The following is a 271,461-nucleotide window of genomic DNA, read 5'->3' as shown; positions in this document are numbered from 1 at the left end:
AGTAAGGCAGGAGAAGGAAATAAATGGTATTTCCAGGACTAATTTCATATGACAAATGGTCCAACTTAAAGCAAACCAGGAAGCAAGGACCAGAGCAGGAGCTGTCTTCCTGTCGCCTGTGCAGAGTGCCTAACAGAGAGTGGTCCTAGTTCAAGACAAAGGTTTATACCACCAGTAATAAACTGTCATAAAACCTATCTGTAGACATAACCAAACTATACCTGTTCGAAGCCTGTCTCTGTAAATAGCAGTGCAAAAGGTGTCCAGGGATCCACAAAAAGTGTCAGGCACCAAATGAGTCTCTTAACTGTCACTGGAGATGTTTAATCAAATTTTTGCTAATCCACACACTTGATTATATTTCAAATGAGCTCAGGGAGTACCTGAAGTTGAAGAAACTTTTATTTCTATTATTAGCATTCCCTGCAGGTCTAAATGTCTTTCTAGGGAAATTCAAACCAATGGACTGAAGCAGTTAGGCTTGCCATGGATAAATTTATTACTTTGGGATCCGCAGAAGAGACCATGATTTGTTTGCTCAGGGGTTAGAGTGCCAATCCAGGTGGTGAGGACATGCACTGGTGGTTAGCTCGGGCATCACAGAGCATCCAGACGTGAACCGGTATAGAAATGTCAGCAAGTCCCTGCTGTTACTGCGCTGCTCGGGACTACATCACTCAGCTGCCCGATTGGTGAATGCTGAAGCATCCGCAAGGTGCTTCTCCGGGACACAGAGGCAACGAAAAACAAACAGGACCGTAGTGACATCAATAGGTGTAAGTCTTCCTTTTGGGACCCTACAGCTTCCCTAGAGACTTTGTTTTTGAGTAAGCAGGGAATTCTTCAAGAATCAAAAGGTTGGACAACTCTGCTCTCAGGGAACCCTTATGTCCAATTCAATGCCATGGGCACTTCAGGACGCCAACATCTAGAAGCAGGTATTGCAATACTGACATCCTTTTTGCTTCTGATGTGTCACCTGAACTGTAACATGTTGTGCTGAAAGATGTCAATCCACAGGATTTCTTGAGCTTATCTGACAATTTTTTGCTAAAAACTTTTTGTCTTTTCCCCGCTGTACTTCTCTTCCATCCTCTCCCCATGCTTCAGGCTCTGGCACTTGCTGTTCGCTTCTGTGAACAGGTTCGAATCAGCAGCTTAGCAGGAACCTAACCTGGCAAATGTAGGTTGATTTTCTACCAGTTACACGTAGATAGACAGTGAAGAGACAGCGATGTCTAATCAAATATTTAAGAGGCAGCCCACGCAAAGTTGTATCAGGCTATGAATATTTTGTTCATGGCCTTCCATTCACGGAAGGTACAAATTCCTCTTAATTACCTCCCAGCGTAAGAAGTATGTTCTTCTGGAAGAAACTGTGCTCCTTCTGTGTCTTCTCAAACAGAGCCTGTCTATGGCCATCCATGGTTATTCCTAATGTGTTTCACAGACAGTCTCACCATACTGTCCATCTCTGAGGAGCAGACACAGGGGTGGGCTTTGGGGAAATGGCAGCAACAAATAACTGATCAAAAGAAAGTTGCCTCTGCTTTTGACTGTTTACTATTAACCTCTCGGCAGCATTGCCCGTCTTGACAGAAGCCCTGGCCTTCCTGAGGAATGAGGACCACAGTGGCTGGTAGCCACACTGGCCTGAACAGGTACCTGACCTACCACGACACAAATTGCCTGTGGACATCTGACTACCTTTATTTCTCCAAAAACCATAAGCTGTTTCTATCCCTGCTGACCGCCTCTTTCCCTCGGTTGTCTCTTCCTACTTGCTGAAGGCTTGTAAACTTGCTCTAATAACAAGAAATTCATGTCTGTGTCAAGTGCTAAGGCTGGCAGAATGCCATGTGAATATTAAGTTGGTGTGTGCTCTTTGAGATGTGCTTTCAGGAAGACTCATGGCCTAAGTGACCCTGGATACAATGGCATAATACACGTGTTTTTCAATACCACAGCAGGATAAACCTGGATGGTTTTAAGTGTCTACACTGGCAAAGGCTCTGTTTTTCAGTGGTATTTTGTGTTCAATTTTTAACTGCTGTGTAAATGCTCTGACTCTAGTTTTTTATACAAATCCTCTGCTTTAGAAATACAACTAGTAAATCAGTGCTGGGCAGTATGGAGTGGGCAATTCTGAAAGCCAACTTGTTATTTATGAAATAAAAGTTGGAAATAGAAAATGAGCATATGGAAGAAGTTGCTGTCACAGATCTCCCTCTGGCTGGGGGAATTAGAGCACGGTTTACTTCCGTTTGTGAGGAAGACGGGATGCTGCTATGGCTTGTCACAAAAATTGTTCGAAGCTGAGAAAAATGGAAAAAACCCAGGGCTTTTAATAATTATTCTTAAATTGAAATGCAGTTGTCTCGGTCAGAGGAAGAGAGCTGGATGCGGTACGTGGTCACTGACTGCAACATTGATTCTTTTCTTCCCCTCTACACAACCCCCTGTGCACTCTTAACAAGAGAGGCTCCAGTGGACTAAAGCATGGTTATTTCCCAACCATAAATATGCAAATCCCCATCCCTTAAAGGAGGGTGATTTACTGGCTAACCAAAGCTCCAGGATTACTGCTTTTGTTCCACGTTTGTATGGGGACTGACTCAATGGGGTCCCGGGCCATGATTGGCACTACTGCAACACAAATAAATGAAGAGCTCCGCTTCTGTTCTAACATAGGCGACCACATGCCTTCAGCAAACAAGCGGTCTTGGCTTCTCCTTTTGCCTCCTACTGCCTTAAAGCCAACAGAGCATGGGAGGGAGAGTAAGGCTTGATTTTTTCAGCCTGCTTCAGTAGGGTGGGTGGGAAAGACATCCTGCACCCTCTGCCGTTGCTGACTTGCCCTATTCTTGTGGCTGTACTCGTCTGAGTTACCTTGAGATTGATGCAATATAAGAGAAAGATGCTTTCGGACCATGGAAAAAACAAAACATTGGTTTAGTCACACAAGGGCAATAAAACAGACAAAATGGAAACCCATGTACATTTTTAAAAAGAAAAAAAAGCCACCACAAAACCCAGAGGACATTCAGCGTTCCCAGGAAAATCCAGTAAGAATTCTTCTTGGGCAAGGAACGTTTTTCTTTCTTGGGCTGTGGTTAGTATCTTTTTGGCGAGGTATTTTGGCCACAAGTATATTTTATTATCATCATAATTACTAATTACATCAATTTAGAATCTATATTTCTTGGCCAGGTTTAAGGCTCTGGAAACACAGTCTCCGGACAATGTTGAGTATGAAGTACAAGATCGCTGAGCCAAACAGGCGACATGTCTGTGACTGTGTGAAATATCATAGTAGAAGCAGTACAATATGCATAATTTTTAGTCAGAACAAATAGCGTTGATGTAAAATACATCTGCCTGACAATTTCACTGTCTTTTATTTTACTTATGGAGGAGATGAATTAGGAGAGATGTCATTATTTTAACACATAAGAGCTCCCTTATATGTTTCAATTCACAAAATCTGTTTTCAATGTGGTTTGTGTGTCAGATATTTTTTGTGAAATTCAAGACTCTTAAGCCTTAAATTCCTATTTGTTTCTTGTATGTAATCATCCACTGTTGAGTCAACATTCCTTCTTCTCTTGACAAAATTACCATTTTTTTGAAGTAGCACAGTATCCAAACATCTTAACTCCTCAGTTTCTCAACAATTCAGAGCAGAAGCGCATGGAAAACAGGAACTGTTTCTCATTTGCATTTGAAATGGTACACGTTTCTTGATGGAGTGGTAGTCATGAAAGGTTTTGAAGCAAAACCAGCAGAAAAGTAAAGAACTCATCTTCTCCAGTTCACGGTCCAGCACATTAACTTACACCAACCCTGCCACGGTGGCAGTAGCATCAGGCAGAGGTAGAAACAATGGTTTGCCCTGAGCTAGAGCCCACAACGTAATGACACAGAAAATAAAGTTGTTAAATTGCACTCACATGTATGCTTTTTCCATTTTTTTTTTTTTCACATTACCTTTTAAAGCTGATACTTACTGCCACTGGACTCTTTTGGATGACTTCTGCTGGGGGAGAACTTAATGGAAGAAGAACAAACTCTCCTTCACTAAGTCTTGTGTAGAGTCTCGCGTGCAATCTGCCCATGCAGAGGATACGTGCACAGCGTTGTTTTCCTTGTCAAAATGAGGCAATTTCTTCACTTCCAGTTGCCACACAGCACTCCAGCTGCCAGGCTTGCTCCCCCTCCTGGCTTGCTGCCATGGCCCCTTTGCTTACATTTCTCTTACTGTCCTCTTGACTTTTTGACCACTTCTCTCTGCTTGTTCTCCGGTTGCTCCTTTGCACTGTAGAGGAAAAACTACCAGACAACATCCATCCCCATTAAGATCCAGAAACACTAGTACAGATTTTAAGCAGTGTTTCGGTTGGTTTCCCCTAGATTTGAAGCAATCTCACTCTAAAAAGGATCCTCTTATGTCTCTCCACTGCCGCTGTAGCATTATCTATGGATATCTGTTATCAGAGGAGGGTGACCAAGATGGTGAAAGGTCTTGAGGGCAAGCCTTAGAAGGAGCGGCTGAGGTCACTTGGCTTGTTCAGCTTGGAGAACATTACACTGAAGGGTGACCTCATCGCAGTCTACAACTTCCTCAAGGGGGGGCAGCGGAGGTGGAGGTGCTGATCTCCTCTCTCTGGTGACCACTGACAGGACGCAAAGAAATGGAATGAAGCTGCGCCAGGGGAAGTTCCAATTGGACTTGAGGAAAAGGTTCTTCACGGAGAGCATGGTCGGTCACTGGAACAGGCTCCCCAGAGGAGTGGTCACGGCACCAAGCCTGTCAGAGCTCAAGGAGTGTCTGGACGGTGCAGTTAAGCATATGGTTTAGTTTTAGGCAGTCCTGTGAGGAGCAGGGAATTGGGCTCAATGATCTTTATGGGTCCCTTCCAACTTGAGATATTCTATGATTCTATGATCTACTTTATGGTCAGTGCATGCTTTGTGCGGTTGGATTTTGAGGATTTTCTGATGGACGTGAACTTTTGCTGTGAATTTTAGTGAACTCAAGATTGAAGGTTCCCCCAAACCTGGCTGTAATATATGTTACAGCCCAGTATCTCTTGTGTTTGGTTTTATAATGCACTCCATTTAGTTTGCTTTGCTCCTAGACATTCTGTTCTCAGGATATCGACAATGTTTTGTACTCGCAAAACAAACACAGGCATCATTGGAAAAACATGGTGACCAATGAGGAAAAGAAGAAAAAAACTTTTCATGCAGCTTGATATTAGAAGTGTTTCTGCAAATGTTGCCAGGAATTATGTTTTCAGCAGTTGCCTCTTATGACCCAAACAGCTACAATTTAGCTTAGGTTACACCAATGTGAAGAAGAAACGGAGGTGGTGCTAGGTACCTCCAGCAGTTGTGTACCAAGAACATGCAGAGACTACTTTCCTGAGCACAGAAGAATCAAACCAGCAAAGACCATCTCCATTTTTTCAGGTCTAAGCCTCTGGTTGGGACCTATATGTCTCCTGTAGAGTTGAAGTACATTTGTGCTGGTCTTTCAGTTAAGTTTCCTCTGAAAGAGAAGTCAGCTTCTGTGCAAGAAAAATGCTTAGAAACTGAAACCACCAGAAGGCAGCTGGAGACAATAGCAGATCTGCATTGAAATTACTAGTGTCTGAAGTCAGACTGATAATACGAATGTACCTTTCATTAAATGACACAATTATTTGGTGCCTCAAAAAGGCACCAAACAGAATCTAATCGAGTTATTTTGAAACTTCCTTATCCCTTATTTACTCACTACCATCCCTCTCCCTACCTGAACGCCTCTCCCTTTCCCATGCAATGCTCAGCCAACATCCCTCGACCTAGAACTTCCAAATTCTTGAGTGGTTTTGCATATCTCTCTGCTGTGGACAGAAGCTCACACTAGTGTCCCTTCCAATTAAATCAATATAGGTTACAATTATACCTATGTTTCAATAACTTTTAATCCAGCTGCAACAATAGTGATTACATCTAAACTGCCATAAACATGTTTCAGAGTAAATAACTTATTTAAATATATCAATTTAAAACTCCAAGAGCTTCTGCCTCATGTTACTTGGAGACAGAGGAAGAGAAAGCTGCATGGGTTGTATTGTGTTTGCGTTTAGGAGGTGGATTTGACAAGCAGAAAATTTAGAAGTGTAAAGCATCAGAGAAAGTGAGTTTAGGTTTTGGCAGAATTGAGCAGGAAGATGCGTGCTTTGCTCTCAAGGCCACAGTCATGGGTGGCAGTGAGCTGGTCCATGAGTTGCGTTCACTGTGCTTCAATCAGAGGGAGAGAAAAAACCAGAAGTGATTGCACTAGTTTGTCGTGAGTCCAGGTTCAGGTTTAAGGTGTACGGAAAAGGTTGGGAGAAGAGGAAGGAAAGCCCTGTGAAAGACCTCTGGCAAAAGATTTATTTTTGGCAGTTTTTCAAGATTAGTTATATTGCTGTAAGTCACTCACTCTTCCCACTGCTGTCATGGGCTGAGCTACAGGTCACAGGCTCGCACTTAGCCCGGGCTGGCAGCAAATGCAGGTTGTTACGCCTCTGATGGTAGTTAGGTAGCCTATGTAAAATGCATGGCTCCTGTCAGCCAACTTTTAATTAGGCAGCTGTCCTCGTTACCGAACAAGTTTAGCAGTTCGCTCACATAGGCAATTCCACTTGCAGTGTGAAGGATAAAGTAGACTGGAGTGTTAACCACTGCCTCACCCTTCAAAGGAGCACCCCGAGGGCAGGGTTGCGATGCACTGAAAAGGGAGACAAGTTATACACATGATGTTGGGTCTATTCCTGCTTGGTGGCTCAAGGAGTTGGGTTTCCCTGCGTGTCAGTCTGGCTGGCACCTGTGCTTTTTCATCCTCTGGCAGTTTTCATTTTTCTCCTTCACAGCTCCCTAAATTTTGGGTTCCTTTTCCTTCAGGTAGAAGTTTGGTGATGATGGGCTTCTGTTTGTCATTCCCAGGTTTTAAATGAAGTATCTACTTTAACCACTTGGTACTGTTACTGTTGTAAAGAATTATTATTATTATCGCAGACTGAAAAATATTAGAAGACTCATGGAAATCATGGAAATACGTTCAAAACTCCAGGCAGTTTCCATGGGCAGGGATCTGTCACTCTGGCTTTTGCCTAGCACCAGTACCAATGAGAAGATGGACTTAATTTCACAAAACATCTGCTTTTAACTGTGGGAACATGGTGCTTTCTCAACAGGATTGATATTTTGGGGTACTCTTGATCTTTGAAGCGCTGAAAAATCGATTAGATCAGAACTTGTCAGCCATTTCTGACTTGCAAATTCCCCCCTTCTGCAGCTCCAGTGTCTGCATGTGTGCATATGTGGCTGCATATGTACTGTGAATCTTAACCTACTTCCAGTGAATTTGCCTTTCTTTTTTTTCCCTGTCTTACATGAATGCCTCGGAAGTTGTTCATGGATCTGTAGGCATCTCTGGGTCATGGTTTGAAAACCACGAGATTAGTCAACCTGCAGCACCAATGCCTGTGTAAACCAGTCCTAGGATTCTCTTTGGTGTAGCAACACAAGGTTTTGTGTCCCGAATTACTCCGTGTCTTACTTAGCAAACTAGCACCTAGTGAGCCTTGCAACTTGGCTGTATCAGAGAACCTGCTAATGTTTTAAAAGTCTTGCCCTGAAGCATATTTACAGGCAGGATTTGTTGATTTAAATAGCTATGTGGCTCACAAGTTTGTGAGGTTAAAAATGCAGTAGGAAACCACTGCAAACATTGCATCACCAGCTGAGGAGGATCTGGAGACACTGTGTCGAATAGTCAAGAAGAAATACACTTTAAATACACCCTGGACGGCTGCCTAGAAGATGGGAGGGATTCAGTAGCTGAGGTTTACATTACATGTTGCGTTGGATGTTTCTACCGATAAACACGAGCAGCTGGATGCATCAGTCTACAGTGTTTCAGGGCACTGTGCTTAAAAGTGACTTCGTTTTGCCAGATGTGGGCTGCTCCTGTTGGCGTCAGTGGCAAAAAATGCATCTAGTTCAGCAGGAGCACGTTGGGGCCCTTCAGGAATATTTATGGAGGTGCATGGCTATATGGTTTATAACATAGAACCGATGGGCGTGAACGTCAATCTTCACTTCCTCGTGTATGAGCTAACGGTTTATGCGGAAGATTAAAATTCACCAGTCTCAGTTGCATTCAGTGGAATCGCAGGCTGTTTAGGAGAAAGCATGAGTATTTACTGGAAGAAATATTAAGAGGCTTGTCTATGGAGCAATAAACATGACCAAGGATTTTTAAGCCCAGGTTTTCTTAAGGAAAGAAGATTCTCAAACACATGGCTGTAAAGAAGGGAAGTTTACGGGATCATTTCTTCAGCGTGCCTAGAAATTATTCTGAAAATGGTAAATTTGAGTGTGAAATAATAACTTAAAGAGAAGGCCAGGGATAAACTCTTGTATCACTACAGGGAAGCAGTTGTTCTCTTCCCCCACCTGCCCTCTCCTTTTATCAGCTCTGGAGCTCACCTGCCTGAGCCGTTCAACTCAGTCCAACAGAAAATTATTCACTTTCTCGCTGGATTAGTAACTGCTGTTCTAATGTGTTGAACTGGCTCAGCAGGAGTTGAGGCAAACCCGCTACAGAAAACCTGCAGAAGGTCTAGGCCAGGAGTACAAGGAGGAAGGGGTAGGACAGGTCATTCCCCGTCTTGTGGCAGCATGGCCCCTGAACAGCTCAAGCCTTCTTGTACAGCTTCACCCCTCTACATACGTCCTCTCACAGCTGTGAGATTGCTTGACCATCTTTAGGAGAAAGAACAGGAAGGGCACAGGAGGACTTTTAGCCTTTGGTTATTTTGCTGGTATTCCTCACAAAAAAGGATATATTCGAGCCTCATCTAAAACCTTTTTTTGCCTGTAAGTCACGTGTTGCTATACAAACAAGCGTGGGACCAAACAATCAGTGCTTGATGGGGATGTGTGTGGACAGTAAGGTTGATCATATGTGTAGGTGCTTGGGCAAAAGAGGATTGATGTCAGCTGCGGGGCCACGTCCTTGTCGTTTTGGGCTGTGCGTTCTGCCTAGTCACGTACTCGATGGTTCTCCTTTCTGCCTTGTGTCTGTTGTCGTTCATCCTGCTTGTGCTCTTGACGTCATGCCCTTGTATCTCCTTGTTCCCTGCTTTTTAACCTCGCTTTCCATCTGTGTCACTACTGTCTTCAAAAAGGATTGTTTGTAGCCACTTTTATTAGCAGAAAGAAAAACAGAGGAAGACCACAAGAAAGGAGGAAGCCACAGAATAAATAACAATTGAACTTCAGCATGAGAACTTCTTTTGATCCACTGTGTAAATAAATAAATGCCTCTATATCAGCCGGTAAGGAGAGGTGAACAAATCTGTTAGATATAGATGCTTTATTGTCTAGAATATTGTTTTTCTCATTTTATGTCTCACAGGAGCAATGACAACATGTCTGAAAATGTTGAGAAGTTTCGGAGATATTTTTTTTCTTCCCTTTCCCTGTCCTCAGCTGTTCTATTTTAATTCTAGATATTCTCATCAACACACAAATATAATCATAGCTCCTGACACATACACATGGAATAACACCTGATGCCTGTTTTCGGTATTCCTGGCTATAACTAAATGTGACAGAGTCTTCCCCAATGGCTATTTAACAGAACTGGTATTTTAGCTACTCAGACAGCTTTTTTTTTTTTTTTTTTTTTTTTTTTTTTTTAAAAACGAGTGAGAGACAGCGCAAGAGCAATATTGGGTAGCTATGGCATGTGTAAACATCAGGGTATCCTGACTTCAGGACAAGTGCCAATACCTTTCTCCTAAGAATAAGGAAAGCTCTCCACTGGAGAATGCCCTGGCCGATGCAGGTGGGGCTGCGGCTCCCTGTGCCTGAGCAGCTCCCCGTGTTGTCACCCCTGCCACCTGCTCCTCTAACGAACCGTCCCAGTGCCCCCTGGCCGTGTTCACAGCTGGCCAACGGGCCGAGCCGAGCCATCCCCATGGACAGATGCCCGCATAGCGCGGGGTGGCGATGGCAATGGCAGTGCCTACGACCACCAGCAGCCGTGGGGCTGGGTAAGGACGATCCCGTCGTGTGTTTTCGTGAGATTCCCCCCTTGCAGGTGGCTCTGATGCTCGTTGTACCCTCCACCAGCAGCCGGGCACAAACGCAGCGCGGACACCCCCTCCTGAACCACGAATTGTTGGGATTAGCCAAGCGAAATCGGGCAGAAGACGACACGATCGCGTTGTCGGGGGTGACGGTCAGAGGACGAGGGGCGATACTTCCCACACGGGGCAATGGCGAACTGTTAGACGGACTCCAGTTGCCCGGGAAGCCCGGCCTCCGGCCAAGCACCCACGCCGGCGGGCAGGCCGCGGCGCTGCCCGCCCCCGCCGCGGCGCACCTGCACCGCCCGCCTGGCCCCCCGCGGCGGGCAGGGCAGAGCCGGGCCGGGCCGGGCCACGGTGCCACCTCCCCCTCCCGCCCCCTCCGCCTCAGCCCCCAGCCCGGGCGGGCTATAAGAGGCGGCGGCGGCGGAGCCTGGCCGCCCATGCTGGCGGTGGGAGGCAGGGGCGGCAGCGGGGCACCTCCGCCCGCCGCCATGAAGTCGCCTCAGGCGCAGCGGCCGGCGGGTCAAGGTGGGAGCGACGGGCTGAGGGGGCGCGGCGGGACCCTCTCCCCTTCCCTTCGCTGGAGTTTGGGGCGGGGGACCCGGGGGGTGCGGGAGGTGGGTGGGTGGGCGGGCGGGCGGCGGGTCCCCCCTCACAGCGCGGGAGTCCGGGGGCAGGCAGCGGCCGGCGGGCCCTCACGGTGCTGCTGCTGCCGCCGCCCGGCAGCGCTGGGGGAGGACGGCGGCGGGGGCCTGGCGGAGGCGCTGGGGGAGTTCGACGCGGTGCTGGCGGAGTTCTCCTGCCCCGCCGGCCGGCGCCGCTTCCACTACGGCGAGCACCTGGAGCGCATGAAGCGGCGGAGCAGCGCCAGCGTCAGCGACGGCAGCGGCCTCAGCGACTCGGAGAGTGAGTGTCCGTCCGTCCGTCTGGTCGGTCCGTCTGTCCGCGCCGTGCCCCGTCCCTAGGCTGGGGGGGAGGGGAATCAACAGCGGGTGTTAAAACCAGCGCGTCCGCCTCCTCGAGAGAGGCAGGGACCCGTAAGCGAGAAACCTGCTTTTTTTTTTTTTTTTTTTTTTTTTTTAATAAAAAAACCCAACACGTTTTCATTTACTTTTTGGGTTAGAAGTCGCAAGGATGCGAAGTCTGGCCCCGCTGGTTTTATTCTCCTGGTGTTGAACAGCAGGAGGGGGAGGCAGGGCGAGCGTTGCTGGAGGGAAGCACATCAAGGCTGGCTTCAGAGCAGGAAAGGCTGAAAAACTCGCTGCGGGAGAAGGTCAAGGTGCCAGCCGGCGTCCCGGCGTCTTAAGAAAAGATGCCTCTTGGGTGAACAGGGACTGTCTGGTGTATCTCAGTAGCCAAAATGTCAGCTGAGAGAGCGTGAACTCAAGTGTGCTTTCCAGAACTCATCCAGGTTTTCTGGTTTAGTGTTATCACTGCTTACGAGGTGATAATTTTCAGCTAACTTGCACCCAAGTACACCAGATGTGTATGAACGGTGCACGCAGAACATAGCACAAAAAGGGTGGGAAGCAGATACTGACTTGTGACCTGCTTTGAGCAAGAAAACATAGAATTGGAATTGTGTTTTTTTTTCTAGTTGGAAAAAGGATTTATCCCTCTTATTTAATTAGGGAGAGAAAACATCTTTTCTCTTCCAGACCGTGAGGCTATAGAAACTGCTGTTCTCCTTGGGAGCAGTAGACTCAAGGGCTACTTTGTCAGAAGTCAGTTCTGCTAAAACCAAACTATACTGAGTTTTTTAGTTCCTAACTATACGGGGATCATTATGAAACTTAGCTGTTTTAAGGTATTTATGCTAGAATTGCTCCTTTAATTTCTGTTGTGCTGCTTTATCAGTTCAGGGACTTGCTGCACAGTTCTGTTGACTTAGTGCTGAAACATTAATATGACCTCCTAGTACTTCAGCTGTGAGAACGTAGCTCCTCTATATTATCAGAGCCCTTTATTTCATTATCAGGGGTAGGTTTCACTTCATTTCCTTGACAGGTAATGTTTTACCTGCCCTCAACTTAGGATGTCTTGCCTAGCAGTGCCTTTGGGTTTTTTCTGTAGTCAGTGGAAATGAGTGGGTCAAGATGTTGTTCTGCTGTTTCATAACGCAGTGGGTGAATCATTCCTTGTAGGTATTTCTCTCCCTCTGATTTGGGAACGCGTGCCTGATTTAGGCTGGACACTAGCCTTTTGTATGGCTGAGGGTGAGTAAGGTGAGGTCTGCATTTCCTGAGTCAAGCTGATGAAGTGAGTGAGCTGTGTTGTAAACCGAAGTCTATTATTAACTACAGCAATACAGCCCTAGTGTTACTATTCTTGTGCAGTCTTCAGTATTGTAATATATTAACCTCTTGCATGTTCTTAACACAAATGGGACACTTAAAATGATAGTGTGAAATAGTCTACTGTTGAGAAAACAATAAAAAACCCCTCCCACCAGTATCAAGACCTTACTCTTGTGTTGATAAAGCCATCTGTAGTTGCTTAGCATATCTGCTGTGGTTCAGAAAACTTAAAATCTTCATCGTTGCTTAAAATCGGTCTCTTAGGATTGACAGGAAGGACCTTTGGAGGAAGATGATGTCTCTGGCAGGACGGGAGGCCTGGTGAGAAACAGCATGCTTGTGTAAATGGGCAGACCAGATCTTCAGGAAGATCTGGAAAATAAAAGTTTGTGCCGCAAATCTGCTCTGATTTAGGCTGAGGCTGTTAATGGCACAGTAGCAGGATAGACAGGGTTTGATGGCTGTATACAAAGGCTTCAAGGATCTTGTATGAGGAACTTGTCAAGCTTCCAATTCTCATCCTGTGCTGAGTTTCCTCCCTTGGTGATGCATCATGTGAAAGGTGGGTCTGGAGAAATCAAAATCACTGTCTTCTGGACACTGGCATATACTGGGCCAGGAGAGTGCACGAAGTGACCTGTTGGCATCCAACAGTGTCAAGAGTATGAGGATCTGTTTAAGGGAAGGGAAATGGAAAAACAGCCAGTTCTCCTCATTTCTCAGAAAAGGCCCAGTAAAACACTTCCTAAAGGCATCATTCAGTGCAGACAACTTCTTGTTTTGAAGTTATGGTAGGACTGGAGAGGAATTACTGATTTATGAAGAGCTCCTTTTATAAAACAGGCTCCTGTGTCTGATGTAATCCAGCTACCCTCCCTACATCTATTTTAAGAGTAGATGCAGGGAGTTTCCTACTTTACCCAGGCTCTTTCTGTTCAAACTCAAGGTTGCGGGTTTTTTTTTTCCCCATAGATTCACCTTTCCTTTGGTCTCCCTCATTCAGCAAGTGTAGTGCTGAATTCATGACCTTACTATTCCCATGGTAATGCTTAGATTAAACACCACGGCAGGATCAGGGAGAAAATGGGCTGAAAGAGCAAGTTCTGACAACACAAATCTGTAGCAATGCAAAAGAAATTCCAACAATATTATCTGCAAATAGTTTGAACGATCCTTTTGTTCCTGAAGACTCTTTAGGTCTTTGCGAAATCTTATTATTCAGCACCAAGACTATGCCAAGTACACTGTCAGGTATGTAGGGAACGATTCAGACTACCATATTGTAGTGCTATCTCTTCTTGCTCGTTGGTCAGTCTAATCCTCTGAACTGTGGTGTCGATGAAGGTTAGGTGTTTGTATCTTTTGGCTCCTCCTGCAGCAATACCTTTTGAGTTTCGTGTGGTACTGTAAGGGGACATAACATCTTAAACTGTTGCAACTGTTCATTTCAGGGCCCCTGAATCAGTCATAAGTTCAACTTTACAAGAAGCTAATAACAGATACCAAGTGGTGGTACTTGAACAATATTGTTTGGTACAACGTTGTAAGGCAAGCCTTTCCTCTCCTGGGATTTCTGCCATGAGAATGAGCTTGTTTAATGTAACAGAAATATTTACAAAAGTTCTCTATCAATATAGTTAATCCTGCAGATATTTCTTCTAACCTTAAAATCTCCTCTTGAGGGAGCTAGCTCCAAAACTACTAATTGAAATTCTTATGTTACATATTTCAGGCACTTAAGAAAAAATAATAAAAAAAAAAATTTGAAGACACTACAGTGGAAAATGGGCGTGATAGTACTTTGCTCTCCCAGATCTTGTCCTGTTATTTGACTAAATGATCTTCAGATGAGGTCTGTCTTGGCTGTGGTTAAGCATTGTGCATAACAGTGTGGACCCTGGACCTTACAGTAATAGAAAGGCTCGCATGTGCAGATGTTCGTGATGATCTTAATACTTGGCCCACAAGTGTTGCATTAACCACAACAGTTGATAGGGTCAGTGCTGGAAATCATGATGCAACTGGTGAGTTACTCCAACTGGCATTCTTGAGTTGCTGGACTGTGAGTACCAATTATGTTTCAACTTGATATATTCAACCGGATCAGAGTATAGCAGCTTGGTACTTTAGGTTGTTAATCATGCTGAAACAGAATAAGTTGAGGGATACCTTATAGCTTTTTGCTGTTTACAGCCTATGTTGGTTGTGGTGAAGTAGGATTTGTGCTAGAGAGTGCTGTGCTGGCAGAAGCCCCTAGTGTGGATGCAGCTATATTGACAAACTCCTACAGATATCATTTGTTCTGTGTGTGCTGGAATGAGCTTGCAAAGAAAAGTGCAGGCTTGCCCGTGTAAGTTGTATGTCAACTCGGTGCGTTCTGCTAGTACAGTATATGGCGGTGTCAGGACAGTCTTCCAAGTTCAAGGTTAGGATAATGAATAGAAATTTGGACTTTATGAGAGGTTGTGAAGGGAAGTGCTCTAACATTTCTTGTGCCAAAGCTGTAACGCCTCCAAAAAGCTGAATGGTAAACTGTTGTGCTCTCAGAAGTGTCTCGCACTTCTAGCTCTGGATGCATTTTCTTGAGGCAGGTTCAGCTTTCAGCCTCTCTGTTAAAAAGCATTGCGAGATACATGTATCTGTTCAAGTCTTGCACTCATACAGCCTGCAGTGTGTCTTCACAGATATTTTTAGGAGCGTGTAAATGCTTTCTGACAAATACTTCCTGGCTTTTAAACCCAACAAAAGACCTTGAATGCACCTAGAAGTCTTAATTTTATAACTTCAAGATCGAGCAGGTGCGGGTTTCCTAAGGGGTTGCACAATACCCATTGACACCCAATGCCTGGTGTAGCGCTGACATTTGTGGTTACAAGTCACGGATGTCTCCATATGGTTGTGCTAATGCCTCCACTATCTACACATGAAGCGTAAGCCACTGCTCATACTGCAGCACTCGTCCTGAAAAGCCTGCCTACATTTGGAATCTGCTGTAGAGAAGGTAGAAAAAAAGGCAACAAAAACGATTGAAGAAATAAAATAGTTTCCAAATGATAAAATAGACGGGGACTGTCAGCCCAAAGGAGGGGTGACTTGGGTGGGGACAAGCTAGTCCTCCAGAAAATCCTAAGTGACATTAGGAAAGTAACTACAACCTCACCCAGTATGAGGAAATCAAGTTAAACCAGCATGTTTCAAAGAAATAAGCAGAGCTATTTCTTCTTGTGGTGTCTTGTTAAACTGTAAAATATATTGCCTTAAGGTATTGTGGATGTTAAAAGTTTACATACTCAAAATATAGCGAGGTAAAATCATGAGGGATGGGGCCATCGGGGGCTGCTGTAAGCCACGATGCTACTGCTGTCTTAGAAAAAGATACTGATTTGTGCATTGTTAGAACTTGGTAGAGTTCGTCTTGAAACTATCAGTGTGTATGACTGCACCACTCTTAAACTCTTCTATAGGCATCTGCTATGAGTCAGTAAGAGAGAGAGAGAGTGGGGGGTAGGTGAGCCTTTGGTCTTGGCAGGAAATCCCAGTCTTGTATGATGAAGAGGAGAACATTTTAAGGAGGTAGATTGTTTCTGCAGACTTCTAACAGCATGTCTGTAACAAGAAGGCAATACAGTATTTATAATGAAAAAGTGAAGCAAGACTCTAATGGAGAAATAACCTTTTATTAAATCATCTGAGAAATAATGTTTTATTAAATTACTGATATGTTCAAAAGGAAGAATACTCAGAAGTTTCGGGTGCATAGGTTTCTCTCTAGGTATTTCAATTTAATGAGAAATGTGCTTTTTTGGTAAGATTTCCTGTTCTTACCTCTCCAGCATACATGTTTCTCTTACACTTTATTGAAGGGGAAGGTTGGAGTCTGAAACACTGCCTCACAGTAAGCGTGGTGGTGGTGTGGAAAGGTGAGCTTTGTATGGGAAGAGCAGGTGTACTTGTACATCTGAATTTCAGGCTTCCTAGGTAACTTGCTTGTAACTGTGCTGTTTGAAGTCTCTTAAATCATGAAGCCTAGACATGTAGATAGTGAAAAGGTGTGATTTTAAAATTTTTTAAATTTTTTTTTTCTGTCCGTATTGGAACAGCTGTTTGTTAGCTAGGCAAAACCCACAAAAAATAAACAATGCAGCCAAGTATAAGTGTGATAATGATAAAAATAAGCACTCTTCTTGAGGGCTGCAATATATGTATTGTGAAACAACCTCTTTGCATCGTGAGTATTTCTCACTTCTACAGTTGGCATTAGAAATTCCTGGTTTTAACTCTTTTATTTTAGCAAGTAGGCTGTGTTCTAACTAGGAGTGAGTTGTGCCATCTGTTCATTAAGTGCTGAACTATTGTTTTATAATTCATGACTTGTAGAGATTTAAGTGGAGTTTTAAAGCTCCTCTCTGAAACCTTTAGGGATGTGGTTTATTTTTTGCTCTAGAACTTTCCCCACTGAAAACTGCAGTAAAAATTTTACCCAGTCCAGTGCTCTTTAACATTGTATCCTGAACTATGGTACTAGAAAGAGCATGATATTAAAGAAGTCAGAGAGCTGAACTTTTCCATTGTCTGTTTTAAAATGAGAAGTTTGAGGTTTTCCTCCTTCAGTTAATTACTGCTCAGAATTTCAATTGCTCATTTCATGGGGACATGCTATATTTACAGGGTATTGCCTTGGTTTTTCGTTGTGGTTTAACCATATACTGGAACAGCAAAGGTCAATACTAACTACAGATTACTTTGTCAAAGTAAAATACACCCATATTTATTCCAACCCCCTAATTTTGCAGCTGTTGGCTTAGTTTAACTCGTGTAAGTCAACTCAGTAGCTTAAATTTCAGATTTTTAAGTTGTTCTTTTTTTTTTTAAGGAGACAGTATTATAGAGTGTTTTTTAAAACAGCTGATGTTATATATATGCGGAGGCAGTAGAATCAAAATTCAAGTGAAAAGTAAGTAAGGAAAACACTTGCATCACAGTGGGAGAGAAGGGGCTAGATGAGGAAGGACAATAGTGATGAAGGATCCTTGGCATCAGCCTCTGGTTATTGGGTTGCAGAGGATGTTGTATTTGTGTGGCAGTGGAAATCTTCCAAGGGCCATTATTGGAGGTGAATGAGCAAATCTTGGCTGTGGCAGCTGGTAGAGAGCAAGGACTGAAGTGCCCTTTTCCCAGAGTTTTCTGCCCTACAGCTGCACCTTGCCAAAGCGGGTATTTTTGTGCGATGGATAGCCCAAGTATTGTTTGTAACAGTACGTTGTTTTCAGAAGTTATAATGACCTTGATGGCGGCGTCAGAGCATTCCTCCTTCCGTCACCAGAATTCTGCTGCTTGGTGGCATGTGTAGGCCACAGCCAGTAGCTAAAGTAAGTTTTTGCTTTTTGAGAAAGATAAATGTTGATGTTTTCCTGAAACTATTAATATTACAACCCATCAGAAGATAACACTGTTTTGTGAAAACACTTAACCTTTTGAAGCTGAAAGAAAAACATTCAGATATTTAAAGCAACAGTTCTGTCTTATTTTCTTTTTGTCCAGTTGTAAATATTTCCCGGCATAAGGTTTGTGGAAGCCAGTATGAAATAACGTTTTCTGGCTTCAATGCATTGCGAGGTTAGCAGTCAGTACTTTCAACTGCTCATAGAAGGAATATGGACAGAAAACCACAAAAAGAATCAAAGGTGACTGGTAGCTCAGATGTGTACATGGATAAAAATAAAAAGAATTGTGTGAATTGTTTGCGGCCAATTTAAATGGCTTATTAAAGCTTTCGTAATTTGAGTTGTCCTCACAAGCATTCACAAGAAGAACATTTTATTCCAGCTATATTTAAGAGCAACTGAAACTTTGGATTTGGTGTACGAGAAGGATTGGTTTGTAATATAAATTCGCAGCATCGCTGCATTTGGTATCTGGATACTAGATGCCGCAGTTTTGTAGCCATTGTTCTCTGAATTATTTTTCATTAATTCAATGAGCTCTAAAACCTTTAAAGTACAAAATTATTTGGAAGTTTCTTGTTCTGCTCTTTTCAAATACATTGCCTGGAAAGTGTTTTATCTTTGGTGGTCTGTTCTGTCAGTGTTTCAGTGAGTTGTACTTGTGGCTACAGGACTGTTTGAAGAAGGTGTTACAAGTTACTTGGCTTTTTTGTGATGGTAGGGGTTTTGTCCTGAACAGCTAGAATTTTCTGTTCCAAGTTCTTTGGTCACTAGGGTTTGCATCTTGACTGAAAAGAAATGTTTCAGTAGAAAGTTGGTCCATAAGCTGATTTCAGGAGGAAATTTGTCACTTAATAATAATTTAGCTGTTATTTCCAGTCCCTTGGTGTAGAGGGTTCATGTTGTATAGTACAACACAGGTGACATAGGTCACTGCAGGGCAGTGTCAGACTTCCCCTCCCCCAGCTGTTTTTTAAATTTTTTGGAGCGTCTTTTAAAACAGCTTATTTTCCATTTTTCTTGTATCTCAATCCTGCATTGTGTTCATCAAATCTTTCTTGTATCTGAAGTTTCAAGTAGCTTGGTTTTGATCTGCTCAGGTTTAGAGAGAACAGGCACTGAAGATAAAGAAATGACAACAAAAAGCTAGGATGAAGACGTATACCCCTCTTTCTAAACAAGAAATAGCAGCTGGTGGCTGGTTTGGGCAAGCAGCAATCCCGGGTAACAGCTGTCAGTCACATTGCTCACCTTTGCACAGCGCTGTGGGTAGCATGTGCATTTGCTGGAACAGGATCTGAGCCGATTGCAGAGCGGACTGTGAAAGACACAGTACTCTGGTGGGCCAACATGCAAGTGAAAGAGGAAAATATTCCAGGTTGAAGCTTCTCGCACAAGCCTCTGCAATGTGTTTTGCAACAGAGGTAGGCTTGGAAGCCAGCACAGAAGAAACAAATAGACAATCAGCCTATGGCTGAGGAAACATCTGACAGGCTTAGTAGGTATAGTCATCTGGTTTGATTTGTCAGTGTACCTGTATCCTCCTGTGGAAGGTGGTTTTATGCTGGTAAGGACAGCAGGCTAGAGGAGATGGGAGGTGGGCGCGTGCTTTTCTTCCCAAAGATGGGGGAACTTAGGGCAGAATAGTAGTCTGCTGGAGGATGGTCTCCATGTTTGATATCTGCAAACATCATGGCAGCATTCAGTGGGGCTGTAGATGTGCAGATCTTGGCAAGGCAAGCTGTGGTCCTGCCACCTTTTACGAATTCATCAAGACACCCTTAATTTAACTAAGGCAGTCATCTCCTGGCACAGCAAATGGGACAGATGTCCAAGGAGGAGTGACAGTTCTGACTTGGATGGGCTTAAGTAACCACCTCCTATGCTGTGGCTCTGAGGATGAATGCTGCGTCTGCTGCAGGGCGGCAAAATTGGTGGCCTCCATGACAAGCAGTGGTAGTCACCACCCCATATAATGAGACATACATTTATTTCCTAGGAAATGTGCCACGTAAATGGAGACCATTGACATGTTCATATTACAATGGTTTCTTTTTGTAGAACTACAGTTTTCAGGTCATTGGCTCAAAACTGCAGGAACTAGCAGTTTTAGTGTCTCTAACACAATGACAATTCCTCCTTCCAATGGAGCCATGACAAATACTTTGTGTGCACTTTGCATCATGGAACTCTCTTTTTTTTTTTTTTTTTAATGAAAAGAGGCAAGATAAAGATCACTTTTTGTTACTTTTGAAACTTAAGGCCTTGTCTAAAATCCAAGAACATTGGAATGGTATTGGAACCTTTCCCACTGCTTTCCAGGGCATATAAAGCTTTCTTTGAGAGATTGCCTAAAATAAGATTGAAGAACATCTTATGTACAGGTGTACTGCTTCATGAACTCCAGAGAGTTACAAAATAGAAGAAAACTAAAAGATGCCATACTATTTATCTAGAACACAAGACCTAAAGCAGCAGGGTCATATATGTGGAGAAAACGGTGACTTTACTTTAGGGATGAGGACAACACTGTATATATTCTCCATTCTGGGGGACTGTCCTTGTCCTGAAGCTCTTTATTCAGATTTTTTTAACAGCTTTTGAAAAATTGAGGTAATGGGAATTTCCCAGAATGTTGTGAATTAGGCAGGTCATACCAGGCCTAATTTAGTGGATGTGGGATAATTGCCATTCCTGTAATATTTTCCAAATTATTCTGACTGCAGGGACAGCTGACACTGTACTTACTGGGGGTGAGGATTGGTCCTAGGACGGATTGCTTTTTATCAGTAGGTGTGGGAACTACAGCCTTCACATAAGAGATGATTTATTTATCCCTCTGGTTTTGAAGTCTGTAAATTTGAGTTCTACTGACTTTGAAGCCCATATAGGAAAGGCCCCATTTCTTTTGTTAATTCTGTTGCAAAATTGCAGAAGGTGGTCATTTTACTTTCTAATGTAACTTTTTTACAGGTGCAGATTCACTCTACAGAAATAGTTTCAGCCTCAGTGATGAAAAGCTTAACTCTCCAACTGCATCTACTCCAAGCTTGCCATCTCCATCAGTAACTCCATGTAAAGGTATGCTTAATTTTAACTGTTGGCATTTCTTACTAACCCTCAACTATATGGGCTTCTTTCTGTGAGCCAGGATTCATGTGCATGTGTTGACTTCTTTTTTTAAGATAACAGAACTAAGGATTACTCTTGAGCACACTATAGATTTGCTTATTATTGTCTTGATTATAAACAGCAATAGCAAACTGCATCAACACTTCTTTGCAGGTGACCTGTCAACTCTTTTGCTTTTGAAACATCAAGCTAAAGAAAATTACAGGTTTTTGGCTGGTGAGGAATCCTAGTACTACTTACAGAATACTTTGCTTAAGAATTAACTCATGTTACTTCTTACTGAAGCAATTAAGTAGCTTAAGTGTCCCATCTATATACAGAAATACTTAGCCTGAATGCAGGGGTGCAGGAGGTGACTCCTCCGAAGCCAGATACTGCCATTGAAGTTAACTCAGTTACTCGGATCCATATAGACTTTGCACTGCTGATACAACCCATGTATTAGTAATTCCTTCCTCCTTTGTAGCAATGCTGTTTCAAAGTGGCTTCTGTCTTGCAGCTGATCTAACTCCCCAGGAGCTTGTTTCATTCAAGTTACTTTAGATTAACTCTAGAGCAGACATATCAATAAATGAACAGTCATACATATGTACTACACAGTGCTTTCGTTATAACTAGTCTTCTCAGATGCATGCTCAAGAGCTGTTCATGCTTTCATGTCTCTTCCACAGTGACCAGTCACAAAAAACCAAGTTAAATGCTTTCTTTCTAATTAGCATGATATTAGGGAGGAATAATGATGAATAGTTAATAAGAGTAGTGAAAAAGAGTTCAGTTAAACTGGCAGGAAATACTTGGCAAGGATTACACTGAAGGTCAAGGTTCTTTTCCTGATGAGGAGACAGAAATAGAGTTGGAACCATCTTGGAAGAGACCACAGAAATGAGATAACAAAGCCACTTGCAGTAAAACTAGGTTGAGTGGAATCAGTGGTGTTCTCAGGAGTGGAAACTTAGGTGGATGTTTGGATCCAAATTTATAGCGTATGGACCAAGGTCAGAGGATCTGACATCACAGCAAACCAATGACACTGACACGATTAAATAGGCTTAGATTTGAGTAGGACTGGGAGCTGACTGGGTGGGGTTTGCATCCGTGGCCCTATGCAATATGAATAGACACAGTAAGGAAGGTGCCCACAGTAGCAAGGACACGGATTAGTTGATATATAGCTTTTTTTTTTTCCCCTCTTCAACCTCTGCTTTTTAAGGAAACTGAACAGAGGATTGCTTTGCTTTGCTTCTGTCAAATAGAAAACTATAAAAGCTAGAATTTTAATTCAGTCTCCCCTGTTTTCCAAGAATGCATCTGGACGTTGCAGCAACGCTGTTGAACTTTCCTGAAAACAATCCGCAGCATGCTTGATACCACTGAAAATTGTATGGGGGATCGTATAGTTCCAGTGTTTCTTTTGGCCAGAGAAATATCTCGTGTCTAAGCAGTATTGACTTATTTTGCAGCAAAGCTTGGAGACACAAAAGAACTGGAAGACTTCATTGCTGATCTTGACAGGACACTAGCAAGTAAGTAGGCTTTTATTAGTAGGCTGCATCTCACTTGGTACTGTCAAAGAGTGATGAAGGCCAATGTATGGGAGGAGAGGGAAGGGAAGAGTAGCAATTATTTTATATAACATGGTGTCATTGTAGTTTGCTGGTCCTATGGATCATTATGCAGATAAAAAGGTAAAATAGACTAAATTCTGGTCTCTGAATGTTCGAGGCATGTAGTTTAGCTTGTGTGACAAAGATTGTGCTCTAATGAACCCCTTGTCCCCACCTCTGAGGCAGCTGCAATTCACCCCTCCATGACGGTGTATAGATCAAGTAAGCATCAGTTTCTTAAATATTCAAAACTCAGCTAAAAAGTGGAGGTTTGTTTCTTCATTACAACGCTGAGTAACTGGAGCGGTAACCGTAGGTGAGGGAAACTTTTTTTTTCTTTTCCTGTGAAAGAATTAAGGAACAGATATCTGTATCACAGAATCACAGAATGGTAGGGGTTGGAAGGGACCTCTGGAGATCATCTAGTTCAACTCCCCTGATGAAGCAGGCTCTGCTAGAGCACATTCACCTAGAGCAGGTCACACAGTACTGTGTCGAGGCAGGTTTTGAAGATCTCCAGGGAAGGAGACTCCACAACCAGTATCTATTGACTTAGATTAAATGTCAAAATCCTGTTTGTGTTTGTCTTTAGCAGGAATGGAATTTAGATTGCTTTTTCTGTCACCGTCTAGAAATTGTATTTTCCAGTTACGGTACTAGATTCTTCATGATGATTTTTAAAGAAAAAAAAAAACAAAACAAACAGAAAACCGCCCCCCTATTCCCAACCGTGTACTCTGCCTATTCTTTCTGCTTCTTCCTGTGCTGCTACAGACATGATGCTGTGTTGGGTTTTTGTCTGGAACCAGACTATGGAGCCCAAACCAACAAATTGCAGGACTAGACCTAAATAGCAGCATGAACAACCCACCCCTCCCCACCCCTGAACTATGAACTGAGAGTTTCTTGTATTCGTTAGGTATTTTCCTTTTCCTGTGATTCTTGAAGCCTTGGCCATCTGCCTTGGGCTTAACTCAAGACAGCTGCCCTTATGAGCTTCCTGCTTCCCTGTTGTTGTACTTGTGTCTTAATCCTGGTTTCACTTCTCTTACTTAAAATACATTTCTAGTTTCCTGACTTCTGTCATGGATGTGTGCTTGAGCTAACTCTATCTTTACCACTGAAACCTAATTGACTGCTCTTCTGAAAACTCCTGAGTTTTTGAAGGTTTGGGTAGAACACTGAAGTCCCAAACCAGCAAATGTTTACATTGCTGTATCTTGCACAGCTGTGTGGCAGCTAACTCTTAAGGGGCTACCTATAGTATATAGGTTTCATTGTCCTCTTGGAGGCCCATCAAAGGTGGGGGCAGGGTTCGCCACCTGCTGTAGTGGTTTTTTGGGTTTGTTTTTTTTTTATCCCAACTGAGCAAATCTCTAGTGATTTCAGCAGAGTCTCATTTCTACAGTATCACTTGTCTTTAGTGATGTGCTGTCTTTATCACACATGGAAATTCTGAGGAAAACGTCCAAGTTCCATCTGATATTTATTATCACATTTTTAAGGAATTGTAGTTACATGCTTGAGGTTACACAGAACTTTTTATAGATGCCTTTTCAAGCCTAACACACTCATTGGAACAGTAATCACCTTAGATTTTTACACACTAACCTTTTGGATCTCACGTTAATTAAAAAAAGGAATAATTTTGGCTTGTCAGGCAGTCTAGCAAGCTGGGCATAGGTAGGGTGTCTGGTATGTCAACAGCATGCAATCTTACTTAATATAGAACTTAATGATCTCTCTTGTTTTGCATTTCCAGGTATGTGAAACGCATCTTTGGTGTTGTGCTTGCCTGTGAGTGTCCTCTGAAGGATAAGTGACATCAGTCACTAAGAACTGCTGCCCGTGTCTGATAAATTTGCTACCCAAGATACTCACCTTCTGAATATAACCTTTGTAAACTCCTACAAGTATTTAACTGGCAACATCAGTTTTGTTACTTTGCAGCAGGTGGAATAAGATAACTTAAGTGTTACAGCTGTATTTTGCTTTAAAATATAGCTCGAATTTTAATTTAAAGTTGCTTTTATGAAAATATATTTGTAATTTTATATAGTTGAGAACTTTTAATGCTTTTTTCCATTATAATATATTTTTGTATGCAAATAAACCCTGAACTGGAATCCAGATGTCAGAAAGCTTCATCTGAACATGCGAACTCTGAAACATAAGTACAAATTAAGCTCTTGTTGGAAACATTGAGTTTTAAAATATCTGATAAGGGTGTATTTCCTGTTAGGCAAAATGTGTTATGCTGCCTTCATGTGGAACCTGATACTTTTCTTTTCAAATTGCTTAAATGAGAGAGTTTTGTACTATGTAAAATCAGTACAATCAGGAAAATAATAAAATTGGTCAAACTGTTACTTCAGATTTGCTTTAATAAGAACGAAATAACACTGGCTTAGGACAGATTTGAAACCCCCCCCTATTGCAAACCCTAGGTAAAAGCTAGCGTTAAGACTGCATACCATTCTATGTGAAGTACTGATTGGGAGGTCAGACCTGTAGGCCCATGGGTTTAAAGGTATGGAGATCCTGTAGCACCAAGAAAACACTTAAGCGTCTGGATGTTTCTGATACCAGACCCTTGGGTCCAGAACACTCTAAAAAGACTTCCTGGCCATTAGTGTTATGCTGAGAGAGGGGAAGCTGAACCTGTGTTTTTACAAGGAACCTGATTCTTTCCGTACGCATTAGGCACTGGAGATGTCATTATGTGCGCTCTCCTCCAGCTGCTGCAGGCATTACGCTCGGCTCTGCTGCCTGAGCTGCTCAGGCGATTGCTCTCTGATCTGTTCAGACCAAGTGAACTGGGCTTCTTTGAACTCCAGGTCTTGTTTTGGCCGAAGCAGGCTAGTGAGCAGTTGCATGGGTGATTCGGATGTTGCGCCCTGTTGGTCTGGTATATTTGAGTGTCTCTGTCCGGAGAAAGATGTGCCTGTGGCACAGCTACTAGGCAGTTGCTTAGGGACCTCCAAGGGTGGATTTAGACCTGTCTTCTGCAGCTAGGGGCAAGCCTACTGTGTGTTTGCTAACAGGAACACTGTGATGATGATGCAAATCAATCTCCCTGCTTTAGATTTCCAAAAAATTGACCAAAACATTTGGGTCTTATTAAACACTACATGATTTTTTCCAGTTTTATTCATTGGTAAGAAAATGAAATTCTGACCTGGTACATCTTAATCAGTCTGAAACAACCTTGAGGTGGTTGTGTGTTTTTTGCCTTCCTTCAGGCAGAGGGGCAATGTGAGATGGTGGAGTATTTTTCTGAAGAGGGAAAACTCCCTTCAATGTTTCCTACTGCAGATTCAGTTGGTAAATTGCCCCTTAGAATAGGAATGGAGTGACTTGATGTAGGAGGATGAAGTTCCATGTTGCTGTAGGTTAATGATAAAATCTGTCAAGGAGGGTGAGATGGTTCAAGTCGGACACAGCAGATGTGCCTCTGCGTGCTCTGGGATCTTCTTGGAGGCTCCTGCACAGCGGGGAAACTCATTCTGAGCGGCAAGGTAGGCTTGCTCTGGCTTTGCCAGGGCGCTGTGGAAGTTCGCTGCTACTACACTGTCAACACACGGGAGCAAATCCTCCTTTTTGGCTGCCTCTGTGAAATGGACTGGGCAGCCTGCCCTTTCTCCCTGCTCCCAGATCCGACGGGATGTGGTGTTCTGCAAAGCCCGTGAGGGGGATTCCCTTGCCTGGTGTAGGACTTGCTGTTGCGTGGAGAGGGAGAGGCGCTGTGCCTTTCAGCAGGAGCCGTGGGAAGGGGAACCAGGACAGCAGAGGCAAGCTCACACTTTTCTTGTAGGAAAACCCATTAGCATAAGGCCTGTTTTTAAAGCTCCTTGAATAGCAGCAGCAGATTTGGCTGGTTTTCTACATTTTAATGCTCTTTGGGGCGAATGATGGAGTGGTGGTAAATGGTGGATGTTACCATTCTGAAGACAGAATACCTGACTAATTGTCTGTTAAATAAGCTGTGAGTTTCAGAGGAGGCCACCTCAAGCCATCACAAGGGAGGGGAGATGGACAGCTGTTGGCTCCTGCTTTCCTCAGGTTGGATTGTTTGAGGCGTGGGGCAAAAATTCCCACTTTTCCTCTGCATGTTCAGTCGTTGCTCGATCCTGTTGAACGCTTGGGGCCTATAATCAGTATTTAAAGTTGGATGTCTCTCTTTATAGAGTGAAATCACCAAATTAATACAGTACTTTACAATAGCAATACCTTGTCCTTACAGACACCCACTTTTGAAGATTTTTCTGGTATAAGCAAAGGTTTAAAGCAAAGTGTATTCCTTATTTTGTAACAACACTTGGGGATGGAGTTGGGGATTAGGTCACCATCTGGGTTTTTAATCTTATTTAGGCATGAACAGGTGGAGACTTCTGCTGGCTTATACAGCACTTCTGGAGATCACCAGCTGCAAAATCTGGGAGTGCCTTCTGAATTCCCTCCAGTTTGTTATTTTGAAGATCTTGCTGTGTCAGAAGGAAGGCACTAATGTAGATGTCACTGGAGTATGCTTATGACTTAAGTTCATCATCTAATTACATATGGCACTGAAAAATGCATTGCTGAGAAAAGTTCCTGCGATACGCTATCCCCAGGGAGCCTTGCTGGAGACTGCACTGTCCTGGTGGACCAGCCTGACTTTTTAATCCTTGTTTTGACCTCACTCTCATGCTGTGATGCTGAATTTGGATTCAGAAGAGAGTCTCAGCCCTGTCGTGCCAACGCCACGCATCCAGAAATGGAAATGAGTAGCTTAGATTAAGCAGATGTATTGCTGCAGCTTAACCTGTGCAAGGTGAGGCGCAACCATTATTTGCACATATGCCCTTTACCTACTGCAAATTCAAGGTGAAATGGATTAGTTTAAACCCCCATCACTGAGGCTTGAGCTAATGTGTCTTATCTTGCGTTTGCTAGTGGCTGTGTGAGTCCTTGATGCCATCACCCAGGCTCAGCTGATACGCGGTAACTCATTAAGCTGGGTAACGTGCTCATTTTTCTGAGCCCTTAATGAGAGAGAGAGAAGAGCCAAAGGATGAATTTTTTATTTTTTTTTCCTGGCTGCATGTGTGTCTGTAGCCACTACTGATGCACTGACAGCCAGGTGAGTTTTTGGGAGGGAGGAAAACAGTTGTGTTGGCAATGATGGAGCTTGGTTATAGGGAAGGGCTCAGCCCCGTGCTGGCTCCTGCAGCCTGTTGTCCTGGTGCCTTCCCCCCTCCTTCATTACTGGTATTTGCTTTGCAGTACATGCTGGGTTTGGAACTGATTTTCAGCAGGGCTGCCTAATGTGAAGGGTCAGAGAGGGGAGGAGAAACCACATTCAGAGCTTCACAGGTTCTTTTAAGCCTTTGTCTCAGCAGTGGATGCTTACAAAGAGAAAACCCACACAGAGCGCTTCTGCCTCTGGGAAATATTTATGTTTGCAAACACAGATTTTTTTTTTTTAGTTCGTATCATTAATTGTTGCTTTTAGATCATTGTCCAGCTGTTTTACGCCCTGTGTGAAGTGAAAAGAATTCACCAGTGGGAAAAGTCCACCCAGCATGGGTTTCTGCAGAGGAACTCAGATGGAGTTCATCTCAGATCGTGTTCAGCTCAGATGAACCCGGTTGACCATCCGAGAGGTATTTGCACCACACTGGAGCCCATCTTACGTGAGATTTCGTTTATCTGAGGGTGCCTAGATGTGCTAGACATGACATCTGCTAGACTGTTGGAGAGAAACTTCCAATGTTGTGATGTTTGGAGGCAAAGCGAGTATCATAAAGCCAGTATGACAGCAGCAGCTCTTGAACTAAATCCAGCTCTGCATACTGACAGCATGAGCTCCATATTCTCAATGGAGACAACTCCTGTTTTCCATGTTACTTTCTACATTACAGACTTCATTGCAGCCTGGCTAACAGCTCTAGCTGTCTAAATAACTTCACAATAGTGTAAGATGATCCTGGCTGCTGTATCTCATTGGCTTAGAGTTGTAAACCAGATCTTTTCAAGGTCCTTTTCTTTCTTACAGACTTGAAGGTATCAGTTAAATGTTGTAGATTGGCTTGTGGAATTAAAACAGGCATGTCAATACAAAGGGACGCTAATGCTTTGGTTGCTTTTGCTCTTTCACGTCTGTATTTTGGAAACTGAACTATTGATCAGTTCAGCTTTTGAAAATACAGACTAGAGGCCTGCGCCTCCGTTCTCCCAAGGCATCAGAGCTCATTGGCTTCTCTGGGAGGCTTGGGGATGCTTAAATGGGCTTCAAGCTGGAAGTGAGTGTTGCCTTCTCCATAGTGCACGGCCATAATACTGACCTCCATCCTTCAGATCAGTATTCCAGATTAGTAGTTATAACTCAGAACATTGCCCTTGTCTCAAAAACCAAGTTATAGTATTTTGGTACGTATGCAGTCTTCACACTAAAAAAATTAATAATACCTTGCTAGTGTATCCAATCAGGTCAGTACCAACGCTACCTGACTTAGGCACTTAAATAAACCACTGAAGTTAAGATGTTGTCCTGGGCTCCTTCAAGAGCCATTACACAAAGGAGAGGGAGACTGATTTATCCTCTAATGATATTCCTTTGCTACAGCAAATACTATAAAAGACTACAGATAAGCAGACTTTTCACTTGGGCTGCTTAATCAAGTGCCTAAACAAAAGTGTGAGTGTGTCAAAATAAACTCGCCTACAACTGGCCTTGAGTGTAACAGTTTGTGGGACTGACAGAGCAGAGGCAACACTACCCAACTGACCAGGGTTACCTGGTTTTGGGGCTTTGTATCACATTGTGCAAGTACAGCAGCTTGCTTCAGCCCTGTGACTTGGGGCGTCTGTCACCCTCGCTGTGCCGGGCAGGGTACTGGCTGCTGGGCCGTGCGGGTAAGTGCTGGGACCACAGCCTGGGCGCTGAGCCCGCATGAGGTGCTGCGGGATAAACCCACGGGAACCGTGTGGTATGAAGCAGAGTTGTAGGAGAAGCGTACTCCTCGCTGTCACCGCACTGCCTGCCAATCCTCGCTGTGTCAGGCAGGGTGGGAAGCTCAGTCAGCTCATTTGGCAGGACCAAGGAAATAATGGGAAGTCTCAGGCTGGTGCTTGGGTGTCATGGTGCTGATCTCCAGGTGTTTGCCCTTTGGCTTTGTGCACCCTCGGAGTATGTTTTCTCTTGCTTGCGCTGCTCCCCACAGGTGCTCTGCATCAGCAGCCCAGCTTATACTCAGAGTCAGGCCAGCCGTGCTGGTGTAGCAGGGTATCTGGAGACTTAATTTTTTTTTTTTTTTTTAAAATAATGTTCTAGGAAATGCTAGTGGCTATCTCAGCTGCAGATAATTTCTAGGTTCGTTATCCATAGTGAGTGGCTTAACGGCTGAGGACAGAATGGATGCCACTGAAGTCCATGGCAAAACTTGCAGGTGGGCTGGGATTTAACTCTGTGTCAGTATGAGGCTGGGCTGATGGCTCCATCAGTGCTCCAGAAAGTCTTACAAATGGTAAGGGAGGTCAGCTTTCTCCTGCTGACAAAATAAGAGTTTCTGGACACTATTTAAAAGATCTCAGGAGATCTTTAGCTTAATATCCTGGTTAAACTCGAGTGGATGATTGTGTTGTCCCCTGCTTTTTCTCCACCTCTGAGAAGCAGAGTGATTCATGATGGTGGATGGGGCTTGTCGCCCTTCCCCCATCGGTCTTGGCAGCAGGGTTGTGCTGAGAGCTTATACCCACAAATATCTCTCACTTCCGAGCTGTGACTTCAGTGGGCTCTTGTGCAATGTTAAGCTCTGATCTTGGCAATCTGTCTTCATAGATTGGTTCTTAAGGCTGTGTATAGTTTAATAGCTTTATGCTCTTGGAAAAACGATTTATGAGCACTAGCTTTATGTTTGTTTATGTATAGAGTTTATGACATGAAACAAAATGCATGTTTTTCTTAGAGGCCAAACAGAACAGCTCAGCTCTCAGTCTCCAAATAGCATCCTAGAGAATTTATTTTGTTGACAGCTGGTATAATGTGCTGCTAATACAACAGTAGTTATTACGCATTAGCAGCTACACATCATCTGTCTCAAAGCCCTTCGGCATGCTCTAATAAATACCACTTTAAAGCACAAGGCAGATTTCTCCAGCATGCAGCAACCCTAACTTAGACAGTGAAAGTTTGGCACTCACCCAATGGCTTGGCCAAAGGAAGCTGGTGGTGTCAGTGGTCTGAAGCCCGCATTAACACTGAGTTTAGGATTGAGGCCTCTTGCTAGCAGCACTTCTGCAGCTTTAAATAATCTTGTAGGAAATTCCTTGCCCTAGCAAGTGTCTCTAACATTCCTGAGCCCTTGTTGAACAAAATTAAAGGAAGTGATTTCATGGTTTCTTCTGAGCTTGCTACTGGGCAGCTCCAGCCCCACTGATTACAGAATGAGGTTCATGCTTTCCAGAAACTTGTCCAAAAAGCATTAGTATCCTTGCTTGGTGTTTTCAGTAATGCATTTCACCAAGGACCATGTGGTTCTTCACACCTTCACCAAGATACCTGTTAGGATGCTTCCCATGAGCATTTTTCTTCCCTCTGCTTTTTTCTGTACATAGCAAAATCCCTCCTTCCAGTGCCTCCTTCTCAAATCTGGCCGGAAGATGAGCATCACAACCTGCCTGGCAGACAGTTTGAGGAAAGGCAGGAGGAAAGGAGAGAGACACAGCCAGAAGTTGCAGACTTCTCTTCCTCCTTCACCCTCTTCTGTGGCTCAAATTTCACATGGTCTTCTGTAGGAAAAGTGCTGCGAGAGACATGAGCCACTTTCCTGTAGCCTTGGAGGTAGAAAGCTGGCAAAGCCAAAGCTGAGCTAATGAGACCCTGCTCTTCTCCCCAGGATTTTCAGTCTCCTGTACCCTAGATGTCCCAACCCCCTGAGTTGTAGAGCCATAGGAAAAGTGTAGGAGTAAATATTGTACGTACATAACAAGCCTTTAGACTCTTGTTTCCTGGACTCTGGCCTTCCCCAGAATTGTTGGTGCCTCACTGCGCAATGAAGGACAGCAGCTCCCTTGTCACATCCCTCCAAACGGGGCTGAGGGTTGGCCCTGCTCCTGCCCCCCGCCAGCACGTCTGGCTGAGCTGCAGCCTTGCATGCACCTTGGCTGCACTCAAGCAGCAGTAAGCCCTGAAAAGCAATAAAATAAGAAAGGGGCTTTATGTGTAAGGGTTTTTTGAGATCCTATTTCATACTTTCTCTCCTGGCTCATGTAGTTTTCTGTTTTCCCTGTCTGTTTTGCAGGGTGTTTTAACTGCAGGATTTTTAATTAATGTTCTTTCATGCCGATGAGAAAAGGTTTAATTTTACACTTGGCTCTTGTGTTTAGAGGGAGGAAATCTTGGCATGTCCAGTTGTGCATGCTTCGTTTAAAGCACTTGATAAAAATGTAAGGTTTTGCCATCACAGAACTTGTGCTACGACAAGACACATCCAGCAGCCGCTCCAACTTGTTAATATTTTTAAGTCTGTGTGTAAATTAAACTGTATTTGCTGATGATTTAGCTGTGATCACTGTTGAGAATCTCATCAACTTCACCAAACCCAGCTTTTAGGTTTCTTGGTAGCAGAATTTGGTAGCTGGCCTGAAAAATATTATTTTGGTGAGGCATAACCCTGGCTTCATAATGTGAGTGAAGTTATGTAGACTCCTCTATGACTCCGTGGCTGTGTGACTCATCTCTGACTCTATGATTCCTCTGTGAAGTGACCATGGTCAGTTATCCAAAGGCTGGTCCATGGCGTGGTTGCCCAGGACTGCTCAGCAGCTGAGCTGACAGGTCATCTCTGGATTCCAGTGTCTCTCCTGGAAGTTCATCTTCTTTCTAAAGCAGCATGTCCATATGGGAAGCATGCACAGCTTCTTGGTAGCTTTTCTAATTTCCCAAATACCTGCATGAGAATTAATAAGAGCAAAACTGATTGCAGAGTCCTTATGATGAGTTCTGTTCAGCGAGGGGCACGGTGTCACGGTCCCATCCTCTCAGCCACCTTCTTGTGCTGCTCACTGAGGTTAACCTCACATGTTAAACGTGTCTGTTGCACCTTAGAGAAGTAACATTTTTCCCTCGCATTAGTCTAGTGTTTCTGGCTTTTCACAGAACTGCTTAGAGCCATTGGTCACACTTTCGTTGTTTTCACAGGTCAAAGTACCATCTCCATTTTTTTTTTAATACTCACCAAGTCCTCTCATGTGCCGGCTGAACATTCTCCCATGTGTTTATTTTGAATGTACACTGATGGGTATAAACTGATCCATACGTACCCTGAGTTCTATCTGTTTACATTTTATTGCTTTCAGTGCTGTTATTGTTTTCAGTTCCACTTTGGCCCACTGCCTGTCAGTTTAAACACCGGTCACAGGTGCTTTCAAACTCACCTCTTGCTTTAGCTTTTCTGTATCTCCTGGTCCTCCCAGTAGCTGCGGTCTGAGGGTCCTGCTGGTGCTGGCAAACTCTCCCAAAGGAGATGCTCTTGCATCCTTCCTCGCCATGCGGCGCTTGGCATGGGTAGCAGATGTGCTGTGCTGCCTTGGGGGCTCCGAGGTCTTCTAGCCATTCTGCCACAGAGGTTTTTCACTGTTGTCATGTCCTCAATGCAAGAGTCCCTACAGTCCCATACAGGCAGATGCCTGAGTTGCTTCTTTGACTTGAGGGGTCTTTCTAGCTCTTGATAAATGTTAATTGTGGGTCTTTGAGAAATGCTGGCCTGTGTTGTTCTTTTTCAATTGTGCTCCAAAGCTGACCTGCCAGCTGGCTGCTGAGGAGGTATTCCTTTAGCTCCAGCAAAGATCAGCTTCAGCTTCAGCTGGTCACCAGCATTGCTAGAAGAGGATGAGACCAGAAAATTCTGTTTAAATATCCCAACGCCCTCAGATACTTCACTTCCACAGGAGTGCTGTTGGCCTCATCTTACTAGAATAGGTAACTTCTTTAAAAAAGAGACATTTCTGGGAGAACTCATTGTTGGCAGCAATAATGCTACTTTCTCTCTGTTTTCTGGTGTGATGTGTCAAATCATCTCTGTTCAGCATCTGCGTTTAGCAGCACATTTCAGTTCTGCTTCGCCCTTGGGTGAAATGCCTTGCTAGAGCACCATTAAAATCACATTTCCCCACAGACCTCAGAGCGGATATCTTTGTGAAATGCTCGTGTTAAAATGCTGCCATCCTTCCAGCCTTAAGATGAACATCAAAGTGTTGCCCATGATTCGGAGCGGGAATAGGACTGTGATGATCCTGAGCAGAGTGTGAGTGTGTGGGGGTGTAGGCACTGATTATTTGAACTCCCATGGTACACAAATTCAGAAAAAAATATCCAAAAGAACAGTGTGGCAGGGAAAACCCCTACTTTTCTCCCCAGATCATTAAATTCTCCTATTGTGAGACACAGGCACCTTAACCGTGCACCTAAAGGCAGGTTTTACTCTTATTGGGCTCTTTGTTTTCCTTACCCCTTAGGAAAAAAATTATCTAGGACTATCAGCAGCTCAGTCTGCAACTTTGGGTGGATTTTCTCCCGCACAGATTTCTACAATTAAAAGCATTGACACCAAGTTATTAGAATTTGCTGTCTGTTGTTTTTTCTCATTTCTTTGTGATTAAAAGGCTCAGCTTCAGAGGATGGGTCCTGGGTGTATGGGCTTCTTTGTTTATCCTATCAGGGATGGGGATGGAGGGGAAGGGAACATGCACCAAAATAGTGGCCAGTCTCAACTGGAAAATATTTAATTATTTAAAATGCCAGATCTGTTTTAGTATTTCTTTAATATGATGCATCCATGATGGCTCACATTTAACTTCCGGAGTCTATGGGCTTGTGTTTAAGACTAAAACAAGCTTTTCTCCTAGTGATGGTCGGGCCATCTGCCACTTTTCCCTAGTCCTTACGGCTGGGTGGCTAAATAAGAAGGAGTCATTCAGCTAACCTCAGCATCTGCCAATTGTGCTTTCTCAGTGACCTTTCCAAAAACTGACTTCTTTTTGACTAAAAATTAATTTTACATTACCAAGCCGAAGAGACAGACTTCCCTATGCATTTTGAATACCATCATTGTTTCGAAATGTCTCTTGGCTGCCATGTAACGAAAGTCTGACATTAAAAAAAGGTGTTTTAAATTGGTGCCGAGTATTGGCTGATACTCAAAATACAATAGGACAGTTGAGCTTCTGTGCTATCTTGTGAAATGCCATCATTAGCACCTCATTAAATGGAGGGGAGGGAGAATAAAAACAAACATTTCTGGAAACCTTCCTTGAGCTATTTTTTTTACACAGGAATTTTCATTTTCAGAGTGCCTCTGTTTCAAACCGTTTCACTGTAATGACGCATCCAGCTTTTGACAAGAAAGATTTTCAGACAACTCTTATTTCTCAGGGTTCTTCTCTCTTTCCACCCAGGTGTGAGCAGTTGGTGTGGTGATGACAACATCCAAAATAGGAAACAGACCCTATATTGATGCAGTTCCTCAAGGAAAGCCTTTCTTTTTGGGGTCTGGCATGCACATATATGTGTACCTATATACGTATAAAAGCTTGGCCTGAAATGTGACAGTGATGACACTTAAAATGAGAGCTCAGTAGTGAAGGTGAAGCTGCAGAAGCAGGGAAAGGGCAGTTGGGATTTCGAGGGCGCCGTGCTGTGATGGTTTGCCTTCTTAGCTTCAGCCATACAACAGGGTTCAGTGAAGAGCTTTCAGAGCCGGTGGGTCTTTGCATGCAGTACCATGATAACAGACTGGAAACTGGGCTCCCAAAAGCATAATTCCTGCTTTGTATCTGTTGGTAAATACGCATTTGCAATATACATCTGTTAAAATCACTGATAACATTTCTGATGGTTTCCTCTACAGTTTACAGGTGATTTCCCAAAGCCAACCCAGCTCCATTGTATCTTTTGCGTCTTGTAATAAATACTTTCAAGATACTAATTTTTCCTGGCTTTTGTGAGAGCCAAATGGCAAGATGACAGACCTGCCAGCCTTGCAAATGTAGACTTTTTATGAAGAAGGAACAGTACTATATGGTAGCAATGTGTGGCTGCAAACTGACCATACTAAAGGGAGGAGGCAGGAGAACTGACCTCTTTTAGCTTTACTCAGACAAGGGCTCAGCCTCTCATTTTGCCTATTCTTTGGCTTTTCTCCAATCACTGTGCTGTCGAACTTTTATTTTTCCCATAAGCAGGCTGATATCATAGGGATTTGCATGGGAACTGATGCCCTCAGCTCATCTCAGTGCCAGAATTACAACAGTCTCTTGTTCCTAATGGAAAAAAGATGTAAAATCTCCAGACGGCCCCAGTTCATGTGGTGAGTGATTTGCTAGCCTATACGCAGAGCCCAGTTTGATGCCTTCATCGAATTTCATTAAACTGAAGGAGAAATTTTTTAAAAAAAGTATCTATTTAGGTAGTATGTTCATGTATACATGTTCATTGGGTCAGTGATCCTCTGCTGCTTCTGTTTGCCTCTTGCCGCATGGGCAATTCCATCCTCTATTGGGCTGTGTGAAGAAAAGTCCCCAGGATGCTTGGTTATCCCTAAAGGGAGCAAATATGCCTTTATTTTGAGACCCTACAGTGTCAAGCTCCCTGAAGATTCAGGCAAGCATCACTAATGGCATCTAAGTTTTGCTGAAGTTATGTATAGTGTCCTCCTCTTTTTGGGGGTTAACTTCTTGGTTTAGAAGAAGTTTGACCCCAAACTCTACCAGCTGAAGGAAACCATTCCTCCTCCATCTAGCAGTAGGTAAAGGCATATTCAGGAAATGGTAGGACTGTTAGAATGAAAGTCCACTAAAAGCCTCATGCCCTCTGGCTTGGGTACCCTCGTTTGATACCATCAAAAGAGGGCTGGCAGAAATGGGTCCTGAATCACGTTTAGATATGCTGGATAGATGGATTATAGTGTTAATAATACTGTCACTCATCCAGAGGAAAGAAGCCAATGGATAAGCCTTGTGTGTCTTGTGCCTTGTAGCGTATTTAGTTCCCGGTCAAAGGTTTGGGAAAAATAAACTGCTTTTAACTGAAGCTTGCCCAAACAACAGCCAAATATTGACACGAGGCTGTCGCTGCATGGCAAGATTGAATCTACCTGGCTTTTGGCTCACTTCTTTGGAAACCAAGCTGCAGTCCAAGCTGTGAACAAGTTGTAGTGTGATGTTCTGCCTGATGCAATTTGAAGCAGCCGATGCAGGAATGTGCACCGGAGAGCCAGCTCAATAAAAATCAAGACCTACTTTAGTGGTGGATTATGTGTAAGCCACAGTCATTTCGGCTTCTAAAGACTTGGCTTCAGACCATTTTTTCCTATTTAGCTCACTTCTTACTTTAACCAGAGCTGAGAAAGCTGCTGACTCTGTACTGTGAAACCTCAGTGACCTGGATGAGAAGCTGTTGTGACTTAGTGCCAGCGTTGTGCTTGAGGTTACTGTCTGTTTTGTAGAGATGTTCAAAAGACCCCGAGCTCCTATGCCTGACCCCGTGTGAGAGTGTCACTTGGCAGTCCCCATCTGCAAGCCAAATCAACCCAAGTCCCTAGCAATTCTAAGGAAATGATGGTGGTTTGAAATAATAGGCTTCACAGGGGTCCTTTTCTGGGCAAGTAAGCTTGAGTGGATGGGTTCTCCTCCTACACGCACACAGGTATCCTCTCTTTATAAACCATGCAGAAACAGCTCCTCCCATTTATGTATTTTTGGTAACCTTGTAACCTTGAGGACTATGAGATGCTTCAGTGAAAAGAAATAGAGAGTTTTGTGGTGTCCATGGGAGGAATCCTGCCTTTTCTTTGGAGGTGCTAAAGTTGCCCAATGTCTGGGGCTTTTTGGCTGTTGGGTCTGCAGGGGTTGTGGGAAGGGGCAGTGGGTGGGCATCTGCAGCTCTCCCCTTACCTTCATCCTGACATGAAAGGGATCTCTAAGGAGTGTTTGCCTCTGCTGGGGCCACCCCTTGCAGGCGCTGAGATCCATCCCGGATCCATCAGCAGGCACAGCAAAAGGTTCTATTTTCACATGTGTCAAAATCAGGGGTGGAAAAGTACTATTTATTTACTTAGTATGTGTAAGTGCTTTTCTGGCTTTCTTGGGTGACAGCCTCTTTCTACTCGCTCCCCCCCATCCATCTTCTCCTCTTCTGCCTCCCGTGCTCTGCCCTTGCACCCCGAACACCCTCTGCTCGCCCCCCCCTCCCCCGAATTACTCTGGCTATCAGGAATTGGGGCTGGCAGACTCTCCTGCGGCCGGAGGGACAGGCCTCGGCAGCAGCGCGAGAGCCGGGGTGGTGCAGTTTGGGTGTCCTCCAGCTCCCTGACTCACTGCAGGGGGGGTGTGGGAGGCGACCACATCCCTCCCGGGGAGCTGAGCCGCTCTAGTTTGAACTCCAGGCCCCTTTCTACCTCTTTCCTATCCACTTTTGGGTTTTAGGATTCAGCGAAGAGGAAGGGCTCTCCGAAAGGGACCAGGTCTGCAGATGGATGCCATCACACCCTGGCATGGTGCTTGCCACCCATCCTGCTTTGGAAAGGCTGTGTGAACATTTTTCTCTGCCTGGTCAGCTTTTTAGTGTTGCTTTGGCATGACTCAGGAGTGACTGACTTTGCTTGGAATAAAGACGCCTTGCCAGCAAGCGTTCCTCTTCAAGAAGGAGGTGACTCACCAGAGATGTGCCTCCTCCCTTTTCGGGTGCAGCCCCCAGCTGTAATTCCCTTCAGAGCCCTTTTTGGGTTTCTTTCACCTCAAAACACGTGCTGACTTTGAGAAGCGGATTTCAACGTCTCAGGCCAAGTTCTGCTCCTGTGCACTGCGTGTGGGCCAAGTTGCTCCTCGGTCCCCTGCAGGCCACATCCAAATTCTTCGTTTTGAACTGAGTTCATGTGTTAGACAAGGGTTAAAAGGCACTGTCGTAAGCTTTTACTCTGATTTTCTGTGCTTAACATGCACCCTAGTATTTCCCCCAGTATTTATGCTCCAAGCACATAGTCTGTGGCTGGTCAGGGATGTGGATCTGCAGCCAAGATCTGAGGTGAGGGTCTGTCTCTGTGACTGAAATATTGGCAGCAGCCGATCATAAAAGTTCTCCAGCACATAGAAAGGCTTCCAAGGCTTTTAAATTACTGACTGCATTGCTGCTCCCACTGACTAAAACTTCTGGTTTTGCAAGATGTGTACGCCAAAACGGGCTAGGGGGAGAAGATGCTTGACACAAGGAGCCACAGCTGCCTACAAGCAAAGCAATGAGCTGGCTTCAGGCCCTGAGACACAGGACCTTGCTGGAGGGAAGTGCTGGCCCACGGTCAGCACCTAAACCCAACCCTATTCCCGAACACCTCTGCTCCTCAGCAAAGTGTCTTTCTCACTGCTGCCCTCCAAGGATCCCTTCGAGGTGACAACTATTGCACAATGGCAAGAGTCTCCTTGGTGCTGAAAGATGCTCCATGACCACGGGGCTTACAAAAGTATTGCAATGCAGAAGTTTTTATTAAAAAATGGAAATCAGTGCTTAAAAGATGCTGTTTCACTACCATAAAATGTCACTAACTGTGACAGAAAAATCAGTACTCACAGCAATTTATTTTCCTTGCGAAAATGTGGACACTTAGCTGTAAATTACAGCCAGGAAACTGGTATCTTCTCACCCTGGACATGTGCACCATGGCTTCGCTAGGCGTCTTTCCAGTCCACTTTTACTGACATTAGTGGTGATGTCCATGGAGATAAACCTCTGTGACAGAAATGTGAGATTTAATTTCAGGTAGACTATGGGAAAAGCAGCTGTAAATAACAATATTTTGTCTTAGAGGTTCACGAACATAGGCCACTCCTCACCTCTTCCTGCTTGCTGGAGACCTGCAGATGCACCAGAGCAGTGTCAGATGTGTGTGGGGCCACAGTGGGAGTATTTTTCTCTCTCTTTTTATTTTTTATTTTTTAAAAAATAACCCCATCTGAAACTATAATAAGGTAAGAGCTAATCCTGCTGTGAACTGTTTAAATGACAAATGTTTAAACATCTGAAGTTGGTTTTAAATGAAGCAAGACCACAAGAGAAGCAGCAGTCACTGGCTGTGACTTTACAGTCCAACACCCAAGTGAGCTTGGGCACAGCAGAACATTTTTCACAAGGGAAAAGAAATGTCCCCTTCCTTTTGGGCAGTGCTAAGACTTTGTGTGAAGATTCATCCTCAGTTGAGAAAGAAATCGAGGCATGGGAGAAGTTGAAAAGCTCAATTTCTTTTCTTTGTCCATGGAGGGAGGGAGGGATATGGGTGGCTGAGCTCTGTCGCTGCTGAAGCACTAAGAGCCAAGCAAAGATCGGTTCAGCTCATTGCTCCATCGTTTGCATATGTGGCTTAGATTTGAATACACAAATTTTGTTGTTATCAGTCAGGCAGAAAAAAAATCTGTGGCATAGTTACTGCAGTTACTTGTATTCTTGTACTTAGCTAATGCTTAAAATCCCCATGTTCTGACATGGATGTTGGGAAATGCCCGGGGTCATGGGAAGGGGGATCCCTAGTGGTCCTTGGCCCTGGGTCAAGGGTGGTTATCAATCCCTGCTCGCTGGCCAAGCAGCAGCACCGTGGAGCTGCTCCTTGTCCCTGTCTGAGAGGCTGGAGTCTGGCAGGGGGTGATGTGGCTTGTTATACTCTGTTTTCAGTAAGCTCTCGGTCCAGAGCTGCCCCTGATCTGAGTCAGGCTGCAGAGAGCCCCAGACCAGAACTTATGGCTCTTGTGTTGATGCAATGGGGCAGCGCTGGTGGGACAAGACTAAATTATATATCCTGCTCTGGAAGGATTTCTGGCAACACGGAAAATCCTTCAGAAGGAGGAAAATATCATTAATTACAGTGCTAAGAGTACATGAAGGGGACTCCAGCTAATGGAGAAGCTAGTCATCTCCGTTGTACCACATACAGGTGATCTACACCAGAGCTTATTTTCCTACCACTGTGTGACTAAGTCGTTACACCTTGTCTAATTGTGTCTTTCTGGATAGCTAGTCTGATACATTAATTTATGGCATACCATGGTGCCTTTGCTGAGCTTTTTGTGCTGAGTATGTCCCCTCATTTTTAGCTTCTGATGCCCATTCTGCAAGAAGCCCTGCTCCTGCCTGAATAACTTGCTAACCCTGGACATCAGATGCATCTTCTTTTGCCCCAAGATCCCAAATTATCTCTGGCAAAAGCTGATACTGTCTTAAGTCCACTGAGTCTGATATAAATGATGCTCTGGCCTTGGAAACACGAGGCTGCAGGCAGATTTGGCCTCAAGCTTCTCCTCCTCATTTATGAACAGAGGGCCAGAAATGCTCCGGCACCTTCTCCAGCCTGCCCCCTCTGCCCCCCCACATCAGCTGCCTTGGCCTTTGAGACATCACGAAAGGGGAAAAAAAGCTCTACAGACCTTCCCAGCAGCCCTGCTGTGAAATGCCCCAGCTGGAACCAGTTTGTACTGATTTTGCAAGACTTTTGAAAGACTTAGAAACTGGTGGTCCAAGGCTTGCCCTTCAGTGATAATGAGACTCACGCAAGTAGGAGTCTTTGAGGACATGCCCAGCTAAGCAGGAGCAAACACCTCGTGGTGGACAATATGAAATCTGGAGAGGATTTTGAACGGATATTAAAATATTTAATAATGACGAAGCGGCCAAGGGAACAGCTCCCATTCCTACCACTGAAGTGCTGTTTGTTAAGGAAGGTCAAATAACAAACTGCTGATAAAACACATACTTAGCCAAAAATCATGTTATCTTTCAGGACGGTGTCTCTGATTCACTCAGGTCAGTCAGTCACCTATGTTTTTGTCTGTCTGTCTTAGATGTGAACATTTTAGGAAGCTAAAGCTATGACAAGTATGCAAAACACATTAATGAGACTCCAAACTGTCTCAAACCTGATTTTAGAGAAGACATCAGAAATTATTATTCTTTTCTTTGCCTTTACGGCATTTTCATCCTTTGCTTGACTTATGTCATACTTTTAAAACTTTCCCTGCAACCAGAAGGGCTGGAAAGAAGGGGGAAATTTCACATTGTGTGGTCTCCAAACAGACTTTCACAGAATCTCTGAACAAAAACTGAGAGCTTGAAAATCAGTAAGCTGGAGCTCAGAAGAGGAAAAAAAAGTGTTTCTTCAGTTACAATCGGGGTTAAGCATGGTGGCTATGGCTTTGCCACTGTCTTTGTTGGCAGGCAGATATTCACAATCTAGACAGGTTTCTTTCTGAAGTGCTGGTAAATCGGGTAGGAATTTCTCAATTTGCTCTATTCCAGCCTGAGATCTAAGGAACTGGTCAGCAAGTCATTCTGGACTTCAGATAAGCTCTTGATTTCACCTTAGGCCTCTCAAGCAGGTGTTGTGACAACTACGTAGGTCCATGTTGAGCATTGACAGTCATACAGGTATTCCCAGATACTTTTATAGTCCTTTCACAGAATTATGAGCCAATTCTCACTTTCCTTCCCATCAAGTATTCCCCAATGATGAGACACTAGTTTTGGCCTCATATGCTTCAGACTAGATATTAGGAAGAAATTCTTTACTGTGGGGGTGGTGAGGCACTGGCACAGGTTGCCCAGAGAAGCTGTGGCTGCCCCTTCCCTGGAAGTGTTCAGGGCCAGATTGGATGGGGCTTTGTGGAAGGTGTCCCTGCCCATGGCAGGGGGGGTTGGAACTGGATGATCTTTAAGGTACCTTCCAACCCAAACCATTCTGTGGTTCTATGATTCTATGCCGCAAATCACATGCAGCCCCTTCTTGCATTCACCATAAATCCAAGCCAATTTCCCTTGCAAGAGCTTCCCAGGAGGTCAGGAGCTACACTGTCATCTCACACAAGACCCCAGATATATCCAGCAATTAAGGGCAATCCACACCTTTGTTTTGTAATGATTTTGTCCAACACAAAGGGACACAAACATGCCATTGTACTGCTGTGTATGTGTGGACTAGTGGTTTCAGAGGTGGTGTCATACAAGCTCATATATCATACAGGCACAATCAAATACTCTCTCTGTGCACAGCAAAACAATTATGGTCAGAAGTAGGGGTGAGCAGAGTTGTGGTGAGCTGAGACAAGAGTACAATGCTCTGCTGATCTCGTCTTGAAAAACCTTAACCCCAGCTGTCAATGAGGCTTCGCAGCTCTTTCCAAGTCTGGAAATGTAAAATGCCCTTCTGTGAGTCCTGCCCTGCGCATTTCTTCCTAGTGTGACCATTGCCCTCGAGGAAGTCCTTTGCCAGAGGTGAGGTAGTTTTCCACCTGCAAAGTTAGAGCCTGCAAAAGCTCTTTGGTGGGAAGAGAGATCTGTGTTGGGGAAGGGGGAGGAACAATCCGCTGGTGGAAGACTTGGTGGTAAAATTATTGGGTTTTTTTCTGCTTTTTACAGGCAGGAGCAGCTGACAAATCCATCCTGTCTGTGCTTTTTGCATGGTATTACAAAATTAGAAAGTTGGTTTTCAATGAACTTGAGATCGATGAAGAATAGAAACTGAAGAGCCATAAATAGCACTGGGCTTTTTGAAGCCACAAAGAGGAGGCTGTTCTGCCGGGAGATGCTAGGCCTGGGAACACGGGTTTTCTTTGTTCGTATGCCATTATGCAGCAGCTGGCATACTTTGAGCACGACTCCCAGACTTGCTTGTGCTGTTTACTCAGGATGAAGAGGAAATAGCAACGGGCTGTGAGCAGGAGCCAAGGCCCAAGTCCTTCAACCCACCTGGCTCAACGGGGCAATGGTCTTCTAAGGAGACACTTGATAGGGTAAACAGGTCTGCAAGCAGAATTAAGAAGGGGCAAATTATTTGAGCCCCCTCAAGGGTATTATATTTCTGTGTTGTCTTGGGAGGGAGAAGGGAATACCAGTTCTTTTTCTTATGAGGTACACCTTGGTCTCCAATGTCCTTGACACCACTGCCAGTGGGTTTTGCATTGGGGACGGTGGCAGATGACACAATGGGGCATCCACCTGTGGGTTGCCCACTCCCTCCTGAAAACAGTATTTTAGTGCCCTGTTTGAGCTGTTTGGATCAAAATGCAGCTGAGGAAGCAACAGGAGCTGATGGGGTTAGTGCTGAGCCCGGCTCAAACCCCTCTGTGGTTATACCCCAACACCAGGAAGGGCAACTTAGGTTGGACACAACTTGCCAAAGGTGTCACCCAATAAAAGCTGCTTGAACTGAGACCAAACACACACAAGACAACTGTAGAAGCCCATTATGTTTTATCTGGTGCAAATGCACGTCTTTGGGGAATCAAGACCCTGTCCTACATTTCTTTCTGCTTTCTGGATGAATGATGTCTCCGCTTGAAACTCTGAGGTGCTTTCTACCCCTAGCTGTCCATGGTTGTGCCCCGGCTTCATGCAACTCCTGCTTGGCTTTCGGTGTTGGAGATGAGGATAGTCATTAAAACCTGCTGACCTTCAAAGGAGCCCCAGACTAAACGCTGACAATGTTTTTAATAAAGGGTAAGGTGCTTGCTCTGAAGGCTTTTGTCTCATGTCCCACATGCCAGATAACAGCACAAGAGATGCTTGTAAATGGGAACTTTATTAAACTTTATTAAAGGACTCGCAGGAACAAGGGTTGCACCTTTCAGCCTTGTAATGCGAGAACTCCTGCAACACAAGTTTTTAAACTAGGCTACGGAAAGCAGGTTGAAACACTGTCTGTGTTTTTATTATATGGGTATGCATGGAAATGTTTTCTTAATTAATGAACACATGGTGAAGTCGTTAATTGGTTTTAGGTGCCTGCGAGCCTCTGTGCATTGCACTGTTTAATTGCTTGCTCAGTTTTTAGTCTATGAACAGTGCAGGAATAAATGTCCCATGGAGCCAAGCTTGAGGACGGACAACCACAACGCAAGAGGGTTAGGCGCAGTTTCTCCAAGGAACAGTAGCCAAGATCTGGGTGGAAATACCTGCCAAAATCATCAGCTGAAGTAAGTAACCCAAGAAGGAGCTGGGCAGGTTTCCAGAGCTGCAGGGTATGAGGTAAAGCCATTAACAGGATTTTTGGTTTTAAGATAATGAGAGATTGGTTAGCGATTGGGATTTCCTGGACTCATGGAGCTTAGGAAATGCTAGAAACATGGACATGGTTGGCTCGCCTGGGGGAGGTGGGAGCAGGAACTGCTCTGTGCCCACCACCAGCCGCCCCTGCCCCAGTGCCCACCCGATTCCCTGCAGAAGGTGGTGCCTGGCAAGGGGGTCTGCACCATGCCGGTGCTCCCCCAGCCAAGGGAAGGGTGAGCTCCCCTGTTTGGCCTGGTCCACCTGCCCGCTTGGCAGCCATGGGGCAACTGCTGGTGGTCTGCATCCAGAGGAGGATTGGGTTACCTCCAAGGCAGGGGGTCTTTCGGGTATTTTTGTTATATTCCCCATTTTTCCAGTTATTTGGACAAAGGAGCTGGTTCTTTTCAAGGACAGAGCTCACAAAACCCAGCTGGTGACCGTGAGAGCACAACAGGGTGTCTGCTTGCAAACTGTGACTTCTGGGGGTTTAATGCTAAACTCTGTCCTTGCATTTGGAGAAGCTGAAGAGAAATTTTTTAATTTTTTAAGCGTTTTCTGACACGGTTATGCTAAAAAGATGGAGGAATTCCTAAAAATACATCAGCCACTGACTGTGGGGTCTAAGTCTGGGCAGACCCAGAGACAGGTTAGTGTGTGCTGCCATGCTGCTGAAGAGCCAGCAGGACCTTGGATGATGGATTAGTCATCTTATTGAGCTTCTTATTTGTCTGTGCCCTTATGTTCCTCCTGCTTTTCTGCACACTGGGGGCTGGAGCTGACCCTCTCAGATCCAGAGGGCTGCCGTCCTGCTGCCCTTTTGTGCCTGGTGACCCCTGAGTGATGTGAGCCAACATGTTTGCCATGCCCACTGGGAGAGGGAAGATAACTCCTCAAAATCCTCTGTCTGCTTTCTCCTTGTTCTTTTTTTTTAATATGCATGATGTACACATAGCATAAATTAACAGAGCCTGTCAGCCTAAATGAAGAGAGTCATCTTCAGATGGGCATGCAAGATGGAGCTTGACCTTTCCTAAAGCACTTTGCTACAATTAGGTTGTGCCAAAACTGGCATGTAGGTAGCAACACATCTGGCTGCGCAAGGATTAATGCGATCGTAGGATGTCTCTTTGCTTTAAGTTTTCTCCATAAGCAAACGATCACTGCAAATCTCTTGGTGTGCTTTATGGTAATCACCAAATAATAACTAAATAACTAGCTTTCCAGAAAAATAAGGTTAAACCGCACTACCAGCTGTGTCTTTACAAACACCGCAGCATCTAACCTGAAAGTAATGTTCAAACCCCAACTACGTATAATGGAAATAGTTAATTTTATGCCTATGGATAAATTTGCTCTGTCTCTGCCTCCCTGAAGAGTTTCCTTCATCTTGGTGCCTTTCAGTGTTAACCAAGGCTCTGTAACCGATGCAAAGGTATTGCGAGTTTCAGTTACTAGAAAGGAATATTAAACACTCAAATATTTGTATGCGCTGGCCCTTGTTAAATTGAAACTGTTTTAATCACAGGTTTGTTGCAAGAGTCTTAATTACTGTCTTGACCTAATGTAATCCTGTACCACAACACTTTAATGCCCTCTGAGAAAGCTCCTGCTTGTTTCATTTTTCCCCGCCCTTTCCTGTACGAGGCATGCCTGCCTTACGGCGGCTTGCGAGTGTACTGGTATATCCTCCAGGGTGTGGACAAGGCTGGCTCATTAGCATCCACAAGAAAATATCCCAAATAACAAGGTTAAAGCCAATGAATTTTCCCCACCTGCAGTGATCCTGCTCAAGCAGGAGATAAGAAACCAGAAGGAATGGTATATGATGTGAGCTATATCCTAAAGAAGTGGAGGTCAATGTTGGTGGCTACATCACCAGTTAGGGACGCAGGAGGTTCAGCACGTTACCTGGGCGGAAAGCTGGCGGCAACGAGTATTGCTGCCTGAAGGGAAGTGGAGATTCAGGCCTGGAGGCTGGTCCCTTACAGTGTGGGTCCATCCAGAACTCTGGAGGTTAAGAAAAATTTAAGGGCCAAGCAAATGACACTTACCTAGTTTTGGACAGAAAGTGAAACTTGAGCAATTCAATGGGGGCTGATTTTTTTAAATTTTTTTTTCAACCTATAAAATGTTGGATTCCTGTTTTGAGGAAAAGCAACTAAACGTTGACATTCACTGCCTTTTTTTTTGACGTTCACTGCATTCACAGCTTTAACATTCACTGAGTTTCCCACATTCACATACATGCTTCTCCTAGCAGAAAGCATCCAGAGAAACACTATGCCTTTTGTTAAGAGCAGCCGGTTGAGTCCAATAATGCTGCTTTCAGACTCCTCCACGATAATGGAAAAAGCTTTGTGACCTTTTGGTTTGCTGTCTGCCATCATCCCAAGTTAGGCTGGGCTTCGCAGGCTGTGAGGTGACAGACAGGCTGCCCCAGGCCCTCTGAAGAGGTGCGTTTGGTTTCTGGAGTATGTGCTGAGTGGGTTTCAGCCGAAAGCACAGGGAAAGGCTGCCCTGCAAAGCCCCGGCCTCGAAGGGTGGGGGCGGCCGGGGGAGAACTGCTGGGTGGGATGAGGAGACGCCAAGTCTAGAGTCTGACACCTACTCAGAGCCTCTCTTCACAGCACTCGAGAGGATTAAATAGAGATGGAAAAGAGCTCTTTTAGGGTCTCTTCTGTCTCAGTCTGTGCCTGGGCACACTCCTGCTTGGCCATGTGCTTTTGTTCCCTTCGGCTAGGCTTTGGATTGATTCCCACCTCTTTCTCGCCAGCCCTCTCGCATCTATCTCTGCTCTCCTTTATTTTAGCAAAGTGAGTTCTCCTCTCCCGCTTTCCCTCTTCCCTCTTCATCGTTTTCGGTGGTGGTGGTGGAGGGAGGGATCTTCTGACTTTTTGTTTTTTCAGAGAATAGCTGCTTCCTTTTTTTTTTTTTTTTTTTTTTTTCACCCTCCAAATCACATTACTGAGGGTGCACACCAGTGCTGGAGAAGTAGGAAGTTTCTAAAAAAGCCACACGTTGACTACGATTTCTGTAACGGATTTTATCACAGGTGTGCTGTGCAGAGTATGCAAATGACCTCTCAAAAGGCTCACGTGATGGTTTGTTATAAGGGTCATGCTGAAGCGTTAATGTAATGACTTGCTACAGATGCTTCGTGTACATCACAGGCTTGCTTTAGCAAATCGCTTGTAAAATCTTTTAGCCAGACCATCTGGATGATGCTGAGAAAGGAACTGGGGGGTCCCATTTAGGGGACTTGCACATACTGGTGACTGAGATTTAACCTGTGTATAAAGTAACTGTCTGTCTGCCTGTCCGTCCTGAGCCACCTTAGATGGTGAACTGAAGAGAAAGGATGATTGCAAAAGAAAAAAAAAAAGAAAGCAAGCTATTAGGCTTTGACAAGTTAAAGCACTGGAATCTTTCAACTGCTTTGTAAACCATTGAGCTGCATTTACAGAGATGTTTTGCTTATATTTTGTGATTCCAAGTATTGGATTAATGATGTAAGATACTAGTTTTAAATGTTATCTTGGCCTTTGGCAGTATTTAGTTCTTCTCTAACTGAGTAATTTATCTGTTCATTTGCACATGGGTAAAAAAACTCAGCCGATGAATTAAAGTGCAGAGGAGAAAGGACGCTCTATGTTTTCCTTGCATTACAAAACTTATTAATGGGTTTAGAGTTACAATATCACACGCTAAAAACCTAAATAAAGGAATTTGTACTTCTCGGCATCCAATGCACAAGCAGCCTTAACGTCGGTCCATGCTTGGGTATGCATGCTGCAGTTCAGGGCTTGGCTCCTTAGTGTTGCGGCATGAGGTTTGTGCTGTGTTAATTCAGATCTTGGGTATTTAAGATCTTCTGCTTCCAACCTGTCCTGCCTGCAAAAGACCAGACCCTACAAAGGCTCCTTGATCTGCTGGGACTATTTGCAGCAGAGAGAGGAGTGATCTGTGGGAGTGATGAGTGTTTTGTTCTTTTTTTTTTTTTTTTCTGAGCTGGCACTAAAGGTGAGGAAAGCTTCAAGGTCTTAAATGCACCATAAGAAAAAGAGAAACCTGCTATTTCATGGGCTTGGAGACTTTCTGGAGTGAAATGGTAGAATGAGGTGACTTAACAATGGCAAAATAAGGGAGACTAAGGTGACTGCTTAAAAAAAATTCTCTTTGCTGCACTTGCAATGACCAGCCCCATGTCACTAGCTCATCAGCCCATGCCTGTTCAGTGCTCAGCTACGACCTTTGCAGTGAATTTGTGAAATCATTGCAAATTGGCATTCCTCCTTGTCATAAGGTACATTAGCAGGAGCAGGAAACAATCTCTGTCCTCTTCAAATGAGAAGGTAACACCAGAGAAGTCAGTGATGCGACGGGGAGCAGCTGCGGTGCTGCAGTCCCGTGTGCACCAGGTCAGCATGGCCCCGAGCAAGCACGACCCACGAGGTGGGGACCTCTTTCAGTGTTTGCTCTTCCTAATATGATTGCTGCCCTCAGATGTCAGCTCACAGCTAGTTTGGCATGCTTCCCCACTACAGGCACGCTTCCTGCATGCTCAGCTGTTGTACCATTAAGTCTGTGCTTAAACATAAATATGGTCCTTAAGCTAGGGTCATATAGCATATGTATTGACGAATGTAAGGTCTTATTTTCCCTCTTGCATCTAGCTTGCTCTTTTGGAACTGTGCCACATCGAAAGCAAGTCATGTCAGAAAATTGAGGGAGTGAGGAGGACTATGGCAGCTGTATCTCTAGTATGATTTTACTCATTTGGGGCACATTATGTGACTTCTTGCTAAATGGATGCAGTGAGGTACTCAGTCCTTTCTCCTTACTGTGACAGCAGAGAAAAAGAACACGGAGTTTCAGTGGGCCCTGTTCACCCTCCATATGGTCGGTGAAACACCAAGGGGGTTGAGGACAGCAGGGAGTGGGAGGCACCTGCAGAGCAGTTGCAAATAATTTGGATGGAAAACAATAGCCATTTTGGTGGAACAAATTTCCACTGGACTTTCTGCTGCTGAATTCAGAGCTCACAGGCTTCTCATTAAAATGGACTTTGGGGTTTCCCATGAGCCAGAAGCAGTGAATTAGGCTGGCAGAGTCCCTGGCAGACACAACCCCCAGCTTGGGGGGGAATAAGGGGCAGGAGAGGAGCAGCTGGTGGGGTCACCGGCTCAGATGGAGGAGCGTGAGGTTCACGAGCCAGAGGAGATGCTTGGATGTCCTTGCCTCTGCTCAATCTGTCCTTGCACTACCTTCTCTGCACCGTCTGAGCAGGAGCAGGGGATGAGGTGAGGCTAATGTTGCTCCTTTGCTGCCACCAAATAGTTTTGGGATGGGGACAGTGTGTGCAGTGCTATGGTAACAGGGAGGCATGTTACTTGCTTCAACATTTCTCTGTAAATCGTGGCAGGGGAGCATCCCTGTCCCTACGCAAATATATTTATTTAAAAAAGAAAAAAACCCAAACTTAGTTATAATTGTCGATTTGGAAACTATAGTAGGTGACCTTATGGATGTCAAACCAATCCAAGCTGAAATGTAGATGTTGGTACAGATGGCATGGAGCATGATTTAGTCATGACGACAGCAAAAATATCTGGGACACCATTCCTCATACCACTCTCCCGTGTAACACATTTTCCTAACCAAGTAATGCTATTTTTGGACTTTTCCCAAACCACCGTCTGCATGTAATATTGTCATCTTACTCAAGAGAGCCTGGCCAGAGAAGTTAATATAAAATACTCATTTAATATTTTGAACTGAAAAGGCTGTTGCTAAGAATGGGTTTTATATCAAGTCTTGGTATAAAAAGGATTTTTTTTTTCATATTTGTGAGATGTGTTTAGTTTGTAGGTGCCCAGTGAATATTTCCACCCTCAATAAGAGGTTCCAGGGACTTTAAAATTTTGGCTTGTGCTAGAAGGAACTAATTTGTATGCATTTAAAAGGAAAAAAGGTCACAAAATTAGTATTCAGGGAACACACATGGTTTAGTCCAGTTCCTATGCCACTGTTTGTCTGATGGTGTTAACAAGCCTCAATTCATAGTGAACACGTGCCTGGGGTAGGGAAAAGAAGTTTATTTTCTGCCTGTTACTGGTGAGGATGCTTTAGCACAGAGTCGAAGGGCTGAAGCCAATGGGACCACAATGGCTGTGACGTGGTGCTGACTTTAGAAGCAGCGACCTGTCTCTGAGCCTACCCGCCCTGTGTGAGGATGGGTTTGTGTTGCGCAGTCCCCGCTGCAGGTCTTGGCCATCTCATTGGCAGTATCTCATTCCTGCTCTGTGAGCTGAACACGCCTCCTCTGCTGAGCCTTTCCTGGCTTTGGGATGTGGTTTTCACTGTGGGTAAGTTTATTGCTGAGCCCTGCTCCTTCATCTGCATGTTTCCACCTTTCTCCTGATGATGCTTGCATTGGTGCTTAAGTCAAGCCAGTTCAGGAATCACAGACTCACAGAATGTGAGGGGTTGGAAGGGACCTTGAAAGATCATTCAGTCCAACCCCCCTGCCAGAGCAGGACCACCTAGAGTAGATCACACAGGAATGCATCTAGGCGGCTTTTGAATGTCTCCAGAGCAGGAGACTCCACAACCTCTCTGGGCAGCCTGTTCCAGTGCTCTGTCACCCTCACAGTGAAAAAGTTTTTCCTTGTGTTAATGTGGAACCTCCTATGCTCCAGCTTGCACCCGTTGCCCCTGTTGCCCCTTGTGCTATCATTGGCCATCACCAAGAAGAGCCTGGCTCCATCCTCCTGACACTCGCCCTTTACGTATTTATAAACATTGATGAGGTCACCCCTCAGTCTCCTCATCTCCAAGCTAAGGAGACCCAGCTCCCTCAGCTCTTCATCATAAGGGAGATGTTCCACCCCCTTAATCATCTTTGTGGCTCTGCGCTGGACTCTTTCAAGCAGTTCCCTGTCCTTCTTGAACTGAGGGGCCCAGTACTGGGCTCGCTATTCCAGAGGCGGTCTCACCAGGGCAGAGTAGAGGGGGAGGAGAACCTCTCTCGACCTACTGACCACACCCCTTCTAATGCACCCCAGGCCACGAGGGCACATTGCTGGCTCAAGGTCATCCTGCTGCCCACCAGGACCCCCAGGTCCCTTTCCCCTACGCTACTCTCTAACAGCTCAGTCCCCAACCTAGACTGGTACAGGAAGCTGACCAGGTTGAAAATGAGGAATTTGTCCCTTTTTCCCCTTTGTGCTCTCTTATGTTGTTTTGGAACTGGGGGAGCTCTGGTGCCAGATAACACCCAGCTGGTAGGGATCTCCAGCCCCTGGCAAGCAGAGTCAGGGTCTAGTTTCCAGCCCCACCTGGTTTTGTACAGCTCAGCCTGTCCAAAGCAAAACTGCACGTGATGGCTGGGGAACCCAGGGCCAAAATCTGAGATTTTTTTTTTTTTTTTTTTACATTTCCATCTATCAGTATACTTACTGTGATTAGTTTTTTTCTTGAATAGGATCACAATACAGGTGTAGCGTGGAGGATACAGAATTTTTCTGCATGCTATCATGCCAGACCTTCAGACTACTGATGCTATGAGTAATGTTAAGGATATCTGTTTGTTTTTTTCAAGTAGATTTTCATACGCTTATTTATCCTGTCAAAAGTTGGAGAACAGATAGTCATGAAAAGGAGTTAATTAAAATTTTATAATGCTGTCCTAATCTTTGAAAAAACCCCACCACCACCTTCACCCTGAAGAATATGGGATCTCTTCCTCAAATCTTCCCACATAGACTTATTTCCCAGAAAATGTAGTTAACTTGAAAACACTCAGTGATGATGCTGTTCACAGTCACAACATTCTCTAAAGCAAAAGCACTCTGAGTTAGGCAATTTATTACCTGTTTATTTTGATGACACTGTGAACTCTATGGTGTTTTAATCTGTTAGAAGACTGAACAATACAAATAACCTTTTACCACTTGTAATATCAGAGAATAACTTAGTTTTCCCCTTTCTCAGGATTGCTGGGGCAGAATAGATACTGTACATCACACTGCAGCAACGTGCATACTGAGAAATAAACCACTGACAGAGCTGTATTCATACAGCAATTTTGCAAAAGGACTTTCTTAAGTAGCCTGCTTACAAATCAGAGCATGACTGGTGATAAAGACAGACCTCTTCTGGGTTTAAGGATTAAAAGGTCTGGTGTAAGGAAGGCCTGTCTCCGAGAAGATGAAATCCTTCAGCTGAACAGTTTGCTTTGCAAGTTTATTTTTTCCTAAGGAAATTTTGTGCTACCAGCTCTTGTAAACAATCACACATTCTTGAGTTAGAGATCACCAACATCCCCAGCAAACAGCATGGTCACATCACACAGCTACACCAAGAACTGTCTCGGAAAAAATACCCCTAATAGCACAGTTCCATAAAACATGGGAAGAATTTTAATTCAACCCATACGGGAGGGTCTTGAGTTCACTGGGCTATTCCAAAATGCTCAAATACTTTGGGCATCAGTATTTACAATTCACTAACTGTAACACCCAGAGTACCAACCCAGGGTTAAAAAAGACTGCTGGAGTCAAAGATTCTGAGTCCCTCCTAACTCTCCTTGCACTTCATGCTGACCCATCACTTTTACACGTAGCTAGGGAGGCTGCTTCTGCCTTTAAATGTCGAACATACTTGCTCTGACTGAAATCACACCTGCCAGGGCTTTCTGTGTTCTTTTCTGCACCACAGTTAAATAATAATCCCAAATGACTGTGTACTGATACTAACTGGCTAGTGAGTATGAACACATATTGCATATATAAACTGAACTAGACCAAAATCTGCATTATAAGAGGTAGTTAAAATCACCACTGCTGATGTGACTAATGCTATTAAAGCATTAGCGATAGGTCAGGACCCGCTCCAACCCGCAGCTCTATTCATTCGCTGAAACAGTGCCTTTTCATAAAAACAGAGTGCAAAAGTGCCTTAATAAACTGTGGGAAGAGACGAAAAATACCTTAACATGCTTTCAGAGGGAACGAGTCACACACACAACGCTGGTGCCTGCATTGCAACAAGAGAAGCCACCAGCGCTGCTGCTTGTTAAACAAACCCACCTTAGCATTTTTACTAATTAAAAATAAATGCATATTAAGAAGCTCTGCAAGTCCCAGCGACATGAAAGAAGAGTGTTTGTTGAATTTCTGAGCACTGAAATAACACTGTCAGTCTTTGTGAGACAGGGAAAAGCACAGCTGCTGCTTTGATTTCCCTGGAGCAGTGATGGGCATTAAAGCAGGTGAGAGATGCACGGCCTGGAGAAAATTTTGCCCTGAATTTTTACAATTTAGAGAGACACTGTCAGGTCAAATATGCTTTGCAATGAAGCGTTGTTAAAAGCAAAACCCAAACCCCCTCCCTCTGAGGGAAAAAAAAAAAAAAGCTTCATTAATTTCCTCTCCCTTTCTCTCAAAATCTACCAGGAACAGCTTCCACCCTCTTCCAGCTGCCCTCCCGGCTGGGCCTGGCCCTGGACATGGCCATATCCTGTGGGCCCATGAAACGTGAACTGAAACACAATAGACGACTCCTGAAACAAGGAATAAACCCAAACATGACAAAAAAGTAACTTTAAATAGTATGACATGAAATACAATTTACAGGGATAATCAAACAAAAGGTTTAAAATCAGATTTACCTTAGAGTTTCCCTTAAATAATGCTATTTTTTTACAATAAACAGTATTACACTGTATGTAAATCTAAGGTGAGAAAGTTTATCTACTCAAGTATTCTAGAAAGTGTACAGTACATTTGCTAATTAACTGTAATAAAATGCTTCTTTTTTGAAGGACTGCTAGCAATAAAAGCAGAGGTGCTGAAGCGATTTCGAAGTAAAAACACATTTACTAACAGAGTTACTAAGATGCCAATTCTTTATTGCATTTTGTATCTGATGATATGTTTACAGAACCAAGACATTAATATTTTGAAGCGTACTTCCTCTTGGTAGCTGTGGCTGTGTGTATGTGCGTGTACATGCATTTGTCCCAGCCAGGACAACCTTCTCCTTCCAACTCCCTTCTCTCCAAACAGGAATTGCATCTCCAACCTCTTTGTTTTCACATACATAGTTATCATAACAATACTAACAAGCCCCTGAAAAACGTCTTCCGTCCTCTCTTGCCATAAAGAGTTTCAAAGCTGGCCAGGCTTCGAAACACACCCTAAATATGGGACATTTTTGATGCTCTGGTAAAGATCTTTGCTGCAGGACTGATGGAGAATGACCACTAGAAACTGGACCCTTTAAGACACTGCTGGTTCTATTTAACAAGATCAAATGAATTCGCCTCCTCCCCTCCAAATATACTGCTCACAGTGTGGTTTGAGCAACTGTGGGATTAAAAGAAATGTTAGAAGCGAAGTATTGCAATTCCTCCTTCAGATTTTTATAATTATTTAATGTATAATACTATATAATGTATAAATAATACATTTTTCTATTCAGTTACCCTCTAATTAATATCAGCAGAATATCAGTGATGATGCACCCCCGCCACCCCAGCTTAGTTAAATCATACATTCAATTCATCAAGTATTCCAATGTTTAAAATAAAAATAGATTTTTTTTCTTTTCCTTAATAAAAAAGAACTTATTTTCTTATGCCTAGACCTCTTCTCCAGTTTCATCTTCAAAAGAACCAAGCAAAACAGATCATGAAGGAGCTCTAGCAAAGCATTAGTAGCTTTTTTGTCTCTTGACCGAAAAGGCACCTCCACATACTGAGGCCATCCTAGGGATTCTGGGCAACAGGGCAGCAGGACAGCATCACTGGTCACGCAAAGGAGACGTGGCAGTAGCTCCCTCCTTGGAAACGCTAGCTGTTGGGTTCTTAAGGCCATTTTGACCCTTTCCCCTTACTTTTCACAGGCAGAACTGAAAGATTCTATTTTTGTTTTGTTTTCCTTCTTAACAGCCACTTTCTCTAGATCTGACAACTCTGAGCAGCGTGCCTGATCAGATAACGTATGTTTACACGTGACGGTCAGTGTTTCCAAACCGCTCCATTGTTCCCAGCAACCAGCGGTGAAGCCCTGATGCCCGTCAGAACGAGAAAGCAACAGCAGAGGAAGGAAGGGTTTCCTGCCTGACAAGAGCAGTCCTGTTTAAATCAGAGACGGAGTTAACTACCCATTCAAACATATGCACACAAAACACTGAAACAGATTGCCTGGCTCTGCCTTGCATAATGTTACCAAATCCCAGTGAACCGCGTTTAATAAAACAGGGTGAGATGATACCGTAGTGCTGGCAGCACGGCAGGCAGGGGAATGATCACAAACTGCCCTTTATTTATTTGCCCCTCCGTAAAAGCATTCTCTCTGCTGCCATCCTGCGATTTACCTCCGTCCTGCTGCAATTCTTTGAATGCGCTGTTGGTTGAGAGATTTTGGGTGAAATTTTACAATCTGGCTGTTGTGCATATTTGGGTTGGTTTGCTGATCAGAGAACAGTAGGTATTTTATTAATAACTGTGTTTATCCTCAGCTTTAGGATTCATATCTCCAGCGGGAGTTGGTTTCTTCTTTAAATTCAGGCACCGTGACATCAGTGATGCTTAGGCACTTGACAACATGGTAGATGTGAAGATCTGCTGCAAAATCTGGGGGATCTCTTTGGTATCCATGGCAATAAAAGACCGACCTGCTGGTAGCGTCCTCTGCAGCCTGAGGAGCAGAATGAGGGACAAGAGACAATCATAATTTCAAATTATCTTCCCTACCACAAGCCAGGGTTCCTTAAGAAGGGATGTTTTTCCTTCTGAGTATCATCCCAATCCATGCTGTTCATCTTGCTGTCACCATGCAATTAAAGGCTTGGGAAAGCAGCAGTGGGAGGAAACACTGAGAGCAGCTAAGTCACAGAGGTCCTTTCAGCAAGATAATCAAGACTGTTTCTAGAGATTTCTATTCACATCCTCTTTCTGACATGCAATAACTTCATTTTTGATCAAAGTACCAGTGACTTCACAAGGTATTATTACAACTGGTTTTCTGAGGGCAGCTAGAGATTTACACTGGAAATGAAGATATTTACTTACTCTAAATAGATTACCATGAACCCACAGCTCTTTCAGTTCAACACCTCCAGTGATTCTAAATGTGTTCTTTGTATTTCCTCTCTGAGATTGCAGCAGATTAGATGGAAAGACATTTTTCTGCCAGTGTTATCCTGACACATTTTTATTCACAGATTAACTCCCCCTTAAACAAGCTAAACAAGATGCATGTTACAAACCCCATCTCCCACATGCCCAGTCAGCAGGCTTGGAATTTAGTTTTTCACTGCTTTTTAAAGGAGTTTGTGCTCCACACCATTCTCCAACGGCTAAGTCTAAAGTGAGTTTTTAGAAAAGCTGCAACAGAGAATTCCCTTCTCCTTCCCCCACAGCAGCTACAGGAAGGCTTTGTCTAATTCTGCACTTCCATGTACATAGAAACACATTTCAGTGACAGCATTGTGTGCATTTTCCATACCCAGTGAACTAGGCAATTATAAGGTCTCCCCTTACACAGCAGGATATGGTCAGTGATTTTTTTTTTTTTATTCCTAGCAGAAGTAAAAGGACTTTCTGTAATTATAATCTTTCAGAATAGATTCTCTTTTCATGCATAATGCAGCTCTGATGTACAGACCTGCAGACACGTCTAATGGTGGCTGTGCAGCTGTATCTTTCAACCCTTTTCTGACTAAAGCCAAACCGAGGGCCAATTCCCTTTGGGCTCTCTCTCATTCTGCTCTAGTTGAAGACTCGAACAGAAGCAGAACAGGCACTGTTGGTACTTGTGGCTACACCAGCTTTTTGCTGCATGTACTGGTCCTCAGTGGATGTGGAACCGAGGGACACTGGGGACAGAATTTCCTTCTTTTTCCCTGTGTCCAAACAATTTAAAGTGAAATTACGTAGTAGCACTAAAAACAGGCATACTGGCTCAGACTCTCCGAACAATTTATGTCTCTAACATAAGGGGAGTATCTGAGTCAAACTTTTGGCTGTTTTGAAGACCATGAAGCTCCAGCTTCTCTTGCTTTAATCTCTTTTCTTAGGCCCACACATATTCTTAGGCCCACATGCATACTGGGCAATGGCAAAGCCACCATGTCTCTGTCATGATTCTGTCGTGATAATACATATGGGGATAGTGCGCATCCTCCAGTGGGAGGATGGCTTCAGGTCCTCCCTTTGGATGCGCAGAATGCTCTGAACTAGCTGGCTATAAGGGATGTCTGCAAGGACCCATGAACCAGTCTCTTCCCTAACACAAGTCAGAAGCACCTGCTTCTCACTAGTAGATTAAAAAAAAAGAGAGAATGACAGATGAAAAATTGGACATGAATTGGCAATGTGCGCTCACAGCCTAGAAGGCCAACTGTATCCTGGGCTGCATCGAAAGAAGCATGAAGAGCAGGCTGAAGGAGGTGATTCTCCCCCTCTACTCTGCTCTGGTGAGACCCCACCTGAGTTTTCAGCTCTGAGGTCCCCAGCGTAAGAAGGACATGGAGCTGTGGGAGACAGTCCAAAGGAGGCCACAAAGATGGTCAGAGGGATGTAACACCTCTCCTATGAAGAAAGGCTGAGAGACTTGGGGTTGTTCAGCCTGGAGAAGAGAAAGGCCCAGGCAGACCTTATTGAGGCCTTTCAATATACAAAGGGAGCTCATGAGAAGGACAGAGACCTGTAGTGACAGGACAAGGGGCAATGGTTTTAAACCAAAAGAGAGTAGGTTGAGATCAGACATAAGAAGAAATTTTTTACGATGAGGATGGCAAGGCACTGGAACAGGTTGCCCAGAGAAGCTGTGAATGCCCCATCCCTGGAAGTGTTCAATGCCAGGTCAGACGGGTCTTTGAGCAACTTGATCTAGTGAAAGATGTCCCTAACCACGGCAGGGGGTTTGGACTAGGTGGTCCTTAAAAGTCCCTTCCAACTCAAACCACTATATGATTTTATGCTACTATGATCAAAACCTCACTGCAGAACACCAGCATGGGCAACTATTCCTAACTTCACTGCAATAAAAGCATAGTTTAGACTTATGATTAACGGAAATGAAGTTATGTTATGCATGAAAAAATACACTTACCTATCTGCCTGGTCTCCTAAGGATCCTATAAATATGGCAAAAGCATTGACTTGAGGATTGGTGGTCAAGACCTGGGCAAACCTTGATGGCTGAATACCATATCGCTCGAGATTTGCATCACTCAAGACGATAACAAAATACTCGTCAGCCTCTTCCTTGGCGATTTCACGAATGGCATGCTCTGTCCCTTCCAAGGTATGGTCTCCACTCATGCAGAACTGAGCATGGGCATGCATGATCTGTGTGCACGGCATAACCAAGCGGAAATATGTAAGATGACTTTAGGAATAAACATTCATTTCAGCTGGCACAAGAGGGAGTAAATATTCAGTTATACTATATTAAGAGATGCTTCAGAAATGTGGATAGTGCCCCAGATACTACAGAAGACGCAGCTTTTTGTACATAATCATATTTTAAGACAGGGATCACTTCTTAAAAACACAGTGGGTCAAACAATCAACACCCACACATGGATGTAATTAGACTGGGCCTTAGGGAAGGTAAAATAGTCGGATCAGCTGCAGTTTGAGTAGCTGCATTCCTATGTATTTAAGGAAGAAAACGGGGCTTAGCTTCCTAACACTGTGACCAGCTGCTGCCTGTTTATAATTTGTACTAGCCTTCCAAACCCTATTAGTGTCACAGTTATTATCAACTATCTGACTCCTGACAGTGGCACCAAGGCTTAAAAATGTTGAAGCATTTTGTTTGAGCTTTTACGAAACAAATACTGTTTTCATTGATGAAGCTCTTTCCTATGCAGAAGGCAAGGAATTTTAGACACTAGAAAACCCAGTCTTTCTAACCCAAGTAGCTGCCAATCTTTTAAAAATACTTTTTGAAAGAAGCTCAAATACACAGTTCTAACCTATCAAGCTGCCAACCAGGTAAATCCTAAAATATACTCATTTTTTCTTCATCCTGTTACAGCAAAATCTTGGTGAACATACTCGCTTTGCAATTGTGATTCACACATTTTCAGCCTAGCATTGACACATTTTCCCACTGCTACTGTGTCTCATAACTTCTTGAAGGGAGCAGGCTAAATCACTGACCCAGGATCCCACTACAGTTTTAATTAGTCACCTATGCACTAATAATATCACCACATGATTTAGGTAGAGCTACCTATATCACTGTATAATGCTTGGAACTTCCTATATCCTTTGAGAGGTAGTTCAAGTGACACATTTGTGACACAGCAGTCCAGAAAAAGGCAGATCTAGCTTCTACTATTTTGGCATAATTTGCTTTCTGCCATGTCTCTGAAAGGTCTTGTTTCAATTTTATGCAAATACACAGATTTTGCTTTCTTGTCTTTTATTTTACTCTCCTTATGTTTTGCATTCCGTGACCCACCTACAATTTTATCTTTGCAGTCATAAAATCCTTAATTACCCCAGCATCACTTATCAGTAGGATTTACCTTAAGAATCTCTAATCTTTGTTTATTGTTCTTGGGAACTTTGTCACTCCCAACCAAGGCGATGTTGAAGCCATCTCCTGAATGTCCAACAACATCGTACTGCAAGAAAGAAACTTCATCAGTCCTCTGTTAGTCATGAATGGCCCTTGGGTCACAATGACACGAGACAGATCAAAGGCAATTTGCTTTCAACAAGAAAACCCAAATTCTGTTCCTTGCTGCTGTTTACAAGCTGCTTAAAGGAACTACTTGCAATTTCTCACTGACACGAAAACATGGGAAGGAATTGCTAAATAACGAAATTAAAGAACAGTTACTTATTTCCATGGTCTGTTTTTCACATCACCCCACCAATTGCAGAGCGGTGATGCATAAGACCAAGACCTTGCCCTCTCACATTGTCCGTGTATTTTTTTAAAGCAGCAGTTTTCATCCTCTTGAGTCTGACAAACAAGAAGTGCATTGTTTGAGAGTAGCTCCCATGTTTGATGGATCTTTTTTGTGACCTCATTCTGCTCTGAAAAAAACAAGTATTACAAGAGCCTTCTTTTTTGAAAATCAGCACTCCTTATTTTTGTGCATAACAGATCAAAGTCATTGCTGAAAAGTATGTAGAGAAGGGAATTCTAAGAGTCTCTGTATGTTTTCAAAGGAGATGGTGTGCACATCATTCTCCTGTGAAAGATGCTGCAAAAATGGCATGTAGAGCTGTAACAGTTCAAATATCTTGTTGAACAAATAATGTAATATTGGGAAGGCTTTTGTTTTATGTGAGAGTTTTATTGTTGTTACATGAAAACCAAGACAAGCTGAGTTATGGCAAGGTCCTGACCTGCCCTTTGTGTTGTGGATGTGGCAGTCATCCCAGGGAGAATTCATGAGCAGGACTAAAGCGGATTTAAGAGCTGTCTACACCAAGTAATAGAGCACAGTGCATAGATCCTTAGCCCGGAGAGACCTGAGCTGGCAATTCCTCAACATGAACATGCCTGTATTTACCCCAACTAGCTGGCACAGACCTGCCTGTAGTTGACAGGGGGCCCTTGTGCAATATTTTGCCTTTCTGTTATCTTTTATTCAAGTACTGCCTACAGGTCCCTGCTGGGTTCACCATCTGAATTCCCACATAATCATTTGGTAAAAGGGAGGTCTATTCCTCAAAGTTTTTCTGTCTTTTCTTTCCTGTTGAAGACCACTATTTGGTATAAGTCAGGTCCAGGAGACTGGAGAAATAGTATTGTTTATGGACAAGCTCTTTTTATTTGTTTCCTTATCACTAATTGCCTTAAAAATATATCAAGAGTAAAAGAAAGCTACAGCAGCTGGAACAACACTTTTAAAGGTGACACCTCCCTCTGCAAAACAGCAAACATGCCACATACTATAGATTATTTCACCCAAGGTCAGACCATTTTATGACAGCCTCACATAACCCAGACTTCCTTCCCCTAGGAAATCTTTACATAACCTAGTCCCCACAGAATCCCATTTCTTTCTGCTCTGTTGGCTTTTCCCATTCCTGTTCTCATGAGCTCTTCCATTTCTAGTATTTGCTACCCAGGCTTGTGTAAAGCTTCCAGTCTGACACACGCTTTCTCTTCAAAACCTATTTCTTATCACCAATAATGCCTCAGACTCTCTCTTTCCTGACGAATATTTAGCTGGTGTTTCTGTCTTCCTCAAACTGTTACCTTTCCTGGAGAAAATGAAAATAAACAAATTTTGAGGTTACATCCAGCATACTTATGAATTAATACAAGAAAAAATCCAGAATGTGAACCACACACAAAGAGAGTGTGCATGCATACTGTTTTAAAAACTAGGGATTATTCAAATCAGAGGAACTAAATAAAGCAGTGGTTTAATGGAGCAGAAAATATACAGGCTAATGCGATTCTTATGTAATGTCAGAAATGTCCACAGATCTTCAGGGTAGGCTCTTAATTATGAAACCCTGCACATCCTTTGCTGAGCAGTTTTGTATTTGGTATCACTTTTAAATCAACAACCTAATTACATAAAGCAAAATGCTGCCATTCTCCTGTGTAAAAAAGAAGGGTGATTCCTTTGTAATGAGCTCCTTCCCAGCCTTTCCCAGACGTCTCCCACCGGGTGTCCTGGTATCAGCTCTGCCATACTGAGCTCCTGGGAATGGGCCAAACTTTGGTATCTGGGAATATCATTTTGGTTCTTGGCACATACTACTAACAGACCGATGTTTAATCTCAAAAAGGTTCGGTTTAAACTCAGGGTGACTATGTAAAAGGAACCGCTGTAGCTCCTAGATGAAACACCTGAGGTTGACCCTACGGTTCGGCCCCCTGCACATTCTTGCACAAGGTGGGAACGTACAACCTGGGTATGGGCAAGGTGAGGCTGAAATGATCTAAGCAAACTATCGCAGGCACGTAAAGGCGTTCACCTGGGAACACCATGTCCTGTCTGCTCCCTCCTCTGCTAGCTGTTTATTATTCTCTCTGTGTGCCCATGCTTGTGCCTGAGTATGTATACTTACATTTACAGATGTTATCTGTTTCCTTGTGTCTTTGCTGACAGTTTACTATGCTATTTGTGATTTAAAAAAGCATTGTGAGGCAGCATGGAGGAAGTGGCTGTTTGCTTTGTCCCGGCTGCTGCATTCTGGGTCAAGTAGGGCCTCCCAAAAAGCAGGGTGAAATCCTGCCATGCTGTGGAAGAGAAGTGCTGTGGTCACCAGCCCTTGTGTTCTGGTCCTCACAGTCCTCTGTTCCCCCTGGAAGTCAAGATAAGGATCGGGAGCAGCCAAAACCTAACAAGCGTGAGGTGGCTTTTGGGCAGCTTAGCTCGCCAAACTGTGAGGTTGGATAAGTACTTGTGCCCCAGTGAAGGAGGGGCCGACAACGCAGCAGCACTGACTTGGATTGTCTTAAGTTAACACAGGACTGCAGCCTGGAAGACCGTCCCTGGGAGGGAGGGATGGCAGCAGGCTCACAGCCAAGCTTTAGAGGTGACAGAAGGGAGATGTTTGCCCAGGGGAATGCACGGAGTCTGCCACAACGTAGGAATACAGAGTTTGGGACAGGAGTAAAACTTGAGTGAAGCAGCCCACTCTGCAAGGGCAAAGGAGGAGGCCTTAAATCTCTCACCCAGGTTTTATTTCAGTAAATTATTACCTCCTCCTGATTTGTGTTTGAGTAAAATGAACCCTTAGTGATTCGATGTTATCTTGGTGCGCTCATTTTAAAGAAAAGGTGCAGACAGCTCCACAGACCTGGCCAACTGGGAACCCTAACACATGCAGGCACATGCACACTTTGCCAAAACCAGTTTCCTTCCTTTGCAGTACCTAAAGACGAGCACAGAAAAAGGGCCTCTGAGAAGGAAGGATCTGAGGCATTTTTCTCACAAATTCCCTAGGAGAATTTCTGTGGATGGAGTTACAAGTGAGAGAAGAGCTGTGATATGATCTTACTCAGAACTGACTTCTGTTTTGTTTTACAAAATAGATTTCAAGCATAGGCTCTTAGGACAAACCCAGCAGCAAAATACATGTTTGCTATAGTGCAGGCCTAATTGAATTAATATATTATTGTGGCACACAGTGGCTCATTTTCCAATAGCCTCAGGTACACTGAGACAAGAACTGCTTTATTCAGAGCTGTGAGTGCACAACATGTAAACACGTCCCTCAAAATAGCATCATTTTGTTGGTTTCTTTCCTTACAGGTTAAAACAATCCCTATTCCACTGTCACATGAATGGATGGTTGCTCTGGCCTAAAATGGGTAAAATGCAAGACTTTGTCTTCTGCAGCTGCCGTGCCAATTTCTGAAGGCGTTTAAAAAGCTGAAAGAAGACGCATGCTGAATGTAAAAGGCAGTGTGAATTAGATGGGCCTCTGCCGGAGGGCTAGATCTTTATAAATTCATCTCTTCTTTGGAAAACACTGAACATTCTTTTTTTTTTTTCTGAAATTATTTCAAACCTTTTGTTTATTATTTAAAAAAACCTATTCTGCCAAGCATGTGGAACATTTCTTCTTTTCCTGAATTAACAGTGCTGCCTCCATAGTAAATTTTACAAACAGGGAATGCTGAAATGGGCATATAAAATCTGCAATATCCCTTTAATATAGCTATAAATAACAATTCGGGCTTTTCCTACCAGTTACATAACATGCCATTTATTGAGCCACTTACAATATTTCAAAGGCTTCATAAAATTGCTGTTGGATAATTTACTGGACATGCCTCCTAAATCTGCCATCATGTGTGCAAATGATGGTAATTAAGGATGATATGAAACCGTATGGTTTGTGGGACAGACACAATACTACCTCAGATAAAACAAAGAACAAACTGCCCTTCTGTACATTTTCAAGTAATTGGCACCTAAAATGAGATGTACAAAAGATGTAAGAACTTTAATTCTGCAAAATAACTTGCTTATTATAACTATAAGTGATGCATCCACACATTTAAAGGGGCCAAGGGACATTTGTAGGAACATATTTAACCTCTGTTTTTAGGATAAGACTGAAATGGGGCTTGTATTATCTCAGTCACTCCCACTCTTTTCTTTAATAAAGCACTCCAGAGGAAGCGTGGATGAGATGACATTGGAGGAGGACTTTGAAACATTGCTGTTAATTTAAATGGATTTCCCGACTGTGGGATGAGACTCCCATTTCCCATTTGACAAGGAACGATTCACTGCCTGCACTTATGGGAAGTGGAAGCAGACAGGTTGTCCCATGCAGGCATAAAAAGCTGACAAATACCTGCTGGCACTTGTCTGACTTCTTATGATGGACACCTTCACTACCTGCTTGGTACAGCCACATCCCCAACACTTAGCTCTTCTGTATAAGAAGGCAAGGAGAAAGTATTCTCTATCTTCGTTCAGAGATGTAAAGACCAAACAGACAATCAACGTCATCAGTGATACCAAGGGGTACCACACGTGGGGAGAGATCAGCTGGTAGGATAAAACAAACAAGGAAAAGCACATCTGATTAATTCACAAACTTCTTCAGCAGAGAACTAAACTAAGCACCAGCACGGAAGTGATCTTGAGCAAAGGCCAAGAATTGGTTTCCAAAGTTTGCATTGCAGTTACATAGCAGAAGGGGATTTTGCTATATGTAAAACCCCTTTGAATGCTTTGCTCAACAAGCCCGACAGTCCTCCAGGTTCAACACATGTTGCACAAGAAACCCCTCAAATTTGCAGCACATGTTGTTGTGACCCTTGTAGGTGGGGCTACAACAGGAACAGATAACAGCAGGCGTATCCGAAGGCCAAAAAAGTCTATTTTTATAAAACCAGGCAAGAGGAGAATAAAAAAGAGAAAGAAAAAAGTGGTAAACTGCAGATTTCTCATTGCACACTACACAGTGGTGTGCTCTTTTATCTTTTTTTCAAACTGTTTCTCTTTTAGAAATGAGAAATATATGCTATTTTTGCAGACATACCAAAACTTCAGCTTTGTCCTGAGAAAAATTAGCAGCATCTTGAGAAATGTTAGGATTGGAGTCAGTTATATTTTAAAACAATCACTGGCTCTCTTACTCTCTGAAGACCTAATTATATTCATCAGAAACTGAGGAACTGGCATGAGCTCTGGTTAGCGATCGCATTCACGCAGGTGTAGCAACTGCCATACCAGATTATGCACCAAAACCATGTGTATTTTCAAGCAGGAGATTTCAGAAATGCTACTTATTTTTATCAAAGGAATGACAGAGTCCATCAGCACATGCATGGGAGATTTCTCTTCTGAGAGGACCTTGTAATGTAGGTTAAAAAGAGCCTAATGATTGGATCATGTTAAAAATATGGTTCAGACATGACTAGTTAATAAATGCCTCTGTGGTCATTTTGGGGGATGACTCCAGTGGCCAGTGAAACATAAGGCCACATCTCATTTGCTGTCCTCGTCACCTCTGGTCTACTCTTGTAGATATTATGCTTTGAATGAATCAAATCCCAATGAGGTAGCACAGAGAGACATGCAGGAAGAAAAATACTCTTCTTGCCTTGGGCAAAAGCAGCTCTGAAGATGACAGAGTTCATGCTGAATATGGCCAGCCTTGAATCAAGGGCCTGTTACTGCCCCCTGCCCCCCTGCAAGTTCTTTATCGAGTGGAAGGAGCCCTTAAATGGAGGAGAGTTACTCTAGAAGCAACTGAAGTTGAACAGATGTAGAAGCTGATGACAACTTTCTTCCTTGGTGTGTCACTAAAATTTCCAGCATCTTCCTCATCACTGTTATTTTAAGTATAAACTTGTCCTTACAGCTCTCTTGACTCATAGATAGGATAAGGATAACACTACTACTCCTGTCTTACCGTCATCAAAGAGTGGCAATGTCCACATCTAATAACTCACGTATTTTTTGTGTAAGTATTCTTATAAATGGTAAGTGGTTGTTAGAGAGGCACATTTACTGTTACAACTAACTGCATTTTGAGCTATTTGCTCAGCTAAATACAGGCTTTCATCTATGTGTGGGGCAAAACACTGGCCAATAGCAACCATTGCCAAGCAAAATAGAATAATCTGTAATAGATTTTAGAGGGATTTGAAAGGTATTGAAACACAGACTTTAAAATCCCAGAATAGAAGACAGTTCTTAATGATCTTACTAATTCTGCACAGTGGGCTGGCTGGCTGTCTACTTCTACATGTTATTCCTTTACCGTGCACCTGAGGGTCACATCTGGGTTCTCAGCCACAGAACCGCACTGGAAATAAGGACAGCTGGTTATCTCCCACTGCACTACACCTTTTTCAGTGTCATCACCTTCTAAGCCACTGTCCTCTGTTGTGTAAATGTAAAATAATTCATTGTTCATAACGAGGACTGTAGTAGAACAGAATGAACAACTGTCGCCTGGTCACCATTTCCATTTTACTCAAGATTTTATCAGCTCCCTGATTTTTATCTCCTCCGAGCTGAGCAGTTCTTGCCTATTTAGCCATTTCTTGTATGGGGACACTTCCATACCCTTTGTAATCTTTGTCACCCTCTCTTCTTTTTCAGCTCTAGAAGAACTTTTGTGAGATGGGGGACCAAAGTTGCACACATTACTCCTGATGCGAATGCACTGGATGTTTACAGAAACATTCTGATGCTTTCTGCTTTATTCTCTGTTCTTTTGCTAATGGTTTCTAACATTCAATTAGCTTTTTTGACAGCTGGTGGGCACTAAGTGTTCAAGAACCATACAACATAATTACAAGATTTCTTTGTTGAGCACTACTATACAGCTAAGAGTGAGCAGTAACAGATAGCTGAGACTTTCTCCCTGTGTATTTAAAATCAGAATTGTTTTCTTCCATCTGCAGCACTTTACATTTAATAGCACTGAATACCATCTGCCATTTTATTTCCCAGTCACCATTTATGGTCCTTCTCCAGGTCCTTCTCCAGCTTCTTGCAGCTTGGATTTCCCTTTCTGTTTTCCCAAATAACTTCATACAACTAGCAAACTTTGTCACCTCACTATCCATCCCCTTTTACAGATCACTTTTACAGAACAACATAACAACATGGGCTCTGGTACAAATACCAACAGAGTTCCACCAGCGACCCTTCTTCTCTTCTTCACTCTAAAAAATGACCACGTAGTCTGTTTTCTACATTTTTAGCAGTAGTTCATTTATCTGAAGGCTTTCCCTTTTATACCCAAAGTAGTATCATTTCTTCACAAGCCTCTGGTGAGAGACTTTGTCAAATGCTTTTGGCTAAGGAGACTCTAACAACCAACCTTGCTTGTCACATACATAGAGACTCTTCAGAATGCATTACTTCCCTTAAAAAAAGCCACGTTGACTATTCCCCTATATATCATATTTATCCTTGTGTCCACTACTTCTGTTTCATCTTCCTTTGTGGATGATCCTGCATTTGGCCATACTAACATATGTGTTGCTCAGATACATCTGATTTACCAAGCTACAGAAATTGTGTTGTATAATTACACTGCCCCTGTTAATATCTGTCATCATTAACTTTTCTGTTATCAATGAGCAGGAGATACAGGAGCAGCTGAACCAAGAACCCCTCGTTTCCCATGAGGTTCTTAATTACAGTTGAGTCCCCACATGACTTCTCTGGGCTAAGGTCTAAGCTTGTGGTTACAGAATTTTTCTCCAAATGGAATACAGAGCATCACTCTCTACCTGACCTATTTTCATGACATTTGCAGGAATTTAGTGTCTTTGAGAACAAACCCATGGTTTCAAATTTGTTTGAAATGAAGCAACATGCCTGTTTAAGCATGTTTCAGGGGGAGAAAGCATTACTGCCAGAGAGTATGGTAGCACACGCCTCATTTCCTTAGAAAAGTAGGCAAAAACATACTGCCTGTCTCCTTTTATAGCCTTTTTCCTGATAAATGGAAGTCTGAGTGCTTGTACTTTAGAAGATGTTCTAGAAGTACATGTCTCCATACGGCCTGTTTGTGTACAGGAGATTCTACGGAAGAACAGAAACCTGCAGGATTATGCTGTCGGAGGAACAACGTGAAGCAGACCTGGCTGAATTGATCCGGACTGAGTTTTCTGTTAATTTTGTTTAGGAGATTTTACATTTTGTTCAGATGTATTTTAAGTCTTATGTTTGAGATGCTCTTTGGTAAAGGCATCGGAAAGATTTATTCTTCCATTAAACACTGAATCTGTCACGAATTAACTTGAGACTGGCCATTCCTGTCTTTTTTAAGATTAAAGAAACATACACTAGACCTTTTTTAGGCTTACTGAGACAAAAAAAGGGTATATAATTTATTTACATTTCCTTTGCACGATACCATTAAATAACATTTGGAACCTAATATCTTTCAGTATAAGAAATTATTTTCTTGCTTTCAGGTGACTGAAGGGGAACGCAAGTTAGTGACAAAGAAGTTAGATCTTTTCCCGTAACAAAGTACTACTGTCCCTACTCTGGGCAGTTGGAAAGGCAGGACATCTTTGCATGTCTGGAAGCTCATATTTACTTGTATTCTGTAGGCTTAAGTGTTTCTGCTCAAAGAAACAAATAAACAGATAAAGACAGAAAAAGGCAGCAAATTTCAATAAATCAAAGTCTTTAAAGTCTTAGACTGAATTCTCCCCTGCTGAAGCATGTCATGTTTCTTATCCATTCACTAGTATTATTTTTCAGGTTGCTAGAAATAGATTAATGTCTTTATTTCCTTGTGGGAATGAATAATGTTCTTTGGCTAGACTGCCTCCTGAAACACTTTTTCCACTGCTCCACACAGCCTGTGCAATAACCACAGAGCTCCTTGCCCAGCTGTAATTACCTTGAATTTGTTCTCATAATTCTCAAAAGCTTCCATGACCATGCAGACAGCCTCCATGGAGCGCTCCAGACGTCCATCCACCCCGTTAAAGCGGTACATGCTACCGGAAACATCCACCACCAGGCGCAAGCGTTTAGGTTTCTGCTGGGGGCTCCCAGGCTGACAGGGAAACACAGCAGAAAAAAAAACAGTACAAATGGGAAAGCTAAACATCAGTAATGATAAAACATTTCACAAAGAGAACCCAAGGCACTTTGCGAAGCAAGAAACTTTTATCCAGCAAACACTGATAATTTTTTTTAAAAAGAACAAAAACATTTTAACCTTTTTTCTAATTGTTTCAAACCAGTTACTTGACAGATACCTCAATTCATTCTTTCCCCTCACCTTCGATGACTGGAAACAAGAATTCCACACATGCTTGTCAGGAAAATACTTTTTCTGTCTCAGTTTTGATTCCTAACATTTTATTTCAGTAAAGAGAGTCTTGAATTTGCTCTTTCTGCCAAGGCTCATAATGGAAATGCTTTTCCTTGGCTTACGGTACTAACAGGGACCCGTATAAGACTGTAAAAACTCATCTGCTGAGATTAATAACATTCCAAAAATGTTTGAAATCTTGTTCTGATTAAGTACTAGTTTCTTCTTCATTCTGATGCTGAAACCATCATTTTTTCCTGACACCAAACCCCATCTGTTTTAACAATTTTTGGCACAGTACTTTCAAGGGAGGTATTTTATTTAGTGTGCAATGAGATTCAAGTCAATGAGTCTGGATTCAAGTATAAGGCTATTAAAGATGATCTGGCAAAAAAACCAGTCACATTAAAAACAAGTAACTAAAATGTTTCTTTTACCTGCAAAGGGTTGCAAGCATTTGTGTGCTTTATTCTTTTAATTATTCTCTTAATAGACTGTGGCATCCCTGTCCTCCCAAAAACAAGGGGGGGAGAGAGGGCCCATTAAATCCTACATTTATTTTGCTTTTTATGCAAAACTTAGTGTCCGTTTCTTTTCCTAATTGAACTGTTTTTACAAAGCCTTAAAACTGATGCATTGAGTAAATATATTTTGAAAAAAAAAGAGAAATGAAGATCTAATCACTTTTCCCTTATTGATCTTTCTCACAGGCAGCGCCAAGTTCCATAAACTCTTCAAAGCAACGGACATCAGGACCAAGTAGCATAAAAAATAACACCAGGGATTCATCAGATGTGGGCAGCTGACATGCAAAGAGATGTTGTACTCAGCTATTTAAAAAAAAATCTTAGTGTAGTTAAAAATTGAAATCTGTCATTAAGTATTACTGTTAAATATTATGGACTAGCCCCACAAGTTTTGGCCAGGTTTTGTTGGTCCGATTCAAGTGGTTTCTCTGTTGCTGACTCACATATGCCTAAGCATAATGTCTTCTAAGGAATGGCTGAATTGAGCCATAGGACCAACAATTTTATTGTATGTTAAAGCTTTTCCTCACACTGTTTTCTCATTATCATTTTTATTCCTGTAAATGCAAATACTTGTGAAAGCTGAAATTCTTTGCATATCATAGAATAAGAAGACATTTGTAAAACACTTATTTTTTTTTTAAACTTCCTAGGGTATCAAGATATTCATTAACAAAAATTAAATTAAATTAGTGAGAAAATATTTTTATTTTTCTTAGATAAACAAACTTTTCACTAATTGCCTTCAGCTCATTAAAATATAAAGTAAGAACATAAAAAACATTGTACTGGATCAAAACAAAGCACTGCCTAGATCAGCATCCTCTCTCTGAGGGTGGCCAACAGCAAATACACGTGGAAGAATATAAGAAGAGGTGAAGCAAATTTTCCATCTTGTGGTTGCCTCTGTGTCAGGCACTTCCTGAGTCAGAGATGATTCTTCTGAGTTTCTCATCCCTTAACTTACTCAAACTCCAAACACAGATATTGTACAGCCAGTATGAAATCAGCACACTGAATAAGCTCTTCCCTCCCTTTCCCTGCTACTTGCTGGATACTTACTTGTGGCTCAAGTTCTCCCCGTCGTTTATATATGGCTTTTTCTCCTGTCAGACCATCAATGATTTTGGCATCATCCAGCTCTCCAACAGCTTGGTGTCTCAGCCATTGCCTTTCCTTACCCTTGGCCTACAACAGAAAAGATGCCTTAATTCACTCACTGATGTAAGTATATGTTAGACAATGTAAGACCTATCAAACACGACATAAGCATGAATTTTCTTTGCAATGATGTGATAGTTTTGGCATAAGTCAAAGAAATCCATATAAATTTTCATAGGTGTCTCTGAAAGGAAAATTAACACTGATAAAAAACATGTTCCCTCTGTAATTCTGTGTTTTTTAAGTTGTTTCACATATGGGATTTAACTGTGGACTGCTGAAATGTTAACTGTTTTTCTTGCATATATTCTAGAAATCTGTGTAACAAGCCTGTGCAGAAATACATACAACCACAGAGGCATGCATAACTGACCAATTGTTATCTGTTCTCCATCAAGCAGTGCAAGAAAAAAACTAAGCCACATTCACCTTAGGTAATGGTAAATGGTTTCTTCTACAGTAATATCTATAACTATACCTATATTTATATTTTAAAATAAAAACCTTGAAAATTGCATACTCAAGGGACAGTCCACTGAATGTTTCTTTTATTTTTTTTAAAGGAACACTCATTATCTACAGCCTGACTTGATGAGCATGCGATACAAGCCAGGAACGCAAATATTCATGGAACTCCTGTACATAGAAGCAAGCACTTAAGATTGAAGACTCAAGTGGTTTAATATTATAAACAACATATTTAAGAATGTTTTCAAGGATAGCTTCATCATGGTTCATGATACGTAAGATCCATCTAAACCCAGCAAAGTCTGCATACATGGGTTTCATGGTTTATTTCATTTCTGCTTAAATCTTCAGGTTGAAGTCACTCATCCCAGCAGTAAGCTCAGCAAGGAAAGAAGATTTTAAATTTATATACGTATAATGCATTTGCACTCTCAGCAAATTGCTGGTCAACAGCTGGAGGCAAATGAAATATCCAGCAGGACACAAACTGCCCTAAACATTGGTTCTCAGGAATGAAAATCAGCTGCTGTCCGACGAGAAGGAAGTGTTACATTATAAATCCTCCGTAAACTGAGGCCTGGGATTTGAGACGGCAAATCTTTGTAATTTTGACAGTCTGAGCAGTCAGATGATGGCTTAAGGCTCAGAGAATCTTTCCTTTTGCTTTGGTGTGTTCTGGACTACTGTCTATTGCCTATAGTTACTCAAGACTAATGGACTACTTACCTATGAAAATAAGTGGCAGAAAGGATACAAAACCACAGGGAAAATGTTTTGATTAATTAATCTTACAGTATAGAATTTACATAGCTGTGACAAACAGGTTTTTTAGTTATGTAGTGTCAAAAGCTTTACAGTTGCTTCCTGATGGAAGGCAAAAACAATGCCAATACATGGAAACCTCAGCCTTTTAGTAAATCACAGAAGGAGAAAGTGGAAAAGATTCTTAGATTGTGAATTCAGTCAGTTGCACCCTCTGATACATTTTCACAGTCAACCCAGCTTTAACCCACTTCAGCAGTGAGGCATCCATGAATTGTTCGTACCACCAACTAGTAGTTTCCACTATCATTAAACATTCTTGGGATAAAATTTAAATTCCCTTCTTCCATAGGATCATCAATTCTTTTCTTGCCCGAAGAGCTGTGTAACATCACAGGAAGATACCTGCAAATTCCAGGTGACCTCTACATGCTCCACCAAAGTGTCACAGTATAGTTTTCGTGCTGTGAAAAACACAGTGGGATAACCCATGGCAAATTTCAACAACACTCTGACTAACCATTAAAAAACTGCTTCTAGAGACAACACACTGCTGAGTGAGCACAGCTGATCTAAAATGATTCATGCACTTTCCAGGATGATGCAGATGAGATGACTTTGCTCCTAGTCATCTTAGCCACTATAAGTACTGGAACAGAGGTAGATCCTTAACACTTCCTTATGGCTGCTGTTTTGTCAAATTTTTGTCATTTGCTGCCTTTCAGTAGGCAGGAAGGACAAACAACAGAAGATAAAGTTTTGGCTTCATCGAGCAAATTCTCAACTAGTTTCACTAGTGTTTTCATTGACAATGCTTTAGCTTTGTGGCTCTTTGCTGTTCAAGGTACAGTAGTGTGAGAAGAAAATTGCTTTTAACTATGGACATAGTTAAAAACCATTTAATTCCTTTCAAAACCTATGCAACAAAAGCCAGTATTTGAGCTGAAATTTTATTGGAGGAACACAGAGTTGACATTCTATCCTAAAACAGGAAAGTATGCTGACAAAATCTGATCTAACCTCTTTCCAAAATAATGCTAAAATTATTTAGACTACTTAGCATCTGCCTCTTCCGTGCAGAATTCCTAAGAATTTATTTCCTTTTATAAAAGCTGAAAAAAACCCCTTAAGCATGTGTGTTATACAATGCACATATACAGAAAAGCTTCAAAGCATTTTCAATATATAATTTTCATAAACTCAAAAGCAATGTAAGTTTAAAAGCATTCAAAATTTTAAGAGAAAACCAGAACTATATATAACATATATACCTTGCTTTGATATTTTACTAGAAAGGGCATAGACCCCATTACTATTGCACTATACTGAAACCATACTGATGTAAAAATATTGTATATATACATTCATTGTGTTGCTTTTGAAATTAGCTGCTGAAATCAGAAAACTCTTACTGACAGGGCACAGGGTTTTTGTTTTTGTTTGAAACAAAGCTCTCTGAGCCATGTTTATTATAGGACTGCCACTATTTTATTCTTGCTGCTATGACCAGACAGTTCCCACGTGGTCTAAATCAGACAGAGCCCTAGTAGGCTCAGTGACTCAGGCTCAGGTTTGCCCATTTTAAATGTAGGTGCCTAAATGATGCTCAGAAGCTACAGGGACAGTTGCCCCAGATTCCCTCTGCAATAATCAATTAAAAGAGAAGTACTTTCTGGAAGGTAAAAGTCATCTAAAACCTAAGAAGGCCTTTCTGAGCGAGTGACTGAGAGACCATAAGCTTTTGAATCTGGAGTTCAGACAGACAAGCTTTATTCAGGACTTGGCCAGCATTAGGAGAGAGAAGAAAGCTCATCATTGACCGGATTTCCTGGACTTCTAGCTTTGCTGTTTCTATAGAAGATAAACAACTCGTAATGTTTTGTTAATTTTGTTCAAAGCATTGACAGAGATCAGTGAGTTAAGCAAAGTAAAATTAACTATGAAATTACATTCTCAGACCGTATTTATGTATTACTTCCAAGGACCAGCCTATTCCAAATGTCTCTTTCTGCTGCCACTAATTTTTGCAAGAATCATAGAATCATTAGGCTGGAAAAGACCTCTAAGGTCAAGTCCAACTGTCAACCAAGCACCATCATGTCCACCAGACCATGTTTACAACCGCTACATCAACACATTTTTTGAACACCTCCAGGGATGGTGACTCCACCACTTCCCTGGGCAGCCTGTTCCAATGTTTGACCACTCTTTCAGTAAAGAAATTTTTCCTAATGTCCAATCTAAACCTCCGCTGGCACAACTTGAGGCCATTACATCTTGTCCTATTGCTCGTTACTTGGGAGAAGAGACCAACCCCCACCTCACTACAGCCTTCTGTTAGGTAGCTGCAGAGAGCGATAAGGTCTTCCCTCACCCTCCTCTTCTCCAGACCAAACAACCTCAGTTCCCTCAGCTGCTCCCCATAAGACCTGTTCTCCAGACCGCTCACCAGCTTCATTGCCCTTCTCTGGACACACTCCAGCACCTCAATGTCTTTCTTGGAGTGAGGGCCCCAAAACACAGTATTCGAGGTGCGGCCTCACCAGTGCCGAGTACAGGGGCACGATCACTTCCCTACTCCTGCTGGCCACACTGTTTCTGATACAGGCCAGGATGCTGTTGGCCGCCTTGGCCACCTGGGCACACTGCTGGCTCATGCTCAGCCGGCTGTCGACCAGCACCCCCAGGTCCTTTTCTGCCGGGCAGCTTTCCAGCCACTCATCCCCAAGCCTGTAGCGCTGCATGGGGTTGTTGTGACCCAAGTGCAGGACCCGGCACTTGGCCTTGTTAAACCTCATACAATTGGCCTTGGCCCATTGACCCAGACTGTCCAGACCCCTCTGCAGCCCCTTCCTACCCTCAAGCAGATCAACACTCCCACCCAATGTAGTGTCATCTGCAAACTCATGGAGGGACCACTCAATCCCCTCATCCAGATCATTGATAAAGATATTAACCAGAACTGGCCCCAAAACTGAGTCCTGGGGGACACCACTTGTGACCATCCGCCAACTGGATTGAACTCCATTCACCACAACTCTGTGCTCGGCCGTCCAGCCAGTTTTTAACCCAGCTTAGAGTGCACCTGTCTAGGCCATGACCCACCAGCTTTCCTAGGAGAATGCTGTGGGAGATGGTGTCAAAGGCTTTACTAAAGTCCAGGTAGATGACACCCACAGCCTTCCCTTCATCTACTAGGCAGGTCACCAATTACATTCATCAACAACTGGACCTGAATCCCAGTCTCCTGATTCTTTGGATGTAATATTTAATCAAAGGAACATATTTTAAAAAATGCCACAAAGCTAACAATAAAAAGACAAAGGTTGAAAAGAAAATCCAGGTTAAATAAACATGGAAAATACATTTCCATTATGTGAACACATTACGTTTGAAACAAAGCAAACTCAAACATTTTTAAAAAGCTGAAAGCGTTTTCTACTGAGAAGGCAATTTGTTATTTTCACAAAGTTAAAAACACACACACATCTCAGCTGCAAAGTTTACTGCAACTGACTGTGCCATTGACTTCTTATTTGAGAAATGAGGAATGTCTGACTGATAACAGAAAGAACACAGTTTTAACTGTGAACCCATGGTGTATATAGGACTATCCAGAAAAAACAGGAGACAGAGGATAGTCCTTCACCAGGGCTGAATGACTCACCATGCTGAAGAATTCAAATAAATTTCTTTTCTTCTCAAAAAGATAACATGAAATGTGCTTGGACTCAGCTTCCCAACTAACAGAAAGCATTCTACAACTCAGTAACTCCTGTTATCATCAACCTTAATTTTCTCAGTGCATCTTCTAATAAAAAACCTACCAAAATCTGTGCAAAAATTTATAGTTACAAATTTGCTTTCAATATTCTTCTTATTCTATGACCTAGCTTTTCCAAACTCAGTGAGTTTGTTTTTTCTCCATAAAGTACATTTACTACTACATTACTTACTGAACTCTGCGGTTCGTTGTAACAGATTTTGCAAGGAAGTTAGCAAAGTCTCATAAAATACTGAGGCTTATAAGACTTTGCCTTAATATTAAAATGACCTTTTTAACAAAGCAACAGGATACATCTCCTTATATTAAAATCCACTATATTTTGATTAACATGATGCCTGAATGTAAGTGTTTTGGCTCCAAGAAATACATAAGGCAGACTAGAAAAAGACTGTAAACTGAACATTCACTTACTCGCTCCACACCTAGAATGTGCTTCCAATGGCATGTCTACTAGAAACAGTAAAAAAAGCACCTAGATATAAATGATGTAGGAAAAACTGAGATTTATATCTAAATTTTTTCAGTTGAAACCTGTCTTTAGAAGGCAAATGCCTATGTCCTGAACTGAAACACATATTAGGTGCAAGAATCACCTAATCATGACCATCCTAAATGTTCATTATATGAGGAACTCTCTGAATTGATACATTCATAATAAAATCATCATCATAGAACCACACAATGGTTTGGGTTGGAAGTTACCTTAAAGATCATCTAGTTCCAAGCCCCCTGCCATGGCAGGGACACCTTCCACTAGACCAGGTTGCTCGAAGCCCCATCCAGCCTGGCCTTGAACACTCCCAGGGAGGGGGCAGCCACAGCTTCTCTGGGCAACCTGTGCCAGCGTCTCACCACCCTCACAGGAAAAAACTTCGTCCTACTATCTAATCTAAATCTCCCCTCTTTCAGCTTGAAACTGTTACCCCTCATCGTATCACTGCACTCCCTGATCAAGAGTCCCTCCCCACCTTTCCTGTAGGCCCCCTTTAAGTACTAGAAGGCCGCAATAAGGTCTCCCCGGAGCCTTCTCTTCTCCAGGCTGAACATCCCCAACTCTCTCAGCCTGTCCTCATGGGAGAGGTGCTCCAGCCCCCTGATCATCTTCATGGCCCTCCTCTGGACCCGCTCCAAAAGGTCCATGTCTTTCTTGTGCTGGGGGCCCCAGAGCTGAATGCAGTACTCCAGGTGGCGTCTCACCAGAGTGCAGTAGAGGGGGAGAATAACCTCCCTCGACCTGCTGGCCACTCTTTTTTTGAGGCAGTCCAGGGTACAGTTGGCTTTCTGGGCTATGAGTAGACATTACTGGCTCTTATGCAGTTTTTCATCCACCAACACCCCAAAATCCTTCTCTGCAGAACTGCTCTCAATCCACTCATTGCCCAGCCTGTATCTGTGCTTGGGATTGCCTCAACCAAGGTGCAGGACCTTGCACTTGGCCTTGTTGAACTTCATGAGGTTTGCATGGGCCCACCTCTCCAGCCTGTCAAGGTCCCTCTGGATGGCATCCCTTCCCTCCAGTGTGTCAATTGCACTACACAGCTTGGTGTCATTGGCAAACTTGCTGAGTGTGCACTCAATGCCACTGTCCATATCACCAATAAAGATGTCAAACAGCACTGGTCCCAATACCAACCCTTCAGGAATGTCACTAGTGACTAGTCTAACGGTTCTCTGTGTATATATGTGATTACAGCAGCATTGTTGTAGTCACATTGGCTTAAAGATACAAGTAAGGCAAAGAAAAATGTTACCTTTCTTACTTGCAATACCAGAAGATTGGATTTTTTTGACCCAGGAGGAATCTGTTGATCATACAAAGTAATTTCTTTCTATATTTCAGTTTTATTGCTGAGGTAAGGAGACAGATTAGACACAGCACAGTGACTAACAGACTAAGGTATATGTATACCAGCTGTTGGTAGCCTTCAACAGAAATACTTTTAATCAGAGATGTCTTATAAGGAGTGAAATTAATTTTCCTTCAGTTTTCACTGAAGATTAGCAGATTCCTCCTAGAAACAATATAGTTTTTATTTTATTGAACGCATACATGTACACTAGTATTAATAAAACCTGGAACAATCACAGGACCAATTACTAGAAAAAAGGGAAACTGGTGGTTTTGGACAGCTTCCACTTAGATTTGGGCTACATCTATTTTTATTAGCAAGAGTTAAAAACAAACCTGAGAAAAATTCATGTTCTCAGCTGCATATGCAGTAAAGCTATGACCTGGAGAGACTGTTTCTTTTAACATCTATCATTTTTGCACTTCTAAGCTAAGAAAGTCTTTTGGACAGGAGGTAAAGAAAAAGTCTGTGACCTACACACCATCACATATTCTTTTAATAAAGTATAGTAATTTCTTTCACAAAATTGCACTCCTGAATATGTAATCTTTGTAAGCTGTGGTATGGGAATACTGTAACTTGTAGAGATGAGCATTGGGACCCACTTAAAAGCTGCCTTTGAAATATGGCAATATGAGACTGTTTTTCCTAACCATGACTATAACCTGAATCTGCTTTTAGCCCTCAAAGGTATGATTGTCAGATGGTAACAGGATATTAGCAGGACAGTATTTAGGGCCTAATGCAATAAGCTCACCATGTTCCCTTATCAGGGAAGCTAAGATTACCTGCAGATTGTCCAAGATGATGCGGAGTGACTGAACTTGACGTCGGACTGCTCCAGAGAACCTTTCATAAGTTGATGCATCGTATTCAGTCATCTGAATCTCTTTCAACCTAAAGCAAAGAACAGGGAGCTAAGAATGGTTTAGAAAACAAGCACATCATCCATTTATGTATGTAAACTACAAGTTTATTTACTTGATAACAGAGAAATTCAGACTGTAATAACCACACACGAGACAAATCAAAGAAGTGGCAGCCGTGCTTTTGTGAATTTTTGACAGGGCAGGTGATCACCAATGTCTACAGTGATTGCATCCCACTAAAACCTATTAAAGTTACTAATCCTTTGTCTCTCTCCTAATCTGCTTTAATGTTTGGGAAGTAAATCAGATGTTCTGAAAACTGTGATCGAATTCTGAAGGTTTTATTGGCTCAGGTGTTGCTATCTACATAAAAGGATCATGAGTGTCTATTCATTACTTCACCATCAGAGTATTTTAAACATATAATGATCCAAGCTTTAACACAAAGGTTAAGTAAAGACACACTATAAAATCTGTCCTTGAAGACCTAAAACTAGTAACTCTGTCTTAAATACCTACCTTTGTGCTTCATAAAATAACGAAACAAAGAAGTGGTAAATGAACAGTAACAAAAATGTGCTCCCACACAAAAAAAAGTCATGTCATTGAACACTACACTGTTCAGAGGCCTAACAGAAAGCCCAACACCTGTACCATAAAAACAGCTATGTGCTTTTTCTATAAATGAAGATGTGCCCACTTAAAGTTCTGTATTATTCTTCTCATCATTGTAGCTAACCAGATACTTCTAAACTGGTGAAACTCACAAATGGAAAGTGCGAAGAACGAGCCAGGGGACAGGTGGATATGCTGGGAATGCGCACTGTTCAGTATTTTCCATAAGCTACCATCATGTAACGAGGCGGCAGTTGCGTATCTGCCCACCCTACCATGGCACATGGCTGGGTTCAGTCCTGAGCTAAAACACACTACCTATCTGTGCACAGTTCATTTCAAACAAGCACTTCATAACAGCATAACCTCACTCACACTGTTCTGAAAATACTGATTTTTAAGTGAATTATAAATGGATAGTAAAGTATGTATAGGCTAATTGTATTTCTAATGACAATTTTTTAATACCACCACAAGTTATTTGCCTGGAACATACTGTATACATGAGAATTGCTGTTTAGACTAGCCCTTTAGTAATATTAAAATCAAACATCAAATCTTTGTTGTCTTTAGTATGATTATGTCTTTTTCTATTTTAAATTTTGCACAGACATAGTCATTATAGGCAACTATTATCCATTAGATGGAGGAAAAAGTAACTTTCAGTGCTGTACACTTTATTTCATAGATCCTGCCGACAGAGTTCAGTATCTTCACACCAATGAAGAAAACATTTTGTTTCAAGCAAAAAAAACCCTTACATGCAGTTTTACTTTTTTTATACTCTACATCAATCCACAGTGAAAGCTAGTTCAGAAAAATGCCCCCTAAAATACTGCATCTGTTCAAGAGCAGTTGCTAACTTCATTCTAGTGAAACAGGGCAATTTAAAATGTTTTCCACTAGAAGTATTATCCAGCCAGGAAAGCAATAGCTTTCATATTAAAATTCTCCCTTCCAGATACTCATGTATAAACAAAGCAGCAAAATCTGCAGTCCCCCTTAATTTTTTTCCTTCAGCCCGAGGACTCCAACCTCCCTGTTCTTAACTTTTATCTGTTAGTTCCCACAGCTAACCAAGAGGTAGAGAATAATAATCCAAGCCAAACATTGCCTCAGAACAGGCTACATTTACAGCCAGTGCATGCCAGCTCACTGGTTTTAGCAGGACATGAATTGTTATCTCATGTACGGATACTGCAGTTTTGCCGGACACAGCTGCACTGTTCCCACAACATGTAGCAGTATCCAGGAATTTCCCCTAGCACAAATTTTGTAAATCACCATACAGGCAGGCAGAAACTCATCAAAGCATGTCATGTGTGTATATGCACAAAGAGATGTACAGTATCCAAGACCATACGTATCGACTGTTTCTATTATGAAGCAACTGATAAGCAATTTTAAAGAACGGAAATGTAGAAAGGGTTAAAAGTAGTCCTCCCCACCTGCCCCCCCCCCCCCCCATATAGCACCAGGAAAAAAGACAAAACAAGCTCTGCTTTCCCACTAAACAAAATCTTAAGTGAATATTTTTAATTTAAATTTCTGCATGTTGCTTGTGTAAATTAAATCTCTATTAAAAGGTATTTTGCCTTTCAGGGTCTTTTCCTTTGAAGCACTGACATAATCTATACATTTTCCATCTTTACTAATCACTCATGCTTAAACAGCAATGTTAAATGCTCTAGGTAATTTAGTAATAAAAACATGATTAAAAAATAAACTCGACCTGAATGCAATAAATAAATTGCTGTTTTTAAATACAGTGATTCATGCACAGTGTGTGCTCTATGCTTAACAGCCTAATTATTTATACACCAGTTGAAGCAAATGGCAATCTCACCTGCTCCTCACTGCACCCAGATTTGCCCCCTATTGGGAAACACTTTGTTAATAGCTACAAAATGTGAACTGATTAAGCTGCTTCTAAATTTATTTGCTCTGATGCTTTCAGACAGATACACAGATTGCAATATGTCCTGGGCTGAAACAGAAAACTCACTTGGAACGACTGTCAACATACTTTGATTTTTTTTAATGGAAAGTACCAGAGTTTGACTTAAGAGTTCAGTTGGTGGAAGAAATTTGAATCTCTGTGCACAGCCTGGGAAACAGTTGATGAGTAACCATGCATCACACTAATGCTGGGAAGATCTGTGGCATGTAGGAGTCTCTGCTGAGCTCTAATAGTTCAAATCATCTTACCATTTCACTACAGGTCTTTCAAACAGAAGCAATTTGTTTGTAACGGTCCATCTCAAAAGACATTTTGGTGACAAAATCCTAACAACATACAATCTAGATTCACCATAATTCAAAGAAATTTTCATATGGTAGATCCCTTTTTAAAAAAGATAAATATTCAACTTGTCCAGAACACGTGCTGGTAAGCTCTGTTAAATCATAATGATCAGGGTAAGGTAGTTGATAAATACAGTTAAGAAAGAAAATTCTTTTTAGCCATCTTTTTCAAATTCTTCTGGGAAATGGAAGGGAAAATAAAGACTTTCACACTACCTCCGTTTAAAGGCCTTTTCACCCATCTCTCGAGCAGCTCTCTTAACCTCCTCAGGAACAGCATCCTTTTCAGCTTGAGATATTTGGTAAACCCTGTGGCCAGCATCCAGTCGGTATGGCCCACCTTTGCCACCTAACCCAGCAGTGTCTCTCCCACCTAACATGGTTGAGATAAAAAATAATTAAGAATATGCATTTGATAATAAATAAGAACACATTTTCTTTAAATTTCTTCTGTTGTCATATCTACAGACGTTCAAAAAATGTTACTAACAATTCCCAGTAGAAATATTTATTGGCAAAGACTTTACAAACTAAACAGCTGTCATGGTAAAGGACTCCAATGGAATACTTGTGTTTATAGTCCCTTGAGACCAGGTTCATAATGGTTTCCACCTTGTACAAAGGGGCCTATAGATCATATAAGTCTTGTACATGTCCACAAAGCTCCTGGTCCTTAAAGCCATTCATTCAGACTCTGTCTTCTCCTGAGAATTTGTTAGTTTATGCTGTTCCCAAACCACTTTATCTAGTGATCACTATCATGCCCTTCTAGAATTAGGAGGCACTTTGCCTGTTCTGTGTGCCTCTTGCCTACCCTACCTAAACTGCTGCAGCTGCAGAGACAGCTAAGAGAATGGCAAATGACTCAGCCCAGTTTCTACGCATGCAAGCTTCTGGTTCTCTATATGGCCAATGAAAAGAAACAACAAAATGTAATTGAAGTAGAGATCTGCTATATACAGTTTGAGTTAGACACTGCAAATACTTCTTTTCACTGGCAATGAAGCAACTCTGTACTGGGTAAAATAGTTCAAATCAGAGGGTGGCCTCGTATAAATCAATTGATTTGACTGGTACAGCAATTTGACTGGCACAGCATCTCCCTTAGACATCCGCCAGTAATGCATTGAAAAGAAAAAAGAAAAACCTGTTCCACCAGCCCAAGTATTTCCACCAACATGTGGCATGTTGTCTGGATCCACTTTTCCATGTTTGGGGGAACTGACATCCAAACCACTGTCCCTCTGAATGGTTATCTGTAAAATAAAAAATAGAGCTGTGAATCTCTCTTACAGCAAGGAAAACTGCTGTAACAACCTAATAATAACATACTAGGTCTGCTGAAGGGCTGTAGGACCAGCATTAATTCAATAAATGCAACATCCCACCTGATGAGGACAACAGGATAAAGCAGCGTAAAACAGGGCTCCCGAGTGGCACATCAGACCCACACCAGATCTAAGACTACTGCCACATCCAAACCACTCAGCGCATTCAGATCTTATCCACACTACAACAGTGCTTACAAATTTCATGCACACCCAACTACAGTTCCACATTCTTTATTGAGGGGCAGATTGATCTTCCTTTCAGGAACAGGGAAGAAATGACATGCTCTTCTCCGAGATTCATCAGTAAGCGGCTGGTTCAAATGACATGCTCACGTAATCCTTAACTTCCCTGCCATGACCGCAATAGTCTACAGTGGTGGGTTTTCTACACCTGTCTGCTGACTGCTCTTTCCCCATCGATTCACTGCACAGCCAAACACCCAACAGCTGTCAGATGGTCAGGGCTGAGTCACTTTAGGCTGGGGCTAAGTGGGTGACTGAAGGTAAAAATACTCCTTCCCGTTACCAACTCTGAGTCACGTAGTGAATCAATGATTCATGTGTAAACTGCCCTTCAGTTACTAATCTTCTATAATTTAATGCCACTTTGGTTTTTTTATGAAACTTAATGACACAGATGTAAAATCGATGTCTTTAACCTCTACAGATTAACTTTCCTCTCATCTACCATAATACATTTAACTCTCAGATGAATTGATGTGCCCCAATAACTACAATTTATTGCCTTCTCAGAAGTTCACTGGCATTATCAGGGATTTCACTGGGACTGTAGAGCACTTTAATCCTTGAATTCGCTGTCTTGCAGACTCAACTTCATCCTGACATGAATTCCATACATGTTTTTGAACTGAAAACATGTGCTCTAACAACAGTGTCTTGGCAGCTATCCAAAACATCATTTTCTTTCTCTTTACAGAATTTATATTAATTCAAAGAGGTACAATACATCCTCTCTGAACCATGTCATTAGTGTAAAATCAAGATCTAATCTGATAAATTACATTAATTAAACATTTGTACAGGAAGAAAGACACTTAACCACAACAGCTTTTTGCCCTTGGGGTTATATACTTTTTGGTTTAAGAGATTTCCTCCAAAATAAACAGTTCTTTTTTGCATAACTGGTAGATTTCAAAACTATCAGAAGCACAGGTCAACAAAAATTGCTAGACTGAGTTTAAAATACAGTCATAAAACCAAAATGGTAGTGTCAGCCTCATGAATCAAACCAAAATATTATTCTGTAAAGAGAAACAATAAAATGATGGAAAATTTTTAACATGTTTATCCTTCTGGGTTCTTCATAGAAAAACACTAAAAACTCTGCAGAAGGAAGCTCTATGAAGTTTCACCATAATCAGTGATGCAAATGCCATGTTCCATTTTTGTAAAGTTTTTCCATTGAAAAATTTCACTATTTTGAAATACAGCTTAAATTTTAAGTGAAAAGTTTGTGGACAAAAGAGCTTTGTTGCTCACATATATTTCTCACGTATGAGTTGTTCACAAATAATATTTCTAGTACATAGGCACAAGAAAAGTTTGGAACATAAACCTATTTTACAACAGAGTTGATCTGATTAAAGCAGATGTTTTTAACTTTGAAACAGCACACGGTTAATAGAAAATCTTTTATTTTATAATGATTTCTGACTTTTTGTTCTTAAAAGGACTGCAGGACATCCAAGATTTGAACTCTATTAAAACTTTGAAAAAAATTGCTTGAGAGAGAGAAAAAGAGACAAGTGGTACAATCTATCATAGCTTAAGAAAGTGACCTCTTTACTAATTTTTTTCTATATAGTTCATCAGTTACTGGGTAAAATTGACAGTTTAAGGATACTAGAATGGAACAGCACCAGCAGATGCGTAAATGTCATGCCAGTGAATTGCAGCAGTTTCATTTATTTACTTATTTTTAAAGTAACATCCATGCACACAGAAGGTAGTAGAATTCTGCTACATCTGAATACTTCAACAACCAATTTTTATTAGCACTTGCTTGTTGCAGTAATTGTTTTTCAAATTTACCATACACTTAGAAATTGCATTAAATTAGCACACTGTAGAGCCCATTGGAGAAAATCTGGATGTACTTTCCTGGTTTTAATTTGAGCTCTTAGATAATTCCATTAGTGACTTATCAGGCTTTTCTCCTTCCCACATCTTTCTCTGTGGAAGTGTTTCAAGGCAATTTTATAACTAACAACTTCTCTCTGCTCTGAAGGTGCCTCTATGAAGTAAAATTTAAGACTAGCAAATATCTAGATTAGAATTGAAGATATATCTTAGAAAGAAGTAAACAGCAAATCACTAAGTCTGGATACGAAATCAGAGGAAGGACAAGAAAAAAACTGAAGAGAAAAACTTTTGAACTATGACACGTTCTTCAGCACAACAGATACAGAGAGATGGAAGAGCCATCAGTAAGCTGGGAGGGATGGAGAAATTCTTGATGTTAAAATTTATTGGAAAGGTAGATTCAAGGGGGACTATGCAAAACCAGATGCGCTATGAACCTGACAAACTGAAAGACAGTCAGTGGGAAAAATCTAGTTTGTCTGGAGTGAGGAGGAAGAGAAGAAACACAAGTACTTCAGTAGAGAAAAAGCTCAAACAAACCTAAGAAATCCATAGTAACTTTTCCAAGCTTGTCCAATCAGAATTTCTAAACCTGCTGAGATTTCTCTTACTGTTCTGATGGCTATTTTCCAAATATATAAATAATTTGCTTGCTCAAAAGTTGATCTGTCTCCCCTTGAATACTTTCCTTTTGAATCTATTGCAAGACTTCCATCAATTTTGTTTCTTTCAGTGAGCGTTTTCACTAAGTGTTCGTTTTTGAGAGAAATCTGTGCTTTTTCTAGCTAAACATGCACTGAAAGGCACTATTCACTACTGCGTTATTGTGAAGATTCCATACTGCCCAGTGTGCACATCACAGCTCTGTAAAACAACAGATGAATTCAGTCTAGTAGCTTTGAGTTTCAGCTGTGAGGTACAGGTCAGAGTAGAAAAGATGGAAAAACTGTGACATTTTCCTTCTGAGACTTCCTTTTGATTTCCAAAAAACCCACTATTTCCAACACACTCATGTTTCAATTGTGCATTATCTAAACTTGTTTATACATATTGGTGATTCATGATCAGAGCAGGAAAGCACTTTTCCACTGCCTTTTTGAGCAGGTTCTTCTTCAAAGTCTTCACCACACAAGAAGCACAACCACCAACCTCTCCTGGGATATATGTGATTTATAGAGTCCAAATTCTCAGTAATCATCAATGATCTTAGTCCCTGGTTTAAAACCTTTCTCCTCTCCTCTCCTCTCCTCTCCTCTCCTCTCCTCTCCTCTCCTCTCCTCTCCTCTCCTCTCCTCTCCTCTCCTCTCCTCTCCTCTCCTCTCCTCTCCTCTCCTCTCCTCTCCTCTCCTCTCCTCTCCTCTCCTCTCCTCTCCTCTCCTCTCCTCTCCTCTCCTCTCCTCTCCTCTCCTCTCGCTATATTCTGTACTCGGGCACTTACACCAATGGGTAATGGGTACATGTAAAAGGACTTTGTGGATGGAGGCTCTGTAGGTCTTCCAAAGACAATGAAGAAAACAAACAAACAAAAATTTTTATGTGAGTAGAATATGAAGACTTCACGTCAGAAAGATGCTAAAGGAGTGCGCTTTTCTGAAGGGGCAATGGTATGAAGAAAGTGCTTGACAAAAAGGAAATGAAGCAACAACAGCAAATACCGAGACTTGTTAATGCTTTGACTTAATTTTCTGGTCCTAACTCTTACACATCCATTCACTCGCAACAGCAAGGGCAGCCAGGCAGGAACAGAACTAAACACTCATTTTACATTCAACGAGAGATACACGGTATCTGAACAATTTGTATATCAGTTCCTTCTGCGATACAGGAATGGATGCCAAAACAGTTTTACATGGCTACACTTAATTTCTTTTTTTTTTTTTCTGACAACACTGGCATTCTAAGACCAAACTGGATAAGGGAAACTGATACAAACATATTAGGTTTGTAAACTAATCTTATAAACCTTCATATAGTAACGTAAAGAAGGTAAAGAGGCTCAGAGAAGCCAGTTACATGATTTAATGCACTCAACACCACAATGAAACCAGGTGTTTCACATCTGTGTCATACTTATGCCAAACAGCTATTAAATGCATACCGATCTGTGACAGGGCCCACTCTGAAGATGAGTCAAAGGCTGGTAGTTTTGTCTAGACTTCAGCTGGTCAGGCAAACTACAGTATGGGAACTTTATATTCTGTATTAACCAAATCTTAACCATGTTTGGAAGTGGATCTAGAACGACATTCATGCCACTTAAGTGTGGGATTGAATTCTGATGTGAAATGACTTAACTTAATAAACTTAACCCTGGCAGAGTAAGGAAGCACTGGCATACATCATATTTTGATACCTTTAAAATCCCTTATTAAAAGACAGGAGCTGAATTTGTTAAGGCTCACACAGCTGACCCAGATACACTGTGCATTGCCTTTACAAGACACTGTCACAACTATGGGAAGAAAGGAGTTTGCAGTAACACATTAAAAAAAGTGTGTGAATTATGAGAGGGCTGCTGTACTCTATTATTAAAATGATTTGATGATTCTATGATTTATGTCCCACACATCAGTATTTCATTCTAATATATGAGCTGTTTTCACAATTACTTCCCTTTTGAGCTCAGAATTAATTTTCTTCCAATATATCGCAAAGAAATCTCTTCGGCTCTACGAGTAAAACTGACCAAAACCATTATCAAATTTAGCTTCAGCTGATTTCATACAAGTGAGCTGAACAATATTTTAGCACCCAGTAATCTTAATTATACACTGGAATGAAAGTGAGAAGAAAAAAAGGTCTTTAAAAAGAAGCTTCACCATCTCAAAGGCAGTCCCAAGCCGTACAACTGCATTGCTGTATCTTAGCAAGCGCTGTTTGCCCCAAATTTGCTTGTGCGAAGCAAATAAATATAAAAAAAGAAACGATAGCCAGTCTTCAGCATGTCACATTTATATGTCTGATGGCAATATAATCATTAAATTGGCTGACTTTTTACAAGATGCTTTTAAGAAACTATTCAAAGTACATCTAGACTGAATATATATTAACATCCCTGTTATTAACATGTTTACAATAGTATCCAATTTAATGAGTAAAAGACAATTAGCAAAGTCAGCTAAAATTCACATTTTGGTGTATCTATTATTCAATCATTCACATTTCCAAGTATTCACAACCTTCAACACTGCTACCTTCTCACCCACACATTTTAAGCCCATACATCAGCTCCTCGTTGTTCAAGTGTGTTAAAATAAACTCAAGACTAAAATTCCAAGAGTTATCTCTATTGCAGAGAGAGGGAATCTCACCTCCTCCTGTATTTTTCCACTTGAAATTCTCTTTATTCCTGGGAGTTTCATGCAGGAGGTCCAACTAATGGCTCTCCCTGTCTTACATGCCCATACCTCTGTTACAGTCTTGGTAAAAGCTGACTCTCTAAAACAAGGGGCAGAACATGTACTTAGATTTAACCGCTGGCAGAAAAAGAATTCGCAGTTACAGGTTAGGAATTATCTTTTAGACTTTGTAAGCAGAAGTCAGACGAGGTTGAAAATATTTCCAGCTTTGATTAGAAAAGTAATAAATGAGTGATAGCTTCCAGTAAAATGCAAAGGACTTTTTCCTTGATGCAGTCTGGGATGCATCTCTGATGCAGATCGTTTTTCGGTCGTAGATAACTCCTGCCATCCTACCCTGCACACAACAGGCTTCTGTTCAACGCAGCAAGCTGGCTAGAGAGTAGATGTTTTTTAATACAGCAGCTTACTTTTGTATTTGATGCGGTTTTCATTAAAATTCCTGAAGGGCACAGGATGTGTCAGTGCCTCCCATTTGGGAGTGCTTGCCAGAAAAGCTCCTTTGCGGTGCTTACAGCAACAAAAGCAAGTTTCTGCCTGAGGACTGGCAAAGAAACCCTGGTATCCAACGGGGGCGAGCTGCTTCATGCACAGGGGAACAGATCTTTCACCTCTTAGTTTTAATACATCTGGCCCTGCCAGGACTAACTCATATCTAGTCCGCTTACACAAAACACAATGCTTATTTTAATACTCTTGATACAACTTAAAAAGGGGAAAGAAACCCAGAAAAAATACTCTTAATTCCAGGCTAACATCCTGCAGGTGTAAAGGGATGCGATTTGCAATTTAAAAAATGGACTACATTTTCCACTCCCCAAATCAAATTTTTCTCGTCCTTTCAGGTATGTTCAAAGCTGGCCATTCCTTACAGGATTTTACACCTTCATAACAGAAATAGATGGAATTCCTCCTTGTTGTGTGCAGTGACAAACAAGTAATCAACCTTTCTACTAAGCCCTTTTAAGCATTCTTTGGAGCATTCCACATACTACACATTTATTAAAACTGAAACCAGCATGATTTCATGTGTCACAACGTAATAAACACACACAAATGGGCAAACCATCATTTTACAAATTACAAGCAAACAGGTTTACAGCTGCAGTATTTACAGCTGTATAGAATATTTAGGTAGGAAGATTTTTAAAAAGAATAGCTAAGGTGCCCAAACAATATCTATTTTTACAAGCACTTATTCTAGTATTAGTAATAATATTGCATTATTTGGTGTTTCTTACTGTTGATGAGAAGAAAATAGGAAAAAGAATGTGTGCACTAAGATATGAGGTAGAATACAATTCACATGATTTAAGTGCTTAGTTTAATGTAAATCAAGGACGTGTGCAACAGGTTAATTAGTTGCATGACTAGACAGTCCTGGAAAGTAGGTAGACGTAGGCAGGATCTAGGCTGGCAAGATCCCATTCTTCATTTACTCTTTTTATTGTAAAGGAAAGAGCCTGCTAAGATGCAAACTAGAAGATATCTGCTCTTATCCTAACATACCTGGGATGTGGAGGGAAAGAATTAATCTGCTCTTTTGCCTTTTCACTAATATACAATATATTAAACACGGCAGATTATAGTCAATGAAGAATATGTGTTACTTTCCATACAATGCACTAAATTATTGTTGAAAAATATTAATTACATTAATATAAAAACACTACAAACACTATAAAATTAAAATATCGACGTTTTCTTAAATAGCTTGCTTTCTTTTGTAGCACTGTGGACAAAGATTGGGCATGTATCAAAAGACTCTTGCAGGAAAAGAAGTGAAAACATCTTAGACTTTTGTCCTACAAGTGATCTGGGAGATGTTAATTTCTTCATTAAAATCAGTGAAAAATCTTTTATCACAACAACAAATAATTATGAAAGAAGATTGACTTTGGTGCAACAAAACATGACTATTCTCCAGGTGAAAAAGGCATTAACTAATCCATCCCAGAGTGGCACAAAGGATTAGGAAATGTATTCCATGGAATGCAGAATGTATTTCAGCAGATGTGTAAAAAACATTTTTTTTTTTCCCTGAAACAAAATCTTTGTTTTCTTTTTGACTCCCACCCCCCGCTAACAAACTCAAAACCTCAGTATTACCCTAGGCTGCATTTAACAGGTCACAAGAACATCCTTTCCTCCAACACAGTCTTTATCAGCAGCATGAACATATACATTATTTTCTCAAAGAGCATATAGAAGTTCCACATCAAACAAATCAAAGGCTAATCTGCCTGTTCCATGGTGGTTTTACATTTTACTGTAAAACTGATTCTACCAAAGGCAGAAATAAAACATTTTATAATCTACTTACACAAACTAGTGAGAGAAAGGCAAAACCAGGCAAAAATAACTAATGGCTTCTATTACTTTTACTTGTACTGTATCATGTACAGCTTTTTCCTACATGTTAAAAATTAATAGCACAATTTCTATTCACATCAACAGCACAAAATTGAGCCCACGAGTCATTTTTTCCACAGAAAGAAATACTCAGTATTAGACAAGAAAATAATAATGTATGAAATACATTCTGTCTCTTCAATTGTATCCTGAAATGAAAAAAACATCAGTCGCACTGCAGTATAAAACATTTAATAGGTTTTCTTCATTCATTTGGCTTCATTTTGATTTTCTATCTTGTCTGTAAAACTTTGCAAGAATTCAAAATGAACTAATGAAGCTTCGTGCATTATCTGACTGCTGTGAACATTTCTCTCTGAAAGTAGCTTTTAAAATTCATATAGGCATTAAACTTCTGTCTCAAATAGCTAAACTGTTCAAAGCATCATAGCTTTAATGGAATTTTAGATTTGTAAAATAAAAGTGAATCTGGGTGGGGAAAGAGGTGGATATTTGGAGTGAAACACATAAAAAGGGGTATCTGGCTTGCAAATGAAGTTTTTATACACCAGCTAAAAAACCCAAAGGGCTACATAAAATGCAGTCATGGCTCTTCTTTTGAACTAAATGCTGTCACTCTATGAACCAACTCAAAAACTCTGCAGCAGTAGATGCATTAGAGCCTTTTGTCCATGAGTATGTACTCTGTGGCTGAAAAGCTGGATAAACTAAATGAAGTAATGAGAGAATATCATACATTTGCTTCCATCTAACAGATCCCCCACTATGTTAACACCTGTGTAAATTCCATTTTCCTCTGTTACTATTAAGAATTGCCTAGTTAATTCTTTTCAACTAAAAGATGTGAGGTCATTATCTTTTTAGTATGCTAATCCACTACAAAATATTACTAGAGCAGACAGACAATGTCTAGCTTGGTTATTTATCATGACTGCTACACACCTCCTAATGTCAATGCACTCAGAAAACATTGAATTTGGTTTCTTCTGGACTACCCTGAATAATCAACAGCTAGAAAGATGGAAGTGAAGACACTATGACAATTTGGAATAGTCTGGATAGAAAACCACAGGGACACTGCACAGTCAAAAGAAAGCTGAAAAAAAAAAATGACACGTGGAAGCAGAAAAGCCTTATTTTCTATAGGCCTAGGACCTTGCCAAATCCATCCTTAAGAAGCAGAGACACGGGTTATTAAAGATCAGCTACGTTGTTTTGTTTTTTGAAGGAAAGCCTCCGATATTTAGCACTACTGTAACAGATGAGACGAATTAAATTTTCACTACATTTGTCCTTTCACTAATCAGGGAACAACTTTCATAAGGGCAGAATTATTAGTATGCATTTGTCTCGCTGGGACAGCAGGATTTCACTGTTGTGAGGAGCTCGAGCCTTTACGTCAGCGATGTGCACTGCTGCAAACTTTCTGAGACCTGCAAGGCGGCGTATTGAGGTTATTTTATTTTCTCCCATGAGAACCGTGAGCTTTCACAGGAAGGTCAAAGGAAGAAAGAGGAACTTTGTGCTGGATCAGCCTGCTCTACCAGAAAGTTAAAGTTATTTCCACTCCTGCTCTTTGTCTGCTCAACTAGACTAGAAGATCTTTAGGAAAGGGAATGTATTTTAGACGTGTTTGTCCAGTGCTTCCAACAAGGGCCTCATTTCAGCTGAGGACATTTATATGAGAAAAAATATGTGACAGAGAACTGGTGATCTTTATCTGAGTTGCTTTACCCAGTGGAGACTTTTAAAGATACAAACTTATCAAGCTCTGTTGGTTTGTGGCTTTCTAGTCTTATGCTTCCCCACACTCAGATGCCTTGCTTCAAGGGGTGGTATATATCTGCTACCCCCCACTTTGCTAAAATGAATCACGCAGTCCCGAAAAGGGTCACAGACCTCAAGTGTGTATTTGGGGCTCATGGATCTCACAACTGCAAACGCTATCAAACTATACCTTGCCATCCACTTGTTGACTGGGTAACTCTGTAATCTGCATTATTTCAAGTTTTTCAGGATCCCGCGCAGGACTGCAAAATGCTGTCATCTGGTTATTCCAAATTTTCAAAAACTCGCCACTGCATATATTTTTCATAATTTATGGGGTTTGCACCGAAAGATTTTAAGAGATGAGCAAAATCACTGTTATTAGCTCACTGATGCCCTCATGTGGTCCAGAAAAACTACTTGGTCTAAAGTAGAAAATACGGAACTGGGGTTGGTGGTGGGGAGAAGGACTAGCCACTCTGGCTAAAAGTCATTCTTTTATCTTGAACTAAGAACTGCAGCTTTGCTCAGGAAAAGGCTGGATTTTTTGTTAAAATGTTATAAAGCCAAATGTCATTTTTACAAAAGGAAAAAAAAATCATCAGTATAGATTAAAGTAGATCCTGAATAGTAAATATAAACAAGTTGGGATCACTGAAATTTCTGAATCAATTATTCTTCAGCTAAACATCCAACCTAAAAAATACATTTCATCAGATGAACTTGCATTACCCTAAACTTTCAAGTACAATCTGCATCTTCAGAAAATCAAAAGAAAAAAAGAAAGTATTCAATAAAACCAAAAAATACTAATTCACTTAAAAGGTGAATTATCCATGTAGAGTTCTGCGTGATCAGATGAGTAGAATACAAATAGAATAAATGAGACTATTCAAGGAAGGGAGTAAGATGATTGTCACCCAAAGATGACAGTGACTCAAACAACTACAGATTTTCTGGTCTCAGACCAAATAACAGAAAGAGGCATAAAGGAAACCCCCTTCCATTTCTAAGAACCCATTTCATTAAATCCATAAATAATGCCTTGCACATTGAGGATGGGATTTAGATCCAGACTGCAGACAGCTAAAGGTATGGATGTCCTAGGGGAGTCAGGTGTCTGAGGTGCCACTACAGACAGCGGTGTCTGCAGAGCCATACAGTCTCCTTCAAGGTGAGCTCTTCAGGCTTTCTTGGTTACAATGCGGACAGGTCTGGAGCTGGACCCTACTCCTTCTCCTTGCCATTAATCTTCAATATTTCCAAGCACAGCCACAGTAACCTGCCTGAGCTGCTTGTGTGCAAGTACATGCAAAAATGTTGGCTAAAGCAATTAAATGAAACTGCTTTTGTCTGTAAAAACTAAGCCTTATTTATTAAGTACAACATACCTGCTGCTTTTTTTGATCTAATAGAGTCTCAAAAAGAAGCAGGGTAAAGGATATAGCTGACCATGTCTATCCTTTTCTGGGAGGTAAATGTTTATCTCCTGATATTGCACCAAGGCTCATGGAAGGCTGTGTGGTATTTAGTGAGCACAGGCTTTGGTGAAAAATTGTAAGAAAGAAAAGGTGATGCTCTGTAAACAAGCTAAGATTTTAATAAGACAGTTTGATCAATGAACTTCCATGAGTTAGTTGAACTTGAAGCATATTTTCAAAGGGTTTAGCCATTAATAAACCAAGGCACAACTGCTGTAAAGGAAAACATAGACATTCATTTTGTATAAACAAGAGCAATCTTTTTGTTATTAATGTTTTATTTCTGCAACAACTGTACAAGTGATTCCCAAAAACCTCCAAGGAAAGAACCCACATCATATTATGAAAACGCAAAGGCAGCTACACAATATTTCTTTTGTTCTGTAATAGCTCTATGAGGGAATGAAAGGAACAAATCCAAGAGTCCTTCCAAAAATCAACTATAATTAATTCAGGACTGAAAGCACTACTACCCTTCAGTCACCTTCCCCTTGCCCTTGTTCTGGCCATACAATGGAGAAGTCAAATGGCAAAGATTGTTAATGACCATGACACTTCTTTTTTTTTTTTTTTTTTTTTAAATTCCTCTGTAGATTTTATTAGACAATAGTTCGTATATTGTATCATCCTGCATTCCTGATGATCTCCACATATTTCATGATAATTGCTCTGAACCTCTCACTGTTGCAGTTGGAGGCCAGTCCAACTGTGTCCACCCCATTCCATTCCAAGAGATCAAAATGCATCTGGGAAAAAGGAGGCTGTGAATACATCCACCAAAAGTTTCTCATTTTCTGAGTCTAGCTAGGTGCCTCAGCTATATTCCAGCTCTATATCAAGCACATACCAGCTAAAATAACACCTTGGGTGCAAAAGTCAGACAAGGGCAGATGCTAACACGTCTGTTAGCCAGCTGACTACAGACCAGGACCTGACAGAAGGAGGGAGTATTGTTGCATTCTTCATGGCTAAGCACACGTGTAACACAGGGATGCCGAGACCTTTTTCCTAAATTGCTCTAAAATCTCTTCCTCTAAATCCACTTCCAATTCCTGTTCATTACAAAATACAGTCCCTGAGGGTTTGGGTACCTGCAAAGTTATGACGATCTCCTCAGGTAATTCTAATTCAAGAGAGTCAATGTCCAGGTATGACATATGGGAAAAAACCTGAACTTTCATGTGCATGTGTGTATCAATGTGTGTATGCACGTGTGCATGTACGTAAATATGTATGTGTCTGAATATATATACACACACACAACCACATATCTAACCTCCTACCACCTAATTTAACATGATTATGTTTTTTCTAACTTCAACAATAAATCTGACATTTTTTGCATTATGATTACCTTAAAAGTGTACTCAACTTTGATTTCCCCTCAACATAGGCTTTATCTGAAGATCTGATCTGATGACGGCAAAGGTAAATGTTCAGCACCTATTATGGGATGCCAGGTCCATCACTAGAAATAGATTTAAAATGTGTTCCTATCTTACCTGGACTTCAGGTAAAGCTGGATTGCAGAAGAAAGTCTGAATGTTTGAACTACTACCGAGTGCTGCTGAAATAATCAAAATGCTGTTTTTAAAGCTAAATCATGAATGATTTGAGCAGCTAAGACGCATGAAAAAAAATCTTTGATTTTTTTAGCTATTGGTGATGAACACATAGACATTGCTCTTTCACATTACTGACATGAACCATATGTTCATGTCTTCTAGCTGTTCACAGGACATAGAATAACTTATGTGTTCTGTTATAATTTTTGAGCGCTGCTACATGACCGTGAAGACAGCCGTTTAAATCTGAGAAAATATCTATTTATTGCTTTTCTTGAGTTTTGCTGAATATGTGTATACTCTTCTCAGCTAAGCATGTTTCAACCTCAAGCTATCCAGAGTAGACATTTGGCTTCTTAGGTGGCTGCACTGCATTTATATGCAATTTTTTGCCCAATGTAAGGTATGCTCATACTGATTGCAGCATTCAAGCACATTCAAGCTACTCAGCTTGGCCACACAGGTGCAAAGTATGTTTACATGTCCTTATGGGTGTATACTGCATTTACCCCACCTCTGACACTGCAATGTAGACATACAGCATGAACTTGAACCAGCGACCTGCCTTCCTTATGCCTCAGTTCCCTCCTCTGGAAAGCAATTGTTCATACATTTCATTCATGTCTCCTTTTAGTACCAAGGTCTGAAACATATCCAAATTATATCCAAGTCATGCTGAGTTCTCCACCTCCAGGACCTCTTCTAACAGAATGAATCTGGCCCAATACTGCATGAATCTCTCCACACCACTGTAGAACTGTCCGTAGCGTATTTGTTGTTCAAACCAGTGGTGAGAAGCAAAGATTTTTTTCTCATTCATGTGTTTTCTAGATTCATTCCACCATCTCAGTTTTGTGATGCTGTGAACACTAATGCAACTTAACTGTTGGCTTTTTGATAGAAAACAGACTAGGTCAAGTCACAAAAGCAAAGTGGAGAAAAAAAAGGGAGAGAACATTTCCAGGCTGCTTCTTGCCTCTGGAAGGGCCCAGTTTCATATTAAGGAATTGTCCAAATAATGGTCTGCCCCCAAGAGGTGGGCTATTACTGACAGACACTATGTGTCTGGCCTTCAGTGACATGGGCTGTCGAAATGTTTTGGGCTGTTGACCCAGTGGCTAGAAACCTGCCCTGAGCAGGTCTCAGGGTCTCTCTTACACAACTTCTTTGGAGGGACCCAGCTACAAAGAAGCACATGATTTTTTAAGATGCGTGTTGCCCATCAGTCTTGAGACTAAAGAGCTGGGATGATGGAGGTGTTTTATCATTCAGGTTCTACACAGCGCATGCACTTGCTCATGGGTGAGTATAGCTATAATTTTACTACTTGAAGCAGAAGAAACTTCTGGTAGCTGAGCTACCAATGCCAAGTACTCTATTTTTAAACAGCTGGTATTAGCAAGGCTGGTGCCCACTCAATTTGCATTTGCTCTATCTTTCCTCTGCTCAGTCCTACAGTATGTGATCTTGACATTGTATTGGCTGAACCTGGATCATTTAAGAAATTCACCTGAGCTCTATACCAGATATAACCTGAGTCAAACATTTCAGATTTTTAAGTTTCTGAGGAAAACACACACTATATGGAAGACTTATGTAGTGGGCCTCTGTTGTAGGCCAAACAGATGTAAGCAATAAACATCCTTCAAGAAGCAGTGTACTGTAGAACAGGCAGGCTTTGAGCTTTAAGATCTGGGATCTACCAGGAGATGGTGACCATGTTTTAGGATTACAGTAAAAAGACGGGAAAATGGAAACACAAATTAGTCTCTTATTTTTCTTTCTTGCTGTTAACTCAGATGAAAATATGATTTAATTTCCAGCTAGGTACTTGAATGTTTACGAGGAAGGGTTGCTATACTGAAAACGAGTGAGTCCACAGGAAACCAAAAGAGTTGCAATTACTTAACTCATTAGACCTTTATATATAGCCACAAACACACAGAGCTGCGATTTCAAAAATTCATCTCATTGCTTGTAAGAGATGACGCATCTACTGCAGGTCCCACACATACATTAAACAACACAGATACCAAAGAAACACGCCAAAATAACCCCCAAAGAAATCTCAGATTACAACAATGTATTTTTTTGATCAATCAGATCACTTCTTTAAACAATTCTGGTACTGAAATAACAAGAGAGTAACCTCATCTTTGGGATGTCATTTTGCATGGTGATATTGTCTAGATCAAGACTACACATGGATTGCAAACAATGTTTCAATTTCGAGGTTCATATAAATATATTATCACTAATTACAAGCCAACACTTCTATAATCTTTGACCAAGTATATTTTTATGCACTCAACAGGTCTGTGTATGTCCTGGGACTTTTCAAAACAATGACACTCTGAGTATAATCTTTACACAGCATATAACATTTTGGGCAACACTCTACAGCAAGAGAACATTACGTGGAATGAACACAGAAATAAATGGTTTTGCTGATAATCATGGATAAATGAAAAAAGTTTTCATTGTGATTTCATGTGCCTAAAGGGTATGACGCTTTATCATCTATTGAAATACCTTTAATTATTTTTCTTCAAGCATTGTACTCTGAGACATAACAGTAAACACCTACTGAAAAACAACAGCCCAGCTATATCAGAATGTAATCAGTGTTTTTTCTATTTAGTTTCTATCAATTTAGTTTCTATCAATAACCCTTTCATGCAAAAAGTAACACAAACTTATCCATGTCTGCCTATTGCCATGAAACATGTAGGGCAAGATTTTAAAATAAATTGTCTTTCAAATTCTTTTCAGGTATTTGATAATGAAGCGACCTTGTTCTCAGAAACACCAAACAGTGAAAAAGTTCATCGCTTTGGAGAATCCAGTATTTTATTGAGATTTTGTATTTTAGGCACTCAAATTTATTAATTTCAGAATATCGTAGTCATATTTTGAGTTTAAAACTTCAACAAATGAAGAAAATTTCTGACCTGCCTATATAAATGCAAACCTATGTGAACATAAACCATATTTCATAGAATCATGGAATGGTTTGGGTTGGAAGGGACCTTAAAGATCATCTAGTTCCAATCCCCTTCCATTTCCAGAATCTATTTTTGTAGCCTCAAGACTTCAGCAGTTTGAACTCTGCTGAGTATATCAACACTACAAAACAAATGTTGACTGTTTTGAAGACTGCGACGACATTATATCAAGAGAGCCTAATCACTGATTATAAATGGAACAGCTGTTTGTTTTCCTCTGTTTCATTGCTTATGTATATCCAGCCTGTTTCAGAGATCTAATGGGTTTGTGAAAGCCAAAATGCAGCCCTAGAAGACAGTACCAATAGTTCCAACTGAAGCCTGGTTAAAGATTTGTTTCCAGTTCTTTGAATCTATATTTATACTGAAAGCCCTCTAATTCTTCTTGCTCTCAAACATCAGGAAGCTTCAGAAAGATTCTGTATGTTTCTGCAGAACAGTGGTTCCCAACCACCTGGACAGGTCTCGTGTTGGTCTAAGAATATCACCATGAAGGGCTGATAAGCTTTGCTAAACCTGTAGTAGCTTTGTGGGATGTACTAGTGGCAGCTTTTAGGGAAGGGGAAATTGGGGGTGGGTGGGGAATGAATTCTAGTGATATGTGGAACACTGACAATTTTCTTAACTGAGCTTCTGCTACAAGATGATTTGGAATGATGGGTTTAGTCAAGGAATTAGAGATGCCTCATTAGACTCCAAGATACTTAGCATGAGCATGAAACACTATAAAAAAGAAAGTGATTTTCATACACTTGAATGAACGGATCAACATGTGACTCCAAAATATCTCTAATTCTGTAAAAACAGGTATCAGGAAAAGTTTAGCTGCAGCTTTCTTAGCAAAGTAATTGAGCAGGAAACACTGGAGTTCTTGCTATGCTTACCTTACACAGGGAATCTACATGAATATATTTTCAAGCTAACAGGATCCTTTCATTTCCAGAAATAAATGCCTTAATAAAGTACTGATTTTATGTCTAGGTCCATCGAAAAATTGAGTTAAGTAGGAAAGCTGAAGGTCTTCATCTCCAAATAGCAAAGTATAGAGTTTACACAGCAACTACACATCTGTTATCTTATTGGAGAGGTACATAAAATAAAAGATTCAATTTATTGCTTATTGCTCTGCAATGCCTTTGTAAACAAAGTTTCTTAGGTCTCATTAGTTTTCCATTTAAAGCAAAGTGTGTAAAGTAGAGAAAGAGGTTAGTGATAATCATGCAAGTCTGAAGATGACATAGGAGGCTTTGTTTCGCCGTGTTGCTCAAACCAAACAGTATGCCATTTTGAGTTCTAACAAACCACTGACGAGCTATATACCCTGTGTTGACAGAGGAAAGAAGAAAGATACTCCAAGAAGACTTTACCCTGCAATGCGCCTATTAATTAGAGAAGCAGGCTGCCAGGAGAGAGAAATTCTACGACAGATCTTGAAAACTACTTTGTGACTGTGGGAAAACTTCTTAGCCTTTTTAAAAAATGGTTACTTGACATCATTAGTTAAACGACTTAAGATTTTCTGATGATGTGTACTTTTCAAGTCACTATTCTCTAAACTTTAGTTGACTATGAATGACAGTACAGACATACTGTTGAATAAAATCACAAATTATCTGGGGAAAAAAAAAAAAAGAAGGAAAAGCAACTATTAAAATAAGTAAAACGTGCAACTGTTCCTCCTGGCACTTTTAATTTCTACTAGCCAACTCGATCAGTAGAATAAATTGGGCTGGTGTAAACCGACTATACTGACCATAAGATGGTGCTAGTGCTACTGCACTGGTAATAAAAATGGCACCGGTAAAGCAACAATAATCCACACAAACGTGCTACTGGGTAACAGTTTCCTTTTCTCATGACTTTTATGAAAGCATTTACTGAGGCCCTGTAACAAGAAGACATCAGTTTCTGCACAAGTTTCTGTAACTGCAGAACATCTTGCAGAAAGGAGTTCAGGGTGGGAAAAGAAAGTGAAAAAGATCTATGTTTTTGCCTTAATAAAACTCATTCACACTTGAGATACCTTGTAAACAAAAATACAGAGAGTTCTGATTTAGAAAAGACTAATCCTGTTTTCCTATTCTAATGTACTGTGAAAGTGGTTACAGAAAGTCATGAAAGAGAAATAACTGCAATGGTAGACAGAGACAGGATCTTCCTAGTCAGAAGTGGGGAAGTCTTCCTAAAGCACACTCTAGTTCTTAGAAGTGACACCTTCTCTAATCACTAACGGAAAATAAAGATGCAATCGAACACTCTTGATTTTTCCCTCTGTCTTGCAATGATCATACCTATAAGCCAGTACATTAACACTTGGGTACACACACAGACATATATATGCTGTATATTTTCAACATCTACTTAAATGTGCCACACGAGAACGTGGCTGTATGGAGACACTCGGAATTCTGCTCAGCTGGGAGAACTTTCAAAATTAGCCAAAGGCACTACCGTGAACTCAAGGAGTCTTCCACCTAGGTTTCAAGTTCCTTTTCTAAAGTACAAAACTAATTTTTTTTTCCTTAAAAACTAATTTTATTATTCTACATTTTGAAGATTGCAGTTAAAAATCAGCAGGAGATAAAGAACTGATTTGCATTTAAATGTACTGGAATTTGGCAAAAATACAAACAGTGCAAGACAAAGAGACTGTCAGTAACCATAATTACAGGGGTCACAAATAAGCTTTTTAATCAAGCTATTGTGACTTTTTTTTCAGTGAAGACGTCTATTCAGTTTTTCTCACAGGCATATTTCTACTTCACAGTGTTCTTCAACACAGCTCCCCCTTGACCCCTCTCCCATCTGAAAACTCATTTGCGACTCATTTTGTGAAATGTTTTTCGTTCCAGCTTTGTGAACTCCTACCTGCACAGGACGACCATCTTCTTGGCCAATCATGTTCCTCCAGTCCTGCAGTGAGCGCTGGAGGCTGTCCAGCCCAGTCTCCCAAAGCCTCACACCACCTCTCATGTCCACACTAACCAAACCTACTTTGCCCAGAGGTGCCAACAAGGCATCAGTGTCTGAGATCTTGGAGAGCCAAGACGTATACGGAGAGAGAGACTGCGATCTGAAAAACAAGAATTAATGTGATTTTTCTTGAAGTTGCAATTAAAAAGGATGAGCGGTTCTGGAGTTAAGGTGACAATTAAATAAAATTACATCCTCATTCGATGACAGACTATAACTATTCCTGTAGACCCATTATTTTACCTGAAAAATTCCACCTACTAAAACTGGATATGACCAAAAGATACTTGTCAGTGTAAAAAGCAGCATAAGACAAGGGTGAAAGGGAATGTGTTGCCTAACCCACTGCTATATTTAGTCTATCTGAAAGCAGCCAGTCTTTACAAAAAACTAAAAAGAATATGAAAAATTTAACTGTGTTATAGTAAAATATAAAACTACAAAAGAAATAGGAGAGAACATGACCTGGGAACTGAGGAAAATACTTTACCATCAACTTAAAATAACACCTTTCTCTAGTGCTTTAATAAAAAATTAAGATTTAAACACTCATTTAAAGATGGCACGGCTTTATGCACAGAGAATCTTAGCACTGTTTTAAACAGTCAACTTGCAAACAAAAATTTACTGCTGAAACGGAGGCCCTAATAGCTACATAATAAAAAGGGAAATTCAGATAAAGTAGGAAAGATTCTTTCCATTTTTATATTACTGATAATGACATGCATAAGGACTTGGCAACTTGTACTAACATAAAAATTAATAACCTTTGAAGATAAAAAGAAGCAGTAACACACATGCCTCTACCTACAAGTGAAATCACCATGTACTAATACAACTGAAGAAGAGTTACCTTAGCATTTGACCAGGCTAACTATGCCAGAAGGAGGAAAGATTTCAGCACAGAACTATTCATATATATGAAAAGTCACTTTATTTATCAGTTCTTAATGGAGTACATTTTAAAATCTGACTTCTGCTCAGATTTGCCATAATAGCTTAAATCCTCATACTAAGTTTAGGGTCATGATGTGGAAGGTTGTCTTTCTAAAATTTGTAATTTCTTATAAAAATTTAGTGTAAAATAAAGTGTGATTCCCTACTATTTCTGTGTTAATGCCTTACATTTTTGAATGACTGTGCAAGATGGAGGCCAATGGATCAATTATAAAATGGTGTGCCATCTAATACAAATATTTCATATATATGCTATTTAAACTTGCAAAGTTGAGAGACTGCTATTTAAAACAAACACCTTTATTATTATTATTGCAGTGGAGAATGACAATTTGTAATCAAAATATATGTTTATATCATAAAAGATTTGCAAATATGCTCTACAATGGTGAGAGACAGATGTTAAAACCAAAGAGAAGCCATGTAGTCCGGCTATTTTAATGTATCATACAAGATACTTGTTTATCATGCAAGACACTTGTGAGGGAATGTATACTTTCCAAAGGGAGAACCAAAAGGTAGAGAAGCTCAAGTTATTTTCAAGGTGAACTTTATAGTGGACCAGAACTTGATTCCTGGTTTCCTAACACCTAGCACTGGATCATTCTGCCTGTCTTTGTTAGACCCTAAAGACAGAGAAAATGGAAAAGAGAATAAAGATAGCAAAACAAAATGAAAGAGGGTAGAGAATAAAGCGTGCGAAGAGGACGAAATAGCAAAGGGAATGCGAATCAGAAGGTAAAGCTACCTTTCATATTTACTAATTACTTGCTACATTTTCATTGGTATCACCCAGTAAACAGATTAAAAATGTTGGCAAAAACATGCTGCAACAGTTGCAGAATTTTACAAACTAGGTGTGAATTATCCTTGCTTTCCACATCAGAAGAAATATTTTCTTATCCTGACGTAATAATACTCTAAATTCTCTTTGCTCTTCCTGTTAGACAGAGGTTGCTCTAATCAATAAAATCAGTTACCTAGGAATAGCAATGTATTTGATTTTCTTTGAGTTAAGATCTGTTACTTCCAAGTATCCAGCAGCTTCTGGAGGAGTGACATCTGAAAATAAGCAAACGTGTTATTTTCCTGCTGCATGATTAACTGGTTATTGCATTTGCATTTAGCAGATTAAATTTAAATACTTCATTATACAGTACCTGTCAGAAAATGATAAGCTTTCACATTCAACACAGGAGTATAACTTGCAAATACAGAATTGTTTTACTATTATGATAGTGAGCAACCAGACAGGCACAATTGTAAAGGAACAATGTATTTGTACAGTAAATGTCAAAATTACACACAAACATAGCCCTACTCACAAAAGCACTAATCAGGCATTAATGCAGTCCCTAACTCCCTGCTTGTATGTATCACTGAAGATAATGTCAGCTGCACATATGACTTTAAAGGCATGTTGAGGAAAATTTCAAAATGTGCTTATGATTTGCACTTGAAAATTTCTCAATGATATTAACTAAATGTTGTTGCCTTAATTGAACCACTCTTCTTGCAGGTAGATTCCCAGTATGCAAAGAGTTTACAACTTCATAATAAATAGCCCTAGACTATCAGGCATTTAATATTCTGTTCATAGACAGTTTAATGAATATACTTAATAGTATGGTCCCTCCCTCAGAAATTCATTTGTGTGCGTGTGTGTTTACGTTGGCTTTCGCCAACATATGAGTACACTCTGCCTGGGCTCAGAAGTAGCTTCCGGTTGGCTGGCTTTCATCTGCCTGCAATGAACTGAGGATCTTACGTTTTACAGAAAAGAAAGCAGAGGACTTAATTACACTCCATAATATGGGTACAAAATATCATTGTCACAAGACGAAATCAAGTCTAGATTTCCTTCTGAAGCAATATATCTTTCACCTCCTTGAAAAGGAGAGCCTGATGTTACCTGCAGAAGTGTTGATGCCTGCATACAACACACAAAGACCAGTAAGATCAGCAGCATAAGCGGATCTAACATTTAAATGAGTATAAAGAATAACCCACAGCAGCACTATGCACATCTACTGCATCTACATATCCATAGTATGCACATCTACAGTAACATATCTGTTGACTTTACTCATCTTAATATAAAAACTGAAATACCAATCACATTGGAAATAGGAAGAAAGGTCTGGAAAATTGCAGGTTTGTGGGCTGCAGAGGACTTTTTGTTTTGCCTAGATTTTGTTACTCTTTTACAATATGCTCTCTCTTTTGGTAGTAATGGAGATTAAGATACATATTTAAAATTTTGATGAAGATCTAGAACATAGAGCTGATATTGAACTGGAACAGATAGAATTGTGGGATAAGAATTAAAAATTAAGTTAATAAATTAGAGAGAGAACAGAAATCAACCAAAGTAAATTATAAAAAGACAAAAGACTGTAGAGCAGGAAGCAGAAGAGAAGGTAATCAAATGTTTAAATGTAACACAGGAACAACTGGCCAGGCCGCAGAACTGCAGTCAAGAATCTTACAATGAAACATGAACATCAGACCTAAACAAGAGCAGTTTGTTCCTCTTTTGCTGAAGCCCAATGGAGAAGAATAGCTACGCGCAGCTCCAGACATCAAACTTTATGGAAAACATAGACACATGAATGTCCTGAGGTTAGAACAAATGGGCTGTAAGGACAAATCTAAGGAATTAACTTTTCTTTTCTCTAAAAAGAGAACCTTTTTAAAAAAAACCACGTTCCATAATATCAAAAAGATCCCTATAAAGGGAACAATATTATCCTGACTGAGTGGAGGTATTCAGTTTTGTTTACAGCAAAAAAAAAGCGCTGGATACTAGGATAAGCTTTTTTTATACAAGGAGACTGAAGCATTGCAATAGGCCGATTGTTTGACAAACACCAGTTAAGAAGAGTCTAAACATGTGTCATCCTGTCCCTATATAAACAGGTGGACCAGATGATGTGTTGAGGTTATTCCCATAACTGCATGTGTTACGCTACATGTTGTTCCAGTAACTGTCACACTAACAGAGATACACACTCAGTAATAGACTGTTATTTTATATTCATATATAGAACGTGCTGAAAATCCAAGTAAATATTTGCTCTCAAGTAGCCCTCATTTCTATAGCCTTATTTTTAGAACAAACATTAATACTTATTTGCTGGATTCTTTCATGATCTCTTGTCTGAGTTTATATTTTGTGTCTATACATCTATTTGGCAATCTTTGGGGAAATTATTACTTGCTACAGTTTCTTTTCAAACATAACTATTATCCTGGTTTACAGTTCCAATAAAACATAATTATTTCCTTGCTTGTTGTTCCTGGAACAGTTTTGGTAATACGTATTGGAGTAAGCTAGAGTTTGGCTGAGTACTTTGAATTATTAATAGAAATGGAAGCCTGTGTGCCAGAACTGACCAGTTGTCCAAGAAGATGACAAAGAAAGCCTGATAGATATATAAACCAATGCAAAAATATAAAAGAACTTCTCAAAGGCAACATAAAACATCAGTGCAAGAACTTCAAGGGACTGTCACATTCTTGATTTTATGTAATAGGATGCCTTTGCTTCACTATACCATCTCCCAGGAAAGGACACAAAGACTTATGAACAAAGCCTTGTACAACTTCCGTAGGTAAGTAACTACAGGTTTCCAATGCAGAAACAACAGCACAGTCGAATCACCAAACGTCCAATGGTGCCCATGAATTATGCAGCACCGTCAGAAATAAGCAACACTGAATCTCCAAGGGACCAAGACTGTTAAGGAGCTACTGGTAGCAGTTAAAATTGCATTCAATTAAATATTCTGTCAATTAGTGAGATTGAGAGGCAAACACCAGAAGAAATAATAGCCCATCAGAGAGTGTTGCAAATACTGCATCTCAAACGGGCACAGTAAGGACTAGTACCTTATTATCTCACCTTTCAAGTGAGTACACGAATGCATGTCTCTCTTCTTCTGTCTTCCCTTTTTCACTTGGAAAGGTTTTGGATTCATGCCATAACAACGGTAATTCTAGGTCCCGCTCTAATCTAGCATCCTGTCTCCAAGAGCAGTTGGATGATTGAAAAGCGTAAGAAGGGACAAGCACACATGGTATTTTCCTCAAGTCACCAATCAGTTCCAATCTAGGGGCTTCTTAAGCTGAATATGGTGTCTATGTTTTTAGGTTTATGCATTTAGTAACTCAGCATGAGTTTGTCCAGTTTTCCTTTGAATCCATGTTTCAGCATTCATAACATCATTTGGCAAGCAGTTTCACAGGTTGGTTACCTGCTCTGTGAAGAACCACCTTTTGTTTGCTTTGATGAAGCTCCTACCAGCTTCATTAGCTGTCCCCTAACTCTAGTACTGAGTGTGAAACTGTTGCTTTTTCCACATCTCCATGCCATACATGTCCTTGTAGAACTCCCTCATACACCCCTTTCCTGATTTTGTCTCCACATGCAGGAGATTTGGCCAATGTAATCTTGGTCACCCTTGTTGCCCTTTTCTGAACTTACCCCAGTTCAACCTTCTCCCACCTTGAGACAGTGGACCAAAACTATGCAGTGTTAAGGACACATGGATTTACACAACAGCACAAAGATGTTCTCTGTTTTTTCTCTGTTTCTTCCCTAGTAATTCTTAACATTCAATTTGCTTTTTTTTGACAGCTACTGAGCTTTGAACTGATATTTTAATGAAACTATCTATCCTAACACCAAAATCATGCTCCTGAGATGTACTGATCATTCCCATCATTTTAGATGTAGAATTAGGACTCCTTTTTTCTTCCTTCATGCACATTATATTTATCTATACTGAATTTCACCTGCCATTTCTATTGCAGTCAGCATTGCAGTCCTGTAATCCTTCGTGGTGAATCCTTTCTAGCATGAATAATAACCAGTATAATCAGCAAACACTGTCACCTCACTTTTAATTAATTTTTCCATTTTTGTCATGACCATGCTGAGTAGCACAGGTCTCTGCAGGACCCCACTCATAGCTCCTTCTCCACTAGAAAAATTGGCTATTAGCTGATAAATGGAAATGTATGAAGTCCTGAAAAAAGGCTATAGAATAGAAAATCTAGAGTCTTGCTCAGGCCCAATTTAATTGTATCAGTAAGGTCATATTAAACATGATTCAGTTTAGATCAATTTTGGTAATTCATAAATTAAAACGTCATTTAGAAAAGAAAAATCAATTATGAGATCTTCAAGAAGGCCTTAAATCTTTCCATTTAAATGGCCAGAAAGCACTGTACAAACTATACCTCATAAAATTTTCTAAAAATTTAAAGCTATCAGTCACTATTCATGAATATATTTCACCACAGCTGAGGAAAAAAAAAACAGTATCTTGTTCAGCTATAACAACAGATATAAATTAAATTGCTTGGTCAGACAGAAGCCAATTCTCAGACAGATAATTTTCTCAGGTCACTGGTATCCAAGATTCATGAAGAATGTCCCCTAGTTTTTAATTATATCATTCTAGCGTTATAAAGTGTTATATACCATAGCAACTTAAAAGACTTTTAGAAATAACTGTCAAGATCTCAATTTTAGGTGTCATTTGGAAGCACTGCATTCCTCCTTCACTCCCAAATTAATAAACTAATTTTAACAAAAGCTCAGAAAATCTACCTTCTGAATTTCTGTATCCCTACTTCAGTCAGTTTTTTTTTTTTTTTTTACTGTGAAGGCCTAAAAAAAAGACCCAGTCTGACCCTTCAGCAGTTCATGAAGTATGAGATTACAGCCTGAAGTCATATTATTATGTTCCAAGATCATCACGCTAACTCTAACTATGTTTTATGAAGTTTAATCTTTTTAAAAGCTAACCTTTTCTTTACAAATGTAGGTAACTTAGTTCCTACCCGGTTTATATCATTGACTTTGCTTCTTTAGTCAAGTAAATGTTTTACCCTTTCAGTAACAAATAAAAGGATTTCTCCTCATAGGGAAGTTAATCTGTGTTAAACGAGGGCAGACAGATAATTTATTTTGTAAAAGGCAGTTAATTTGGAATAAAGCATTTATTCTGGGACAAAGAGTTCCCATACAGAATAAATCAGAAATAGCTTCTTGTGCTGATGAATTCAAAAAACCTGCCATTCTACCATATCAAATATTTTGGGTGTCTTTTCTTTTGATAGTGACCTTTCCTTGGAGATTTCTAGAGGTAATCAATGCAAAACTCACCAATGCTGTTATTTAGCACTACTTGGCATATTCTTAGTTATCAGCTGAAGAAGCTATAGATACAATGATAACAGAAAGTTTGGCATGGCAGCACAAAAAAGTCTGAAAGTCTGTAGTCTACACCTGCTTTATTAGTGTACAAGTGGAAGATGGTTTTGCTGTATGTGAATGTTGCTCATGTGACATTCTCTTGGACAAGAGAAGAACTAAAAAGCCTGGGTCTCTTCAGTTTGGAGAGAAGGCAGATGTGACTGAAGTTTACAAAGTCACGAAGGTGACGGGTGAGGTGAATGCAGAACTGTTATCCACCCAACCCTGCAATGCTAGAACGAGGGGCACTTGATAAGCCTGGTAAGAGATCAGTCGATCACAGATCGTACTGAACTTGTGAGCTTGCTGTGGAGTCATTCAAGTTTAAAGAGGGACTGGACAAACTTTTGGACAACAGGTCCATAAGAGCAGATTTCAAGGCTGAGGCATGGATAGCCCCCACGACACCCCTAGCAAAACAACTGCAAAAGTTGAGAAAGTCTGAAGGGAAAGACACAGAAGTGGCCAAGCTCCCATGCATTCCTGAAACAACCTCTCTTATTTGCCCTCCTGCAAAGAGAATACTGAGCTAGATGGGCAACAGGTTTGTCTTATTAATGCGTATATGTGTGGCACTCAGCAGAGGCTGGAAATATTGGGTGAAGGCTGATTGCTGAACTGCAATGATCATATTCCTGCAGCTGGTTCCCAGTGCAGACAGAGGGAGATTCCATCTACTGGGATTTTCACAGTGTGGGTAGCCTGTTAATTTCTCAGAATCATAATTCATCATGTTAATAAGATCCAAACTAATTTTGGATTAAATTAAATGCTTGCTTTGTGATTCTTTAAAAACACTTTGGAAAAATTCATGAGTGATTTACCTTAAGAAATCAAAAGAAAAACAAGTGTGTACAGTTGTTGCAGCACAAGTATATGAACCTCTTACCTTTTGGGTAAATGTCTTTCAAAGGCACATCTCCAGGTGCTAAAATTCTGACTATTTGATTAGAAGCCAATAAAGTTACACAATTGGTTTGTTTTGCAGCTCCTGTTTTCCTCCGGGCTCCATAATAAAACGCATCAGAAGGAGAAGCATGTTTGCGACTCAGAGAGGAGTTTCTTCTCCAGCTATATACTTCACTAGGAGACTGCAAGACAGAAGGAGTCTACTGAACAAAATGTTACTATTTTTGAGCCTAAGAACAAATGTTTCTTTATAAGTTCCACTTTTCATGTCATTTCAAATCAAATGTAGCTACTATGGTTACCTCTCATATCACCATATGACAAGGAAAAGACCGGGATTATTTTGTCATTAAAAACTCCTACAGGAGTGAAAAACAACAGACCACCTACACAAGTTTTAGGAATTGAAACTCTCTGAAGATGTGAAGTTGAACCAGGAACAGAAAGCACTGAAATAACCTAATCTTGAATGAAACTATGTAACAAACAGTTACCATAATCTAAGTTTCCACTAACATAGATAAATGCAAACAGATATTTCAGTAATGGATTCAAAGCTAGGTGTTAAGACTTGGATTTGGCTCCAGGTTCAGAGACACAAATGTCGGTGTCCACAAGTGAGCCAGGTGCTTCATCTCCCGCTATAGTCAGTAGAGCCTACAGAACAAATCAACTCATCTTGAAAAAGGCCTCTACGTTTGGTCAGCTGAGCATTGCCACGACAAATAAGAACTTAGATACTTTGTTCATGCTAAACACCTACACCATTAACACTAAACAATGAATCTGAAGTTTGTCCTACCATCCTCACATTCACCTTTAGCACTGCTTCTTTGGCATTCACATGGACATTTAAAATCACGTATAAGGAAAGACAGGGCATCAGTCTATATCAGGGAGAGCAAAATGCTTCATCACCAGTGCTGGTATTGAAGTGTGCAGCATCTTTAATACTCCCTCCTCTAGACTACCTCCCTTTTCCAGCAATAAACTCACATCTATTACAAATAATATGAAAAGCTAGTATAATCAATCCAGTAATATAAATCCAATTCAAGTAAAACTCCAAAGCCAACTGCAAAGACAGGGAATATTTTTGAATCATTTTGGATTGCAGAGTATTTTCCTCAATCATTTGGCTTTCCCAAAATTCATGTCTGTTAACAGATAAATTTTCTAATTTGCCTCAATTTATTAAGCAAACGTGACATAGAACTATTTATTCCATGAGCACCACCTTTTTAAGGTATCACTAGGTAGTAAATATAAATAAATCCAAAGAATTAAACATACTACTATTATTTTCCCTGTGTTTACCTCCACTCCTTGCACCTGCTTTAGTCATTACACTGTGAAGTTTAACTTTCCTTTCTGGTCCTTTTCTAATTGTGTCACAGGAGTGAGCACAATTACATGCAGTATTTACACTTCATTACATTATTAAATAGTGAAGGGGCTGTACAGACTTCTTACCATTTTCTGTATCTTTTATCTTTTTCTTGAATCTAGAGTCTTGCTAGCTGCTGCAAACTAAGCAAAAAATTCACACTGAACAGTCCAAAATGATACTGACATCCTTTTTCTCAGTGGTTATATTTCATTAAAAATCTATAAAACCACGCGATTTAGAAAATATTCCTTTAGCCAGCACTATTCAGAATTTACCTACAGTGAATTTTGTCTGTGCTAGACATTATGTTGTCAAATTTCTTATCATTTCAAAGCCCACTGAAATCCCTGTAGCTTAGACTTCTCTTCCGAACGGTGTACACTACACAAGTCTGTCATTTACTGTCATTCCCTTCTTTTTCCATATAATTCGGTAAACAGGTACTTAACTGGTTACAGAATAAACGAGATCACATTACTTCATTGTATAATAATGCTGAGTATTTACCAAGAGGTCTGGGAAACCAATAACAATAGTAGCATAATTATGTTCATCTGAGAAAATCCTGTTGGGGGAGCTGATCTTTTGTCCCACAGCTGCACTGAGGTTTTCTGAAGATAGCTGGTCACTTGAAACTGCATGGGGCACACACAGTTCTGATGCTAAACAGGGAAATTAAACAAAATGAAAGTCATTAAATCCAGATGTGCAATAGGAAACAATGTTAACTGTAAGAGTGCTAAGCACTGATCATTGCTATTACTTTGAGCATAAAATTACCAAAAAGCAGAAGATTTGATTACACTATACTATAACACAGAAAAGAAGTCAGGAAATAATGTTATTTTTGTAAAATTAAGTACTTAAAATCAGAAAATACTAGCTTTGTAGTTGCTTATACCACTTAATTTTGCCCTCTACTCTGCAAATGAGGCAGGAAGCCTATGGAATAGAACAGCATGTGACCTCATTGAACATTGTTATAATGCAAATGCACAAAACAGCAAAATGTAGGTTTGCACAGGTAAGTCTCAATGTGACGTTTCTTTGTGGCGGTCTTGCTGTCTTTGCAATTTAAACAATGTTGTCTGTGACACATTTCTGGTAAATAATGATCTAGTTTTCTTTTTCTTTAAGCTAAGGAAAACCAAAGTTTATTCTGTGCAACTGTAACAGCCCTTTACCTTGCCTCAAATTATCAACACAGTCATAATCCACTGTCTTTAGTTCTGCAGCATACACTGTTTCCACTTCAATGGGCAGACTATCTTGTTTACCTGGCGGTGGGAGAAACCCTTTCCTCCCTCAAAGGATGCATGGGCTACTAGTTTGGGTCAGTGGCAAACCCACACTGGTCTGTCTACCTTTTCTTAGTTCTCCTGCCACAGGTTCTGCCTCAAAGAACAGAAAAAGGCTGCAGATGTTACATTCAGGGTTTGCTGGATTGTTTGGAAAAAAGCAGAGAGGGGATATGATAACTTTTTAGATTGGAAGAGAAGAAATAAGATAACAAAGGACAAAAATAGCACAAAAAGCATGCAGCAATAAACTGTCCACAAATACTTTGAGACTGGAAATTATTATAACGTTCCTACCCATCTGAGGAATGATACTCTATAATGGTATCTAAATAAGGTAGTAAGAGGAAGGAAACTACTGTGGCTCTGATGGAGCTTGATAAGTTGACAGAGTAAACTGTACAAGAGATAAAAAGGATCCTAGGTATTTAAGCTGTGGTTAGTCGTCGGTATCCAATTTGTTGCTGTTTGTGTAAAATAGGCCTTATTTGTTATTTGTCAACAACATTTACGTGCATCATATTTACACTGTGTTAATCTCATTCTTCATACTTATGCTAGCCACACGGACCAGGATGAAACTTCTTCCCCCTTTAACAGATATGAAGCGGTTTCTCTATTTTTCACCTCTGTCTCTCAGAGGCCCACTACAGACAGGCCAAAGCCTATGAACTGTTAGGTGGGGTACACATGTACTTCCACTGCTATTAAACCAGGTAGACTAAAGATTTTGTGCACCATGATCAAATGCTCAGGGTTGAAAATGTCATCAGATCTGAAGATAGGCAGATCTTACCAGGCAGAATGATGACCACTGGAGATTTCTGTTAAGACATACCTCAATGCATAGCACCAGATGGGAATTTCACTCAACAAACTCCCCCTGCCTTTTAACACAAGCGTGATGGCCTCAATGGCCTCCTGTAGAAAAGGACTATCTAGAAAACGATCTGCAGAACTTTAGAAACTGTGACTTCCGTTCTAACAGTAGGTCTTTTGTATTTTTGTAAGTGCTGGGTAATGTCTTCTAGCTCATCTGAGTGTGTGTAACAGACCTGCAACAGCATACAGACTGGACTCATCAACGTATTTGGTGCCTTTATTCCTACGTCCTAATTCCTGCTTAGTCTTTTTCCCTTTTCCATTCTGTATACTTGCACGTTTCCTGAAAGTCTATGTCTGAGGGTCTTAAATGCTGCAATGAAACAAAGATGCTTTATCCAAACAGCCTGAAGTTTGAGCATCGAATTTGCCATGCTTTGTGAAAAGTTATTATTAACCAAACATGATAAGGGGAGGACAAAAAGAGAACAGAGAGAAGGTTACTCAGACCTTTAAAGTAAAAAAGCCTTGTTTGTGCAGCTGCAAACACAGAAGAGATGAAAAAAAAACAAAAAACAAAAAACTGAACAAGCCAAGCTTGCATTCAATACCCGTTGTTAAGCCAGATCCCATGTCAGCTGGCTCTTCACTCAATGCATATAGCTGGCAAACCTCACTGTCTTCAACTTCCATATGGGCACGCTTGGTTAAAAGAAATTTCCTGTAAAGGATACACATTTATAACAATTTCTGATTAAGTCTGTAACTCTAAACAAGGACTTTTATCTTCCGAAATAATGAAAACATTCTACATTTATATAAACAAGGTTATCAACACCTTTTGCTAAAACTAAATATGATTTACCAAACTTCTGTGAGAGAGGAAAGAGTAAGCCAGCAAGTGGCAGATTTGTCGTCTGGTAACTATTTACACACTTTTATTTGCCCTGCATTTATAAAAATAAGACAGGAAAGCAGTATTTCTTTCACGTGACTATGAAAGTAAAGCAAGCAGGCAGTAACTCTGGATGATGTGGTTGTATTTTCAAAGCTAGGTCATCCAACGTTCTCATTTCTAAAGATCAATACCACCTCACTAAAACCAGTATTAACGTGTGTACTGTCAAAGCTAGTCTGGATTTTCAGAGGCATGAATTTAGGCAGGCATATCCTGTTCATTTGCTACTCTAAAAGCCTATCTGCACTTTCACCAGAGCAAATCTGCATCTTAAACACTAACTGTTTAAGTCTAGCCAGGCTCACAAACTCAAATAACAACTCTGAGACCAGTAGTGAAACTCCTGAACATAAGCAAGACACAAACAAGAAACAATGCCATCAAGAAAACTAGGCTTAACTAACCGATTTGTTTCATTTTCCACTAAGAGCCACCGGTCTTCAGCGACCAGGAAAACAGATTTCAGATTGATGGGAAGCGAGATGGTATGAGTTTGACCTTCTAATACATCCAGTACAGTAAGGCGGTTTCTGTAAAATTGGAAGCCAAGAAAAGAATCAGACAGGGACGTACACAAGGAGATCTGTTAGAAATCAATATAATACAAGGATATAATTTACTCTCACCCTGCTTCTTTGTAGAACACCAGCCAGTTTTTGTGTGAAAACTCTCGGCACATTTTGTAGTTGCTCTGTATAAACATACGTCATACAGCAATTAGTGTGTATTAGATTCATCCCAGTGAATTTCCCTGACTCCCCAGAAAGTGTACTACATTTTTCTTTTATTAAGAGTAATCCATGGCATTAATTAACTCTCAAAATCCTATCTAGTCTGCCTTGTCCCAAGCCATACAATTGCATCATAATTGAGTTAATTATTTTGGACATAATCCCTTGTAACAAAATGTTCTGTTATTCCCAGTTCTAGATCCAAAGAGGGACATTTTAAAGATACATATCCTCAGACAACGCAACTTATTTATATTTTTCATATCACTATTCCATAACAATGCTATTTAATGTGTAAGGCATTTACACATACATAAGAGTAAACAATTAAGTGCTTGGGCCTTAAAACCAGAAAGATAAATGGTCCTGGCACAGTTTTTCCAATACTGAGCTTTGATTTCAAAAAAACCCCTTAGTATAATAGAGGCAGGTGCTATTCCTCACCATCTCTTCTTTGCTGCTCCACCAAGATGTTCTCTTAGGAGACTCTTGAGCATCTGGTAAGAGCAAAAGTCGGCGAAGGGCACCATTGTTTGTATCCAGCAACAACACAACATTGCTCTGTAAATGAAAAGCAGATCCGTGTACATCTCAAGTCTACTTAAGAGACTACAACAAATCTATCTGAAGCACTTTTGCAACTCTAGCAACTTAGGACATTTTGAAAAGATGATCTAGATTTTATTGGAAAACGTAGGCTGCATCTTCTTGGTTCATTTCAAAGCTTATGAAGAAATTTAATTGTAGAGGTTACGTACATGCAAAAAGGGCTGGAATGACAGACCAGTTTTCCCATGATTTACCTATGCATCTCACATCCACTTCAGCATAAGCTCTAGGAACTAGAGTCCTTGAACTCCAGTCCAAGCTGCAGTCAGCTACAGGTACAGACATACCAGTTTTGTTCTGTCAAGTCAATAAAATATTTCATTTAAGTTTCTAAGTTTTCTTAGCATTCCTCTAAAGTACCCATTACTTAAATTACACTGAAGGTGAAAAACTGATGAGAGAAGAAATGGCTTAGTACTTTCTGTCCAAGTTCATACTTCTCATACCACGAAGCCTATTAAATATCCCAGTGTGTGACAATCCTTCTGTGACCTGCATGCTCCGACAGCTTAGTGTCAGAGGTAGGACAACTGTTGGAGGACAGCGGGATGACTCAAGATGATGGAGATCAGAAGCAGACAGGATACTGAATAGAGTGGTGCCAGTATCCTCCACACATCACACGTGAAAATCTGGTACGCTAAATTTTGAACTTCTTCAGATTTCTCAGTTTGTTACTCAATGCCCCATGGTCCACACATGTTGTCAAACAACAGGGGCGTTTTAACCATTTCTTTTTATGAAGTACTATAGCTGCTCTTAATGTGTTTAACTAAGAATTGAAGAGAACAATTATTCAGAGACAGCCTTAACTGCATCAAATGAAATTTAAAAAGTACAAAAGAACAAGTTAATTAAGCCTTGGGTTGAATTTTTTGTTTGCCACTCACAGAAACGTTAGGTTCTGCAAGGACACTGGGTTCTGCAAGGACTTACTAAAAGTAAACTGTCTACGTACAACATCTGCAATAACGCACGATAGACGTTAAGGGAGTAAATCATAAATTCCCACAAATTCTCCTAAATAAAACAAATACAAACAATCTGAGTCACAGCAGTTTTGTTCTTTTTGGGTACACTTCATACTTTCACTAGGATTATTTGGGAGAATTAACTTCATTTAATAATAACAGTCATTTGAAGCTAAATATGGTAAAGCATTTAAAATATTATCATGTTATTTGGAGCATTTGGGAATTTCAGCTAGAGTTCAATACTTCTAAAAAAAGAAGTTTGCTTATGTATTACAAACCAAAATTATAGAAATGTGGTTCAGGAAAAAAAAAATAGAGCATTTGCTTTGGATTTTGGTTTTCTGCCATATTTTATTTATACAATTCTGCAACAGCACTGCTGTACTGAAGCAATGCGTTAGCCTTCCACGTGAGATAAAGAACACATACGAATCACTTACATTCTTCCACTTAGCGTTAAATTTATGAGAGCAGTTGGTAATATAAAAAGCCTCTCTACTCCACCCCTTTTGATGTTAATGGTTTCCTTCTGTGCTAAGTGACTGATGTATATTCTGTCTGTGTTTAAGAATAGATTTTTGCGTCACTTGTGAACACATCCAAAAGCAGCTTTGGCAACTCTTCAAGTGGGCTGGGAAAAGACGTTGGTGTGCAATTCCGCTGTGTTTGTTCTCGACTGGGAGAAAAGTAACCTTTGGGTGACCTCCTGACCCTGATGTCTGAAATTCCAAACTCTGGACAGATGCAATAACCAATCTTGTGAAGTGGTGTGCCTTTATTTTTAGTTACTGCAAAGTTTCCCTTTCCTTACTGCTGTTTTTATTTTAGCCAGCATTTTCCTCTTAAAAGTCCTTAAACCAAACAGGGCTGTGATTTCACTTTGCTGGTATGGGAAGTTGTTCCTTATGGTCCCGCAGAGAGAGAGGAGAGCTAGGGGAAGGAATACACTCGTTTCAGAGTGGGACAGTACAAACAATTCAGTTTAACACTCTTGTATTCTTCTCCCAGAACTCACTCTCAGTTTTGTTCTATTCTGTCCTTGATGCTCCCGTCCCAAGCAAGCAAGCTTGCAAACAGAGACTCTTCGCAGCTGTCAGCTTCAGATGAGGCCGATTCTTAGCTTGGCAGCGTAAACCCTCTGTACCTCTCCTTGCCTCCTGTCTCACAAGCATCTTTTCTATTAGTGCCACTCAAGGACCGCTTGAGTGACACACACGTAACAATCCTGGTGCTGTAACTATTAGGCACAGACACAGACACACCATATTGTGCATCAGGTTCAAGTGAAAAAATTCTGTGCAAGAACTTAGGGTTCGGGGCTCAAACCTCCATGCCTTCAGAGGTGGGAAATGTATGCAAGTAGATTACTGGTGTTCTAATTAATGCAAGTGGTGTCTTTCAGATTATTTGGAAGACTTGATTGTACTAGAGATTTCAGTGAACTGAGAACAGCAAGTAGAGATATAAGCATTGTGCTTATAGAAAAAGGAAGCCTTCATTTTTTCTATAGAAGGTGCACACCTTTCTTTTCTTTTCTGTAAGGCATGCTTATAAAAAAGGAAAGTCTTCTATAATATCAAAAAAGAAAAGAATTTAATAACGTCACCTAGTTTCCAGATACACCCTTCCTCCTGAAAACATACATCAGAATATTATGGAGACTAGAGGTTTCAGATAGTGCTACTAGTATGTTGCAGGTACTTCCATACGCAGGTCCCCATTTGTGTTTCAGGCTAGATCACAAACTGTTTTTAAAAAGCCTTCTTTTAAAGAATATTTGCCATCTTCTACATGTAGTGAGCAAGGTGGATCTCTGTGTCAGATTCTGTGCCACAGACTCCCTCCCTCCCTTGCTGAGAGCTTTGACAAAGAGCTCCAGCAGCACATGGGAGAGGGAAAAGCACTTCCCTTCCTCCCTACCCCACTTCCTGACCAAGAAAGATAAAAGCAGAGTTAAAGGATGCTGGCAGGACACTGCCTGGGCAAAGCTGCTTGTGCTCCCTGAGGCAGACTGTAGGTTACTCTGTCTGTCCAGTTGTACCCTTTCAACAGAGCAAAGTGCTTGTAAGAAAAACCAGAAGTGTGCAGTTAATTTACATGTAAATCTATTCTCCATGTGCATTTTCGTCCTATAATCCCATATAATATCATGCATAAAGTTATCAAAATTCTTCTCAGTCTGTATTTGCTCTCCTTCTGAGTGGTAAAAGCAATAGGTGCAGAAAGAAAAAAAAAAAGTGAAATAGGTGGGCACGAAGCTTTATAGGAAATAGGGGTACATCCTGAAGTACCTGTGAAGAGGACAGGGCAGAGGCATTGCTGCTTTGGAAAGATGAACGCAATTCCCGTCTCACAAGGAAATGACTTGAGATTTCTGAAGAGTCTTTTCAAAGCCTGTCAGCTTAGTCTGAACAAAAAGAGAGTCAAACCAGGCTGTGCTAACCCAGACCAGTGGCCACCTTGAGGAACAGAACCACCTACTCTTTCTTCCAAGAAGATGTAAACGTGGCTTAAAAGCAGATAAATTTCTGATTTGTGCTATTAAGTTAAATCCCTGAGGAGTTTAGTTTTAGTAAAATTTAATTTAAAAGGACAGGAAGGCACGGTGATTTTTCATTTTATTGCACTGGAGGGCTCTATTGAATCCAGATGGATGTCATCTGGGAAATAAATCATACAAGCTTATTTGAAGAGCCACAATATCATCATCTCATCCTTTCCAATAAGGTTATCATCCGTTTAAAATTGTTCTTTTTTATAACTTAGTCAGAAACATTCATCTCCGAAGACCTTTATTAAAACAAAAAAATGGGAAAAATCTTTAGCTTTTGATACTGCCTAATTAATGTATTATATTATTTATATCAGCTGTCAAGTGGACTTTTTAAATTTTATAAATACAACTTCTTATTTCTACAAATATTGTTAATATTTCTTGGTCTTTTTGCACATACATGTAGGCAAACTTCTAAAGCATCACATACATAATTTATATTACTTGTTTTTCTTGAAGGTCTGTTTGATGCACCCTTGCCACAAGTAGCTAACCCACGAAGCCCTGCTCAAAATACAGATGTGCCACTAATCTACTTGTCTCTACACGTGAATACTGCAAATTCTGAGCTTACGGCTGCCAGTGACCCCAGTACACCTGCATGCAGGCATCTTGACTATACGTCAAGGCTCCTTCTGTAGCCAGCGGAAAGAAGAGAGGCACCTCCAGTGGGCAATTCACCATGGTTACCTTAGCTGGGATGAATTGCTCTTGCAGATCTCACCTTTATCCTCCAAAGAGATACAGAAGGTACTTGGATGATTAGCTTAGACTATATGCTTACCTGCTAGCATCAATAATAATGGATTGAATTTCATATACAGCAATATCCATGTCATTTCACAGATGCATGATTTTTCCATGGCTCCACTGCAGGAAGAGTAGGGAATAAAACCTAAGCTCTATTTGTAAAATTAAACTACTTGAGAATCCCTCTTTTGATTTGGTGGGAACTAGAAAGGCAGAGATCCTAACACGTGAGCCCTCATGTAAGGAAGGATAGCAGTGGCTGTGAAGACTACAACAGCAGCATTTGTCTGACTTGTGCTTTAGTGCCTCATTTAAAAACCAACCCCAAATGAATTACTAATATAGTCCATGGATACAAACATGCAATACACAAGAGGATCCTTTTTCATCATTTTTTTCTGTGCAAGATGCTTACTTAAGTTCCTCAAGAAGTCTAAAATTACTTTTGAATGGTGTCCTAAGTATACAAGGACATTTTGCAACCAAGTTTGTAGTTTAATGAAACATATTTCCACACTCAATGAATAAGGTCTATCTTAATGTTAACACTATGTGAAAAGTCCTAAGATAACGCAAAGCATTCAGAATATTTTTTAATTTGGCATTATTTTGTAACAGTGTAAAACAGGCTTATTTTCAAACAGCATGTGTTCACCTGTAGCACTTGCTAAGAAAGACAAGACTGAAAATGGCAATATTTAAGCTCTGTCACAAAAAACCATGAAGTTACAGCTCAACAGAAGTCGCCTGGAAAGGGAGCTACCACTGTCGCTCCACAGAACAAGCTTTATTTCAGAGTTTGATTCATACTGTCACTGAAAAATACATTCCACAAGGACAGGCAAAGCCAGCGACCTAAAGCTTCACAGATGAACCTTTGATAAAAACTTCATTGCTGACACCAAATGCTACTGTGATTTGGTTGAAAACAAAACTAGCAGAACAACTATTTTCATGGTAGGAATTTCAGAGACTTAGAAAGCAAAGAATATTGCTGGGCTTTATATTAAAAAGCGTGAGACATTCTAAACATTCTTAGACACGAGATAGACTGCCATCTGTTTTACAGTTTCCTGTGCTGACTTTGCCAAAACAGGCCAAGGATTGTTTAGAACCAAACAAATGTGTTATATGCATCTCAAAATAGCCCAAATGGTACTTCTATAGCTGTTCAAGACAACCGCACAAGCAATCACCACAAGTAGGTCACTTCAGAATCATGTTTTTTCCAGTTGGCAGTGGAAACTGCCCAAGGCAAAGCTAAAGAAGGCATAGGCAGTTCTACTAAAGGTGGAAGAATTGCATTTCTCATAAGGCATCAAACTTAACTGCAGTGTTTGAGACCAGAAAGCGGCATTAACATTTGCCAAACATTCCTGGAACAACAGTATTGCAGAGACACAAGTTATGAAATGACTGAAAAATACTTAGCACCCCAGCTCAATGTAGGAAAGGTTCTTCTAGATCGGAGTCTCTCACCTACTGAAAAATGGGCAGAAGAAATTCAGAACAACAAAAGGAAAAGGAAAACCCAACCAATAATAATGACCAGATTAAATGCCCATGTCAAACCACTGTGACTGCGAGGTAACATAATAAACTATTATTAATGTTAAAAAACGAACAGCAGCAGTACTGTATCAACGGTTGTCTCTTCCCACTCCTGGGCAAAGAAGATTTGAATTGGAAATGTTCCAATCAGTTCACTGATAGTAACGGAAAGTATGTGGAAAGTATGCAATACTTGACATTAAAAAAAGGATCCAAGTCAAACCAACACTGAAGTCGTCAGTGGTTCTAAATTTGCATTGCTGATACACTAAATGTCAAGGCTTACATAGTCGTCGTCTTGTCTTGGTACTTCAGATGTTACAGAACAAGAAATAGCAGGATTCACAAAACAAATCAAAAATAGTGGCACAAAGCAAATACAATTAAACTCTGTGACTTAGAAAACATCTCTTTCATATACTATTTGAAGAGTAAAAAGGGGACAAGACTGGAGTAGAATGTAAGTTCACAGAATAAAACAGCTTACTTTGTACTTTGCACCTTGTAAACATACGCTGCTTGACTAAGACTCCTGAACTCAACTCACTATCTCCCTTTCTGCCATGAAGGCCAATCTCCCTTTACCAGTAAGAGAAATACAGGTATATACAGGAATACTCCCTGAACATGAGGGAAAACTTTACTCTGAGGGTGGAGGAGCACTGGAAGAGGCTGCCCAGAGAGGTTGTGGAGTCTCCTTCTCTGGAGATATTCAAAACCTGCCTGGACACGATGCTGTGCAGCCTGTTCTAGGTGAACCTGCTTTAGCAGAGGGGTAGGACTAGATGATCTCCAGAGGTCTCTTCCAACTCCTGTGATTCTGTGATAAGTTAAGCACATAGAACACAGAGAATGCAAAAGGACATTGTCCAGCTAAAAAACTGCAAGAGGAAAAACTCCATGTAAAAACTAAAGCTGAAGGCAACACCCAAGATTCAAGTATAGTGAAAAAGAGAACATTTTTCAAGAAGCGGATAGGTTTGTCTGGGCTATTTCAATCTATACAGGTAGACTCTTCAGCGATCCTACCCTTATGATACTACTTCGCTCATCACTAAACGCCTAGCTGTATTTTAATTTTTTTTACCTCCTCTTCATGCAGAACCACTTGACCTTTGAGTGGTTTTCCCAGTGGTGCCACAGTCGCAAAAGGTTGCCAGACACCTGCAACTGTTCTTGGGAAGATGTCATAAAGATCCACAAAGTACCCACTCTTACTAGAAACGTTCATGAAGTACAAGGAAACTGGATTGCACGTAGTAACGTAAAGAACATTTTCAGATTCCTCTTCTGAAACAAGAGAATAAAATTAATGAATAGCTATTGACATTGTGTGTTGCTGTTCTGGAAATGTGTATGTCAATAACTTGGCATATAGCAAAACGTACAGAAAAATTACCACCATTGACACAGGGAGATAAAGAGAGAAATGCTGTCTTGATACTAACTAAATGTTAACAGGCAGAATCTCGCCACAACACTATTAACTCTTCAAACAAGTAGTCCTTTGTGTAGACATGACTGCAGCGCCTGCCAGCTGCTAGTATATACAAAACACATCCAGATGTTTTTGTTTGTTTATAATCTAGGTTCTCCCTCCTTCTCTATCCCACCCTCCCTTCAATTAATTTATTTAATAATCAAACATGGGACAAATGCAAACTTCATATGGAACTATTCACGCACAGCAACTTCCTGACTGATTTCAGACAATTCTTGAAATCAATACAAAGCCACCTAATTTCTACTTCACTGTCATAAAAGTCTGTTAACATGTTTGAAAGTAAGGCCACATGCAGAAAAAGCAGCATAGCAGTATTGATCATTATCTATCTGCTTAAAATACACAATAAAGTTCAGACACGTTTAATGGTAAACCCTAAAAATGTTTATGAATATTCCCAATGATGCAATTCATTGGGACATAAGTAGTATAGGTAACTCGGGCAGGACTGAACCAGTGCAAAAGAAATTTAATCAGTATAAGCACAGGGAAGAGAGCACACCACTCGGCAAGTTAAAAGATTTGTATTAAAACTGAATGGAGAAGGAAAAGTCAAAGAACCATTTTTGTGAAGTAACACAGTGTTGAACATACAAACCAAACAGATTTGCAATTTTGTGGCTGTGCTCTACTTTAATTACATATCTTTCTCTTAGTTTGAGAAAGATGCATATCCTTACAAAGTCCACAATGACTCAGTGAAATTATGCTCCAGTTTTAGCGGCTGATTAGTTTTGTATTTCACCTACTGTTAAAAAAAGTGGAAAAAGATAAATTATTATTCCTATACTCCATTCCCATACTCCATATCCTCCATTCCAATATTTCAATTTCTAGTAGTATTCCTATACTCTATTTGAAACATATCTAGAAATACACACTACTGTAAATGCACTGAAGCGTTATTACACTTAGAATCCCTCATATTGCCCTTTTATATTCTGCCACTGGCTATTGTCAAGCACTTCTGAAGTCAACAGACCAGTCCTTCCTCATCTCCACAATATTCATGTATTTATAATATTTGGGATCATTACAAAAGTTAGTAGCTTTTCTTACCACACCTTTTGTTACTGTGACATCGCAAACTAAGTTAATTTCACCCAAAGGCAGTGTCCAAAAAGCAAGTTCTTCTGTGAAACTGAGGGACCTGGCTTCATGTCGTTCCAGTGGAAATGCTTCAATATTTAAGTATGCAGGGCCCTAAAACAAATTATAACAATGAGGGCTTGCTAAAATATTCTACTCACCTTTCTTTATGAAAATCTAGAAGTCTTCTTCAAGACTAATACTATTAACAACAGAAACAGATCAATTACTAAATAAATAAAAGGGAAAAGGAAATGCTTTTCTGCAAGCTCTTTAAATGTCCACACTGCCATTTTCTTCACAGTATAGAGACCATCATGCCTTACTTCTTTAGTCTTTTATTAGTTTGGAACAATTACTTCTCAGTGGTACAAAGCAGGTATCATCTACTGATAAAACACAGTCCATACAAGGAAAAAATCAGAATATTTTTGTTTCAAAGAAGTTCAATGGCAATTTCTTACAGTATAGAGTTTAAACCTCACGACTACATCACATTAGCAGTTTTTTCTTCACTCACTGGAGTAATAAGTACTGAAGTTAAGCCAAGAACTCAAAACTGAAAAGAACTTGGAAGCTTTGGCTGCAGGTCAAATTGTACCAAAGGTTCAGATTCAAACTTGGCAGTGCCAAAGACCTGTAAGAACTCAGCTGCATGCAAAATAGAAACAGAAAACAGCTTTCTTTTGAGTCTCTGATCTTATCCAAAAATTGAGATCTGGGGCCTGAAACCAGCCACCTCCAAGCATCCAAACCAGCTACAGAGTTCCTTCAAACATGGTATTTTCAATATCCTTATAAAAACCTCTTTTCAAGAACGTCTGACCAAACTTAACGATTTTAAAGCATATCTTACATTCTGAGGGCTAGTTATACAAAAACGTTGATTTTTCTAGTCAGTATAAAACACCCAAGAACAAGTAATAAGGACCACGCTTTGGACATACTCTTTTTCCTGGAGAAATTAATCACATTTTAGATTCTTCGCATCTTGATACATAAGACCAGTATTATATGAATTAAAAAAAAAAAAAAGACAAACCTTTACATCTATTTTTTGAGTTTCTGTTGGACACAGCAGTTTTTCTTGTGCGTTCCCTGGCTGATCGACTTTCCAGTAGCCCATAAATTTATGATCTGGTAATGGCAGTCTGTCAAACAATGTAGGAACAAACGAATTTTTACTTTCATTAACCAGTAACTGATACGGAATAAATCATTTAAACAACTGCATTTTCCAATGAGACATATCTGAAAACTCTCTTGTAGAAAATGCTTCCTCGCTAAAATATTTAATGTCTTTTACTTTTTAAATCACAAAAAATTTAGCCTTCTGGAATACTAATACAGTCACAATCTAAACAGCATTGTAAAAGAAGAAGCAATTCACGTAATACGACCTCAAAAGGAAAACTTTTCTGGTCTGAATTATTTGAGATATGTAACAAAATATATCCAAACACTCTCTTGCTTTGCTTTATTCGGATCAGGCAGGGTGTGTCTGTGCCACTTGAAGGAACACCTGTCAGCTCCATACCCATCTATAAAAACATCAGAATAAGCACAGTAAACACTGTGGCAAGTTAATCACCCAATAGAAACCAACCCAAACCATTCTCTGATTCTGTGAATACAGACGTGAGAGCATCCCATTTCCCTCTGGCTAGTAGAGAAAGGACAGGGACACCTTCGAAAGCCTCAGTCGCCTGCCTTAGTCTAATTTCTTCATTTTTCTAGCTTTAACTTAGGGAATAAATACACGGGCTACAGCAAAACTCATTTATACAGGAAAAGAAAACGCTGGCATATGACAAAAGAGCTTGACAGCAAAATAGGGACAACACAATTTTTATTTCTTTCATCTGAAGTGATTTGCAACCACTGAAAGCAGTTTGACTTCATTAATTGGCACGAATACCTTCAAGCTAATGAACTCATCACTTCTGGTTTCTTTTATTTGGGATCAGTTGCTCCTAAAGAGACCTCCTACCAAAACTACATTCTGTGTAACATGCCATTGCACATTATTGTACAGCTACAGGACTTGGCAAGAGAACAGAAGACATTCCTTCTCCCGGTTTCTATAAATATCTCCAAAGTCTATTTTAAGGAAGTTCTCTTAGACTATTTGTTAAAAGTCAGTGCGTGGTCTCTTCTGTCCTGTCTGATGATGCTTGCTCCTACTGTTACAATTATTTCCCCTCTCCCCACCAACCAACTTGCCCCCTCTAGATATTAGAGGTTTGTTTAATTTTTTTCTTTATATTCTTTTCAGAATAAGAAGGGATCCCAAAAAAACACCCATCAGTTGGAAATCTTGGGAAATTTTGATTTCACTTTCTTTTCCACTGACAACTTAAAGGAAAATTCAGGGAATGAACACTAACATCTGCTAATCCTTGGAACTCATGCAGGAAAGCTGCATTAACACTTTTTACTGGTATACGGACACCAAATCTCAAGCAACCTGGAGAAGCCTGTACCCACAGGCGGACAGTCACTCAGCCTCCATCCCCATTCTGTGTTTGGGCCATCTTCCAAAGACACTTTTTGCAAACAGAAAATGGTTTGGATGCTATAGATTGTTGATGCTCATAGATAAATATCGAGTTGCCAGCAATGTGCCATTGGGCCATGTAATGAGGAAAGTGCATGTCATTAATCCCCTCACTTAGTTAAAAACCAGTAGAGTCTTCATTGTCTGTTTGTTGTCTAGTTAAGAGTATCAATAGATACCAGTGTTCGAAGAATGATTTATTTTGCATTCTTCCTCACTTCAGTTTGCATTTTTCCATTCTTTACATCTAGCTAGTCTAGCTAGATTCTTCCCAAATTAAGAAGAGAAATTAAGCCAGACTCAGAAAAAATGCAAGTACAATATCTTGTAGAGTACAACATTCAACACCTTCAGGAAAAAAACATTCAGGATGCACTATTTCAACATATACAAAATTCTCAGATAAATTTATTCATGCACTCAGAAAATAGGCAAACAGTCAAGGCACTAAACTAAACATCATTTTATCCATAAACCAGAATTTTACTTCAGGCTTCCATTTGGGCTTCAGAATGATTTGTTGGCAAAATGTTGGTTATGTCTTGAGCCAAAACTGTCTTATGTGCAAATTGGAGACTTTTTTTTTCCTACGATGACTCCATATAGGCATAATCTCTGATATGGCTATAATCAGCAATAATTGTTTCCCATTAGCTCAATGGAACATCAACTTTCATAAGGATTTGGACTTTGGTTTTAATTCCTTACACATTACTCCCATGGACAACATCCTAGAAATCAACGGGTTCACTAATAATCATGAATATGTATTAAATTTTAAAACAAAACATATGTTAATAACCAGCTCTAACCAAATACCCTGCTTTATATAGTAACAGAATTACAGATTGCATTCCCAAAGAAACAAAACATTTCCACTCTGGTTCAGCTTTCTGGAGATTTGCTTTGCTAATAGCTCCTCTCTTCACTCAAGAAAGCTGATCTCTCCTTTCTCCTAGATTCCCTAGGTTTTGTTCTCTTCCCTGTTCCTGAATAATTTAATTTCTTTAGGACAGCAGATCAACTCATCATGAACAGCAAAGAGGAGGGAAATGTAGAGCAGAATTTAAGAATAAAATGGAAAGCAGAATTCATAACACAGAGTTCTTTGTCAGGAGTAATAGGGATCTTATTCTTCCAGGGCCTGACAATTCTTTTTTTTATTCCATCTCGCTGTTCTCTCGTATAAATCTGATGTAAGAAAGACTAAGAGTATTGAAGAAGCTGGTGGCATTAAAGGTCTTATGACCAGTCTGCCTCCTGAATGGTTTTCAGGAGAGAGAGAGTGAAGAAGGACTGGAACAACATGCCCACACTGAAAACGTGTATACGTCTTAACAGTTTTCCTCCAGTGAATAGATATGATATGTAGTGAAGGAGGGAAATTATATTCTTTTCCCAGGAGTTGTTAAGTAACAAGCAAAAGTTTTGAAAGGTGATAGTATTAGTAAAAAGCTTCACAAGGCACTCCTGCCACACTGCTGTATTTCAAATTAATTAACCAAATACCATTTACATATAAGGCAGACAGAACACTATGGGAATGCCACCACTGGCAAAAATCTGCAAAGTAAAGCAACCTGATGGATGCAAAAAGTGCTGCGGCTGGGTTAGAATGGTTCTGAAACTCCACTGGTCTCTCCAGCTGGGGTGTACAGAGTGATCCATCATTTTTGCTTTCCTTAAAAGCTGGAGAGGCTTTATAGAACAGAAAAACTACATGACAGTCTGCAGTAATCTTGTAAGAAAGCCAAGACTTAAAAGCAAGTTTTAAGACGTTATTCCTGATCTGTCAAAGCCTGTTGCTTAAGGAAAATTTAGAAATATTTTCTTATGTTTGTTTACTACTAATTTTACATCCTGGTTTTCTACAAGATCACTCCTGTCCATGAAATGGTTATACAAGCAGGTATTTTGTTGATGGGGCAATTCTACAAAGAATTGCTATTTAGCCTGATTTTCTTCTTGCACAGTAGTCTAAGGGGATACAATCTGTCAAAAGATAATTCTCTAGTGGCTTCTGCTGCTGGAAAAGTTTTCAAAGTGACACCTACAGAATACAATTTCTTTTCATTTGTATCTCTTTGATTTTAGAAAATAAATTCATTTCAGTCTAATTAAAACACCCCCACAAAACACCACATAACTATGTCAATAGCACCTGCATTATAAAGTCATTTATTTAGCTTTCTGAGAACATACTGAAAAACAGCTACAAATCTTTTAAGACCGAAGTTCCACTGAATGCAAATTCTCTACAGCCAGCCATCCTACTAGTACAGCTGTGGACATGAACTATGACAGGCAACAAAGATGCTTAACACATGATCTGGTAAAACAGCTCAGTGCTGGCACAGAATGTATTATTCCAGGACATCAGTCACAGCCTGTGCTCTATCTAACTGAAGAGACTTCCATCCCACCTAACTTTTTTGGACTTTTGCAAGGCCTTTGACACGGTCCCCCACAACATCCTTATCTCTAAGTTGGAGAGATACAGATTTGATGGGTGCACTGTTTGGTGGATAAGGAATTGGCTGGATGGTCACATCCAGAGGGTAGTGGTCAACAGCTCGATGTCCAGATGGAGATGGGTGACAAGTGGTGTCCCTCAGGGGTCCATGCTGGCACCAGTGCTGTTTAATAGCTTCATCAATGACATAGACAGTGGGATTGAGTGCACCCTCAGCAAATTTGCAGGTGACACCAAGCTGAGTGGTACAGTTGACACGCCTGAGGGATGGGATGCCATCCAAAGGGACCTGGACAAGCTGGAGAGGTGGGCCCATGTGAATCTCATGAGGTTCAACAAGGCCAAGTGCAAGGTCCTGCACGTGCGCCAGGGCAATCCTCATAATCAATACAAGCTGGGGGATGATGTGATAGAGAGCAGCCCTGCCAAGGAGGACTTGGGGGTACTGGTGGATGAAAAGTTGGATGTGAGCCAACAATGCCCGCTCACAGCCCAGAAGGCCAATCGCATCCTGGGCTGTATCAAGAGAAGTGTGACCAGCAGATCAAGAGAAGTGATCCTCCCCCTCTACTCTGCTCTGCTGAGACCCCACCTGGGGTCCAGTCCTGGAGCCCTCAATACAAGAAGGACATGGACCTCTTGGAGTGGGTCCAGAGGAGGGCCATGAAAATGATCAGGGGCCGGAGCACCTCCCGTATGAAGACAGGCTGAGAGAGTTGGGGTTGTTCAGCCTGGAGAAAAAAAGACTCCAGCAGGATCTCATAGCAGCCTTTCAGTACTTGAGGGGGGCCTACAGGAAAGCTGGGGAGGGACTGTTTACAAGGGCACGTAGCGATAGGGTAAGGAGCGATGGTTTTAAACTAGAAACGGGTAGATTTAGATTGGATATTAGGAAGAAGTTCTTTGCCATAAGGGTGGTAAAGCACTGGAACAGGCTGCCCAGAGAGGTGGTGAAGGCCCCATCCCTGGAGACATTCAAGATCAGGCTTGATGGGGCCCTGGGCAAACTGATCTAGCTAAAGATGTCCCTGCTGACTGCAGGGGAGTTGGACCAGATCACCGTTGAGGGTCCCTTCCAGCCCAATGCATTCTATGATTGTAAGATGTAGTTTGAAAAAATTCCTTACCAACCAGATCTCTGTACTTTATTTAAACACCTTTTGATTAAAAATATACACAGCAGACATACAAAACAATCTTATGTTAAGCCTCCTGTTCCCTGACAGTCAAGCGCAGCCCTCGTCCTCTATTACCCCTGCAATGCACAGAATGGACAAGAGACACATATGGTATGAGACAGGTCCAACAATTAATTACACATTACCTAGGGGGAAAAAAAAAACAGTCTCAGGAGAATATTAAAGCCGTTAAAATTTAGATATTTACATTCCATATGAAAAATTGAGTTCATATAAAATGAATATTCAAGCTATAGCAACTTGGAAGTGGATGGTGAATAGTGACAGGAGGAAAAATATGGAATGGTAATTTCATCAAGGATAAATGCCAGACTTAAGGGCTGAATGCTGTTTTACCTAGGAATTGCAAATGGTCTGGACTGTGCAACAAAATGGCAGATTAATGTGAGTTCAGACAAACGTGGCATAACAGATGTCAACAGGAAAAACAAAGTGTCATTGTACATAAAGAAAGACAATGAGTTAGTACAATGAGTAATCCATTTTACCCACTATGGCTTGGCAAAGCACTATAGACAAGCCATCTGCTTTACACACAATACTGATAGAAATTATAAACTTGCACAGGTGATACTAGGAGATACAGACAATATTGTGATGTTATACCCTGACAATACTGAACATGTCAGTGCTTGAAGAATGGTCATCCTATTTGGGAAAAAAAAGTCCTGAAGGAAACAAAAAGCCCAAGTGAAGCATTACTTTACAGGTCTAATACATGATATTAGTTTTGGAAATAAATGAATTAGCATCTACAAATTAATTTCTCTCTTGAAAAAATAACTACTGTAAGAATTCTTTTCTAAATGGTCATTAGATACCACCTAATCTTTCTTTCCAAGATTAGGCACATTAATTCTAGAGCCTAAGCTAAAATTCCCATAAGGGTCTCTGGTACCATCTGTTAAATACCAGCTGGATACAACCCTCAAAGTTCCTTCTTTTGAGACCTTGTATTGTAGTGTGTTCCTTGCATGTCTCATGTTTTTGTTTCTATCTTTACAGCAGTTATGTTTCAGCAGCAATTTAAATAATTCTGATTTTTTCAACATTGCTTTTAGATTAAGTAAAAGATGACAGATAAGACTTATCCAAAATATATTAAAATTAAATAAAGATTCACAAATTGTTTGATCCAAGACATGCCAGAGAGCACCTGTATAAAGGAGTCAGCATTTCAGTATAATGATTTTCCTGTCCTAGAATTTCCTGGAAATGTTTCTGTATTGCAAAACTTAATTGTATGTGATTTATATTCTTATCGGTAGCAATGGTTTTGCTGCAGGTATGACTAACATCCTCAGGCAGAATACGTTGGGACTAAAAAACACACTGAGGTGCTGGAGTGTGTCCAAAGAAGAGCAATGAAGCTGGTGAAGGGTCTGGAGAACAAGTCTTATGAGGAGCGGCTGAAGGAACTGGGGTTGCTTAGTCTGGAGAAAAGGAGGCTGAGGGGAGACCTTATCACTCTCTAAAACTATCTGAAAGGAGGTTGTAGTGAGGTGGGGGTCAGTCTCTTCTCCCAAGTAACAAGCGATAGGACAAGAGGGAATGGCCTGAAGTTGAACCAGGGGAGGTTTAGATTGGACATTAGGATATATTTCTTCACGAAAATGGTAGTTAAGCACTGGAACATGCTGTCCAGGGAAGTTGTGGTGTCACCATCCATAGAGGTATTTAAAAGACATGTAGATGTGGTGCTTAGGGACATGGTTTAGTGGTGGACTTGGCAATGCCAGGTTTATGGTTGGACTCGATGATCTTAAAGGTCTTTTCCAACCTAAATGATTCTATGATCCTATGATTCTATTATCCTAGTTTTCATGTTACTTAATAGAACCACTGAGCAATTTATTATGCTAGCTAGTAAGCCTTGAAAGTCTTGCAAATTAAGATTGGAGCACAGAAGTGAACCTCCGTGGGGGTACACTGTTGTCACTAGGACACTAGAAATCACAGCTAGTAAACCTTTAGATTGCCAACTTGTGAGAGACTATAAGGAGGTAAGAAAACAAGCTTAAAATTGAAAGTGATCTTGATAAGTCAAAGAACCAATCTGAAAAATACAATACAGTAAGTAAAGTGTAGTAAGTAAGCACAAAGGAAGTTGATTACAGAAAGCACAGATGGGGTAAGTGCTATGTAGAGTTCTGCAGAAAGGATCTGTTTAGAAAACTAGACATGAGTTAAACCTTGCAAGAAATGCAAACATACTGGGGTTTTTAAAAGGCATGGCTGCATGAAATACATCTCTATACTATACTCTCCCACTACTCTGCTCAGCTCTAGCAGAAAGTAACCTGCCCAGTTTCACGCACAATGCTTAAAGACAGACATGAATTGAGTGGAGAGAGGGAGCATAAAAGAAAAATAAAAACAACCAGAGGCCTTAAAAAGGGGAAAATTGAGAGAATGGATGAGTTTAGTTTAGAGATGACTTTCTAATGGCAAGGATACTTAGAAACAAGACTGACTTGCTTTGGGAGGTTATAGAATTCCATCTCTTAAAATTTTTAGGCATGAATCATAACAAAAATTAGATAAGAAGGTTTTATATTAACTTGTATGTTTTCTGAAGGAAGTGGGATAGACTAGATTAGCAAGATTATCCTACTCTGAGATTCCTACAAAACAATACAGAGGAAGTTAGTACTCTAGCTCTACACTTTGGGAAGTACCTTTTCTGCAGTGGTCCAAACACCATACCCAATTACCTCAATGTGTCCATCACAGAAGCTTGCAATATGGGTTGGAATAGATTTGGAGATATTATCTAGATGTTCTTTTACCCCAAGGCAGAATCAACTGTGCCTAAACCATTCCTGAAAGATGTGTTTGTAATTCAAGGTGATCCACTTATGGCTTACAAGCTCCACTGGGTTAAATTTCATGACTAACGGCAAGGCTGTCTTGGAATGGAGAACTAGGAAAACCTGAAATGCCAGCTGTGGTGGATGCAAATGAGATACTGAGACCAAGACTGCTGGATCATCAGAGCCAGGTGGACAGCTTAGTCCCAATTTCGCATGGTGAGAACTAAGAAAAAGTTGGTTTTATCAACTGCAGGTGAACTGCTCCTGCAGTTTCTCCTCCTCATGGCCTTCAGTGTACAGAGTATGCACTCATAGCTGCCAGTCAAGTTTTTGATGAGTATCTTGTGGGGGTCTTGTAAGTCTGTCATCCTTAGAGTAACCTGTCTTATAAAACCTCAGTGACGGATTCAAAATGATCAGGTGATTATTCCTAATTCAGACCTTTCTTCTATCTTTCAGTTCTAGACTGAACAGGCCCCAATTACAGTAGTCTCTCTCTCATGTTTCCTAATCCTCTTCTCCAATCCACCCATGTAAACCCATGTCTAATACCTCTAAAAATCACATACAGTGTAAATTTCTGAAAAACTATGACAAACACCATAATCCTTTAAAACAGAAATTACCATGTGACTTTTAGCAAAGAAACTATGGCAAGAGTTTCAAGTGTGCATTATCAATTTGACAGACACTAGTTGCTCAATACTGGTTCCTTAGGCATAGAATTCTGTCATCAAAATTGAAAGGTACACCACAGCCATTACACGGCCAATATTCTTTTAATAGTTGCATGTAGGATGTTAGACATGATAACAGTGATGGTCCATCAGGAGAAACCTACACATGGACCCCTGATATCAAGACATCATGTCTCAATAATCAGTCCCTCCTTAGCAAATGTAAAATAAGTATGTCCCACGGCAAACTCAATTTTCCATATATCCATAAAGTTTTCTTCATGAAAGGGAAATATTTGTTTCTCCATAAATAAATTATATATTACAGTTCAAGCCAGAGTAAGTTTTCTAATGGCTTTTCAATATGATCTACTTAAGCCTGTTATCTATGAATTGTAGGAGGAGTTAAACCTGTTTCATAATTTAGTTTAGTCTTTAAAAAAAAACCTATTTTGATTCTAACTTCTGAAGAAGTATATGGTGTAATATGTCAACTGGTAACATAATTAAAGAACAAGTGATATACAGCCACATACAAAAACGGTTCTTAGAGCTTACATATATTGTCCTATTCCACAGAAGTATTTTTGTAGAGCCTTTTGTGAGTATCAAAGAAAAATCCCACTAGCACTGAAAACAACTTATTTTTTATGCTACAGATTTAGCTGAGAAGTAACAGGACAGAAATGTGTTGTAACCCAATTAAAAACACAGGAGAAGAAACAAGTATTTCCCTTTATTAATATATATCTGTTCACCATACAAGCTATCAATATGCACATGGACATTAAAGATTAAATATTAGTAATAAGCAAATACTTCATCATAAAGTAATTTATATTGTTGTAACTTATTTGGAGGAATATAAATTTGAACCAGAGGAGGATTGACTTCAAGTATTCCAGGTTGTTTTTAAATCAGTTAGCAGCAGGATAACACAGTATAAAAAAGTGATCATGAGACACCTGTCTTCTTATTATAGATCTTATGTTATTCTTACTCCTTGGCCAGCTGTACATTGGTCGGTTTTGCTCCAATAGGTATCCCATGTTTGTTCAAAGTGCTGATTAAAATGTCACGCATTTCATTGTTGTAGGAGTCAAAGTCAAACACATTTCGAACAACATTTGCCAGTCCTTCAGTTGGAAATTTCTGTGAAGAAACAAAGACCCCCAAATTTCTTTTACTGAATATCTGTTAAGTTACAGCATATCATTAGATACTTCTAAAATGAATAGTCCTAAGAGTAACTTTGCTCAACTTAGACAAGTGATCAAGTAATCTTTTTTTTAGTTTCCAGAACAAAGAAGGTACATTGCTTCAAGTCAGAACGAAGTTACTGACACTAATCCTGAATTAAACAAACAAGGAGGAGACAATTACTTAAATATTCAACACCATTCATGTTTTAAAGAACTGTTTTCATTATATACATAACAAGATGGTTTAATCATTGGAACATATAATCAAATATAGCCTGTATTTTTTAAAATATGGAACTGCTTTCTACTCACTGTGAAGATCTGACACAAATACATGTATTTGTTGACACAAATACATGTATTTGTATAATTTAACTATACAACTAATTTAAGAATTCCGATTCCTAACATTGAATATAGAAAAGCAGAATATACACTGCTTGCTTACTAAAAATTACTTTAGATCATGATGGATTTTAGCAGAAACAGAAATTCACTTAAGATTTGCAAACATTTGTTTTCTTAGTGAAGAATACTACTTGAAATGTGCTGTGTACATTAAAAAAAAAGTTTATCAAACTTTCATTAGTATTTCCAACAAAGGAAGTTTTGCTACTGAACTGGACTGCTGATTTAAGGCCAGTGTGCTCTTCCAGGTTTCAGAACTGCCGCTCGCATATTCCCACACCTTTTAATTACTGTTGTTCTGCAAGAAGAAAACACATTTTCCTGCTTCTCGTTTCCCACTAAGACCTAGAAGCCAGTAAGACTTAAAGGCCTTGACTGAGCAGTCAATTGAACTCTTGTAATAGGAATAAACTGAAATGAAGAAGGGTTTTTTTGGTACCTGCAGAAGACACTGTAGGTGTGAAAAGCTGGCTTAGCCTTTACACAAACTGGTTGCAAGTGCTTAGTCAGTAACTTCCACTGTCTTTTGATTTACCCTGAAACTCCAAAAGTAAATATGTACCTGTCCCCATCTGAATTAAGGCACATTCCAATCAACGTGGCCCTTAATGTATGCAGCACAACTTCAGGCTTAAACAAGCTTATTTTTTTAAAGGAACATTTAGGTAATTTAAACAGAATATGTATTGTGCAAAATTTAGATTTTACTTGTCATGGATAAAAAACATCTCTTTAAGCTGAACATGTTGACACAGCTAAGTCACTCCCACATGACATCCTCATCTCTAAACTGGAGAGACATGGATTTGATGGATGGACCACTTGGTGGATCAGGAATTGGCTGGATGGTTGCACTCAAAGAGTTGTGGTCAACAGCTCAATGTCCTAGTGGAGACCAGTGATGAGTGGTGTTCCTCAAGGATCAGTACTGGGACCAGTGCAGTTTAATATCTTTGCTGGCAATGTGGACAGTGGAATTGAGTGCATCCTCAGCAAGTTTGCCAATGACACCAAGCTGTGTGGTGCAGTCGACACGCTGGAGGGAAGGGATGCCATCCAGAGGGACCTTGGCAGGCTGAAGAGGTGGGCCTGTGCAAACCTCATGAAGTTCAACAAGGCCCAATGCAAGGTCCTGCACCTGGGTTGAGGCAATCCCAAGCACAGATACAGGCTGGGCAACGAGTGGATTGAGAGCGGTCTTGCTGAGAAAGATTTGGGGGTGTTGGTAGATGAAAAGCTGAGTATGAGCCAGCAATGTGCGCTCACAGCCCAGAAAATCAATCACATCCTGGGCTGCATCAAAAGCATGGCCAGCAGGTCGAGGGAAGTCATTCTCCCCCTCTACTCTGCTCTGGTAAAACCCCACCTGGAGTACTGCGTCCAGCTCTAGGGCCCTCAGCACAAGAAAGACACGGACCTGCTTAAGCGGGTCTAGAGGAGGGCCATGAAGATGATCATGGGGCTGGAGCACCTCCCCTATGAAGACAGGCTGAGAGAGCTGGGGTTGTTCAGCCTGGAGAAGAGAAGGCTTTGGGGAGACCTTATAGCGGCCTTCTAGTACTTAAAGGGGGCCTACAGGAAAGGTGGGCAGGGACTCTTTACCAGGGAGTGTAGTGACAGGACGAGGCGTAATGGTTTCAAACTGAAAAGGGAAGATTTCGATTAGATAGTAGGAAGTTGTTCTTCACTACAAGGGTGGTGACACACTGGCACAGGTTGCCCAGAGAAGCTGTGGCTGCCCCTTCCCTGGCAGTGTTCAAAGCCAGGCTGGATGAGGCTCTGAGCAACCTGGTCTGGTGGTAGGTGTCCCTGCCCATGGCAGGGGGGTTTGACTAGATAATCTTTAAAGTCCCTTCCAACCTAAACCGTTCCATGATTTTATGATACTCTTTAATAAAACATCTGAAAAAAATCATCTTACTCTTGTAAGATACAGATGGAGTAAATCAAATAAAAAGAATTAAAAAAAATAATCACCAAATTACTATATATTCTAGAGCTTTACCATCAGACTGCTTTATTTTACCTTTTCTGGCAAGAGATGGGAGTGAGAATCTTTTTATTTTAAACTTCTCACTTTTTCTTCATATGCCTTTCATTCAAACACTAGATTTTTGAGATAAGGGCCTGGATGCCCCCATATCAGTATGGCGCATTTACACTGATGAAGATAAATGTGTAAAGAAGTATTTTAAGGAGTTAAAGTCTTAATTGGTTTTTCCTCATTAGCGGGAAGGCTGGTACAAAAAAACCTTGAAAAACTGATTTAACACAAGGGCCAGAGAAATTTATAAATGTATTAAAAGTAATGATATTTGAGTCCTGAATAAAAACTAAAATAGAAGAAATTTTTCACATATGTTTTGAGCTGTACTCTTAATCAAACATCAGCCTTTGTCAGAAGTTTAATATTTTCACAACTTAATCAATACCTAATCACTGTAATAAAGTAACTGTGACACAACCAATATTAAGGTAGAATGGAATACCACTGCTAGAAATAGGCTTGTACAAACCTTTTTTAGTCTGTGGTGTACACGCCACAGAATATTTCAGTACTAGTGCTGGTATAAAAGTATGCTAAACTATGCCTGCTTTTTCAACCTGTCCATGAGGAATCTATTATAAAGTTCTGCATTATTACAGCTTAGCAAAATACAAATTATTGAGGGATAATATAAAGTTGTCCTACAGCCTGTGCTATCCTAGTTACAAAGTCTATTCCTTACTGAATGAAACAGGTACTAAAAATAAAATCTCTCCCAACAGCTATTCTAACTAAAGACTGTATACATTTTTCACATGCAATGTAAATGTGAAAAGTTTGTGACAATGTTTAATAGTGAAAATACTAACTTCTATAATGTTAATTGCACCTTGGAGTCAAAGTAAACATCATAATGCAAAAAAAAAAAAAAAGTCCACAAACTTATAAAAATGTACATCACAGTTAAGTTTATAAACATGTAAAGCTACTGGGTACTCAGTGTGCAGGACTCTACCTCAGTTTGTTTTCAAGTGTGGGTTCTTTTTGATAACAAGAACAAAATGTGTCCAGAATTGTGCATAGTCTATATAACCAAACCCTTTCCTTAAGTAATTATTCTAGAACATTTATGATGATGAATACTGCATTTTCTGTGTTCCTCCCTTCTCACTGCAAAGCACAACCCACAAACTGGCACCTAACTATCTTGTTCACTCATGACCTACTCTTTTACCTGCCCTGCACTAGATACTGCAGAAACCTTGGTCAAGTGCTTCAAATATTTTCTGGTTTTCACTAGTAATCTCCAAGTATGTCCATGGTTTTCTGAATCATTGCATAACTTCTGACATCAATACCCTTCTCAATGAATTGCCTCAAGAGTTCCATGCATCTAGTATCAGTAGGACATCATAAAAAATTTATTTCCTCTGGTACAACTGATTGTTGCTGTCAATAAAATCTGTTCTGAACCCAAGCCACTTGTCAAAAGGCCCTCTGCTTCAGTTATTAAAAAAAAATCACAACTCTCTGGTTTCAATCAGAACAAATCCAACCACTTTTTAATAACTGCCTGGACAACTGCTTACTGAAGAAAGGCAATGACGGTTCACTTGAAGTTTAAAAAAAAAAAAAAGCTTGAATGTTTGAATTGAACATTTAAAAAAAAAATCAGTTGGTTTCTATTGATTTTTAGAAACAGATTACTAGAGAAAGTATTGATCTCTCATCAGTCTGTCTGGTTCTCATTCATTGATTCTTCCCCTTATAAGTAACACCTCTGTGTGTACCCTAGAGTACTTTCACAGATTAGATTCTTGGCTATTCCTTAAAATAGTACGTAACACAGGTTTTGCTCTTAGCAGTTTTATATTTTTATTTTTATATATATATATATATATATATAATGCTTTATTTGATACACAGTTGTGACAGAATTTGGCTTGGTGAAAAGGCCGTTTTTACAGTTCTAACTTTCCACGATTACATATATTGCTATAGTCTGTCTAAAAGCTATCAGTAAAATAGTAGTTTCTTAGTACAAACACAGGATCTTAATTAAAATACGCTATACACATTGAGGTCTACTGTACTTCTACCACTACCCTGAAAACAAAGTGACAAATTAACTGGTACCAAGTCTGTAATGAGTCCAGATTTTTGTTTTAGACTTCTACCTTGTGTTCTCACTACCACTCACTTCCCAACATATTCTAGAGTGTCCCAGTGCCTGCACATTTCCCATCCTGTCAGCACCACCCCAAAGGCCCACCCTGCCCCCATGACACTAACAGAACTCTCCCTACCTGCTCATTCCTCCACGCCCTTGGCTTCCTCCTGCATCCTCACAGCCTTTTCACTGAACACCAAAGCCTGTGTCTCCTCAGTTGTCCCATCAGCAGGGCAAGAAGCACCACAGCTATGGCTCATCCTGAGCGACAGGCATACTAATTGATTAACCAGTGCTTGTGTCTTTAGTGGGCACTGTCTACTGCCAAGCAAAACAGCTGAATTCTCCCCCTTGCCTTTTCATTCACAGGGACACTAGTTTCAATCTGCTCCTCTCTGTCACATAGCTGCTGATTTTGATTAAACCAGCAGAAACCTAATTATCTTCGATACCTGGTAACTGAGATTCACTGTGGTTGGCCAAAAGGGTAAAAGGTTATTGACGATGCGTGTTTGGCAGCAAGGTGAGAAAGGGATACAAACTGTGACTTGATAAGCCTAGTTTCCTTTTGAGATTAGGCTGAACAGAAAAAAGTACTATCTTAGCAAAAAAGCCTACTGAACAGGCCTAAAAAGCCTGATGAATAGTATAGTTTGGGGCCAGAAGGTACCTTAGACATTCGCTGCTTGAAAACTGTTATGCTAGTCCCCACTATTAGAAAGCAATTTCAGATCCAAAGAAGAAAGAAGGCCTATCAGAAAAATCTCAGCTTTCCCAAACTCAGTAGTTAGTAAAAATAGTGATTTCCATTTTATCTGGACTAATGTGGCTTGCCTGACTAACAGTTACCAGGGATACTGGGTGAATCTTGACTCTGTAAAACAACATACAAAAGGTCTCATGAAAACTAGCATATTTGCCCTGGTCTGTCCTAAAACAGAACCAATTCTGTTCAGTGATTTTACTTTTCAGTTAAGTCTCTTCTAAGTAACTGCACTTTCTGAAATCAACAGTGTGTTTTTCCAGACAGTGACTGCTTCTAGCGGTAATAACACTTGAAGTTTATAGTTAATGCCAAGGAATGGTACGCAGAGGCTTTTGCTTATACTTGTTCCTATAGCAACCAAGGTCACTGCTGAATCTTGTACTCCATGTTGGGGTGCTGCAAGTTGAAAAGGGTCACAATACGCAGAAAGGTCGCATCTGCAGGGAGGAGCGAACCGGACAGGTGACCCAAAACTGACCAACAGAGTATTCCATCCCTTATACGTCATATTCAGTATAATGCTGAGAGATCACAAGGGTCAAGCTCTCTTTAGTGCCTGGCATCTGAGGAGGATTCTGTTCATTCCTGTGTCTTCTATCTCGATCCGTGCATCCCTGAATCCAGCCCCTGCATCTGGTTCCTGTTTGCTGCTAAGTCCAGCCTGGGACTGCCCCAGTGCCAGCCCTGCAACGTCAGTGGTGATGTGTGTCATCAGGGGTGGGGTGGTGTGATGTTTGGTATTGGTTTTGGATATCCTTGTAGATATTTGTATACACTTCATTATTTCCTTATTTTTATTATTATCTTTTCTTTCATTGTTACTATTTCATTAAAGCTGTTTTAGTTTTCTTTTCCAACCTGTCAGTCTCTCTCCCTTGTTCTCTCTCTCTTTCCCTTCTGGGGGGGGAGAGGAGTTGATAGAGAGCATCTGTCATTCCTTAGTGGCCAGCCGAGCCTCAGCCCCTGACAATATTAGATTGCAGAGAAGCAGTCATAGCATACGCTGGTAGTTATGGGCAGCATATGGTAACCCAAAAGAGCCAGAGCAGAGCTTCTCACTTGCCCATAAACCACTATTAGCATCAATACTTCTGACATCTGATACCGTCTGAAAACTGCAGGCGAGTGAGTGAAAAAGGCTACATTCAGGTCACCTGCAGTCTAGAGCTGCCAGACCCAAATTTCCTATACAATCTGTGGGGAGAAATAGTTGCAGCAACCAAGTTAGGCACCTGCATTACACAACTTTCCCTATGCCTGCAGTTTCAGGTCTTCAAAACAGTTTTGTATCTTGACCTTCACCAAAAAAACCTTTCCTCAAGAAAAAGTTAGTATAGAGGCAACCTAGCTCTGAATCAAGTGTCTAAGCCACAATTAAATTGCTACAGGTTCCCTACTTGCATAATCTTTATGGGAAGATGCTCTTTAACTACCCTATAGACACAATCCTATACATTGAAGACCACAATTAATCAGTGCAGAGATAAGCCTAGTAATATGTTGATGCCACAGCAACCAGAACACTTTTTTAACTGACTAGCCCCAATGTTCAGATGCACTCTCAGATAACAGTAATCAACAGCAGTTTTTTCTCCAAAACATCCAATCCTTTTTTACAGAAGCAAAAAATTCCAAAATTATGTGAAAGAAATCAACACAATAGTACAAAGAGAGTGGGGCTGTGGAACTGCTGTAAGGGAAATTGTTTAACAACATGACTAACTTCCCTCCTTCCTTCCTAAGGACCAGCAATTTTATTGACTCATTTCCCTCCTTCCTCTTTCTTCTCTACCTGAAGACCTAAAAGCTTCTTACTTTGGAATACCCATTATGTTTATATTCATTGTTTACATTTGGCTACTCCCAGTCTTTTTATTATTTAGATTGAAAAACAAGTTACAGTAAACAAAATGTTGCATCCTTTCAAAGAGAACTGGGATCTTGAAAACAAATGTTACAGAAGAAATCCAAGCTGCATGTTGGAGATTTATTTGGATATTTACACTTGACTTTGAAAGTCTGAAACCTAGAAGATGGGAAACTTCCCTGCTGACCTCTGCCCAGTGTCTAGGTTGAAGTGACCATACTAGTCTGGTTAAGTGAAGGAGACAGCAGCAGAGAGTAAGCTCCCTTAAGACAATTAGCAATGCAGCTTTTCCAATCTTCAATTAGATGCTGTTCACACTCAAAGAAAAAAGGGAATCAAGTCCTATGTTTCCACACAAGTTGGTGACAGAAGACAGCACAACTTTGGATTACTTGGAGATAGATGACGATGGAAAGAAGCTAGGAAGGAAGGTAGAGCCAAAGAGTATGAAGACAGGAAGGAGTTAATTTAACAAACACCCTAAACCACCAGCTTTTCAGCAGCTCAGCAACTGTTCCTCAAGTCTGTAAGTTCTCCACTTTCAATTAAAATGTAGCTCTGTGAAAGATCAGCATTTACATGTTGTATCAGTTTGGCAAACAAATACTTATCAACTGGTAATGGAACCTAATAAACTACTTAGCTTATGTGTTTATTTGGATGGATTCCTCAGCTTTTAGTTTTGAATTTTGTTAACTCTTAGCACAAAGTTATAAAAATGGCATTATTTTTTATTTATATTATTGATATCATAGTAGCACAAACTTACTTTGTCGCAAGACTTAGTTGCACCTTAGAGACCACAGAGCACAAAAATCTATCCTCCCAAGAAATCTAGATGAAGATTTTTAAAAGCAGGATCTAAACGTCTGTGTGTATGGATGAATGTATGTTCAAAACCATCACGCAACCCTGTTATACTATGTAGTGTTAAACACAGGAACGGTAGGTCATATAATCGGTGAGAAATTATATTCTAATTGTAATAATTACATTAATATTTGCACTAATCTTTTTTCAATCTAGGAATCAGTAAGTCAAGAAATAGTCTACGAATTAACAAATTACCAATTTTATGATTATTAACTGAACAAAATAAAACAAAATAAATAAAACAAACAGAACAAAAGCACTGCTATTTTAAAGAGTATTAAGATACTTCATATTTCAAATACTTGGAAAAAAGTATACTCAAGAAAAAGTACCCTTCAATTTATAAAGATAGAAGTCAGACTCCATCGTAATCTTTTTTTTTTTTTTTTTAAAGAAGATCATCATTAAATCGGCATTCACGATTTTACAGTTAAAATGTGTGTAGGAAGCAATCATGGATCCTAAGTACCTGTTTGCTAAGTCGTTATTCATCTAACATTTTCCTTAGAAAAATTCCACCAGTGATGTATTACTGTTATGCAGCAGGAATTTGTTTTCCCCCAGGAAATGATTACAATCAAAAATTTTATAGCGGCATGAAGTGAACAGTTGCACTGTCCTGGAAGTATTGTATGCTGAATACGGAATTTTATAACGAAGGCTAGTAAGAACATTGCATACTGTATTCACAGTATGAATCTGATATTTTTTCACAAAGTGGAAAAACACTCTCATGGTTTTTTTTTATACCTACATAAATATACAGAAAAAATATCTGCCTGTGTACACCTGTGATCCTTACCCTTGGACTACCTGAACACCTGAATAAGACAATTCCTTCAAAATGCAAAACTTTTAATAAGAATGAAATAAAAATGCATGAACAATAATGGCATCTTTTTTCTAAAACTTTAAAGCATTAAAAAATTAGTAGTGATGAGCTCAAGTTTTCAACGAAATCTGATGTACTGTACCTGTAAATGTTTTACAATATTCACAACTTCTCTAGTTGAATAGGGATAGTTAATAATTCCTTGGTCAGCTAAGCTCCTGAGTTCTCCAAAAGCAGCCACCAGTTTCTGAAGAATTGGCTCTGGGACATTGGGACCATATTGCCTAAGCATAGCCAGTTCAGACTGTGGTTTAGGATTATCAACAGCATGGCAACTAAAAATGTCCCCTAAAAAGAAAAAAAAGCATACAGTTAAGTAATTTATAAAGAGATAGCATCACAACAGCCCCTTTAAGTTTCATACAGCACCTTCAATGGAAAAGCAATGGCTCAAGAGGATGCTGAGTACTTGCTCGTTTAAACAAATCAAAAACTACTTTGAAAAACATGAAGGATAAACTTGCTATGAAGAACATTGATATTCCCAGAAACATGGAGATCTCCCCTGTTGTTTTAATGAAGGTGATCACAAGGGAGAAATTAACTTCAAGAAGAAACACAAGTCAAATGAATACAAAAAAAAAAAAAAAAAAGAAAAAAAAAGTTTCAAGAAAGAATAACAGGTTGAATGGGACTAATTTGTGAACACCTTCAAAACAGCACAGGATGCAGGGAAATCTTGATATGCAGGAATGCCCTAATGCAAACCCAACTGAGAGGTCTAGAGGAAAGACTGGATTTGTCTTTTCTCTCTGCCTGTCTTGAAGCATGGCAAGAAATGTGGCAAGATATTATTTCCATATATTTGCATTGTATTTTTCCCAGTCATATAATCTATAAATTTGAATTTATTCATAAAGAGTCCTTTCAACAGTCGTACAAAACTTTGCAGAGGCATGATCAGATCTGGCTGAAAAAGGACTTGGATTAGAAGCAGAAGAGCCCCTATGCTTGAAAAAGAAAATCAATGAAGAATCCCAAAACCTCAACCACGCCTCTGCGATGTGGGCCAAAAGCAATAATGCTGGGATGATCGATTTTGTTTAATGGGTCCATGTAAGGAGGGAAATTAGGTCATGAAAAAGAAATAGGCTATACCAAAACAGCTTGGGACAACATAGCTGGGTGAAATTCAGAGCCAATGAGCCTCTGACACGGAACGCCCATTCACTGGGAACTACATCTGAAAACAAAATGCGACCATGCAATACAGATCTGGCTTTTATGAGTATGTTATCCCTTCTTGCAGAATAACATTATGGCCAAAGCTAACAGCTGAAAACACATAAATTAAGGTGCCTGCAAATAAATGGCTAAGCTGACATGGATAATGCAGTCAGTGGAGTCTGGAGGGCTATTCAGTTCATAGCCCTGGTGTAACACTGCCAAAGCCTTGCCAGAGGCCTACTTAGACTAACACCGGACTACGCAGGCCAATGAATTCTTCATCACTTGCCCTTATGCAATGTAAATTCTCGCTTTTTTTTTTTTGTGAGATGAAACTGTGGGGAATCTTTGTTGATATACAGGATTTTTAGGACCTACCTGGAGCTTTCTGAAATGAGGCTGCTATTGATATGAAAAAACTTTGATCTGATATTTGGACTGCTTTACCTGAAACCAGGATGAATTCAATATCTTGTCAAATATATATATTTTAATAAGGCCTGTCACACATGGCCATGTGCATGAAGAGGCTAACGGGGATTAAGAAGCAGGTAGCACACCACTAACACCAAAAAAGACAGTAGTCTCCACTGCTGAGAGGAGAGAAAAGAACCATCCATCAAGCTCCCATTTCTTGTACTGAAGAGGATAGCACCTGGCCTGTGGCTTCTTTGATACGGGGAAATAAGTGGTGAGCAGTTGCGTTAACTACTGATGTCGGGTATCAAGCTGCTTACAGCTCATGCTTCTGCTATGTTTGTATACAATATATGCTCATTAACAAGGATTTCTTGTAACCTTGTCTGTCTGCTGTGTTTGTCCAGATCCCATAAAACAAAATAGTTGTAACACAGATGATCACATACAGCTGTTCACTTCAGGGCAGATTTGGGCACTTCTATCAATATATGTAAATTTATGTGTTGGTCTTCAAGCTGAACCTCACCTCGAGTGTCTTAAGTGAAATGAAGTATCAATATGCATAAGGACCCCTTCTCCTCATGAAATCTAATTAATAAATACAGTTATTCTATTAATCAAGACTATGAAAGATCACCATTTAATATGACTGACTTACCTAACGTGCCAAAAAAGTCATTACCCAAGAAAGGAAATCCAGGTCTATTTGCTAGAACTATCATTCTAAAATCAGGATGAATAATTATTACATTTTCTCTCCCCTCTACAAGAGCATGATCTGGAAAAGAAATAAAATTTATTAATTGCATATTTAAGCTTTGTGATTATGAATGAATTAAACGAACATAATTAGAAGAATTCTTCTTAGAATTAGAAGAAGAATTCTTCTAATCTAATTATGTTCTTCTTAGAATTAGAAGAACAGTTACAAAAAAAGGCTCAATAGCTTCTTAGCATGTCATTCAACTATGAGTGTTCTAGGTTTCATTTTAAAGTTTTGTAATTTGTTTCATGAAAATTTAACCAAAGTGTTTCATTTAAACACATAAAAATGCATCCACTGTTCTTGGGGTGGGGACTACCTTTTCTGTTTAAAATTAATTTCACCAAAATGCTGAAGCCAACGGGGAATAAAATTTGGTTTTATATAGGTCTGACATTATCTGATCTGGGAATACAGGACTGAAATTCCTCCTCGTTATTAGAAAAATCTGTAAGAAGCCAGAGACACATGATTTCACACATGTGACGACTGTTTCTCCAAAATGAGTCAGACTGGCCCCACTTGTTCCCTTGCAGCATGTTTCCAGTGGCACATGGTGTCTGGGAATCCTTTTACCTCCTCTAAAAAACTATAATAATAAATAATTGAGACTGGCTAGCAAGATATTTAAAAAAAATGCTCACTTACAGCTTATAATGACAAGCAAAACTCAAGTGTTGAATGATTGCTCCACTCATACTCAAACGTTGTTCCCAAAATTGTTAAAAAGAAACTCATTATGTAAAGTACGGTGTCTACTAACTAAGAGCACATTTCAAACATGGTCTTTCTTTGAAAAATAATGAAAAATATTTAGTTTCTGCAAGTCACATGAATTAAATTCCATTAAATTACAAAATACTCTCATCCTGCAGGATATATTTAAATAATATAAACATATGCAATATTTGATTAGATGAAACCCTTAACAATTCAACCTTAGATACACTCATATCTTCAGTTCCAGATCTGATCAAACTATTCTCCAACTGTCCAGATGGGCATAAACATTTGGTTAACTAGATTTTTATTTCTTATGGTGAATGAGAAGCAGAAAGGCCAACTTACAGTTTGTTGTTTTTTTTTGTTGTTGCTGTTTTGTGGGATTTTGTTTGTTTGTTTGTGGGGTTTGGGGGGGGGGGTGTTTTGTTTTTCTAAATTTTTCAGCAAAATTCTTAAGAATGCTGATTTAAGAAAACCTTTGTGGCTACTGCAAAGTAGTAAAGAAAATGACTGTAAATTCTTTAACTGTTAACCTTTTAGCATCAAGTACTCTTTCCATTTGGGCTCTTTTGGGTCTCTACTTAGTAATATAATTACTGAACACCAGCACCACATTACATTTTACTGTAAACGATCAAAAAACTTTCTTTCTACTTACTGGCAACAATTCGCCTTCCATCTGACAAAACCATTTCCCCACTTTCCACTAAAGTTTTTAAGACACAGGTAACATTTGTTGGTGCTTTGTCTGCCTCATCAATCACCAAAATATGTCCGAACTTCACTGCTTTTACCTAGAAGAGAAAAGAATCAAAATATCACAACCCCCCAAAAACCCCTGCAAGAAACCACATTACTGATTTCTCAGTCAGTAGTAGTGATATCTCAGTGGCATTGAGACCAGAAAGGGACGCGACAGAGATAACCTATGACTGAACTGTAGCAGACAGAAGAGGAGGTAGGTGAGACAAGGAAGGTGAGTGTTTCTGTTTCCTCTGGATAGGGAAATAAAGGCTGTGCTAGGGGGAGAAGTGCGGGGCCTGACTGAGAATGAATTGTAGCGCTGACAAAAGTAGTTTGCATCTAGACTGTCCACATGTAGCTGGAAGAACTAAAGAATGGCTGCAGCAGCTGTTTGGAGTCCACCTTAGCAGGCAGGTGTGAGATGCTAGAAAAGAGGAGGAGGCAAATTCCACTCTAACAATTAGAATGTGTCAGGTTAATACTAAATTATTTTCCACACTCATTTTGTGTATGCAGACTCCCAAGACTATAATCTTATTCACATTTGGCACACCAAACATGGCAAATATGACTACTGTAAATGAAATGTTACTACACTCACTATGCCATGAAAGTAATCAAATCACAAAGACTTGTCTTATTTGAAAAGCCAGCACGTTTAACTACTTGTTTTAAACTAAAAGACATTTCCAAATATACAATCCGAATGTTACTACTGACCAGTGGTGAATCTTCATATATAATAAGACCGTCTTTAACAGAAGGTTGTAGGGTAAGGCTTTGTACGGTGGTATCCCTGAAATGTGGAAAACCAGACAGCGTTACTTAAAAAGACACAGGAATTTTAGTTACAATAAAATGCAAAATGAATAAATTAAAAACTGAAGTATCTTTTTTTCTAAGAGGAAAAAAAAAATCTCCCTTTTTAATTTTTTATTTAGAATTTCTGAAGAACTTGAACTGACAACAATGCTGTGCCAGTTTAGTAGTCAAAGGTGAGTATCCCTGTATTTGCCAGGGCTTTCACAGTAGTTCAACCCTGGAAATGAAAACACTGAGAAGTGAATCTGTATCTTTTGCATGTAGGCACATTCCTACTGTTACTACAATTTCTAGTTAAGCATGCTTAAGCTGTCATTTACGTGACAAACGGGGGAATGCCCCCAGAAGAACTGAACAGGAATTTGCAGTATCATAGTCAAATCATTAGTGATTTAGTTGCTCTTTTCCACATATCACCAAGGAAAGAAAAAAAAAAAAGCCACTAAAAATACTCACGCGGAATTCTAAAGATCAATTGTTTTTAGTTCTACCTAAACCACAGCAGATGCGATAATTTATACTAGCACTTGCTACATTTTGTATCATGGACAGTGTAAGCTCTTATATGGGACAGAGGCTTTAGTAGCACAGTATTTTTTTTAAAATTCTATTTGTCTTTGAATTGCTCAAATGATTTTTTTTCCTTCAAATCTAAAATAATGTTAATTAAAATCTGTAATTAGAATATTCCTTAGTCTCCACTATTTTAATCTATTTCAACCACCACGGAACGTACAGATAAATAAAAACCAGTCGCAATTCAGAAAGGTCCAGCAACAGATATCACCACGTTGGATTTACCTGTATAAATTATGTCCATAGCCTGGGGAAAAACCCTGATTGTATTAAATACTTGTCAAAACCTTTGTCAAGATCCATAAAACCAACCCCATTTACATTGAGGTTCAGAAGGATCAATGAGCTAAGGAATAATCCAGAGGCGGGTGATGACAGAAGGTCCCCATGACTCCCATGGTTTCATGGGCAACATGATATGGAATTCAATCTTAGGCCAAGTAGCCTGTGCCATCCCTTTCCTCCTGTATTTCAAAACTTGGATTAGTCTGCGCCAATAGAATGATGGACTATTCACATGACAAAACCTATAAGGAAAGCCTCACTTATGCTGCTTGAGATCCGCAAGCTAGTGATAGGTAAGGTTGATAACCTTTGCATTGCACGTGAGATTTAATGCACCAAAAGTCCCTTACCTTTCACAGCCATGCCATATAACAAAACTGGTTGCTTAACCTAAGCTGACTCACTGTTCCAAATATCCACCTTAGTTCTACCTTTAATTTTGTAACACCTTGTAAAAAACCAACACTATTCTGATAAGCTCCATGGGTACAGGAAATCAAACACAGTACTGTTTGCAGCAAACGGGCAGCTTCCAATTACAGTTTTAAACTGACAGCGTAACATGTCCATTTCCTTTATTTGAAACTGCTGTCAGCACGATTTCTGTCCCTAATTACTAACAATTTCTTGTTCAGCTTTAAACTCATGATTGATTTATCTCAGTGTTTCCCATGCATAGGAATAAAGCATAGGCAGGAAGAGAGATTTTTAACGTTCAGCTGCTTCATCTGAACTTGTATCCAGGAGTGGAAAGGTTACAAAGCTGGGACCACCAGTCCATTTAACTTCATTTAACCCCGTCAAATGCAGCCTGTCACAAGCAGTAACGCTCCTGAAAATAGTTATATTCATATTGTATTCCTTTGCAACATACAATTTTTTTAAACCACTAAAATAAGCAATAGCATTAAGTTATTATCTAAGAAATCCTACCATGGACTTAAAAACAAAGCTTCTGTTTTCATCCTGCTTGTGTACCCATTTCTATGCTGGGCAGAGAAATCAATAATGGATCCAAAAATAACAATAAACCAACAACTTCTGTTTCTTCAACACAGATTATTTTGGGACTAAATTCTCAGACTGTGTACATCAGCCTACCTCCATTACCAGTTATCATTTCTGGTTCAAGCCCATACAGTTGCAGATGTAGAAGAATTTTAGAATGTGTAAACCAAACCCTAAGGTATATGCAGGCACAGTTACAGGTTACTAATTAGTCTGAAATAATTAATGGAAAAATGTTCTAAGGAATTAATCCAAGGAGAAAAGGGGAAAGATTTGTCAAATCTGAACTGTGATCTCTCTGAAATAATAGAAAGGTGAGAAAATGAGAAGATCTAAGAAAAGCATAGGCCAAGAATAAGGTAGAGGAAGATGAAGCATTACACGATGCTTCACAGATCGTAAATTTGCACTTAGCAGCCAATGTATGAAAAAAATAAAGTGAACAGAGCCTGGCAGTAAAGGAAGATCTCTAGTGCTGGTGTGTATGGGCACAGGTGGTGACCGAGGAAAAGACACAAATGTCAAATGGCATTTTACTGTAAGACAAAATAGTGTATTTTACTTTTGGTGAGCTAGTTAATCATCTGGCTCTGCAGAGATTACTTACAGGCCCCTGATACAGAATACTAACTTGCACTTACTATCACCATCAGCCTACACAAATCCTTAGGATGATCTCTTTCTTTAGGGAAGACAGAATTGAGCATATATCTTGGGAAATGAACACTAGAAGAGTTTACAGATGACTTAAGTGCTATTATAAAAGTGGTATAAATCAGAAAAAATTGTAGAAGGTATCAAAATGAAAGAACAATCCTAAATCTAGCTTCTAACCTTTTTTCTTATTTTATCTGTGGTTCCCTCCTTCCTACTTACTTGTTATTCATCCCTAATATTTTAAGGAAATATTTCAGGAGATTTATAATGTATTATAGAAGCTAAATATACAGCCAAGAATTAATTCCATTGGCTTGATGAGATAAGTGAATGCAAAACTCCTGTACTTGCTTAGGCTATTACATTCAACCATGTATATAAGAATGATTTTGCCAAGGTTAGTACAGATAAATATTATTTCCCTTTCAGAATTATAAGTATGCAATTAGATGTCATTAATTTCTGTTCTTCAGAAACCTAACGACCCAAACACAGTAAAGAATGGCTAAAAATAATTTGCGTCCTTAGGGTTTTTTCCTTCTTAAATTTCTACTTTTTAATGAATTATGTAAATGTAAAGACACTGAAATATAGAATAATAAAAATAGCATGCCAAGTTTGAAGTATTTCTGAACAATACAGTATGCAGATTTTCCTAAATGTAAATATGTCTGGCACTCAAAACATTAGACTGTAGAATTTTACTCCTACAGGGAAGGAACTAAAAAATTTAATTCACATTCACTTGTTAATATTAGCACCTTAATATTAACTAGGCTCTAACAAAGACATGAATATCAAAACCTCCTAATTTCATCACATTTGGCACCCAAGATGAAAATAGTTTTGACACAAAGAAGCAAGACTGTGGGAATGTAGAAACGCGTGAGAAAAGCTGTCTGACATACTGTCGTCCTACTCAACTGAACTGATTCGTTTTCTCCTGACTGTAAAAAAAAAATAATATTAAAAGCTTAGTGATGTCTTTCCTAAGAACATATATTTATTTTTATCAAGCAAGCCGTCCTCACAAGCTCTCCATAAAAAAAAATAAAATAAAATAAAATAAATCTGCTACTGAGACTCAGCAACTCTTCTGACAGTACCACTCAATCCATAGTAGGACTTCTGAGAATTCTTTTGATGTTTTTTGTTTATTAGCTCACATCACTGCATTTTATTTAATTTTTGCGACTGGTGCATTATTTACCCTAAAGGCAGCCTTTTTTCAGAGGTCTACTTTTTTCTGAGACTTACTTGACCATAGTAGTCTGTGACAGTTACTATTTTTTTGACAGCAATGCCTTATTTCTGGGGAAGAACTGAGATGCGGCAGGAGAAATTTCCATCAATCACAGAGACTGTTCAGTCCATTCTGGCCCTGTCAGTTTTCAAGGTCTACCCAAATTCTATTAAACAATTGAATTTAAAAAAATACTCCAAAAAGAGAGGAGAGGAACTGCACCTGATAGCTACTTTATTGTTTAGAATAGATTTCTCCTCTACACAAATCCAATCAACGAGTTCAGCATTTCTTATTCCACTCATGGGAGACAGAAACTTTCTCCCAGGGTCTTTTCAAATGAAAATTTGGAGGTTTTTGGAAGAGCTGAATAATTCTATTGACAGACCTTGAAACAGGGCAGGATGGGAGGCAAAGATGGAAAGAAAGTAAATCTCCAAGAATTCTGGATATCCTGTGGTGAGACACAGCAGCTGAAATTAGCCAGGACGAAAAATTAAGGAACAAAGGAGAATGATGTTCATCTCCTGAAATTTGTGTTAGTTCATCTGGAGGACTACTTGGCTGAAAGATGCTTCTTTAGAGAACTAAAGCAATGCATGAAATTCTTCTTTAAAAATGTTATTGCTGTCTATATGACACATCTGCAAATATTCATTGTATGTTCTGACACTTGATCTCCCCAGAACACTGAAATGTAAACACCAAAACAGAATTTGATCCATTGTATAATTTACTCATTATCATCTAACTCAAGAAAAGGAAGAGGTATCCCAATGCTTTATTTTAAGACTTGACTTCCCAAGGAGGGTTATGCCCAAATACAGGACACAGTGTCAGGACCTCGGTTACAAACATCCATATTCACTGGAATTACCCCATCTCAAGAGGTACTGAAGAATACTGTCCTGGCATTTGTATGTACTTACACTGAGGCTGAAAGGGTAAAAGAGTATCTATGGAAGGCAACCTCACGTTTTTAGGGTTAGTGCTCACGGTAACAAGCCTAGATAAATCAGATTCGGGTTTGGCCTTCCTCGTATTCTCCAAATGGAACTTCACGGTAGTTGAGAGGAAAAATGAAACACACAGAATATATGCTCTAATAACTGTTATTCTTAATTTCTGTGAGATATCTAGCTATCTAAATACCCAGGTGTGTGTGTATACATATATATCTATATCTATCTTCTGAATTACATTTCAATCAGACATGAATACACACATCTGCTGTGACCTGATTTTAAGAGTATTTGAAAAATAATTAGGCCAAGGGCCATTTGAAGCTGTTATACAGGTTAGCTAATCCACTCATGGATTATCCTGATGAAGAGCAGGGAATCTTAACTGACATTTAGAAACTTATTTCTTTAGCCAACCTATCATACAGCCATTGCATTGCACAATCTGACCACTATGTTTAGGAAATTCTGAAATATCTGAAAAGCCAACCAGCTGTCTCATTTCTCTGTTAAAATTACACTGGAAAGCCTTTTTGACTTATCTGTATGCACTGATAATTAAATCCCCTTGTTTTTCTGCGAGGCCATTATAGCTACTCAGCAGGACATATATTTGTTTAAAATCCAAGAAATTATTTGGAGTATAAATGTACTCATTACTCAGTATGACTGCGGCTGGCAGAACAACAGCCAAAGGGAATTATATGTTTAATTCAGGTTATATGCTTAAATCAAGTTACAGAATTACTTACACGTGATCCATCCTTGAAAACAAGATGCAACGTTTCCACATAAATTGTAACAACAAATTCACTCACCCCAATTGTAAAATCCATAAATGAAGAAACATGACAGCACACAGCTCCCCTTATTGTGTATAAGAATACGTTTCACTGAGTAAATAGCAAGAAACTGTTACTTCAGCTTTAGAGGAAAATGAAACAACAGGCTCTCCTAACCTGAGCTATTTCTTCATAACAGCCACACAGCAGGATATTCAAGCTGAAAAGACAAATGAAGTAGCTCTCTAACATCTGGACTATGACAATAGCAGAGCTAGTCATCCAGCTTATGAAAGGCTCACATTGGAAACAGAGACAATTAGCTTGCATGAACTCTTGAAAGGTTTGAACTGCAACCCTGTAGTGATTGAAAACGTATATAAAAAAGGGGAAAAAACAAGAGTAAAAAGCCACGAAGACACCTATTATATGCTAGCCAATACATTCAGTGCTTCACAACATAACTCTTCATCACAAAAATGTCATCTTATTATTTATTTCCAAACCTGAGCTGCATAAAGAATAAAGTACACACTATAAGGTTAGTGTACAACGTTAAAAGAAAATATTCTAGACATACACATTCATGACTCAAAATCATCAGGAAAAATTATCCAGCGTTTTTTTTGTGGCTGCCAACTTACAAATACACAGCACATGCACATCTTCACTGTGTTCAATGGATTCCTCTAATAAACCAGTGCAGCTTAAAAGTACTTGCTTCAACAACAGTCCACTACACAGACAGCTTTTCCAGGTTGTTAAGTTTTTAAATAGACCTGCAGAGCTATATCAGCATTTAAACTGTTTTATGCAGAATCACAGAATGGTTTGGGTTGGAAAGGACCTCAAAGATCACCTAGTTCCAATCCCCTGGCATTGGGTAGGGACACCTTCCACCAGTTCAGGCAGCTACAGCTTCTCTGGGCAACCTGTGTCAGTGTCTTACCACCCTTACAGGAAACAATTTCTTCCTACTATCTAATTTAAATCTTCTCTCTTTCAGTTTGAAACCATTACCCCTCATCCTATCACTGCACTCCCTGATCAAGAGTCCCTCCCCACCTTTCCTGTAGGCCCCCTTTAAGTACTGGAAGGCCGCTATAAGGTCTCCCCGGAGCCTTCTCTTCTCCAGGCTGAATAAGCCCAACTCTCTCAGCCTGTCCTCAGAGGGGAGGTGCTCCAGCCCCCGATCATCTTCATGGCCCTCCTCTGGGCCTGCTCGAGCAGATCCATGTCTTTCCTGTGCTGGGGTCCCAGAGCTGGATGCAGTACACCATGTGGGGTCTCACCAAGAGAAGATAACCAATTCTGAGAACAAGTATGCTATAATTCTACAGTACGAAGTTCATCTGTGTCTTGGGCAAAGGAAATTACTTCTTCTGAAAAAACTTTTTTAATTAGAATTTAAAAAATCTGAAGTCAATAAAGCTGAAAGGGTAGTTTCAAACGATCTCAATAGGGGAAACAGGTAATTAGATTTTATACTGATTACGTGTGCTGAAAAAGAAGGAAAGAAAATTAACATCTAAAGATTAATGGACAGTTTGTAGTAAGTATTGCTTGTAGGGACACCATAAGCTCATTTTCCTACCCCAAACCTCTCCGTTAATTTGATTGTTAAAGATCACAGCAAAATTACTTTTTTTTTTTTAAAAAAAAGGATAACATATGTAAACTCAGTTAATTTTTGGAAGAGAAGATCATCACATTACTGTAAGTTATTAGGGAACTAGAAAACACACAACACAAAATGTAGCAGATTTTTAAAATAAACCTTGTATCATACTTTCCAATCATCAGTCACTAGAACAAACACAGTAACTTTGACAGGAAGATGTAATACCACAGGTAAATTCCTTGAAAGGAAACGTAATATTAGACAAAAGAGAATAAGGTAGTGTGGTATGTTAATCAGACAACACAGAATTTTTATAGCAGCTAGTATTTTGTTGACAGTGGTGAAACATCAAATTTTTACAACAAAGCCAAATTGCTTTAGCACATATGTTAATGACTAGAAAAGTGGAAAATAAGTTATCTCAACTTGAAGAAAAGATATCACATGGAGAGCTAAGACTTAATATGGCTAATTTAAGGGCACAAACCCTTTTATTTAAAAGCTAAAGAAGAAAACTTCCTATATTATCTATTTCATGAAAAGGCATCAAACCATATTTATAAACAGTTTTAACTTTTCTGCCCTTACAGAGAACAAGTCTAATACACCAAAAAACACTCCCCCTTTTGTCATATGACTTTATGATGTTTCATAATTTCTTTTTTTTTTTGACAATAAACTAATTTCCTAGAAGATTATTTTCTTGATACACAGAAAGAGAACACTCGAACAGAACAAATTGTTTCACATCTTCTGCAGATTTACTGAGGCTATGAGCAGCAGAAAATCCATTTATAAGCCATCAACAAATTATTGATGTAGGTTACACTGCAGTCAACTCATCAAAAGCTTCTAATTCTGTAAGTGACAGCAATGATCTTATACAACCAAATAACTGCAGATCTACATACTGAAGATGTCAGAGTTGAGGCTGACTAGTTTTACTCATTGTGACTTCAGTGGCTGCATCTGCAGTAGCTCAGGGGGATCTAGTTCTCCCACTAGCTGTGAGTAACCAAGTTCCCATCGCAATGGAAAGGATCAGTACTTTTCATTCCTGAAGATTTTGAACTGTGTAGAGGAATGCCTGTGATATACACTGTGCAGGGGATGGAGATGGTGGGCTGCAATTTTTGCATTTCCTATGGATGATCTATGGCTGAGACAGCATGAAGGCGGAAAACATCTGAGAAATTTGTGCTTAACAACTGCTCATTACTTACACCCATATCATAATAATAAATAAATTTTTTAGAAGTTATCAAACTTAATCTCATTACACAAAATGTTCTTATTTTTCTTGTTCTGAAAACAATGATGAGTCTTAATTCCCTCAACTTTAACTACTGTTCTATACTGATTCATTTGGGTGCCAGCTAAGGACAGTGCAAATGGACTCTCCATATGGAACAACCACTGTTGGATTATATAATTTTATGAAGATAAACTAATTTTTAATTTTTTTTCCCTACTCAACAATTTTGATTTAGCAAGGCATGTTACTACAACACACCTAGAAGAGCTAGCTGGGGTTATCCATCTGCTACCTTGCAGTAATTGTTGGTGAATCACAGAATCAGAGCGGTTGAGGTTGGAAGAGGCCTCTGGAGGTCATTTGGTTCAACCCCCCTGCTCAAGCAAGGCCACTTAGAGCCAATGTGCCCAGGACTGTGCCCAGACAGCTTTTGAATATCTCAAAAATCAAGTAGTGTAATTAATATCAGACTTTAAAGAAAAGGTACTGGCACAGAAAAATGAAAATTGTGCCTTCCTGAACCAAGCAAACATGCTGCTTGGAACACAGACATTCTTTTCAAAATTAATTTTTCTTAAAGGGACTACAAAGACAAAGAGGTTTTTGTTTGCTATCAGAGCAATCAGGAGCACAAGCCACAATGGCAGATAATAATTTCAGAGGGTTCCTGTTGCCAGTTGCTCTTTTTGGCTACATGATTTAAAGCCAGTCTAACCTCAGAAGAGCAGAGGTGGCAGCTTTCACAGGTCTTGAGTTGACACTATGTGTTCTCCACAGTATTTTTCCAGTTCTCTTTATTTGCCCAAATTAAGATTTCAGACGAGAATAAATTACATGTAAATCTTTTTTCTTCTCCTTTTTTTAAGCTAATGTATTAAAGACTATAAGTGTATTTTAATGAAAATTGAGATCAGATAACACCATATGACACCAAAACCCTGATGTATATCTTAATCCAAATGCCTTTAGCATGTAAAACCGAGCACTTCATTCATATCAGCAGAAACTACTATAAAAAGTGACTGAATTTTATGTCTTCCTAGTCAGAACCTAAGCTTTTAAGACACTTTCTATCAGAAGTCTCTTCACAATCAAAAAAAAAAAAAAATTAAAAAGAGGAGCCATAAATCAAGCTTGCATTGGAAACAAATAAATAAATACTGTAGTTCTGTAATACAGTCTACACAAAAACAGTAACTTCAAGGAGGATAAATCATTGTCATTAAAATTGAAAAAGCAGCTTGACAGCATGACTTAATTCCAAATAGATGCAAACCTAAATGTTTAAATGACAGGTAAAGGACATTTTACTCCAGAAAACCATTCTTTGTGTGCAATTAGTTACTAATTTGATGATAAGAGAAATAAAATCGTTTTTTTCTTTGATCACATCAAAGGAGCTAACAGTCTAAAGTCATGATACTTTCTTCTGACATTTTTATGGAGGAGAGCTAGGAGCTTACATTTTTCTATTTATCTGTTACTCTCATCAGCGCTAAGAAAGATTTTATAGTCTTAACAGGGCTCATGTTCTTGCCTGAGTCTTCTCTACAGCTTTAGTTTTTTTTTTCTTACTTCTGTAGAATCTTCTTGGCCAAGAGACTTCATAATTTAAAGCAAAATATTATGAGTTTCCATGAAAATCTTTTTCCTGATTCCATGAAACTTATTTTACAGATCCACAATTCAATCTACCAAATTTAACTTCAGATTTTTGTGTAGAACCACTGACAATTTCTTTCCACATCGCTTCCATGAGAGATGGCAAAAGTAGTAGCAGCAAGGTTCATAAAATGATGAAGCTTTCCACGATTCACACATTTAGGAGCAACACAAATTCTTGACTTGTGTTACATTTATTTGGAGGACATCAAAGTTTCTTAGAAAGTCAGTCGGTATGTGTTTTGATTTCTATACAGATCTCTCATTGGCCTGTGACTGCCCAGGCCTCATAGATTTTTGCCTTTCTAGTAGCATGATGAAAGCACACTCAAGGTGAAAGCAGTAAAACCTTAAAGTTTAATATGAGGCAAGGTAATGCTCTTATTTGTTCTGTAACGTGTAGTCAGTGTCCTGGGTGCACAAAATGGAGACAACCATCCCAGAGGGGTAAATTTAAGATTTCTCCACTGAAAATTACTCTTGTAGGAAAGGACTGGGAAATCCTGGCAGGCAAAATTTGTTCCTTAATACGGAAAAGCAGCAAGGTGCTTCATAAGCGCAGTCCTAGAGAGAGGCTGTGCAGACCCCACGCCAAATTACCCGTTTCAGAAAAGACTCCTATAACCCCACAATTAATGCAGTGAGAGAGCTGGTCAGCTCCTGACAAACTCCTAATATTAAGATTTTCAGTTTTAGGGTCTCAAAATTATTTACAGAACTCAACAACTTCAAGAAAACAAAACCTCTTAATGAGGTGCTGTAAGAAAGGTTAATAAAAAGGATGTGTTGGGTTTGTGTCTGGCGGGGGTTTGGTAGTGGGGGATGGGTTACAGGGGTGGCTGCTGATAGAGGCTTCTAGAAGCTCCTCTGGCTCCTATTTGGACCCGCCTCTGGCCAAGGCCAGGCCAATCGGCACCTCTGCAAACAAACATATTTAAGAGAGGAAAACCTGTCTGGCAAGTCTTTTTATTTTGGGAGTAGAGGAGAGGAGGGGGGTGTGAGAGAAACAGCTATGTGGACACCTAGGTGGGAGGTATGTCGGAGCAGATATTCCCCTGCAGCCCATGGAAATTAACGGTGGAGCACTGCACGCCTGCAGCCCGCGGAGGACCCCGGGCTGGAGCAGCAGGGACCGGGCCCGAAGCAGCCGTGACTCCGAGGCAGCCCGCGCTGGAGCCGCCCGTCGGTGGGAGGGCGGCAGCCCCGGGAGGGACCCGCGCTGGGGCGGTTCTGGGGAGCTGCGGCCCCGCGGGAAGGACTCCCGTTGGAGCAGTGGGTGGAGGGCTGTCTGCCGTGAGAGGGACCCCGCGGTGGGGCAGGGGAGGGCTGCGAGGGCCCCTCTGCCTGAGGGGGAAGGAGCAGCAGAGACACCTTGTGCTGGACTGTGACCCCCATTCCCTGCTCCCCTTCACTGCTGGCAGGGAGGAGATAGAGATAATCAGGAGCAGGGCTGAGCCCAGGAAGAAGGGAGGGGTGAGGGGAAGGTGTTTTTAAGACCTGTTTGTATTTCTCATTATCCTGCTCCAATTTGATTGGTAAATTGGTGGTGGCGGTGTTTAAATCAAACTGATGGTTTTTTCCCCCAAGGCGAATCTGTCTTTTGCCCATCACCATAACTGGTGAGTGAGCCCTCCTCCCTGTCCTTTGTCTAGACCCTTGAGCCTTTTGGATGTATTTTCTCCTCCCCACCATCCCTCAGGGGACTGGGTAGGGGTGAGCGAGCTGCTGCATGGTGCTTTGTTGCCGGCTGGGTGGGCTTAAATCACGACAAAGGATTTATAACCTCCATAAGCAATCGAAACCTTAAGGTCAGGCTGACCCTTGCCATGTGAATCAGTGGTAGAGCAAGTAAACAGAGATGTCAGAAAGGATGTTTAAAGAAAAGCACACTCTTTTTTCTATCTTCTATCTCCTCTCATCATCTTGAAGGATAAGACATAAAATGTAAGATTTAAAAATTATTCCTGGTAATAGCTTATTGCCTCTAAGGCAAATATTCCCTGCTTGAATATCTTTGAAGATATGTGGTGTTAGATCAGCAGAACTCCTTATACTGTTTCATCAAGACATTAAAAATCCTCCCAACCAAAACCCCAAAAAAATCCAAAACAAACAAAAAACCACCGAACAGGAAAACCCCACCGTAACCAAACAATCAATAACCAAAACCAAACCACATTTAATGGCATTTTAATTCCTTTTATGTTCCTGTTTGTTGGCAAAAGGGGTGAGGTATTCTTCTATAAAAGACACCTACATCAATTACATTGCATAGCAAACTGTCCTACACTACACCACAGTGTATTTCCCTCTTATTTACTTCACAAGCTATTGAAAGTAAACATTTCTGGAATACCTTCATAATCTTGGCGCTTCAATACCATTAAAAAAACCTAGGTTTTGAAAAATGGTGATTAGATTAATAAATGAGAATACTTCTGAAATTCAGTCTAATTATTTTTGTCTATTATTCATTCACTACTTCTATTTATTACGTAACACTACATCTTATCAAAGATCTTCATTATGTGAACTTTAAAGCTCTTACAGTTTTTTCCCACTCCAGCGGTTTCTTCTCTGGCTACATTTTAATTATAGCCATGAACAAGGATTATTTTATAGCTAAGGATATATCTCTCTACTCTAGAAGAGACACTATTCAGTTGCAACACCCTTTCCGTATTGGCATTATTACACATACATGCATATGACTTGTTTTATATCTAATTATGTGAAGTGACAGTCAATATGGGCAAACTCAAGAACTCATGATGTCATCATAAGCCATTTTCTGACAGATTCACTACCTCACTAGAAACTCAAGAGCCTCAGGATATGCAGCTGACAACCTCACACTCATTTCCAGAGAGACTAGTTGAAGTGGAACTAGAGAGTCTGCAACCCAAATTCCAAGGACTAATGAGGTACCATCTGTCAGACACATTTCTGAAAGGGCACAGAATGTCCACCTTCATCTGACACTGAACCGCCTCCATATTTTCATGAAGAAAGCATTAATATTATTCCTTTCCCCTACAACATAATCAACTAAAATGCATGCTTTGAATGTTCAACTTCTCCAGATCTGTAATTCAGGTATATGAGCACCATTAAAAGTATGATATTTAGAAATATTTTCCTGTTGGCATGCTTAATGGTATTGATGGTAGCTAGCTGGGAAATCTGCATAAACACCCAGAGCTATCAAAGATGAAGTGCACATTCCAGCATATTTTCTAATAAAATAACTTCTATGCCATAAGCTACTGACTGCTTTTCTCCCCACAAAATACCTAAAGCTTAGTAGTGAACTGTTTTTTTTTTTTTTTAAACTTGCTCTTATTTTGTTTTTCAACCTAAAAGTGTGCACTAACAATATTGTAATCCTCATTTAAATGCCCTATAAAGTTTACCAAGTTATTATATAGACTGAGTTCTTCACAAAGTATTTCAAAATGCTACCCAGGAAATGGAAATTTCTGATTTTTCTATATTCAGAAATTATTTTTGTAGAACTTCATAGGCCTGCTCACTATTTTCTACTTCAATCTATCTCTAAAATCCTGTAACCATAAACAGTGCTTTACAGAGCCTAGAGAAGTTTGTCTTGACTAGACAAAAAAGGCACTTTTTTTTCCCTAGTGATGCATCAACTACCATGCTGCAACTAATACATTCTGCAGCCCCATCATCACCCCAAACATTGTGCTTATACAATGGTCTCCTGAGTTACCTGAATTTATGCTAAATACTGTTTGCTTGACCACGCCTCACTGGAGAACAACTTTTCAAAGAGACAGAGACAGAAATACTCTAGCAACTTGTGAAATAATTGGGATTTGCAAAAATGATAGTGTAGTTTATCCAGAAGGAGCGGGTGGCTGCTACAAGCAGAGGAGATGGCAGGAAAGTTAACACAAAGCTGAAAGTAGCAAGTCACAAAAGCAGTATTTCACAAACAAGTGATGGAAATCTAGGAGAGGTAGTATCAAAAAAAGCAGCAATAGAAAAGTGATGAGATAGAGCTATCCAAGTATCATGAATACAAGGACAAAACATTTGAAGACAAAAAGCTGGGGGAGGAAGTGAGAAAGTGTTACAGAGATTGTGTTGTTAAAGGGCAAAATATCAAAGATGTACGTTTTTATTAGCCCTATTTAAAAAATTGATTATGGAAAGAGACAAGGTGATGAAGCTACGAAGTTGATGACAGAGAGATAAAGATTAGGAATGAAGCTGAAAATGGACGCAGTTCAATTGAAACTGGGTCTTCTAGACATATTCAGTCCTTATTTCAATTTATTGATTTAAAGTTCATGTCATAAAAAGCAGGCAGATAATCTGATATTATTTCAGCTTTTGAATTGTTTTCAATTGGTTTGTTGTCTTGAAGTCTGTTTTTTAGCTTGCATATGAAAAAACCCATCATTTCCTACTCAAACTGTTTATGGGTGAAAAATAGATGTGCTTAGCAGGAATGCCAAAGGAAGAAAACAAAAAGTCTTTATTATGTAAAATATTTCTTGTCTAATGGTGATATATTCAAACAAGCACCTTTGGACTTTTTCCCCTCACACAGTACCTCATGCTTAGGGTAATCTCTCGAGAAATGACAGCAAAACTTTACTCTCTTCTTCAGCATGGTTTAACATCAGTACGTTCTGAGTTCTACTTCCCTCTTATACTAAGCACTGTGATTGCATTAGATTCTTGTATCCCCCCTTCAACCTGTTAGCTTATTGCTTCTGCCTACATGGACACATTCCTGCAGTCTGTGTGCCACCTACCATAATAGGATCTTTGTTCAAACAGTAAGAACAAATTAAACTTCAGAAACACAAGTTTTAAAACATGGGAAATCAGATTATAAACACAAAGTATGGAAATGCAAAACGTTCTTACCTATGCAGCTGTAAATACTCCCTGGGCCTGTTTAAAAGGTGAAGGAATCTGTCAACAATCTTGTTTTTCCCAACACCCTGCAGTACATAAATAAAATATTTAGACACATTATAGATGTACACATTTAAGAGTTATAAACAAAGAAAAGATAACTTTCCAAAACTGTTAAAACACTCTCCACGTTCCTTTACAGGCAAATACAATTTCAATACACATCAAAGAATTCTGAACACAGTTTAATGATACATTTTTTTATTTTACAAATATATATATATTTGCAAAATAGTTGTGTCTTACTAGGAATAACCAGAAATAGGATTGTGTCCCTAGGGTTATGTTACACATGCTGATGCATCCTTTTAACTAACACCAGTTTTTTCCAGCCCTTTTATTTCACAAAGGAGTTGTGAGGCTGTGAATGCTAGGAAGTTGGCTTGCACTTAATAGGAATGGAGAATTCTTGGTGGTCATAGAAAACGTCCTGTAACTATCACATGGAATTAGAGCACTGCCTTGGTAATATTCACTAATCCAGTTCCATTGGAGTTACCAAAAAAGGGCCAGATGGAATCAGCATTGGGTTGGAGATCAAACCGGTCTATAACTCTCCTACGGCAGGATGTCTGCATTAGCAGGCTGTGCAGAACAACGACAGTGGATTTATAAAGGGAATCAGCTGTTGCTAACACCCTGGTGTGTCCTGTACAAGCGGTTCTGTGGTGGGTTGACCCTGGCCAAAATGCCAGGTGCCCACCAAAGCCACTCTATCACTCCCCCTCCTTAACTGGACAGGAGAGAGGAGAAGAAAAAAAAAAAAACAACAGGCTTGTGGGGTTGAGATAAGGACAGGGAGATCACTCAGCATTTACCATCACGGGCAAACCAGACTCCATTAAAGGAAAAATGTAATTTATTGTCAATTAACTCAGAGAGGAGTAATGAGAAATAAAACCAAATCTTAAAACACCTTCCCCCCACTCCTCCCTCCTTTCCCGGACATAACTTTGATCCCGATTTTCCTCCCTGCTCCCCCCAGCGGCACAGAGGGAAATCAGGGAATGGGGGTTGGGGTCAGTTCATCACACTGTTGTTTTCTGCTGCTTCTTCCTCCTCAGGGGAAGGACTCCTCACACGTTTCCCCTGCTCCAATGTGGGGTCCCTCTCACGGGAGAAAGTCCTCCATGACTTCTCCAGCGTGAGTCTTCCCACAGGTTCAGTCCTTCATGAACTGCTCCAACGTGGGTCTCCTTCATGGTGTGCAGTCCTTCAGGAACCGACTGCTCCAATGTGAGCCCTCCTCATGGGGTCTCTGGCAGCAAACCTGCTCCAGCGTGGGCTTCTCTCTCCCCACGGGCCACAGGTCCTGCCAGGAGCCTGCTCCGGTGCAGGCTTCCCATGGGTTCACAGCTTCCTTCAGGTATCCACCTACTCCGGCGTGGGGGCCCTCCACAGGGTGTAGGCAGTCATCTGCTCCACCGCCCATGGGCTGCAGGGGGACAGCCTGCTTCACCATGGTCTTCACCACAGGCCGCAGGGGAATCGCTGCTCCGGCGCCTGGAGCATCTTCTCCCCCTCCTTCTGCACTGACCTTGGTGTCTGCGGGACGTTTCTCTCACATATTCTCACTCCTCTCACTCGCAGCAATTACTGCTGCTCAACAACTTTTTCACTCTCTTAAATACGTTATCACAGAGGCGAAAAACACCTTGATTGGCTCGGCCTTGGTCAGCGGCGGGTCCATCAAAGCCAGCTGTCGTTGGCTATATCTGACATAGGGGAAACTTGTAGCAACTTTGTACAGAAGCCACCCCTGCAACCCCCCCCGCTACCAAAACCTTGCCACGCAGACCCGTTACAGGTTCATGAACTTGTGCTTCAGCCCAGGCCTAGCCTGGTCCCATGGAAGGAATTAGCAAAGGGTATTAACACGGTGTGCTGCTGGAGAACATCCTCCACTCCAGTCTTATCCTAAAAGAATCCAGGTCATACTTCCTTTGTTGCATACCAAACTGCAGTAAGGAGATTCCCTTCAAAAGTACATTCCTGAGCAGGTCTAAAATGTTAATGTAGGTGCAGACCAAGATGACAGTTCAGACGCAGAAATTCTTAGCCCTCCTGCAAGGACATGGCTGCAGACTTGAGAGCTCAGAATGACAGTGAGATTGCCAAGGGTTGCAAAGGAAAGAGAATCAGTAGAGAGAAGTTCAGTTGTAACCCAGTCAAAAGCTGTTTGACAAGACACTGTCCCTCTGCTGAGATTCTCACTCTGACTCCATGAATGCATCTAGTAGTCCACACCAGTGTAAAGTAAAGCAGATAAATACAACCACAGAAAGATTAAAGAGATTAGATTAAACCAATTTGAGACTCGCTAATCTGTTTCACTTGGCATTGAAACAGAATAGGAGCAGTCAGAGCTGCAAGTTATGACATTTATGACTGTAAGTTCTAGCGGAAAGATGGTAACTGCCAGCTGCAGAACTGCAAACTTTTTAAGCTTCTCAAAATGGGACCACAGTCTCTCGTATGACTACATCTATGAGAATGGAGAATTGTGCACATATGTGTAGAAACTGAAATCATGGAAGGAGACTTCTCACCAGGAGAGCAAAGGAAAAAATACCACAGAGCTGACAAAGCCAGAGCTACCTAGATTCTACTGCAGACTTGACCCCAACACAGGAAACCCAACTCAAGTTAGTGCTCTGCCACATGACTCCTCACAAACCTTCTTCCATCTGATTCTTCAGAAGAATCTACAGCTTTATACATAGGTGTACTAAGAAGCTGCAACATACTTCGTATCTATCGCCAGTCATTTCTGAAAACTGTCACTGAAAACACAGTTCTCCACTGCTTCGAAACAGGGCATGAAATCGTGATAAAAGATTCTTCCAGGAATTCAAAGAACATACCCATCTGGGGGGAAACTTCAGGAACTGCATCAGAAGCATCAAAAGTAACCAGACACAGGGTAAGAATCCTCTAGTAGTGCACACAGACAGTTTTATTCCCATATGTTTTCTACTACTTGCAGTCAGATACTCAAAATCATAAATGGGTGAAAAAATAGGAATAATCCTAATGTCAAGTACGAAACACCCATGCTGAAAGCAGCTCCCTTTCCTTTTCCTAAGAGAGCTAAAGATGACTGGGCAGATGTCTGCATGCAGTTTCTGTACCAATCCCAAGCAGATTGCACATCCTTTTTGCTGTGGAGTGGGACTCCAGCCAGCTGTGGCAAGTACAAAGATGAAGAAATAGATCAACACATTGAAGCAATGTAAAACATACGTAATATCAAACAAAATGGTTACTGTAATTAAAAAAAACTTGGCTTTCATGTGCATTAATGGAAAGCGCGTGGGGTTTTTATGTTTATGATAGATTCTTAAAATTATGCCTGAAAAGATTATTTTCCCAACTACAAAATAACACTGCTAGATTTTTTTCTCCCTCTCCCATTCCAGTAGAAAGAGGACCAAACAGCAGTTTTTGCATATTTCTATCCATGCTGTTAGCACCAAGGGTATTAAGAGGAGTGCATCTCACTTCTGAGAGAACCCTCAGAGGATACAAGCATGGTGGAGGACCACTGTGGATGAAGGGAAAGAGCACAGTTACTAAAGTAACACAGTGAAGTCAATGGGACCTATGCCATGACCACATCTTCCCCTTTCTTCATTTGTATTTGTGCATCTCGCCAGACTCCCCTCACATTTCCTTTTATTTCTTTAAGTATACCCCGATTTCAGAACGTGATAAATTTTTTAAAAGGTGCATGCAGTATTGAAAAGCCAAAAGGCATTCCCACCAGATTTTAGCTATTATAAACACGTTAACGTTGCCCAACCTCTAGACTGAACTGCCTCAGAGAGTACATTATGTGCCTTCACAGAGGCTGTGGTGTACCACATAAAATCCTTGGCTGGCAACAGTAGCTGGAGCAAAGTTCAAGTCAAAGCTTTTTGATTCCATCCCTCCACATTCCTACTTCATGACAAGTTACCACTTCTCTTTGTCTGTTACTCCATTGAGAAGGCACGACATAATGGAAAGGAAGGAAGAGACCTAAGCTATTCAGAAGGTTCTTTAGCACCATTAAAAAACTCAAAAAAGAGCTTGGATGAGTTCATTCCTTAAGTACTATTCATTAATGTAAGGCAAAGAAAAGTAGGCTTTTTCCAAATTCACCTGACCTTCATGGGACAAAGAATATGCCTAGTAGTCTGCTTCAGGTGAACAAGAAATGTGGAAAATGCTAACCCATTTGGGGAAAAAAAACCCTCTGCAATGAGTTACCGGCACCTCAGAAACAAGAAATGACAAAAAGGGCAACAAAGTCGCCCTCTTTTTCCCTGAGTCTATACCCAGTGCCAAGGATCAAGCTGGATCTTCTGGACACCCACACAGCTAGCAGTCAACTATTTAAGCAAAAAGAATCAGAGCTACCTTTCATATGAACATACTAAAAGACTGAGTTGAACTTGGACTGGATTCAGAACGCAATTTCATATAATTTGCAATTATTGCAGCCTAAGGTAACATTCAGAGGACAAACCAGTTAGCCATTAACACTTGCTGTATGTTATTTATATATGCACTATCGCAGTCACTTAATTTAACAGGAATATAAACATATGCTAATGAGAGAGAAAAGAACATCTGTGTTGGTGTTTCAGCTGAACTGAATAAAAATATTTCAGAAAGCAAATATTAGACAATTTTTATTCTGTCAGACATATGGGACATCTGAAATAGAAAAATGGGAAGCAAATATCTGCACTAATGAATAACAAAAAGGAAATTATGCAATTAGAAGGCAAAACAATTTCTTAGTTAAAAATTCTCCTAACTGACATTGTAAACACTTGTTACTAAGGATAAAATGACTTAATTTTCTCGCAGTAACTGCAGTTTCAAATATAAACAAGGTTGTTACAGGTCCCAGGAGGCATTTTGCAATTCAGGATGCAGCTATTACAGCAGTGGGACAAATCTCTCCCCTGCACAGCCCAAATAAAGTCAATAAAGATATAGTCCAAAAGAACTAGACCCAAGTTTTTGAAATAATAATTTGCCTCTTCGAAAAAGCACTATTGGAAAAAAACAAATCTAAACTATGTTGCCCCATTTTTATTTTCTTTTGAGTGATTCACAGGTCATACTGTAGCAGTTATACAGGTTGTCATGACGTGCGCGTCAGTACCGCCCACCAGCTGAGACACTGCAATCGCACCTTTTCCATTTTGGCACACAGCCATCCTGCATAGCAGAGCACCTGTTTCATTACAGAAGAATGAAACAAATTTTGAAATGGGTGAAAAAAAGAGGTTTATCACTTTTTCACCTTAGGAAATTTTATTTTATAATTAATTTTAAAATTGTATTATTAGGGAATGAAAGATAATCTTGACTTTCCATTAAATTTTAGTATACAGAACTTTCATGTCAGACTTCTCAGTTTGTGACCTCACAGGAACAGTTATATTAATAGTGACGCTACCACAGAAACTTACGGCTGAACAATGAAAACAAAGAAAATGGAAACGCTTTCGCTGACATACGGTTTCTAACACTGGGTCTGGCACTGAACCACCTTCCATGCCTACAGCTTGCCTGTTTCTGCCAACAAAAACATTTGGAAGAATGCATGCATTTTGACTGAGGCTGCTATTTTTACACCAGAGGACGTATTTCTGATTTTTTAAAGAAAATGTACTGTTATCACCAGAGCAACAAGCAGCACCTATACAGAACTGTCTCGAACACTCCAGGTGTTATTAAGCTCATCACTCACTGCTTGGAACAAACGTGACTAATGCACTGTAATAACTGCAGGTGTGTCACCAGCAGACACTAGACATTGCTACCAGAGGGCCACTGCAATAGACCCTACCACTGCTACCTTGCTTGGATGTTAGTAACAGAGGAAAATAGTTGCACAAAAGCCGCGGTGATTTAAGCCTCGACCCAGCTGCAATCTATGTATTTATCGGTCACAACAGACAGGGGTCCTGTGGTTTAGTATCTCATTATTTTATTAAAAGTTTATCATCTGGGGCATGCAAAAATTATGGTGATAGTAAAATAATGGCTTGAAGGTTGTACCTAAAGTCAGAAAAAGGCATGAACTCTACACGCTTACTTAGACCTGTAGTCAGAGATGTATCCAAAGCATTCTGTTCACGGCTTCTATCAGGGGATTAAGTTTGTTTGTTCTTACAGTGAAATTTCAAGCCATAGCCCTGTCAGGCTAAATACAGTCTTCACATTTCCAGCAAGATAAGGCAATTACGGTTCAATGGAGAGGTGCATATGAAAAATTTATAACAGAAAGAATCTGCAGGAAGAAACATCCAAAAGAAAAATCAAGTCACTGATTCTTTTTTTAGTTCTTATTCTTCAGCATAACTTGTAAAGGCAGAAAGCAACACTCTAAGCAGAGACACATTTAAAGAGCACACCTATTCTCACATGTACACGTAGTAGTACGACTGTAGCAAGTAAAAGAAATATTTTCTGAGTTTTCCTCAATTGTCACATCGAATTCCTTAGGCAAATACATCATAGTATTCGGCCCAATTTCACTCATTTGGAGCTCAGTTTCTTCTTCTTCATAATAACAACCACAACAACAATAGTAATGTTAATAATAATTAAAAAAATGGTTCAGTATAATACATTCTTGTTTTGCAGTGGAAGCTGTCCATTTTTACACAAATTTAAGAGCAGTTAAGATGTCAAGTATTTGCTATTTCAAGTTTTCTGGTGACTGATATTATTACACTCTTAGCATCTACTTAATTCAATTTTTCAAAGAGATAAGAAGAATAATATTATCTTAGAAGGAAAGAACTATTCAAGTATGTCCTCTTAAAAACCTTTAAGAAAGACTCAATCATTTGTCCTACTAAATTCTTCAAGAATATAATAAATTCCTAGTGGGAGCCCACGATTTAATTTAAGTTGCTCTCTCAGTTAAAGAATGGCAGCAGAAAGGATGAAATTACATTCTTCCATCAGGGAAATAAATTACCAAATGTGCCAAAAGGCCGTTACGTTTCTAAGTTCTTTCAATGTATTTGTGATAGTCTATTTACTGTGGGCTCACATCAACTTTTTTACTAAGTGCTGCCAGAGATTTTGTCATGGGCTTTTTTCAAATTATTTACAACAATTTTTAGCACTATTATAGAATTCTTCATTCTTATTCTACTTGACATTTCTTTCTGATTTTCCCTTGTCTATACATCATCTAATTAGACTGCAAGCTATTCAGGAACAGGCTTGTTTTATCACTTTGCAAAGTGCTTTCCTTGTACACAGCGAAGTAGAGGGGGAGCAATTTTGAATAAGAAGTACAATCCAAATTTCCAAACCATCAAATGAAGGAGGACAAAATTTAAATACTTTCTGTATTCAACAATAATTTAATCAGTAACTGAATGGCATTTCTGATTATTCTTATTATCAACTTTGTGTTTCTTGTTGAAAAACGAACATAAGCAATAGGAAAGCCCGGACAAGATGTGGAACTCCAGCAGCATCCATTAAGCCTTAATAATAATTGTTGAAGAGAAGAAATATATTATCTGACTATTTGTTGTCTTTTTTTTTTTTTTTTTAAAATGTAGCTCTTCCTTATTAAGTACATTACCACAAAAGCAGGATGGATACTGATAATACAAGCATTTTGTTTTCAAGGGTAGAGCAGCCAGTACCAAATACTTAGAAATAGCCATAAAGGTTGCCAGTGAAGAAAACCACAAGACAAAAGAGAAACTGGGAATTCTGGAAAGAGAAGAATAAGTAAAAGATGCCAAATAGCGAATGGTCCTGATGGGCCACTGAGCTGAGGCTGTTCCAATGCACACTGCATTTCCCCTATCCACTCTTCAGGAAGGTTGACAAAGAGAATGTTCCTTATAATTTTGGCAACGTTTATACGACACGGACAGTAACGATCACTCAGCCACTGTTCTTTGCTATGCTCTACACTTTGAAAATGGCACAGAGACTATAACAGACAATGTAAGTGTAGAAGGCCAAGCATTGTGTGCCAAAGCTGACAGGATACAGGCAGGCAGAGGGGCACATCCTGACTAAAATGCACCTAAGAATACCGGCTGTACGCATTGAAATGTGAATCAAAGTAAAACATATGTATTACTTAATCGACACATTATGGAATGGATAAGGGCTAGTGAAGCATTAATGAAGACACAGCCAGGGATCCTGGACCTGGTACAAGCTGCATCTGTCCTGCTACATAGAACTGCAACTGTGCACTTTTAGATAACTCACAGATCAGTAGATCATGGTAGAAGTCCATTTTAAAGATATGTACGTATTATAGTCAAATTCATAATATTTATAGTTATGCTATATTTACACAGTGAATTAAAATAGAGTAACACTAAAAGCCAAAATGAACACAACTTGTTATTAAATACTTCCTGTATGCTAACTGTGCCATTAAACCAGAAATGTTCAGGATTCATTGCTATGACAAAACCTCTTTAATTCACATGACCAGCTATCTGAACAGCTTATACTATAAATCATGGCAACAGAATAAGGCCAAATAAAATATTTCAATTTTGTTTAACATGTGGTCAGGTATTTTAAAACTTCAGGGGTATAAAATAATTCAGAAGTGACAAGGTTGTGAGCCTTCTCTCTCCAGAAAGGCATGAATCCCTTGTAACTATCAATATTTTCTTTGGTATCTTCAAAGACAGCTGATATTTGCTAGGACTTCACCTATAAAGGTGAAAACATCCAACACCTCTCTTTACACAACTTCCAAATGCAACAATTTTGGAAATGTCATATGTAAAATTTATAATTGCGAGACAAAATAAAAGTGTTTCAGTCACTGCTACTTCTCAAGTTTTTCCACATAAACAAATTCTGTTTATTAACATAGTTTCTCTCCTGTTTGCCGAAGACAGGAAATTCAAGGAGACAGTAAAAGATACCAAGTAGCGGCCAATCCATGAACTGCACAATGTCCATGGAAAAATTTCACAAAAACACAGTCTAAAAATTTTCCTTGGTAGTAAGAATAAATAGTCCAGTCTGTCTCATGAAGCTCGGGAGCAGCTGTAGGAGCTATATGTAATGACTAAAGAAACAATCACTGCAAAGTTTGGAATAAGTAACCTTTACTAAACAGGACTCTTGCTGTTTGCCTGTTGCTTTCAGAGTAACAAATAGCTGCTTACCCTCAGCCAAGGAAAAAGCTGCTTTATAGCTGCTTTGAGAAACTATAGGTGGTTATAGATAGTCTCATTCACACTCAGACTACAGGCTCATTCGGGAAGCAATATCAGAAGCCATATTTAAAGTACTGGCAGTTCCTCCAATTGTAATCTATTTCATAGCCGAAAATTCTTTATCTATCCACTGCCTTTCCCAAGGACCCAAAGAAATCTGTTTGCTTACGTATGAAATGGAAGCACATTCCAATTAGCATCCAAAATAAATCAACAATCAATGTAAAGAAGTATTTAGATGAAGCTCTATTTCTTGTAATATATTTATGCTGTGAAATTCTGGGCCATCTAAATTCCGGGGAAAACATGTGAACGAGGTGGGTTATAAAGTACTTTACTTCAGAAGCTGAACACTCCTAAAGATATCTGTCAGTATCTAACAATTGTCTTCAAACTCTCCTCAGTTTAATTAAGAAAGTCAATCTCTAACATCCAGCAAAGTAATTTAATCCCAATTTACTGAATTTCAAATATTAATTGTCAAAGTTCGTATCTTGAAAACAATCTTGGTAAAAGGACATTCACCAGGCAGCTCTTAACTAAAAAGAAAACACAAAAGAGACTATGTTTACAGACTTTGACATAAAGAGAGAACCTTAAGCTAACAGGAATTTTGTGTGTGTACATGCGTTATGAAAATGAAGAGGCAAAAGAGGAAAACCACATTCAACCAAGCAAAACCAAATCCAGTCTCTAAAAGGAGGACTACACGTCAAGCCTTGCACACTGAATCACAGTTGAATGGAGATACTAATTTATATAGTCATCATTTTGATGGACAAAATTACATTCCAAGGTATATGCCAACTCATTTAAATATGTAGAAAGTGACACAAGCATTCAAAGGGATGTTAGTCTAATATTTTGAAATACTCAGGTTCAGAGTATTTGAGTGGTCAGTAATTTACACTGAATTTCCATGATTCGCTCATTCACTAACAAGAAGTACAACAGAAAGGAACTCAATACAGCACTTCGTATCTCCACGCAAAAACACTACTTATTTCTTCCAAACACGAAACACAGGTAGACACTGATGTATGTATCAAGCAATCGTAAAACCCTACCTTCTTATTACAGAGTGAACTGTTAAAGTAACTGAACAGCCACACCCCCCCCCCCCTATTTTTTAATCATTTGCTTTACAAAAAGAAGATGGAAACTCTAATATCTTCAATGGGAAGGTATCTGCACATATAGCATGAAAAACATTGACATAATATGGTTGCTTGTAAAGTACTTGAACAGGATTCACCACATGCTGCAGAAATTTACAGTAATATATTTAAGGAATTAGCCATGCAATTTCTAAATGGTTAGTGATCATCCCTGAGAAATCAAGGATGATTAGCACGCTCCTAAAAGACACAGAATGGCAAATACAGTGCTTAAACTTAAAAACAGTATTTCAAAAGAAAAGGCCAGTTGGCTTTTTCTTAGTCACATATAAAAACAGTGGAACAAATTAGTAAAGAGTAAACCTGGAAGTACTCAGAAGTATGTTAGCAATTAAAAACCGAAAATTTTAAGTATTACTGGTTTGCCAAAGAGAAATCACAGCAAATCAATTGATTTTCCAACTTAATGGTACAGCTGAGCTGATGTCTAGCATGCAGTATGTTCCAGTACTTCAACCCAGTTAAATCTTTTAACACTGTCTTCAATTAGAGTTTCATAAGCTTGGAGAAAATGTGGCACACATTAAATTATTAAAGATGAGTATACCACTGCTGGGAAAATACCTTATACACTAAAGATCATACTCGCATAGTCTTCAAAAATTTTTTTTTGCCAAATTGGTAGAACATACGAGGCATGTGTCAGGGCCTTGAGTGTACCATCAGGCTCTGCAAGCTTTTCCCCCCCCTCACCCAAGGTTTTACTTGCCTGTGTCGAAGGTTAGCTCTGACACGGTGCTGCTGCCTCACTGGGGTCCCCTTTGCCCGCCCATGGCTTTGGAGCTGAATTTAAACTCAGCCTCTTTCCTTGGTTCCTTCCCTACCTACACCACAGCAATGCTGTGCCTGGCCCTGTACCTTGCTCATCCCAGCCCGGACCTGCCGACTTGACTTCCCAGCTTGACTTCAGACCTGCCTCATCACCATGGACCTGTCTGGCAGCCACTGGGCACTTGGCTGTCCATGGCTGCTGTCCCCAGACCTCCTCTTCTTGCTTGGACGCTGTAGGACTGAGAACCTGGTCATGAAGGACGCTGTCCTTGCCTCCATTCCCCTGTGGAGCAGCCTACTCTTGCCATTCCCCGACAGCAGGTCCTGCAGGCAATCTGTACTCTATAACATTTTCAACACCAACTTGAAAGCTGGCATAGAGAACACCATTTATTAAATGGAACAAATAGATCTTATTTCATTTATGAAATAGATTAATTTCTATTTATGAACAGATGAAACCTTTTGGGAGAAGCTGGCATCATCCAGCAAAAGTCTACAGAGGTTTCAAGTACATCATCTTCATAAATTCAAGCTGTTAACAAGGACTAAATAGATGAGACTGTATATAACTGTAAACTGTAATTTTAATATATGCACATTAATAACAACTTTTTATATTCCTTGCCATGTAGGTTAGACCACTAGTGTTTTGTGTTAGACCTTTTTTCCAGAGGCTATTGCAAAACATAAAGAGAAACATCTGCTAGAAAATTACTGTGTCCTTGCTCAGGGAAAGCTAAACTAAAGGGAGATTACTTTATAAGAGAAAAAACAACCTGGTAGATTGGGAAATATCACTTTCCTGAACACTTCAAACAAACAGAAATAATATGAAAAGCTCTCAAAAGCTCTCTTTTTTTTTTTTTTTTTTTTTTTTTCAGAGCTAATTGTCAAAGTGTATAATTCTGTTCAAGTCACCTAACAGTTCCAGTAATAGTTTAAGACGGCTCTGAAGAACTTTTGAACATACACAATTGGAGAACATCTGCCCATACCTCATCCTGAGGAACCTATAAACTGTTAGGAGGTGTCATGAAACAGCAATGACCAACTAAAAGAACACAACAGCCCCCATGATCTCACCAATAAAGTCTCCATCAACAAAGATACTAGCCAAAGAATAAAGAGAATCTGTATCTCTTAGAGAAAGCTAGTATTCTGCTATCAATAAATAAGGTTTTGACTATGAATGTTCTGAATTTTACCTCTGATAGCAATGTAAAAAAACATTTCAGGCACTTACATTTTCCACAGATACGTGCCCATAAACCCCATGTACATTAATAGATAAAGAATCAAAAAACGGGTCAAATATCTCAGTAGTACAAATCAATGCAATTCCAATGAAGCAAAACAGAGATTTAATTTCATTATTACATAATGAGTTTGTTCCATGCATTGTAATGATGTTTGACTCACCTGATTGCCAACTAAAAGAAGATGTTCTCCCAGCAGAAAGTCCTTTAGCATATCTTCCATTACCATCATGTGCTAGAGAAACAAAAATACAGCTTTCACTCATTTTTATACTCTTGAGTTAATGCATTCACTAATGACAGTAGTACAACAGGAAATTCACTTTCAGGATTTGGGGTCAAAATTTTTTGAACTTTATACTTACAGCTATTTATTTCATAGCAAGAGTCTCTTAGCCAGTAATTGCAGAGGCAGACTATCCAGTGACTAAAACAATGAAACAAAAATACTAACACTCCTTAAGTATTTCCTCTGCTCCGACTGATTGTGGGTATCTGATTTCCCTAAATATATTTAATTCTCCATAATCACTCCTAATGCATTTCCTTTTAGCCTAGTTGAATGTCTGTCACCCAGCGTCTAAGAACTTTTGTTAATATCTGTATGACAATTTTCCAGCAATTGTACTGGGAGGAAGCAAAATGTGTCCTGGTAGAACTTTACAGAAACCAAACAGTGGGAATAAAAGGCAGCTGACATGAACATGTAAATTACACACATTTATTTTATTAAAGATTAAACACCAGGTCTAGCTTCATGACAACTACACTTTTCTATTCTAATCAAACTTCTTTTTCAAGGAAAACAAAGAGGAAAATGCAAGCTCAAGTCTAAAAAGTATTTATTATGTGTCTTACAACTCCTAAATTAGACTGCCAAATTGAAGCCAAAGTGCTTGAGATGTATTTTACATATATCCAGTATCATAAAAGGTAACACACACTGTACATCATTTAACTTTATCTTGCTCCTCACAAATAATTTGTTTAAAAGGATTGAAAGGATTTAAGGATAATGTGGCAATGCAGACTACTTAACTCGCAATAAAGTCCTGTATATTTCTCCACTGTACCTAGTAAAAATAGGTCATCTGTAAGTAGGTCAGACAACCTACTTAGAGAAATGAGTGCTTGCCTTCAGATAAACATATATTTTTTTTTCACATTACCATCTCATCTCTAGTACTTGATTAAAAAAAAAAAAAAAAATCAGTACCTTGCCTGTAATTTCTGAGCATAGAAATGCTCAGTTTCTAACTGTGTGAAAGATGTTTTAGGTTTCCAGATCTCTCCAGCACAGAGGCTGGGGGTGGGGGAAGAAACTCTTGTAAACACAGCTTAATACCACAAAATCCTAACCAGGCATGTCAGAAGACTACTGAATACTGAATACACAATTTAAGGAGAGAACTTCAAGGCAAATTACTATATTTTCTGGCATGCTGGAAATATAAACTGGAAATTTATAACTGATGAGAATAACTTTGACCGGACAGAGCATAAATTCTAGGAAGTCAGTTTTACCACATACACTGATTACATTTTTTATTTTATTGGTGAGGCATGAATACTTCCTTCTGATGCCTTTTTTGTTTAATCCTAAATTGCCCAAATATGTGTACATTATAGTTCCCCTGCAGAACAGCCTTCCCACAAGAGACACTATGTATTCATACTTTTTTTTTGCACCACTACCTAAATTAACATTGTATTAGGACACATGCAGACATTTCAGAATAATTATTTACACAAAGGATGTGTAAGGAGACACATCAACATCGCATCAACTTTATCAGTGCATGTTCCCCAGAGCCTGGCCTGAAAGTGGCATTTGGTATATCACCTAAAAATTATTTCCATCCCTGTGCCACTTGCTGTGGATGAACAGCAATGTTCCACGGCAATGTCAAATTCCACTGGAACATGAAAAGTTTCAAGACCAAACACTCAGAGGCAAAAGCTATGTATTTCATTACACTGTGCAGCACTGCAAAGGGCTGAGGATCTACTTTTTCTGGTTTGGTTTATTTCTGGGTTTTTTTTTTTTTGATAACGGAAAGTATTGCACTAGACTCATAAATCAAATTTGTTCTCCAGCAAGTTTTGCTAAATGGTCATTCCGGCACTTGAATGACCAAACCACAAACTAGCAATACAGAAAATAAGAGTAGAATTCATTTAGACACGAAAACAGCTATCCTGACTGGTATCTGGTTGTTGTTTCCTTCAGCATTCAGAGTGCATAGCTACCAGGGACAGATACAGGGCATTCGTTCTCTGCAGCATGTTTAACAGACGCTGCCTAAATAAAACAGATGTGTAACATCTGAACACAGTTTGTGTACAGTTTTCTGAAGCTGTAAGCAGGAAGGTGGAAAAGGCAAGGCAGATATGAGCCCTAGCAAGACTCAGAATTTCATTCCCAACAGATCCAAATTAAGTACTTCACCAAAATGGCAAAACAGAACAAAATCTCACATGAAATGTTAGTGGGGAAGATGAAGAAGACTGTCATCTGTTCCCCTTGCACGGCCTGTCATCACCTTCAGCAGGTGATACCCATGTAGCACAGTCTTTCTGCGGAGAAAGTGCAAGCGAGGGAGGAAAGAAGAATAGGAAAGGAAAAGTAAGCAAACCCACACCAGGCCCCTAAAAGAAAAATATTTCACAAGATCACACTATCAGTGTTGCTTTCCAGTGGCAAGGTAACTCAGAGGGTAATTCTCTCACTAAGGATACCCTTGTCTGGCAGTTTTGAGGCTTCTGCGCTAGGTGGAGAAGAAAGCTGCAGTACACATACCTCTAGAAAAGGGGTGGAGGAAAACAAAACTAGAAGAAACCCACAGTCACCAAGCCCTTCCCTTTTCTTGTGTTCACCAACTACTCTTCACTACTACGAGCTAATTAATAAGTTAAACTAATTAAAATAAATAATGTATTAACTAATAGCTAATTAACTAATCTCTCTGCCCCTTGCTTTTCAAACATGCAGTGTTAATTCTAATAAAAGGCAGGTACAACTTTCATGTAACAAGCCTGTAAAACGTGGTCTCAGGATGGAATGGATAATCCAGCCCTGAATGGATCAGCCCAGCAGCAGCAAAAAACCTCAAAGATCGCTTAGACTTAACACAACATCTGATCAAATCACTCTAAATAAAATTCAGCTTCAGTTGCTGTTACTTCATATTTTATGAATGTTCAACCAGATTGTTACAATCCCTTCACAAAGGGATGGGGAAGACACATTTGAAATGAGCCTCAAATCCTGCGAGAAAAATTTTAGCCTAAAGAAACTACTTCAGAAATATACCCTTAAAATTTACTCAGTACATTATTTACCACATATGAGCACGCACATTAGCATACATGTAACAACCTTTTCGTACCTCAGAAGCCAGAGATACCATACTTACTTGTGCATTTTCGTAAAACAAAACATCAGGCACTTTCATTTTCTCGGCTGAGTTATAAACTGGCATCGTCACAGACCCTATCTTCAGAATGCCATCATTTATTTCACCTAGACATTTTTCAGGAAACAAGCAAATGCATTAGTTACAGCATCTTCTGAGCAGATATGCAATCAATCCCCAACACTGGCAAGTGCCGATTTACAAATTTTAACAAGGCTGTGGGTTGCAGGAAGTGATTTCTGTCTAAAGAGACAGAATGCTTGAAAGAGCATCCGTTAACAAGAGGCTGCATTACCATGAATTTGAATTCTCTTTAGAATTGCAAAGAAGTCTATTACAATAAATGATGAATAGGTGATCTTATGGGAAAAGTACCATAAGGAACACTACAAGTGACCGCTGCCTTGGTTTAATTTCATCCTCTCATTTTATTATTGGAATATCACTAATATTAATCGTTAGGCTACATTGCCTCAATCTACACGCTTTCAAGCTCTCATTCTCCCTGTCCCACTGGGGAGTGGGGTGCGGAGGGGAGTGAGCGAGCAGCTGTGTGGGTGCTTGGCTGAGAGCCGAGGCCAACCCACCACAACAGTATAGAGTCACTGTTGCTTCTCCCTTTCAGCACTGCATTTTTGCTCAAATGGGTTAATGCCTGAACGTGGATGCATTTAACGTTTTCGTGAAAAACAGCTAAATTTTCACTCATTGAAATAACCTTCAACTATAGCTCTGAAAGAAAAAGTATATTAGAAAAATTTCCTAGATCAAAAGAACCATAAAAATCTGTCCTTAGGAAAATATCAACTAAGTGTAAACAATAATATTGTGCAATAAAAACAGTAACAATTTTTGCCACTAATTTCTTAATCTGGTGTAAAACTGAAAATAGCCTAATTTCTAGAGAGATGGTTTTAGTTGTCCACTTATAATTCTATATGGTTCTATCTTTATGGCATGAAACAGAAAAACATAAAGAAAATTAAGAGATGTGCCCAGATAAAAAAAATAAATGGTAAGCAGTTAGCATCACACAACTGGCAAGAGTTAAAATTATTTTTTATACACAGTTTTTATATATATAAAAATGCAAATACAGATATAGTAATACATGGATGGCTGCATATGTATATGTGTATATATACGTATATATGCATACATGTGGCTGCATATATATATTATATGGTATATTATAGATATATTAATATACCTGTATTTGTACATATGTTTTTATATACACAGACACATAAATAAGAAATATAAAACCAGAATCCATATTAATTAAAACCAAAGACGTGTTTACTACTGCAAAGATCTAACAGTAAAAACACAGAAGTCAAGTACATCACAAAACTGAGAAACATGCAGAAGAATGACAGCAGAGATAACGCTGGTGAAGTAGAGTAAAGGAAAAGTTTAGTGAAGGGAAAACAGCAAATTGCTTGAAGTGTGCTGCTTGACAGAAGATATGAAAAGATACACAGCTAGCATGAAGACCAGGGGTCATGCAGAAATGAGAAAGCAGAAGTGACAGAAATGGCAGAAGCAGAAACATATGCATAGCACTGAAGGCTACTGCAAACGACTACAAGCTGGACAAGTTAAAGAAACAAAGACCAGCTCGATAAAGGCGGCACGTAACAACCACAGAAATTTAAAGAGGACAAAAAGAAGGGAAACTAACAAAGAAGTATGTGCCAGAATGAAAGTAAAACAAAACCCTAAACTTTACTCTCAATGAGTAAAATGTTGGTTTTAGCAGTGGAGAGAAAGAAGTGACGGTAAAAAACAGAACAGAGATATATTAAGATCAAATCAACGCTGTAACTGTACAGAAGAACAGTTATCAGTGATGAGAAAAGGAAAAAAAAAAAAAAAAAGGCAGTTCAAGAAAGCCTGATGCCATGGATCTTACAGACTGGGAAACATTTAAACATGATGGAGAACAAAATTCCATGAGCTGGGAATACAGCAGACAATACAAAAGTATCAACATACGGAGAGCAGTACTGCATTCTGATAGAACAAAGTCCAAGCCACATTACTGGAGTAAACTACATTTAATTTTGAGGATAATTAATACACCTTTATAAGCTCAACTGTCTGAGTAAGATTCGTGAAGTGCAGGACAAAAGATGGCAGAAGCTTACATGTGTAATCCTTTTCCTCTAGTTTCTTCATGTCATCTGGACTTGTCTCAATACCAGAATCCTGCAGATTTTTATGTAAAGCTGATCTAGCAAGGTTTGGTAAAAACCTAAATGAAGAAAAATAATAGGGAGGTTTTATTTTAAGGCACTTTAAAAAAAACTTTTTCAGTATTTTCTGTAAAATCAGTATGGAGCTTTACTGAGACCTCCAAACCCTGAACGTCTACTCCTTTCACACTCAAATAGTCTTACACAGTTCACCTATCCCTAAGGAGAGAAATTGAGCATCTTCCCTACGCAGCAAGCTACATTTGTGACTGCGTGCTCATTTTGAAAGTCTCCAGTGTTACCGAATATCACAATAGGGCTGTATTGTAGGATGGATTAGGACTGGAAGTATGTAATGTCCTCATTCCACTGCCAGCAAGAGCTACAATAGAAACAATGTTTTTTCGGAAATACCTTTTCTCTTGACACAGTTCACTTGGACCCTGGGTTTTGAAGAGAAAGAGTGAGCTCTGAGATGTCCAGATCTAGGCCCTTTCAGTCTTCCAAACCTTTTGATAATTGCAATTTGCTTTCTTTTGAAAAAAACCCCAACCAACCACCAACCAACCTATCTGTTCATAACTTTTCTAGATACAGCTTTTAGAACTGAAACCAAGCCTCCACCTAACATCTAGCCATACGAGACATTAATACAACTCTGTTTTGAGATGGTGAAGTAATGCTGACCTAATTGATATAATGTAATGAAATATGTTCATAAAAATGAGAAAAAGAGTACAAAGCCACTGCTACTTACCTCCTAGGTTTGAGAATGCCACAGAAATACTTCTAAAGAAATGACAGGCTTTAAGGAGCAAGACAGCAATCATATTATCTACTAAAATGCATTAAAAGCTATCTTGTATGTTAACAACTGACCAAGCTCTTGAACTTCCACCAAAACTAGCACTTCTACCTGGAAAGGCAGGCTTTATTAACAGCATAGTAAAGGCTTTCATCTGGATGTTGTGACAGTCGACGACAAATTCGCAATAGCTGTCGAGTAGATAAAGATGAAGCCAGTGACTGTGCCTGTCAAAAAATACAAGGTAGTTTAATAATTTGATCTCTGGGACTGGGTCTCAGAGATTTAAACTGAACAAGTTGGGAGAAAAAAGTAACCCAAAAGGAATTATTTCAACTTTTCTCCTAATTCATAGGTGCTTTCTGCCTCTTACAGCAGCTTGTACTTTTTAATCTGCAAGCTGGTAATTCTATATTTGTTGCAGTAATTCACTGCCATGGAAATCATGATGTCATCAAAAGATTAGCCTTACGATTTCACTTGATAAGAGCAGGAAGAAAAATGTGCCAATAACTGAATTTTATTCACTATATAAAACCTAACACTAAACAACATCAACAAAAACAAGGAGGTTAGCCACTGTAAAGGGATCAACATCCTAAAAACTCGTCTGCTCTTCACAAACTGTATATGAGCTCCACATGTAATGCTCTGGCAAAAGGGTCTGGCAGGATTCTTGGCCGTACAAACATGACAACACTGGGCAGCAGTAAGGAGATTGTATCACCTCTGCACACGCTTTCTGGGCGGGCCGTTACTGGAACACTGTGTCCTTTTCTGTTGTCCACATGTTAAAATAAATGCTAAAAACTGGACATGATTCAGCAAAGAGTCACAAAAATGCTTCAATGCCTGGGAAGGCAGATCTCAAACAAATACAGCAAAATTTAAAAACCAACCAAACAAAAACCCAAAAGAAGTGACCATGTATTTAAAGAGAGATATAAAGACTGAGGAAGAAATCATTCTATAATTACATCTACCGGATGAAGGTATCTAATACAAATAGGTTCCTTATTTTAGCAGGAAACACACAACAATGAGCGCGATCTGATAAGTCACACCATGCTCTGCTTGGGTCAAGTGAAATATTTTAATTAGGTAATTTCAAAATGTTTTGCTTTCGGTTCACATAATGACTTCTAACTGCATTACAATTATCTTAATGTATTATGCTGTTTCAATTGGAAAAAAATCCAGAAATTTGCCATCCAGGGAAAAAAAAAAAATAGAGAAAAGCAACACTTCATGAATTTCAGAGCCTTTTCCCCCCCTTACTAATTTTTGAGCATGAGAAATGTCTTAATACCAATTCTTTCCCCTGGAAAACTGCGGTTCTGACAAACAGGCATTAATATTTTAAAAAAAACAGTCAGTTCTATAAAATTGTAGAAAACTCTTCTCAAATGCTGAGAAAGAAAAGGATAATACTTTCTAGCATAGCTCTAAGCAATGAGCAAGAATGATTCAGATTGAGCTAACTGCAAAGATTACTACTCCTGCTCCTCCTGCTTTCATTAACAGAAGACTGTGAAGCATCTTCTGAACCACTGTAGCTCATCATCCAGCATTATGGACACTGTGATGTAAATGATGGCATTTCAAGTGTTATCTCAAGACCTACTCAGCCCATGTGTGAAGCATGGGCAAGGGAGAGGGGTGAATGCTGTATCATTGTTATCCCTGCTCACTCGTCAGAACTCTCACTGTCTTTGGAGATTATATTCTCTTTCCAAAAGTGTCTTAAACAGCTGAAACGTTCCCAGGTAGAGAAAGTTTTGGCAAGTAAGCGATGCTCCTAAGTCACAACCCATGGGACTGCATTGACGGAGAATGGCAGCTGGGCATAGTAACTGAGATACTGTATTTCATACATTGTGCCACCGTGATGAATCCAATCTCCAAGGGCACGGGCATTTTAAAGTCTAAATAATATATAGCATCAGATCCTGCACTGACATAAATAAGCATAGAGGACAGGACCACAGAGGAAAAGCTGTATCACATCTGAACATTTGCAACTGGCAGTTAAAATTTTGGGAACAAAATTTCCTCTTGTCTCTTACCTGTTTTTTTTTCTATACTTTATATTGAACAACTGTAAACTCAAAATTGGGTTAGTGACAGTCTTTGTAATATATATCTATGAGGTATCTAATTCAACAGGATCTTGATTGTGGTCTCTAGATTCTATTGTAAATCAAGCAAACAATTACAATGACGCAAGAAACGCCCACAGGCTGAATAGTCTACAGGTATTCTTTTATTGTTAACAAAATCACTTTAAACAACGGTTAAGATTTCAGGATACTCTCCGACAGAGGCTTACTTACTTAATCAATTCTATAAACAGCCTGACATACCCAAGACAAACATTTCAGCTCTCTGCATAGGTGTGCTATTCCCAACATGTCTTATGTCACTGTTGATCTACAAGAATCCTCCCTCGATCCACATTGTGACTCACTTCTCATCCGACATCATATACTTCATTTAGATATTTCACCACGCTATAGACATCCACATATTTAAAAAGGATTTTTGTAATGCTCTGTTCAGGCATACTATGCCTCCAAGTATGTCAAAACCAATACATTTATACGTTAGGTGTAAGAAACTAAATAGATAACAACACCACCTCTGTCCCAAAGGTGCTCCTAAAAGTCAACATTTTTACTTACTTTTTTTAAGCTCAGAAGAGCATAACAGCCTCTCTCAGCTTCCTAAATAGTCATACTGCAAAAACTATCACCCATGTTAAAATCATGAAAACTAAGGGGAACAGATCACATTTGCATACCAGTTAAACTGCTGGATTCCACTAAAAATGTTTTACATTTTAGCTACATCAAAAACATTCAGTGCTTCAGTTGCCATAGCAATAATTTCTTTTTCTTTTTACCATGATTTGACTGTATCTTTTTAAAGAATTTTGTGGTTACTATGTCAGCAGAACTTACTTTTCTTGACAAGACTGCTTTAATAGAATAGCCTGTAGCAGTAACGCAGCCAGGAGTTCTGGAGCTTTCCCTTTTCTGAGTCTTTGCTGTTGCCTGTTGGCATTTTATAATGGCTAGGTAGTTCCCATTGCCTAAAAAGCCCCAATAATTTCAGCTATCAAAGTTCCAATGACTAAAGCGAAGTGATTGAAAATATTTGGACACACATGATATGCACAACTATTCAAAAGGCACCTCAAGCATGCTTCACTGTGAGCCATGTATCTAAACCCACCAACAACACATGTACTGTTCTGCCTGGCTTCTCAGGGATTCAGGCAGTTTCCTAAAAGCTTATTTATGCAGATTCTAAAAACGTACATCATAAATCAAAAAAGTTTACAGTATGCAGTGTGGTAATTGCCAGCAATAACTTCTGGGGCTGGTTTTCCAATCAGGCAGGCTTTGAAATAACACTATAGCTTAGCATGCTTCACCCAGCCTTTGTTAAAACAAACAGTCACAGTAGGAGAAAGTAAATTTAAAAAAAAAAAAAAAAAGCTCACTGTGGCATCATTTGTCTCCCGTAGCTTGTGTGTTAATGACAACAACTGCTCCACAGCAACACTGGGTACATTTGGAATCTGTTTGAAAGAAAAACAGTATTAATCTTACGTCAAGATATGCAAGTTCCATACACAGCAGCTACACCCAGATGCAATGAGCATACAGCTGCTGCAGTTGCTTTTTGTCAAAAGGGAATACAGTCTTGACAAAGAGCATTTTTCTATTACAGCACCATTTAATCGCACAAGAAGAATGCTAATTTTTATGAATACCATTAAAAGATAAGCAGATCTGCCGCTTTGATAAGCTTTGAAAATGAAGACTCATTTATGCTACACTGAAATAGCAAATTATTTTTTATGTAGTAAATAATCATGTTCAGTAAGCAATAGTCAATAAGTACCTAAAATACTGAACATACTTACCATTTTCTTAATAACTTCAATTTCTTCACTCTTGCTTAAAGATCGAACATTATGAAAAAGAAACAATGTCAGAAACTCTGGACCCAGCCATTGTTGGGTACTGCTTCCAATGACAGGAGGTTCTGCTAAAACCACTATTCTGAAAGACGGATGGATAGGAAAGATGGACCTAAAAAACAAACAAACAAACAAACAAACAAACAAACAAACAAAACCCAAGAGTTTAAAAATGGCTTAAGCAGTGAATATCAAATTTAATTTTTACAATAGATAAAAAAGAATTATTGTACTGAATCATATCACAGTCTACTCAGATCATTTGCAATTCAACTTCTTTTTTTAAAAAAAAGACAAAGGCTGCATAATGTGACTTGCACTTTTATAAATTTACAAATATTTTATGCTCAGAAGAGTACCCAAGTCTCCTCATCTGCAACAGGACCTCCATGCCTCAAGGTGAACAAATATCAGCAACTAAGCTACAGTCGTTGTACATCTGAAATGGACACATATCACTCATCTGACGGACTTTTACAAGTGCTTTACCTAAAGCAGGATGTCTCACAGGCAAATCAGGGAGAGAAGAAGATCTACCAGAGCTGCAGTAATGAGTAACTTCTTTTACTCAATTAGATGACAGAAAGGATGACACGGTAGAGATTGGCCTAGATACCATGAAAAACTGGATTTTAGTAACAGTTTAGGACATTACCCCTACTGATGCTTTCGTGCCCCTTGGAAAATCACCTAGACTCTTGGGGTTAGATTAATATGCCTAACTTCAAAATACTCCTGAAAAAGTTATACTTCAAAGACCAAACCAGTCACCTCACCCTTGGCTCATTTTAGAGTCAGCATGGGGAGACAGGTGCCTCCAACGGCAGATTAAGATTTACAAGAATTTAAGAAAAGCCCTACCAGGTCCTTCAATCCTTGGGGAAAGTGCATAAGCCTAGCCGCTACCAGTAGTCTTTTCCCCCCCGTACTTTCCCAGCAATCAGATCTTCAAAGACATTGGAGGGCAGATCTCTATTTAATGTCTGTTTACCCAGAAATTTATCTAATCTCTTTCCGAACTTCTTCATCCTGTCCATCTCCACAGCTTCCTGTGGCAATACGTGTACTGTTCATGGCTGTAAAAGGTGCTTTTATTACTATTATTTCTAAAATCTTTATGGAACTGACCTGCTAGCTTCAGTCAGTGGTCCCTAGTTCACACTGTAGGATTTGGTGACTGACAGTTTCTTAGGCACCTGCCTATTTGATTCCACTGAAGATAATGGGAGTTTACTGTGATCAACACTAACGTAAATATACAACTTTTAGATGCATGTGTTAGGGCAGCAGAAGACTGCTGCCTCAGTTTTTGGTATTTTTGCCTTCTTCACATCTTTTGTCTCCCTTATCTACTTAACATTATCACCTCTTCAGACTGGGAATTCATTGGTACTCACCAATCAGCACAACTACATGATCTCTAGAAGCAGCAGAAATAATAGAGAGTAACAGGTCAGATACAAAAGCCAGTCAAATTGTGCAAGGAGGGCCTGATTTCAACAATTAATTCCACTTATTAAAATAAGAGACATTGATTTGGAAAAAGCAAGTAAAATTTAATTAGACAGCTTATATTGCTAGATATGCCTGTTACCGTGTCCTTTTCCATACAAATTACTACATTTGAAATCTTGGAGGCAAGTATTCTTCCTGGTTAAACTGAGGGGGGGAAACAATGGCACAAGCAAGAAAATCTGAAGATAGACTATGACCATTAAACATTAACTAACAAATCTACTGCATAGTTGGCTCATCTGTTCGTCACAACAATAAACCCGTGATAAAACAGAGTGATTATAGCAAACAGTCTCTTGTATCAAAGCAAACACAGGGGGTAGCATGAGTTATTCTCAGCTGAAAGTCATAAGCCTAGAAGCTACTCCCTGATTGATAAAAATAGAAATAGATGTCTGAAAACATCACATGAAAGAGGAACCAATGGGAATGTCACTGTCACTAAGTATAAAAGAAGGTCAGGGAACATTAGCCAACCTTATTTATAGAAGAAAACGTTTCCTAGACAGGATAAATACATATACATCCAGACTCACCTCCTCTTCCCCCCCCCCCCCCCCCCCATTACTAAGAAGAAAAACAACCCTCCTCCAGAAATCCACCAAATCCACAGGAACAATTCCAGTCTTTCTGCAATACCGTAAGAGAACTCAAGAAGCAGTCAGCTTTCCCTAGCAAAGGGAACACATTTCTCTTGTAACACCTCCACATCACTGCCTAACTCGAAGGACGTGGTGGGGACAGCCAGGAAGGGCACGGGGAAAAGTGGGAGGAGAGGAGATACAAAATCAGGGCAAGCTAACTTGGTGATATCACTGACATACTCTCTAGACTTGGGCATATCACAGCATCACTGCTGTAGGTTTCCAGTTTGTAAACACAAATAAAAGTATTTGGCTACTTCAAAAGCCTAGTGTTTGGACTGATGTTTGCAATGCTGAAAATGTCAAGCTAAGTGTATTATTAAAACAAATGCCACAAATGACTCAATCCTGCAACGCTCTGAAAGTCCCCAGCACCCACCAGTGCAGCTAAGAGCTTCAAAGTTGTTCCATCACATTACAGATCAACTCTCTAAAGGAATATAATATGGAGCTCCTACACAGAGTTATATTTTATAAAAAAAGAAATCCTTGACATCTTGTGTGCTTTGCAGATGAAGGCCAAGTAAGTGTGTCTTGTTAAAAACTTGACACCTTTTAAATTAACGAGCCTCAAACACAGTGGGAAGATTTGGTGTAAGTTGATTAATACAAAGAGTCTCTATCCTTCTCTCCATTAAATGTTTACTGACAACACGGGTACCAGAGCTCTCTCCTAATAACATGCGTGTCCTTCTTCTGACATCAGTGTTTAATTCCAACCAAGGATTATCACCACTGCTCTTGAGAGAAACATCAGAAGACAGTCTGTTCAGGGTGATTTTACAGAAACATTTTCCTGTTACTGACACATGGTTCTGAGCAATTGAAGCTTCTCCGAACAAAAGCAAACTAACAAAAAAAGCAGAACGGCATTCCTAATGCCACCTTGTAAAACAAAACTGGTTTTGGTCATCTCTTCCTCTAACATGATTTAATAAATCTCTTTTTCTATCAAATCTTATGAGTTGGGAATTGTTAGAATACTAGCAGCACAGTGACCTTTTGTTGTTTTCTTACCGCTTTTCTTAAATTAACAGATTACTTTATGTGAAAGTTCACTAAACTGGAAAAAAAAAAAAACAACCCACAACAAAAACATGAAGTAAAAGCTAGAAAACATAAGCAATTAAAAAGTTTTATTGCTTGCTAAATTCACTCCCTGCCACATTTTATATTTGTCTCATCTACTGTGTTCCCTTTCAACCTAATTGCATGGAAAACAATCCACTGTCCGTAGGGCATTAAAACCACCCATGCACTACGAGTGACTTCTTTTAGCTTTTGAACAATCCTATTACATACCTACTTCTACATTTTCCTATAATAGCTGCATTTCTGCTCACCACACCAAGGACCTATCATGTCTCTGTGTGTATGCATGTGTTATGCGGGGGATATCCACCCAAACAGGTTAAATATTGCATCATAAGACAAACCAACACTTCAGCGCTCATCTTGTAAAGGCTGTGTGCTACATTTACAGTATCTCAGTGAAGTAATGGATGATTACAGAAGAAATTCTATGCAGAAATCTTGGATATGCACAGTACTTGAACACGCTTTCTCTCAATTTCTGAACCTGTTCAGGAAAATCAATCATACGATCACTAAACGAACAAGGAATAATTTGCAGCTATAATTTGCTCCTATGTAACAGATCTTTAAGGACCATCTGCCACTTTCTCAAGGGCAGCTCTTCTTTTCTTCTTCTCAAACTCATAAACAAAAATACTTTGTTTCCTCAAATGAGTGAATGTCATCTTACGGTGACTGTTCGCCAACTTAACTCCACAGAAAAAAAGGCACAAGAAAGAATAGAGGAAAAAGTACTCTGTGCTCACTGCTAGTTACCTTGCAGCTTACAGGCTTTCAGCAGGCTAAGGAGTATCCCAAAATCTCACAACATACTGCTAGCACTTCACAGTCCTTGACAGAGCTATTGCACCCACCAGTCTGAAGCCTTTCTCAGAAAAATGCCAGTAGACACGACAGATGTAGAAATGTAATGAAATAACAGTGAACGTACAACTTAATGACAATTAACATAATTTAAGAAGCTATTTTATTACAAAGGTGCTAAAACTTTTAAATGAAGTTTTCCAAATGAAGTTAACCTGCAAAACTTGAAAACAATCTGAAAACCAAACAATACTTTCCTCTTTGCCCAGCACTGCTAACAACACTGCCATGGTTTAAGCACACTCACATTCTCTACTGTAACACCGTTTACATTCGTATACAGAGGCATGTGATTTCTTTAGACCATACTGTGGTCTGAAATACCACACTTTTATTTTTTTTTAAAAAAAACCCTCTTGGCTTATCAGAGTTGGAAATTAAGTGACGGATTGTGCAGTATTCTTCATCCTATTCTATTACACATATGAGTATTATTACTATTGAAGCACTAAAAATTAAAGGCACTAAAACTGTGAAAAAAAATACTTTTTTTTTCTATTAAATATTTTCATATAGGAGCATGAAAGCTTAGTATAAAACATGTCTTACTTGTCTGAAGAAGGGATCCCCTAAAAATTCTCCATTAATATCTCAAAATTTTTCTCTCAGAAATGGGAAAAATCTTTACATATGACAAATCCTTTTACAAACACAGACTAAAAGAAAATGTTTACAGAAGCTTTGGCTCATTGGCTAGGAATAGTACTCCTTTTCTCTAAAATAGATTTAAATGGAAATTCTGATTAAAAATTCCATTCACAAAGTACTGAGTCCAAGTAGTCTACTAAAAAGCATTATCAGTTGCTCTTTTCCATTATGAAAGACATATTTGTATTTATGTAACTTACAACAGCATCTGGCCACCTCATTAGTGAGTGTTAAATTACAGGAAGCAAGAGTATTTTGTGTTCATAAATGATTAAAAGCAGCACAGAAAACAGAAACTGCAAACTATACTACTAATAGTTACTACAATCAGGAACACTCATGCACAGCAAAGCTGTGCTGAATGGGGGCAAGGGGAAGAAGCATGTACTCCATGTTCTCAGTTTCTCTGACATATGGCAGTAAGGTATCAGTTCTTCTCTATCACAGCTGTGTTCCAGTCTCCAGCTATCACTTTTTCTGAAATCCTGAAGAAGGCCTTGCCCTCTTCTAATCTAATGATTTCCTACTGAAGCTTTTGGCTTCTTTCTTTCAAATTCTAGTCCTTCAGAAATACTCCTTGTTCTCTTGATCTTATATCGTCTCTGTTCATGACTATTTTCAGCTACTTCATTTCGAACCTGCTGACTGCTTGGACACTTAAAACTCTGTCATGCACTTCCACTGAATCATTGATGTGCCTCTGTTTACTCCTCTTCCTCTGTTTATCATGAGAACTACGTTACTACATGAGATCAGATAGATAATAAAAAGGTTAATAACAAAATTAAAAGTTACTTCTGTAACTTAATATGTATTCTATGTACCATATTGATTCCCAATATACAAATGAGAATCGAGGCTGAATGAGTGGGGTTTACAAAAAGAAGTCAGAATAATCTGATTCAAACAAAACTTGAAACCACTTTCCACAGGGAACTCCTTTGTTGGAAAATTAACAGTAGTCTTAATGTGTCACTCATCAAACACCCCAGATTCAGTCCCAGCAGAATGGGGAACGACAACGTGTATTTTGCAGGCCTGGCAAACAGCAAGCGTACCGAAATTACTTTAGTCAAACCCAGTACATCAGGATAAGTAAAGCTCTCTTTTCGTCTTCTCTAAGATCAGAAATATAGCTAAGGCCACTAGCCACAGCCATTGACACACAGCAAGAGAGGCAACATGTCTCATCGATACGGAAAGCTTCTCCCAGTCATGATTTAGCAGTAAGAATTTGCCCAGCCAACCTGCTAATAAATTCAAGGTACAACATATTCTTTATAACATCCCCACAAGGCAATCTTTGGCAGGCAAATGATGGATGGTTAGCACCATCATGTTTTCTTAGTCTGTGATTAAATCAGCTGTCAGTACCCTAGATCTCATTTCATATGAAGGTGTCTGGAGAGAAGGGCTAATTCTGCACAGCCATTCTGCAACACTGGAAGGTACTGAAGCTTGCTGTGACAGGTAAATGATGCTGAAAAGGAAAAGTAGCAGGGAGGAATGCAGTCCTGGAATCAAAGAGCAACTATTGACATAGCATCCTGGAGTCAGTGAAAGGTAGTGAGTTATGTTTTCAGGATATGTAAAGGATCAAACCCAGGGTGAGGTCCTGGAACACCCTCACTTCCTCAAGGGCTGATGAGAACAGTGCCCTCTCTACAGAGGAGTGGTTCACTCATGCCAAAGAAGCCCATAGCCAAAACCAAAGTAGTAGATACATGTTTGCATTACTTCATCCTGGCTGCTTTTGAATAAGTTAGTGCAGAAGAAAGTTGAACAAGGGCCATATTGAACATTTCACCTGGGAGAAGGCGGGATTCTCAGCACAACGGACTTCAGCTAATTTGGTACCAAGAATTTTCATCTGTGTCCAAGATGGTGCTAAATGGTCATGCTGAGCTTCCAGACGCAATAATGCCTACACAGTGGGGTTTCTCTTTGGTTTTTAAGGTCAAGTGCTATCAGAAGTGTAGTCCTGTCTAAGACAACAGACACCCCCCATTTCTGGATCAGAGGGTGAAAGCTCACCATCAGTCAACCAGAAAATTTAGAGCTTAGCAATTCACAATACACTACGTTGCAAAATTTAAGGTGGCTAGGTAAAGGCACTACATTGCTATCTGAAGCAAAGGGGCACAGCCTTCTGAAGAAAGGCAAAACAAGACTTTTGGAGCCTCCAATGTAGTCAAAAGCAATGCACAATTAGCACTGAAGACTGGAACCAAAACGTTACTCAATGACACTGAAAGGAAGGAAAGTGTGTTCAGAGGTGGCACAGTAAGAAGATGGGTCTGTAGAATAGTCATGGACAGTTGGACATCGACAGTAGAACAGCTTGGACAGTTCTCATGGTCTAACAGATAATGGAGATCATAAGGGAGTCCACTGCCAAAACAGCCATAGTTAGAACAAACACTGAGATGTAGAAACCAGATGTAAAGTTCTGTTCTTGTGAGGGACATTTGATCCAGGAAGAGGGGCCGTACTGAAGATGAATATGTGATGAATTGATGTGTCTAGGTTTTTGGAGTATATTGGTGTGAACTACAGGGTACCATGCAGTGAGCAAAACAGCACAGCCACTGCCATTCTGCCTGAAAGCACCTTGGACAAGACCATGAACACAGAGTAGGGAGGAGATTCACATAATGACTAGATGTATTTTGAAGTACAAACTCCAGTGCAAAGCTGGGATACCATCCAAGATGGATCCTTGGAGCTTTTTTCTCTCTCTTTTCAAATCTGGGCTTAAAATCCTGATAATCAGAACATTTCCCTGACACATACTTCACTCAAATAAAACAAATGCAGGAAATGCCCATCCTAGCTGGGTATATGGACTCAGCAGCATGGATACAATTTGCAACAAGAAGGCTTAGATTACACTATACCTACCAAAAAAACCCCAAAATAAATGCTATGGAAGACTTGAAATTAAGTTTGTGGGGTTTTGTTTGTTTGTTTGTTGGGGTTTTTTTTAAAACCCCACAGTGTTTTGGATCAAAAGAAATAAAACAACCAGGCACTAAAAGAAAAACAGCTTTTCTAAAGGGTGGACTATGAAGGAGGTCAAAGAAAAAAAACATATTCAGCAAGGCAACCGAGAGAAATGAAGTGGCATATCATGAATGTATCCCTACTATAACCAATAAGGTCTCTCCAAAGTTTGGGCACACATACACCCTACAGTGAGCACGGACGTCCGATATAAAACTTCACTGTTTTTTCAGAGGTTGGAGTTGTTTAAGAATCACAGCATGTTTAGCTCATTACATGCTACTGAACATTAGATTGCATTTCTTTTGATGTACACTCAACAATATCCCTCCCATTAACTGAAACTGGTCAGCAGTGTTTGACTATGTATCAAGTACGGCCTCAGAGGACTAGAAAACGTTTCTATCTGTGGAATGTTTCTAGCAGACAAGTGGAAGTGAAGAAACAAAAAGAATAACCGTAATGGGTCCCAACCCATCCTTAGGATTTCCTGCCCCATATTAATTGTAAATTAAATACCAGCTTTCTAGCGAATGAAGCAAGAGAAAGTAACAAGTTGTATTTAACTTCAATTTAGCTTTATTTTCCAACACTCTTAATAAAATATTCCAGAATTAAATATTATATACCTTTATAACTATGTTTTTATGTACTTACAATTTCTCTTCAATGTCTAACTCCTTCTGTCAAAGGATATTGAATGTTTTCCTTTTAGTTCAAGCACTCTAAACAGGATATAATTTTCCCATGCCACAAAAAGAAAAAAAGCTCATGAGGAAACTGATGTTTAAAGTATGCTTCTCTTAGTGATTAGAAGGTATCAATTTTATAGGGAAGCATTTTGCATGATGTTTTTGTAAAAAAAAAAATCAAAACAAAAACAACAACAAAAAAAACCAACAAAAGGAGATTAAACTCTTAACAAGATGAAAAGCTGTTTGCATTCTATAGTTGTAGCTGACACTTTACCTTTCCTGTAGTTTCTCATCAGAGATCTGTAATTCTTCTTTTAAGTTCTGGTACCTATCTTCCCTTAACAATCTGGTTCCGTCATAGAGAGTCAGTTCTCTGTCATGTATTAGTCTGTTTGAAAATAAAGAATAAACTTTATCTAGCCTTTGCTTGCTCTTTATATCAACTAAGGCTGTTTTAAAAAGTTACTTCAGTCAATATGGGTCGTAGTAGAAAGAAAAAGTTATACCAATACAGTATGTATCCAGGTGTGGAGGTAAAATAACATGCATAAGTAAAGAGTTTCAGTGCATAGTCAGTTAGTCAACTTAGTTTAAACAGACATGGTAAGAAAATGAAAAATCAAAAATTCTGTCTTACCAGTAGAGTGTGCATAAATGGCATGAAACAGCCATTTTGATATACTTGTACCAAGTAACATACTTCTGTTTTATTTGTTGAAGCAATATATTTCAGTTGCCTTTAATGATTAACATACGTAACTCAGCTTTTATTTTTTTCATGCAGAAGTTGATTAGATACAATGCATGCACATGTCAGAAGAAAAATCAGAAGGCAAATCTAAACTGATTAAAAAGGGAAAAGGCAAGCATGATTTTCTCTTTTGCCCTTCTGTGTATATACATAATAAAAAAAGGCACAAAATGGTTTTGCTACAACCTGCTTTTAAAGCTGGTGATGTCCTTTAAATTTGCAAAGGCAGTATATGATGCAGGCACGTGAAATAGCAGAAAAATTGGACCTGACAGTACAGATTATTATTAATATAGTATTTGCTATTACTACTTCTGTAATGAAAAGTTTAATTTATTGTTTATTGAATTATGAAATAATGTTCAGAAGGAGTTTTTTGTAATCAATACACAGAACGCTTTTACATATAACTGTTATGATTGCATTTTCTTTAGAAGCAGAGTGCAAAGTATTTTAAACATTTTATGACACCTTGCATTTTCAAATGATTGCACAAATATTACTAATTTTCAGATTTCATAAGTTTACAGTAAAATCTAGCTCATTCTTCAATTCAGACTTACATTCTATATTTACAAAGAGCTGAAATTTACAAAGAACATGAAAGAATTGCTTCTGCTTTTAAGTATGTAAAGACTGAACATTACATATTCTATGAAACTTCAATGCTCAGCTTGATCTTTACAGTATTCTTGAAGTTATAGTCATATTCACCAGAAGGAACTTAATTTCTCAGTATGCACACGCTCAATAAACAGATCACGCACACCTAACTTATCCATGCTCACGTCCTGACCTTTGAAGTACAGCTAGAGTGCCAGGGTTAATTCGATGAATGCCATCAAGAATAACAAGCTTTCCTTCCAGCGCAGCAGTAACAAGTGGCGATGGTCTCCAAGCAGTGTCTCCATTAGGAAGAGTATACCTTTGCTGTAGCAAATCTCTAGCTGTCATATCCTGTAAGTATCAATTCATCAGAAGAATGTATTTATACTCTATAGCATATGCTTTCTCCTTAAAAACTACATTCTGGTTTTCCTGAGAATATACCCAAAGAAGATTAGCAGGAAAGCTTCAATCACTTTTCCAAAGAGTACTAGAAATAAATACATCATGAATCTACACACACACCACATTAAACAGTCTTTGGGAGATCGAGGCTTGCCAATATCACCTCTTTCAAAATAGAACAAAAGCCCCCCCCACCCCCTTAAACATAATGCAAGCATATGACAATTTGTACACAGCTTTGTGTACAGAAGGGGGCAGCAATTTACACCTGGAACAAAGAAAGTTATTTATTTCATATAGAAGTCACCTGAAAAAGCAAGAATTTCATCATTAATCTTGAACACAAACCAGCATGACACTCCACCTCTCAGCAGGAAAATGCAGTGGAAGCATCACAGAGTAAGAAAGAAGCAAGTAACACACAAAATATTGAAAGTGCATAGCATATCACAAAATAATGCTTAAGGGATAAATCAAAACCAAAGGCAAAATCTAGCACATCCTCCATCACACGTATTTTAGATGTTCCATTGTAACAGGTAAGCACTAGAGCAACAGAGATATTAAGGGCCATTTTGTGACCTGGATGATGAAATTCCTTCCTCAGGCTGTGCTGTGAACACAACTTAACCTAAAATCAGACGAAAAAAAAATATTTTCTATTGTAGCTGTAGCTTTTGCATATGTCTTTTTCACAACTATAAACCCTTTGAACTTTGAAGAATAAAAATAGAACATGTTACGTCATATAGCCTGAATCATTTCCTCTTTCTACATTTCCTTAAAAGCCTTAAAATAACAGGACAAAGTCTGGTTCCTTCAGTGTTTCCACATTTGTATAATTTAAAGTCCCACATTCAAATCCACAAAACCAGACTGTATTTTTATTGTTGTATTTCCGTCTTTTTTACTGCTGTGTTTGCTCTTTTCTATTTTATTAATTAATTTGACTACAATCAGAAGATAAAACATTTTTATCAAAGCCAGAGAAAAACCTAAGTGTTCTTAGGACTTGAATCAGAAGTGTGCATTCAGTAGCTAGTAAATGCAGTATAACTGAATATTTAACTAACACAACTTCTGATAATTTACCTCTAGAGGAATGAAACAACATACAGTATGAATTGATTTGGAGTCTAGTATGCTATATAAAATGTCCATCTGTAATTCCAACAACCACTTGAGAATCATGTATTAATTTTCTGGAGATAAACTCAGAAGTGTATTTTGCTGCAAAATATTTTCTGAAATATAAAATTAATGATTATATCGTAATTTAAATAGTTGAATAAGATTCCATTTAGTGATGCTTTAAAAAGAAGTATCATTTGCTAACACTTGCACAGTTTCTGGAAGGGATTTGTTTTATGGCTAAGTACCTGACCAGTGATTTATCATTTCTTTTCATTTACTCTAAACCAATTTTTAATATATGATTTTAAAAATATAATATTATGAGATATAATGTTATAATACTCTAACACTAAAAACCCCTCCCTTTGGAGGGGAGGTAATGGAAGTATATGAATTAATCCCCCCGCCGCCTTATTCTGGGCAAAGCAATGCCTTGTCAAACAAAGTGCTTACTTTAATTCGTAACAGACATTATAACTTATACGTTTTATATTTCATTGTTTATTTTCTAAAATATCTTGTATACAGCAAAAAAGAAGTTTAGGAGAGAAAACAAATAGGATAACTTCTGTTCCACTCCCTTTCGCAGCTACAGCAATGCAAACGTCCAACCTAGCTATTTTTCATGGCTCACAGTGCTAATCATGTTCTTGGCAATTACGAGGTGAAAAACCTATGTTTCCTGCTTTTCATGCCAATTTGGACTCATATTTTATGAGTATTCCTCAAATAAAAAATTGGAAGGAATTTGTAAAGAAAAATTATGAGGTCATGCAAAAAAAAAAAAATAGAAAAAAAAAAAAGAAATCCTAGAAACAAAACCACCACAGTACACAAACACTAGTGATTGTGCTTAAAAGACTGGTTTTGCTGGGGAAGAAAAGGAGCAAGTTGCTAGAAAACTGTTATAACATCATTTTGAATATTGCTGCCCCCGACACCCCCGCGAAACTCTGGGGGGAGAAAATGTTTTATTTTAAACAATTTAAACCAAAAGTTCCCTAACTACAGTCCACAAAGAACTAGCTGGCTGCTGCTTCTCATTTGCTGTTGCTTAACTGAATTAAGAGACAAATCAGAAAAAAACCTTTCCTAACAAGGATGAGTTTCCTTTGTGAGCAATTTGTCTACAAGGAATTATATATAATGAGAAATAAGTATAATGATGTCAGATATCACAAATGAGACAGGAATTGTTCTCTGAGCCAACTGTTAATATAAGAGATGATCTATGTGCTCAAAAGGTTTGGGACCCTTGGTTTAGGTAAATTTGATTCTCATCTCAGAAGATAAAAGCTTTTAAAAGTTTTTTTCTGTGAAACCAATGTAAAGAGCCATGCTTTCTCACACTATTCAAGCCCTTAAATCAACTTTAGATGGAAAGAATGATGAAGCAAATATTAAAACTAAAAGTAAACACTATAGAAATAAACAAATCTAAGAATTCATTTCTTCACAGACCCTGAAGAGAAACAGTGCTTTTCCTTCAGACCAAGGATAAGTACCCCGCTACTTATTTTTGTGCCTACAGAAATTATTGGAAAATAAAAATGAACCATAGGATAAATAAAAGCCTCCTTAATTTTAGAAATGGCTTAAGGACAAAAAAATCAAAAAGACACTTTTTTGAACCAAAGTAGAAAAATCTGCTAAATTTACAGCACTATCAAACTTCTCATAGCCTTCATTGCTGAATTAATGTATGAATTAATGCATTTAACATTTGTTCTGTCATTAAATTATCCTATCACTCTGCTATGTTCACTTCAGCGGGAAACACTTCAAACCCTTGGCCTAGATTTTATTTCTGTAGGAATTACAGATCCCTCTGAAAGAAAAGATGTTTACTGAGTAACTAATTTCACTGTCAGCTCTTCTTATGCGTCTCCAAAAGGAAGTCTTCTGCTCCTATTCAGCAAAGCTATACTAATTAAAGGTAGGATGTTGAAAGTGGCCATGTTTTTAAACAAAGAATTGTCTAATTTTGCTGGTGAATACCAATATTGTATTGCGTGCAACAAAAGAAGGTTTAGGGTGTGCCCGTTCTTAAGCAGGTTTGTCAAGTTGCAAAAGTTATTTTTCTGGGATGATTTAAAAATATGTTTACAGTGACAAGTGCAGAGAGAAGCATGCAGGCTAGCTGGACACACTCGATCCTGGCTCAGAAACTACACACCTATGTTAATACACCAGAAGGTAATAAGCGCTCCTGGGAATCCAGGTATATTACTATGAACATAACATCGCATTCATGAGGTTATGTAGCTTTGGAACCCAAATCTGCTCACACCTGGCCACATTAAAGCATAAGAAAAGGGCACAAGTCATCACTCTGACTCCATCTATGCAGACAGAGTTTGAGAGTTTCACCTTTATCAGCTGAAGCCGTACATGGGGAAGGGAAAACATTGGGATCCTGTCTGGGGAGCTACTCAACAGTGCAGGAAAACAAAAAATGGACTGTCTGTCTTTTTTCATCATCAGTAATATTTTCCTTTTCTATTTTCTCTCACTTTTTGTCTGTTTCAACCCGTCAACCTCACCACCCATCTCTCTCAGTGTCTCTCTCCCCCCAAATGCCATTGCACTTCCAAATGAGCTGCCACTGCCATTTCTTCCTTTGGAGGTCTCCATGCTGCCTGGGAAAAATTTAAATAAGCAAAGGGATGGAAGAAGGAGACCAATACATTGCATTAAATCTGATGCTAATGTTCCCCTGCAGCACTGACAATTATCACTTACAACTGTAAATCCTGTGCTATTTGGTGTATTTTGACTCATAAGGTCATGGGAGACTCTTGACTTCGTATTTTATTTGAGACTGTTTTCATTCCTCAAGGTTATGAAGAAAACCTCACATGTGTGATCCCTACTGTGAAAAGCTAGCAAATTAATTAATTCTACTTTTTCATCTTGTAATTTTTCAGTTTATGTCATCAGGTTAGAGTGTATCAAGATCTAAGACTGACAATTCTTTCCAAACGCGTACTGAGTGACCACTGGCTATGTGAGATCACTGTTAAGCATGACAGAGCTCGGGGTTTGCAAAAAAACTCTAGTGCTGTGAGAAAGCCTGAAGCACTGGCCAGATGAAATCAAATGGAAAAACCCTAAATGTACAGCAGCCCCACTGTGCCACGTTTACCATACTCTGAGATGACTTGACAGCTCCAAAACCTTCATTCCCTTATTATTCTGCATGTCCAGCCCTCCTGGAACAATTACTACTACTTCTGTGTTAACCTTTTTAAATACAAACTTTACATTTTACTTAGTAAAAACATTTGCTCTGCCCTTACTTTTTCAACTACTGTAAACTACTTCTTCCAACTCAAGAAAAATGCAGCTACCACAAGCTCCTTGACACCACCTTCGAAGCCCACGGACGCCCTTACGACTTCTCCAGCTCATCCTTCTAGTTATTTTACCCCATGACTGCCATTTTAAGGCAACGATGTCAACTGCCTCTGTGTGTCTCAAACTGTGTTAATGCACTCTGTCCCAAATTTATCTTTAAAGTCATATCTGTACTAAGTCACAACATAAATTAGTTAGTAACTAATAATTAGTAAATAATTAGTAACAATTAGGCTAAGGGAGGAAGATTGCTGTCTCCTTGTTATAGCATCTATGAATAATGAAGTTAATGTTCACTGTATGTAATATGTATATATTACATGTAAACACCAGCCCTAATTTTATATTTCTAGGATGCAAATTTTTTGAAAGTGGAACCTTATCTTCCAATCTCTACTGCAACACGGTCCCACCACAACTGTAATTGTCGGACTAAACAGAAATGTAAAAAAAGACACATAATTTATAATACTGATTAAAATTCCAAGTGTTAGGCATCAGAAAAAATAAACATGTAAGAGGATATTAGGAGATCTTGACAGAAGAAACATATCAAAAAAGCAGAAGAAAAATTAAGCCAATGGAACATGGGAAATAACTTTAAAAAAAATTGCCATAAACACAAAAACCATTATGTAGTCTCAATACAACAAAGAAACTGTCTTCCATACAAATAAAAAAATAGTGTTGACAATGAAGAATTCCATTATAAGATTAAATAGCATATGGACAAAAAAAAAAAGGAACGACAAAAGGTCTTCTGGAGGCATTCAACATGCAAGAATTACAAGTGGTCACCACTCTGACCTAAAGGCAGGAAACACACTTCAAAAGGAAAAAAAAAATAATCCAAAAAGGAGAAGACAAAAAAGACAAAGGCTTTTTTATGACACTCAGTCATGCCAAATCACAGAATGAGCTGTCAGTTCTCTGCAGCTAGGAGAAAGACCACTGTGTTAAAAGATACTCCTTACAGTTTATTTAGATTACCTGTCTTTCACGTTCACAATGAAATCAATAAAATCGAAAGAAAACATTATCAGGGCTAGTTTATATGTAATAACATTGTACTATCTATACTGTTGCACACTACCCTCTCTATTCAGGCCTGCAGTAAAAAGAGATTTTAGATGAGCATTATAAAAGAGAGAGTAAAAAATGCTCTATAATGATCAGAAAACTGCTATCTTTGAAATCTTTGCTATCCTTTATTGTTTTAACACATACTGGCGATTGTCAGTGATTTTAAAAGCTGCCGCTGTATATGAAGATAGTGGCAGCTTTTAAAATCACTGAGAGAGAAAGAATATACACAAAGAATCAAAGTCTATGTAGTGTATTTTAGATCGTATTTAAAGAATGATCATCAGCAGATAGTTTACTTACCTGGTACAGCATGATCGGTTCTATGCTGTATCCCAGTATATCAGCAAACTCCTTAGCAATAACTGTTTTGCCACAGCCCTAAAAAGTTAACAAATAAGAACTAGATTACATTCTAAGGAACGTGGGGAAGGAAGGAGAAAAGAAATTTAAATTCTTACTTTTCCTCCAATTAAACACATATCTTTAACCATATGGGATTGCATCATTTCTGCCAACAGCTGATTATGGCTGGAAGTCCTTATGAAAGTATCTGACTGAGGGTGCTTTTTCAACAGCCTGGTCCCAGCTGGAACCTATAAAAAAGAAAAAAAAAAAAAAAAAAAAAAAAAAGCTATACTGTGATAACTCTGGGCTTTGTGTGGACTGGGCTACACTTCTCCAAAACTACTGTAGTATTTCGCTGATGACTGTCATCCAAACTTAAATTTTTCACTTAAGAAACTTTCAGTCATATAATTTCTAATAGATGACCTCCTTCACACCTCCCTTGCCCGCTCTTCATGAAAAGTAACAACAAAACGTGAACCAGTTCAACTACAGCATTGGGGTCTGCAAAGAACTTATGGCTGTTCATGCTAGAGACAAAATATAAAAATCACCAATATTTATTGCTCATCAGTGAAACATGGAAGAGAAAGAGCAAGTTGTATTGTGAAAATCTGAAGGACATACTTTGAGCAGAACTTTGGAGAGCTTCAATCATTCCCCATGTTAAGGCACTTGCTCTATCTCCACTTCCCGTTCTAGTCTGGGAACTGCTTCCTCTGCAAACTCCTTACGTCCACCTGCTCCCCATGGGACATTCTGCAGATCTGTACTCCCTCCACGTCGAACAAAAGCAAGCATCTTCCTCTCAGAAAAGAGTTGAATCAGGTCCCTACAGACTCACCATTTTCTGACAAATTCCCATTTGCTGCTGTTCCCCTTATCACTTTGTCATGGTACAAACTCTCTGAGGATACTCCTTACCAGTGTTAATATGATCTCTCTCTGACTCCCACTAATTCACCTTCTTTACAGAATCTCTAGACTCTCCAAATTCAACATCAACTTCAAATTCTCAGATCAGCATCTGTTTCCTGAATAAGATGTTATTTCACCACCTAACAGGTCATAAACTTCACTGGAAGAAACTCAAACTAATCATATTTGATGTGACTACTTTCGTTCCATTTTCCCAACATCCTGTGTCGGAACATTACCAAGCATTCATTAGACTTTATTTGAAGTGTAGACAAAGACGGACTATTGCTTTTATTAAAAGAAAAAGGGAAAGTAGCACTAAGAGCATCATAAGTACTCTCTGTTATTCTAATTCAATAACAAACCATGAAATTTAGAGGCTTTCCTTTCATCCATTCTTTAGCATTTCTTTTAACACAAGAAAAATGAATCACTTGTCGGAAAGTACAAGTTTATCTAGAAATAGAAACTTGTGAACCCATAATCTAATATTCCAGTATCTAAATGCTTTTCTAATAAACTGAAATAAAATATAAATCTAAAAATAAATAAATCTAAAAATAAATCTAAAAATAAAATCATGTGTTACTCTATCAAAAAATACTCAGTGCAAGAGAGTTTTAGTATCAAGTGAACTGTCAAATTGTTGATGAGATGAAAACAAGTTAACAATCTCTAAAAACATATAAAGTTTGATAAATATACGAATTCTTACCTGGAACGTCACTTCTTTTTTACCAATCTGGACAGTTACATCAGCCTTGAAAGGTCTGTTTCCAGTTACACTTTCTACTTTTGTAATCTTTCTGGGAAGCAAGTGGCTTTCTGAATCTTGAAGCTCAAAACGCTGCAGATATAAGGGGTGGGGGAAACACATTACTAAATACAGCTTTCTCCTTTTTCTGTTCCTTCTGAAAACAAGGCCAGAAGTATATTCAAGATTGTTTGTGAAATTCTAAATCCATTTACTTTACTTCAACTTTTACTTCACATATCTGTGTTCACATTCTTGATGGCCTATATATTTTATATTTAAAAACAAAGCAAAAAGATTGTATACCATCTACTTATTCTGACTGTAGTGACAGATGTAAAGTGAAAATGTCATATGGTGACTTTGCCAAGTTTTAGCCTGACAGACCAAAACAGTAAGAGAAACGGATGGAAGCCTTTAGCATGTGTAATAATAGATCACCTGTCTCTGCAGGTCATTATAACCAATTGCAGATTTAAACATCTGGCTACCAATAAAAATAACCATCAAACATTATGTTTACTTAGCTCCACAGCCTTATCATACAATGAAAATTGAGGACAACCTGTACAAATTAAGCCTTCAGCATGTTCTGGGTATATCAAGGACAAAAAGCAGGACATTTGTCTTCACAATCCTCTTTTGAGCATTATACTCTCTATTTTATGCCGTCTGTAGAAAGCATGAAAACCATTCAAAAAATCCTGTAAAAAGTCTATTTTTTGGGGAGGAGGGAAAGTCATATCAGGTGGGTTTATGCACAAAAAAGCCACTAACTGAAATGATTGAACTCATAGAGTCATTTTATTCAACAGAGTGAAAGCTGAGTAAACAAGAGAAAAAGAAGTATTATCCAACTCCTTAGAATTCTTAGAAAAAAGTTTTTATTACTACTAGGATTCACAGCACCGCCTATTAAAGTTTAGAAAGAAAACTGAGATGCATTCGTACAAACGCTTTGGCTCTTCATTACTTTGTAAATTCCCATTCTGGAACAAGAGCCTACAAAAATTTCATGTTTAAACATGAATTTAAGATAAATGTGCTTTAATAAAGGGCTGCACCAAATTCCATTGTTATTGTAACAGCTGAGTCTACTTCAGATAGCATTAAAAGTTTAAACAACAACAGAGGATAGGAATGCCTACTGAGTAATATCTCAAACTGTGATTCTAAGAAATGCTCCATGATTCTGTGAAATGACGTTCTCACTCTTATGTTCATTAGCAAATTGTAATATTCTTACTAAGTTAATGGCACTTTGGATATGGCCAAAGCTGCTCACACACAAAACTGCAAACTGCTTGTACACTAAAAACCCTTAATCAGATACCAACAAAAGAAAATAACTGTGAGCAAGCAAGATGATTATCTGCACCAGCAGCCTCGGCATCAAACAAGGAAGATTTGGAGACAGCAGCAGCACACCTTGTACATCAAGGTCTTAGGAATCTAAAATTTCTAAGGTGTTTTTTTTGGTTTGAGTATTTTGGTTGAGTTTTTTGGTTTTGGCTTTTTTCTTTGTTTTCCTTAAAATATTGTTAAGAGTTCTGCAGCTAGCCTTTTAGACCCTAAATTAGGACAGCAAAAGAGGACTGGCAATAGGTCACTGTCCAAATGGAGACCAGTGACGAGTGATGTTCCTCAAGGGTTGGTATTGGGACCAGTGCTATTTAAGATCTTTGCTGGTGACATGGACAGTGGGATTAAGTGCACCCTCAGCAAGTTTGCCGATGACACCAAGCTGTGTGGTGCATTTGACACGCTGGAGGGAAGGGATGCCATCCAGAGGGACCTTGACAGGCTGGACAGGTGGGCCCAGGCCAACACCATGAAGTTCAACAAGGCCAAGTGCAAGGTCCTGCACCTGGGTTGAGGCAATCCCAGGCTCAAATACGGGCTGGGTGATGAAAGGATCGAGAGCAGTCCTGGGGAGGAGTTGGGGGCGTTGGCTGACAAGAAGCTCAACATGACCTAGCCATGTGCACTCACAGCCCAGAAAGCTGATTGCATCCTGGGCTTCTTCATCAAAAGAAAAGTGGCCAGCAGTTCAAGGGAGGTGATTCTCCACCTCCACTCTGCTCTCGTGAGACTGCACCTGCAGTGCTGCATTCAGCTCTGGGGCCTGCAGCATAAGAAAGACATGGACCTGTTGGAGCGAGTCGAGAGGAGGGCCACAGAGATGATCAGGGGGCTGGGGCACATCCCCTATGAGGGCAGGCTGAGAGAGTTGGGGTTGTTCAGCCTGGAGAAGAGAAGGGTCTGGAGAGACCTTATAGCAACCTTCTAGTACCTAAAGGGGACCTACAAGAAAGCTGGAGAGGGACTTTTTACAAGGGCATGTAGTGACAGCACAACGTGTTAATGGTTTTAAACTAAAAGAGGGTAGGTTTAGCTTGGACATAAGGAAAAAATTTTTTGCGATGAGGATGGTGAGACACTGGCACAGGTTGTCCACAGAACTTGTGGCTGCCCCCTCCTTGGGAGTGTTCAAGGCCAGGCTGGATGGGGCTTGGAGCAACCCGGTCTAGTGGGAGGTGTCCCTGCCCATGGCAGGAAGGGTTCAAACTAGATGATCTTTAAGGTCCCGTCCAATCCAAAGCATTCTATGATTCTATGACTGTCTATCTTTCTGCAGATCGTTACTGAATTTATACAACTTGAATTCATCACATGTAAGCATGGAGATGCTGCTGAACTGGGTAATGGAGTAATTGAACAAGATACCACACTTACACGTGGACAGGAGCAGCAAACAAAACTGTTTGTGGCTTTCAGAGTAAGACAGATCTCTTAGAGGCAGTTCTTTGTTCAGAATTATTATAGTTAGATATGGAATTAGAGAACGGCATGAAATGGATGTACAACACATTAAACATACTTCTGCCTGAGCCAGAAGCAACTTCCTCTATATAAATTCCAAGTTGATGGCTGCAAAGAAAAAAATATTTGTGGCTTGGAAGAACAATAATCGAGCACATTCAGTATCAGAAAGTTTGGGAGATACTTGGAGAGCCAGAAGTGGGCAGCCTCATTGCTTCAGACTGAAGAGGAAAGAAAAAAGACTAGCCACCAAAAACAAGGGAAGTGGTTTGGCAGTCTATAATCATCAGGCCACATTCTGCATGCCTAGAAACACATGAGAAAAGGCAACCTGTAAAAATGAGAAAAAAGGAAGAAGAGGAATTCTGATCATTTGGAAGTATCTAATGATCAGTAATGTCTCAGCATGGAAACTACAAAGAATACGCTAGTGATCCAGCTGGTCAAAGAAACAGTGAGCTTAAATGAGACTTATTTGCAGATAACCATTATGCTGAACCCACAAGCCAGCTAAGCTATCCAAAAGAGGCATCCAAAGGCAACTGATGTTTCTTGAAGATTCTCTGCATGGGACAGAAATGGAATTTTTCAAGGAACAAGAAAATTTGCAACAGAAATATCTTAGAAGCGAACAGAATTGTCTAGACAAAAAAGAAGATTCCAGTTTTCTGAACTATTAGCCCACTCTCTGTAAGTGAGTGCCTATGTAGTCCGAAGATTCCCTACTGTGAGGCAGGGAAACAGTTTTCGAGGAGGAGGTCAGGTAAGATTAAAATGGGTGTGCAAATAATACAAAAATGTATCAAAGGGAACAAACAAGATTTTACTTCATATAAGCTCAAAACAGTAAACACAGAATCAATCAAGGCATGAAAAAAACGAAGAAAAATTCTAGAAGGGTCTTAGAGCAAAGTTAAACACTTGCATAGCAGGCTACCAGGAACTTGCTCATTTATTAAGACAAATCTGATCTATATGTTGTTTCTAAAATCTGATGGGAAGATTCCCTTGATTAGAAAGTTAAAAAGAAAACAAACAGTGGGTGTTTCCAGCACTGGGAAAAAAGGCACGCAAAAGGCATGTGAGAATTAAAAAAGCAAACCCAAAATCTCTGATGAATCTGAAGTAAAATACTAAAGGCTTCTGAAACAAGGAAGAAGTAAGTATAGAACAGTTGGAGTCTCTTATGAGCTACAAACTCGGCCTAAATGAAGATGACAAGCTTTATAAATGCCTATCAAGAGTATACAGGAGAGAAGACTTCAATACTGTGGGAGACATCACAGGTACTTAAGCTTATTGCTTGAGAATGTTTTACTGGAGGCTGTGTTCCTTGAAAGCAGTAATTTCTCTATATCTAAATCTTCTAGAGGAAAAGCTTAAATAAATTTGTACTTAATTTTTGCAATCATATTTCAAATGTTCATCTGTCAGTCAAAATAATTTGTAATGCCAATATTTCATGCAATTACAGAATAATTTTAAAGGCCAGAATTCAAACTAAGTCATATTTTCCTTTGCAAGATCTTCTAAGTGCAAGATCTTCAACAAGAATCAGAAGAGAAATTGATATAGTTTCCAAAGTGCAGAAACTTCAAATAAGGGTACACAAAGGCACCTCGTTCTCAAGTTTATTTCGGTACTTCAGTCCTGTGTTTCAAGCTAGTTAACTAACAAATGTTACAACCTGTAGCCCTTGCACAAATGTTGTGTACGATAAGCAACTCTCAAGATCACTGCTGATGCTGGATTAGTGTGCAGTCCATAAATATTTTTTTCGATGCTAACTAGTTTGACACAAGGAGCCACATCTGTATCAAATGAAAAAACTGGCTGATAGACAAAGTCAAGCCTAAAACAGGTTTTAACTCCAACTAGATCCACTCAACCGGAGATTTGCATTTCAAAGCATCTTTACACATCCAAGACTAACATGGTAAGAAACTACTTTCACCCACAGGGAAGGTATAAGTCAGTATTTATCTAACTATGGTTGCCACTCAGCTGAAGGGCATCGCCAGAAGGAATGTGGCGACCCAGATGGAGCTCCTGCACAAACATGCCTCAGTCCAAGTCTCTGGCTGCAGGGAGTGCCTGAGCCTGTTGCTTGGGCCAGAGGGCAGCGAAGACAATGCCTGTGTGAGGTGCAACCAGGTAGATGACACCTGTTCAGTACGGCAGCAGAACTGAAGGAGGAAGTGTAAAGGCTGAGGAGTATCAGGGAATGTGAGAGGGAGACAGATTGGTGGAGCTGCACCCTACCATCCCTGGGGCACAGGCAACAAACAGAGGCTCCACAAGTAGCAGAGGATCTCCTACCATCTTGCGACAAGGCAGAAGGAGAGGACTTAAGAGATGGGGGGGGAATGGAAACAGGTCTGTGCTAGGGGCGGCAGGCGAATCCCCTCTCTGCCTCCCTCACCTTCCCAGTTCCCCTTGCATAACAGATATGGGGCTCTAGAACTTGAGGGCCAGGAGGGTGAAGATGTAGACGAAGGTCCATCCAAACAGTTACCTAGGGTGAGTCAACCAGCCCCACACATTACAACTGGCTCTGTTAAGAATAGAAGGAGGGTAAGTGTCGTGGGTGATTCCCACAGAGGGCCTGATATGACTCCCAGACCCATCCCACAGGGAAGTCTGCTGCCTCCCTGAGGCCCGGGTGAGGGACATCACTAAGACACTTCCTGGTCTGGTACAGCCCTCGGACTATTACCCGCTATTGGTTTTTCAGGTTGGATCAAGGAGAGCTGACTGATGAAGCCTTCCTACTCCAGCTACAAGAGGCGTTGCGCTCACAGGCTTTCATCCTGCTGGGGAACTTCAAGCACCCCAACATCTGCTGGAAAAGTAACACAGCAAGCTGTAGGCAATCCAGGAGACTCCTAGAGTGCCTTGATGACAACTTCTTAAGGCAGGAAATAGACAGCCCTACCCGAGGGGATGCGATACCGGACCTGATGGTCATTAATGAAAGCGAGTTCATTAGGGGATGTCTAGATTGGAGGCAGCCTGGGCTGTAGCGACCATGCACTGGTGCAGTTCACAATCCTAAGGGACAGGGATAGGAATCAGACAAGGAACACAGTCAGGACGCTGAATTTCAGGAAAGCAAACTTCCAGCTCTTCAAGGAGCTAGTCAATAGGATCCCCTGCGAAACAGTCCTCAGGGACAAGGGTGCAGAACAGAGCTAGCAGATCTTTAAGGATGCTTTCCATACAGCACAAGAGCTCTCAATCCCCAGGTGCAGGAAATCAGGAAAGCAAAGCAAGAGACCGGCATGGCTGAGTCGAGACCTGCTGGTCAAACTAAAAGGCAAGAAGGAACTGCACAGACAGTTTAAGCTGGGACAGGTATTGTGGGAAGTGTATAGGGATGCTGCCCGGTCATGTAGGGATGCGGTCAGGAAGGCCAAGGCGCAACTGGAGCTGAACTTGGCTAGAGATGTGAAAAATAACAAGAAGGGCTTTTACAGGTATGTCAATCAGAAAAGGAGGGTCAAAGAGAGCGTACCCCACCTTATGAGCAAATCTGGCAAGATGGTAAGAACAGACAAGGAGAAGGCTGAGGTTCTCAACAACTTTATTGCTTTGGTCTTTACTGGCAACCTTTCTCCTCGCACCTCCAGAGTTGAAGGACCACAAGACAGGGACCAGGGTGACAGAGTCATTCCCACTGTGAGTGAAGACAAGGCTCATGACCACCTAAGGAACCTTACCCAATGAGATGCATCCCAGAGTCCTGAGCAAATTGGCTGATGTAGTCACCAAGCCACTCACCATGATAGTTGAAAAGTCCTGGCAGTCAGGTGAAATCCCAGGTGACCGGAAGAAGGGAAACGCTACACCCTTTTTAAAAAAGGGTAGAAAGGAGGACCCTGGGAACTGCTGACCTGTCAGCCTCACCTCTGTGCCTGGGAAGATCATGGAGCAGATCCTCTTAGAAGCTCTGCTAAGGTACATGGAGGACAGGGAGGTGATTCGGGACAGACAGCATGGCTTCACCAAGGGCAAGTGCTGCCAGATGAAGCTAGCATCCTTCTGCGATGGAGTGGACAAGGGAAGAGCTACAGATATTATCTATCTGGACTTCTGCAAGGCCTTTGACACGGTCCCCCACAACATCCTTATCTCTAAGTTGGAGAGATACAAATTTCATGGGTGCACTGTTCGGTGGACAAAGAATTGGCTGGATGGTCACATCCAGAGGGTGGTGGTCAACAGCTCGATGTCCAGATGGAGATGGGTGACAAGTGGTGTCCCTCAGGGGTCCATGCTGGCACCAGTGCTGTTTAATAACTTCATCAATGACATAGACAGTGGGACTGAGTGCACCCTCAGCAAATTTGCAGATGACACTAAGCTGAGTGGTACAGTTGACACGCCTGAGGGATGGGATGCCATCCAAAGGGACCTGGACAAGCTGGAGAGGTGGGCCCATGTGAATCTCATGAGGTTCAACAAGGCCAAGTGCAAGGTCCTGCACGTGCGCCAGGGCAATCCTCATAATCAATACAAGCTGGGGGATGATGTGATAGAGAGCAGCCCTGCCAAGGAGGACTTGGGGGTACTGGTGGATGAAAAGTTGGATGTGAGCCAACAATGCCCGCTCACAGCCCAGAAGGCCAATCGCATCCTGGGCTGTATCAAGAGAAGCGTGACCAGCAGATCAAGAGAAGTGATCCTCCCCTTCTACTCTGCTCTGCTGAGACCCCACCTGGGGTCCAGTCCTGGAGCCCTCAATACAAGAAGGACATGGACCTCTTGGAGTGGGTCCAGAGGAGGGCCATGAAAATGATCAGGGGCCGGAGCACCTCCCGTATGAAGACAGGCTGAGAGAGTTGGGGTTGTTCAGCCTGGAGAAAAAAAGACTCCAGGAGGATCTCATAGCAGCCTTTCAGTACTTGAGGGGGGCCTACAGAAAAGCTGGGGAGGGACTGTTTACAAGGGCACGTAGCGATAGGGTGAGGGGCAATGGTTTTGAACTAGAAACGGGTAGATTTAGATTGGATATTACGAAGAAGTTCTTTGCCATAAGGGTGGTAAAGCACTGGAACAGGTTGCACAGAGAGGTGGTGAAGGCCCCATCCCTGGAGACATTCAAGATTAGGCATGATGGGGCTCTGAGCAACCTGGTCTAGCTAAAGATGTCCCTGCTGACTGCAGGGGGGTTGGACTAGATCACCTTTGAGGGTCCCTTCCAGCCCAATGCATTCTATGATTCTATGATTCTATTTCACATTAATTCATTATCAAGAATGAGAATTACAAGGAATACCTAGGTCTTGGTGGAGTCTCAGCAAGCAAGGAGGCACATAAGGAACAGATTTACCCAAGTTGAAGATAATGTTTGTGCCCAGAGAGTATGATCTCTTCAAGAAATATGCAAAGGGTGTAACAGCTGCCAAAACCAGCTGTTTAGCCTAGCCACTGGCTACCTCACTTCTCAGCTCCGACAGCTGACTGAAAGCGAAGACATCCTGAAACTAACATAGATTATCAGCTAGATTACTACTTCCTCATATCTGTCTCCAAGTGTGATGCCTAAACTTTCCATTTTATTATACGAAAATTGTTTTTATTTTCTTTAAATGTTAGGTGATGTTAAGAAGTGATTCAGTTCACACAAATTAACCCACCAATTGCAAATAGACTTCAAGTATTTATTTTTTTTCAACTCCCCAAACCTCCCAGTTAAGATTAGTATTTCCTAACTGCATTCAGTTACACAGAGAGACGTATGCAGTGGCAACTATCGGGTGGACACTCTTTGGAAATCTGTAGGAAGGCAGAGTAAGAAATCATCTTGCTTCTGACAGACTCCTCTCCCTCACATTCCTTACAGAATGGAAAAAATAATTTCTTATCCATATTTAATACAATTCTGATGCTTCTATTACTATAATTTCATTATAAACAGAAGTTCCTCAGTACAACCAGTTGTTTTCTGTACTTCTTAAGGTTCATTGCTTAACAAGGTTTGTTGCATGCAAATAGAATAAAATTGCAAATAAGATTACATGTACTTGTTGACATAATGGGAAAAATTTGTATAAGTAGTGATGAGGAAGGATATCAATAGAGAGGAAAATTAACACAAAAAATGTAAATTATAAAGTGGCATTTAAAAGTAGATGATCATCGAGAAAGAAGATTTTAGTAGTCAAATTAACCTGCCTTACACAAGAAGCAAAAGCATGCACAACACAAAATTAAATTAAAGAAAACATAGAATAGAATCATAGACTAGTTTTGGTTGGAAGGGACCTTTAAAGGTCATCTAGTCCAACCGCCCTGCAGTGAGCAGGGACATCTTTAGCTAGATCAGGTTGCTCAGAGCCCTGTTCAACTGGACCTTGAATGTCTCCAGGGATGGGGCTTCTGCCACCTCTCTGGGCAGCCTGTTCCAGTGTTTCACCACCTTCATTGTAAAAAATTTCTTCCTTACATCCAGTCTAAATTCACCCTCTTTTAATTTGAAACCATTATGCCTTGATCTATCAGAACAGGTCCTGCTAAAAAGATTGCCCACATCTTTCTTATAGGCCCCCTTTAAGTACTGAAAGGCTGCAATAAGGTCTCCCCGGATCCTTCTCCAGGCTGGAAAAATGGAGCTGATGGTACTGAACAAAAAGACATTCACAATCCATAACCGATAGGGGAAACAAAATGACACAAAGGATTTAAAATAAAGGCATATGAAGAACAGAAGTGACTGTTACTGCTGTACCGATAGAAGTCTGTATTTCCACCCAGACCATGGTTCTTATGGGCAACTTCAATCATCCTGATATGTGATGCAAGGGCAACGCAGCATGACACAACCAATTTAGATTTCTGAGGCTGCCTGGAATAATGTCTCAACACAGGAGCTGCACTGGCTAGGCAGGGGTGATGCACAGACAGCTCCTGCCGTTGACAAACAAGGAGCAATTGGTTGTGGATGTGGCAACGAACGGCAGCCTTGGCTGTAGCAACCATGAAATAATGAAGTTTAACATCCTGAGGGGGAGTGAAGACAAGGAATATCAGTACAGATCCTGGATTTCAGGCCAGATCGACTTATTCAGTGAAGTGGTAGGTGAGACGCCACAGGAGACAGCTTTGAAGGTTCATGAAAGATAGCAGGTCATTCAATCTCCTTCAAATCACACAGATCCACAGAATGGTAGGGGTTCGAAGGGACCTCTGGAGATCATCTAGTTCAACACACCTGCTAGAGCAGGTTCACCTACAGCAGGCTGCACAGGCAGGTTTTGAATATATCCAGAGAAAGACACTCCACAACCTCCCTGGGCAGCCTGTTCCAGTGCTCTGCCACTCTCGGAGTAAAGAAGTTTTTCCTCATATTCAAGCATAACTTCCTGTGCTCCAGTTTGTGCCCATTTCCCCTTGTCCTGTTGCTGGGCACCACTGAAAAGAGCCTGGCCCCATCCTCTTGACACCTCCCCTTTACATATTTATAAGCATTGACAAGGTCCCCTCTTAGTCTTCTTTTCTCCAGGCTAAAGAGCCCCAAGTCCCTCAGCCTTTCCTCATAGGAGAGATGCTCCACTCCCCTCATCATCTTCACAGCCCTCCACTGGACTCTCTCCAGTAGCTCCCTGTCCTTCTTGAACTGGGGGGCCCAGAACTGGACACAGCACTCCAGATGGGGCCTCACCAGGGCAGAGTAGAGGGGGAAAATAACCTCCCTCGACCTGCTGGCCACACTCTTCTTAATGCACCCCAGGATGCCATTGGCCTTCTTGGCCACAAGGGCACATTGCTGGATCATAAGTAACTTGCTGTCCATCAGGACTCCCAAGTCCTTCTCTGCGGAGCTGCTCCCCAGCAGGTTGACCCTCAGCCTGTACTGGTGCATGGGGTTATTCCTCCCCAGGTGCAGGACCCTACACTTGCCCTTGTTGAACCTCATCAGGTTCCTCTCCGCCCAGCTCTCCAGCCTGGCCAGATCTCTCTGAACGGCAGCACAGCCTCTAGTGTGTCAGCCAGTCCTCACAGTTATGTATTGTCAGGTTATGATGTTTGCTTTTTCAAAAACACTGTTTAGCATCAGCAATAATGCAGCCATTTAGTTTACTTAAGATTTGTTTGTTTGTTTACAGTAGTAGTGAAGTAACATTAGTCAGAACTACTGTCATAACCCATTACTCCCTGGAATTATAATATATATGTGCAATACTTACTTTTAATGCATCTTTGACTGCAGTCCTGCCTTCCTGTCCAAGGAAAACATTATAGGGGTAAAGCCGGTCAATAACATGCTGGACTGACATCATAGGAAAGGAATCCTAATTCAAATTTAAAAATACAAATTAAAAAAAGGATTTGCTCATTCTATCATCAGCTATTAACCTGAAAATCCTACATAGCACTGAACTTAAAAATAAAACTGTAAGGGCAGTATACAAATGACCACTACATGCAGTATTCAATCAAACGTCAAAACAGGCATTTCTCAGGTACAATTCATTATAATAAAAATGTCTAAAGTAGATTAGAAGAACTATGTCCTAAAAATTACTTTCTTTCCTGTGCATTAATGGCAGCTACAGTGATTGTCTCATAGATCTAAAGACATTTAAGGTTAGGAGAAAAAAAAAAATCTCACCACAAGTAACAGTTTCACAGTACTACTAGAATAGAATCAATACAAGAAATCTATATTACAATAATGATCTACTCATTCACAGCAATTTCCAGTATTTACTTTTGATTTTATTACATTGTAGAGATCCTACTTAAACAAATCAATTCTCAGAAATTTCTGAACAGTTTTATTAAAACTGTATTGTTTTGAAATGACTTACTAAGTATGCTTGCACTTTCTATGCAAAAACTGAAAACAACTTTTTTTTTTTTTTTTTTTTTACTATCTCCTCATCAGTTGCAAGTACTAACTCTTTTCTCAGTTGCTGCCGGAACTAGACAAAGATTCAATCATTTTGCCGCAGTAATAAAGAAATGGAAGCGCATTTATGAATACACAAGAAACATATGTATAAAGCCTTTCATGGTGGAAAAAAGTGTTTCAAAAACCTTAAAGTGATGCTTGATTGTTTTTTAAAAGATTTGCAAATTTTTAAGGACTACTTGTGTGTAACGCTAGTGAGAAACAGTCAGTGGACTTGGCACTACTTTTTTAAGCCTTCATCAAAGTAAGGAAAAAGTAATATAATTCAAATAAAATCATCTGATTTTCAGTTATACACTTGGATTTACATAGGCACCCAAGTGAAAGAAGAGTTGCTTAGAAATGAGATCAGGAGATGCATATTTTATGAAATGCGTAATTCAATTCATACTTATAATCAGTAATACTATTTATAATGTTCCATATTAAGAAAAGATCAGTAAAAATAAACCATTTAAGGCACTGTAGTAAATGTACCACATAAAGGATCAGGGAGCCCTTTATTGCATTTTAAAAGCCCTCTGTCTATATATAAAGATATAACATATAATTTGTCCACATTATCTCAAATTAATAATAATTACAATGGCATGTATGAAATTAGCCTCTTCAGAACAGCACCCTATAAAAAAATTTTCCCTTTCAGCAGGCAAGATATTTCAACCTAAGAAATACATTTTGGGACTGTGAATCCAGAAGATGAGCTAGTCATTACAACGCATTCCCTCCACACTTTTGAACAGTTAAATCAACCAAGCTGAAAGTAGAGGATGGCAGTGACCCAGCATGTGAAGGAAAAATGCTGTAGCTAGAATCACCCAGAACAGTCAGCTTAGAAAACCAAGTGATTAAAACTAATTCTAAAAGAAACAGTTCTCGTCTACCTAAAAAAGATACTGTCATACAAGGATAACACTCCACATTCTCTAATGTAAAATAAAACGCTTCCTTCATTCCATAGTTTAGTTAATGGCTTAGGGCTCATTTTCTTTTCATTGCTCTGAGAGCCATCTGGCATTCATTTAAAAATAATTTTTCACTACAGGGCTCAAAGAATAAAGAGTTGCAATTTATTTTCAAATCCAACATGTATTTCTTTCCTAAAGCTCTCCAAATACCATTTCATTTCTCTGAACTTGAATTTTAATCACTTCTTAACATCCAATGTAGTACTACTAATTCAGAAAAAAATTATGTCTGTAAGTATCCAGCACAACTGAGGGGACTGAGCAACTCAGAAACAGAAGTAATTGTTACATTTTAATGTTTATAATCCAATAACATATGTAGAAATAATCTTCCATTGAGCAGTTACCATACATAAAATGATTGCACAGGAGACACAACAGAAAACTATCCCAAAAGTCCTTCCCACAGACACCTGCACTTTGAAAGGGGGGTTTGAGAAGCTGTCCTGGTATTTCTGGGTTGACCACATCTTCCTGCATAAAAAAGGGTACCAACCCCTCTCTCTCTTCATACAGATCTCCTCTCCCTGACTTCCTTCAGGAGGCACCTTACGTTTTTACTTTGACTTTTTACCATGTAATTACAAATTCCAAAGGACAAAAGCCTGTCAGGGAAAGCAGAAAGACTGCCACAGCTTTACTCCTGACCTGCCTGATCTGCCACTGTGAATGCAGCAAGTGTGCAGTTGTTATATTTCCCTATAGACTGTGGCTGTCAAAGTATTGCATCTTCAAGTATGCACAACCTGCATCTTCAGGTAACCCTCTATGCCTGTGTTTATTCTAATCCACCAGCCAACACAAAGAGCTAATGTAGGCTTCATGTCATACAACTTAACTGTCTCCTGTACCCACATTTTGTGTCCTTTTAGGTGTCAATGGAGAGCAATAGGTGTCTTTGCAACGCAATCAATCTGATTTACATGCATACCATTAAATCAGAAGCACTTCTACATTGTGATTTTTATTCCTCTCCACTGACTACCTCAGCGTCATCATGTGAACTATAGATACCCCTTAAGTCAGGTAAGATGATTTAGCAGAATAAAAATCATTCTTTTGAGCACTAAGATACACTTAATCACATCGCAAATCTTGTGTCACGCCATACTTTGTCCTTCAGTATTACACTACATACTTGTTTAAAGCGTTATCCAGAGATATCTGACCAGGGCTTTTCTCCCTCAAACCATATTTAATTTTCAGGCTTATTTTTAAAATGTTCATGTTAATCTTCTCCTAACAATATGAATAATCCAGATCTAATTTTAAGCCCATACAGTTTCACAGCACATGTGTATGCACATACCAAAATCTGAACCGCAGCCGATAAACTGTCTAAAGGAAAATCTGGAAGTCCCAATGTAGAAGATTCTTGAGAGCAGAGAGTTGTAGCAAAAGACAGGAGCTGAGAAATTCTGCATAGGAGAAAGTAATTACAGAGTTTTATACATGCTATCTATATTTAAAATACTAAAGCCTAAAAAATTAAATACAGTATAATATGCTGAAACTATTTCTCAGCACAAGTAAGTAAGGTGTGACTGAAGTTCTAAAGCATTAAGGATTCATTACATGAAGGCTGCATACGAAAAGCTGTGAGTATACACCCACACATATTTAAAAACTTCTTCAGTTCTGGTCTCTATGCAGTGACAGAAGATACAAAAATAGCATGGAATCCTGAAAGGACATCGTTTTTCTTCATTCATTCCATTTTTTTTTTTTTAATTATGAAAAATTACCTCTCTGTGGAAATGTTTGTTCCAATTGAATATAATAGCTGAAGATGGTCCTGAAAATAGAACATAAAATCACAGAGCAAATTAATTTTGGGACCATACTGTGGGTCACAGCTCACGATGTATGAGGCATTTTCTGCTTTTCCTTCTAATCTAGACATAAGGAGTCTACTCACTCCTTGACACAGAATTAATTTTATTTAAAAAAAAAAAAATTATCCCATCTTTCTTTTAGGGTTATTTTGTTTTATGGAAGTTATTTTTTGCTGCAGCATTCCTTGGCAACTCTAAGCCTGCTTTTCAGGAACTTATTAGGCCCCAGTATGAAAAATACCCTTTAAGATAAATTTATTACTCAAGGATTCTTTTCAGCAGTGAGGTGAGTAAAACATAACATCAAAATATTAGCTCTACCCAGTACAGATAATCCAACTCTTCTGCTAGGACACTTACCTTAAAGGGCAGATGATAAACATCTCTAGCTTGAAATCGAGAGCGAAGGGGCGGATCCAAAGGGTTACCAGAGTATTTAGGTACTGGCAGGCCCAATGCTATCACTCGAAAATCTTCACTAACTCGAACAATCTTCCGTGCATCCAACTCTGATTTTGCATGATCCTAAATTAGTTAAAATAAAGCAATAAGACGATAAAAAAAATTACAAATTAAAAATGTATGATGATTAAGCTGCAGATTGACTATCAAGCCCTGGTCCTTCAATCTAAATGCAGCAAAGTTTTCATCTTTCATTCAGAGGAGCTAGAAAGCACTGAACTAGTCAAATCTGTGGATGGTAAAAGTAAGTTTTTCCAAACTGCATGTAGATGGAATGCTTGATTAGGTGCAGCTTTCAGGCCTGTAGCAATTTGACTGAAGACCCCACAAATGGTCAAAGTTGGAAAGGTATCACTACCACCTTGTTTTCAGAAAGAACAGAAAATAAACAGAACCCAAAATTTATTTTATTCTAAAACATTAGAAATGGGTTACCATAAGCAAGTTTTTTTCTTCTTTTTCACCTCTCATAACTGCAAAGGAAACTAAAATGTGCATTTAAAATTTCATTTACAAACTATGCTTTATTATTATGAGAAATAATACAGAACTAGACTCGTTCATGAGGACACTAAATGTTGTATTTCACTTGTTGTCATGTAAAAAATTCATTGCATACAAAAAATGCACTCTTCTTTAGTCTTCCCAGATCACAGTTAAGTCTTCCTTGAAACCAAACATGACTACATTTCCTGCAGACCTAGATGTACAGTAATTATTCACACAGGAGAAGAGAAAAGGAACATTAACTTATATAATACAATATTCTCCAAACAACAAAACAACATATTAGATTTAGTATTGCAGCAAGAGATTTATTTAATTCATATATTATTAGCAGTGTGCCTGAGGCACTCAGTTTGAAACATTTTATCATTAGAAAAGTGTTAAAAATGAAAAAAGAAGAGAGGAAGATGCTTTGCATAATTGTAACCAAATCCTGTCTAAGTTTGAATTCTCATTTTCAGCCTTTAAATACAATTACATTTTAAAAGCTTACTTTTAAAATATAATGTTTCAAACAACTGCATCTGGTAATTAAATATCTTAATTTTTTTTTTTTGAAAAGGCATGGATCAGAACAATTTTAACCACAGACGAGAGGCATAAGAAATAATGATATATTTTCAGAAATCCACTACAGTACTTCAGTGTACTTCGCAACTTCATACAACCAGGATCAATGACAAAAGGTTTATTGCAAATTTCCTTCCTGTGCCACATGGGTCTGAATTATACACCTAACCACAGTTAGGTATGAGACAGAAACATGAGGAAGCAGGTGTCAGACTGTTACGAGAGACTGACAGGTATATGATCAGAAACTACAGTACATGAAAGTAAGATGCAGAGTACTACTGGAAACTGTCTGATTAAATTTATTGAGATTCCCAAAAGCCTGAAAAGTATCCACTCATATTTAAGCACTAGGACTCAAAACACATTAAAAAAAAAAAAAAAAAAAAAAAAAAAAAAAAAAAAAAAAGGAAAATGGCTAAAGTAGCAATGGCAGCAGACATTAAAATCCCATTTTCTAACAAAAGAAAATTCTCCAACAATTTCCTATAATTTAGACTGGCTGTTTACATACAGTTTTGTAAATTGAAGCCAAGAGAGCACTGATGAACATAGCGTTGCTCACCTTGACGTCATTTTTTTGGTATCTTAACATTTTAAAGGCTTAGCAACAAGGCTATTGCAATGTTGAAGCTTTATCTGAATGTCATGGGAACAATTTCAACTTAAATCTCTTTTCACAAGTATATTTGGGTTGCTCTCACACTGTGGCTTTTACATTTTAGAAACATACAGGCTTTGTACAAGGTTAACATGGACTACTCTTTTTCATGTGGACAGACAACACACAGACAAAAACTTTTTGCTGTGGTTGCAAGCAGTAGTTTGACTTCTCACATAGCTTTTACCTGCTTATTTCATCCTATGTAACATCCCAGAAAAAAAACAAAACATAGAAACCTTGGTGAGATTTCCCCATTTGACTTGTAAGTACTCTCCCCTTCATAACGGTAATCCAGTGCTACCAAGAATGGGGGCGGGGGGGGATTCCAAACAGCATTTCCATACCTGCAGAAGTTTGTCGTAACGCTCTGCAGACATGAGAAAACGACCATCTTCAAGTTGCATTTCCCTATTCTCCAGCAAATTGTTTAACACCGGCAGGACGTTCCGCTCAGCCTTCTCCAAACCTTCCAGCACAAGGATTCTGCCTTCAGTAGCCGCACGAACCGCACACTTTAAAAAAAAATACCCCCCCCCGGTATTATAATAGAAATAAACATTACATATCTCATTAAATCCTGCTGAAAAAGAAACTCCAGGTGCTTCCCAAAACAGTATTTATTTCTGTAAGAATCAATAAGATGCACATCAGGAGTGATCAGGACGAGTGACTATCTTAACAGTGCTACATATTCACGAGCTGGAATTTCATCTCCTAACTATTACAGGGACTGACAGAAATAAGTTCTAGTATTTTGCACCAACAGAATAAAATGTAAAACCTTGCAGACATTTTAGTGTATACCCAGTATATATTAATATGTGGCACCCTTTCTTTTTGATGTTGCATAGTATTTTGTATTTTCAAGTATTTTAACATCATCTAACACTTCCGGGACAGCTATTTATATAGAAAACAAACAATCAAGGTGGTTTTATTTATGGTTACAATTCTATTAAAATATTTAGAAAAAAGTCAGGTATTTCAGGCAACCCTTTGTATTGCTCCAGCTATGCACCAGTGTAATTCATCCTCAGTATACTGCTTTAGTCTGACTAGACCATAAGTCTACTGAAATCAAGCATGGACGATAAAAAGAAAATAGTGCTATAAATAATCAGATATTTTAAAATGTGATAAAATTAAAAAGATTTAGAATTATATCCCCTGTCTGAACATGGTCTTCCACAAACCCAGAACACAAATGTAGCCATTGACTTGATAATCCTTTAGGATAGAAGGTTACCTCATTTCTGTATTTCATTTTAGTAGTTGTTTATAAGTGGCTGTTTATTTAAGTGCATAATGTGGAGTCAAAATGTAAAACTAAACTCTGGTGCTGGTAATTTTGTGCAACTTTCTTGCAGTCAATGACATTCACTCAGGTAAATTACCTACACTTCGTATCTAATATTCACAATTGCTGGCCAGTAAAAGACTCTAAAATTCAATGCATTCTTGTCTACTCCAAATTTGCAGAAGTTTAATCAAATAACGGGGCAGGTTCAGGCACAGGCAACATTTAGAGGCTCCAAAGAGTCTTCCTTTGCATTCCTATTATATTTTAACACAATAAAGAAGAACAAATGAAATCTCTTCCCAGCATGTCTCCTATAACTCCTACAGAAGAACCTGTCATATAACACTAGATGGAAATCTCTGATGAATACAATAGATGCCAAAAGCTGGGACAGAGAGAAAGAAAGAAGGAAGATATGAGAAAGAATAATGAAGAATTACCAGAATACAAAAATAACAAGGAAAAAAAAAAATAATTACATATGAAAGCATATGTATAAAGGACAAAAGCATAAGCATAAACTAGAAACAAAGAACAGTTCAGCACAACAAATTAATTGCTACATGGTACAACACATACAAGAGAATCGGAGATCCATCCGAGAAGATAAAGAAGACACTAAATGATAAGACTAATTTAGATGCTTCTTATGTACGGTATAGAAGCATAAATAACTACCAGCAAATTAGCCATAACGTAAGCTTTTCACATTGCTATTAAGATGGTATCTAATCTGGATTCACAGACTCACAGAATGTTAGGGGTTGGAAGGGACCTCGAAAGATCATCTAGTCCAACCCCCCTGCCAGAGCAGGACCTCCTAGAGTAGATCACACAAGAACGCACCCAGGCGGGTTTTGAATGTCTCCAGAGAAGGAGACTCCACAACCTCTCTGGGCAGCCGACATTCACAAATCCCAGTACCCATCTCCAGATCAAGTTCTCTTCTCTGAAAGACATTCTACATAACATTTTAAGGACTAGCTTCATAATCAGTATCTGAGGAACCTGGAATAATCCCATCAAAGAAGTAATAGTCCTCAGATTATTTCTCTTCCACTGAATCACCAATTCTTTCAAAAAGCAATCAGTATCTGAATTAATTTGTTGTTGTTGTTGTTAATTCAGGACACCGTACTCTACTGACAGGCAATATAAAATTCCTCTCTCCTCATCCCATAAAATTTGTGCAAAGGACAAACTTTACACTAACATTCTTCTCTAGGAATGTCACTGATCAAGTAAAAAATCTGCTCCAACCTGCTTGAATAGAAAACCTGAGTCTCCAGCAGCCAGTCCAATAACCCTGGCATGAACAAAATGCTATTTTGTCTAAACGCAGTTTGGAGATACAGCCAGAATATGCTTTAACAAACAATTTATTTGCCAAGTTGGTTGGATTCTGCATATTATAAGTCTATGAAGACTTTATGACTGAGTTTCCAGAGGAAAATACACATTCTGTTCATATGGTTTCAAAATATTTTGAGTATCCATAGAATCTTGTTGACTCATGTTGAGACACGCACACTATGGATGAAGGCTTGCTGAAATAACAGGCTTCCAGTATCAACATAAGTTTCTCTCCTGAACTTGTACATGAATGCAAACTGCTGTAGGGTAGACAGCGAATATCAAGAAGTATATAACAATCATTAACTTCAAAAGATGTTCTCCATTAGCAGTGCAATCTTAAGCAGCAGCCTACGACACTATGTTGCCTGCTGATCATCAACTTACAGGATCAAAATTCAGAAAGTACACAGTTTCTAGAGCTTGGAAACTATTCGAAGTTTTTATTCAAAATTCTATTGTTCAGTACAATAGTATTTCAAAAGGTATGCTACAGATGGTCTTTTCCTACCTACATGTACTTTTTATAATCAGCTTCAGGAATGGCTGAATCAACAACCATGGTTTTTCACTTCTTAATCAAAGACACCCCATAACAATGATAACATCACCACCATCCGGGTGTTAATTTACTCTGATTGGCTTTCTTCCAAATTGTGCTCCTCATATACCTTCAAAGCACATCTGAAATACTGGAAATTGTTCTTCGAACTACAATGAAATATAAACGCACAATTCATCTACCTCTAAAGTTCTTGTGTTAAACAGTGTGCTCTTAAGACCAAAACAGCTACATATCTCTAGCTGAACTATGATATTTCTGCATTCTGGTTGGTAATGAGTAATAAGTTTTTGAATAAGCTAGGCATACTACAAGGCATCCTCTGAATCATTATTTCAGTTTTATCTGTGTATTGATGGATTGGTATGGAAACTAAAACGCATTCAAAAAATCAGAGGAAGGAAAGTAAGTTTGCAATCTGTCACTGAAAATCATTTTTAAAAAACGCTTCCAAGAAACAAATCTTCACAATTCTATAATGAAAACCCAGAAATAGCTGCACTGCCTCTCTCTCTCCCTAGCCTCGTTCGTTCTAAATGTTTAACATAAAACAAAGTTTGACCGAGGGGGGCCTATATTGTGCAACGTTGACGATAAACCTGAGACTAAAAGTATTAATTCTTGTTAAAAGGCCAAGAGGGATTTGTTAAATGTTTACTTTCAGATTCATTGTAAATGCAGCGAGGGACTATTTTGCTCATCAGAGGAGGACAGATATTGCTGCCTCCCACCCATGTCCTAGGGCTCTGGAAGGATGGTAACCTGGACACCTGCTCCAGAGGATATCTGCAGCTACCGCAGGCCAGGAACAGAAGCCCTTCATGCAATGCTGCTCTCATAGTAACGGCTTTATGCAAAAAATACATAACGCAGAACGCTTACCCTGGTTTCACGCTGCACCTACAAAAATATATTTTTACCCTTAAAGGCAAAAACACCTTAAGAACAGGACAATCCTAGCCAGACTTTCATTGTCTTTCCTGCAGCTGAACCACGGTGAGCTCCTCCACTTGAGCAGTGCAAAATACAATTGCAGGAAGCTGTAAACCCCAATTTTGACATAAATCACAGTGTATAAGCACATGTGTGAAGTTATACTGTGTCAGAAAGGGAATAAAGACAGGAAAAAAGCTCACCACAATGCATATACTGAAATGCACAAGAAAAAAAGAAGGATATTGCACCAGAGAAAGAAGGATATTTTTACAGATAGTTTGCAAATAGTTTGCAAAGACACAAGAAATGTTAACAGTACAGTTTAAAAGAACTGAAATGGTAGTTCTCTTCTCTGAGGAAAAAGCTTATAGTAAACCAGAAAACTCTGGTTGCCCTGAAATCCATGAGGAAAGTTCTCAGGGAACTTTAAAGGGCTTTAATTTTTCAAACCTGGACACCATTCGGAACATGATGTACAGGCTATGTTTCAGAACTGTATTAAAAAACATGCTGGTAGAAATTGCTCAAAAGTCATCAGTAATTGTCTCTTTTTCAGAAGCTACCTCAAGACAAGTTTGGGGTTTTTTTTAGGAGATGACTTGGCCTGTAATGACATCTCAAGCACAGCAACCATAACTTAACAACGTGGAAAAACAACAGTACAAGTAGCTCATTGAACACGAGAACTAATGAGGTAAGGTTTCCCTACATCGGCAGCCTACATTTCAGATGTCCCTTCCAACACAGTATCTTGTTCCCACCACCCGCACAGTGTCCCACACAAACTCAGCCACCCAAGCCCTTCCATTCACTCCTGTATCTCATAAACATCCAAAGAATGTAATATCCAGATGTCTCTTATGGTGAAGAGATCCTTAACAACCATCTGGTAAAGACAACACAAAACTTTGGCTGGTTTTGAGCTAACACAATGCTGAGTGGCTGCAGCAGGCTAGCAGAACTTGAACTCTTAAATCCATGGTGCAGCCTGTCTTCCAGAGAATGGGAGGTAGACATTCATTTGAGTCACTGTAACCCATCAAGCTACCAAATACCACGAAACTAAGAGGAAACTGATACCTTCTAAATTTCTTTCCATGGGTTGAATACAATTAAGCAAATTTTTCAAATTTAAATCAGTAAAACTAACCAATAAGTAAATATACCAGGAAAAGAAATGCCAGAGATACAGAATGGAATATGCTATGAGCTTTTACTCCTCATTTTACCAGAGAAGGAAGAGGACATTAACCAAGACTTGTAATTTACTGTAAGTGCCTCAGGTTATTCCTTTAAGAGGATGCAACAGAACTAAAAAGATCATTAATTTTTTTACAATACTTATATGGAAATAGCAAATTATCTATAAATTGAGAGACAGTCTAAAGATAGATGTACAAACAGATGTTGAGGGCAGCGAAGCATACAAGGCTGTTTTCTATTGGGGAATCTACTTTGCTAGATTTTAAAAACATCTGTAGACTAAACCGCGTGTCTAATGCTATGCCTCTACCAAAGAATATCTTTGAAGATATTTGTTCAGTTTTTAGGCCTCTTAATTCCTTAGTTATTGTATACCCTCATGAGTAGAGAAAATAGGAAAGCTGTTGAGCAACGCTGAAATGGATGACTATTTAACGGTCTGAAGTGATAACACTTCGTCCAAAATAAAAGTATTGTCAAAAATTAAGTAGTAAGATAAAGGGCTACTAAAAGCCACGTTCAACCAGTTTCAAAGCAACAATGTCAACTTTTTATAAAAAACCTTACTGTTGCCTTTTTCCTTAAATATTTGTAAAATCTTGTGTTGTTTAAAATAACACGTAATGAAAAATTTCTGAATGCATAATGCCATTCACAGATGAGATTACAAACAGACATACTATTCTCTAAAACGTGTATTCTATTTTTTGTTACAAACTTTTTTCACTTTGTAGATGATGATAAACTATAGTTTTGCATTTTCCAATTTAGATCACAAATATACTGAGTTATATATATTTCAAATGTGATGTTCAGGTTTTATTAAAATCAACGTAATAGTAACTAATGTGGATAGTCAAATTAAGAAAAATAACCTGAGAACAAAATATTTCAACCTTTTTCTCTCTCTGTAATGGAGGAGGGGGCTACATCTTCACTATTCAGCCTGCCTCCCCGCTGGGTTAATCAAGTGTTTTCTGGGTGGGTTTTGTAGCTAATTTTCCCCCGTGAGGTTGCGAAAATTACAGGACAGGTTGCATTTAATACTGTTAATCACTCCCTTTTTTATTAAAAAAAAAGATGACAGAGAAATCACACTGTCAGCCAGGCTAGTTAACATTCAGCGAAAGACTCCAGCTACCTACAGCAGTTAATGTTTCAGTGAGGAAGAATGGCCTGAACCGGTAAGCATGTAACTCATGATGCAACACCATAGCACAGAATGAAAAGCAACTAAAAAAAGAAACAACCTGAATTTATTGGAGGTTTGAATCCAAAAACTAGGCTAGAAAAGTTTACCCTAGGAAGTGAATTGACATATGATAATATCATAAATATGTTAACGTGACAAGAACTGGAACAGTCTTTCATTTCGTAGTCATCGATTTTACCTTCCCCAGTCATTGATTTCAGCCTTCTCCACACAGTTGGGGTTTTTTTTTTCCTTTTTTGAACTACCACACATCAAATGATCTGTTTCATTTCCATCACCCCTTCTCCCAACATGACAGACAGCTGTTTTTGCAACACTGCCTGCAAACTGTGTTTACAAGAGATTACGCCCCCACCTAGGCAGGGTCTGGCCATTTTAGCTGGTTTACACCACGTATATTAGTACAACAGTACATCCACATCAGGTGTGTGAAACATTTTGCACCTTGGGCAAACAGCAGGCCCAGGAGCAAGCAATCCGAGTTTCTGAACAGACTACCAGTGCAAATATCTACAAACGAAGAAACCTGGAGGTTTTTATCTTCATTTTATACAACTCTTCTCGACAAGAGAGATGGGTTATTTAAATTTTTCTTCCTGATGTGTAGCAGAATAAAAAGAAAAGTAAGTACTTGACAGATATATAAAAATGATAAAGTTACTTATCACTTGTGAATCACTTGAAGTCAGAGCACCATCCATCAAGCCCATATTGCCTATGAATATTATGACCCCACATATCACAAAGTATTGCCCCTTCCCACATTGTAAGAAATACTAGCTGAAAAGAAAGTGGAATATATATGTAACAGACACAAACATAAGAAAAAAGAACCCCCACACCTTTGATTTTAATCTATAAATACACAGTCCTAATATTCCTCGCATTACATCACAGACATTCATCTACATGCTTTCTACACCAAAACAGGATACCAGAGTCTGCTAATCTAACAAATCCAGTTAAATGCTGATACTTTTAGAAACATAAAATAAGCACTGCAAATTATTAAAACAAAATCACTTCTATGAGTTAAGAGGCTACTGTATAGGGGTCTTTATAAATGCATTTTCTTTTTATAGACAAGATATTCTATATCAACGCCAATAAAGATTAATATCATCCAAATACTGTTGTCTTCTACCTAGTATTTCCCTCCTCCTGTGCAACATTGGACACAACAAGGAAATTAATAGTAACATTCATATTGCTGGAGCACTGCATTCTTTGCCTTTTCTTTCTACAGACTTTGCTATCTAGCTCCCTGTACTAGATAGATAGATACTGCAGTGACAGTCAGTCAGCTAAGTTATACTTTCTGACCATGCCTTTTCTGCGGCTAACTTACCAGCTCATCAAAAATTCACTGTCACCTCCAAGGTAGCAAGTTGAGTAAGTCACAGAATTATAGAATTTGCACTCACTGGCTAGTTTTTTTCAAAAGTTGAATTATTCTTACCCATCTCTTTGCTAGGGTATAGGAAGAAATTTTTTTATATGTACAGACAAACATATATACATGTGTGTGTACCCACATACTCTCAAATCTGATTATAATTTCATTCAATTAATCTCCTGTCTTATTTTATAATTCTCTTTCCAATCTTTTTTTGATTAAAGGAAATCAAACTCAAGTCTGTGTAGGGCTACTCCAGGGGATTTCATGTCATGTTCATTTTACAGACATGATATACTTTAAGCTGTCATTTCTGTCACTCTGGGTGTTTAATTGATTACTACGTGAAGTCTTCCAAGCCATGTCAGAAGATAATTTTTCTGGTATCTTGACGATCAATTTTACATTTTATCATTGTATAACTTATGATGCTGGTGCAGTTAAAGATGCACAACTATTCTATTACAATGAGTCTGTTCACATAGTTCAAAGAGATACCAAAACTAAGTCTAGTTCTGTATATACAGAAGTCACAATGATACACATCCACTCTGCGGGTACAGCTCAATCAGCAAATCTTCAAAAACATGACATTATACTAGTAAATTTTCAGCACATAACCATACAATATTTTTCTACTTATTCCAACCTCAGTTAGTTTGATCGTCCTACACAGAAAAGACTGTACACTTAATAAAGTGGCTGTGTTTGGGAAGCTTGTTTAATTTAATGCAGAAGCTGGAAGATGCAGGGTAAACAAAACTAGGCATTCCAGGCAACATGGTCTGTGGCACAATCCTGAAGCAATACACCTCTCAAGCACTAACAAAATGGCTTAGCTGCTCTCCCAATTGCATCCAATACATTAAAATAATGTAGGATTTCCTTAGATGTAATAATTAACAATGTAGAAGGCTTAGTAATAAGAGTTTAAACCAGAGGTGTGCCTTTTACTGCATCAGAAAAGGAAAAAAAAAAAAAAAAGATATAAAAATATCAGATCTAATACCTCGATTTTTGAAAATACAATAGGCTGATATTACAATCTCCATACTGGTTCAATCAAGTTGGTGGCTCAGTTACAAAGGGTTACAGAAACAGAAAAGCACTCTGCAAGACAAGATCTTCTAAAAACAAAAACAAAATTTGAAACTGTCATTTAAATATTTAAGTAATATAAGGTAATTCTAACTAATTACTTGATACACAACAGAATTAACGCATGCAATAAATTACAGAATAAAACCAAGAGGTTACTTAATTGTCTGAATAACAGCAATAATAACGTTTCTGAGGCTTCTAACAGTGAATTAACAGCTGAAAACCAAAATTAATGGCCCAAGGTAAAGACAAGAAAACAGAATCTTCCGCTGTCAGTACTTGAATGAAAACAAATAATTCACCATTACCCCATTATAAAGCCTTTATTTTACATGATTTTGGCTGGGAATGAATTTGATAATTCAATGTTTACCTTTAATGATCTCCTATTTCTGAGGTAAATAAAACTCTTCCTCCCACCCTGTAAGATATCTTTTCTGACTTCCTAACTCCAAATCTTCTCCCATTCAATTCATTCTAATACTACAAAATGCTAACATGCGAGCATATTTGATACACTGGCCCTTCAATACACATTTCAATATGGAATTTCAATCACTGTTTCCATATCTATCTTAAATAACGAACAGCAATCGTATTCAGTCACTTCATGTTAAAATATATCAGATATTTTGAAACTTCCAAGATACCAATTTACAGCATTTAAGCCGCCACTATTAAACGTAGAGCTATAAACAACCATAATATCTTAACAATTACTCACAGGCAACTTTGCAAACCTTTGTAGGTCTATAACAGGATGATTCAGTATATTAATGTTATTTCTGGTAATAAGATGCCACCTTATGTTATAGTATATTATTATTCAAAGTGTGAGATAACTACATTACTATATTGTGACTTGCATGCAAAGAGCTTCATCTATCTTAAACAACAGCTAAATTTCATTTGACTCACAGAACTCATACAGAGGATGTTCTGGAAACCAGACTTTCAAGCTTTGCTGTCTTCTCTTGGGTGTCATGAAAAGCAAGCGTGAGATTCCACAAGAAGGGAAACGGTATCTAAATCTGAAAAGCATCTTCAGTCCCTCATGTGAATTCCTCTTCTCTTTAGCTCATGGGGAGCAATCCAAGCTCTTTTGGGAATATTTTGTTAAGGCTACCTACTCTGTCTTGAAACCATTCATGGTCTGGGGTTTAAAAAAAGAGTAGTGTCTGGCTTCTGTAATGTTCTGAATTGGTACAGCCACCTGCAAACCTCAAAATCATTAAATGACAATCAATACCACATAGCTTCCAAAATCATGATTCCAACTGATTTTAGTACTTTAACATCTTGCTAAAGGGAAGCCCTGGTCTGAAGTACCACTGTGCTGGATTCTGGTAAAAACCTTTTAACTGAAAATTTCCAGCAGATTGAGGAAGAAAGGAAATCTTAGACCTTTACCTTAGAAAGATAATCTTCCTAGAGTGCTCTTACTGGAGTGAGATCACTCAAAATAGCTTGTACGAAACGAACCAACCTGACACATATTTACACTGGGATCAAAGTCCTCAGACAAATACAGGGTTAACAGACCATCTCACATCTTGGTGAGCTTCTTACAGCCCCTGATACAGTGGCGCTTACAAATGTTAGTTAACTAATGCTCTTACACCAGGGATGAATTACCTAGACTATCCTGTAGCAAGCGTGAGGACAAGACTGTCCATAACAGCAGTTAGGCAAAGAGCTAACATGAGTTAATGAGTTAACCCCCCAGCCTACACAAATGCTCTTATCCTCTGGTAAATGAAAAGCCATTTACAGCCCTAATCCACAGTGCAGTATTTCAAATTATCTCATATTGTGCAACCCTCACTTCCAAATAAGCACGAGACAATTTGAAGTCGCGGAAATAACTGAAAAAAAATTATTTAAATTAGTTATTAACCTTCATTCTGAGGATCTTCCACTGCTCAAAGTCATTTATCATCATTTTAAGAAAATCTATTTTAAGGTTTCTTTAAAGTTTGGAGGCCAAAAAAGAGATCATTGGGAATTAAAAAAGAAAAAAGAAATTGTTTCTTTAAAACAAAGAACAAAGCTTCCAGGTTCTCTTTCCTCCTCTGTTCCCATCCCTGTTTCTACCCATAAATCACTCCTATGATGGTGATATCGTTAACCTCTATAGCATTACCAACTAAAACTGTTTCAGGTGACACGTTTAAATTCACACTACATCAGAGGAACTGACCCACCATATTTAACTAGAGACCTAACTTACATACAAAGTTTAGGTATCTACGACATTCTGAATGAAGTGTATATTTTACCTGCATAATCAAAATGGAGACATGCCACTGATAACTTACAAAAGGAAATCTTACCTAAACTAAGTCACTTTATGGTTGTACAAAATCAACTAATGGGTTGGGGCAATACTGATGGCAGGAGCGTTTAGATCATTATTTTTGTCCAGATCAGCAGTGAGCTTTCAAACCAAATCTCCCAACTGTCTCCATTTACTGCGCTTGGGATTCACAACACATAGCAGTCTTAAAACACATGAACTAGACTCTTTTTCAATTAAACGAGATCAGAAGATTCATTTCAGGAATACATCCAATGTGCTACAAGTGTTAGGGAAGAGACACACCAAAAGAAGTGCTTGTCCAACTTGCACAGAATGGATCTCACTCCTTGTTACAGAAGGGCATCAAAAATAGTCTGCCTAAATCAACCCTATAGTACTCTTAAGAGACAGAGTAATCTTGGATTTAGGTAAAGATAATGGTTTTTTTAATAATGAGATCAAGAGCATTATATGAGACTTTCTAAATGCAGGAGAAACGTGTCAGTTTGTAATCCACATACTAATTTTTCATCATATAAACCACAACTTCCTTCAAACTACTTGTAAGTAATAATCAAGTGGTGCAACTTGCCTGATCAAGATAAAAAGCACTACCATTTCGGATCTCTCGTCGCTGTTTGAGGTCAGTTTCTGTGGTGTCCCTGGATAGTGCGATATATTCAACCTCCCGCTTTGTTAGCTCCTGTGAACAACAGCCTAAAGTTATTACAAAAACAGGACTATAACCCCAGTAAGTGAACTTTAACAATAGGCCTAGTGGTTTAACTGTAAAAAAAGAGCTCTAGGCAGCAGCACAGTGATTTGAAATAACTCTGAACAAAAACTAATACCTCTTATTTTAAAATGTTTACAGTGTGTTCTACCTCAAAGAAAATGGTTTGAATTTCTGCTCAATAAACTTTTAGTTTCCCCAAACCTGTTCTAAAAACATAATAACCAGCTATATATTCTTTCCATTGAACATCTGTAACACCCTGTAAGTTAATCTTCTGGTTCTGGACTCTGAAAAACAATCAGTGTCTGCAAATCATGAATAAAACCAGAAGTTTTCCAGAAAAGATTGAAAAGCTTCAACTCTCACTGTTCAGTAAGACTTATACTGTGACGCAGTTGTCGTTTTTATTATCTGTACATGCTTTGCCAGTACACTGATGAACTAGATTGTTCTTATCCTCTCTCCCTCTAATGTCATGAGATGCAGTCTGCATCTGTAAAATTATAGGCTATTTAAAAAATGAGAACCCTTGGGTTATTGTTTTGTTTATTTTGATTCAGTATGAGATATACTTAGAATTTTCTGTCTTAAAGGAAAAAGAAGTATGCCCCAAGCATTTATACCTGATGCTCCTGCTACTTCCATATCTGGGTTATCATGCATTCTGCTAGGAAACTGATTCATGCTGAAATGCTCCTAGCCTTTACCCCTCAATTAAAGGTATGATATATTTAACACATCTCTCTTAAGAGGCAACTTTTAAGTATAGTTGTATGAAAAAAAAATTAAGCAAAGATACAAAACACCATGAAAATTATTTCCTTTCCGCTTTTTCAGTGCCTGTTGGTTACAAACCCACCAATTCCTTCATGCTGCAGGTAGATACAATTGTACTTACTTACAATTAAAGGGAAAAAACAGAAGGTAAACTACAGAAGTTTTCTTCAACAATTAGCCCGGTGCATGAACACATAGCAGTAGCTTTCAGCAACAGCAGACAGTTTTCCATGCTTACATAGCTTCTTTTAAGGGACCACAGCACATATCAGCCCACATGCAAAGACCAGCCTTCAAGTAATTGTTTGCCATGGCATTGAAACAGTAAGCTGTAGCCTTTCCAATATAGCCCAGGTGCATACAAACAGTGATATGAATAACAAGACACATATTATGTCCGATGCCTGGATATCAGGTGTTTCCTAAGTCCTCTTTTTAGGTTATACCAAACTCTTCCCATTTATTTTAAAGAATGCACTGAGCTACCAAGTGGCATATTTGGTTTGCTGCATTAAGAAATCTTTGCTCTGCTTTCCGAAGTTCAAAATCTTGCAGCTTTCTCCTGTATGCTTTACCTCTGAAAGCTAGTCTTTGAATTAGTATCTTTTAATTTTTAAAGGAACGGCTGATCTTCATGACAATTGTTTCTACACCTCCACCTGTGATCCTTCTGCCCAACCAGATTATAGATAGAGCTCACAGCAGGCAAAGTCCTACCCACATCACCTTTTGGGGAAGACAACTCCCTCTTCCTGATAATTTAAGGGCACCAATGACTTAAACGTGAAATTTTGCACATGGTGCTGCCATGGTTCACGCAGATGGACGTAGGCAAGTCCTTCCCACATTCGAAGAGCGGATCATACATGCATCTACTCTTTCTAATCACTCACAAGAACTATTCCCAAATGCTAGTCAGAACGCTTCTCTCCCAAATCCTTTCCTTCATTTCTTTTTTTATATATTGAAGCAAAAAATGATTTGTTGTCTGTAACAGTAGGCAGATATCTTAATCTTCTAACATACATAATGCCTAGAACAAACTGTTTCTCATTTGTGATAGCATATGGTAACACAGTTTTCCAACTCTTCCCCCCACCCCCCCAACCCCTCGGAGTTTAAGCAGAAAAACTTGTATTAAAACGTCTGTACTTTCTATTCATCTATAACAAAAATTGAACTTTGGAAAGCAGATTTATGAAAAACTTATTTACCTCCTAAGTAGCTTGCTGTAAGAGTTTCCAGGACTACCTTTCACCATTTGGCTAGCAGAGGAATGACTAACTGACATTAATGACTATGTCTCCAAGAATTTAAACCACCATACTTACCAGATATTGCATGGCAATAGATCGCCGGAGAGGGCCAGGAGGACCAATAAGAAAGACATCTTGGCCAAGAAGATCTTTCTGCATTATCCATCTTAAATGGTGGACCACAGACTGGGCCAAAGAATCTGTCACTTTGAAGCACAAAGATAAGAACACATTATTTAAATAGATACCTGGCCATTCACACATTTTTTGTTCTTATCTCCAAAAAATAAAACAAAGACACGAAGATGTGCTGCTGGACAGCTGAAAAGCTGGGAATTACACACACAGTTATTATTAGACTACTTAATTTACATGTAAGTTTGTATGCCTGTCTTACCCATTGCCTTTTTCTCTGCCTAACTTCATCCTTAAAAAAAACCCATCCCATCAATAACTAGAAAAACAGGTTGTTGATTCTCATTTCACATTAAACTGATCAAAATGTTGAGTGGACTTCTCAACATCAGTTAATATAATATAAATGCATTATTATAATCTGTGAAGATTTATCCAGCCTATATCCCAATGGCTCTGTGATTCATGAACTTAAAAAAATAAAAAATACTGTGCTTCCATCAGTCTAAGATTAATGTTCAGGGACATATTTAATTTGATATTTTCTTAAAAGACAACTGCATTCCTGTTTACATTTTGACACAATAAAGCACACAATTAAATTATCAAGGAAATGCAAACCTTGCAATATCACTACATCAGTACCACGCAGCTTCCAAAACCATAATAAAAAACAACTCAAAGCAGATCCACTTATTTCTATTAAGAATAGCATACCCTTATTATTTTAAAAAGCAATAACCTGATTATAATTAAACTAAAACCTTTACCACCTGGATCAAATGTTGGCAGCAATGGAAAGCGTCATGCAGAAAGAGGACAGGGAAGGAGGGGTATCATTCCCACTGCCATACATCGCCCTATCCCCAGAATACTCCTTCACATACCCCCCAGAAAAGCCTGGCTCTCTCTCAGACACAAGCAAAAAGCACGAGTGCAGGAGGAGAAGAACACAAGCAAGCCAGGAGGGATATTTATGTATGCATGTATGTATATGGTTGCTTTCAGAACAATCTGACAAGACCGATGATGGGGTTTGAAACTGGAGCCTCAAGGCTGGTGTCTGGGATGCTGAAGTGCAGTAAGAAAGGAGCAAGAGGGAATGAAATCTTCAAATTAATACTTGGTTATTTACCTTTTTGCAGTGTGATTACTGGTTGTGGTGAGAAGCCAAAGTTTTAAAAAACAAGCCTCGATTCTACATCAGCTTTCCTGAGACAAGGGAGGCAGTATGTGCGAGGCAGAGTTAAGGACAGCAAGAAATAATGCCCCTCAGTTCCAAGGGGTTTCAGTTCACTGTTGAATCTTTGTACACCAGAATTAAAATTCATTTTTGTAAGATCATAGAAAGAACACTAAGGGACTGTATGAGATTCAAGGAAGGTTTTCCAAGCATAACTTTACAAAAAATTTCAACTGAATGTTTTGGTCTGGCACTCAGGGAAACCATTTGAAATCTTCCACTTCCAGAGAAATGTACTGTGTCCTTACCACCAATACGAACAGGAATAGCATACACACATAGGTGAGCAATCTATGCATTAGGATTATCACATCAATTGTAAATAAACATTTCAGGTTTGCTTTTTTTCTTTTGTTTTGTCTGCTAAACAACAGCTGTTAGCATGCCCAGGATTAGTTTTCATATATAGTATGGTAAAATCATATGAATGTAAGAATATTTTTTTCTTCTTCACTGCAATACTGTTTTCTAAAAGCAATGCACATCACACACACCACACACAACAGGCCAAATTCAAATAAATTCCTCACAGAGAATAACATTCCTTTCTACGAGATTTTCAAGAAAATTAAGGAAATTACTATTACATATAATCTTTGGGAAACAAAGGGTAATACATCACATCAGAAGAACTGCTCTGTCCAAACTTTCCCACTGGAGATACAGTAATTTGAAAAGCACCACAAAAATAAAAAGTATTACAGAAGTATTATATTAAAGGTACCATTAAAATTGCAAGACAGAGATGTCAGATGACAGAAAGGCACATTCATTATTACTTCTACCTGTTGTATGGACTTGCCAATGTGTCTCTAGTGTATTTTTACAATAGCTGTTCTCAAAAAAAAAAAGTTACTTAAAGTGGACAAATAAGCTTGGAAATCTTGCTGAAACACTGAATGCTTTCATGTCAAAAGTCATGTATTAGAGGCATGGCAAAACCAGCTTTGACATAGCATGACTACAAATGCCTCTGGTGTAACTCACATATGTGTAGCTATCTTTTTTTATTTTTATTTTTAGGATGGTCTGCTAAAGAAAAAACTCGGGTCAGACTTAAAAGCAGTACCATAAATAGAAACAGGATTTAAGAACGTTCAGCAGCATCTGCTAGACAAACTGTCATGCAAAAGAGAACATGACTGTACAGCATTCAAAAAAACCTAAAATCTTAGAAACGTGATCCCCCTGCAAACCTTAAGGAATTTCAGGACACTTATATGCTCGTCATTGTGTTTAAATAATCCAAATTTACTCTGAAATATTAATATCAAAAATGCAACTTTCAGAAGCCTCCCATAATTTCCTAATGTTGGGGTTTTTGAGAAAAGGACACAAAAGACACAATTCATTATGGACACATTTCCTTGAAAATTATTTCATTGTTTCATCATTCTCCTCACACACAGATTACAGCCGGACCAATTATAATACATGTTTTCAAACACAAAGTCAGCACACTGATCATCTGCAAACTCACCCAAAGCAAGCCTGTTACAAATAATGCCAACAATTCAAAGCAAGCATTCCCTAAGGTGAACCGTCATGACAGCAGCTTCCACTTGACAGGTCCTTCTGTTCTAACACATAATAACTGTACATCGCTCCAGATACTAAGCCTACTTCAGCTTCCCAGTTATGTCCTTCTAAAATCAGAGGAATATAAAATTTTCTTTGTACATGCAGCCTATGCTGCATAAACTGTTTCCAAAGCACAGTATGCTTCTCAAAGGCAACTTCAGATAAACATACACAGTATCTTGTATATTATTTCTGTATATTTAGACTACTGGTACCACGGTATCTGCATTGCAAAGCTTCTACATTTTCTCTAACATGACTTGAAAAAACTCCTCTCTGTTTAAGTGCTGAATATTAACTTTACTACAAGCACCACATAATAATTTTCTATGGCATTTAGAAGACAGGGCAAATTAGCTGAAAAAAGCATCAGCGTGTATATTACAGCAATTTTTATTAATTATCCCCTGAGTCAGATAGCATCCAATCCAAACTGGGTTTGCACAATCTGTTTAGTGGCACTCTGCTGATTTGCAGTAGTTGAGTAGCTGGCCCTATATTCTTAATCTCCAGGATGGTGCGAAGGAAGCCTCTACTGTGTATTCTCAAAGATACCATCTGGCACATGCAGGAGAGTAGTCGGTGCTACAATTTGCTATTCCTGCGTATCAAGGATGGCCAGCGAAAGAAATTGTGTTCTATTGCTTTGTAATATGTGAGAAGTAGGATGACACCTAGCAGAATCTGCACAAACATTTTGTAAAGTGAGCAGCTGAAGCTGAGTGGAGAAATCCCCAAATAATAAAAGAAGAAAATATTGTAGATAGATTTTGAAGCAAATGCAGCAGCTGCTCTTGTTTGATCCACAAATCAGCTTTTGATAAAACCAAGACTGAAATGGCTATGCTAGCCTCGGAAATTTTCCAGTTCACTCATACTTGAATTCTTGGCACACGCTGCACTCACTGAAGCCATAAGATTCACTGGAGAAAGTAGAGAGTATCTGCTGGCAAGTCCTTGTGTCCCACCTACAGAAGAAATCCCATAAATGAAGGAGACACCTACCTCTTCCCACTGTTCAGAGACAGACAGTTAAATGAACTGATTTCCAAGAATATCTATTACAGATGTGGTACAAAATACGTTACAGCTCATGTCCTTGTATGACTCTAGTTTGGTCAATCACATAATAACCACAGGCACTTAGAAGACATCAATATATATAATTTTCAACAGGATAAAAAAAGACCTCTGCATACCCCAAACCTTTGCTACAGTGCATGTTCAAAGACTGAGAACTGCTCCTTTTACCAGGGGAGGCAAAAGTTCATGAGGGGAAAAAGATCTCCGTCTCATCCAATTACCAAGGGGGACAATGAAGGGAGTGAGTTGCCCAGGACACGGTGAAGGAGGCAGCATGGCCAAGGTGAAGAGGGAAGCACTCCTGTGTGGCCTGCTTTCAGCTGCTTTCATTAAGCACATTGCAAGTAAAACTTTGCTGCTCTTCCAATTTTATGCTGATGCGCAGAGCCCCAAAAGTTTTCAAAGTCTCATAATGTGGTTACATCACAGACAGTTTTCACTGGAACACTATTTTTTCCCTCACAAATTTTTCATGGAAACAGTCTTCATTCCAAAAATTTTTGTTCTTGCGGTGGTAAGGAAACAAGTTGCAAGTCTGTGCAGGGGCTTAGAAAGGGGGAAGTTCCTTCTTGGATGAGACCATAAACTCATTTATCATTAATTCATCTGAATTGATGGCTTCACTTTAAGATGTAAGATCTACATAGGTAAAGCATATTTCTCCATTTGAATATAAATGAAAAGAGAATATAAAGGAATCATGTAAAACCAAATAGCTTTTTGGAAGGAACTCTGAATGGGATTCAGAAGACTCAGGTTCTCTTAGTGACATACAAACATGGAATAAATGAAACAATCCTCAGATGAATTTACAACTCATAGGGAAATACACAGCCAGAGCAGCTATCTGTAGCTCAGACTCCAACTGGAGGGACATACTGCGTCTGCTTTTGAGCCTAACAGTTCAGTCCAGCACCAAAACATTTGAGAGATTCTAGAAAAGAGCAAGAAGAATTATCAAAAGAAACTGGAATTTGGTCTAGAAAATAAATGACTGAAAAAACTAACAACTGTTTTCCAATATGCAAGACAGAATCACAGCGAAGAAAAAAGTTATCAGTACATCATCATGGATGTACCGATAGAACAAGATAGAACGAGACCCAGGGAACTAAAAGTATGTCCAACAAGACCTAAACGAGGCATAAGAAAAAGGTTTTTTCACAAAAGAATCGTTAACTACTGGAGCAAAGTGCGCAGAGAGGTTCTGGAATCTACGTCACCAGCACATTTTAAGAACAATGAGGACGAACACCTCTTAGGAACAGTTTAGATTCAGCTGACTCTGCTTTGAGGCACAAGCAACAGTGCAGACAAATCCCTGAGCTCCACCCAGACCTTTGCTGTAGGTTTCCAAGTCCCTGTGTCTCCCTATGCCTCACTCTTGGTATGGACAAAACAGGCATAAGGGTGTAAAACTTGCAGAGCAATACTGACCAGAAAACCCACTATTTCAGGTGCTGGATTAGGTGGTAACAGCCAAGTTGCAGATCAGTTTCAAGCCTACGTGAAAACTCAAACTGCTGAAATAATCACCATCTCTGACAACAGACATCTTTCCTTAGGCTAGGAAAGAAGAAATGTAATGACAAAAGTCTTTGTTAGCAGAAAATTACAGTCACCCTGCAATACAACCTGTCTCTGTAATGTGTTGCACTCTAACACTCAGATTTGAAGTTAACAGAAAGAAGAACGAACACACATTCCAGCGCAAATCTGAACCTACTTTGAGCAACGCAGACGCTTCTCCCTTCTTCAGCACATGGCACGTACAACTCTGGGAGAAGGACACAGAGACAATACTGATCTTTCAGGTGAAGAACAAATAACAGGAACTGCTGGCACTACTGAGCCTACCACAGAGAAATAACCCAAATTTCCTCAACATTTATACAATTCTCTTTCAAGCACCGAAATCCAATTAGTGCTACTTTTTTTTGTGTTTCATTATCAGATGCACAAACTTGTTAAAATTCCTCACGAGAATTAGCCTTCCATATATCTCAAGTGACAAAACTAACAGGATTTATCACTTAACGCCTTACCTACACGCATGTCACTGTTGATCACACATCAAGGGAGGGTGCGCAGACTTAGGACACCTGGCACAAAACCACACACTGTTTGAAATTAATCTTCCACAGTTCAATGCAGTTACATGTGACATGACTACAGCCAAACTCCCAAATGCAACTGCATCTTCAGAGAGCTGCAGAGCTGACACGGTGTTGCAAGGCAACATCCCTTTTCCCACCTTAACGAGGATTTGCCGTCATTGAACAAAGTGTCCTGGAAGAGCTACGTTAGGAATTGTTTTGTCAAGATTATTAAATACATGAACTATCAGGTACATTGTCATTTTCATAAAATTTCCACAAACCATTAACGAAAGCAGTGCACTGACACAAACTCAACATAAAAAAAAAATAATGTGCGTTCTCACAATTCAATTTTGGAACTAAACTATCATGGAAAGCTGTACAAAGTTTCTCCAAAGTGTAATTAAAGAAACAATCACGCTTTTCAGGCATGGTGAGATTTTAAAAATGCAGGTTTTATTTTTACTGATAAAAGAACAAGCAGTGCAAAAAATAAGTGCCCTCTTTTCTAGAATGTGCCAGACACAGTTAGGTCAGAAATCCCATTAATAAAATTCTCTTGTGTATGACTCATTTTTACTTGCCACTTACAAAAAGAAAAATCAGAACAATTCAGATTTTATGTACCTTTAATTATCATCTTCCAAGAAAAAGCCATTTGCCAACAACAGCAAAACAAATTAATATTTTATATTAACACACAAAATGGTGTACTTCATACAGAACTGGCTAGGAACCTAGCAGAAAACCTGAAAATCAAAGACATGAAAACATAATGTAACCAGCAGTACCTAACCTACTCATTTCTGCAAAATGTAACAAGGTTCAATAAGGGACACAAAAATCACTTTAACTTGGTAACACGATGAATGAAATATTTTGGTATCAATTATGTGACCAAATGACAAATGTGAAGTTTTGTAGGTACTTAATACATTTACATTTCTTATTGTGTTACAATTTTTTTTCAATTTTTAAAGGCTATTTTTAAGCCTAGAAGAATAATGCTGGGTTTAGAATAAGTTATAACATCCCTAAAATTTGCTTTAAATTATAGATATGCACTTTCAACACCACTGCATTTTAATATGCCTTTTATCTGACAGAATAACAAAAGCAGCAACATTCCATGCTACACAAATGATAAGCTAGAAAACAATATCATATGCAGTAATAGTAAGTGAACTGTAACTACTTCAATGCCCTCCTCTTCGTTCTTGCTCCATTGTAAACACTACAATCTCCGAGACCTTTTCAGGGGTATTTCCTACTTAAGCGGATGGCCAAATTATTTCTAGTCTTAGTTTAAAAGAAAAGAGGTAAGTACCTTGGTCATGATAAATGTAATAATAGTTACTATAATAAAATTTGAAAATATATAACATTTCAGTTTACAGATTAGTATAAATATGCAATTACGGTCACCTATCTTACACCAAAACCTCTTGTATCTACAGCAGTCACTCACATAGCAAAACAAAAAGTGCTCTTAAAACAAAACAAAATAATGCATTAAGTAAAGCACATACTCTCTAAATGCCTCACAAAGAGGAGATAATTGACATGAAGTGAATACAATCTACTTAATTTCACTAAACAAATGAAACTTTGCTCTCCATAGCAGCATAACGATAGAACTTAGGCACTAAGGGATAAAAAAGCTTCCTAAATTTAAAAATACAAAGAAATTGTACTCAAGTATTTGAAATCAATTTTCTGCTATTAAATACGTAACTATTCTACCTTAATTTTAACTAATTTAATATTCAGGTTTATAACCAAAATTTTGTACCTTAAGTAACCTTACTGTAAGCACACGAATACAGATGAACAACAGTATCCCAAACATGACATAGGCTCCTTTCAGTCATGATGATTAAAAAAAAAAAAAAAAAAAAATCAATGCTAGCCTTAATATGTGCTAATAAATGTTATTTTTAGTTGTAGTATCCGATTTTAGCTAAGAACCCATCATCCTGTACAGTTCCATGTTTAAGAACTTTTTTGCTACCAGATTAGTTTTAAATCACTTTTTCCTTATAATTGTTAACAAGAAAAATCTCTCATTCTTTAATTCTACCAAATGTTCTCACAATTCTCTTGCCTTCCAGGCCCAAAGAACTGAAAGAGATGCTGTTACAGCAATTTAGAGCTAACATGTATCTTGCTGAAAAGTGCAGATCGACCAAAATATGTAATAGTGACTGGCATGGCAGGGAAGAGTGGAAGGCAAGGAGGCATTGATAAAATTAACACATTTGGTACAGCACAGAAAACCAGGAAGTAAAACAAGCTACGAAAAATGCAAGTAAGTGAAATGGATCACATCAGCCATTGACATAGACAACCAATGTCCTGACTTCATGATCAAAATGAGAAAATGGGCATACAAAATAAATGACAGAAAGCAAAAATCTATCATTGAAGAAGCTATAAAAAGTAATAATCAGAGCAGCATTTCTCAACTGTTAGGCCACATTCCCAGGAACTCACGAGGTATGAGAAGTGTCATTACAGTCTAAACCAGAAATCTTTTCCTCACGGGCTACCCCATAACAGCAAGGGCTGACACACGGCCTCGGATATCTTTGGTATCTTAGATCACCTGGTAGGGAAGCATCACAGTGTGATACCTGATGGGGTATGGGAGTTAAGTAGCCCACAATCTAGATGCAGATCAGCGATCTGGCCTACCAGACTACTGGCACACTTCACACTAGTCAAAGTCTGAAAGCAAACCAAATCTTCCTCTCTATATTGCTCTCTGAGCAACCTGATCTAGTCGAAGATGTCCCTGCTCATTGCAGGGGGGGGTTGTACTACATGACCTTTAAAGGTCCCTTCCAACCCAACTGTTTCTATATTCCTCCTACACCTCTCGAACAACAAACATCTCAAAAGAAACGTTGCACATCAGAAAAGAGTTAAGAAAGAGCAATGTAAACAAGTCAACAGCAACACAGGTCTACAATCCCAGTTACTACAAGATCAGGAATCACAGAAACAGAACAGTTCAGGACGGAAGGGACCTCTGGATGATATCTTGTCCAACCCTGCTCAAGCAGGGTCACCTAAAGCCCGTCTGATGAACTGAATTACTACTGCCTAAGAACACATCGATGTAAACCTTCACGCGGCGGCTCCTACCCTTTCAGATACTGTACCGGTAGCACTCCCTGTACACCTGTAACACCCCTCTCACCTTCAGTATCTCTCTCCCAGGAGTTACCTTCCATCCTGCCAGCACTGCAGTGGCAAGCATATTGTCGCTATTATCAATGCCATCCTTCTAAAAGGATAAAGAAAACCAAAAAAGACCAGCATCCCAGCCGTTCTCCTCATGTCTGATTCAAAATGTCAGGGAATGAATTTAGACATGCTGGAAAGCAAATTCACTGGAAGTGAGTAACAAAGTTCAGTTTCCAGCTGTAAAATCTTGCAAGCCCAGCAATGACAGTCACTGGGAGTTCTCAATGCCTGGCCCTGTCTAACTGTAGTACAAGACTTACATACCCCTTTAGAATGCCATGTGTACTTGGTTTTGGTCCGGAAATTTATCTGAGTGGAAAGATCAGTTGTTGGTCTTTTTTTTTTTTTTTCTTTTATTTAAATGTCAAACATCCAGCAGCCCACATGTGAAAGTGCTGAACAAATGGCGACTGATCATTCTGGATCCTCAGGAGGCAGTTGGCCTGTACTGTCCTAGGAAACGTGACAATGAAATCATGATTCACTTGCTAATCTATGGCGCAAAAGGAAAAGCTCAAGAAGCATGTATTCTCAACAAACAAACAGGAAATCTGGATGGCAGCAAATCCGTGGCATTTTTAGTAAGGTATCAAAACATGAATTAATTGTAAGTACGTGTATGTGCATTGTTAATGTGCATAATTGGCTGTGTCTTTTGTAAGTATTTGATAGCATATTTTTATCACTGTGAATTGACTTCTCATTAACTTGATGGATTGCAAAGATCATAGAATCACAGAATGGTTTGGGTTGGAATGGACCTTAAAGATCATCCAGTTCCAAGCCCCCTGCCATGGGCAGGGACACCTCCCACCAGACCAGGTTGCTCCAAGCCCCATCCAGCCTGGCCTTGAACACTCCCAGGGAGGGAGCAGCCACAGCTTGAGCTCTGGGCAACCTGTTCCAGTGCCTCACCACCCTCACAGTAAAGAATTTCTTCCTTATATCTAATCTAAATCTCCCCTCTTTCAGTTTAAAGCCATTACACCTTATGCCGTCACTATATGCCCTTGTAAAAATCCCCTCACCAGCTTTCTTGTAGGTCCCCTTTAGGTACTGGAGGGCTGCTGTAAGGTCTCCCCAGACCTTTCTCTTCTCCAGGCTGAACAACCCCAACTCTCTCAGCTTGTCTTCACAGGGGACATGCTCCAGCCCCTGATCATCTCTGTGGCCCTCCTCTGGACACGCTTGAGCAGGTCCATGTCTTTCTTATGCTGCGGGCCCCACAGCTGAATGCAGCACTGCAGGTGGGGCCTCATGAGAGCAGAGTAGAAGTGGAGAATCACCTCCCTTGAACTGCTGGCCACTTTTCTTTTGATGAAGAAGCCCAGGATGCAATCAGCTTTCTGGGCTGTGAGTACACATTGCTAGGTCACGTTGAACTTCTTGTCAGCCAACACCCCCAACTCCTCTGCAGGGCTGCTCTTAATCCACTCATTGCCTAGCCTCATCTGTGCTTGGGATTGCCTCAACCCAGGTGCAGGACCTTGCACTTGGCCTTGTTGAACTTCATGGTGTTGGCCTGGGCCCACCTGTCCAGCCTGTCAAGGTCCCTCTGGATGGCATCCCTTCCCTCCAGCGTGTCAACTGCACCACGCAGCTTGGTGTCATCGGCAAACTTGCTGAGGATGCACTCAATCCCACTGTCCATGTTGCCAACAAAGGTGTTAAGCAGCGCTGGTCCCAATACCAACCCTTGAGGAACACCACTCATCACTGGTCTCCACTAGGACATTGAACTGTTGACCACAACTCTTTGAGTGCAACCATCCAGCCAATTCCTTATCCACTAAGCGGTCCATCCGTCAAATTCATGTCTCTCCAATATAGAGACAAGGATGTCATGTGGGACAGTGTTAAATGCTTCGCCAACAAGTCCAGGTAGATGACATCAGTTGCTCTTCCCTTATCCACCAAAGCTGTAACCCCATTTTAGACGGCTACCAAATTTGTCAGGCATGATTTTCCCTTAGTGAAGCCATGTTGGCTGTCACCAATGATGTCCTTATTTTCCATGTGCATTAGCATAGTTTACAGGAGGATCTGCTCAATGACCTTGCTGGGCACTGAGCTGTATCTGTATGTTTGCTGACAACAATAATGTGACAATCTGTGAATATTAAATATCACAGCAAAAACACCATACATCTGCCATACAGCAGAAAACTCCTAGGACATACAATGACACCGCAATTGAATGATAATTTTAAACTGCCACAGTTTTAGGTCCAAACAATTTGAGATTACTGTATTATTTTTAGAAGCAGTTGCTGGATGAGACCCCTTTCGAACAAAATATTTAAACATAACACAAACGATCCTTTTACTGTCCCACTGACCAATGGGACAAGTTACATTCAAAGTTAAGATATTCCTGGACCAGAGATACAGTAAAGAACTCAGCAGAGACAGCCTTCCCCAAATTGCATGTTTTTTCAAAACATATTTTTTTAGATAATTTCATTAAAGTCAGCGGGGTGACTTCAGAGAGTAAAATTTTTGGAATAAAGCCTTGAAACTCATTCAAAAGGAAAGCAGATTCTTACTGTAGTTCTGTGGAACAAGTTCTGGGTTCTTCGGTGTCTTGAGTTTAAAAGATACATCTCCAATAGTGACAGTATCACCTAAAAAAGAGAAAAGTCTTTTAGTGTTTAATGCCCTTATATTAAAGTTTAAATCATAGACTTGATGTGGTAAGGCTGATTGTGTGTTCACAAAGCAGCCTCTAATGTGTTTGAGAACTGTTAGTTCACTAATTAGGCTCTGCTACTTTTCAATAGATCAGGTACCAGGACAATTTACATTTAACATTCCTTGACTTTTTTTCCTTTGTTGCTGTTGATATAACCATAACTTACTTTGTTGGGAGCTATGGAATTCAAGCTCACTGTACAACCCCGTTCCAGCTACCATCATAGATTTATTGAAATTATATCTTTAGCCCATTTATCTGTAGAACTAGCAGTGAGAAACCCTTGAGGGGTGATGATTTCCCTGAGATTTCAAGCAGCCTGAGACAGTATCTGTTAGAGGTACAAAATGACACATACATGTCAGTGGGCCCTCCCTGCACTACCTGCATGACTGCAGAACCTGGCACCTTTCCAATGTCTGAGAAGTCTCAAGCATGACTTGCTCTGGATTTCACCAAAACTAAAGTGCCTGGCCATTTTATTTACTGGTCTCTTACTCGGACCTGCCTGGGTGATCTGTCGTTCTGCAACTACAAACTTGAATTAAATTGCAGGGCGTGCCCTGTGTACTTTCTAGCAGAAATCAGAAGTGAAATCCAGTTTGCAGCCAGGAAACGGGCAAGCACCAAGGTGGCAGTGGTCACATAGAAAAACAGCACAACACCCAAAACCCATGAAGTCAAGAAAGTGAGCTGCAGACTGGTAACAAACTCAATGTTTATTTATTCCAAGAGACTATCTGGGCTATGCAAACGAGTTCACAAGTATTAAGGCCATGAAACTAAGATGACTCTAGTATAATGATGTTTTTTTCCATTACTGTTGCTGAAGATAACATCACCTTCGTCGCCCAACAGGCACTGTAGTGTGAGTGTGAGGATGGAGAGGATTACTGGAGTAAGACTGCTGCAGTTTTGCCACAGTACTGATTACACTATCTTTCCATGAATCAAGGACAAGTTTTGGAACGGTTTCTTGTACTTGTCTTTTTCTCAGAAACGAGATGTAGAAAGTATACAGCCCATGAACAAGATCCAACTCTAAAAATCCTTTTGTAGATCTGCACCTTGACCTACTCCATCCAAAAGGACCCAGTCAATGGTTGCCTATCTCCAACACCATGTAAAGAGTCAAAGAGTTCAGAAGACCAATGGTGGGACAGAGAGGGAGATGCTGAAGAGGAAGCTTGTCCAAATTAACAGAGGCAATTAAAACTCCTCCCATACATACAGTAGCTCTCCTTTCAGTCAGCAATGACTCTAGTTTTGCACTCAAATGCAGTTCTCTTCCAGCATACCCAGATGTCACTGCTCATCTCACAGGACTGAGAATCCCCAGGTTCTGACATGACTCACACAATCCATGGGAAAGGTTACAGATTCAGGACTAGATTTAGAGCAGATAGAGGAGAATTACCTACAGCAACAAACAGAAAGCAGTGAAGAAAGGATTTTAATTTCCTCCCAGATTTAAGGGCTTCACAACAATGCTGAGAGGGTGATTCAAAGCCTGACATACATGCCTGCACGTAGGTCTTTATGTCACTCCTGAAATCCAAATAATCAGCCCTCCATTTTTTCCTTAAAGTACTGGCAGAAGGTGGTAAGCTGGTGGTGGTTCTTCACACATTTTACACAATACAGCGTTTCAATGGCTTGCCAGAAAGTAGGAGACGTAGGCAGGAGCTGTACTGTCAAATAAAAGGTGACCATGGGCCCTGGTCCCAAGGACAAGCAGCATCATGCAGTTCCCACCCTCCCTGCTAGAGCTAAGCACCCTTCTCTGGCAGATCTGTGCAGAAGCCAAGAAGTGGAACGGCCTCAAACAGAGCTGAGGCTCAGCTAATGATTAGGCAGCAGTCCGGGGCTTTAGGCTCATTTCCTAGCTCTCGTTGAATATGCAGTTCAAATGCACCTAAGAGCACTGTACCCTCTTCAATGTGAAGCATTCCAACTCACTCCAAAACAAGAGTCCTGCAACAGCTTAGGGGCCTGGTCCCCGTTCAGGGAACTGTTACGTAGTGATCATGACCCTCTATTCAGCACTGGTGAGGCCACACCTCGAATACTGTGTGCAGTTTTGGGCCTCTCACTACAAGAAAGACATTGTGGTGCTGGAGCATGTCCAGAGAAGGGCAACAAAGCTGGTGAAGGGTCTGGAGATCAGGTCTTCTGAGGAGCAGCTGAGGGAATTGGGGTTGTTTAGCCTGGAGAAAAGAAGGCTGAGGGGAGACCTTATCGCTCTCTATAATTACCTGAAAGGAGGTTGTAGTGAGGTGGGGGGTTGGTCTCTTCTCCCAAGTAACAAGCAATAGGACAAGAGGGAATGGCCTCAAGTTGAACCAGTGGAGGTTTAGATTGGACATTAGGAAAAATTTCTTTACTGAAAGAGTGGTCAAACATTGGAACAGGCTGCCCAGGGAAGTGGTGGAGTCACTGTACCTGGTTCAAAACACGTGTTCATGTAGTACTTGTAGACATGGTTTAGTGGGCATGGTGCTATTAGGTCAATGTTGGACCTGATGATCTTAGAGGTCTATTCCAAACTAATGATTCTATGATATCTTAAATTAAAGAGTCACTGGACAACAGACAACTGCTGCAGGGAGTAAAATCTAGGCTTTGGCTCTCCCAGGGTTTTGCCCACTTCTCTAAGTTTTAAAGTAAGAAAAACTGTTTTACTGCCTAAGCATCATCTCCGTTTCCCTTTCTTCTGCTGCAGCTCCAATCAGTCTTTCTCACTGGGGAACAGCTAAATAATTGACCAAAATGCCTCCCAGTTGATGAAAACATCCTAGAAGCCCACTGCTTCCTGCAAAAGTTGTCACTGCTCTCATTAGCTCAGCTAGGACGAATTTTAACATTCCAAAAAGAGCAGGTTGCCTGATATATCCTTAGGAAATTAGTGCCAGTTTATTTTCTCACCATTCCCCAGCCAACATGCAATGAGACAAGAATATATGACTAATTAGCTCCCAGCTTAAACCACCTCAGCTCAAATTGTAAATACTCTTTCATGTATACACAGTCTTCCAAAACACAGTAGGGAAAAGATGCTGAAACAACAAAGTGTCAGACTTTTTCAATACATTGGAATGATGATATCATCTACAAGGGGAAATTTTAACTACCTACTTTATTGGCCCAGTACTGAAAAGCCTTAGCTGATTTCCTGTACTCCCTAAAAAAACCCAACCCAAACAAACAACAAAAAAAACCCCACAAAACCACAAATGAGTTTGGTCTAGGTGAAAAATGGAAAAAGCACCTCTTCTGGTGGTATTTATGTCAATCCATAACATTCTAATCCTTGATCAACACACCTAATCATGTCCAAAAATTCCACAAATATTCCAGCTTTCAATGGAACCTACAAACTTCCATGGAAAATGGGCTGGGAGGGAACTACATGCAAGATGTGGAGAGAGATGAGCACACAAAATCCCTAGCATACAGTCAGGGCATTCAGCTTTTAACAGGTTTGTTGCTGCCTGCAGACAAATTTTGCCTCCAGCTTGCATCTGTCCAAAAAGTAAAAATATCAGCAGTGTTTAACAGAAGTTTAAGCAACAATAAACCAAGACAGCAGAGTCTATTTTGCTGGCTAAATTAGCACAGGGGGGATTAGCCCAGTAATCTTATCACACACTTCCACCTGGGCTATATTTTCTTGTCTCATGTGTCTCATTCTGTACTTGTTTAAAATCTCATGTTTGGTTACTCCATTTCTACTGCATTTCCAAACTCTTTGAACAGAGATGTCATCCCGGACAGGCTCTTTCCAATGTTTCACCAGCTAGCAAGGAACTGACAACAGCCTGTAAGGTAAAATGGTGGTGTTATATCAGCAAGACTCATAATTTGAGAACATGTATCCCAAATTATTTGACTCCACTGCAGATTATGGAATAGCCTGTGTGCATACTGCAATCCACCTCACAAGCTGCTACCACACTATTCTGGACAGAAGCTGTACACACAAGGTTTGTAGCCTATATCAGAGTTTCTTAGGCAAGCAGCGAAGATGTGCCCCTGGTTTCTTGTGTCCCACACAGAAAACAGTCATTTTAGGTACCACAGTCTTTGGGGAAAACACTGGGATACAAGCAGCGCTCGATGTACACAAAGAGATATGGCTGCTGAAACAAAACAAGTGCCAAATAAGCCAGAATCCAAAAGATAAAGGGGACATCCCATTCAGGGGGCAGACACCATACAGACAAAACAGGTCATTTACGAGCCCATGCAATTGGGGCTCAGAAATCGGCAGCACATAAAGATTGTGACCCAATAACGGGACCCTGAAGAGACTCTCTGAAACAAGGAGATATGAAAACAGCCTCAATACACGCAACGAGCTCTTTCTACTGCATCTGGAATAGACAGGTGTGAATTGCACCTCTGGCAAAATGGCAATTCGCACACGTACGTACAGCTAGCCAGTAACTGCAATGCACTGAGCCTGATACGCTCTCCTCTTTAGAACTACACTTCAGACAGAAAACAGTATTAATACCTACATTTGCTTTTTATGATAACTGACAAGGGCTCTTCAGGTGAGCAGGCTTATTTCTTCCATTCAGTCTACTGAATGGAAAGGCACCGGCTCCAAGCCCCTGAGCTGCTGAGGAGGCAGCTGAAGACTGGGAGAGCACTTTGGCAGGGCACCCCTGCATGAACACCCTGTGGTTTTATTCTCCCCCAGCACCTCCTACTCACCATTCTCTGGTACAGAACAGTAGGATTTGATGGACAAAGGTTCTGACCCACCGTGGATGCTTTTATCTGACAATCTCAGCAAGAAGGCTTCTTGAACATGCAGCTTTACTGTGTGCTTGGCACCTTTGACCAGTCTATTTAAAAGCTAGTATCACACCAACTAGCCCTCTTCTCCTCTCCCCCTCCCAAGAAGAGACTATTCCCTAATCCTACTATTTTTTCCGATAAATTGAGAAGAAGAAGCCACTGTTGTTTAAATTATTTACAGCAACGCTGGTCATATGTAAAGATAAACAGATTACATTTCAACTACAATTTAAGAACTTAAGAAGCAGAAAAAAGTTATTTCTTCTATTCTCCATTTTTCTGGTGAAATAACACATTAAGAAAAAAAGACAGAAATTAATAAATTTGAAATGGCTATTTTTAAATAAAGAAATTCTACAGAGAAAGAAAACACCCTGCACAGATCTATACATGTATTTAGTTTTTTGAGTGCACAACAGAACCAGTTCCAATCTCATATGTAAATCTTTGTATTATCAGAGTTTTTATAAGACACTACAATGAAGCTTCAGGAACATTGAGTTTTAGGTGGCTGAAATTATTGCTTTTTGGCCTCTTTAATTCTGAATTTACGTGAGATTAACACACTCCAGTAGTCATCTTCTTGTATGACACATTCACTTGTAAATGGACCATCCACCTGGTCTCGAAAGCCAGTAACCGCAAGAGCATATTAAAACTGTGAAGGTGCTAAGCTCTGCGAACATTAATCTCTGTGGGATAAGATCACACCTGTTAGAAGAAAGTTCAAAATCAAATATATATTTCCAGGTTTTAATTTCATTCTAGTGTGAAGGAAAGGAGGAACAAAAAAAAAAAAAAAAAAAAAGCTTTTAACTGATTTTTATCCAGCACATTTCCATAAGGGCACAGAAAAGTGTCAGCCCTCACCCTTGTAGAGTCAACTCATTTTGAAGAAACAGAAATGACACTTTCCAGGATTTGTTTTTTCTTTTTCCTCAACTTTTCCAAATACACTGTTCGGGGGCGGGGCGGGGGGGTGGGTGGGGTGGGGTGTGTTCGGGGGGGGGGGGGGTGTGTTCGGGGGGGAGGGGGCGGGCGGGGGAGGAGCAGCCCTATCTACACAACTTCTATCTCTCATTTCATACCACCTCTTACTGGCCCTCTTCATGGCTGCAAACATTCCACACAGTCATTGGGTAACACTGTAACCTACTCTGCATCTTACATAGGTACTGGCAGCCGCCCAGAGACATGAGTATGAAGCACAGAAACCCATTATCTGCACTCTCTATGTTTGCTCCTTGACCACCGCTGCCTTCATGTGCAGCTGCAGTGGAGCTCAGCTGCTGCGACAGGACACTGCAGATGGACAGCTGCTGCTGACTGAAATAGCTGGATGTTAACACAACAAAACCCATTTCTGAGCTAAGCAAAAAAAATCCACTTCACTTAAGTCGCCCTTTTTTTAGGAACAAAAGAAAGTCCTTCCCTCTAAGAAACCAAAATAATTAATTCAAACAAAATTTGAGTATTACTCTATTTCTACTCAACGTTACTCTTAGATGTTCAATTTTTTTAAATTTTCAGTTTTGAAGCCAATGCTTGATTTTTCAGTTACCTACTTTAGCCTAATGATTCTCTTACCAATTAAAGTTCAAAGTGTAAACAAAATCTTCATATTTAACTCCAGAAAGTGAACCTTTTCCTCTTTTTTTTTTTTTGCATTAGTAGAAGATCAACAACATGAACGCAGAATCTTATCTGACATTCAGTCACGCAAGAAGCTTACAATCATTTCTTAGAGGACAACTATTTTTCATCTGGGCCAACAGCATACCCTGAAGTTAGGGAGTGTGAAGATGCTCAGTTACAAAAAGTGTTACGATGTGAAAAGTCAGTTGTAAATATGTTTAATACCATGATGATCTCACGCAGACTTGATATATAAATTTCAGAGTATCTCTTAGTAAGACGCCTACCATGCCAAAGAAGTGCTAAGCTGCCCATTTCATCAACTACCACAGCACTCTAGAAAAGCTGCTCCTCTTCTCCAACTTCCTGCTCAACATCAGCTTATCAACAAGACCGAGATCTGATGACCTGTGGCTCTGGTTGACTGAGTCTCAAAAACCTCCACGGATGGCTGTTCCACAGCCTTTCCTGCCAACCTCTTCTCCTGCTGCACTACTCTCCTAGTAAAAAAGTTTGTCCTATTGTCCAGTCTGAGCCTCCCAAGCCCCGACTTGTGATGACTGCCTCCTGATACATTATCTGTCACTATTAAGTAGAGTTAGACTTAATCATTTTTGTAATTTTAATTATGAAGTTGCCAACAGATTTCTCCTCCCTTAGGCCTCTCCTTGCAAACCTAACAAGCCCAGATTCCTCAGCGTCTCCTCACCATCAAGTGCTCTAGGTCCGTAACGATTTTGGTAGCCCTCAAGCGGACTCCATCAGTTTCTCAGTATCTCCCTAGAACTAGGGAACTCGAAATTGGACGCAGCATTCCAGGCAGAGCCTCACTGGTGCCTTCTAGAGACAAACCCTCCCTTCACCATTGCCCACGCCCCTCCTAACACAGCCCAGTCTGTGGTGCACCTTATTTGCTATGAGGTGTTGGCTCATATTCAACCAGACATCCACTGCAACTCCACAGCCTTTTCAGCAAAGCTGCTACTCAGCCAGTCCCTCTCCAGCCTGTAGTGACACACAGCAACACTTAAGTCCAGTAGCAGAATTTCATACTTCTCCTTCCTAAACTTCTTGAGGTTTCCGTTGGCCCAGTCCTTGAGTTTATCGAGGTCCTTCTGGACTAAAGATCTGCAGTTTGTCAGATGGTATGAATTTTGTCGCTACATACCAAATAGCACTTTTATGCTCATCTTTTGGTGTCTGTCCTCATTTCCATTTTTGTATGCCCCCTTTTTCTGTTTTAGTTCATTGAGAAGTTCCCTGCTTGGCCAAGCAGGCCTCCTGCTGAAATATCAAATCTTCCTGCACTGTGGAATGGTTTGTTCCTGAGCTGTGATTAAGTTTTCTTTAAAAATCTTCAAACTCTCCTGGGCACCTTTCTTCTTCGTGGTTGTTATCCAAGGGATTCTACCTACCTATCTCCTGAATAAGTGAAAGCCTGCAGTCCTTAAGCCCAGGATCCTAATTCTGCTGCTCACCTTCCCAGCCTTCTTCCAGATCCACAACTCAATCATGTTACGGTCACTGCGATCCAGGCTGCCATCTATGACCAAGCCAGCCACACTTCCTCCCTACTTGTGAGCAGCAGATGAAGTGAAGTTACCCTTGACCAGGCTCTCCGGCATCCACGTTACAAAATTTTTACCCACACAGTCTAGAAGCTACCAAAAGCGCATGCACAATGCCAGATTGCCCTCCTAGCAGATGTCTGGATGGCTGAAATTCCCTGTGAGCATGAGCGCCCATGCGTGGGAGGTTTCTGCTAGCTGTCTGTAGAAAGCAATATCCACTACCTCCTGTTAGTCACACAGTAACAGATGCCCACCACGTCCCCTGCGTTCCCTTTCAAATCTTCTGTGGCCAGTGCTGCTTATGTGAAAACTTAGCTCACAGTGTTTTAAAACTGTATGAAGATTCCTGAAGCACAGTTTGCTCAGTGCAGAAAAGCCAGACTATCAGTCTATTTTAAACTGAGCTTAGGTATCAAATGCATTAGCATAATTTCAATCACGTATTTCAACTAAAAAGAAACTACAACTGAAAATTGTTGTTAAAACCTTCCATTTACTGAAAAGATAACCAAAACAGACAAAAAAGCTTTAAAGTTCACTATGGCATCTCCTACGCAACTATCCTGAGTTTGCCAAGCAGGTTCAACTTCAGCCTCATGTATTAAAATGGGCAGGACTTGCAAAACCCATCAACATATATCAGGACTGTAACAGTTGCTAAACAGGAAAATTTAAGTTTTGAACAAATGCCAAATATTAAACTTCAGAAGCTATTTACTGACATCTACTCACAGGAACAATGGTGAAATCCTACTGAATAGCGTACAGAAGCTTATCTGTCTGACAGCTCATCCCTTTCTTCAGCATGTCTAATAAAAGACACCGGGGTTTTTTGCCATCAACCTTTTCTCTCTTAAATGTTAAGAATAATTTGAACTAATTCAGGCATAACTCTGCAAACTTTCGCGACAACCAGCTCTGTAAATTTCCGTCTCCATTTGCTGCCTTCTCGGTTGTGCTGACGCAACAACCGTTCATAAGGCCTCGATATAAATCAAATCACTGGAACTGTTTCAGTCACCACAATGCAGCCCCACTTATGGGCAATGAACAATAGCAGGAATGTTAAGAGAAAGATGAAAGAATGAAGTCTTTTAAATACATTTTGCCAGTGAAAAATATATTGCCAGAACCACGCTCCCAGCTGTCCACATGTGAAGTTCAACAACATAACAACACAGGTAAAGTCAGAAAACAGAATGTGCTGGAAAGCGCAGGAAAGCGTTTACATCCATCACCAACCAGTTCTTCAGTTTTTGCACAGTGATAGGCACGGGAAAAAACCACCACCCAAAATCCCTTCTAAACACACGGTCCCATTCATTGTCTTCTTTCAGATTTTTACCACAATCACTTAGACCCTGTACACTGATGATTAACATTACAGGATTCTGAAGTCTGATATAGCTTTCACAACTGAATGTGTTATACTCAGCAGATTCTCTTGTATGTATCATTGACATGTTTTAGGCTTTAAACATGGGTTTGATAAGGAATTAGGACTGGCCAGGGTTTGGAAAGCACAGGAAGTGAACCTGTCCAGGCAGAGCTGCAGAAAACCACGAATGAAGCTAGCACCTATTTTGGCCTACGCAAGTGACAAAGCGTTAAGTTGTTTTAAGCACATTGAGCAGCAAAGCACACAAGACCTTTGCCTGTACTATCTCACCGGCAACGATTTTTATTTTCCCAACTCTTCAGTTTTCACCAAATTCAGCATTTGTTCCCGCCAAGCCCTTAAAGCATCTCTGGTACTGTGTATTCCATCAGGTCTTTTCAAAAGTTTCATATTACATACAAGTAGATGCAAATAATTGTCAGTGAACTGCGTTACATTGAACTTCACTTTGTTCAGCTCGTACTGTGTTTAAAATAGTAATTAATCACAAATAACTCTGCAGTCTACAAAAACTTGATTATTTTCAGTCTTTTGCAAGGAGACGTGAAACCTGTATTAAAAATTAATCTGACAGTCATCCTTCCACAACATTACTTACTATAAATTAAGTTTCCCTCATTAAGTTAGTCATGTAAACCCCAACCCTTCCTAGATACTCCCATTACCCTTTAGTCACTGAGTGCCTCTGTCTTTCACTTTGAGATTTATCTTAAGCTTTACCACTAGACAGCTCTAGCAGTTCCTTCACAGCCCCCAGTGCACCAGCAAGCCATACATTGCAAAGACAGAGCTCAAAAGCTAAGCATGGCTCCTTCCACACAACAGGACAAAATCAGGCCACAATGTACCCCCTTACACTTAAAAGGTATTATCACAGACAGTAAACCCGATCCAGCAGGGATGTCAGATCCAAATTACGGGTAGACAACAATTTGCTGTTTACTTGGCTGTTATCAGTTTTCAGCCTTTTCAGAAATATTTTCTTTATCAGTAAGGAAGAGACATGCAACCTCAACACTGCTTACAACAAGACTTGTAATTATAGCAGCTGCATGGAAATAGCAAAAACACGTATTGCACACAAAATTTCTGACCATCTCTTTGTAACTTCAGGAACCTTAAAGGAGGGATAGGGCCTGCAAGGGGACATGCAATCATCTTTAAAATTAATTTAACAGCCCCCCTGAGAAAAAAAAAAAACAAACAACAAATCAACAACCAACCCTGTAATAAATAGTATTCCTAATATCAAGGTCCCAAATTCATGGGAGCACGGGAAGCACTATAATGAATGAGATGTCTCAGATGCTGGGACGACAAATATACCTAATACCACCTCTTAGCCAACCTTTAATAAACTACAAGACTGTCTAGAGCTTTGAGATTTAAATCTTCCTACCAAAACTATTACCATCATTGATCGTAACTGGGAATACTCCTATTATTCAGATACAGTATATTCATGCATATTGCTAAGTTACACTCAGTTACGTTCCATAGCACATGCAAATTATGAAATATTTTTAGTAGTATTGCATTTGCTATCATTTCATTTTGCTGACTTTCTTCTTGTTCTTAAGGTTACTTAACCCAACAAAGGGCTGAGAAGTGCTGAGCTACTTCTTTGGGTGCTTGTTTCACACATGGTTAACTTGTGTTAACCCTTTTACTCCTACTGTTTTAAGATAAATAACCCTAGTTTTTTTAGTACTTTTCACAAATAAAATATTTTCTATCCAAAAATTCTTGAAGGAATTTTACGGTTATCAGTTCCTCAAAGGCTTCCTTTTCATAAAACCTTTGAGAAATCAAACCTACATTTAAAGAAATGAACTAGTCAACTAACAAACAACTATCAAAAATAAAAATGCAGATTAATGGTATTAAAGGGGTGTCATTAAGAGCTTTAGCGAATACTCCACCATCAGAATCACTTGCCGTCATTCTACCTCCCTAATTTACAGCTGCCCATCACTCGCTCAGTATTCAGGAGCTTTGTTGCTTTTGGCACTCCTCCAGAAAGGCACCAGCTACCCCAGGCGTACGCCATCCTTTCCAAAGGCCACTTCTGCTCTGCACAGGCCCATCCTCTGTCCCAAAGGTCACCAGAGGCTACTCCAGACCAGTTCAGGTCATCCTTCCTAACATACGCAAGCCCAAGGTCAACCCCCGGTCTCATCAGCGATGGCTGCAGCCACGCTCAAACGCGCATCAGCCGCGGTGACCCCGGACATGGCCTTAGCGGGCGGGGGGGGGACGGGGGCCCAAAGCCAGGCAACGGCGAACCCGAACGCATCGCAAGGCGGTAAGAGGCGCTCGGTCAGAGGAGCGGTTCTCACGGGGACAGGCTGCGGGGCTGCTCCTGCCTCACCGCGGGTGAAACACCTTGGAAGAGAAGCCACGGAAAGCCACACCAAGCGCCCCTGCGAGGCCCTGACGGAACTCTGCCGTTTGCTCTCACGCAGCACTCAGGAGCATAAGAAGAAACGGGGACGGTAGCGCACACCGGGCAAGCCCGGTGATAACCTGCCTCCAGGCCTTCCCCGGGGCCGCCCGGCTGAGGGGGAAGCGGGGCTGCCCACACCCCCGGGCCCAGTGTCAGGGCCCAGGGAAGCCAGGGGGAGGCTGTCGAGAGACCCGGCCCGGGCCACCCCGCCGGTGGAAGGTGGGCAGGGGTCGTTACCTGAGCTGTGCAGCGCCCTGACCTCCAGGCGGCCGGACTGCGCCGCGGCCGCGCCGCCGCCCAGCACCTGCCGCAGGAGCAGGCGGACCCTGCGCGCAGCGAGGCCCCCGGCCCCGCCGCCCAGGCACAGCACCCGCGACTGCATGGGCCGCCCGGAGACCACTGGAACCGCCGCGCTGGGCCGGGCCGGGCCGGGCCGAGGAGGGGAAGGGAAACGCCGCGGCACAAAGTCCCACCGGAAACTAGCGCCGGGCCGACCGGCGGCCGGGGCGGGAACGGGCCGGCGCGGGAGACAGGGGCGGCGGCCGCAGGCCGAGCTGCCTGATGCCGCCGGCGATACCTGGGGAAGGCGAGGGGGGACGCCTTGTAGCCCCCAGCTGTGCCGGAGGGGGTGGGGGGCACCTGGTCGGAGGGGGAAGGCAATGGCAGGGGGAGCTCCCGGCCCCTCGGCGCCAGCCGCCGCGGCCGGTGGGGGGAGGCGATGGCGGGCAGCGGCCCGGGGCCCTGGGCGCCGGCGGGGCTGGTACCTCCGTTGTGTGCTCAGGCCGGAGGTCTGGGGCGTCAGCTCCGAGGACGACGTGATTTTTTATTTTTTATTTTTTTTAGGTGAAGGAGGCTGAACGCGATAGCTGGAAACGTTTAAAACGCCCTGGAAAGGCGTGGGCAGCGGTGGATGGGGTAAATTCATGTGCCAAAGGTATTTCCTACCTCTGATTTCTTAAATCCTGCTGCATCCATGGGCCCTGCTGTCCCAGTGCCACCCCTCACCTGTGTTCTTAATTTATACTTCAGGAAGAATTTGAACCCAGTTACTCAGCAGTGACGTTTTGCACACGTATGGCTTTGATGTGAGAGTTTTGTAAAAGGTGATGTTACCGAAATAGATTTCAAAACTGACTTGTTTCAACTAAAGTTACAGCTCTTGGATCTATGTAAAAGCTTGGGAGTAAATTTTAGAATAATTTGTGAAAGGCTTTCACGATAATGAACTAAGCCTGGTTTCAAGGAAAATCCAGTTGAGACTTGGATCTCAGCACCAGTAAAAGGGTGGCGAGGGAGCTTAGCAGAAGGTAGAAGCCAGAGAAGTCACCATCTTTTATCACCTGTACTTCAGTTTTTAGGTATCTCAGTGTCCATGGGGCTGGGAGAATTTTTCTCCAGCAAATCTCCCATTTCCTGCGTGTTTTTGGCATTGGAACAATTATCCACTAAAGGACAACCACTAAGTGAGCTAAGCATCTGTTTAAATGCTGACAACTTAGACTTCTTAGCCCCCAAAAGATATTATGAATTATAAATGTTGGTCTAGCCCTAGATGCATTTCTGCAGCTTGGTATTAAGTGCTTTAAACACTTAAAAGAGGTGAGATTTCATGATCTTCAGCGTTTCCCGTTGGCTAGAGTGTTGATTGAGTATATTCTATTCTTAGTACCTAATATAGGTCTATGAACATGCTTTCTGGGTCTAAGGCAGGGCAAACTAAATTGAAACATCCTTTTATGGTTATTGCCCTAATTTCTTATAAGCCGAAGATCACTAAAGATAGGCTAAGTAACAAGAGGGTCTGGTGGAAGAGTAGAATGCCAATGAGGCAAAATAACAATGGAATCATTTATTAATATATCTTACCTGTCTGGGATATTAAAATAGAAGATTACATTGATCCTCTTGTCATATCTATAGATAAAATAAAATTTAGTAATAAACTGCAGCAGATATACAAGCAATTAAATCCGTAACCTGAATACTGAATAGATTTTATGCTATGCTGGAGATAATGAGACATTTCAAAGTTTTGTGCATATTCACAGTAATTTCACACTGTGAAATGTACAAAGCCTCCTTTTTCCTCTGTGTGTGTATATATATACCTGTCAAGCTAAATGCTTTAAATTTCAGCCCTGAGTCATGTATCTATAAAGTGTTTTGCTTTTTAAAGCATTGTCTTTAAATTCTGAATTAGTCAACTTTTCCAAAACTTTAAATTCAGCCTTGAATTCAGCCTCCAACTTTCCATTTGCAGCAAAAGAAAACTATATTAACTGATTTTCAAACCGTTGCTGGGAAAGTTATAATTGAAACATTGTTATCTCTGTGCATAATTATGGGAAGGGAAATTTTGTTGAATATATACCCACATGCACAAACAATTAGATGCACAACTTAAAAGTTGCACTGTTTTTATGCTATGCTGTCAGTTGTGCCACCACCCAAAATTTAGTGTCGTTTAATAATGTGAATATGTAGAACCTGTTTTTTCTTGTGTCTACATGTGTATACCCACATGTGAAATTTTATCTGGCTATACAATATTACGTTATTGCTTGAATATGGCATCTGCTTCGCTTGCTAATCGTGACTGATGCATATATGCTTCACATAGCTGGTGCTTGCTCCCTCCTCTCTATGGAAAGTATGATTCCGTCAGTGGTTCAGTGCTGTCATGAAGTGGAAGGATTTAGCAGCCTGCATCTGGTGTGTTTGTGAAGGCTTTCACAGATTATTTACAGCACTGGTAACAAACAGCTATTTCATATTTTCATTCCCTGGCTTAACAGTATTCTTATTTGGAATGTGAAGTTTCTTAACAAAAATACTTTTCCTTTGATTAAACAGAAGAGAAGTTATTCTGAAGAGTGAGAGCTCAAGAAGCATCTCTGTGAGTTGACAGTTTCCAGACTGTTCTCTCTAGTAGCTGTCATCTACTTTGCTGTGTAGCTCTAGCTGCAAGACTAAATTAGGCGCAGGTGCAGACTATAAAGAACAATGCATCATCTCTGCCTAGCTGTAGTTGGTTTTCCTACACAAGAAGAGAGAAGACAGCTGAGATGAAATCCTGGCTTCATCCGAAGTCCATAGGGAATCTGCCATTGAATGCAGCGAGGCCTGAATTTTACCCAAATGCTCTGGTTGAACTACAGTAATAGAAGTAAGTCAGTCTTCATTTACTGTTGAATCTATGTCCAGATAGTAAGTCTAACATTAAACTCCTTTGAAACTATGTCCAGAAAATGTGAAGAGGCAAAAAAGGAAGTCTATTAGAAGTCATACAGTTCCCTAGTGGTGTGGGTTCCATCTGGCAATACTAACAGAGAAAGTCAAGCCACAGAGGCAGGCCTTGCTTGCCAGTAATTTTCATTCCTGAGATCAAGAGGTTACTCTTGTATCTTTTTTTCGCTTAGACAAAATTGGTTTAAAATTTACAGTTATTTTCCAAACATCTGTAGCCACCGATGGCTTGCTTCAGATACTAGATGTAGAAAGAGTCTGCCTTGTTTTCTTCTGCTGTGTATCAGTTTTGAACAAATAGAAGTATGGATTTCTGTGGAGCCGCTCTATTCACTATAATGAGTCTTTGTAATACCAGAAGGTTCTTCTCTTGTATGGAATCGATTGGGAACGATATAAATCAAATAAAAATGGAAATGCACAGCTGTTCCTTTGATGACTTGAACCCTAAATTTGTCCCCTGTTTTAATCCAAGTTGATTTAAAAAATAGACCCACCAATAGGATACAAAGGTTCTGATGTAAACTGTCTTATCTCCTGGTTTTTGCTTAAAGGGACTTTCATTCATAATTTCTTTCTTTGCATCTTATTAATTAGAACATCCATTCTTCCTTCCGCACTACTATAAAATAGGCAAGAGTCAAAGCTAGATTTTGTTCTACAAATGGTGTTTATAATAGATCTTCCACCCCAGAAGAATATATAATTACTGCCTTTTTAGTTAAATGTTGAAAGGTTTTTGTTCTCTGTTTGTATGACAACTTCTTTCGAGAAATTAATATCCACTCCATCAGCTTTCTCAGCATCTGTTCAGACCCCTCCGTCTCTGTGTTATTCTATGCTGTTCACACTGTTACACTGAACTAAAACAGCAAGTAAGGATAAAGCCACTATTGATTTTTGTAAGAAATAATGACATTGAGGTAAGGAGGTTCTTGCCATCTGATTGCTCACTGGAAGGTTGACCTAACAGCCTCTAGCTACTTGGAAGTACATTTCTTGAAGATTGTTATTGCAGCCATAAAAATGTATTTTTTTTTTTTTTTTTTAAAGGAACGTAGATGGTAAGAGAAACAAGCACTCTGCTAAGTGGTACAGCATATTCACATACATGTATGTGTTACAGTATAAATGCTTAGAGAGTGTAAAGGCTATAAGTGATGGCATCTGTAATTTCTTGTGCCAAACTCCATCTGTTTTCAGCAGTTTGTAGCTCCACCATTCTTTAATAATTTGGGCAGAAATTTCTCATGCTTAATTTCTGCCTCAGGCTGAAAACTTTTGAAAACTTGAACAAAAATAGCTTAGCCACTTTTCAGAAAAGAAAAAAAGAGTGTTTTACTCAAGAGCAGCTCTAACCCTTATGTGACTACAGGGAAGGCTACACAACTGAGCAGCCACATCACATGAGTGCTTACTACCTTCCTTGGTGCTATTGGAGAGCTGAAGGGAGACTTAAGAAGGTTAAAACCTCAGTCCTGCCTGTAAATCTGCATCTGGTTTTACCCACATGAAAACAGTTCTTGAACTAGGAGCTCCACCGTTCCCAAGCCTTAGAACCAGGGCTAGAATTCTGCCAAGATACTCTTTCTGGTTTCAGAAAGATGCCTTTCGATGACCCCATTTTTTTTGCTGAATCATGAGCTTCTGAAAACTGGGTAAATGTATTATGGTTTAGCAGCTAGCTCATCGTATTCTGTTTGTATGAAGTATGACCTAGGATAAAACTGCATCGGTTGAGCCAGACTTCCCCCTCTTATTTTTCCTTCAATGCCAGGGAGCACTACAGACAAAGACACTCTCTGATGTGCTTTCAGTGCTCCTCCTTTCCCCAGGCTGAGGAAGCAGAGGGATGAGGAACCAAGCCTGAAGGGACAGTTAGAAAATGATGAATTAAGCACAAAGAACCCAAAGGGGAATTGGGGGGATGGGCAAAGCCACTAGATGGATGTAGGCTAGGAGTAAAATGCTACATGAACTAAAGTAATGAAGGATGAGGTTAAGATGGGCCGAAAGCACCATGATCACTATGTTTTGCAAGTCCTGGATACCACTGGGACCCCCAGTATTCTGCTGCCTACAGAAATAGTTGTGAAACCCACTGGAAATATGCAGACCTGGTTCACTCATGCTGTTAGTCTGCATGGTAAGGGGATCTCTGCTCTCCTGCTGATGCATTATTGAGACTCTGGGGCAGAAGGGTTGTTTCTGTTTGATTTCTGTAATTGCTATTTCTTTTAAATCTAGAAAACTACAAAATGCTACAGTAAACTAATATAGCAGCTTAATGACTTTAGAACTGCATGAAGCCAAATGTTCACAGAATCACAGAATGTGAGGGGTTGGAAGGGACCTCGAAAGATCATCTAGTCCAACCCCCCCTGCCAGAGCAGGACCACCTAGAGTAGGTCACACAGGATCGCATCCGGGTGGGTTTTGAATGTCTCCGGAGAAGGAGACTCCACAACCTCTCTGGGCAGCCTGTTCCAGTGCTCTGTCACCCTCACAGTGAAAAAGTTTTTCCTTATGTTAGTATGGAACCTCCTATGCTCCACCTTACACCTGTTGATGGAGCCCAGCTCCATCCTCCTGACACTCGTCCTTTATGGATTTATAAACATTGATGAGGTCACCCCTCAGTCTTCTCTTCTCCAAGCTAAAGAGACCCAGTTCCCTCAGCCTTTCATCATAAGGGAAATGTTCCACCCCCTTAATCATCTTTGTGGCTCTGTGCTGGACTCTCAAGCAGTTCCCTGTCCGTCTTGAACTGAGGGGCCCAGAACTGGACTCGCTATTCCAGAGGCAGTCTCACCAGGGCAGAGTAGAGGGGCAGGAGAACCTCTCTCAACCTACTGACCACACCCCTTCTAATGCACCCCAGGATGCTGTCAGCCTTCTTGGCCACGAGAGCACATTGCTGGCTCATGGTCATCCTGCTGCCCACCAGGACCCCCAGCTCCCTTTCCTCTACGCTACTCTCTAACAGTTCAGAATTAAATGCAAAAATGGTGTATTGGGTTATTGAAATTAAACTGCTGTTGATATGAAAATTTTCGTATAAAATTAGGAGGTGATCAGAAACTGTGATTTCATTGGCTTCACAGATATTCATAGCCTGGTAGCATGCATTAACAATGTGTAGGAGCTAATGGAGTTAGGGAATACATAGCATAGTGTTAACACTAGAAAAGACAATCCTTCAAGAAGAAAGAGACAGAAGATCCACGTGTCGAGACCCTGTCCCTGCTGCTGAAGAGGACAGCACCTCAGCAGTGACTACTTCAATTTGAGGAACTCAGGAATGTATGTTTTAGAATCATAGAATTGTTTAGGTTGGAAAGACCTTTAAGATCATTGAGTCCAACCGTTAACCTAGCACTCACAAGTCCACCACTAAACCATGTCCCTAAGCACCACATCTACAGTCTTTTAAATAACTCCAGGGATGGTGACTGCCACTTCCCTGGGCAGCCTGGTCCACTGCTTGACAACCCTTTCAGTGAAGAAATTTTTCCTAATGTCCAATCTAAACCTCCCCTGGCGCAACTTGAGGCCATTCCCTCTTGTCCTATTGCTTGTTACTTGGGAGAAGAGACCGACCCCCACCTCACTACAACCTCCTTTCAGGTAGTTGTAGAGATCAGTAAGGTCTCCCCTCAGCCTCCTCCAGACCAAACAACCCCAGTACCCTCAGCTGCTCCCCATAAGACCTGTTCTCCAGACCCTTCACCAGCTTCATTGCCCTTCTCTGGACACGCTCCAGCACCTCAATGTCTTTCTTGTAGTGAGGGGCCCAAAACTGCACACAGTGTTCGAGGTGTGACCTCACCAGTGCTTCCCTACTGCTGCTGGCCATGCTGTTTCTGATACAAATTAATTGCCAGTATAGGGTATCAGCTCATTTGTTGCTTATTTGATCTAGTTGTACTTGCATCAAACATATGCTCCTTGGCAAAGATTTCTGCTGTCCTTCTCTGTGTCCTTCATGGTTGTCATGATCCTCTAAACCAACTCTTGTATGCTTTTCACCCACTCCACACTGATGTAAAATATCTGCTAAATAAACTTCACTGGTTTGTATTTACTGTTTTACTTTATAACTGAGGTGGGCTACAACTATACACAGACTGGTTAGTAGAGTGGCTGGGTAATGTCTGGGTAAAACACGGTAATTCCATCCCAGTCCCATGTGCTCATACCTGAAAGCTTTTCCAGACTCAGCCCAGTTCAAAGGCAGCCACAAAATTTTAGTATAGCTGTTACATTGAGAGCTAAGCAAAATATCTGATCAAAGATTACCTGAAATCTTTATCAGTTTTCATGTTGAAATAGTAGGTTTCCTTTTTTTTAAGTTATAAACACCTTGGCTTTTCCTAACATTTATGTCTTGATGGATTGCATTTTGCTATCTAGAGAATATTGCACAGAATAATCTCTAAAGGGTCACTGGCAGCATGTGCTGTTGACAACATCATCAGTAAAATGCCAATGTTCCTGAAAACAGAATTAATCTTGCCCCCTTATAATTCAATGTTGTCCCTGTTAAGTGTAGGCTAGTTCCATGTATCACAAAGGTTATTTAAATTTCAACAGATTGTGAGGCAATCTCACAAGCTCCTGTTTGCTGTTAACGAACAAAACTTAACTTTACTCTAGCTGCGGAACTTGCAACATTAGTTCAGTAGGGCCTGAGGCCATTGTGGGGCTTACACAATCCCAAAAGATGAAAATACTTATTGCCTCATTCATGTACCTTTGAACTCTCCATAGGCATTGCTTTCATGAAAAATCGTCAACCTGCCTGGTGGGCCGTGGGGTAGAGCTGTGGGTGACACACAGTGAAAGGTTTAGCCCAGAACAAAGGCTGAGGTGAGCGCCCAACTGTTCCATTTAGACACTAATATCCTAAATCCTTGCTTAAGGGAGCTGCCAGTGAATCCCCTGCTGGCGTATGTTCTGGGTCCGTCTAACAGGAGAGTTCATAATCAGCAGCCTGACCCCTCGACCTTGTCAATGTAAATAAAATACACAAAATTGTGCCTTCTGTGCTGTCATCTGTGGGAAGAGGCGTTATGGCCTGCACGTCATGACTGCGTTAGCATTGTATGAACACCGAAAGAAAACCTTCACGGGCTATGCATGCACAAAAGCGCAGATTTAAAATAGCTCTAAATGACCTCCACTGAGATTTGAAATCCCACACAGGGTTGTATTGATATAATCTCTTGTGTTTAATATAAATTAGAATGAATGAGATTATGGGGGGGGGGGGGGGGGAATTTTAAACTGAAAACTGATTAAAACTGTATTTAAAGAATGACCTAAAAGATCTTTAAGAAATAAAAAACCCCAAAGCAGCTGTCATAAGGCCATAATGGAATTTTCTTTCTAAAAGACCTTGAAAATGTTTGATATTCATCTCTCATGAAGTCCGTATCTGAAGTAAGAACAGTCTTTACTTTCTCAGGACCAGACTATTTAGCATGAGTCCTCTAGGGAAACTCTGACTTAATTAGAATTCTCTTAGTGTTTTCAGTAGAGCAGCATTGTCTTTTACAAACTAGACAAAGACAAACCTTATACAATCCGATTGTTGTTTCAGCTGTTTGTTTTGCTTCTCCATTACCTTCAGATGAAACAGTTCAAATTGAAAATTAGAAACATTAACTGCACTAAGTGAGGACAGATTCCAAAACAAGAGGCAGGAGATACAAAAACCTCTTTCTTTTTAGGTCAGCCAGAATATCAGCGTGTGAGAATATGCAACTTACTTTCACCTGCTCTCTTTGAGGTACTGTAGCTGACTATATAATTTTATCAGACAGTCTGCCTGGGAAGATTCAATTTTATGACAAGTGAGAGAAATGTGAAAATGGTAATTATGAGGAGATTAAAGTAATGCAGTGCATGTTTAGCTCATACATTAGGAGGTGGATTTTTTTTTCTTTCTTTTACGAGTGGCTGTAGGGGTTTTGATTTTTAAAATAAACACTTTTAAAGCCCTCAGTGGAGCCTCTTAAATAATAAAATATCTCAAATTCCACTGAATATCTTTTCAGTATTGAAATATGGTGTGTCTCTGTGTTGGAAGGAATAACCCAGCCTATCTTGACTTTCACTTGCTGTCCTGAACAATGGCCCTTTGCTGTCCTATTATCTTAAATGGATTAATGTTCTAAGAATGCTTAAATGGGATTGTGGAGCTTTCATTTACACTTGGGACACTATTCTTCTTCATTCACAACTCCTTTCTCAGTGTTCAGCATTGGTTTTGCCTGAAGGTCAATTTAAGGACATCTTAAAAGCTTTGCCTTCATTTCTACTTCTATTTTCTTACTTCATAGTATGCTGAAGTAGTTCAAGAGCACTGCAAAGCATGTCAGATGCAGTTTTGTCTTCAAAAGCTCAGAATTTAAGGGCTTAACCCAGTTTGCATGCAACTAGTCAGTCATACTTTGATTTCAAAGAATAAGTACAGTTATTCAAGTGGGTAGGCGTTAGCAAAATTGGTCCATGCAGAACAATAAATGAGTTCATGGGAGGGAGGATTTTTTTTTTTAGGACTTGAGTGTGCTTGGCCTTGATTTATATTACACAAAGAGCGTCTGACAGCCCAACCACTGTTATGTTGTGTGGAATGGAAACAGGTAGTACAGTAGGTAGCGAGGGGATGGTACTAATGCCTTCTTACACTATTTGTCATGCTAAATCAACACCTGAAATCCCTTCCTAGGTGGACAGGTGAAGGGGAGTAAAGCTAGGTGTGAGCTCCTCTCTCCACTCTCAGAGGTGGTACAGGATGAATCAGCTCACTGCCACATGAGGCAATGCACCCCAGTAAAAGCGTGCTGGCTCAGTAACTCTGTATGCAGGAACTTAACTGTGAGTTTTATTGTTATCGTTCTTAATTATTATTCCCATTAGTACTAGTAGGGATAGAAGAAGAGAAGGTGGGAGTCCAGTGAACAGGGAACAAACGACCTGGGTGTCTCTTCACAAGCAGTTACGAAGTGCAGCACAGCATTTATCTAACTTCAGATCTAATTGTGCAGCTAATTGCTTACTTACAACAGAACCTATTTAATGTCCTACTTGAACAGCAGTGCCATCTGGAATGAGCATGAAAGGCAAGAAAATCAGCAGTACAATTTGAGTGTATTCAGAGGAAAAAACTTGTGCTCTGGAAGAGATGTGCCCCTCCAGATATAGCAGTACCAGTGGTCATGAGCTTGTCCTTCTTCAGATCGGCATTTGTAAACCTGAAACCTTTCCTCTGCCTGTAAAATATTGCAGTCACAAAGACGTTTGGCAGACCATGCTAATACTAATAATATTTAGCAACCGCTGTCAGTTCTTATTATCTCCTTCCATTCCCACCTGCTGCTTGCTGAGGCCACTTCTTTGACTGTCCTGCCCTTTGTAGCTGAGGTCTTTGGGGCAGGAGATAGCCTTTTTGTTGCGGTTCATAGGTGTTAAACACAGAAGGGCTCTGATCCACCACAGAAACTTTAGGATCATCATACAGCTAGTACAAATAAGCCCAAAACAGATTATCTGTTTGTTATAATTAATTATATTTTTTTCCCCAAAGTACAGAGAGATCCTTTGAAAAATAGAGTAGGCCATGTTATCGTTTATCCATCAAGCACTAGAATCTATCTATGTCTCTGCAAGATTTTACTTGCTGGAGGCTTAGAAAAGGCATTTCGTATTTGTGACATGATTTAACTGTGCCTAGCTTTACTGTGTTTCAACAGGTCCTAATTTAGACCACTGAAAAGGCTGCTTTACACAGACTTCCATTCTGAGCCAGCCCCTGAACTGATTTGGGATACAGAAGAATGACCAAACCCCCATATGGTATAATTATATTTCTTTATAGAGAGAAGAGGATTGAGAATACTTTGCATGTATTGTAGCCCAGACAGCTGATACCTGGGGCAATAGGACAAATATAAGCTTGAAAGATGCAGTCATCAGGGATGGAATAGAGGCATTGCTGTGTATAGATTATTCAGTTATAGTAATAACGTTGTAGCCACACAGTACAAGTGAAGAAAAAAGAAAAATTGAAGACTCTGCTGACACACAGAACGGGTAATCCACTAGAGGGAGACAAACTGAAGAAACCATTGCACTGAAATCACAAAAAAAATTAAGTGGAAGAACTAAGAAGGGTGTGTACAATTAAACACAGTAATCTGTACTTTTTCTTAATGAGTAATTTACTCAGCATTCTTACTTCTCTTACTTCCTTGTCAGTATCAGGAAATCTAGATTTTAATTTTAATTACTTGCTGTGTTAGATCAGGCAAAATGTTGCCGCTAAAAATATGACATCTATATTTCACAAACCCTATTTCTTGGTACTGGAAAGATTTCTCATTATTAACAAGTCCATGTGAAAGAGCAATCGTTTAGGTTCCTACTGTTTCTTGATGGAAGGATTCGTAGTGCAAAATACGTTTAATGATAGCAGTATTTCAGATTGCTTTTATAGCTCCAGGGGTTTGTAAACAATTATTTAACAATCTTTTAATTCAACAAGATTGACCAACATACAAAGTCTTCATGACAAATAGGCAAAATAAAGGATTTTAGTACAAGACTGTCC

General features: G+C 39.8%; 2 protein-coding genes across 2 annotated transcripts; one reads left to right on the top strand and one right to left on the bottom strand.

Moving 5' to 3' along the window:
- The first annotated feature begins 10,624 nt into the window (after nt 1–10,624).
- Nucleotides 10,625–27,390, top strand: RGCC (regulator of cell cycle). Its single transcript, XM_086478854.1, has 5 exons — nt 10,625–10,669; nt 10,859–11,039; nt 20,848–20,955; nt 22,467–22,529; nt 27,224–27,390. The coding sequence occupies exons 1-5, from the start codon at nt 10,625–10,627 to the stop codon at nt 27,388–27,390; spliced, it is 564 nt and encodes a 187-aa protein (XP_086334980.1).
- Nucleotides 27,391–56,263: 28,873 nt separating this feature from the next.
- On the bottom strand, nt 56,264–259,983 carry VWA8 (von Willebrand factor A domain containing 8). The gene is made up of 45 exons (XM_086481978.1): nt 259,839–259,983; nt 247,599–247,676; nt 235,738–235,868; nt 233,486–233,596; nt 221,875–222,042; nt 219,688–219,852; nt 219,238–219,287; nt 218,802–218,910; nt 215,797–215,901; nt 204,746–204,877; nt 203,226–203,360; nt 203,068–203,145; nt 196,976–197,136; nt 195,703–195,816; nt 186,908–187,076; nt 186,482–186,559; nt 183,088–183,203; nt 182,124–182,230; nt 179,974–180,080; nt 176,721–176,792; nt 164,069–164,145; nt 149,014–149,089; nt 148,208–148,343; nt 146,722–146,841; nt 144,559–144,764; nt 135,312–135,463; nt 125,635–125,743; nt 124,568–124,706; nt 123,087–123,289; nt 116,006–116,122; nt 115,457–115,521; nt 115,235–115,360; nt 114,484–114,593; nt 112,260–112,414; nt 110,343–110,544; nt 104,169–104,250; nt 102,127–102,331; nt 83,422–83,530; nt 82,491–82,647; nt 79,275–79,383; nt 71,521–71,646; nt 69,512–69,670; nt 60,220–60,318; nt 58,791–59,029; nt 56,264–56,372 (listed from the first exon to the last, which is right to left on the bottom strand). Exons 1-45 carry the CDS (start codon nt 259,981–259,983, stop codon nt 56,264–56,266), a joined length of 5,718 nt encoding a protein of 1,905 aa, XP_086338104.1.
- Between the last annotated feature and the right edge of the window lie 11,478 nt (nt 259,984–271,461).

This window comes from Leptosomus discolor, chromosome 1, assembly GCF_034619465.1.
Source record: "Leptosomus discolor isolate bLepDis1 chromosome 1, bLepDis1.hap2, whole genome shotgun sequence".
Lineage (NCBI taxonomy): Eukaryota > Metazoa > Chordata > Aves > Leptosomiformes > Leptosomidae > Leptosomus > Leptosomus discolor.
This window is presented reverse-complemented; position numbering and strand designations above follow the sequence as displayed.

Coding starts and splice junctions, on each gene's coding strand:
- RGCC (XM_086478854.1), top strand. CDS start 10,625: ATGAAGTCGCCTCAGGCGCAGCGGCCGGCGGGTCAAGGTGGGAGC. Junction 10,670..10,858: donor CGGCGGGTCAAGGTGGGAGC/GACGGGCTGAGG, acceptor CGCCGCCCGGCA/GCGCTGGGGGAGGACGGCGG. Junction 20,956..22,466: donor ATCAGTAACTCCATGTAAAG/GTATGCTTAATT, acceptor CTTATTTTGCAG/CAAAGCTTGGAGACACAAAA.
- VWA8 (XM_086481978.1), bottom strand. CDS start 259,983: ATGCAGTCGCGGGTGCTGTGCCTGGGCGGCGGGGCCGGGGGCCTCGCT. Junction 148,344..149,013: donor TATATGAAGATTCACCACTG/GTCAGTAGTAAC, acceptor TTTCTCTTCTAG/GTAAAAGCAGTGAAGTTCGG. Junction 82,648..83,421: donor TACTTGGGCTGGTGGAACAG/GTTTTTCTTTTT, acceptor CAACCATGTTAG/GTGGGAGAGACACTGCTGGG.